We start from the raw sequence: 288,358 nt of genomic DNA on the forward strand, positions 1-288,358 counted from the left end.
TGCAGTCAAAATAGAGAATGTCTTAACGCAATATTTTGACGTAGTGAGTGAGTGAGCATTCGTAGTTACAATATCGCGGTTACAATTTAGGTAGTTTTACACGCTTAATAACTATATTCAATGTCTCTCGTCCTTGCTCCACCAATGTTCTACCCTCTCACAGATCCTGTCTCACAGATGCACGGTCCTTACCTAGGGCCAAGTGCTCGCTTTTCGCTGGATAGAGGTTCTTAAAAAAAAAAAAACCATTGTGTCATCGGCAAATCCACCTTCGTGTTAAAGCAAAGGCAGGAGCGTATACATTTATCTTAAATTGACTGTTCCACCGTGGGCCACAGATGCCGTGGGGTATCTTTTGGTTCTAGTGTGAAAGGCAAAATCGAAAAATAAGGAGCAATAACAAAACTCAAGGGAACTATGGTTGCATGATGCCGACCTTTGCGAGAGTTCGACCTCTGTCTGAATTTGTTGACGCTGATGCGCTGGAAGCTTTGGTTTTCGTAATGTGCAAATAAAGTGAGGGCAAGAACCGCTGTTTCTGTAGCCTCTTGTCTGTACATATAAGAAAAAGATGGAAATAAAATGTTCTGATTTCCTTATCAACCACACACAAATTTCATGGTGGTCACAACCGGAAGTGCTGTCTCTGGAGAGTGCTGAAGATAACGCGTCAATTGTTTTCAAGGTCAATCGGGACCCTTCCTGAGCGGGTGCGCTCTCTTAAAGTCGTCAGATTTCTAAAGGCTTTCATGTATTCGGATGTCGGGGTCACTCACAGCTATCGCGGCAGTGATGCAAATTTTCTCGACGTGGTTTGTCCTGGACATTCGTTTGGTTCATGATTTGTGCCGCGCACAGCTGAAATTCACACATGGTAGCAACGTCGTGTCGTCCTCTCTCTGTGTGCGACATGCACGCTCTTGGCGGCCGCTTGGTTGCAGAGGAAGACTGGAGCGGCCGTCGGAGGAGTGCATCGAGCGAAGCGCACTCATCCGAGGCCGGTGATGACGCCGTCTATCCATTGCCGGTACTGCGCCAGGTTCACGTAGACGCCCGGCACGCCGGCCTGTCCGCACCCGATGCCCCACGAGACGAGCCCGATGGCCTTCCACAGGCCGTTGTATTCGCACACCAGTGGGCTGCCGCCGTCGCCCTGAAATGATAATTTGATTGTCATCTTGCGTTTGTATATTGAAATATCGGGTCTGTGAAAGCCAGCCAGCTTGTGCGACTGGATCCCGCAACATCAGCGAGGGGAAATATTGCAAGAGACATTGAACAGCATTTAAATCGCTCGCCACTATCTAGTGAACGAAATAGAAACAGAAAACTACGTGATAATATTCACGGGGAAATGAGCTGACAGTCGACAGACAAATAGACGGCGTTACACGACTCAAAGATGATCTAAAGGATTCCTTAGGGTGCGCTTTGAGGTAGTAGTGTGTATATAGTTTGGGAGTTCATTAAACATATGGCGAATATAAACACACCTTCTAGCTTCGCCATATGTTGTAGTGCAACGGGGCAGAGTAAAACGAGCACGTTATTGGATTGATCTGCGTCCAGTGTAGGTATGTCTAAAATACGAGTTCCTGAATGTGCTGACACAAGTAGCGAAAAAAGGAAGGCAATAGAAGAGACGAAAACAGATCTGCACTGTTCGCCACAGGAGAATTGTAAGCGATGGTTTTCAGCATAGTCTTTAAAATTGCATCGAATCCGCACTGGCATTAAAACTTCTTTCTGGGCGAGTTGGTGCATACTTGACATAAAAACGTAAAACAGCGCAAACACATGCAACCACAAAGTAAGGGACAGGACACAAGCGCTGACTGTCAACTAACGTTTATTAACGGAAGACGGGTGCCTTACTTTGTGGTTGCATGTGTTTGCGCTGTTTTTACGTTTCTATGTCCCGCACTGGCAACCAACACAAGAAAATGCGCATGTGATTATTCCCTGCTTCACAACAGTGTACGCGAGCGAGTGCATGACCATTTCTAACCGACATTGGAAGAAAAGATTTTATACTAAATAATAAACACGCAGCACTGCTGAGACTAGTCCTTCTGAGACTAGTTCTGAGACTATGTTAAATGGCTGTGGCAGTAAAGGTCGTTATCGATAAATAATCCGAAGCATTTTACCGAATCCATATACTCTACTGCAAAGCAATTACACAAATGTTTGTCGCGTGAGTGCAACAAAGCGGTATCATATTAACCGTTGCTTTTAGCGGATTTCCGAGACACACAACTTCCGTGTTCGTTGAATTGGCTGTAAAACCTTTATTTTCGAACCATGCCATTGCATCGCACATATTTTCGTTTAGCAAACTAATCGCTTTCACGTAAGATATATGTTTCGTTAGTAGCACCGCGTCATCTGCGTACTGAAAAAAATATACAATTGAATGAGGTTGAAGCAAATATTTCATTAATACATTAAAAACCAAAGGGGACAAAATTGACCTTTTTGTAACACGAGTTCTATATTCAAGTTTGCGGCTGAATGGTGTCTAAATAGAGTTCTAGAACTGGTACAGCGCAACATACAAAGGAAGAAACAAGCCGAGCCGGCCAGATAAAAGAACTGAGCGCTCTGATCCTTTATCTGATCGGCTCGGCTTGTTTCCTCCTTTGAATGTTGTGCTGTACCAGTTCTAGAATGCAATACCACTCACCCAATCCTCAACCCTAGTGTCTAAATAGAGAACAACTTGTGAGCGGTCAGTAAGATAATTTTTTGCTCCAGCACCGCAATTTCCGTCGGCACCAAAACACCCGCAGATGCAGAAGGCACTACCGAGGGGGACCAACGTCTACTGCTCCACCGCGAAATTAGCGTCGCAAGAGGGATCTCTCGACTGCACGGAGGAGAAACGAAGTGTTGCTGACAAACTTCAGCCAGGCGTTCGAGCACACGAACAAGAGCACGACGATCGCATACATCGACGAAATTGCGGAAACCAGCAAATCGTTTGTCCTCTCGGATTCTGCTGCATCTTCCTCGAGTATTATAGTTCCCGAACCCGTCTTCTACATAAGTCCAAGCCTTCCTATTGTCACGTATTAGTGACGGTCAAGAAGACAGCAAAACTGTGATTGACGAAGCTGGCGTTTTATTGGGAGAACTTGTGCCCTAAAAAGCAGGCTACACTCAAAGAACGATAGCGGCGAATACACTCGGCGATCGGCGAAAATGTGATCAGCGGGTCAAGCGCGTCGGCTTTTATACATGAATCGTCGAATGTCCCATAGCAATCGCTGGGACCCGCGTGCCTTCCACAAAGTCCTACATTATTCGCGTCGCGCACACATGCAATCAGATTACACAGACAACGGATGGAACCATGGATAACATTCCAGAAACTTCTGATACATGCAGGCGCGTCCTGCGCTGTGCGATAACATTTGTTAGGCGGTGAAGCGCGTCGCCCGATAAAGACAAGTACACGTGCCACGGTGAGTAAGCAGCAGCAGCTCAAGGGTCGTCTCCGGCATTACAAAGACTGCTTTTCGACGTCATAGAAGATTCGACCAACACCAGTTGCAAGGCATCGCATATTAACCGAAGTGCAAAAGAGTGGCCAACCGGGCTTTTTGGTACGAATACATTCGTCCGTAATGCACTGCAATAATCATGCACAAACGCGACAGAATTAGCCTTTGAAGGCCAGGTTGAGCGGCTTTTGAGGGCTGGTTTTCCGAGCGTCCTCCTGGTACAGCTGGCGGAAGACATGGTCGCGGAAATGCACCAAAGAAAGAAGATACGGAAAACCGAGATCAATAATTCGAAGACGGTTGTCATTCCCCATTTGCAAGGTGTATCGCACATATTGAAAAAGGCCCCGGGAAGGGCGAGCGTTTCGGTTGTTTTTTCAGCGCCAAGAAAGCTGAACACCTTGTGCTGAAGGGTCAACCAAGATAACCCCCACAAAAAAGGTTGCAACAAGAAGCATCAGGAGCCCTTCTCCAGCTGGATCACAGGTGTCGTGTATGAAATACCATTGAAATGCGGGTGCTCCTTCGAAGGACAAACAGGATACTGCCTCAATGGTCGCCTCCGGGAGCACGCCAACAACGTAAAAAAATTATAGCAGCAACCTTGCTCTGCATTGCAGGTCATGTAAATGCATCCCGTATTTTAGATAAGTCACTGTCATCCGAAAGCACGCTGACCAGCGCACGCGTGAAATTATCGAAGCATTTGCCATCACCCAACCTGGTCCTTCATGGATCAGTTCACCATCCATCCAGTTATTAGACAAGGAAATTGCGTATCTGCAAATTTAACCGATCTCCGCCCACGTGTGTTTTCAAGTAATTATTTTCCTGTTTCCATACCATTTATGTTTTGACTATTACTTCCCTCCCCATATATTCTGCGCTAGCGCAATAAATCTACTTGTTGGAAGTCAGGGCCTGTGTCGTGTGCTTTTTCTGTGTCTATGTATTCGCGATGTTTGCATAATAATTAGCGAAGAGTTTCCTCGACCACTCTGCCAGAGCCCTTACCGAGTTTTAACGCGAGAATATGAAGGTATATGGCAACAAGTCAACGAAATGCTGCGCGAGGAGATCATCGAGCCGTGGAAAAGCCCATGGGCATCTTCTGTAGTCTTGATGAAGAAAAAGGACGAAACCCTACGTTTCCGTATCGATTATCGTCGACTGAACAAGATTACGAAGAAAGACGTATAGCCCCTTCCGCGGATAGTCGACGCATTCGATTGGCTCTACAACGTTAAAAACTTCTCGTCGATGGACCTCAATTCTGGCTACTGCCAAATAGAAGTCGACTAGAGGGATCGCGAGAACACCGCCTTTATCACGCCAGCCGGCCTCTACCAGTTCAAGGTCATGCCATTTGGACTGTGCTCGGTACCTGCAACGCTGCAGCGCGTGATGAACACGGTGTTAGCAGGGTTGAAGTGGTCACATGCCTCGCCTACTTGGATGACGTCGTCGTCTTCGTTAGGAATTTCGATGATCACCTTAGGCTACTTGGAACAGTACTAGACGCCATCAAGTTATCAGGGCGCGCTCCGAAGCGGAGAAATGCCGCTTCGCTTGATGGGCTTCTGTTCTTGGGCCACGTCATCAGTAAATCTGGAGTCCAGCGTGATCCGCAGAAGACATCTGCCATCGCTAACTTCCCACAGCCCACCAACAAGAAGGGAGTGCGATGATCTCTTGACTTGTGTGCCCATTACAGGCGCTTCTAAAAATTTTGGCGCACCGCCGAGCCATTAACCTTTCTCAGGAAAACAAACGTTGAGCGTACCCGCCGTGGTTCCTCAGTAGCTATGTGTTAGGCTGCTGAGCACGAGGTCGCGGGATAGAATCCCGGCCACGGCAGCCGCATTTCGATGGGGGCGAAATGCGAAAACACCCGTGTACTTAGATTTAGGTGCACGTTAAAAAACCCCAGGTGGTCGAAATTTCCGGAGTCCTCCACTACGGCGTGCCTCCTAATCAGAAAGTGGTTTTGGCACGTAAAACCCTATATTTTTTTTAAACGTAGAGTTTAAATGGGAAACGCCGCAAGTCGAAGCAATCGAACAGCTTTAAACGACGCCTGCAGTCACCACAAGTCCTCGCCCATTTCGATGAAGACGCCGACACCGAAATCCACACCGCCGCAAGGAGCCTATGCCTCGGCACTGTCCTAGTCCAGAGGAAAGACGGATTTAAAAGGGTCATTGCTTATGCGAGTCGGTCGCTGTGTAAAGCGGAAGCCAATTATTCGACAACGGAAAAAGAATGCCTTGCCATCATTTGGGCTACCACGATATTCCATCCTTTACGGCAGGCCCTTCAGAATTGTAAGTGACTATCATGTATTGTGTTGGCTAGCGAAGTTAAAAGACCCTTCAGGACGCTTCGCACATTTGAGCGGCAGACTCCAGGAATTTGACATCATCGTTGTCTACCCATTCGGACGCAAGCACTGTGATGCCTACTGCCTATTGCACGTCCACAATGACCCGTTACCGCAAGACGACGTAAGTCCACGTTGTGCGGCACAAGCTAATCTATCAGCGCTGACCAACTTTGGGACGCTGTTACTGTAATACTTGTTATAAAAGGGGGGGGGGGAATCACACATCCACCCGTTCGTAGCAATTGCTACAAAGGCAATTGCTACGATAATTACTTCTCTCCACCTTGCGGGCTTCCGCAGAACTACTACGTAATACTTGTTCTTTGCTAAACATGCTTCTGATTTTTCGCTCGCCTGTTACGTTTATAGTATCTGGACGATGGCTTTTAAAAAGGGGGCATTGGCATGTGTACTTGTTTATCTTTCTAGTGTGACCGCTTTTTCACCGACTAAAAAAATTAAACGTTATCGGTCAGCACAGGATGCGCCTGTGGTAAGTTTCTGGAATGTTATTGACGGTCCTATATGTTGTCTGTTGTTACCGAACTTTGCGTAATCTGATTGTATGCGCGACGCGAATCCTGTAGTACTTTCTTGAACGCACATGGGCACCAGTGATCATTCTGGAACCATCGATGACTCATGTACAAAAGCCGACGCGCTTGCCCCGCAGAAAAGATTTCGACAATCGCCGACTGTGTTCGCCGCTGTCGTTGTGTTTTAAGTGTAACTGGCTTTGTGGGCGCAGGTTCGCCCAATAAGAATATACTTTTGTCATTAACAGTTTTGCTACTGCGTTCTTTAGCGTCACTACTACATCATTTGAGATTGATGTAGGTTACAGCGACCAATTCAGGCCGCGTGAATGTGGGCAATAGTTAAAATGTAATCGATTCTTTTAGGTTACCTTCTTTTAAATTTTTGCTAACTTTGCAGAAATACAGCGAAATAAAACAAACTGTCCTGGCATGCCCCGTAGTCCTTCACTAACTTCACTAACTACTGCTTTTCAAAATCTTTGTTGTTAATATTTCATGGTTTTCTTGCGAAGATTTCAGCGATGACACTCAAAAATTGATAGATGTGCGTGCTGGGGGAAATTACGAACATTTTGCGCACAAGATTGGGGTCAATGAGTGCCACGATGCTCGCGTTTGGGCTCTCTACGAATGCAGCGCTGCAGTGTTGCTCGAGCTAGGAAAAGGTGGTAGCGCCAATAACAAGTGAAATATGGTCTTCAGGTTATTTCCTGGCACCAAAGTGGTCATCACTATTGAGCCACTGGTTCAAACTGCCGGCGGCCAATATCTGGCGCAGCTTCTGTCTTCGTTCGTTAGCCGTTTAGATTTAAACGAGCAATTGTAATGGAGGCCCCGATGTAATAGCTTTTGCAGGTGACAATCTCAAAATTAGGTCTATATGAAAACGTGTGAGACAGATAGGAACATGTGTGTTTACCAGCCAAACATTTCTCTGTACATCACATAAGTCATAGACGACTGCGCTAAGCAACGAAGAAATGAGCAGGCAGCAGTTGTTACTGCCTACGAAGGTCGCTTAAGAGCGCTTGCAAGAGAGTTGAGCAAACCTGAAAGCTGGCCATGTTCAGGGGATCGAGGCGGAGCTGCGAAACGTTGATTGTAAGCAAAGCAGTGCACGTTTTCATCCCTTTGGACGTTGTGAATAGCACACCGCGGGAATTTTACTGTAGTTATTGAAACATCAAGTGCTTAAAGCTGCGTTGCATGTTACAGCTTGTCTCGTCAATAACGTAACTGTTTGCGTACCACAGGTCACTGGAAAAAGTAATTAGTGACGTGCGTGTTGCCGAGTAAACAAATTAACCGTAAGTTTAAAACTTCCAACAACTTATTTGATCACAAATAATTAATTCCACGTAATTGGTGACGTACAAGTCTGTTTCGGTAAGCCTTCTACTTTTACTTCATAACTACTCATAATTTCATAACTACTTCATAAACTTCTACTTCATAAACTAAGTCAGCTGAACCTTTACACTAAAATCCTGAAATGTATTTAATGCTTCCTATCTAATCACTCTCAATTTGTAACTGCGAACGGCCATATCTCCCCACTTCGGAGAGAAGCTTCCGGTGTACCTCAAGGTTCAGTACTTGGGCCTGTTTTGTTTCTCATTTATATTAACCAACTCCCTTCATCACTATCATCTAAAATTCACTTATTTCTGGATGATTGTGTTATGTTTCGTAAAATAACTAATGCAGACTATGCTAACCACCTTCAGTCTGATCTAATTAGTGTACCAAACTGGTGCAAACATTGGCAAATGGAGCTAAATGTTGGCAAATTTAAAGTGATGCGGGTATCCCGAATAACTAACAGCATGCATGCACATTGCCTAAATAATGGAACATTGGAAGTAGTTCACTCTTATAAATAGCTAGGTGTGCATATCTCTGCTAATTTATCTTGGAATGTTCATACCAACTACGTAATTCGCGATGCTAACCGCATGCTTGGCTACCTACGCCGTAACTTTTCAACTGCCCTAAAGATGCTTCTTTATACTACCCTTATACGTCCGAAACTTGAACATGCATTCACTGTTTGGGATACTGCTATTGATAAACTTATTATGTCATTAGAACTCGGGAAAAATAATTCAGTTGGTTTTATCTTACGTAATTACCAAAGAACTGCAGGTGTGTCTACCACGAAAACCAACCTTGCGCTTACCCCACTTCCCTCTAGTCATAATATCCTACGTTTAGTCCTTTTTCATAAATTATACCATCATTCAACACTCCGCAATGATTTCATTTTTCAGTCACAATACATATCGCCTCGAATCGATAACCGTTATAAAGTTGGTCTTGAATCATGTCACACTAAAACTTTATTGCAGTAATTTTTTCTGCGGTCTTCCGCGGAGTGCAACCATCTTTTTGGTGAAGTCGTCTCCATTTACGATAACCAAAGATTTCGAGCAGTTCTACCTAACATTGTGTAATTGGAGCATTTTTTTCTTGTTGATTACTGCATAGTTGTAACCTAAGTACTTCTGTATTTACCACTTTGCTATCTTAGTTTGCTACCAATTTATAATGACGTTGTTAACCCTGACTTACACTGTATAACCAGAAGCGTTTGTACTTAAACGCTTTAACTGCTTATATTTGTTTCTATTCTTAATTGCTGTAACTCACTACCCTCTTTTATGGCTTTGGCCCTGAGGGTAATTATCAATACAAATAAAAATAAATAAAAGTCCATTGTTGTTCCACTTATTGAAAACGTTGTTTTATGCGTTGAAGCACAAAAGTAGCTGGAACGCCAGTGTATTTCGTCGGATACTTTGGAAATTATTATCTGAAAGCTGGTGTAGTTTTAAGATTTTGTTTTAATTGGATACGGCTTGCATACTCAATACCTACAATTTGTAGCTTGAAAGATGTGTCATCAAGTAATCAAACAACATGTTATTTAGCGTAATTATGTCATTTAATTAGATAGACATTCCGAGGTCTCACAGAAGCAATCGAGTAATTTGATCAAGGGTTAGAGTTGTGCTAACTACCGCGGGCAATTTTTAAAAATTTGGTGCATCAAAAAAGTGGCCCTGTCTAGGAGGTCACTAGTTTAAACAGCTCGTACCGAAAGCATGTAACGCTAATAAAACTTTGCAAACGTACTACCCGAGTGCCCTACTTTGGTATCATTGTGTAGCGGAAGCCCGCCATCGTGCGTATGTGGCCTGAGAAGACCGTGCCGTTGTCAGGCCAGGAATGACGCCATCGGAGCTACATTCAGCCTTGGGCGCGGCTTTTAAAGAGGCCTGTTCGGTTCATAAACGATCGATACAGAGTTCAGAAACAATTAAAATTGAACCTCTAGCGACAACCGTTGGAGCACTCTTTAACGAAAACATGCCGTGGAACGACCGTGTTTGCACTAAAGTTTCACATACCGAAGGTGTCTTTTATCGCGTTTGCGTTTTCTCTTGTCCCAAAGAAATAAACTCTTGCTACACAATTATCTCGTTTTATCTACATTAAGCTATTGCTATCTACTATGGGACACTACAACGAAAAACAAGTCAGCCAGAATAAATAAACTACAGAAAACTACCGATAGACTACAGAGAAAAGCTATGCGTGTGTTCCACGCGATGAACGCACTAAACCCATTTTCGATGCCCTTAATTTGCAACCAACGCTTGAAATTAAAAATTCCATTTTATTGAAGCAATATCGTACTTGTCGAAAAAGTCACAATTCTTCTCTGATCGAGCTAACACATTTAATACCATAAACCATACAGCACGTGAGCCACTGATGCTTGGAAAATCGGGTGCTCGCTTAGCAGCTACGGTCGCGGAATAACTGCTGTTCCACAATAAATAAATAATATCGTTCTTCTCTACAAACACCTTTTTTTTCTTTTTTTCCGTCACAATGTACCTGTGTTTAAAAATGCACTCGCTATGAAAATCACTAATGTTTTTGAAATTGTATAAGACTTATGATTTCACGAACTCCACTGTGGCTGTGTGTTAAACGGGGTGAAAGCCTTCGCCAAGCAGTAATTGCTTTATTGCGATAGCAATTATATGGCACTCCAAGCGCATTTCTGCCGTCAGCGTCGGCGTCGCCGCGACGTTCGGTATAAAGTGCAAGAGCGATAAAATCGTCGCCGCGCGCCATATGCTGTATGTGCAAGAGAACACGTGCGAGGGTGAGGAAAGCGCCGAGGAAGCGCGCCGTCTTCTGTCCCGCGCAAGGCGCCAGGCAGGGAGCGCAGGCGCGCTACTCCCGGCCTGCCGCGTGCGCCCGCCTGGGCCGCGGTATCTTGAAAGCTATCTGCGACAGAGACGCATTCCGCTGCGCGCCATGTTTTCGTGGCCTAATGCGTTCACACGGTGAGGCGCATCACGAAGGTGAATTCGCTCGCTGCTGCTGACCCGCTTCCTCATTCCTTTCTTCTGAGAGCGAGTTTCCGCGGTAATCGAACGAGATGTGTTCACGTGTGCTTGCGTGTGTGAGACACGATGCTTGTTATTTAGTTAGTATGCCTTTGTTTGCAAGTTTATACGGCCGATAAAACTACTATTCTCACTTCGTATAGATGTACATTAATTTGCAATCGCAATCGATGCTTCGCCTTGCGGGCGAAACTGCACTTTTTTTTTTGCGTTCTACCCACGACATCACTGCTGGGACCGTTGTATCGTTTCCTATGATGTTGAAGTAAACTGAAGTAAAAAGTAATGTGGAGTAAGGACCATTATAGTTGCATATCGATGCGAAGGCAAGCAGATCCTGCACAAGGTACGCGAGCTATCCAGTGTTTTGTCCAGCATAGCCTCGCTTTGCCCTATCCGAGCGACAGTACCGTGTGCAGTAATCGGAGTCTCATTTATTTTTTCTCTCCGCTTTTACGCTGAGTGACACAACGCCAGCCCACAGAAACGCTGGATCACTCTTAACGGCATGTCGGAGCACACAGCAAGCCATAAAAAAGTCGCAGTTTTGGCCGGAAGGCGAAGCATCGATTGCGATACCAAATTAGTAGATGGCTATACGAAGTCAGGATAGTAGTTCTGTCAGGCGTATAAGCTTGTTAGCATTCACTTGCTAGCTAAAGTGACAAGCATGGTGTCCCACACGCACAGGTAAACGAGAGCACACCTCGCTCGATGAATCAGTAAACTCGCGGTCAAAACGCTGGAGTGAGGAATCGCGGCAGCAGCAGCGAGCGAATTGAACTTCACGCTCCCCCCTTTCTCGCTTCAACGCGAACAAAACTTCGAAAACACAGCGCATACGAAGCTACCGGCACTACCCCCACTCTGGAATCATCGTAGATCACTCTGAAGGTGATGCCCGCGCGGGCGCGCACTTTCGCTACGTCGCAGTTTAACGTCGCAAATCACTTTCGAGGTGCAGCGCCAGCACAGCCGCGCCCTAAGCAGCAGCCGCTGGAAACGAACTCTCGCACCCCCGCTCCATCGCCTCACCCCCGCGCGCGACTGAAGAGGACGCTCGCGCACACGAGATTGAGCCGCGTTCGCCGACTCGCAAGCTTTCGCCCGCACACACAGCATACGGCGCGCGGCGACGATGTTATCGTCCTTGTACTTTACACTGAACCTCACGTCGCCGCTGCCGGTAGAAATGCGCCTGGAGTGTCCATATAATGGCTGTCGCAATAAAAATGTAGCCTACTTTCTGAAACTCGTACAAAGAAACCAGACGCAGCTCTGGCCAAATATCCGGGCCGTCACTGCTTATCGCTACTAACTAGCTGATGCAATGTGCTGCCACTGAGTCATATCTTAGAACATACGACATAATATTTAAGTGACTTTCAGGACATTCTGGCATCTTTGGTAGCTACCTCGCGGATAACTCCGCCCGACGTGCCCACGCTAGAGCAACGCTCCTTATACCGCTATTCTAGACGCTGCAAGATAGCTTCGCCATCTCACATGTATCAACGTTGAGACATTAGGGGTGCGATCTTGTACGCGTTCCAAAATAGAACGGAGGCGGTCCGTTCCACCGAGCCGCACCCGGTTGGTCAGTTTGAACGGTGAAGAACGCCATGACGTCAATTGTGAAGTGATATCTGCTGTCAATCATTCCGTGTTGTCTGCTATCGGACGAACGCAACGGAACGGATCGCCAATTTCGCGACGGAAAGAACGGACCGCGTCCGTTCGAGTTTGGAACGCGTACAAGATCGCACCCTAGAATACGTCGCGGAACTACAACCGTCGCTTATGAGCCTGGATCCATCGGTACAGTTCACTGCAGTTACCCCAACTTATTTTATGAGGTGACGCAACACAACAAAGTCGGCTTTGGGTCAGAGTAGCCTTCACTACATCATGCAGTGATCGCATTGAAGTGGCTCACTGGCCCATGTGCGCTAACTTGAGATGTGAAGAGACCATTGATCATCTCCTATGTTACTGTTTACTGTTCGACAAACAGCGACACACTCTTCAGCGGGCGTTAAATCGGCCTTTCACCGAAGCAAAAGTTTCGCAAGTCTGGCCTCACAGCTCATCAGCCCAGAGCGCTACAGAAGTACTGTAGTAGACGGACTCGAGTGTCCAACAATAGATACGCGGAACCTTGCTTATTGCGTGTGAATGAGCTGTACGTTCTTTCTGGTTCTCTCTCTCTCACTCTGTCTATCTTTTTCATCACCAATACGTTCTGCGCGCTTTGTCCATAGAAAACTGGGCAAGGTCTAGTTAACCTCTCTGATTTCTCTCTCTCTTGTAACGCATTAGCAGCCGCAACATTGTGGAACAAATCCACAACTTATTTTGTACGGTTATCTACGAAGCCACGTCTATTGCGACATAAAAACGCACATAGCAGCCACTCGCATCGCTCACCTTAACGTTAGCCATTTCGCGACCCATCTGACGCTCTCACCAGCAACGACATCTACTGACAGCGTACCGGCAGAACCCTCACGCAAGCAAGAGCAACGCCAACGTTTGCGATAGCGTTATACGCCTGCGACCTGTCGATACAAAACTGACTTGCCGACGCAAGGCCTCTGGCGTGAGTTAAACTAAAACTGTCTAGCGCTCATTGCAACGACAATTTAAAGCGTACGTGCGAATGCTGGCGCCCAGCCCATTGTTTTGCAAGCACATGTAGGTGCTAGGATCTGTTAAATGCTCTAATCTAAAAAAAAGGAAAAAGAAAAAAATTATGGAGTTTCCCGAGCGATAACCATAGTCTGATTACGAGACGCGCCGTAGTGAGGACTCCAAATTAATTTTGACCACCTGGGATTCGTTACCATGTGCCTGAATCTAAACACACGAGTGTTTTTACATTTCAGCCACAAGAAAATACAGCTGCAGTGATCGAACTCGTGGCCTCAGCAGCCCGACACCATGGACCTTCAACGACCACAGCGGTTGCAAAAGTACTATTCTTCAGCTTAAGTCAAGTTTATATTTACCTGGTGTAATTAATCATTGTTTCCATTTCTGGCACTAAAAGTCTTCATGCTATATAGTTGCATTTTGGACAAACATTCAGTCTAGATATGCATATTTTGGACAAAGAAAATTCTTTCGTTAATAAAAGAAGAATCTTGGTGCCAGAAATGGAAACAACTAATGACATTATGTAAATATAATATTGATTTCAGTTTAAAAGCCACGGGGACCACCTAAAGCAAAAATTATTCGACTGCATGAAAAGAGCACCCTTTCAAGACGGTACACAAGGTTGTACCCACTGCGCTTTGTGCGTGCAGTTCTTCCCTTGTGTCCTGTCTTGAAGCGCTGTTTTTTTCTGCGATAATGAACGAACTGGCTTGTCAGTCAATCCTTGCACGACTGCACGATCATGTCAGCGCTACGTCCATTGTCCTATAAGAGAAGGAGTTGTACTTGCTAAGCCGTGAGCATGAATACACTTCATTGATTTGGGGAAAACTACTTTGCCGCATGATTGTCCTCTGGTGGCGATTACGATGTCGTGTCCGTCTGGATCCTTCATCGAATAAGGTTTGCTGGTAGTTTAGCGTGTGTATCAGCAGCTATGTCATATCTCTCTGTGCTGTACAGTGAAATATATTTTGAACACTGAGTCTAATACGTACTAAAAGAAGACTGTAACACAAAATGCAAGGGTCGAATTCACAAAGCTTTTTTTCGTAAGTGCTGTTGGCGATTGGCCAGCCGCCTTGGATAATAATGTCACGTGGTGGTGACGTTAAGAGTACAGTAGCAATACTGCGATAGACAAATCTAACCTTTATTGGGCGAACCTGTGCCCACAAAACAGGCTACACTTATAGCACAACGATAGCAGCGAACACGGTCGGCGATCGTCGAAAATCTGATCAGCGGTTCAAGCGCGTCGGCTTTTATATACAATCGTCGAATGTTCCAGACTAATCGTTGGGACCCGCGTGCCTTCCATAAAGTTCTACATCATTCGCGTCAGGCGAATAAATCAGATAACACAAGGTTCGGCGACAACAGACTGCGGATAGAAGCATCGATAACTTTCCAGAAACTTCGGATACATGCAAGCGCGTCCCGCGCTGTGCGATAAGATTTGTTAGGCGGCGAAACCTGGTCGCCCGATAAATATAAATACACGCGTCAATAATATATCCAGCATTATTGGCTAGCATCTGCTTTACAGTGAAGCTCTCAGGTTCACCTTCTTGCGTTTCGCGTCGGCGACATCCCTCGGCGTAACCGAGCGAAGGAGCACAGCGAAGGATGAAAAAAGCGAATGCGGAGCATAGCGGGAGATGAAAGCCGACGATATCGAGGAGAGTGCGAGGAGGAAAGCTCAGGTGCAGCGAAACCATGAGGCACGAAGTGGGGGAGGAGGATATGGCGAAAGCGCGAGCAGGAAAGCGTAGTGCCGCGCAAGACGGGCTCAGTGGTAACGACTGCTACGAGGTGACACAGAGTAGCGCGCCGTCGCGTGTTGACCGATGGCATGCTGCGAGCGCATCCACCGATACCATATATAGAAACAAAGCGCTCCATGAGCGGAGGTCTGTCTGCGGTGGATACTATGAATCGCGCCCAGGCCTTACCCAGGCACTGCTTCTCGCGATCCCTCAATTAGCGAGGCTGGCGCGCCACACTTCACTTCTTTTGCGCGGTGCCATGGACATATTGTCCGCGCCAGTGGACGTGTCCTGAAATTAAAACACACACAGAGCTGCGCTGAAATTTCGCATTCGGGAGTGTCGCAATTGTCCGTGAATTCTTCCGAACAGTTTCTTGCGCAAGAGTTTTTTTGAGAATACGGGTCCAGTAGTCAATGCAGTTTTCATGCGGTCTGCAGTTGAACATATTCGAATAAGAAAACGTTTAGCCTAAACATGCATGCTTAAGACAAGTGAAGTTTTTTGTGAATAAAACAAGAATAGTAGTGCCAGAAATGGAAGCAAGATCTAATTACATCAGCTAAATGTAAATCTTGCTGAAGTTGCTGGAATAATATGTGACTCTATTGTGTGACTATGCTAAAGAAGGAATAGTACTTATATATTTCCGTATAACTCATGCCGAAGGCAACACTAAGAAAAATTTGAAAATAGTAGCTAAAGGAGCTGTGGACGATTCCAGCACACAGAGAATTCTGCCTAACTTGATTGTTGAACAAAGAGTAACTTCATTGTATGTATTACGAGGGCAGTTCCAAACTTATTCCGAGCCACACATGTACCTTTGAGAACCACTCCCAGAAAAACTAGTAGCTTGCTACATTGAACATGAGGATGCGTTGCCTTCAATGGCTAAATGGTCGTTCGACGGCATGTTAAGAACTTGCGCTATTACGACCGACTTGTTGACATTGATGTATGCCATGCATGGCAAGGGTTCGCCTCGTTCAGATCAGCGGACCGTACCGTGCAGGCGTCCTTTCCGGGCTCCCCTCCGGCGCACACGAAGCCGGGGTGCAGCTGGTAGTAAGGCCCGAGGCGCGTGCTGCGCAGCCGCTGCTGGCACTCGTCGTGGCTCACTACTGGCACGTCCACCTTCTTCAGGATGTGCTGGTACTCGCCCTGCTGACCTGTAACCACAGCGCGCGGTCGGCATATATATGGTAGCACGCCAGTAGAGTGTCTTTTCACGCAGGCTGTAATCGGCAACAAAGCAGCGAAAATTTGCAGCAAACGCTAGGAATCGCGTTGACGCAGCAGAAGCGGCAGTGCCGTCAACAAGGCGAAAACTAAATGTAGGGTGCGAGAATGAGGCACGTCCAGTGGGCCGCTCTGGATAAATTGTGGGCCCCCAGGGGGATCTTTAGCACGCACATAGACATTTCTGCATTTTAGTTTTATTTATTTATTTATTAGGTACTGTTAGCCTGAATTCCAGGCCTTAAGCAGGAGTGGCTTGCACTTTGGTACAAATGCGAGCTTTCTACTTCTTTTGCTCCACTGTGAATCAATGATTTTCCTGTACAAATAGGTGAACACTCTCCCAGCTCATTTTCTTTCTTCCATATTCCTCAGTCGTTAGCAAACGGTTTTATAACTGCTCAATCAAACGACCACACAGAGGGAGCACACAAGGACTGCGCCTGTCCTTGTATGCCCTCTCTCGGTGGTCGTTTGTTTGCGCCGTTAAAACCTCTTTGCTAATATGCACCAACTCGCCCAACAAGAGATTCTCCTCAGTCGTTCGTCGTAATTATTTTACTAGGAGCTTCCCTCACTTCAAAACTTGTCCAGTCGATATCACCCTGCACATCTTCATTTGTAGTCTTCCCGTGAACGCGCATTGCGAGGCGTCCCACTGACCTTTGCCTGCCGTCGAGTCCTGATTGTGCGTCTAGTTTCAAGCAAACAACCGCATTTCCAAATGTAAGTCCTGGAACCACTACACCTTTCCACATACCCCAGAGCACCTAGTACCTATTGTATCTCCATAGCGATCTGTGTTTCATTATGGCCGCATTTCTCTTTCACTTTACTGTTATTGTTTTTTTTTACTGTGTTTCCAAATATCTGTTGCCTTCGTTTATCCGTATAGCAAGGTATCTATATTCCTTTACGCCAGGTATTTCCTGGCCCTGTACTGTAATTGTCTGTTCGCTGTATTCATTGAATTCCATAGCACCTGATTTTCTAACGCAAAATTTAAAGCCTAACTTCATTTCATTTCATTCCATTTTACTTCCTTAAAGGCCCCATTGAAGGGGTATTACATAAGGGGTGGGTACATACATGCATAAAAAAATTGAAGGCCATATTTTTATTACAGGGTAAGATAATTTGTTACGGTGTTTAAAAATGTGCTAGGACAGGTTATGACTGTGATTTCGTTGGAAAGGCCATTCCAGTCTGTTGCTGCACGAAAAAAGAATGAAGACGAAAAAGTGACAGTGCGTGTACGTGGGCGCGCGACTTGCTGCGGGTGACCGGTGCGGCTGGATATGCGTGCCGGGGGGAGAATGTATGGTGCTTTGCCAAGTGAGCTGTAAAAGAACTTGTGAAAAAGACAAAGACTAGCAATGCGGCGGTGAGATGCAAGCAATGATAAGCCAGATTCTGTTTTTAGTGCCGATATACAGATGTTGTAGGAGTACTTTTAATGAATAAATCTTGCAGCTCGATTTTGAAGGGATTCCAGTTGATTGATGAGATATACTTGACGAGAGTTCCAAATGGGGGATGCATATTCTAATTTCGCCCTGACGAGAGACTGATAGGCTAGTAATTTTACATGTTGGGGGGCGTGGCGCAAGTGGCGTTCTAAAAACCCGAGTGTTTTGTTAGCAGATGAAATGATGTTCATAATGTGCGTTTCCCAGGTTAAATCACTACAAAGGGTTACTCCGAGATATTTGTAGGAAGGAACTATTTCAAGGTTGACGTCAGCAATTGGGTACGAGAAAACAAGTGGATTTCTGCGGCGGTGGAAGGAGACAGTCTTACATTTGTTAGGGTTTAGTTCCATTAGCCAAAGGTTACACCATTCCTGTACACTTCGCAGGTCGTTTTGAAGGGACGTGTTATCGGAAACGCTGTTAATTTTACGATAAATTACACAATCGTCTGCAAAAATACGGATGTTAGAAGATACATGCATTGGTAGGTCATTAATGTAAATTAGACATAGTAGTGGACCAAGGACTGACCCTTGGGGTACGCCTGAGGTTACAGGGGTAGAGTTAGATGCATGATTGTTGACAAAGACTGATTGTGAACGGTTACTTAAGAATTCTTTAATCCATGCTAAGATATTGGTATTCAAATGTAATGTGGCAAGTTTTAGTAGTAGACTCTCATGAGGAACTTTGTCAAAGGTTTGGCGAAATCTAGGAAGATGGCGTCAGTCTGGAAGTTAGAGTCAAGGTTTACATGCAGGTCGTGAACGAACCTAACACATCTTACAAGCTGCGTTAGGCAGAAAAAACCTTTCCTGAAGCCATGCTGCGCAGGATGAAAAAAATGGTTGGCATCAAGGAAGTCCATGATATGTGTGTAGATGATATGTTCAAGGATTTTGCATGGTACTCTGGTTAATGAGATGGGGTGATAATTTAATGGGGAGTGTTTGTTGCCCGATTTGTGAACTGGAACGACCTTTCCGTACTTCCAATCTGGAGGCAGCATGCTTGTTGAAACTGACTGTGAAATTATAAGACAGAGATATGCTGCACAAATATGTTTAGTGTTTTTTAGAAGTTTAGACGTAATGTCGTCCACACCAGCTGCCGAAGAAAGTTTGATATTGTCTATGAGGGATGCAATGCCGGATGGAAAAAATGTAATAGGTGGCATGGTACATTGAAAGTTCGCATGAGGAATAGAAAATTACATTTCAATTTCTTGTGTAAATACTGACGCAAAGGTTGTGTCAAACAAGTGAGCGCACTCAGCGTCGGTTAGGGAATCACCTGATTCATTTGATAAGGTAATAGTTCGCATGTCGTGTGGGCTTAAGACTAGCCAGAATTTTCGGGGGTCGTTCTTAAGCATGTTCGGCACATCAGAATAAAAGAATGAGCGTTTGGCATGAAGTATGGCTTCCAGATAGGCAGTTTCAGCGGCTTTGTATTTTTTCCATGCGTCACGGGTGTTACGGGAATTAGCTGCTCGGGAGAGAGGTTTTTTCTTGTTTTCTAATCGCTTCAGTGCTTTATTGAACCAGGGTTGTGCTGAATTGGAATGAATGCTATTCTGGGGAATGTATTTTCCAACTAAATTGTTTAGTTTCTCTTTGAAAATTTGCCAATTTTTACCCATGGTATGACAAGGAAAGGCACTTGCAAAACTGGGGTAAAATTGCGTTAGTTCTTCATTAATTGCTTCATAATTGCTCTTTTCATACAAGCGAATAGTCTTTTTAACAGTCGGGGTGAAAACGGGTTTAATTACGAAGTCGACATGAATGACTTTATGGTCACTGATTTCAGGAAGATACGCGATGGATGACACACTCTCAGGATTACTTGTTAAGACAAGGTCTAGAATATTTTGGCAGTTATCGGTGACACGGGTTGGTTCTGTGAGCACTTGAGATAAGTTAAAGTTGAGGCATACCTCAAGGAACTCGTTCGATTCCCTTGATGTAGCCGTTGGTGCAGGCCGGCTTGACCAATCGATATTAGGAAAATTAAAGTCTCGAAATAGAATTACACGCATGTTGGGGTGTTTGGTGGTTATTTAACTTAAGTCTTTCACTTAAGACTTTCACAATTCAGTTTGAAAGAGAAGTCTGGGGTACTATGAGGGGGCCTGTAGCAAGCGCCAAGTAAAATGGAACAGCGTGCGGCATGGCATTTAAGCGATATGATTTCAAGATCGGACATAGTGTTAACAGATGCACATGATATATTATGCTATATTTTGATCGTTTCGGAAGGGTTGAAAATTTCATAGGTCAGCGAGCACTTCGCTGTCCGTTACGTCTCCTACAAGCCATGTTTCCGTTAATATTAGAAGGTTACTGCAAGACGACGAAACCAGATTAGAAATAATGTCACGTTTTGGGATGAAGCTCCGTATGCTAGTGAAAATAGCGGAAAGGAACAAGTTTGATCGCGGGGCGGGCCGAGGGTGGGAAGGCACATGTTGATGACTGGGCAATTGCTACGATATTTCCTTAACAGATTCTGTGGAAGGCTCAAACACGTATCGTTTGGTACCTATATGTAATGTTTTGAAGTGGAGAGAGTAGGACGTGGATTTCGATTTAGCGAAAGCAATAAGGATTTTACGAGCAATTCTGATGGGTTGAGGGAAATCTCCGACGCTGAAATTGCTTCCCTTAAATTTAGGGCCATTAGAAAGTAGAGACTCTTTAGTTTTGAACTGATTAAATTTTACGATAAGTGGCCGAGCACGGCCTTCTGTATGGCGTCCAAGGCGATGCGCACGGTCAATATGGTTGGCATCAATGACAAAGTTCAAGTGTTCATTGCAGTGGCGGATGACGATTTTTTCAGATTCTGCAAATGTTTCTTTCGGGTTAGGATCGGAGATGTTATACAATATTAGATTACTACGGCGTGACCTGTTTTCGTTATCATCCATCTGTGCAGCAAGGCGTGCGACCTGACCTGCCATTTGGGTGGTATCTATTCTTATGGTATCGAGGTCAGTTCGTAGTGTTGAAATGGCTTTGTAATGCCTTTCTAAGTCAGTCATGCGTTCACTTAAATCCGATAGGGTTATGTCTGTTGTTAGTAGCTTGCTTTTTAGGTCTAGTACTTCGGTAATAAGTTGTGACTGGCCAGAAGCAAGCTTTCCTAATTCAGACATTACGCCTTCAGTAGACGTAGACGTAACTTATCGCCTTCCTGTGCACAGATATTAGCCGGACGTTGAATATCACTTTGCTTGATAGCTAGCAACACAATGTCGTCCACTTAATACAAACCTGGAAGCTGCTGCTCTACTACTGTACCCGCCTGGTTGTATGATAGATGACACTGGATATTACTCCCTTCTAGCCCCCTTTCCATTCTCATCATGCACATCATAAACAGCGAAAACAGCAGCAGGCTAGCGCGGAGGCTAGCGTCATCTGGTGGGGGCAAGGAGCGCAGCGGCTCGCCTAATCCACTGTCACTGGTCGGCCTATTCGGCAAGCGGACAGCCACGCCGCAGCCACGGTTACGAAACCCAGCGAGGTTCGCACGGAAAAGCTTCGCATGCAGAAATAGAGGCTGTGGTCAATCCTTCTTTTTCCTCACCGAAGGCGTCCTTGCCCCATCCGGTGACCCAGCAGCGGTGTCCCTCGAACGTCTCGCGCCTCTCCGGCAGGCAGGCGGCTCCGATGTGGGGCAGGTTGAGGTCGACGGGGGAGTCCAGTCGGATGAGCGCCAGGTCGTTGTTCAAGTTTCCCGGAAAAAACTCCGGATGCACCACCACCTCCGCTGCCTGCTTCTCGACGTGGGCGTAGAACTCGTCCTCGCGGTTCACGTCCCACTCCCCGAGCCGGATCTTGATGTCCTGCGGTCGGAGGCTGCCCAAGGCGATTGTGCTGATCAGCGCGTCTTAGCGTTATATGCACGAATTAAGAAAGATAACGCGGTAGCTCGCAAGGCTACTTAAGGGCAACATGAGAAAAATCAGTGAAATTTCTCTCATTATCCTTACACAGAAAAGCGCAGAAATGCACCCACGAAAGAAAGAAAAAAAAAAGAAGCGTACGACCATTGTGCAATGTATCTTTGTCGGTCAAAATTTTCTCAGATGCTTTCTAGCTGGTCGACTAAGATGACAAAACCCGCGAGGAGCAGAAGCGCTTTGTAAGAAGCTCCGTCTTCTACAAACAAACTCAAAATAAAGCCAATAAACAACAAAAACTTAGAGCGCTATAAACACACTAGACGTATAAAAAGAAACACACATCACACGCGGTCGTGTGTTTTCTCGTGTTTGTCGTGAGCGCTCGTTGAGCGCGTATGGTGTGTGCATTTTCTACGTCCTTTGTGTTTTCAGCGCTCTAAGTATTCTATTATAGTGCATTACCAACTAGATCGCCTATCCATCCTAATAAGCAAAAAAAAGTCACCGTAGTAGAAGTTAACAATATATTCATAAAACGGTACGATTGCTTTGAGCGCCTATCTTTATTGTGGAATGAAGCAATCGTCCTCGTAGTTTTTCTTGTTCGCACCTATTTCTTCACACTCAAATCTATCTTTCTGATAATGGTTAATATGAATATGATCGACAAGAACTAGAGAGTTGGTCGAGCTGGTACAGCATCCACATTCCGAACAAAATATTCTGAACAAAAACTATCCAATCCCAAAAAGACCAACAATAACACGGGCGCTGACGGTGAATGGCTTCTTGACGCTAACGTAAATATGACAAAACTGAAAAAAATATTAACAATGACCAACGTCGCATGGGCTGCGTGTCGTCCGGCAACAAAGTAAACAGAATATCCGGCCGCCAAAAGCGTTAACGTGGCAATGGATAGAAATATAAGTGTGACATCAAACTTCTGCGCGTACCTAAAAAAAAGAGAGGCAGAGTTTTTCGAGACGTGTAAAACAAATAAGCGAAGAAAGAACATGCCTCTACAGGGTTTCTAACTGCAGACCCGCAGATTGGCAGTCGATCGCTGATTGATGTGACGAAAACGTACGAACCACTTTGCCCATTGTAAGAAGAATGTTTCCCATGAGATCTCTTTGACTAGCGAAAAAGCTTGTGTTGGACGAATCACAATGTGCTTAAATCACAGATATAATTACTGAGGGGAGACGACAGCCGTCAGAATGGCGCTTTATTTAAAGGAGAGCGACTGTCAATCTATATATTTCCGATAAGGCCTGCGCAATGCAGAACTACGGGCAGCAGTGGTCGTTTCGTACAGGCGTATACTATGTTGGGCAAGCGTGAGCACGCCATCGGCTTTTCTGTATCGAATAGAGATTTCATATCTCAAAAACCATTCAGATTTTCGCAGACCTTATCAACTATATTCTTTAAGACACACGTCTCAACAGAACTAACTGTTGGCCTAGTTGGTATTTGCTGATGGACAGTGCCGTGAATTACGACACACACAAAAAGAAACAAATCTATGTTTGTTTTTTCTGTGTGTATGGGCGGCATCTTGAACTGGTTTATTTTGGGTGCAGACCGAGGAATAAATAGAGAGATACACGCATGAACAGGCTAATCACAAACTTAGGATATCCAGTGGTCGAACAATCTTGTCTCCAATTGATTAAACGTAACCGACGTATCACTATTACAGAATGTATACTAAGAGAAGGGAAACGCAGTCGAGGACGGCAGGAGACTAAGTGGAGCGAGGAAATTGGGAAATTCGCGGGTATTTGTTGGAATGGGTTGGCACGAGACAGGGCTAATTGGAGATCGCAGGGAGAGGCCTTCATCCTGCAGTGGACATAAAATAGGCTGATGATGATGATGAAGCAACGTATCACTACTACAGCTTGAGTTTCTTTTTTATATAGTAAGCTTCCATTTGTTCACGTGTTGTCTGATCCTTACTTGTAACGAGAATCTTCTCCCCATACTCTATAACGCTCGTCCACTGAACACTCCACCTCGACTCGAGGAGGTGAATATTAGCACCGCCCCTCGACAGAAGTGGGCCCTTCGCTGACACCCCACAGCGAAGAAAATACAATGTGAAATTTTCTACTGCTGGTAAAACATTCGTTGCATTGCACATGAATACAAGAAGCATAAAAAACAAGGTAGATGGCATAACTACATTTCTTGAGTCATTATCTGTTAGCTTCGATGTGTTGTTGTTCTCTAAGACAAGGATCATTAACAATGATGACCTGCCTCATCTCTCAGGGTATAATTCAAAAGATATACTTCGTGTTAATAAGAAAGGAGGCGGAGTTGAAATTTATTTTAAAGAAACATTTTTTCACGAGGTACTTGAAGATTACTGTGTTATTAATGATGATGTTGAATGCCTAGCACTGCGAACTGAAAAAACAAATACTTTAGCCATATGTAGACCACCTATGGGAAGAAAAAGTCACTTTATGCGTTTCTTGGAGAATCTACTCTCGAGTTTTTCACCGAACTATACGCTTTTAATTATGGGTGACATCATCATAGACATGATGTCCAGTGATCCGGGTGCTAGAGAAATGGTGATGTTATTGTCTGCCTATGGTTGCACAAATCTCATCAACTCACCCACTGGAATAACTGTAACTACCGCTACACAGCTCGACATCTGTATCTCAAATCAAAATGACAATGATTTAAACAGCGGGAATTTTACATACGATGTAAGCCACCATTTACCAATATTTTGCGTCACCTGTTCGGCTACCGGCTCGCTCAACAAACAAATACGTTTTAAACAACGCATGGATGACGCTGCAAGAAAAACTGTCTTTGAAATTGTAGAAAAAACTGATTGGAATAATGTTTATAACGAAAAAAATGCAGATATAGCTTACCAGTTATTTTCCCAGTTATTAAAGGAAGAATATGACGAAGCTTTCCCATTAGAGCTGATAGATAACCGTAAGACGAAAAAGTACCGAAAGCGCTGGATGAATTCTGCACTTCGTAAATGAATCAAAGAGAAGAACTCGTTGTATTATACATTCGTTCAGACACGAAATCCAGGCTTATTTGTAAAATATAAAAACTACAGAAATACTCTGAATTTCGATCTAAAGAGAGCAAAAACAGAATATTTTCAGAACATCTTTGAAGAATACTAAACAATCCTATGAAGGTCTGGGAAGTTGTCAACACCCTGACCGGCAACAGCAAACAAAAATGTAATGAATTCACCATAGCTACTCCAGATCGTTCTCGCAGAAATCGCACAAACTATTGAGAAATTAAAGAACAATGTTGCAGCTGGTATCGATGGCATAGGTCTCTTATAATTAATAGTGTATCACCATTTAATATGTAATGTCCTTGTACCCATTACTAACTTGATCCTGAGTACGGGTATCTTTCCACACACTTTAACGATAGCAAGAGTGACATCCATCTATAAAACCGGTAGAAGGGATATGCCTACAAATTATCGACTGGTGTCCGTCCTACCCACTATATCAAAGGTTTTTGAAATCATCATACACAGTAGACTAATCTCATTAATAAATAAGCACTACATACTAACTAAGAGTCAGTATGACTTTCAGAAGAATAAATCAACAAAGCAAGCTTTGATGTTCGTTAAAGACAAAATAATAACGACTATAGAACAACAGAAAATAGGATCTCGACTATTCGCAGATTTGACGGTAGATGACTGCGTCATCTACCGTCTTCTTCGCTACCGCTTCTTCGCTGATCATATTGCTCTTCAACAGGACCTTCAATGTGTCACTAACTGGTGTTTGGATTGGCAAATGACCCTAAACACTAACAAATGCAATCTAATGACATTTACTCGCAAAAAGTCCTACTCTATTTTCAGTTACTCACTTGGCAATAGTATCGTCGCTCGCACATTTTCATACAAGTACCTCGGAATTATTCTAACACCTAGCCTTTCATGGTCATCCCAGATTGAGAAAATAACCGCTAAAGCAGGGCGCACTCTTGAACATCTAAAACGTAACCTTCGCAGCGCTTCTTCCCTCACTAGAAAGATAGCCTACCAAAGATTTGTGCAACCGCAGCTCGAATTCGCAGCTTCTGTATGGTCACCTCATCTGGCATGTCCAATCCATCTTCTCGAGTCGATCCAAAACCGTGTTGCACGTTTCATTGCCAGAGATAATAGCCCATTTTCGAGCGTAACTAATATCAAGTTGTCGTTGTCGCTTTCATCTTTGGAATCGCGCAGCAATATAGCATTACTTTGTTTTTTTGCACAAAATCATGCATAATGTACGCCCACCTACTTTACAACTCGTTCGCCCCTCCCGCACATCTAGACGTCTGCATAATCATCCCAGTTTCCAACGCATCTTCGGTCACACCAATGCATTTAACTGCTCAGCTTTGCCACGTGCGATTGCACTGTGGAATGGTCTTCCTGATAACATCGCTGACATTAACGACCCATCAACCTTCAGACAAGAAATCACTGCATATTTGGCTAGTACTTAGCTAAAAACAAGTATCTGTTTAGTTTTGTTACTTTTAACTTCATGGTTATGTATTTAGGTAAGCATTTGTTCTTAGGTTGTTTGCTTTACTGTATACTGAAAGCAAACTACTGTTTGTTTACCTTCCTTTCTTTTTATCTTTGTTTATTGCTTGATTCTAGTTCTGTTCATATTTATGTAACAAAAACTATGTTCGCCGCCCACACAGCACATTTCGCAGAATAGAGGCGGTTCTTCTTCGCCGATCCCAAACCGGCCAGCTTCTGTCACCAGCAAGGCTACACATCATCAACCCGCACTCATACCCGAGCCCTAAGTGCCCAGCATGCCCGGCCAGAGGTACGGCCGAACATCTTCTGTGGAGCTGCTCTGCCTTTGACACGGTCCGAGAAAGGACACTACACTCCCTGGACGGGAACCCACCTGGCACCCTACAGGAGTGGCTCGACCCGCCATCGCATATCGGGCTCAAGGACTCAGTCCAACTTTGGAGTGCTTTTTTGGACTTTTTCAGGGACAAGGAAGGGCCTGGCCGCCTCTTTGCAGAGCCGACCTCGGGACCACTCCACGTCGAGGAAGAAGAGAGCACCGGTCCCTCTCCCCTTCCCCATAGAGCACCCCTTTTCTGCCACAAGGCTTCGCCTATTAAGCGCAGAAATAAAGACGTATTAAAAAAAACTATGTTTTTGCTCCACAATTGTTATCTGTACCGCCCCCCTCACGTGATACTCCTTCTGGAGCCTGGGAGGTATATGAAAAAAAAAATATATATATACTTGGTTTGTTCTTAGACTTTAAAAAGGCTTTTGATTGCATTTATCTTGAAATATTGCTTATTAAATTGTCAAGATATAGTATAAGGGGGACGGCTTTAAAACTAGTAGGGAATTACTTAAGAGATCGTTTTCAAGTAGTCATAGTAAATCATATATTTTCTTCCAAACAAACGTTAGCACAAGGTGTACCCCAGGGATCAATTCTAGGGCCACTTTTGGCTTTAATTTATGTAAATGATTTAGTAAATATTCCTGATTCCCCTGAAATAATCAATTATGCAGATGGCGCAAACGTGTTATTCTCATCTAAAGAGCTACAAACAGTCGAAACAAATGTAAACCATTATCTGTCAGTTCTTTCATGCTGGCTAAGGGTCAATCGAGTGCAATTAAAAACAAAAAAGACGACATATATCATATTTCATGCAGTTCATAAAATGATAGTTGAGTTAGTTTGATAGTCGGCGTTCGTGTTGTCCACTTCTCTACTCTTGTGTCCTGTCTGCACGCCTCACTTCTATTTTGCATAATGAATCCTTACCAACTAGCTCAGCTTTCTGTCGTTCTTTTAAACAGAGAGTTGAAAATTACATTTGACGGATAGTCTATTAATATAGTCAAAACAAAAACATTTCTCGGTATAATATTTGAAGAATACCTATCCTGGAACGCTCATATCAATAGGCTAGCAGTAGAGCTTGCAAAATGTGTGGGGTGTTTATGCAAAGGGGCCGCTTTCGTTCCTGTGAGGCTAATGAAATCTATGTATTACGCACTGTCTTACTCCAAACTATGCTATGAAAATTTAGTATGGGGAACAACAACACGTGGTAATTACGATAAATTACTGGTATTACAAAAACGAGTACTACGCTGCTAAGAACGTTGTAAAGGGAAACCACGGGATCTCATAGCACTACCTTCATTTTTAAAATATGATATTTTAAGAGCCGACCAAATATTTTATTACAAGCTATTACAATTTCTGCATCATGAAAAATTATACATAAATAGCAACATTGACCAATAATCTTACTACTTTAGAGAACAAAAGCGACGCATGCCAATAACACGGACTAACTATGGAAAACAATCCGTGATATATCACATAACATTGCTTCTTAATAAACTGGAAAGATATTCGGACTTCGAAGTTAGTGGAAACCTGTTTAAGAAACAGCTAAAGAAAGTATTATTAAAATGCATCCACTTTTACTATATCCAACTAAGCAAAATCATATTTTTTATTTTAGGTATTTTTCTTTATGTTGTCTGCAACACATATTGTTAAGTTGATTGCAACATTGTGCCTACGAAGCTCTCGTAGATATATTGTTAGGTAGCGTACACATTTTCAAGAGGGAATTGTGAATATATAATTCTTTTGTTGCTGTTATATAAATGAAAATTGACACATGCTGCGAACACTTTTACTATGTATGTATTATGTTTATCTGTAACCGCTACAGAGTCCTCTGTTAGCTATTGCCATACCTTTAGCTTCCGTACCTTTCTTGAAGAAACAAATTCAAGAAAAATAAAAAATCTCAATCGGAGTGAAGCATCACCGAGATAATCTGAAAATAAAAGGGGAAGCGGAATGCAACAATGATGCAACGTGGAACACTTGGGGCCACAATAAATATGGGGTGCTGCGTGGAATCTGGAAAGGAGTAATGGTGCCAGCGCAAATGTTCGCAAATGCATTCTGTGCCTAGTAACTACACTGCACCTACATTGCAGTCTAGACGCAGTATAGGTGCAGTGTAGGCGCACACTGCGCCTACATAGCAGGGTAGGCGCCTACACGTAGGTGCCTACACTGCTAAATCACCTACGTGATTTTCGTAAGGAAATCATGGAAGGTTCGAATAAATTAACAAACCTTTCTCATTGCGAACAATATTGAGTTTGTCTGATTAGAACCGTAGCATAAATTGTTAGTCCTTCCAGTCATTTGTTTTCGGGTTATAGTTAGTTTGGAACACAATACCTTAAAATTTACCTTATGTGTATTTATTGAAGTCATCGTCATCTTTTTTTTATTTTTTTAAAAGAAAATAATACTTTGTATCCCGAAACACTAGCTTATTAGCGTATATTAAATGATTTGTGTGCTATGTACAGACTGCGTGCTGAATTACTGTAGTAGCTGAAGCCATTGTCAGACTCGACTGCCTTTAGCTTCAGCTTCCTTTCTGTTGTAAACAGGAGAAAATAAATCCAAATCCAAAGTGTGTGTGTGTAATGTGGTAAGTCGGTCACGCGTTAGGGGTACAGAGGCGATGGTAGTGCTTAGAGGAGTGTGTATACATCATCATCATCATCATCATCATCATCATCACCACCACCACCACCACCACCACCACCACCATAAGCCTATTTATGTCCAATGCAAGACGAAGGCCTCTCCCTGTTATCCCCCGTTTTGCGTCAAGCTATTCCAACATGCGCGTGAAAAATTCCCAATTTCACCACCGCCCCTAGTTTTCTGCCGTGCTCAACTGTGCTTTCTTTTTCTTGGCACCCATTCTGCAACTCTCATGGACCACCGGTTATTTATCCTACGCATTACATCGCCTGCCCAGCTCCATTTTTTTTTCTCTTAATGCGAACTGGAATAGGGGTTATCCCCGTTTGCTCTCTGAACCACCACCGCTCTCTTTCTATCTGTTGGCGTTACGCCTCATATATACATATATATATATATATATATATATATATATATATATATATATATATATATATATATATATATATATATATATATATATACCAGGAAAACGCGTTTCTGGATCTGGACAAATATGTGAGTGATGTAGACGCTCGTATGGAGCGATTTATTGACGTTTCGGACGGGGTCCGGCTTTCATCAGAATACAATGTATGGCGTAAATGTAGTTTATATACACGTGCATATAAACCTAATGAACATATATTTGCATAAAAAACGAAGAAATGCGCGAACAGAATGCGTGTCAATCGTTCTGAAGAAACAGCTGATACATGTCTAAACAGATGGCGTTTGCAAACGGATAATTTGAAGATACGCACAGAAAATGAAATTCGAGCTGCAATTGTCAGGTGACAGAAGAAAACGTCACCGAATAGGTGCTACGTCATCAATCAACAACAAACGAAAAAATAAAAGAAAATTGGAAGCAAAAAGGAAAAATGGTGACTTTCAAGAAAAACGGAAAAATAGTGCCGTACTAATGAAAAAGAAAAGAAACGAGGGAAGATGTGACGGGCTATGTGGACAGGCAACTCAATTTTCCTACACTTTCGTTCAAACCAACACGGCGGTATCATCAAACTGATAAGTTTGATACCGTCGCGTCTATGCATATAAGAAAGATTTAGCGGGCTTCTGCGTCACAACTTGAAGGAAATCCCGATTTGAGCAACGTGACATTTATCTTATCAAATCAGTGGGCAGGACACGTGTTTTGAGATGGGCAGGTTGGGCAGCGTGTTAGCGTGCGATTTGTGATTGCTCAAACGCAACCTAAAAGGCCCTTCTGGGGGCCAACGTATTGTTTTTGTTTTGCACAGTGTACATTCAATCACATATATTACGCTTAAGGTATTGCAGTTGAAATTGCCTTTGATTTTTAAATGAAAGCTTGAAGCCATACTAGTTACTTGCTGAGTTATCTGAGAATGCCTGGCAAACGCACCCCAGCCCCTTCTTATTCTTCTGATTATTTCAGTCTCATGATCCGGATCTGCGGTCACTACCTGTCCTAAGTAGATGTATTCCCTTACCACTTCCAGTGCATCGCTACCTATCGTAAACTGCTGTTCTCTTCCGAGACTGTTAAACATTAATTTAGTTTTCTGCAGATTAATTTTTAGACCCACCCTTCTGCTTTGCCTCTCCAGGTCAGTGAGCATGCATTGCAATTGGTCCCCTGAGTTACTAAGCAGTGCAATATCATCAGCGAATCGCAAGTTACTAGGGTATTCTCCACTAACTCTTAACCCCAATTCTTCCCACTCCAGGTCTCTGAATACCTCCTGTAAACACGCTGTGAATAGCACTGGAGAGATCGTATCTCCTAGCCTGACGCCTTTCTTTATTGGGATTTTGTTGCTTTCTTTATGGATTACTACGGTGGCTGTGGAGCCGCTATACGCCTCGTGCACCGCCTATAGAGGCGCCACTGAAAGCCACCTAGCGGACGCCTCCAACAGTACCCGCGGGAGCAGAAGCTTACGGCAACCCTTTGCAGAAAGGATGGCTGAAGTTCGTGGCTGCGATTTCTCCTTTGTTCGGGTGCCAGGCTGCTTCTTCTGCGGTGACAGCTGTAGGGAAGATGCTGACTTCTTTGCGAACGGGTATGAACACGATGTTACCGGTGTTTGGGACAGCATGGTCCACATACGTGCAAGGTGTGTCCCGCAGAGAAACACCATGAACCCCATTTACATGACGTGGAGCTCACGTTCACTAGCTGATAAATTTTGTTGAGTGATGCGATCTCTCGATGTTTTTTTTTTATTCTACCCTTGCCGCAATGCTGCTTCTCTACCTGAATAATAAGCACCTGTCGTTAGTGCAGACTTATATCAAACAAATCGGCACGGTGCAATCTCTGCATATGTCGTTGTGATTTTTCTGCCGATGAATACATGTGACACCGCCGAATAAGTGCAGTCGAAGTCGCCGCAAGAAGAATAATTGCCAATTTATTGATGGGAACGCGTACACTAGCCAACGAAGTCACCAAACACACGGGTTAATAAAAGCGCATGTTAGTGCTGTACCACCGATGCAATTCTGCTGCATATGCCGATGAACTACCGTTCCCGCTGCAGTTTGTGCAATTTGAAATTCCCCGAGGGAGCTGCTTGGAAACGTACAAAGCTAAAGACTGGCTAAAGTTCCAGTAGTTTTTTTTTTACTAGAAAGAGGTGCCACATGATATATTTAAAGGCAGAGCAGCGCCAGTCAAAGTAGATGAGCGCTGGCGGCAAGGCCCGGCTTAGTCGTCTGCAGCGTAAGTATAAAAAAGAATTCAGTTGAGTACAAAACTCACATGCAAGAAAGGACTACGTTGTGAAACAAACAAATCACTCGGCGTGTTATGTTTGCTCAGGCAGCGTCGAGGTGTGATGACTTCCCAAACGGGACGCGAACTTTTCAGCCAAAAATGGAACAAAAACACCACATGCAGCAGCTATTAGCAATTCTCGCCCTGAACTACCTATTTTCTAAACGCATTTCTAAAAACGCAAACAAAATCTAAGATGCCCTCGGTCGAAAAGAATAAAGCTGTTAAAGAGGCACTTCCTTGGTATCATTCCGATACGACAAAGCGTGATTTATACCCTTTACAAACAAGGGAGGGTGAAAACTTCGTAGCTCAAAAGAATCGACAAGAGTTATGCATGGAGCAACTAGCAACAGTTCAACACCTGCAAAGCCACGCATAAAATAGATGTAAAAACATGAAGTGCGTGACAGCTGGTGCGAGGATTTACCGCGCCAGATGAAACCAACAATTACAGTTCTTGCAAACTTCAGTAGCTTTAACATACAACGCAATGCGCTCGTGCAGTCGTGCTGCCTAGCTAGCCCAACGCGGTAAAGAAGCTGAAAACAATACAAGCGGCAAAAACATTCCGAACTTTAGGGAAATGCCTTTAAACCTCATGCTGCACTGCAGACGAACTTCGTTGCTCACGCGTCTAGCTATGATTGAGTGGGAAAAAACACCGACGAGACAAAGGAAAGGATCAGAACAAGAAATTTCCCTTCGAAGCGACAATCCATTTTTGCTACCGTTGCTCCAGCTGATGAGGCTTTGCCGGGAATGATTAGAACCGTATCGCCGCCACGTCTTCACCTGTATTTAAGCCCCCCACCATGCAACAATTCTTCTTCGACATTCCCTGAAGCTTTGGCCACCCCACACGCGCGAATGGTGTTGCCTATCTTGCTCTGAAAATGTTAATAAGACAGAGAAGCACGATCAACGACACAACAAGCTACGGCGCGCGCCAGGGTCCTCTCCCGCGTGTTCTGCGTAAGGCCGCCACCAGTAACGCGTCCGTCGGCGTGCACGGCGCGTGTAGATATCTTTCAGTATTTTTACATATGGCTCGTCTACCCCCTGATTTCGCAATGCCTCCATGACTGCTGAGGTTTCGACTCAGTCAAATGCTTTTTCGTAATCAATGAAAGCTATATATAAGGGTTGGTTACATTTGGCACATTTCTCTATCACCTGATTGATAGTGTGAACACGATCTATTGTTGAGTAGCCTTATTTTACGGAATCCTGCCTGGCCCTTTGGTTGACAGAAGTGTAAGGTTTTCCTCATTCTATTTGCCATTACCTTAGTAAATACTTTGTAGGCAACGGACACTAAGCTGATCCGTCTATAATTTTTCAGGTCTTTGGCGTCCCCTTTCTTATCGATTAGGATTATGTTAGCGTTCTTCCAATATTCCGGTACTCTCGAGGTCATTAGGCATTGAGTACACAGGGTGGCCAGTTTTGCTAGAACAATGTGCCCACCATCCTTCAACAAATCTGCTGTTAGCTGATCCTCCCCAGCTGCCTTCCCCCTGTGCATAGCTCCTAAAGCGTTCTTTACTTCATCCGGCATTAGACACACTCGCTTCATTATAAAGAGTGGTACGGAGTCACGCCTGTTGTATAAAATATATATATATATATATATATATATATATATATATATATATATATATATATATATATATATATATATATATATATATATATATATATATATATATATATATATATATATATATAGGGTGTTTCCGCGACCACTTTTCAGACTTTCTAAAGGTTGCCTGTGGTAGATAGCACAATTATAGTTCATGAGCTCCTGTACTCGAAGAGGTGGACATTACTTCAACAAAAAAATTGAAAAGCATAATGAACTAATTAACAAAAATTCACTCATAAAGTTTTCTAACTTTTCAAAGAAATGCAATGGCGTTCCAGTTACTTTCTTAAAGAAACGTTGATTTAGGCACTCAAGCAAGGTGGGCATTCAAGCGAGGTGGGCTCAACGGCTGTGCCTCTAGCATGTCCACTAACCCGCTGCTGTTCGCCATGCAGGTGTTCACCGAGGCATCATCCTGACGCTTCTTCGTGTTGCGGCCGTCCCCGTTCCTTCGTGCATGCCTGTTGCGTGCGCATCATGGCCCCACGCAAACGATGACGCGGCGGCGATTACAACGCACTTTCGTGCATCTATAATCAACGCAACTATACAATCTGTATTGCCCTCGCTGTTCCTGGACCTCGGCCGAGCCTATCAAGCGCCATCGTCATCGACAGCCGCCTTCACGGCAGCTATAAATACTCCGCATCTCTGCGACTCATTTCGTGGGCTCAGCGGCTGTTCCTCGAGCATGTCCACTAACCCGCTCCTCTTCGCCATGCAGGTTGGTTCACCAGGCAGTTTATTTGCTAAAAGGATGAGCAATTACCTCTTGGTACAGCTGCCGAGCACCCAGGGTTTGTTTTCTATGGCGTGTGAGTGCTTTGCTGTTGCGCGTTTCCTGTTGCTGCAATGAGGCGATAATGAGCTGAATCCTGGACCCCATACAGCGGCAGTCTTAGAGGAGCTAAAGCAATTATCTTCTGGACAGTCTAAACTTCTCTCGGAAGTCCAGGATCTTAGACATCAGCTGCCGGCAACTAATGACGCCCTGATCGAACTCAGTAGGCGTTTAACAAGCGTTGAAGCAAACTGCTAGCAAATTGAGCCCTTGAGGCAGCAGCTCGGAACCGTGCAAACCGACACCGCTGAGACGGTTCATCGGGTTTGTAACCTTGAAGCTCGCCTAGATGATGTCGATAATCGCTCTCGGCGCAATAACTTGATATTTCATGGCATTACGGATACTAAGAAATCTGAATGATTTGCTCAGTCAGAAGAACTGGTCATTCGGCTGTGTTCTGACCAGTTAAATGTTTCCCTAGAGCCAAGGGAAATCGAGCGAGCGCATCGCCTTGGTCGATACATCCCTGGTCGTAACCGGCCCTTCATTGTCAAACTTTCCTTCTTTAAAACAAAAGAAACCATCTTGTCGAATGGCCGCAAGCTTAAAAACACTTCGTACGGCATGGGTGAGGATTTTTCTAAGCCGGTACAGAAGGCGCGAAAACATCTAGTCGCTTTTGCACGAAGCCAATCAGTTCCTTTTTCACTTCACTTTAAAACATTATTCATAGGTTCAAAACGCTACATTTTTGATCCAGCATCCCATTCCGTGAAAGAACTATAGCTACCGCGTTGTCACCAGCATTCATCCCGACGTGCTCTGCCTGCTCCCCGAGAATCTTTTTCAATCTCTGTTATTTTTACTAACATAAGAAGCTTTCTTCCGAAAAGAGAGCAAGTATTCGATCTAGTATCTTCGTCCGGCAGTGACCTACTTATAATAACTGAAACCTGGCTTACCAATGACGTCACTGAGGTTGAAGTTCTGAGTGAACTACCAAATTTCAATGTTTTTCGTAAAGATAGGCAGGGTACTCAGGGTGGTGGCGTTCTTATCGCAGTAAAAGAAAACATATAATATGCTCCACAGTCAATATGGCCACTGACCTAGAAGTTTTATAGCTAATTATTCGCGCTAATCCGCAGCTACTGCTTCTTGGCGTCTGTTATTGTCCCCCCAACACTAATCCTAACTTCCCCCCGCCATCTCAATAACACCTTGAACCATTAAAAAAAAAATTCCCAAACGCTTGCATCTTGCTGTTTGGGGATTTCAATTACCCACATATCAATTGGTCAAATTATTCTATCATAGTTACTAGCATGACCGGAGCTAGAGAATTCTTAGATATTTGCCTTAATTTTAACCTCTCCCAGATGATAACAGAGCAAACGCGTGCAACTCGTGGCTCGGCTAACATACTAGACCTCATACTAACAACTCGTCCTGAAAGAATGCCCTCCTTTAGCTACCTACGCGTAATAAGTGATCACAAAATAATCCACGCTGTTTTCTCATTTTCACCTATAGTACGTCATTCGGATCAGAAAACAATCCGCGTGTACGAAAAAGGGAATTATACCATGATAAACAACGAATTAGTCACATTCTATTAATCATTTGAATTAGGTTTTGAACATCGCTCAATACAAGAAAATTCGTTACTATTCCAAAATAAGATGACTAACCTCGCTGCATAGTTTATACAAACTATTTTACTTAGCTCTAATGGCGATAAACCATGGTTAACGAACGCACTAAAAAAACTGAAAAACAAAAAGAAACGTCTATTTCGCTCCGCTAAACTGAGGCCAAGCCCTAGCTCCAGGGAAATATACTATGCATCTGAACGCGCCTACCTGATAGCTATCCGGCAACAGAAGCACTCATTTTTTCATTCAGACCTACTCCGCATGCTCAACAGTAACCCAAAAACATTTTGGCAGGTTATCAATCCCCAGTCATCCCCTGGTGTCATAATTTTAAAAGATGGTGAAATTTTACCTGATATTGACTGTGCCAAACTGCTTAACGATGCATTTTCATCTGTTTTCACTACCGAACCACACGTGCCTCTTCCTATTTTTCCTGTTGCTGTCATGGCTCCAATCCGGATATTATTTTTTCACCAGATGGAATATCCGCACTCATTCATAATCATAAATTATCTTCATCAGCTGGTGTTGACGATATCACTTCAAAGCTTTTAAAGAACACGAAGCACACCTCTTCTATGTATTTAACCCTGCTGTATTCCCAATCACTATCATCACCAAGCACGCTCCCTAACGAGTAGAAAAGAGCAAAGTCGTTCTAGTCTACAAATCAGGTAACCGTAATTCACCCTTAAATTATCGTCCAATATGAATAACTTGTATCCTTTGCAAAATAATGGAACACGTCATATACTCACACGTAATGAATTTCCTAGACAAAGTAACTTTTTCCATCCGTCGCCACATGGCTTCCGTAAAGGCCTGTCATGTGAAACTTAATTCATCATCATCATCATCGTCATTTATTATTCCCTTAAGGGCCCCATGTGGGGTATTACATAAGGGGGAGGCAAAACAATAATACAAACATTTAGCTACATTTCTTCATAACCTACACTCAAATCTCGATACTAACACGTGACCGATATTTCCCTTGACTTTGCAAAGGCGTTCGATAAAGTAGCTCATCAACGCTTATTGTTAAAACTTTCTCGCTTGAAATTCCACCCCAGTGTACTAACATGGATAAAATAGTTTCTTAGTAACCGATCACAGTCCGTCAGTGTTAACAATATAATAACTCGGAATTTCTTCCCGTAACATCAGCCGTAACCCAAGGTTCAGTCTTAGGTCTCCTCCTGTTACTAATATACATTAACGATCTTCCATTACATGTTTCCTCTCAGATTCGCATGTTTGCTGATGATTGCGTTGTGTATCGAACTATCACTAATAGTAATGACTGCATTTATCTTCAAAATGACCTGAACAACATTACAGCCTGGTGTGATCACTGGTTAATGGTACTAAACAATAATGAATGTAAGTCTGTGTCAATTTCCCGCAGCGGTAATCGTCATGACTTTCTCTAGACAATTGATGACATCCCAATCGACTCTGTAAACTCTATTAAGTACCTAGGTATTACGATCACGCATGATTTAAACTGGGGCTCGCATATAACTATTATCATATCATCTGCTAACAAAACCTTGGTATTTCTGAAACGCTACATCCGCAGTGCTCCTCAACAGGTAAAACTACTAGCATATAAAACACTGGTTAGGCCAAAACTCGAATACGCATCACCCATATGGCATCCTCACCAGATTTACCTCAGCAAGGCATTAGAATCCATACAGAACCGCGCCGTAAGATACATTCACTCGACCTACTCATATGATATCAGCGTATCACCATTAAAAGTAGAGTCTGGTTTGGACACACTAGCCTAACATCGCCGTATCGCGAGCTTATCATTATTTCATAAATTCTACACCAGCTCGCTTCGCCGCGCACCTTACATTTTACCGCCTTCACGCATATCGCTGCGCACAGGTCACCCACTAAATGTTGCTCGCCCTAGCGCGCGCACTGTCACCTGCTCGTCACCATTTTTTCATCGTACAGCTAAAGACTGGAACGGCCTTCCCCACCACGTCGCTGTCATCACCACCTCATCTGCCTTCGTGGAAGAAATAACGAGTGTTCTGTCTGTAACGTAACATAGTGGGCAGCCTCCTGCATTTTTGTACCACCCATCCCTTATGTAATATCCCGCAAGGGGTCTTTAAGGTAATAAAATTAAAAAAATACAAGCAACTGGAACGCCAATGCATTCCTACGAAAAATTCAGGAAGTAATATCTTGAAACTGGTGTCATCCTGAGAATTCGTTTCAAGTGCATCTGCCTTGTGAACTCCACGGCTAGAATTTGTAAATTGCAATATGCGCCTACGATAATTAATGCAAAAGGGAATTAATGAGTTTTTTTAATTAGTTGGATTATCCGTTTCAATCTTTTGTGCATGTATCGAGTACACGACCTCATGTACTAGAATTGCGCTAACTGCAACAGGCAGCCTGTATAGTGCAACTGATGGTGGTGTGCTCTGGACCACCGTCAGTTGCACTGGGCTGGGGTCAAGTGAGCTCCTAAACTACATATTGCAAAATGGTCAACGTGGTTTAACTCATGGATTGGGGATTTCAAAGAGGTGCGACATAATGGTAACGCATTTAACGCACACCGATAGAATGCCCCTGAATTAGCTATTGCGTTGTCTAACAGCTCATAGAAAGTGACCAGCAGGGCTCGAACGAGGGAAGCCTCAGACCATTCACAATTACCCGCCTGTTTGTGCGTGCACCATCTTGCTTCCTGTGAATAAACCACCAGCCCGCCTGAATGCGGCCCTACATGGCCTGCCTCAATGTTCAGCCGAATATCCCGTACACAGAGAAAACTCGCACTCACCTCTTGAGGCAGTGGGCTGCCGTGGCAACCCACTGGCTGGCGACGAGGGTCCCTCCACACACGTACAGACTCTCCTGCGGCGCCAGTTTCTTCATGATGCCCACCTGCGAGCCAGACAGCGGTCACTACGCTGCCAACGCCACAATTAAATCTGGCCTCTATAAGCAAACTTTTCCAGGGCGATGCATATGTTGTCGCCTTAATACGAAACAAAACCACATTCCAGTTGCAACGCAGATTGATTGCAATGGCGTTGATGTAATGAAATTCATTAAAGGTAATATTGCGCCGCCTAGCTCCCACAATAATAAGGCATCTACGGCGTTTTCCAAGTGCGCTCCGGAAGCTACCTCGCTCCAAGCGCCTCAACCACCAAGAAAATAAAATTATGCGCTTCAACGGCCCACAAGTCGTTTAGTGCGGATGTTAGGTGCTTGATGAAAAGTACGAGGGTAAAATTAATTGTGGCAAAGACAGAGAGAAGCTATGGGCTGACGCAGCTAGGGTGAGTTTTGGAAGACGTAGATGCCATATGAGAATGAAGAATGCACGAACCGAGCTGCACGGTTTTGGACCGATTCGAGAGTGCCAATGAGATACGCTTCATGTGGATTCCAGATACCGGAGGTGTGTCTAGTTTAGGTAACTGAGTAATACTTGTTGGGGGGCTAGTTGGTGCATGTTTTCGGAAGAGGGTTGTAGCGCCGAAAAACAAAACACACAGCAAGCGAGAAATCTTGTTGCCATAAGGCAGAGGAAAGCTTTCACACCTAGACATGGAAGTTGGAAAAAGCAGGCTTTCCAACCTCGATCTTAACCGGAGTAGCTGAAGCCTTGCTGCAAAAATTGAAAAAAGAAAAAAAAAGGGGCGACCAAGATGACGTCACCAAAAGCAAAAGTGGACCGGTTGTCATCCCGTACACCCATAAGGTAGCGCACAATTTGAAGCATGTAGCGACAAAACATAAGGTTCCTGTGGCTTTTCTCGCCCCAAAGAAACTGGCTGACTTGTGCGTTAAAACTGACCCGACAAGGTAAACAAAACAGAATATAAAAAGACACATCCAGCTGCGCTTGTTAAATGAGCCGTGGGAGTCGTATATCAGATACCTCTCACATGCGAAAAGAAGTACATCGGACAAACCGGCCGTTGTATAAACGACCGATTAGCGGAACATAATCCCGATTTACAAAATGGCACTGGTTCTAAACTGCCGCATCATTGTAAAGCCTGCGGAGAAGAAAGGAAGATTAATAATACTTGGGGTTTTACGTGCCAAAACCACTTTCTGATTATGAGGCACGCCGTAGTGGAGGACTTCGGAAATTTTGGCCACCTGGGGTTCTTTAACGTGCACCTAAATCTAAGCACACGGGTGTTTTCGCATTTCGCTCCCATCAAAATGCGCCCGCCGTGGCCGGGATTCGATCCCGCGACCTCGTGCTCAGCAGCCCAACACCATAGCCACTGAGCAACCACGGCGGGTAAGAAATGAAGATTAAGTGTGTGGCAAGGCTGAAAGACGCAAAGGTTTTGAACAGAAGTAAGGACCAGACAGCCCGTGAGCTGTTGGAGGCCTTCTATATTGAAAGAAACTGTAGCGATCGTGTTAGCGCCCCATCTATCTCCATTTATAAGAATAAAACTGCTTTTTTTAGATACACGGGCGTGAGATACGTGTGTGTCTCACCTATCTTTATCCGCTTTTTTGTAAAAACCATCGCGCTCATGTGTGGTTCTTGCTACCCATCTTGATTTGTCCTTATATTCATTCGCATACGCGATGAATAAACAGTTGGAAGTTTGCGCATGTCCTGTCTCGCTTGCTGTGTGTTGTGTTTTTCGGCGCTACAACCCTCTTCTGGAAATAGTTTAGGTCGTTCAAGTAATTTTACGTGTTTGGGAGCTTCCCGCAGATCATATTTTAGGAACCCTAAAGTTTTTTTTAAAAGCTGCAATGATGTTTAGCATTGTAATTGTGTATAATCTTTAATTCCGTTGACCCCCGTATCCCAGCACAGATTATCCAGCTGGTCTACACTGACTCACCTCGCTCTCTTTCTCCCTTTCTACACAAGGATGTCAGGAACATGCGTACCTGCGATCAAGTCGTTGGACACACTGAGACCAAGGTATTTATAGGTATCAGTTGATTCCAGAGGCAAGCTTTCAATTGTGTACGGAAACTTGAGGGCCTGCGGGTGAACGACATGGTTTTTCCTGTTTCTTTCTTTATTTATTTATTTCCTTAAAGACCCCAGACGGAGGTGTTACATAAGGGGTGGGATTACCACTATAGTTAAAACAGTATTAGTTAACGTGAGAGAATTGCTTACACTTCTTCCGTGAGTGCAGATGAACTGGGGATGGCAGCGATGTCTACAACTACACAAGGAAAAAAACAAGACGAAAACGTCAGAGTGCGCGTTTTGGGGCGAGATACACTTACGTGCGACGTGATATTTATGCCAGCGGTGAAATATATGATGCGATGGTGAACGGACCGTACAAAAAATTTGTGATATAATGATAGGCTGGCGATGCGACGGCTATATGAAATAGTTGGTAAACTGGTGTCCGCTTTTAAGGATGATACGCTGATGTCGTAAGAATATCCTGAGTGAATGAACCTAGCAGCACAATTCTGTACGCCTTCAAGGGCGTTATTAAGGTGAATTTCATGCGGGCACCAAATAGCAGAAGCTTATTCAAGTTTAGGTCTGATGAACGATCTGTATGCTGGTAGTTTTACGTGGTGAGGACCTTTCCGTAAGTGGCGTTCAAAAAACCGACCTTTTGTTAGCAGATTTTGTAACGTTATTCACATGCAAACACCAGTCCAGGTCCTGAGCTATAGGGGTGCCTAAGTATTGGAAAGATTTAACTGGTTCAATAGGCTTGTTTTCTATTACATAAGAGAATACGAGAGGATTTTGACGGAGGGGGAATGATATTACTTTGCATTCAGAAGGACTTAGTAGCATTAGCCAGTAATCACACCAATTTTGAATATTATTCAGGTCATTAAGTTCCGCGCAAAGAACGATGGAACGAAAGTTGCTTGGCATAACGTTAAGAGACAGAAAGAGAGTGGTTTGGATCAGAGAGCAAACGGGTATAGACGATATTCTAATTGACACCAAGAGGAAAAAATGGAGCTGGGCAGGTCAGGTAATGCGCTCATTAGATAACCGTTGGAACATTAGGGTTACAGAATGGGTACCAAGAAAAGGGAAACGCAGTCGAAGATGGCAGAAGACTAGGTGGAGCGATGATATTAGGAAATTCGCCGGCGCTAGGTGGAATGGGTTGGCGCAAGACAGAGGTAATTGGAGATCGCAGGCAGAGGCCTTCGTCCTGCAGTGGGCATAAAACAGGATGATGATGATGACGGTGGTGGTGGTGGTGGTGGTGGTGGTGGTGATTAAGGTCGTTCTGAAGCAATACATTGTCACTGGTGTCAGTTATGGCATGGTAGACCACACACTCTTCAGCAAATACGCATGTATGACTGGAGACATTAAGTGGTAAACGATTAATATAATATTAAGAACAGGAGCGGTCCTAGCACAGAGCCATGTGGAATGCCTGATGGTACAGAAAGCGGGTTAGAAGCACTATTATTGATTTGCACAAAGTATGAGCGATTACTAAGAAATCATTTGATCCATTTTAGAACGTTAGAGTGGATATTCAACTGTGAAAGTTTTAGAAGCAGGCGTTGATGAGCTACTTTGTCAAAGGCTTTTGCGAAAGGGAGGAAGATTGTGTCAGTCTATGTATTAGTATCGAGGTTTTAATGCAGATTATGGAGATGTCCAACTGGATTTCAGATGACACTCCCTTTTCGGAAACCGTGTTGTAATGAATGAAAAAAAATCGTTTGAGTCGAGAAAGTCCCTTAAGTGAAAAAAAATGACATGTTCCATGATTTTGCAAGGGGTGCGTGTTATGAAAATCAGGCGGCAGTTTAGTGGTGAGTTCCTATTACCTGATTTGTAGACCGAAACGACCTTTCCCACTTTCTATTCGATTGGTAAGTTACCTGTGGCTAATGACTGGAAAAACAGCAAGATTAAAGAAAGGAGGAATGATTTTAGTGTATTTTAGGAGTTTTGAAGTAATTTTCTCAGGGCTAGCAGACGATGACATGTTGAGGTTCTATGTTATGCTGCAGATACCGTTAAATGAAAAGTTAATGGCAAACATTTCGGACATGGCTTGAGCAGAAATGCTTTGAAGTGGCATATCGGATTCCATGGTGGAAATTGGAGAAAATGTTGTGGTAAAAACGTTAGCGTAGTCAGTGCCTGATAAAAGATCACCCATTTCGTTTGGGATACTGATAGTATGGGGTGTATGGGGATCAATGATGTGCCGAAATAATTTATTCGCCTGAATTGCTAATACATAAATAACCGATATAATGGTCAAAGGTCAATAGAGGGATTTTTGTCGTTCCTCCTTGCCTTTTCAAATTAAGTTCATTCTACTTTATCGCCAAGTGGCTCGTATTCGCCTATGTTGTAAGGATTCGTCTACTTATTTCAAAGGAGCTTCCTCACTTTTTATCCTAGTTCGTTAAGCAGCCTAACGGGAACCTCCTGTAGACATCTGGCTGTGCGATTAGGAATTTTCTCTTCGCCTTTCTTCCAGTTGAAATTCGTTAGCACCAGCTCTTTTTCCATCCATCTGGTTCTCGTCCATGCTCATCTTTTCCTCTAAAAGCACGTCGTCCTAGTCTTGGAAGGATTCGGCTGTTACTTTTCGGATGTAATTTATAGCCGTATCCACTTCCACTTTGTTTCCATCCTCGTATAGGATATGTTGTAGTGCTCCAAACTTTGTGCCTACTAAGGTTACGTGGTTCAGAAATATTCCAGGTGTGGCCTTGTTTTTCTCACGTATTTCTTACAACCGACTTTCAGTTTCATCTTTCCCATTTGCTCGAAGCAGTATTTGAACAACATATTTTTTTTCTCCCGGTATATTTCCCATTACCTGCCTACTTCCACATGTGGCAACTTAGCTTTTTTTTGCCTGTCTAAGACCTCGTGATGCTCTCTGTCGTTCGTTGATCGGTTCCCGTATTTCTATTTTCCACCAGGCTTTCAGTTTCCTTTCTCCTTTCCAACGAGCACATTGCTTCTCTTTCCATATTTCCGTCGTAATTACACTTAGATGCGCATATATTCCCACCTTTTGTTTGGCTATTTGCCTCAACCCTTGTGAGTATATTACTTATTTGTTCAGTGCTCAAATTTGGACTGGCCATTCTGCGCTCCTTGCTCTCTTTCCCCACTACATATGCCATTTTCAATATGATACGTTTATGGTATGCTGCTATACCCTTCCTTGTAAATGACCATTTATCCCATTGTATCATAAATACCTTCTGTAATCAGACAGTAATCAATCGCCCTTTGTCTATTCCTGATTTCCCATTGATTTGCCTACCCCAGCTGGGCCCCGTATTTACGATAACGAGGTTACGTTGCTCACAGAGATCTAGCATTAACTTACCGTTGTTGCCGGTGTAACAGTCTAGATCCTGTATGTGAGCATTCATGCCGCCTGATAGGATAATTTCGTCATCATTCCCTAAACCCTTAATATCAGCACTGAGATATTCCAGTAACCCCTGGTTCTTTTCTTTGCACTTTCTCCCGTACATAAATACTTCACGCCCAGCCAAGTTTTCTGGCCGCCTTTCAATCTACTCTTTTCCATTTGGATCCCTTGTCTATGAGCATTCCGACTCCCCCTCAATTTATTCCGATTTAGTTCTGTTTCACCCTTCCCAAAAGTAATTCTCAGTCTTTGTGGGCTCTTCTATGTCTATAAGGAGCGTTTCTGTAACAGCATACACACCTGTCTGTTTTCGATTTAACTTCTCCGGAATCTCTTAGCATTCTTTTTTCCTTCTGATATCCTGCATGCTTATGTAGCCTATTACACGGTGATCTCTTCTTTCTCCTTTGCTCGTTTTTAGTTATGGAGGATGATGCTAGTCGCAGGTTGCCCTAGGGGTCCTTCTTTATTGCTACCTACCCTGGGCTCTTGAGCACCTGTGGGTTCTCCGAAAAAGCAAACGCGTGACCAGCAAGTTGCCAGCCATTTCTTGTTCAAGCATGTGATCAAAGTGGATCCCCACTCGTTGAAAACCACGATACCTTCTCACTTCCCTGTTTACTTCTAAAACCTCGAAAGCTTTCTCTAGGCTCACTTTTTATATAGCCTCATTTGCGGTCACAACCGCTCTTTGTACGTTAGTGTCACAAAACGGTACCTCGTAAATGGATGGATGGATGGATGGATGGATGGATGGATGCTATGAGCGTCTCCTTTGGAACGGGCTGGTGGGCTGCGCCACCAAGCTCTTGTCATATTGCTTAATCCTGCTTATGTTAAAAATAAAAAACAACAAAGAAAGGACAGAAAACAAACGATGAATTCCCATAACCAAACTCGTTAGCAGGGAGAGCACCATCTGGCGCCCCGTGACAAGCAAGGAGGCTTCACTGTATCCAATGACTTGATCTGAGATACGCATATTCACATCATTACAGCTTTTAGGAAAACTTCAGGCTAACAAAAATATCGTTTGCGGGAAGCTTCACATTAGCACCAACTTTGGCAACCATTATGTCGTTTCAAACCCGGCGCATGTGGCCAGCCTTACGGACGCAACGGCCGTCGAAGGACTTCACAAATGGGATGCACTACTCTCGCTTCGATATTGTTTCAGGAGACTTCAGAGGAAGCGAAATCTTATCTCATCATGCAGCAACATATTGATCTCGGCTGGATGTTGCACGTTTAAACAGAAATGGAATTGAGAAAAACACGGGACGGAGCGAAGCCCTATGTCTGCTTCTTCGTCCGTCTTTTGCACTGTTCGATTTCCGTATTACACCATTCGCTGACGATCAACAATAGCGAGAGCGCTCCCATCAATTCGCATTGAAGCGGGAGTCACGGGTTCTGCCGTGTTTAGAAATGCTATTTCTTAGCATACGTAGACAGTACGTACGTTACGCTTTCCAAATAGGCTAGGTTGGCTTAAGATACGTGTGCCGTATGTATCGTGTGCATTAAAGACAACGTTATTTCTTGATGTGCGTAAGAGTTTGTGTGTGCTAAGATTGCAAATTGTACTTGTACCGATCCATTTTCTAAGCACCACTTTCGACAAGGACGTGTTCTTACGTCGTCCGTGTCAAACGCGGTGCTGTGGAAACTGAGCGTTTGTGTTAGCTCGCCAAAGTTTTTCTAAAGTTATGTAACCCGCATCATGTCATGCAAAGCCCAAACCCCACAAAAAGGTAGCACACTTCAGCGATTCATTCGACTAAGAAATCCTTCCCTGAGCACATCGCTGCATAGACGGACGCACAGACAGATAGAAATTCTCAATATGGCTGAAGTAGGCAAAGAATGCTAATCGCATTAAAAATGTACCCACATGCCAGGGGAACTCGGCGAAGTCTGCACCGCTCTCCGGGTAGTGGAGACTCTTCACGCGGCCGTGGATGCCGAACGCATTTCGGGCTCCGCACATTGGGAACGACGCCTCCTGTTGCAGCGGTGGGAGCACGGGCCCCAGCACGCCCACCGAGGGCGCAGGAAAGGGCAGCGTGGCGTCGATGGGCACCGGGGGACGCCGCACTGGCTTGCGCTGGGAACAGTGACGGACCAGCACACATTATCCTCAACAACACGTACGATCAGTAAAAAAGATCCAGCCAAAGACACCGAAGGAAGACAGCGAGATGTCTTTAATGTATTTTATGACTGTGGAGAAAGGACACAAAAGGAATTTTTATATTCTTTTATTTTTACTTAAATGGTGCAATTTTTGGACTAAGTGGATTTGCGAGATTAAGGAAAATTGAAACCGAAGCGGAGAAGACTAGCTGAGGGAAGGTAGCACGGGAAGTGGACGGAAAAAAGAAAGAAGTGCTACGTGGAAAACGTGCCCGGTGGAGCTCGAGCAGCGAAGCCATGGTGGCTGCCAGACGAGTGAGCGGCTAGGAAAGAAGAGCGCCTGTGCCGTTCCTGCTGCGCTCGTGTGACCAGCGTGCGCCTGCCTGGCTGCGGAGGCCTGTTTCGGGGCTGCTGAGCGGCTCCTGCCAGGACGCAGTCGCTGAGGCCCGTTCTTGGTCGAGGCCTACCGAGTTGCTGTCTGCGTGGTTCATCCCTGGGTCACGGTCCTCGTGAATTCGCAGTGGTGTCCTCAATGTAGGCAGCTGCCGCATGGAGTAGCGCAGCCGTGTGCCGGCGACGGTTCCAGCCACAGAGACCGTGCCATCTCTATCTCGGGTCGCTTCGACGACCGTACCGCAACAACGACGCGCAAGCTGTCACGACCCGCGAAAACTGTGAGACGACGTTTACGGTCTATGGAACTTTAGGCCTGCCGAATGTTGGTGTGGTACTGTTTTTCATTTTAACTCCCTGTCTCTCTCTGATCTGAGCGTTGCGTCTGCCTCTCCCGTGCAGCTCGATTTGTGATACTATTTTGTTTTTCCTCTCCTTTCCCCATGGTTTGTGTGAAAGATATTTTTTTTTGCCTACTCGTGCGTCTTTCCCATCCTTTCTCGTCCTAAAACAACCGCTAGTAACGAACGTCCTTAACCGCCACGCAGATACACTTTTGGTTTCATTGTTTATTTATTTGGCATTCATACGTGAAATTGGGCAAAAAAATGACAAGAACCTTGGAGGCCGCTTAAGCTTCGCGTCAAAATGTCGAAGATCCCTGACTCCTCTTCACGCATCCCGGCAACTGCAGGTCATGTAACAGTAATGTTTACTGGAAAACGCTAGCGGGGAACGCTAGGCACGAAGGCGAGCTTTCTGGTAGAAACGCGGCCTCTTCCATGGGCGGATCCCGAAGGTTGTGCACAGCCGCGCCAAAAAATTACATCATTTTCAAATTTTTATTATTGTTTCGCATTTTCAACATATAAATCTGATAAGATTTAACAGAAAAGGCATGCGCTGCCAGTGTTTTGTTTCGCCACATTTGTTTGTTGGCTGTCATTCCCAAATGCCGAGGAATCACTCTGTCAAAAATTTTAGACTTGGTCAGAGCAACTTTAGTGATAGAATAGTGTGGTTATATAACCCGCATATACCGCATGCCATATAGGAAGACGTGGCATATACATATACTGAAATCTATCCGGAAATGTTTGCTCAGGGACAACTCCGCCGACGCCAACCCGGGATTTTCTGCGACACAGGGCCCTTAACGCTATCGCGCTGAAATTGCCTTGTACAATTTGTGCGAAAACGTAGACAGGGAAGTTCATATCGTTTTCGACTCGCACCAAGCCTGCGGCAACTTTATCAACGGGCGAGCAGCGCTGCTGGCAGCTGAGATCCGAGCCTGGGAGAATCCCATCGAATAACGTGCACGCTCGGCCACGCGAGACTGGAGGGCAACAAAAGGGCGAACGACTTAGCTAGAGCGCTAACCAACCGATCGGGAGAAACCAATCGTCCCAGCGAACGATGCTGTTTGTGTGAAGGTTCCCACCCTGCGGACTGTGCGCAATGCCCTGCGAGAGACCAAGAGCTCGAAATGCTAGAAACTATAGAACGGAAACGGTGTTCGCGTCGTGAAGCTCGTGCACTCTCATTACAGAAATCATGTGGCTATGCTGAAGCTGCTGCTCGTCACTCCAAAGCAATGGATGCATCTCTTGGTGATATTGTAGCTGCTGCCGTTGAGAAAGCTATGGAAAAAGCCCTTGATAGTTTATTGACGAATTTTTCAGAGACCGTTAGACAAGTTATCACCTCTCAGTTGTCGCAACTTTTCCATGTTACTGCACGTCCAAGTGTTGCTTCTGAAATCACAGACTCCGATGAGAACATAGAGAAACACGTATCGGCAGAGGCCTCACCTCGCAGTACTGATGCCTCCGAAGCTCCCGCAACTCATGTAGAACATGAGGGCTTTCACAGTCATGAATCCGGTTCAGACACCATGGAGAACATGGATTTGGATGCTAGAACATGTAAACGTCGTGCTTCTCCTTACTCCCCGAGAGCTACTACCCTCCACAAACTAAAAGCTAAATAGAGTGAAAATAAGAGCTTATCAAAGGATGATTTCCTAAAGGATAACATTCTACAAACGGCAGTTAATACTGCCAGAATATCGTCAACATAGGAAGCTTGAAAGTGCTGCAGTGGAACTGTCGTTCCATTTCTGCTGAAGCCGCTGATCTCTTATATCTCTGTGAAGATCTATCTCCTGATTTGATTATTCTGCAGGAAACTTGGTTATCCACAGAAAAGAGTTATCATTTAAAGAATTATCGCAGTTTTCGTCTAGATTGTCCTTCTCGCAGAGGGGAATTAGCATTTTTCATCTCAACAAAAATTTGTCATAGAGCTAAAATTAATCACCAGTCATTCTCCACTGAAAGTGAGATTCTAGCATTGGATGTAACACTTCCTGGATGCGCTCCATTTTCGATAATCAATGCTTATTTCCCTACAGAAGTCCGCAATACAGGCTCTCTTGATGCTGCGGTTGCAGCATGCAGAAATGATATAATCATAGCTGGTGATTTTAATTCTCACCACGTATCATGGGGTTATCGGTCCGACCCCTGTGGTAAACGATTGTTAGACTGGGTTTCGTCAAATAACCTTAATTGCGTAAATTCGAGAACCCCAACCTATGTATCCGGCAAATCGCGTTCGGTGTTAGACCTAAATTTTTCCAGTTCGGGCTGTGTAATCTCCTCCTGGTCTGCTACTACCTCGGCCACAAATAGCGACCATCTTCCAATAACTTTTGAAATAACGCGCCCAATTAATTTGGTTGAAAAGCATGTAAGAACCTATGTTAACTATAGTAAATTTCAAATTTCTCTGCGATCAGCTTTAGAAAAACAGGTTGGCGTAAATGATGAAGTTAAGGTAGTTAATTTGAGTCAAGTGCTAAGTGACAGTTATAAAAAATGCAAGTTCAGTATGCAGTCAACTAAAGGCGGTACTTATTCGCCATGTTGGAATCCGGACTGTGCACGCGAATATAGAAGAAGAAAGGCAGCCTGGAGAAAGTTACTTTGTAATCAATGTCCACGTAATTGGAATGACTATAAGTTTGCTGCAGCTACATTCAGGCAAACAGTTGACAAAGCTAAGGAAAATTAAAATACCAAACATTACAGTTACCTATCGCAGTCTAGTAATAAAAAAGCCCTATTTCGGTTTCTATGGTCTAAAAAGATTTTTTTCAGCCCCAATAAATGTGGAGCCAGTTAGCTTAACTTCCACTGAATTAGTGCAGTCACTGGAGGATATTGCAGAAGGCTGAGAGCGTCGATTCACATCACTTCGTCCCTATCATATACCGGCACCTGAACCAGCTAATGAGTACATAACGGTCACATTAGAAGAATTAATAAGAGAGGTAAAGATGCTGCCAGCTTCAGCCCCAGGTCCTGATGGCATAACTACAGCAATGATAAAATTATTATTCGAATTTTCTCCCCAGGATTTGCTTAATTTTATAAATTACTCGATTAAGAATGCATGAATTCATCCAGATTGGAAGGTTGCCAAAATAATTCCACTACTTAGAAAGCCAGGCGATGGGTACTCAATAGACAACATTAGACCTATTTCTCTGACCTCATATCTTGTAAAGTTATTCGAGAGAGTTCTTTATGGTCACATAAAGAACTCTCTCGAATAACTTTACAAGATTTGAGGTCAGAGAAATCTGGATAGGCGAGAATCAATATTAAGTGATTCTCAAATAGGATTCAGGCCAGGCTGCTCAATTTGGTGCGCTCATGTTGACTTGGAGAGTAGAATTCAACTCGCTCACCGCAACAATCAGCACGCGGCCCTAGTGACATTAGACATTGCGAAGGCGTATGATAGTGTCGACCACAGTACTTTAATCAACAGACTCAATAGTGTGAATCTTCCACAGTACATAATAGTATGGATTCAAAATTTTCTAAGTGGACGAACATTTTATTGCTATCAAAACGGTGTTTTTTCTAAAAGTTACTAACAGACAAGGGGCGTTCCTCAAGGTTCAGTACTTTCCCCAGTATTATTCAATATTTTACTAAATCACATACCGGCACATCATGACGTACAGGTATACGTATACGCTGATGATATCGCATTCTTCACGGTATCGAATCATATACATAGCTTATATAAAACTTTGCAGTCGTATTTGTATCAGATTGAAATTTGGCTAAAAGTAATACAAATGCCGCTAAATGTCAACAAAAGTGCGATCATTGTCTTTCCCTTACCTTTTCCTATCCGAATAACACTGTCATAAGGCCAGGAGATTATTCCGCAGGTACTTTCTTTAAAATATCTGGGAATGATTTACACGGAAAAGCTTAATTGGCAGACACACATAGAATACATCGCATCTAAGGGAGCACGCGCTGTTGGGTTATTACGAAAAGTCTGCAGCAGTCGTTTTGGAATCGGGAGCAGTCGTTTTGGCGCAGGGAGACCTTGCTGATGATTTATTGTATGTCCACCCCATTCTAGAGTTTGGATGCGTGTTGTTGTCAGGAAGTCCTACGTATAAGTTACCTCCTCTGGTTCTTTTAGAACGCGAATCACTACGTCTGTGTCTCGGCCTTCCAAAATTTGTAGCCAATAATATTTTATATCATGAAACTCACCTGCCTTTTCTTCAAACTCGATTTCGTATACTGACAGTCCAAACATTTCTAAACATCTATGCTTCTTCCCAGAGACGCTCCTACTATATTTTTTCTCGAGAACCAACTGCATTCTTTGAGAATCAATGGTCCAGACGGCATTTTCCTCACGTAGTTCTTGTGCAGAAGCTATTAGAGCCATTACAAATATCAATCCGTGATGTGGCTTTTCAAAATTTACCTACTTCGAAAGTAAGTGTTGAATTTGGCGATATATTTCCCAATAACGCTAAGCTCCTACCTATTCGATACCTAAAAGATTTGTTAGATAACCACCTTGAAAAGCTCCAAATAAATGCAGTAATAGCCACAGATGCTTCTGTCAGTGAGCAGAAGGCCGGAGTGGGCATTTTTTCGGCCTCATTAACTTGGTCTTTCTCTCATTAACTACCCGACTTTACGCCAATATTTCAAGCAGAGTTATTGGCGATCATCCTAGCTCTACGGATAATTCCCACATCTATTTTTTCAGCCGTAATCTTAACCGATTCCTTGTCTGTTTGCTCCGCTTTAGCTGTGCCCAATTCAAGTATCATTCTCCGAGAATTTCATTCATTGGTTCACCTACATTTACGCCTCATCCACCTGCTATGGGTGCCAGGGCACGTGAGGCTCACTTTAAACGAGTCAGCAGACGCACTAGCAGCGGCATCTCTTAAAGGCCCGGTACTGAGGATCCTAAAACCTTCGGCATACGTCACTTCTGCAAGATTAAAAAATTTTTCCATTCAAGAAGAACATGCGAAATCATGCGTATTAGATAACGCCGATTTTCAACACCTTAGATTTTTTTGGCACAGCGGATGGTGTGCAACAACAAAATTTGAAGTTTCATTTACGCGTATGCGTTGCCGAATACCACGGCTTAATTTCTATTCCCATAAGTATGGTTTGACACCTTCTCCCTAAATGTTTTTACTGCAATGAACCCGAAACTATGGATCATTTCTTTATTGAGTGTCGTAAGCTCAGCGTGCACAGAAAACGACTTCTAGAAGGTCCCTTCCGCCAACTTGGTTTAGCCATTACGCTACCTATAATTCTGTCTCTGAGGGCGTCGGCACTAGGACACTGTAATAAGAACGTATGTGATGTCATATATAATTTTATAATGGAAACAAGGAGACTTCCATGCTAATTTTACTGTTTTATTTTCCACAACAAGAAACAAAAATATTAACTTCTAATTTTAAGGAACTATAGCATGAAAATTACTATTAACGATTAGAATTCATTTAATATCTCATTTTCAGTTAAAGAAGTTCCATTTAGGCATTTATTCTTTTTCAACCCACTGCCGCCCGATTCTTGGCCAATCCCCCATAGTGGGTTGTGCTATAACTACAGGCCCCAAACCAAACCGACGGACGCACTTTCTAAGAGCAAGCTGCTCTACGGTTTATTAAAGCGCCAAGAGTACATCTGAAGGCTCGTGACAATATATTGACACGTGTACTTATCTTCATCGGGCGACCATGTTTCGCCGCCTAACAAATGATATCGCACAGCGCAGGACGCGCCTGCATGTAAAAGAAGTTTCTGGAATGTTATCGATGGTTACGTCCACTGTCTTTCACCGTAACTTGCGTAATCTGATTGCATCTATGCGCGACGTGAATAGTGTAGAACTTTGTGGAAGACACGCGGGTCCCAGCGGTTAATCTGGATTCATTCTCCAATTCCATTCATTACTCCATTCATTACTCCAATCTTACCGTCCTATCTCTCTACTTTGCACTTCATCAAAAGTGATGGAACACATAATATTTAGGCACATCTCAGTCTTCATAGAAAGTAATGGCTTCTGTGACCCACGACAACACGGCTTCCGTCGTGGGAAATCCACTGTAACACAACTATTAGAAACAGTGCATGAAATCGCGGCAGCACTAGACGGCCAAGGCCAAATTGACATGATATTCTTAGATTTTGAGAAAGCTTTCGACCGTGTGTCCCACCAGAAGTTGTTATCAAAGTTAAAACCTATTCTCAAAAACGAGCCACTACTTCACTGGATTGAGGCGTATCTTACGGGCAGGCGACAGACTGTTGTTGTTGATGATGCGAAATCAGACTTATCCGATGTACAATCTGGAATTCCACAGGGATCAGTCTTGGGCCCTCTGTTCTTTCTAGTTTTTATCAATGATATAGTGAATAATATACCAGCTAAAATTCGACTGTTCGCAGATGACTGCGTACTTTATCATGAAATTCACAGCGAGGCAGATCAGACGATCCTAAATTCATCTTTAACAGCAATAGCGACTTGGTGCTTAGAGTGGCAAATGAACATTAATCTAACAAAAACAGTATCAATGATCATTACACGCAAAAAGAAGCCGTTACCCTTTGTGTACAGCATTAATGGCCATAACTTATCCTCTGTTACAGAATATAAATACCTTGGTTTAGTAATTACGTCGGACCTTAGGTGGAATAGTCATGTAGCTCACATTAAAAAGAAAGCCATGAATAAGCTCGGATACCTGAGGAGAACCTTGGCTAAATCTACATGTAATATAAAATTATTAGCATACAAGACTTTCATCAGACCATTGTTAGAGTACGCTACTCCTGTCTGGGATCCTTACACACAAGTAAGCATAAATATGATTGAAATGATACAGCGGAAATCAGTCAGGTTTATTTTTAATTCCTACCGCCGTGATACATCAGCTAGCGCTCTTTTACAGCAGGCGAACCTGGAAACCCTAGAGGCAAGACGGTATCGAGACAGGCTCAAAATGTTATATTTAATTCATCGGGAACATGTAAAATTAGATAAAAAATTGTATATTACCCCTTGTAGCCGGCGCCCAACGCGTTCATCACATTCATTCAGGTTAGACGAGTATTCGCACCATACCACATTATTTCAGCAGTCCTTTTTCCCCCGAACCATCCATGACTGGAACGCCCTGCCTGAAAACGTTCTTCAAAGCTCCACCATATCGTCCTTCATGCACGCACTCATTAATCTATGAACCGAAACGTTTCCCACGATTTCTATCCTAATCCGTACACTATAGATTATATCATGTTAAGGGCACCGTCAATTTCTTTTTGTGTGTGTTTGTATAAGCCATTGTGCAAACATGTGCTGTATTGCAGAATTCTTTGATATCTTCCTTCCTTTTTATTGTTGTTTCTTTTGCATTGTACCAAGATGACGCTTTGCTTGTTTCCAGCTTTTTTTCTCTTTTTTTTTATTTCGTGTGTTTCACATGTTATTGACTCTTAAAGCCTTTATGTATGTCCCACTCCTGCCTAGGGCCTCTAAAGCAGGCTGGCAGTACGGAATAAATAAATAATAAATAAATAATTCGATGACTGATCTATAAAAGCCGACGCGCTTGACCCGCTGATCAGATTTTCGACGATCGCCGACCGGTTTCGCCGCTATCGTTGTGATATAAGTGTACCCTGTTTTTGTGGGCACAGGTTCGCCCAATAAATGTTACTTTTGTCCTTCACAGTATTGCTACTGAGTTCTTCAATGTCACCACCACGTGACAATATGGCTCCAGTAGGGGCAATCCTTCAGTGCGGGAGTAAACGCTATATTAGTCCTCTTAAAAGCCTGCTTGAATATGTGCTGCACCATCGACATGTTTTCGTTGCTTCAAGTCCAAATTGGACATCTTAAGAAGTGACCTCCTCAGGGATTTCATTGATGGCACAAGATTTCGACACACCCCGTTGGGAGTTTCCGTGACAAAAATTGTGACTTTACGACAGTTTTGAGCATTACATTAGAGGTGTTGTCAGTGTAGCACGAAATCCAACATAATAAGCACAGTCAATGTTTGCTTATTGTGTGTAACACACTTGTCTGGTTTACACCGGCATTCCTAGCTCACTTATCTCCCTTTGCCCTTTTTGTTGCATGCGTTTATTTAATTACGTGGGCAAATGCGACATGCATGCCATGCTATGAAGTACATGGATAAATTTTGGGCAGTGGTTTATGTCATCTGTATTTTTTTTCCAGTTGGAATTGCCATTTGATGAGCTTCAAGTAGCAGCACCGAGCGTTTACTGTGCTGCTGACAAGATCTGCATCTTTTGCTGGCAGTCAAGCCGCTGTTATCACTCTCTCCACACCTGGATTACACCGGACACTCTTTTTGTGTCTTGTGACGTATTATATTAACATCCTAGAATACATATTTGCGTTTTACCAAGCGCACGCTCTCGTGCAAAAAAGTTGTGCTGCCAGGAGACAATGTAGTAAAACACTGAGCCCTAGAGCACACCTGTCTAAACAGTAAAATACGGTTTTTGCCCTTCTGAAGCATCTCCTTGCGCTCCTAAGGAAGGAAAATGTCATCTAGGGAGTGTTGCTGTTCTCGCTGCTTTCCAAGTTTCTTAGCAACTGTGAAGCGACAGAAAGAACAACATATGTGATTTAATTCAATGGTGTTGGTTACCTCCAAAGCTGGGAGAGTCAGAACCCCTAAGCAGTTATTTGTGGACTTCATACACTGATCACTTCTAGTCGCAAGCGGTGCATTTACTTGCTCAAGTCATATATTTCTCTCACTTGTAATGAAGGCTGCTTAATGTTGTTTTGCTTGCGTATTTATAAGTTTCAGAATTTCTTATAGAAAGTTTATTCATTTCATTGACCCACGCTGATGGTTCTTATTTGCAAACAAATAATTCGTACTATTTGCTCTTCCTTGCTCAGTGCTAGCAGATCAGTAGATTTATACGTCTGTGCAGAAATAGTATTGCAATTGTTATTATGCAGCATCAAATTTGTTATGTTTTCGTCCTTTCACACAGTTGTAGTGTGATGACAGCGCAAGGGAGGCATCAAGGATGGTATATTTTGTATTAGGTCTTGTTAAACAAAGTACTTATAATAAAGAATTTTGTATCTGAGAACTTATTTTTCGAGAACATTCGCAAAATATTTAACAGAACAGCTTATTACTAATTTTCAGGCGGATAGTTAGCAAGCGAAATAATGGTATTGCCTTTAGATACATTAAAACAACTTGTTGTTACCATGTTATTGTCAGCAGCATTTTGCAATAAAGTCTCACCTTCCCTAAATTATTGTACTTGAACTACAATACCTACAAAGATGTTGCTGCCACAAATGTTTTTCTTCGTTGAGTGTGTATTTATAGCTCAAATATGTTTGTGCCTGTAAGAGAATGGATTTTTACTAAATAATGGCTTTTGTGCACAAGTAAGACTGCAGGAGCTTGAGGTATTTTTGGGTTCCACATATTTTGGAGGGATACTAGCTCAGAGGTAGTATATGTTTGATACCTACAGCTGAGCTATACTGCTGGTCCAGCAGGGACTGTACCCAAAGTATATGTTAAATTGAGGAAAATACGTTTTTTTGCCGCAATTGAACACACACACAAAAGTAAGACAAATAAAGACAACACGGGCGGCTTTTGAGGGTTTAAAAATTGAGGGTTTACTTGACCTACTTATGCAGATGTTTTTATTTTGAATGAGGGATAATTTTATTGCTAACCTAGAGCATGTGTCAACTGTTGCGGTTATTGATAGCCGTTGAGTACACATCCCAATGCTTTTAGAAGTGTTCTTCGCTGATTACAAATGTGTTTGGCGTATCTAGGATCTCGAGTTGGGCCAACGTTCTGATGCCTGCTAGCTGCCTCTGATTTCTTCTCACTTGAGATTCTTATTCTGAAGTTTGAATTATGACACTGAGAGAAAAACATGTGTGGGTAGAATACCAATTCGAGCAAATCACATGCTCTTTTTCATAGTTTTAATGACATGCATTGAGAATGAAAATCTCTTTAGTCCCACAATTTCAATATCTGCATAACAATCTGAGGTGAGAAGAAATAAGGTAACTGGCAGGTATCACAATACCAGCCCGATCCAAGATGCAAAATCTCTTGAAGTAGGAAATTGTAAATTTTCTAGGTTGGCTATAAAAATAGAGTGCAATCAAAAACAAAAAGATCCATATAAGTAGCTGAACTAAACCCTAAATTTAAAACGTCTATTAGAAGTTACATTTGCGTATAAAGAACTGATGGTTACGGCGTAACCTCTAAATTTTAACTTTTTCCAGGGTCCAATGTACCTTATGTATTTATAGTATTAGTTACACTGTACCTTATAATATTGCCACATCCGGTACGCGGCACGTAAAGGAAGACGAAGCTCTCGCGTATTGCGGTAGAAGAAGAGTTCCCTGCGCGATCGTTTTTCAGTAGGCCTGCAATTAAAGCGTCCTGCCGTTGTTATCAGTTCCTGCTGCTTGTGAATTGTGACACTGGTGGAGGCACTGGGTAAATGTCTGGGACACCTGTCAACAGCCCCACATCAAACCCAGGACATTTTCCGCGCGTCGAAACACCCGTTCATCGCGCCAGCCATCGCCTACTAGGCCTAAGCCCATAATTTGGTTCCCTACTAGGAAGTCTGCTTGTTACCACCAGTACCCAAGCCATGACAGACCCAGGCCCTGCACAGGTGACTCTTTTGACTACTCGATCTTCTGTGAGCTTCCACGGCAATGCCTACGAGGATGCAGAGGACTGGGTCGAGGAATACGAGCGCGTAGCCAAGTATGATGAGTGGCATGCAGGATAGAAGCTATCCCATGTGTATTTCTCTCTTGAAGACGGAGTCCGCGCATGGTTCGTAAATCGCGAGGGAATCTATCTAAGTTGGGATGAGTTCAGCCGCCCATTCCTCCGTACGTTCGGGAGCCACGAAAAGCGATACTACGCGCAGCGTCTTCTCGAATCACAGATTCAAAAGCCGAATGAAACTGTTGCCATGTTCGCTGAGGACATGACTCGTCTTTATCGTCGTGCAGACCCGGATATGTCCGAGGCAAAAAAACTCAGCCACCTCATGCGCGGCGTAAAGGAGCAGCTGTTTGCCGGTCTTGTACGGAACCCGCCGACAAGCATCGATGAATGTAATGAAGAATCGACGGCCATAGAGCGCACTTACACCTAGGCAGCCGCCAGTATGATCACCTGACCAGCACTGAACCAGCAAGCGCCGCAGCAGTGACGGCCACACACAAGAGTTCCTTGCGCCGGATGATACGCGAAATTGTTCAGGAAAAAATTAAGAAGCTTACTGCCACGCCAAATGAATGCACAGCTGAGTCGGTGGCTGAAAGCAAGCGTTTGCAACCCCCGAGCCAAATTCCCAGACGTGGCAGCCAAGCTACGCAGATGTTGTCCGTCGACCACCACCTCCGATACCGACGCTGCAGTATCACCAGCATTCAGCACCGGTATCACCATGGGAACCTTGTTACCATAGGGAACAACCGATGCGACGACCTCTTCGCAGAACGGACATTTGGCGCACAGCTGACTACAGGCCCTGTGACTTCCACTGTGGCGAAGGGGACCACATCTGCCGTCATTGCCCTTATCGCGTCGAAGGGTACGAAGTGTACCCATCCACTGCTCCTCGTCGTGCTTTTGACGACAGCCGAGCGAACATCGACGCGAATTCAACGTGTTGGCAAACCGATTTTCCCGGTTACCGGTCGCGCTCCCCTACTCCGGGACGTCGTATTCCAGCTACAAAACGCAGTCCCACCGACGTGGCCTGAAGGCGATCTCCCAGCCCATGCCGTGGAAATTGAAGGTCGCGAACTTAAGAGGGAAGGTTTCCACACATCGAAGTGCCGAAAATCCCCCATTGCCGCCGAACGAGAAGCCGATACAGCCGGATGATTTGACGATAGACGACATTGTTAGCGCCGATGTTACTGTATCAATTGACGGCCACGACGTGACGGCGCTAGCATGCAGACACTGGCGCGGACTTTTCAATCGTAACTGAAGAACTGGCGGACAGACTTCGCAAAGTGAAAATGGAATGGTCAGGGGAGGACATTAGAGGCGCTGGAGGCCAGCTACTGACACCGACAGACAAGTGTACTGCAAGGGTAAACATAGAGGATTCGTCATTCGTCACAATTTTTGTTATTCTCCCCAGCTGATGCAAAGATGTAACCTTAGGTATAGACTTCTTACGCGAGTACGGTGCCGTCATCAGCATACCGGAAGGTATACTAAGCTTTTCTGGGTGCGAAAGTGGAGAACTATAACGCAAGTCCTTGCGCATCATAGACGATGTGACCGTACCACCATTATCTTGCCGTCTTGTTTCCGTCAGGTGCGACACAGAGTGCGATGGGGAACCTATAGCCGAGCAGATAATTACGCTTTTGCTCACTCAAGGCGGGCCACGCCCAGAAGTCTCGTCAATGTAATGCATGGGGAAACAAAACTACTGCTGACAAACTTCAGCAAGCAACGACGACATATTGCAAAAGGCGGAGCAAGTGCTTACCTCGACGAGATTGCGGAATTCGGCGAATGCTTTGCATTACAATAAGGAGAGCAAGACGCTTCGACACCGTTACTTGTTCTTGGCGTGAGCGCGAAGTTATCACCAGCGGAAAGGTAGCACCTTGTGGACTAGCTTCACCAGTTTCGTGATTGCTTCTCGTCGACATCCAGAGTTGGTCAGACGCCATTGACGAAGCACCGGATCATCACGGAGGAGACAGCGAGACCAATCCAACAAAACCCGTACCGTGTAGCACCAAAAGAAGGCGAACAGATCCAAGAGCAAGTGAAGAAAATGCTCGATGATGACGTTATCCAACCATCAAAAAGCCCGTGGGCATCGTCGGTAGTGATGGTCAAAAAGAAAGACGGCAATCTACGTTTTGTGTCGACTACCGTAAGCTGAACCGGGTGACAAAGAAAGACGTATACCATTACCGCGTATCCACGATACCCTCAGCAGACTAGTAGTAGTAGTAGTAGTAGTAGCGATAAGTAGCATGGCCGCTACTTATCGTCGATGGACCTCAAAAGTGGCTATCGGCAAATCGAGGTTGACGAGAAAGACAGAGAAAAGACTTTTCGTAACGCCTGATGGGCTTTACGAATTCAAGGTGCTGCCTTTCGGTTTATGCTCAGCTCCAGCAACATTTCAGCGGCTCATGGATGTGGTTCTGTCAGGCCTGAAATGACAGACGTGCCTAGTATACCTCGACGACTTCACAGTTTTTTTTCGGAAACGTTCGAGGAACACCTGAGACGGCTGCTGGCGGTTCTACAAACGATCCGATCCGCCGGCTTAACGCTGAAAGCAGAAAAGTATCACTTCGATTTCGATGAACTCCAGTTCTTGGGTGATGCTGTGAGTCATCAAGGCGTCCGCCCTGACCTCGGCAAGATCACGGCCGTCGCAAAGTTTCCAACGCCACCGGATAAGAAGGCAGTGAGGCGTTTCCTAGGTCTCTGCTCGTATTACCGAATATATATAGACAATTTTTCACATATAACTTCACCGTTAGTGCGCCTTACAAGAGAAGATGCTACCTTCGTATGGTACGAAGAAGAACAGGCAGCGTTTAATGTCTCCGACAGCGCCTACAAAAACCTCCTGTACTGGCTCACTGTGACGAGGGCGCTCATACCACGATTCATACGGACGCTAGCAACGTAGGTCTAGGCGTTGTGCTCGTGCAGTAGCAGTAGACGACCGCACGCCAAGTTTCATCCTAGACGCCAGCGCTCGTTTCTCCCCTGGCGGAGCGATTTCATCTCCAACGGGGGTTTCCGTCGCCGCTTCCCTTCGCGGTCGCGCCCGCGTTCAGTTCGCGCTGCACGCGAAACGTCCCTTGTTTGCGACGGCGCCTCTTCGGATGACCGGAAATTATTATTGTGTTGTTAAGTGTCACGACAGCAATGTAAACATGAAAAGGTTGATGCCACCAGTGAAATTCTGCCGATGCACAAGAAAATGGTACGAAAGAAGCAGACGACAGACATGGATTACTGCGGTGCGCCGAGTGAAGTAAACTGGCTAACGAAGTGAGCTCGTTCATTCATCACTCCTGGGTGTATGACGATTATTATATGTAACCCACATGAATTTAATAATTACTCGGTACATAATCCTTTTATTCACATAAAAACTTTAAGTTCAACGAGCGCTTGTCCTGTCTTCGTTCTCGTGTTTCGTTTGTGTGTGCGCTGCCCAAGAATGGAAACCACGTCTGTTGTATGCGCTAGCAGTGGCCGAAGTTCACGCGTGCCGTGAAATTGAATATGTGCATGATGCATTGAACATGACCGGAGTTCATTCCCGCTTCACCACTGCACCAATCGATCGGGTTACTGGACGATACACACCCGCGTCTTGGTCGCGCCGGCATTGCTGAAGCAGGAATGATTAATAATACTTTCAACTTCCGTGTCTTGAGTACTGTTAAAAAATGGCCAAGCTGTCTACATTGCTGCCTCTATTACATATTGTAGGGGACGTACTAGTTAAAGTTGTGTGCGCATGTCGTACTTGTGCTATGCAGCGATATATCTTGTTTATTTCCGCACAGTGTCGATAGAAGTCCGTTGTCGCCATCAGAGACAACACGGATTTGTAGCAAACATAATGTGAGAAACTGCAAAAATGACTTTAGCTCGTAGGTGCCGTATGTATGTGCCGCATCGTATGTGCATGCTGGCGATTTTTCCGGCGGCACATACGATGTCGTTTCCAATTACCTGCTCAGCGTCCCTTACATGGTTAAGCAGACGCTGCCCTTTCGCCGCATTGCACCCACAAAAATAATCGTCAAGCGTACCGATCTTCTTAAAGGCAAATATAGCGTGTGCAGTTTGTTTCACACTAAGGGGAAAACTCGGAACGTATTGCATCGCGATGCGGCAAGCAATGGAGTCGTGCGGCGGCAGCAGCTCGAGCAGGCGCACACGCTTGAGGGGCGGTGTCGTGATCTGCGTCGTCTGCTACGGCGGCGCGCGCTGGCCGCATTTTCGGGAAGCGTGGTACTGTCAGGGGCAGTGCACCGATTTCATCGGTACTGCGGGAGCTGAGCTGATATTCTTTACTAAACGTTGTGCGTCGCCAAACTCTGATCCTTCATTGGCGATAATGGAGTTCCACAAACCTCTTTTGACAGCATGGTTCATTTGTTCTTTCGAAAGGCCAGAGTACTGAGCGTGTGCACGTATATTTCTTCACTGTGTGTGCTGCCGTAATGAGCAGTGACAAAACGCACCAAGATGTGCGCGCAACGTGCTCAGTCTTTGTTTGACTCGAAAGGAAAACAAAGCACTCAACAATGGGAGTCGAACACGGTGAAACAAACGGACACGAATAAATGAACGTTTTAGGTTCAGACAATGAGCTGGAAGTGATTTTTCTCGACAATCATTCGCTACACCAGACAGACCCTGCCCGCCGGTGGGGAACTGGATACGTCACGCTCGGAACTTCAGTTAGTATCTCGTCATGTCCCCAGCGGCAGCGATGACAGCACTCATCCTGGAAGGCAGTGAAGTGTAGAATGACTTGATCAGGGATGTGTTCATTCGCAGCACGTCTCAGTCGCTGACGATGGTGGATCGAAGCCTATCCTCGGGCGACTGATAGAGGGGATGTTGCGCCAGCGATACTTTCAACGAGCCCCAGACATTTTAAATGATGTTGGCGCCCGGGGATTGAGGCGGCCGCTTCAAGAGAGTGACTGCGCGCTCTTCTAGCAGTTCTTACACAGCACAAGCAGTGTGGATCGGCGTCCTATCGCGTTAGAATATATAGTGGCCTTCCAGAAACGGGCCGTCAAGAATGTATGGAATCAGTACGTCGTCTATGACTGCCCTGCAGCGATGAACTTACATTCGAGGCGTATCGATGGGCGTCGCACAACGCTTAGCAAAGAATACCGGCTCATTTCACGCAGTAACGATGTGATCGGCGCCCTGCACCTGACAGTAGAACGTTTCCCGACAATGCGGCCAGCGCGCGCCGCCGTAGCAGACGACGCCGTTCAAGATCCCGCCCCTCGAGCATCTGCGCGAGCTGCTGCCGCCGCCTGACTCAAGCGCTCGCCGCATGGCGATGCAATGCGCTTCGAGTTTTCCCCTAAATGTGAAACAGACTATACACCGCCCTTCGAAGGAAATGTCCACGCGCACACACGAAGGCACACACCGCGCGCGGCACGAAACGTGCCCAAACACGCGCAGTGCAGGAGGCAATCAGGGCGGCGCGAACGAGAGATGGAAGAGGGGTACCACCCGCTAATATAATTTTGCTTCGCATGCGGCGCTCTCAACGCCGGCGCAGCAGCGCCGCTCTCGGTGCCGTTCTTGTCTATACTCAGCCGAGAGAGTAATTGCATACGCAAGCAGGATTCTCTCACGTACTGAGCCTAATTACTCAACCACAGAAAAGGAATGCCTTGCGGTGGTATCGGCCGTTATGAAGCTTCGCCCGTATCTCTATGGCCGTTCCTTCAGTGTTGTCAGCGATCATCACTCACTTTGCTGGCTGACGAACTTGAAGGATCCGTCCGGTCGACTAGCGCGTTGAAGCCTAAGGCTTCAAGGATTCGACCTGACAGTGGTGTACAAGTCCGGACGAAAGCACTCCGACGCCGACTGCCTTTCAAGGTCACCGATTGAGCAGACAGTCACAGAAGATGACGAGGACATGGCTTTTGTAGGTGTTCTAGACACGGCCACGATTGCTCGTCACCAGCGGGAAGATAACGAACTGATTGCGCTTATTGAATTTTTAGAAGGCCTGATTACAAGCGCGCCCAAAACATTTACATTTAGCTTTCCATCATTCTGCTCCCGCAATGATGCTTTTTACAAGAAGAATTTTTCTGCAAGCGGAAGCAGCCACCTACTTGTGGTCCCAACGTTCCTCCGTAATGAGCTCCTGCAAGCCTGCCACGATGAACCGACATCTGGCCACCTCGGCTACACGCGAACACTGGCCCGAGTCAAAAAGAAATATTACTGGCCAAGGCTTGCTACCTTAGTGAAAAATTACGTGCGCACATGCCTCGATTGTCAGCGGTGCAAACCACCACAAACGAAACCAGCTGGGCTTCTACAACCAGCCCAAGTGCCCACGACCCCATTAGCCCAAATCGGGGTGGACCTTTTCAGACCATTCCCGACTTCCAATACTGGCAATAACTGGGTAATAGTTGCCACCGAGAACCTGACACGCTATGCAGAAACCCAATACCTTTGAAGTGGCACCGCAGTCGAAGCTGCGCGATTCCTTATTGATAACGTGCTTCTGAAGCACGGTGCACCAGCGGTGATAATAACGGACAGAGGGACTGCCATTACGGCTACGCTTCTAAAGACAGTGCTTAACCTCAGTGGCACGGCTCACCGAAAGACCACAGCCTATCACCCACAAACGAATGGCCTAACAGTACGCTTGAACAAGACTATCGCCGATAGGCTGAGTATGTACGTAGACGTGGAGCACAAAAATTGGGATAAAATTCAACCGTACATCACATTCGCTCACAACACTGCTCAACAGGAAACAACGCGAAAGACAGCATTTAGCCTTCTTCATGGCCGTGAAGTTCTTTATGACCGTGAAGGCCGTGAACGTGATATTGCCACACGATTGCGGTGATATAGGCACGGATGCTAAAGCTTTCGCTCAACGTGCTGAAGAAGCGAGGCAACTCTCCCGCGTCAGAGTCGCCCGACAACAGGACTACGACGCTCGACACTACAATCTACGGCGCCGCTACATCACATATCAGCTAGGCGACAAAGTGTGGGTTTGGAGACCCATCCGTCCGTACAAGGTTTTACGACACCTCAGCGACCTGAACTATCCCTGACAGTACTCCTTCCTCCAGGGCGAGGTAGCGGCCACCAGAAGTTGTGCATATTGTGCGCATGAAGCCCTATTGTTCAGAATGAAGTGCCCGCACCTCGTCTGACACATCTTCCTGCCGCCAGGCGAGCACCGGGACGATGCCCTCTCTCTGGAGGGAGGCAAATGCCGCATCCAGTACGCGGCACGTAGAGGAAGACGAAGCTCTTGCGCATTGCGGAAGAAAAAGAGGTCCCTGCGTGATCGTTTTTCAGTAGGCCTACAACTGAAGTGTCCTGCCCTTTTTATCAGTTCCTGCTGCTTGTGAATTATGACAATATATTAGCTACAATGTACCTTATAAATGCGACCTTGTGTACCTATACTAAGGGTTACCTGCTAAGAGCTTCTGCAAGCGTAGGTAACAGCGCTATATAGAGGTAAATGCTTTAATTATGAATGTAAAGATTGACATCAAATTGGCAAAACGCTAGACGGTGATAGATATAGTAAAGCCTGATTATATCAAGTAGGTTGAGAAAACGAAAAGACGGGCCTGTTCGGTGAGTGCAATTGGGTATGTGTTGCTCTTCAATGGAAACGCCAACTTGGGTCACTGCTGCTTGCGTCCGCAATCATTAAAGACAGCGTGAAGAGATGACTTTCTGCGTTAACGCGGTTTGAATTACATGTCATCACATTCATCGGCTGCGTTTCAGAAGTATTCTACAAGATTCTGCTCAACTTCGCTAAGTGTTCGATGGCTAAACTGACCACTACCGAAAGCAGCAGCGGGAGCTTTAAGAGGTAGAAGAGTTTAAGGTAGCTAGAAGGTAGAACTTTAAGAGGTAGTCTGCGTACATGATGCGTTTTCAGTGGCGACAATATGGTGTGTCCTCACTTGTTTCAGTGCTGATCGCATTAAAATCGACATTCATCGTGATAAGAGTTCTGTCGGAATTTTTTAGGCGCATTTTCAGCGTTACTGTTAGCCATTGAGTACACATCCCAACGCTTTTTTAAGTGTTCGCTGATTTCGAATGTGTTTGGCGTATCTAGCATTTGGCTTCTAAGAAATGGGGCAATTACGTTACCTTGGAATGTCGTAACAAATCGCAAAGTATATCAAAAGGCAAGTCTCTAAGAGAAAAAAATCGTTAATTAGTTGCAGAGTAGATTAAATTATCCGTACGGTCATAGTTAGCAACACTCTAGTCGAAATTAACCCCGTCGCACCAAAGATAGACTGCCTTATATTTGGGATCCGCCCACCTAGTCTTTGGGTAAAAAAAAAAAGAAAGCATGTACACAAACGTCAACGCGAAAAAAGATAATGTCGTCGTACATGCGTGTAAACACAAGCGAATGAAAACACTCGACATAAATAATATACATAGATGGTCCAAAGAAAGAACTGTCAGTTGTGACACTAGAACCAAGTAATATTGCAAATTTTATAAGGAAAAAACATCTAAGTACGTCCCCAATTTCAGTACATATCCATATCTGTACCATGTACGGCGACCTTGCTTAGTTTCGCGGTGGCTTCTTTTGCCTTTTTAAAGGCACCCACGTCCCCGCTTTGTTGACTATTGAAAAAAGGACGCAATGCCAGCCAGTGTGGCGTGCCGTCGTCGATACGTTTATTAGGGAAGGAAACGCGAAGTGAGGAGCAGGACGGGGCTGGTGCTGCCAGCCCGAGAGAGAATCACAGTGCGTGTCTTTCGTGGCTCGAACCAGATTCGCAGCGCTGACGATTTTGGCCGACGAGGAGTCGCGGTGATGAAGGTGACACCACGCTATCATTTAGGTAGGAAAACGTTTTTGTTGCGATCAGTACAGTTTGGCGAAAAAAACTGCGGTTGGTATGTTTGAGCGCTGACGCTAATCTGGTAGATCGGTTTGGCTTAACTGCTAAGCCTACGCGGATATCGGCGGAAGACCCCTTTCAGTGACCCTCTGCGCACGCATCTACTTTCAACAGTCCTGCAAGAAGACTAAGAAAAGCAGCCCACAAAAGGAACAGCGTGCATCTTCAGCATGTTTTTCTGGCGCAGTGAAAGTTTCGTCCCACGGAAAATAATACGCATACAGTTTTCTGCTTATAAACACTAAATATGAAAACCGACGTAGTACTTCCCTGGTTAGTTGGTGGAACTTCGGTATTAGAAGCGCGCTTATTAACTCATGTACACAGACGAAGCATATATAAGGGGTACTCACCATATCTATATATTATCTCTCATTGCGCACTCCCTCTTGTATTGAGAGGTCAATAGTTGCCAAAGAAAGAAAATTTAGCTGCTTGTGCACTACTCTAGCGAATCATGTTGGTGTGCAGCAGCTTCTAGTGCATGATTGCTTTAGCCAAATGCTACAGCTAGCGCGAATTTGAACGTTTGTGGCAATATATATATATATATATATATATATATATATATATATATATATATATATATATATATATATATATATATATATATATATATATATATATATATATATATATATACATATCGAGAAATGAATTTCGTGGAACGTGCTGCGCAGTGCTGTTACTAGCCTTCCGCAGCCGCATAATTGTCTGTCGGCACTTGCTTAGGAAATACCTCCTCGCTCCACCGTTAAGCATTTCACCTTAGCATTCGAAATTCCTGGCACAGCTAAGCAGAAAAGTTCCATACCGCGTTTGTTTAATGAGTGAACATGCTGATTGTCTGGTTTGTCAAGTTAACAGTCTTCGCCCGTCCTAGTGCTTTCCAGCTAGAACAATATTTGGTGCCATCCAAAAGCCCTGTTTGAGCGTGCCACACACTGAGTCATGAAGCGCGTGAAGAAAGTACTTACAAATGGTAGTGGGAAGTTAGGAACAGGCCTCCTGTGCAGTGATCCGAAGGCCGCTTTCTTGGGGAACATTTGGGCCATGATCGCGGGCTGAATTCCCGGCTGAAACACGGGCCCGCCGCGGTGCGCTGAACCTGGCAGCTTGCAGCACGTGCGCAGGACGCCGCACTGGCCGAAGCTGGGTCCGCCCAGCATGCGTTGCATAATGTCCGTCGCGTAGGCAGGCGCTGCCTCCAAAGTGCCTTCACTCTGCGCAAAGCCAAAGTTTGCTGTTGATGGACAAGCATGGAAGCAACTGACAAAAAGCATTTTGACTCATAACAGAGTATACAACCAGCATTGTGCATGTGGTGTGCGTTGCTCCCTTGCAAGCACCTTCACTATGAGAGTGGAGCAAGTTTTGTGCGATAGCGTTCAGGATTTGTTTAGGACCGCGAGAAAACGAGGCCGAACACACCCGAGTCGGCCCTTGGCGGGCATAGCCGCTCGGCAGCGGCAGTACTTTTGCGTGCTGTTGCGTTGCAAGCCAAATAAAACGAACCAAGAGGCGCAGGGCAAGCTCTATAAAATGAGAAACTGATGCTTAACGTTGAAAATAGACAGAAGTGTTTGGGTTACACATGATACCGGCAGTTTGCTGCAAGACAAAATGTGTTGCGCTTTTCTAATGATGTGTAGCATAAAGCGCATCTAGCGGCAGCGTTCCGTAGTGTCGCAAGCCATGATCTCTGCGTAATGAGAGCAGCATTCCGGGCAAGTTGGTAATCCATTACTGTGGGCTTGGTTTCTGTACCACAATGCAGACAACTAACCCGTTGCTCTTCGTCACGCAGGTGTTCATAGCTATCGTCACCCACGAGCAGCTGTCATCACGGATAACAGCGGTTATCAACACGTCACTGGAATATGTGCTGCTGCCCCTCATCAAAGGAGCCGGCACGCGGCCACCTTTTGTGCCATCTGGCGCCTGCGCCATAGGAATCGGCTGCGCAACTTTATCTGTGTCAGCGCCACCATGCGACATCTGGATGCTGGATTTCCTGTGGAAATTCCCATCGGCACTAACACTGGTGCTCCCTTCAAGTATAAAGCAGCCGTGATTGTCCACAACGCTCTGCGGGCTCGGTTGCTGTACCAAAATGCCGGCAATTAACCCGTTGCTCTTCGCCACGCAGGATGGCAATAAGTATTCTCTTTTTGCGAAGTCTAGCAATTATCTTCTGATGCAGCTGCCGAGCCCCGGGTGCTGTGCCGCTATTGCTGTTGAGAGTGTTTGTGCCGTCTTTGCTTCACTTGTCAGGAGACATCGAATGTAACCTGGGTCCCGATACTGCTGACCTTGTACTAAAAGAGCTGCAAAAACTATTAGCCGGCCAAAACCAAACACAGAAAAACTGACTGCAAGACATGCCCGTCTCATTCTGGAAGGAAACAGCACCACACATATCAGTACATTGCTCAACACAGGGCAGTACGCTTCTATGCGGCAAAGAATAATAGAAGTCCTTAACATTGATAGAACACGCCTGAAGGCCACGGTCAAAATGTAAATCACAGAAAGGAAAGACATTAGGAACCAACTACTGGCAACGAATAAGACGGTGTCCGATTTGGATTCCCGAGTGACAGTAGTCGAAAAACTTTGACAAAGCATCATCCCGTTGGGGGCGTTTTTACAAGATAAGTTGGGCCTTCTGCCTGTAATCAACACTCATCTTGTTAAGAGTTCAGACACTGTGACTGATTTTTTTTTGAATTTACGCTTGGCCTTCAGGCATTTCCTATTGATGTTAAAGACTTCTGTTATTCTTTGCCGCATGGAAGCATACTGCCCTGTGTTGAGCGATGTGTTGATGTGTATGGTGCTGTTTACTTCCAGAATGAGGCCGGCATGTCTTGCAGTCAGTTTTTAGAACTTTTGCAGCATTATTTTAATTCCATTTCCATGCCTTGGGGTAACCAACGTTTGTTTGCAAAAGAACGGAGTTTGAGTTGGCTCCTGTATTGCTCCCATCCTTAGTGACTTGTTTTTATCCTGTTTAGACCGTGACATTTCACTACAAGTGCAAGGCATGGCAGTCTTTAAGATATTTAGATACGTTGATGACTTTTTAATTTTCATTGGCTGCTCTTCTGGTGCTTTCATTCTGGAAACAAAAAAAAAACGTTACAAACAATTAGGAAGTGCTTAGTTCCGCTTAAAGCAACTCATGAGTTGCCGGTAGGGAGGTCTATTTGCTTTCTTGATCTTCGCCGAAGCTTTCAGGACAGCCATACGTGTTGGTAGTATGAGCCGCGAGCCAACAAGCCCCTTCTGCCGTGTATATGTCCGCTCAATCTAAGCTTGTTAAGCGGGTCATTATCAGTTTCTGCTTCAAGAATGCCCTTAGCCAGTCTTGCTGCCATGTAGTGGACGTAAGTTTTTAAAAGCAAACTCGACGTTTGTTCTTGGCAGGATATCTAAGGTGGTGCAAGTGTCTGTCACGGAACGCATTTTAAGAGAAGCGCGATCCAGCGCGCAGACGTCAGTTGCCGATGCCCCTCCCGGCAAGTGCCTTAAAGTATATGTTGTGCCTTACATGCACGGGATTCTGGCAGCAGTGGCATTGCATGACCCACATCTGAAGCCTGAATCCTGTGTATGCGCAGCTGTTCTTGTCGGCTGCTGTTTCTTCGGTGACCGTCTTCGTGGTGCCATCCCGCCACCTTGCTTCCCTGGACGGCCTTGAATCATCCACACTGGGTGAATCTGCGACGGCGTAGCCACTTCGTGGTCTGCTGCTGGCATCGGCAAAAACACCACTGGAGATGGCTGCTATCACTGCGCGCCCTATAAACAAGCCGACATCGACACCTGCTCTTCACTGGCAGCAGCGGCATTGCATGACCCACATCTGAATCCTCTGTTTGCGCAGCTGTTCTTGTCGGCCGCTGTTTCTTCAGTGACCGTCTTCGTGGTGACAGACCGCCGCCTTGCTTCCCTGGACGGCGCTGAATCATGCACACTGGGCGAATCTGCGACTGCGTAGGCACTTCGTGGTTTGCTGCTGGCATCGGCAAAATCACCACTGGAGATCACTGCTATCGCTGCGCGCCCTATAAAGACGCCGTCATCGACACCTGCTCTTCAATGGCAGCAGCGGCATTGCATGACCCACATCTGAATCCTCTGTTTGCGCAGCTGTTCTTGTCGGCCGCTGTTTCTTCAGTGACCGTCTTCGTGGTGCCATCCCGCCGCTTTGCTTCCATGGACGGCGCTGAATCATCCACACTGGGCGAATCTGCGACTGCGTAGGCACTTCGTGGTTTGCTGCTGGCATCGGCAAAATCACCACTGGAGATCACTGCTATCGCTGCGCGCCCTATAAAGAAGCCGACATCGACGCCTGCTCTTCACTGGCCGCAGCGGCCTTGCATGACCCACTTCTGAAGCCTGAATCATCTGTTTGCGCAGGTATTCCCAAGTTTTCCTTGTATTCTTTTTTTTTCCTGCCACTGCTGCTGCTGCTGCCATCAACTGCTTTCTTTCTGTTTTTTTTTTCTATCCGAGTCTCTGTTTAATATTTATAACACGCCAACGAATGCAGAACTATCGAAGAAGATTGAGCAGCTTGAAGTTAAAATTACCAACGTGGCTAAAAGCACACATGAACAAGTCTTTAGTAAGATCTTGCTAAGAATGAAGGAGTCTGGGATTGACGTTGTCGAGCTAAAAAAGGAATTTTATTCCTTGAATACAAGTGCCGAGCACTTGAACGGACTTGCAGAAGAACTACGTAGCCAAAATACTACCCTAATTGCTGAGAACAAACAACTGAAACCTCAAAACCAGTCATTGAGTCGCAAGATGGAGGAGCTTGAACAGTACTCTCGGCTTGGCAATGTCGAGATCAAGGGCATTTCTTGCTCCCAGGGGTAGGACAATATCGCAATAATGACAACAGTAGGAGACAAAATTGGCTGTCCCGTATCGCCTAGCGATCTGGACATTGTTCACTGCGTACCCACCAGAGCTAACGACAAGATAAATATCATTGCTCGGTTCTGCTCCAGAACTAAGAAAGCTGATTTTGTGAGCAAAGCGCGTAAAGCGAAACTCTGTCTTAGTGACATTGGATTTTCTGGTTCATTTATTGCTCCCGTCTTTGTAAACGAGCATCTCACCCCATCCAACAAGCCTCTCTTTTCTAAAGCCCTAACTTTTAAGAAAAAAAGGAATTGCATGTTCTTTTGGACAAACAACTACCAAATCAAGGCTAGGAAAACCACTAACAGCAAAGCTCTCGGCATTCGAGACGAATCTGACCTAACCAAAATAGACTAGAGCTCATTGTTTAACCAATTCACATAACAATGATAGCTTCCATACTGAAACCCCATCAAGTGAATTCCTTTTTAGGCGGGTTTCATTCCATCATTCATTTTAACGCGAGAAGTCTTAGTAAGCACTTGGACTCAATCAATAATTTCCTTACATCGCTAACTAGTTCGTTTTCGCTAATTGCCATTACTGAAACTTGGTTATCTGACGACGACAAAAATTTGTATTGCTTCCCTAACTATAAATCGGAATACTCAGTAGATTAACGAGCTGTCATGGTGGTGCGACCATATTTCTTTCTCCTAATATTGCTTATCGAAGAAGAAATGACCTATCTTAACCATTACTAATTGCGAATCTGTTTTGATTGAATTCAGTAACTGCTTTCTTGCTCATGGCAACAAGGATTTCATATTTGGCTGGATTTACCGTTATCCTTCATCATCAGTTAATGATTTCTGTACCAATCTTGATCATATCTTACACACTATATCACTAGAAAATAAGAATGTTGTTATAATGGGTGATATAAATATTAATTCACTCGATCAAACATCACCCATGTGTATTCACTATACTAGTTTGTTCCATAGCTACGGATATGATTGTTAAATTGACGTCCCCACATGTGAACTTTCTAACGGCATAGGTACACATTGATTATGCTCTTTCTAACCTCCTTCATTCACTAGAGGCAAAAGTTTTGCACATCGACATCACTGATCATTATCCCCTGCTCTTACGCTTCAACTCCATCCAGAATTTTAAATGATGGAGTCGAGCTCAATTCCCCTGTCGATATGGCTGAGGATTTTAGTAGTTTTCTCTTTCCTAACAATTTACCTCCCCCTACACAGACCATCAGCATGAACCGTCTACCTCATTCATTCTTTTTATTTCCTACAACGCCACAAGAAATAACTGCAGTTATAAATAATTTAAAAGTGACAAGTGCGGGAAGTGATGAGGTCCACCCTGCTAACACTAAATTAATTGTGCACTTAATTTCAGATATACTTTAATTTATTGTTAATTTATTATTCAAGACTGGTTTATTTTCTTCTGAACTCAAGCGTGGCAAAATCATCCCAATTTTTAAAAAAGGCGATAGCTCAGTATTAAGTAATTACAGACCTATTTGCATTCTACCATTTTCTTGGATCGAGTGAGAAACTAATTGAAGTACGCCTAACGAAACACCTTTCTATATTTAAGATTCTCTCTTCAAGCCAGTTTGGTTTTCGCCACGGATATTCCACAGAGCTGGCACTCATTCATCTTACTGATCAACTAAAAAAAAAAAATAATCGACGACGGATTTCTCAACCCCTCAGTTTTTATCGATCTAACGCAAGCATTTGATAGCATAAATCATAATATCCTTTTTCCGAGGGTCGCAGCAATTGGCATTTGTGGGCCTGCCCTCTCTATACTAAAAAGCTACTTATATAACAGAGTTAAAGTTGTTTCCATTTCCAACGCTTATAATCGACAGCGAATTACTAACGCTGGTGTGACCCAGGGATCTATCCTGGGGCCACTTCAGTTTTTGGTTTGTAATAATGATTTACCTAACTGTCTTTCTTCCACAAAATGCATTCTGTACGCAGATGACACCACTATATTCACTTTTCATAACGATATCTCTCGTTAATAAGTTAGCTGCTGACTTAGAAAATATTCTAAGGTGGTGTAACGTTAACATGTTATATATTAATGCAACTAGGACTAAATGTGTTGTATTCTCTTCACATCAGCGAAACATACTATCCATTCTACCTATCACTTTCGGTTCTCACCGCCTTCCTCCAAGTTCATGTTCATCTTTTCTTGGTATTCTACTTGATTGTAATTTGAAATATCACAATCATATTACTCACATAAAAAAGAAAATAGCTTATGGTATACGCATCTTAATCAAAATGCAGCCTTAATTGACACGTGCCCACATTACTCTCACTTTACCACTCTTTTTTCCACTCTCACAATACTTATGGCACAATATGTTGGGGTAACGCCTATAATACTCATTCTTTATCTCTCCAGACAGTTCAGAACCGAGCCATCAGAATAATTACTTACAGCCCATGCTTTTCTAATGCCACATCCCTACTACACGAGAATAACATACTTACCATATCTGGACTCACTAAATACAACCTAGGTACTTTTTTCTAGATTTGTGAATAATGAGCTACCATCGATCCCATTCTCGCCTTCTAACCTGACGATTCATCGTACCACCAGATTTGCGTTGAATAGCAATTTCCTTTTACCAAGAATCAGCACCAACTACGGTAAACAGACTAGAACTGACTTCCATATCAATATGGAACACCTTTCCTTTTACAATGAAAAACGCAAGATCTTTATCACATTTTAAAAGGGAACTAAGAATTCAGTTTTATTGCAGATTAACGACAAGGATTACCGTAGTCGGTCTTTGTTCGCATTTCTTTTTCTCTTTTTCTTTTCTGTTTTTTTCTTTTGTTGTTGTAAATAAACTGTTGGTACGCGTATTTTGTTCCAGCACAATTTTACTGCTACCATGAGATATGTTAAACCTTGTTATTTTTTGCAATCAATCCTGTATTTTGTTCTGTAACCGTTCTTTGTTTCTTGTATACTTCCTTATTAAATGCTGTTGTTGCTTTTAGATTTTAACTACAATAACTGTTCTTCTACAGGAGGTCCCGATACAATCTTTGACTATGAGACCTCCTTCTGCATTCTAAATACTTGCAATATGACCCAACTTCTAATAATAAAATTCTCATTCTGATACCCCACCACTTGAAAAAGATGACCTAAAGGGCAAATGTAAGAGTTGTCTTTTCTGCTCCCAACAAGATCGGCAAGCTTTGCAAGCTGACGGATTCAAATGCCGTCGCCTCTGATAAGGGCACAAAGCATCACCGCAAAAAGTTCGTCGACTGTGTTCACGGGGTGGTTTACAACCTCCCGCTTTCTTGTGGGAAGCAATATATCGGGCAAACTGGGCGTTGCCTCAGTGATGGGCTCCGTCAACACCGCCACAACTTAAAGAATGGCAACATTGGATCCTTGGCGATTCATTGTCGCGATCGTGGCTGCAAACCTATCAAGGACGAAGGCACGATTGTGTCCCGTGGCAGGACGCAGCTCATGCTTGAAATAACTTAAGCCCATAATTGCAAAATTGGGTCTTAAGTATGGTAGTTTCCCTTCACTGGCTCTCAGAGAAAAAGAACTAAGTTTCTTGGAGGTGCCATCACATGACTCATAACTATGTTACACAAATGTGCAGTTCGTTCTCACGTAAGCGCATGCGCAGTCTGCACTGTTTGGCATGTGTAAACCGATTCAGTGGTACAATAAACTTAGTTCAAAGCTTACGCTTAGTGTGACTTCTTGGGCAGAGGGTTCTAGGAAAACTGGCAACCCTTAAACGCAATGCCTCATGACCTCAAGCATACCGGAATCTTGGAAGAACGCCAACATAATCTTAATCCATAAGAAAAGGGACGCCAAAGACTTAAAAAAATATAGACCGATCAGCTTACGTTCCGTTGGCTACAAAGTATTTACTAAGGTAATCGCAAACAGAATCAGGAACACCTTAGACTTATGTCAACGAAAGGACCAGGCCGGCTTTCGTAAAGGCTACTGAACAATAGACCATATTCACACTATCACTCAGATGATAAAGAAATGTGCGGAATATAACCAACCCTCATATATACGTTTCATTGATTACGAGAAAGCGTTTGAGTCGAAATCTCAGCAGTCATGGAGGCATTACGGAATCAAGGTGTAGACGAGCCGTGTGTAAAAATACTGAAAGATATCTACAGCGGCTCCACAGCCACCGTAGTCCTTCATAACGCAAGCAACAAAATCCCAATAAAGAAAGGCGTCAGGCAGGGAGATACGATATCTCCAATGCTATTCACAGCGTGTTTACAGGAGGTATTCAGACACCTGGATTGGGAAGAATTAGGGATAAGAGTTAATGAAGAATACCTTAGTTACTTGCGATTCGCTGATGGTATTGCCTTGCTTAGTAACTCATGACCAATTGCAATGCATGCTGTAAGAGTTGTCGGACGATCCCACCGCGTTACCAGTTGTAGGAGTTGTCGGACAATCCCGCTGCTGCCACCATTTGTAAGGGTTGAAGGTCGTAGAGAGGAACTTGGGAGGAACTAGGCGTACAGGGTTTATTTACAGTGTTTAGATTTTAAACAATAGATACATCGACAGTTTGGCGTGGCTCCCAAATGGAGCCTGCAAGACGAACATTAGGCCCACAGCTTACGAGTACGAACACGAGCACAGAGCACGACGACGAGCACACACTAGCAGCCGACAACAGCCGCTTATAGGCATTCCATTGGTCCCTAGTTCCCTAGTTGAGGGAAACGGCGTCCAATCGGACTGTCCATAGTCGTTGGGGCGTAGTCGACCCGTTGGAGGAGGAGGGCTCGTGGACTTGGAGGAGGAGGGCTCACGACTCAAAGGAGGAGGGCTCATGCACTTTGGATTTCCGGAACCCGTGTTGAGCGCGTCCCGTAGCCAGCTGGCCACGCCCGACCCCAGCCGGCGCCTCTAAATTCCAGAGGGGACCTCGCACAGTGTCCTTCGCCGCTGCCCATTGTCTGGCGTTTTCAAAGGCCCGTGAAAAGGCACCGCAAGGCATCTCCTTCCAGGAAATCCCCCTGCTTCAGTCGAACCGTGAAGGCGTTGGCGATTTCACTGACAATAGTTGGTCCGCCGATCACGTTTAGTCATAGCGGCGCCGAGGGTTTGTTGACGCGCCACCTCGTGGTCCCTACGAAACGAGTCACCGCAGCGGGTGTTGAAGGCTTCCATAGTATCTTCAGGGAAGCTCGCCACGCTCGCAGTGGCAGCTGGCTGTGAAAACTTGCATGTTGCCACCTCGGCAGGCCATTCCTAACAGCACCTCCATGACCCGGAAAATCTCGACTGGCCAGTGCTGAAAACCACTGGGCAGGCAAAGAACGGCTGGCGAGCACGAAGATGGCTTTGCTCTCTGCAATCCCTGCGCACTTGGAATGCCTTAAACCATCTCACAACAACTTGCACAGAAGAGTCGATCCCGGCAACACAATACCACTCAGCGTGCAAACTCCCGGAATCAGCTGTTAACCCACCAGGCTTCCTGTCAAAATTTCAATGCAAGCCACTCAACTGGGAAACCCAAATTTTGCCCCAAGATTTCGTGCCGCCAAAGCAAGCGTTCCCGTTCCCCATGAGTTCGACCAAACCTGACCGTGGCGCTGCACAAGAGTAAAAGTTTACACAGAACTAAACCGAAGGCTCTCAACCACCAATACCCGAACATAACTTAAGCAGCCTAGCTTCACGAACAGTCTGTTCTTACCCTATCACAGTGGCGTACTTATCGCACGTACTGGTTCCACTGAACAGTCTGGTGAACTCCACAGGTACGTAATCACAATCGCGCAAGCATAGTGGTCCCTATTCAGAACGCGTACTTGCGTCGTACGTAAGCATCTCATCACGCTTACTCACATATGTTCCTTTAGTCCATGCAGGACACGTACCTTAAACGAACAAATAAACTTGCGTAACTTACGCACACTGCAGAACCCTTTTAAAAAAATTGCGTCTTCTAACAACTAGTTCCACGCACGCTTACTAGAGCAGTCAGAATACGGCCGCCCTCAACAAACACGAGCAACACACTCATAAACATTCTGCTTCCGTCTGCACAGGAAACGCGCTAATGGACTTCAGAGCTCTTTTCAGTGCCAATGATGCATTAACTGAAAATCTACGCGCTTAACCTTAGAAAATTCAAGAACACTTATAAAAAAAAGAAGGTTAACTAATACACGCGCGTTACCATAGACCTCTCAACGATAACCGTGACCTTCAGGTTACTTACACACACAAAAAAAGAAAGCCTATTTACTCATTAATTAACACTCGCAAAAATAAAGTTTTACCTAAACCTAATCTTTCAAATCTCGGAGCTTCTCAAACCAAACATAAACAAAGCTCATACCTTACATTTTGAAAGAAACTCAATCTCAAATCGCGAAAATTTCGAAGTGCTCAAAAATAAAACAAAACAATGGCCTCCCGTTCCAAACATTGGCCTCCCGTTCCAAACATTTTCGACTGACTCATACTTTTGAGCCGTACTCGAGGTGGTCGCGGTTTTAAAGCTATTCTGGCTGCCCAGGAACAACAAAAAGACCGACACACTATTAGCTCCTTCAAGACGTTGCAGTCTACAGCCGATTTGCGTCCTGGCGCCACGCTTTCATCGCGAACTCGACTGACCTCGTCTCGTCTTGCCACCTTGCGATTCTTCGCCCTACATGCTGCATTCCGAAAAGAACGAGGAATTTAACTGCCCCGTGCCCTTTGTCCGCTTCCGTGCAGAACATGCTTCTAGGTCACTTTTTAACCGGTGGCCCGAACGTGCTTGATGCGTCAACATCGTCAACGACGACCGCACCTTTCTTTTCCTCACGCCCGGCCTTTTTGCGCCGGTCGCCATCCTTGGCTGCGCTACCTTATTTACTGCTTTCCTATCCTTACGGCGCTTCTTTCTGCGGCGCTTTTTCTTGGAACTAACTTTCATGTCGCCCTCTGGCACCTCGTGCTGGCCGGTACACATCTCGTCGGCCCGGATCGGTCTCTTACCCTCTTACCCGACATAGTCTGAGTGACTTTCATTTCAATCTACTCTCTCTCTGCCTCGACTGGCGGACAGCTCAACCGATTCTGGAACAATGCAGCAGTCTTTACTCGAGCTATGCAACTCGCACTATTGCGAATTGCCCTCTATTGCATTGCCCAGCTCACACTGTGCCTCGGCACACAGCCCGTCGGTATCGATCGCTGTCTCACGCGTACAGTCTGAATGATTCCTAACTAAATATGCTGTCTGGGCTACCTAGACTGTGCGGAGAACTTCACCGATCCCTGAACAATGCAGTTGTGTTCTCTTGAGCTACGCAGCTCGCAATCCTGAGAACTACCCTCAATTGCATCGTCCAGCTCGCACTTCACTTCGGCACGCAGATCTGACCTGACATGGGTGCTCGCGTCTGTCGGGTCAGCAGTACTTTCTACTGCGTTAACGAGTTAATTTACATTACATGCGGCGCACATGCGCGGTGACTGTGCCATTTCATTCACAGCTGGCCTAGCTGTCTCTACAGCGCTCTGTTGGCACAGCACCTCGTCGCTCTCACTCTGGCCTTTAACGGCCTCTGCTCCTACTAAGGCATCGTTAGCTGCCTTCTCGTGCCTCGTGCTACTAATCTCGCAGGTGCTACTACTTCTCTCGGCTTTAGACCGAAATTTGCTGTCGACTTCCTCCCACTTTCGCTGCGTCCAGCCTACAGATTTCTGAAGCCGCTGTTGACTTCCTGCATTTAACTGCTGCAAATCTTGTATCTTTTTGTTCATTGCTGCCATTTGTTTTTCAAGCTTGTGCCGTTTTTGCTCACGCTCCCGGCGTTTTCGCTCGCGCTCTTGGCATTCTTGCCTAATTGATTCCTGTTCCTGTCTTTTGTTTAGAATTCATTTACCTAGTTTTTCGATGAGTTTCAGATCATTGCCACTTTTCAAAATGGCTTTACGAATTCCTGCTTCCGTCAAGTCCTCCTCCACGTCTACCATGAGCTCTTCACACAACCACAACAGGTCACCTCTCGTCAAACACCATAGGATCATGGTCGCTACTTTAAGCTTTGGCTCTGCTGTCACACAATACTTGCTGCGATACCCACGCAAATCAAAATACAAGTAAAAGATCCCAGCGAATCAAATCTATGCGCACAGAGAAATTGAAGCCTGGTAAATCTTACAGCCAAAACCAAACGCTTACCAACTGAAGCAGCACCATATAACCAGTCCTCCTCCGCCGTATCCAGTCAGTTGCAAGAGGTGGTCAATCCCAAGTCGCCTCCAACTTGATCAGGATACCGGCCGGTCACCATGTGCGCTAAAGTCCGTGAGCTGCCGTTGCTGTCTACGAGTCGTAGGTCGATCTACGAGCCGTAGGCCGATCTAGGGGCCCTAAGCCGATCTCACCGCTGCCATACAGTTGTAAGAGTTGGTGGTCGTTGGTGGATGAGGACCTTGACTCTTCGTATGGACTTGGGCGTACAGGGTTCATTTAAAGTATTTACATGTATTTACAGTATTTTACAGTATTTACATGATTTACAGTATTTACAACAAGAGCTACATCGAAAGTCTAGCGTGGCTGCCAAATGGAGCCCACAAGACGAACATACAGCACACAGCTTACGAGTACGAACACGAGCACAGATCACGACGACGAGCACACACTAGCAGCCGACAACAGCCGCTTATAAACACTCCGTTGGTCCCTGGTTCCATAGGTGAGGGAAACGGCTGTCCAGTCGGACTGTCCATAGTCGTTGGGGCGTAGTCGACCCGACTTGGAGGAGGAGGGCTCACGCACTTTGGATTCACAGAACCCTTGTTGAGCGCGTCCCCGTAGCCAGGTGGTCACGCCCGACCCAGCCGGCGCCTCTAAATTCCAGAGCGGACGTCGCACACTGTCCTCCGCCGCTGTCAAATTGTCTGGCGTCTTCAAAGGCCCGTGAAAAGGCCCCGCAAGGCATCTCCTTCTAGGAAATCCCCCTGCTTCAGTCGAACCGTGAAGGCGCTAGCGATTTCTTTGAACAATAGTTGGTCCGCCGATCGCGTTTAGTCATAGCAGCACCGAGGGGTTGTTGACGCGCCACCTCGTGGTCCCTACGAAACGAGTCACCGCGGGGGGTGTTGAAGGCTTGCATGGTATCTTCGGGGAAGCTTGCCACGCTCGCAGCTGCAGCTGGCTGCGAAAACATGCATGTTGCCCCCTCGGCAGGCCATTCCTAATGTCACGGATATTCTGCGGAGAACACTCTGGCTGAAAGAATGGAATAGGCGACAGGGGTACCCACACAGATGCGCATTTATTACAACCCACGCGACACGAACAGCAGCACACAATCATAACAAAACTAACGCACAAGATACAAAGACTATCAGTACACACGAACCGGTAAAACTGCCACTAGCGCTCTACTGTTAGTGGTTGGCGTTCGTGCTCACGTCTGGTTTGGTGCGGATGTGGCGTGGTGTGGGTTCCGTAGCCGGCGTCGGAGTGGCGTTCAACGTTCTAGGGCTGGCGTCGCTGGCGGCGTCGTTGGTTGCGTCGTGCAGGCTCCCGGTCCAAACGCCCGTGGAAGTGTGGCCGAAGATGTTGGCGTTGGGGCACCACCCGGAAGAGTGGCAACAGCGGTAGAGACACCCCTGGCCGTAGCAGTTGGTAGCGTCCTCCGTGGACTCCCCGGAACGAGCTCAGGAACGGCAGGAAGTCTGCGGTGCAAAGCCGTAGAACACGAGCATGTCGGAGCAGTAGCCGGCGTCGCTCTCTTCCGGTCGAACCGTCCCTCACCCGCCGAGTCTCCGCTGCTTTCTTCTTGCCTCCTGTGTCTCGCCCTTCCTCGCCCTTTTATAGCCTTCTTGTTAGTCCACGTAATCCTTCTCTTCGTCTTCTTCTCTTCTCCCCCAATCATCTCTTGTCACCTCACTGAGAACTTCTTCTTTATCTTCTTTCGTCTTCGATTAATCCACGTCGTTCTTGACGCCATCCTCGTCGTCTTCTTGAAACCTTTCTTCGCCTACCGTTTTATTTTCATCTTCCCTCTTATATGTGACACCTAACAATGCTCACTGATCTCGAGAGGCAAAGCAGAAGGCTGGATCTAAAAATTTATCTGCAAAAAACTGAAGTAATCTTTAACAGTCTAGAACAGCAGTTTACGATAGGCAGCGAGGCACAGAAAGCGAGACACTCGTGGGCTCGGTGGCTGTGCCACGATACATTCCACTAAACTGCTGCTGTTTAACATGCAGGTGCTCATCATCGCACTGATCGGCGCAGCTCTGCCCGCTATCATCTCGGCTGTCCCACACGCAACTTCAATCTGCCTGGAACCGTACCTTGGCCGTGCCCCTGCTGTTTATTGCCAAGTCACGCTAGCGCCTCCTACGCTTCTACTAGCGCCGCCTGTGACGAGGGTGGTCAGCCCTACCACCAGGGAGCTGCGTGCGTCAGCAACATCTGGTAGATCACCTATAAAAGACCAACGCCTTCACGCGCCAACCTGTGGGCTGGGTGGCTGTGCCACCATACAGTCCACTAAACTGTTACTGTTTAACATGCGGGTTAGTCAGTGTTATAGTCTCTACGCTAAGAAATCAAGCAACTATGTTTTGGTACTGCTGCCGAGCCCCCAGTGTCTGTTTGCCATCGCAATGAATTGTATTCATGTCTCGCGCTCTTTGCTGCTACTGTCGGGCGACATAGAAACTAACCCCGGTCCTGACACTAACGCTATACTAACTCAACTAAAGAAGCTATCCGCTGGGCAATCGCAGTTAATTAACGAGATTAAAGGTTTAAAAAGCGGACTAGTCGAGACTAACAATTCGATTTCTGAACTAAACAGAAGAATGCATGCCGTCGACAGCCATTGTCAACACATCGAGGACCTGCAGTGACAGGTTGAAACATTTAAGACTTCTGCGGCCGTGACGACACCGGCAATCTCCGATATATAAGCGCGCATCGATGACGCAGAAAACCGAGCCCGCCGCAACAACCTTGTCTTCTTCGGTATCCCCGACCCAAGTGCGTCTGCATCCGCCGCTCAGGCAGAGGAAGAAATCATTCGGCTTTGCGCCGACCAATTAAACATAACCGTGCATCCTAAGGCGATTGAACGTGCGCATCGTCTCGGCCGTCATTCTGACAACCGAAACCGTCCTATAATCGTAAGGTTCCTTTTTTATAAAATATAAAAAGAACTCTGTCTAACGGCCGCAAGTTGAAAGGGACTAACTATAGCATTCGCGAAGACTACTCTCGTACTGTGCAGAATGCCAGGAAACATCTTTTGGCTTTTGCAAGGACCAAGTCAGCTACAAAACTCTGTTTATAGGATCTGCTAAGTACATGTACGACGAAACTACAAAATGTGTAAAAGAAATCCAATAGCAATCGCTGCATCACCGTCAGCCAACACACCGTTCGATAACGACAACCTGCCCTAACAGTAATATTTCAGAAATATATTCTAACATACGTAGCTTCCTTTCCAAACGTGACGTTGTATCTAATCTGGTCTTATCATCTGGATGTAACTTGTTGATACTTACCGAAACCTGGCTAACCGCTGACGTATCCGACGCGGAGGTCATGGATGACCTACCCGGCTTCCATGTCTTCCGTAACGATCGCCAGCACTCTAGAGGCGGCGGGTACTCATCGCCGTTAGTAATACGATACCCTGCTCCGTTGTTCACAACCCAAGTGACCTTGAGATATTATGGCTACTCTTTCGTGCAACCCCGCAAACTATTTTATTTGCCGTTTGCTACCGCCCCCCGCGAGTAGACACTAGCTTCACTGACAAGCTCAACCACGTCCTAGATGTACTAATTTAAAAATACACTACTGCTCAGATTTTGCTCTTTGGAGACTTTAATTTCCCTAATATCAATTGGGATAACTATCCACCTTCGTCACATAGTACAACCGGAAATTATTTCCTCGAAGTCTGCTTTAATTTCAGCTTGACCCAGCTAGTCTTAGAACCAACACGCGTAGTGAATGACTCGGCAAACATTTTAGATATCATATTAACTAACAGTCCGTATAGCCTACCTTCGATATCCTATCTCCCGGCAATTAGCGACCATAAAGTAATCCACACTGTTGTTGTGTACTACGTGCGGGCGGGGACGCGCCCAGGCGCGCAGCGTGACGAGCAAGAAGACCAGCGGGCTCCGGAACAGAGAATGCTTTATTCGGAACAGCGCGTGCTTCTTATACGCGCTGGCGGTTGCTTATCCGCTTCTGATAACAAACACTGAACGACGCCTGTCGGCGCTATCACAACTGTCTTTAACTTTACCTTTCCAAAACGAGAATCGTGGAATAGAATAATACGCCTATACGATAAAGGCTACTACGAAGCCATTAACAACGAACTAATGTCCTTCTACCCCACTTTCAGTGATGAACTCTACAACCGCACACTTCAAGCAAATTGGTCGATCTTCAAACAAAAATTCACCGACCTTGCTAATAACCACATTCCAGTTGTTTCCGTACCAACTAACAGCAATAAACCTTGGTTCACAAAAAAAAAATATCAACTTTAGAAAACAGGAAGAAACGATTCTTTCGGTCGGCAAAGCAAACCACTTGTGCTGTGGCCTGGGACAAATATAACGAGGCAGAGAAAGTTTATCTCTCAGCTATACGCCGCGAAAAAACATTCCTTTTCCCATGACACGTTGCCTCGTGTACTAAGCACTAACCCCCAGAAATTCTGGCAATTACTAAACCCTAAGCCACCGAATGCTATCACTATCGCCGACCATAACGATATAGTAATCCCCGAAGAACAGTGTGCCGATGCATTTAACCGCGCGTTTTCATCAGTATTCACCAGTGAACCTGATGCTCTGTTACATATACCACCGTCAGCTGTGCAATCTGTTATGTCACCCATGGAATTCACTGAACATGGCATAACGGCAATAATTGAAAAGCTAAAACTCGTCGTCATCGGGGGCGGATGGCATCAACTCTAAACTGTTAAAAAATACTAAACTCATCTGCGCATCGTACTTTAGATTAATTTTCTCGCAGTCTTTATCCTCCTGTAACATCCCCGTCACCTGGAAGGAAGGGCAGGTCGTTCCAATCTACAAATCAGGTAATAAAAACTTGTCTCTTAACTACAGACCGATTTCCCTAACCAGCGTACCCTGCAAGATAATGGAGCACGTCATTTTCACCCAAATTATGCACTTCCTTGACACACAACTACTTTCACCCATCCCAACATGGTTTTCGTAAAGGTCTCTCGTGCGAAGCGCAACTTGCTGTGTTCGTCCATGACTTACACGTTAATCTTGATGCCACTTTTCTGGATTATGCTAAAGCATTTGATAAGTTACCTCACCAACGCCTAATACTCAAGCTCTCCCAGCGGAACTTGCACCCTGACGTCTTAAATTGGGTTATTGAATTTCTCACTAACCGATCACAGTCAGTGCATGTCAACAATCGCACCTCCGCACCCCTCCCTGTAACTTCTGGCGTTCCACAAGGTAGCGTTCTAGGCCCCCTACTTTTTCTTATTTATATTAACGACCTTCCCCTTAATGTTTCCTTGCAAATCCGTATGTTCACTGACGATTGTGTCATCTACAGCACAATTACTAATGACTCTGACCACAGTATTTTACAAAATGACCTTAACAAAGTGCAAGGCTGGTGCAAGGACTGGTTAGTGACCCTTAACGCCAATAAATGTAAAGTAATGTGCTTCACTCGCTGCCATCAGCCCTTATACTCACCGTATAATATTACTAATACTACCTAAGAAAAAGTGGACACATTTAAATACCTCGGCGTCACCCTTTCATACGACTTAGACTTGTCTGCTCATGTAACGCGCATTACTGCCTCCGCTAACCAAACACTGGGATTCCTAAAACGCCATCTGCGTCATGTACCGCAACACGTCAAACTACTGGCATTCAAGAAGCTCGTACGTCCGAAAATTGAATACGCATCCCCCATCTGTCACCACATCAAACTTACCTTATCAATGCACTTGAAAGAATTCAGAATCGTGCGGCAAAATTCATTTATTCCTTGTATTCTTATAACACTAGCGTATCACTACTTAAAGCACAGTCGGCCTTAAACACGCTATCATCCCGGCGTCACATTGATTCGTTAATCCTCTTTCGCAAGTTCTCTTATAGTTCGCTCCATCATGCACCATATGTGCTGGCCCCACCCCCTCGCCATACCCAGCGTACAGGGCATTCCTTGCAAGTAACCCGTCCACGCAGCCGAACTACAACCTTCTCTGCATGCTTCTTTTGCCGATCATCAAGCGACTGGAACGGCCTGCCCTGTCACATAACCGAAATCACCTGTTCAACGACGTTTGCTGATAACCTTAATACTAATATTCTTCATTGAACTCATGTGGCCACCAAATAAAATGCACATTTGTAAACCCCACCCTTTATGTAATACCCCCATTGAGGGGTCTTTAAGGAAATAAAAGTGAAGTGAAGTGAAGTGAAGGAAGTGGTAAGGGAATACATCTACTTAGGGCAGATAGTGACAGCGGATCCGGATCATGAGAGCGAAATAATCAGAAGAATAAGAATGGACTGGGGTGCGTTTGGTAGGCATACTCAGATCATGAACAGCAGGTTGCCATTATCCCTCAAGAGAAAAGTGTATAACAGCTGTGTCTTACCAGTACTCACCTACGGGGCAGAAACCTGTAGGCCTACGAAAAATGTTATACTTAAATTTATTACGACACAACAGGCTATGGAAAGAAGATTGATGGGTGTAACGTTAAGGGGGGAATAGAAGAGAGCAGATTGGGTTTGGGAACGGAAGATAATGACATCTTAGTTGAAATCAAGAAAAAGAAATGGGCATGGTCTGGCCATGTAATGAGGAGGGAAGATAACCGATGGTCATTAAGGGTTACGGACTGGATTCCAGGAGATGGGAAGCGCAGCAGGGGTGGCAGAAAGTTAGGTGGGTGGATGAGACTAAGGAGCTTGCAGGGACAACATGGCCGCAATAAGCAGATGATCGGTGTAGTTACATAAGTATGGGAGAGGCCTTCGCCCTGCAATGGGCGTAGCCAGGCTGATGATGATGATGATGTGTCTTCTTACGTCCGTGTCTTTTTTGTTTCGCAGTCATACATGAGTTTGCGTGACGTTCAATGTCTCCGTTTCTCAATACAAATAAAATGATCTGAACTAAATTTACCTCAAAAAGCCGAGCTTGGGCAATTGCACAGGCTTTGGAACGTCGACTGTAGCAGGGGGTGAAAAAAGTCGACAGAGATACTCCAGACTGCTTAGGTGTGGGAATGCGAAAGCATTACAGACGGTGTGCTGAAATGATTTCTTTTCTGCGCGTTCTTTGGCTGTGCATGCACTCGCTTGCGTTATAACTGCACCTTGGTAAGGCCAAATGAAAACGCACCAAGCGTCTCAGCGCGCTCACTTACCTGCGAGAAGTTCATAACTCGAAGGCCCGCCCAGCGGTATTGAATTGCACGTTAATACTTTCTGTATTATAGACTCAGTTGATACGCTCATGACTTGGCGTCTCCTCGTACCCTCTGGCTGCGCCGTCACTTACCCAATGACGCACGCACTTGGCCACGCGTTTAGTCAGCCATATGGCTGCGACGTTACGTGCGCGCTAGCACACGCACTAGGCACACATCGGGGCACACATCGGGGAAGCGTGCTTGTCTTGCACTCCGGTGGCACGTATTCGAATCTCACGCAGACCAAAATTTACCTAAGATTCTTTTCAAAAGCATTAATTTACTTCGTGTGCAGGAACCTCCCTGAAAATTTTGACTACAATTCGAGTACTTTCGATGTGGTTTTACTTTCTGCCGTCGGCTATTTTTAGTGCCATCATTTGGTCCCGCCGCCCACTACAACGTCGGTTTTCGCGTAACGGGGCATATAGTGATTCCACTTTAAGAAATTCATGGTTCGAAGGCTGGTGTACTTAGGAGAACCACGCAGTATTTAAGCCTAAGTTAGCGCCATTCTCGGTGGATGATCGGTCCTCATTGTGCTACTGGATTAAATACTGTCTTTTACTCCACTGCCTTCGTTAGCACACAAGATCCACGCCTATGACATGTCCGCCTAGCACACTGCGTAAGCAAGCGCTCTCACCTCGTTGGCGCTCCTCCTCATTCTGGACTGGGCGACGCTCTCGTTGCGCACATCCACCTTGTCGTTGCTCCGCTCGTCGATAGGAATGAGGAGGCCAGGGCCACTGAAAGGGCCACTAGGTCGGTTCGGCTGGTCCAGCCGGGGGTTAGCCAAGTAGCCCTCTTTGCACAGGTAGAAGGGCACGCACACGCACTCCGGCATCGCCAAGTCTGGAGCCACGGGGTACTCCGGGGGCACGTCCGACCCAGCCACATACGACGCCCCCAGCGTGTTGCCGAAAGGTCCGCGTCCTTCGTCCAGCTGCTTGGCGGGGCGCGGGTGAAAGTTAACGGCGGCGCTCTTTTGGTCTTGTTTCTTGGCCCAGTCTGGTCGAACAATCGGTGGAAGGCCGTTGGAAGGCTGCTGCTGCTTCCGTGGGTAGTAAGCGGCTGGAGGCGCCGTGGGCTCGGAGGTGACTGGACCGTTCCTCTTAGGACCGACGGGTGAGAAGAAGTCACTGGGCACAAAATGTTGGGAACCACGGTGAACGTGGTCGGGCTTCTTTTCAGGGACTCCTATTATCGGGATGAAGCCTTTAATGGGGAAGTAGCTTTCAGGATCGTTCACTATCCGAGACTCGGGTGCTGGGTCGGAGTAGCCGCTGTTCCGGCCACTAGTCGCCGAGTCGCCACTTGCGTCGATTATTTTCGCCTTGCGAAAACCGGAGGTCCTCGACTCGGCATTCGTGAAAGTTGGATCCCGCTCGAAGAACTTGGATCGTTGTCTGGCGTTACGCCCCACGATAATGACGCTTCCAGAGGTCGTGTTGTACAGCTCGGTGTCATTGTGTAAACTGTCCAGTACCGTCATTCGGTACGTTATGGTTTCAGGTTTTGCGGTGCTGCTCGTCAGGTTGCTTCCTTCCATGAGGATGTGTGAGTCTAAAAAACAACAAAGAAAAACTCTGGTTTTGAAGAAATTCCGCAGCATAAAAACACATCTGGAAGGTACAGGATGTCTATCCTGTACCCGAGGTTTATACTAGGTGTCAAGAGTGAGTTTAATTATGGCAACATTGCCTTTGCGGTTTCACCTTCCCTTCTTTTCTTTCCTAATATATCCTGTGCAAATAATAAAATCGGCCAAAAATATTTATGCTTCCAGACAGCTGCAGTTGTGGAAAGTCATACTCTACTGCTAGCTATTAGGCGAAAATTTTGTGAAGCTGAAGCATACGAAAGGACGTGCATGTTTCAGCGTAGTACTTTATTTGCTGAGATCGTGTTTTAACACAACAAGCTGCTCGTTGCAATATACAATGATGATATCACACTCATTTACGGACTTCATTAAAGGGGCCATGGCCCCAAATTTTCGAACTTGAATTAGGCATTGCATGCGCTACATGTTGGTTATACAGTGCATGCTTTGCATAGGAATATGCATTGCAACCTCATGTATTCCACGGCAAGCTGGCAGGATTTTAGCGCATTTGGTGCCGTGTTTTAATTTAATTTCTTATGTCAAAGTTGAATGTAGCAAATGAGCTCTGCAGAAGCCCGTGGGATGGAAGATGAAGGTAGGTTCATGAAAGAGCAAATCGTTGTGCTGTCGACTGTAGCACGAAGATGCAAAGGAAACCCCTTCGGGTTTCTCAGAAACAAAGTTTCGCCGTTGCAGAAAAATTCGCCATTGTCCAGGGATCGCACCCGGGAGCAACGCGAAACAAGAGGCTACAGGATCGCAGAGCGAATGCAAATGAGCCGATAGTTTGAAGCACAGTGGTACTGAACATAGAAAATCAGTTCAGCAGTCAGAAATGATTCGCTATATTTAGCCTTGCAAGCTACCTCGCGACTGATGACCAGGATAAAATTTTTCTGTAAAGCCTTTTTTGCAAGAAACATGTATTGGTTCATTCTATAGCTTCGTGGCTACAATAGGGCGGACATCTATTTTTCATTGTACCTATTAATTGACTCTCAATGTCGTTCGATGAGGGGTTATCTCCCTAGTCCTTGTTTGAAGGGCCTTCTCTGTACTGGTTAGCACGTGCATTGGCTTGACTTCCATGTAACAATGCACAAAATAATGGGCACGGCAGGCATTTTAATGCCTTGCTTCAAACATCGAGCAGAATCGGCAGGGAGGCATTTAAAGTCAATGCACTTATCTAACAAAAGAGCGCTAGAACTCCCAAGAAACGCGAGCACGGTGTAGCAGACACTGCAACAGTCAGTTTGAAATAATTAGCCTACACCGACAGATGCATGAGACGTGACATGGATTGCCCCAGACAGCTACGATTCTTCCAATACGTGACCGACCCTGATTCGCATCCTGTAGATAATTGATCTGAGCAGTACCCCTCTAAAATTCAGTGTACTGCTCAGGCATGGGAATAGTGTTGCACAGTGGAAAAGAACTATCTAAGAGCAATTCGCAGTGCTAAGTTTTCCTCTGTAAGTATGTATGCTAACAAGTAAACCAGCCAAACTCTGCAAAGTACTGGGCACGTGCTGGTGGGCGAGTTCGTTATGCATCATTACAACGAAGACGCCAAATAAAACAACGGACGTAGGAAGGAGACGCGTGTCTCCTTCTTACGTCCGTTGTTTTATTTGGCGTCTTCGTTGTAATCCGCAAAGTAATTAATTCAAAAGTAGCAAACCGTGCCACATTTACAAACGAATTGGGCAAAGTGTTTCTCACGGATAACGTGCTGATGATGCATTTTCGTCGGTCTCTAAATATTGCTTCAACACTGTTCAATATATTATTTTCTTAAGAAAATTAGATAAATGTGGCATTAGAGGAGTGGTGCTAAAACTGATTTAGTGTTATCTAAAGTGTTATCTCTAAAGTGTTTTCTCGTGCGGACGATGCCCTGTCGGTGAGCGCATACTTCCCCCCTCATCTTTTAAGAGGTTCAATAGTTACAAGTATTTGTCTCGCAAACCATATTTATTTCAAGGGAATTTTCCACGTCTCAATAATTTCGCTCGTCGTATTCGAGTGCTGATTGCCATGTTATAGTTTGCTAACGAAGCTTTCCCTCAAGTCTAAATATTTTAAGGCAGTTTGTCGTGTGCGTATCATGGCCACGCACGCTTATATCGCCTTCCGTTTCTCTACCACGGTTGCGCTTTAAAATCACGGCGCTGCAATTTTGCTTCAGATACTTTCCTTTCCTTCCTTCTTCTCCGCCCTTAAACTGGCTCTCTTTACTACTACACGCAGAGACAAAGCAACAGCGCGCGCATTCGATCCCATAGATGAGATGAATATTTACAATTATTTTTAGGGTTATAAAGAAATTCGAGTGCTGACTGCTGTGCTATCGTTTGTTAACGAAGCTTTCCCTCAAGTCTAAATATTTTAAGGTAGTTTGTCGTGTGCGTATCATAGCCACGCACGCTTATATCGCCTTCCGTTTCTCTACCACGGGTGCGCTTTAAAACCACGGCGCTGCAATTTTGTTTTCCTTTCCTTCCTTCTTCTCCGCCTTTATACTGGCTCTCTTAGCTACTACACGCAGAGACAAAGCAACAGCGAGCGCATGCTATCCCATAGATGAGATGAATACATATATATATATATATATATATATATATATATATATATATATATATATATATATATATATATATATATATATATATATATATATATATAGAAAATTATCAGTCATAGCTCTCGTAGTGTAGCCTCTGGGCCGTTTCCTCTTTTTTCTTTCGAAAGTGGTCCTATTGGGGTTATTATAATTACACGAAGGTATTTCGCCCTCGTCAGCAGCAGTCCTTGAGATAGTTATTCTGGCGGCTAGCTTCCCACGCTATGCGTGCCGCCCTCGAACCTGTTTAAGCTTTTCCTAGACGCTAGAGTTATATTATGTCCGCGCAACCTTGAGCGATCGGAAAGCGCGTTTTCCCTCTTGGCCGGCGGAGAAGGGAGGCTTTGTTCCGGCCGCAGAACTTTCCACGTGTAAGTAAGGTGCCTGGTGGTGGTCTCGTGCGGACGATGCCCTCTCGGTGAGCGCATATTTCCCGCCTCATCTTTTAGGAGGTTCAATACATAAAAGCATTTGTCTCGCAAACCATATTTATTTCAAAGGAGTTTTCCACGTCTCAATAATTTCTCTCGTCGTATTCGAGTGCCGATTGCCGTGTTATAGTTTGTTAACGAAGCTTTCCCCTCAAGTCTAAGTATCTTAAGGCAGTTTTCCTAGTCTCTAAAGCCGCTCTAGTTTGTTCTTCTCCTCGGGCGGCCATTTTTTCCAAGAAAGTATGCCTTCCAACCAAAAGCGACTATCGCGGACATCATCAGTCCCTTTCCACGTAAGTATAAGGCTCGGAGCAGGAGCTATGGCGCTTGAAAGTAACCTGGGGCCTGACGAACCAACCGACTGAGCTATCTTTTCGGGCAACATCCGAGAGTCACGAGTTCAAATCACCTATTATGTTCCTTTTACTCTCCCCTTTTTTTCTTTCTTTTTAATGTCCTTTCCTTTATTTTATCACTGTACGGGAACCCTCCTCCAAAAAATATTATATATATCCTCAGTTATGTACGGCCACACATGTGCAGGTGATTATTTCCTAGCAGGTTGATGTATTTCCTAGCAAGGTTCTCTAGCCGAGTGCCATCCGTGCGTTATAACCGAGCTCAGATTGGTCCACCTTGACTGATCAAATAGGGCACCACTGTAGGTTAAATGAGGCGTACAACTCCTGCGGGAGCCACCGTGGTTGCTCAGTGGTTATGGTGTTAGACTGTTGAGCACTAGGTCGCGGGATTGGATCCCGGCCACGGCGGCCGCATTTCGATGGGGGCGAAATGCGAAAACACCCGTGTACTTAGAATTAGGTGCACGTTAAAGAACCCCTGGTGGGCGAAATTTTCGGAGTCCTCCACTACGGTGTGCCTCATAATTAGAAAGTGGTTTTGTCACGTAAAACCCCATAATTATATTTTTTAATTTTACTCGTGCGGGGACGGTAGAGCATCCGTCTCCCGTGCAAAAGGACCGTGGTTCAAATCCCGGTGCCGCGCAATTCTCCACCGCAAAAAAAAAAAAAGCCGTGTGTTGAGAAAATTGCACAAACAGGCCTGGAGTGCGGCCTGATCCCGGTGACCAGAACCGGTAACGCACTCTGCTTGGGGTTATTCTCTTGCTGTCCATTATGTAGTTGAAGGCAGGTCCAAATTCCGAGGGGGCGATATCATTGTTCCTCGCTTTCTATGCTCCGGCTAGCATTGTGCCTCGCTCTGGAACACGTACTTCTGAAGGTATTTTTAGAGCGCCGCTCTTTGGCGCCCGTTCCTGCGTTTCGCGTTGCCGTTGTTCCTCGCCGTAACCAATTCAGCAGCCGGGGCCCAGAGGTGCGCGCCGTGTCGGAGTCGAACGGCGGCGTGACAAGCTAAACCATCAATTTAAAACGCTGCTTCGCTACAGCCTTCTTTGCTAAACTGGTTGAAAACATATGGCATTTCGTACTAAGGGATGAGATGACCAATTACAGAGGGGTCAAAGGGTGAGAGAAATGCAAAATGTTCTGTAAATCTTGTTTTTTGGCGCCATATTAAAAAAAATCAGGCACATATCTCAAGCGCGAATGTTGTGTTTATATATTTCTTGCTCCACGAACGCGCAGAACCTTTCTTGTTTTCTGCGTCGTAGTCGCAATTATATTCTATTTTTTTTTTGCTATGCCTCGGTTATACTTTTCCGTTGCTCACGGATTCAGTGAATCAATGTAGAATTGCAGAGCCGGCACCGACGCGCGAGACACTCGATATATTAATCGTACTTTCACTGTTTTCTTAATGAGATTGTGTTTATACATATCATTTACGAAAAAAAGAAAGAGACCTCTTCTACGCCCACCTTTTGCTAGGTTCAGCCCTTTACCAGCCAAATAATTAGTTGATGTTATACCACAAACATTTCCGATTGGACAGTTTCTAAAATCTCTTGTCCTGAATATTAGTCACCATTTGTTCCATGTAACTTTTCTTTTAACGGCCTCTTTCCGTAATAAGAATTAAAGTACTTTGTTGTGCACCAGGTGACCAGTTTTCCAGCTGATGGAATAAGACAAATTTGCCCGCTTTGTTAGCGCATGAACAGCTAGGTTGATAAACTAAGTGCGGATTACTCTGAATGCAGCCATTGCTCCTATACACTATTTCCGAAAGAAAGTTTGGAACCTGCATATCGAAACTCTCCCCTATAGTTCAGTACAGCTGTCGGTGTCAGTTGCATTTAATTTTCCATATACATGTATATATATATATATATATATATATATATATATATATATATATATATATATATATATATAATCATCAGCAGCTGCTGGTTGTCGCTCGTTAACCTGACCACCACGTGCGACGACGACGGTGAGCCGTTTACGAGCTCGCGTCAATGATTCCAGCGTATCTCGACATGCAAATTTTATTTCTGCTATTGCACGAGAATGTACACTGCTTGTCTTCTGCCAATAAAGTCGCACGTTATGTTCACTCACTTGTGGCTTGTTTGTATGGGCGTCAGTAGGGGCTCTTGGCAATTAGAACGCACCAGCTACGCGGCAGCGAAGGCATTGACGCATGCCGCATAACCGGCAGAGCAAGCACGGCGCGTACCAGCGTACGCGACCGGCAAGAAGCGGCTGTATTGTATTTTGCTCTTAAAAAAAAAGTGCACTTCCGCTTCCGGATTGAGCTACGTCATCTGGCGTCCATTTAAGTAAGTTCCATGCGCTGCCGCTGCTTATTTTCGAACCACTGCGTAAGGTACAGTTTCCCTTCTCTAATTTGGTTCTTTATTCTATGGCGGCGCGCCGATGCCTCGGCGCACACCTCTACCGGGGTCAGCACGCTGCTCTAGCTTCGTAAAGCCCCTCAATCTCCCAAAGTAGCGCCATTCACTTCGCTCCTCCTCCGCTCGGCGCGGCCTCGACGGTGGCGCCGCCGGTGGTGGGCCTCCCGTAGGAGACGACGGCTAACACGCTACGGGAGGAAATCCGCCGAAAAGTTCGTTCGAGTCCTGCGGAGCAGTTTTTTTCAATCTAGATCTTGCTTTGTCAGTCGGTAACTGGCCTTAAGAATGTCGTGTCGGATTTGCGGAAGAAATAGAGAAAAGCACCATTATTCAAGGCGTATTTAAGGCGTAAAGCGCGCGCACGTTGAAAGTTCGTGTTGCTGAAACACGACACAAGCACGCGGTGTGCTCAGACACGCGAGTAATTACCAGAGTTTCAGGTTTTGACAGCGCGAAAGTATGTGCACGTGGTTTCGTAGGTTAATTTACGTACCTGCAGGATGCTTTTGTTCGGCCGGCGCGTGAGAGATTCCGACTGTCTGCGGTCAGCAATGCCTGGCAGCAGGGCCGTTTCTGTTCTGCGCCTTTTACAGATGTACGTAGCTCATGCACAGGTTGTGGTGGCCATGAGCAACGTTTTCACACATAGGCGGTATAGATAATTTTAACAACGTACCAGCATATGAAATCGTTATTTATTTATTACAGTGCAAATGGTTAGAATTTGATAGAAAAGAAAGAAGGAACTTGATGGGACAACTGGAAAGAGGTTTAGAAAATAATTATCCCCCTCCCTCATTGGCACCAGCAACACTTTTGTTGAAGTGCTAATTTTATCTCTGTATACTACGTGCGTCTGTATTCTTTTGCGTTGTAAGTTTTCACAAGGAAGCAGTGTTGCGTTAACTGGAACAGTCAAGGCACACAAGACAGAAGAAAAGTTGATTCTTGGGTTTTACATCCCAACACCACGATCTCATAAGGCACGCCATAATGGGGGCTCTGGATTAATTTTTTTTGCAGCTGGGGTTCTTTAACGCATCCCCAATGCACTGGACACGGGCCCGTTTTTACACGGGCGTCAAAAGAAGAGGTTGGAGGAGCCGTGTCACTTCACAAAGCCGCGCGTTCTTTGCCACTTGCTCGAAGTCAGCCCGCCCGATCTTGTGAATCCACACTTTTCTTCGTTTTGCGTTGCGCCCGGCGGATGGTAAAACAAAAAGCTTTTTGCCGTCACTGGGTCTGTTGTGGCAACCGTAGGCGCAGCAGCACGGCATCGCAATTAAGCACTCGGCCCTAACACATTGTATAAAACTACCGCGCTCCTTCAAACCGCCTGCCGTACTTCGTCGCGCAGGCCCAAGAATGGGGGTCGCAGGCCCAAGATTGGGGGTCGCAGCGCGCTGGAAAGAAAAGATATACAAAAGCGCGGCGCCTGCTCTGCGCCAGAAAGAAAAAAATATACAAAAGCGCGGGGCCCGCTTTCACGTGACACAGATTGGCCAATGGGGGAGCGGAGGAGGCTGGGGCGACAGGAGGAGTGGAGGAGAAAGCGCCTGGGTGAGCGGGGTGGCGGAAAGATCTAAGAATGGCGCTACTTTTGGAAAATTGAGGGGCTTTATAGCTTCGCGCGCTCCTGCGCCATCTCTCGGGCACGGCGCGAGCCTTGCTCTCTTTGTTCCTCCTCCAATGCCACCCACGTGGTGGTGGCAATCCGAGCGCCGGCTCTGTGGCGGCCGATCTCGATGATGCCGACACGCATAGCCGTTCGCCACTACGCCTCCCTTCCTCCGTGGCGGCGACCGCGCGCGGTGTTCTGCGGCGGCCACCTGCTCGCCGCGCAGCGTTCCCTACGCGCTGCCTCCCGCGACGTCCCGATAAGCGAGGCAGTCAAGCTACGCTCCGTTTGCGCCGACTGGTGCGAAATGTGCCGCACGAGACAGATTGACCGAGGCTCACAGAGGGTTCATATTATAATATAATGCGTCGGCCTATATAAATGGCTCATTCTTAGCCAGTTCTTTCTGAGCCATGAAATGGGAGTGGACTGTTTCTTGAAGAAGGAATACGTGCGAAGAATAAAAAGTTGTTTCTAACTTTGCAGACATGTCTTGCTCGAATTCTTTGCCTCAATATATCGAAAAGGCAACACAGCTGAAGAGCTGCACTCAAAATTCGATTTAGAAAGTGAGCTAATCGTCGGCAATGTTTTTATGTGCCTAATTGTATTTCCTAGCAACAAATGCAAAGCCGTGATAAAGCTTATCTGGAAGAAACAAGCAAGTTCCGGTCAGTAAAACCTCTTAGTGAGTTTTAGGCAGGCTTCTTCACACCACAAAAAATGTTAGCAATGTTAGAATTACAGTCTTACAGGGCAATACAATAATATAGAGCAGTAAAGAGTCCTTCATAAACGGAACTCGCCAGAACTCTGTTCCAAGATTTCAGAACAAGTTCAGTGAGATTTAACTGTAACACAATTACCGGCTGCGGACCTAGTGGATCATTATTGGAATGCCAACTATCATTATTGGACCACCAACTAGCCCGCTCATCCCTGTTAAGTATGCTAGTGGATCATACCTTGTCGATATATCTAAAGTGTGAAAAATAAGAGTCCGCGCAGTACAATGTACTTCAGAATGCGCAAGCTATCGTATAGACAGATGTCCGGACGGTAGAAGGTAGGAGAGTGGAAGCAGCTGGTGTATAATGTAATATAAAATGCTTACGTTACACACTAGTGTCTTTTAAATATAATCACATAAAATACTGCTCACTGTGACTGCGGTGAAAGAAATACTCTTTTGCGGTACACCATTTCCTATCACCATTTTGGTTCAGTCGTCCGTGCATCGTGAGCGACCTTGAAAAGCGAGAGCGCACTTGGGGCACCGCAGCTGCGGCGTCCCCGTTCTCACGCAGTGACCGAAAAGCAGCGGGCCGAGACGCGCTGACCGCAATCGGCCGCCCGCGACTGCTGCCTGCCATTGTGCCTGTCACGTGGTCGGCACGTTTGAGACAGTGCGTGAGGGGGACATCTATTAGTTTCAGCTAAAGTAACGAATTTAAAGCGAACATCCTACAGACATAATGCAATAAACGTATCGATAATGATAACACTCAATGCTAATTAAAAATTCAGGGAAAACAATGTTGCCCTCATTAATGGTCGGAGGAAACAAAGAATGCTTATAAATAAGTTAGCTCTTGCGCCGTATGGAGTTGATTGTCTGCACGGCGTTGACTCTTTTAATGGTTTGACACAAGTGCAGCGTTTTTCATCATTCATCATTAGTACAAAAGGAGGTCCCGTAGTTACAAGAACTGTCAGGGGGACCTCCTATTAGTAATTTAACAAAGCAGGAATTAATGCATTATGGTAACATAGCAGCGACAGACATCAGAAAACACGAAGTTAATGAAGCAAATGAACAAAATACAAGAAGGTGCTTACAATAATTGAACTTCAAAACACAAGCAAATGAAACCGATACAGCGTATGAATAAATAAACTTGTAGTAACTGACACTTTATGGAAACATAGGAATAACACATATCAAAGAACATGAGGTTAATGTAACAGATAATTAAAAACAAATATATGCTTACGATACGCAAAGTGCAAATGTTATATAGACTATGCGACAAAAAAGCACGTTGTGCGGCAGGCTTTAATATGGGGTGGTAGTTTTTTCCAGTATTTAATGGTCGTAAAAAGGGCAGTAAACATTCCATAATTAGTGTTTATTCGAGGGAGCAACAAATTGTTGTCAGAGGAAAATCTCGTATTATTAGTGCTGGTAAGAGCAGAGTTATTAAATGCATTTAAAATTATTTCATGATATAGTGTGCGGTATATTAGTAAAACCAATTTTAGCTCGAGCGTGTAACGTAATGGTAGTATTTTTAAGGAACTGAAAATTGGTACTGCATGCGACATGTAATTAGAGAAATTTATGATCCTCAAGGCTTGATTTTGTAAATGTTGTAGATGTATTATGTGCGAGCAATATGTGTTCACGGGTAACATATTTGTTATTTTTATATTTTTGCGGAAAGAGAACGTTCAGTTTATGAACGATTCCAAGACCTTCTAAAACGTGAAATAAATGCGTTTCCATAATGGCTGCTAGCGAATGGGTGCTTCTGTGTTGAAAAACTAATTAATAGATGAAACAGAGAATAATTGACATTTGTGCAGTTGGCACTGGTTGAACATAATGAAGGAGCAGCGCAAGACGACATAGACAGAAGGCAGGAAATACACAGGAGAGCCCTAAACTCACAACTGACTTTATTAGAGGCAATACACACACTTAGCTACTACAACATATACCCACATGCTCTCCCATAAATGGCGTCGTTATCAGTGCGCAGGCAAACACCAGAACCCTGTTATCCATTATGCAAAAAAGAGGTGAGGCGTGCAGACAGGACACAAGAGTAGAGAAGTGGACAACACGAACGCCAACTACCAACTGAAGGGAACACTGAGGCGAAAAAAGAAAGAAGACACAAAACTCATCTGCGCATGCTCAGAAATGGTAACACCACGTGTCAGTCGAGTACATGTGCGGGTGTACGTGAGAGATAACTGTTAAGGCACTTAATCTCTTCCTTATGTAAGGTAATGGAAGGCTTACTCACGCACGCACTTCCACCATTATAGATTTGCCATGCCTCTACCATAAGTCGCGTATCTTCATTCTTATGCCTGCACAATATCGCGCATTCATCTAACTCTGGCATGCAGTTACAATCTTGACAATGTAGGGAAAGATTAGAAGGCGATCCACCGGTTAACGGGCTTTTATGTTCCATGAGCCTCTGATTAATACACCGCCCCGTTTGCCCTACGTAGAAGTGGCCACAGCTAAGGGGAATTTTATAAACCACACCCATACGACAGTCAGTACAACTATTGTTCTTATGTACTTCACTGGGCAAATATCTGTTCTTTTTTGCCTTTTACCTGCTCCTTTTTCCTCTGTACGGCAGCGCATATATCTTACCTAGCTCATTGGGAGCAGTAAGAGCAACATTAACATCATATCTACTTGCAACTTTTTGAAGCCGGTGTGACACTGAATGAATGTACGGAATAGCCACTACTCTTTTTTTGCTATTACTGCTTTCTGGAATGACGTCCATCCCCCTCGAAACCGACTTCTTTAGGCACTCAGCCACAGTGGCCACCGCTACACCAGGATAACCTGCTTCTAATAGGCGCCGGACCTGCGCATTAAAACTGGCGCTCATTTACTGCATGCAGGATCTGGTGAGAGAAGACTTAAGGCATGACATGGTGATTCCGTTTTTACGGAATCCTTGGATTGAAAGTTTAGCAACGGCTTCGAAGATCTTGGGGAGTACTGCCAACAAACGGGATTTTGATCGAAGACCAAAAAAATGTTAAGAAACTAAATTACGCGTCGCTTAGAATAGTCCTTGGTAAACTTTAATCCTCCTCCATAAAGTTTAAATTGCACACTTCCTGAGGTAGTAGCGGTATGGAATTCTTCCCTATTGCAGAAAATCGGGAAATCATCAACGTAACGAAATATCTTGATAACGCTATCACCTAAGGCATTCCTAAGCAGCTGTCAACCTTACTCAGGCAAATATTGCTAAGAATAGGGGCAACCTTTGAGCCAATACAAATGCCCGATTTATGCAGAAAAACGCCATCTCTCCACCCAATCAGCGTCGACTTCACGTATATTGAAAGAATTTTTGGAAAAGCTCCCGTGGAAACACCGTATCTGTCAACAAAAGCCGACTCTTGCACTTGTTCTTTAATGCACTCATTTACGCAATTTAGCAACCCGTCATGCGGCAAGGACTAATACAAGTCTTCGATATCCATGCTGAAAGCTGTACAGTCACCAGGATTTCGCTCTCTCAAATACTGAGCTAGTGCCTGAGAATTACGCAAGCAAAAGGGGTCTGAAAAAACTAGTGAAGCTAAGCACTTCTGTAGGTAACTAGCGACACAGACCTGCCACGTCGCTTTCTCTGACACTATAGCACGAAAAGCAATTTCCTGCTTAAGCGTCTTCGCCGCGAAAAACAGTTCCATGGTGAGGGATTTTGCTTTCTTGACATTAGAGACATTGGTTTCACCCAAAAAGGTTATGTTCTCGTGACGCCTGCGGCAGAAAGGATGTTCCACATCCGCCGCCTAGGTCTGTGAGTGGTGGTGCTGGCTAACACTCCTAGGGTTGTACTAGAAAACATTATATATATATATATATATATATATATATATATATATATATATATATATATATATGCAGGGTACCCGCCGTGGTTGCTCAGTGGCTATGGTGTTGGGCTGCTGAGCACAAGGTCGCGGGATTGAATCCCGGCCATGGCGGCCGCATTTCGATGGAGGCGAAATGCGAAAGCACCCGTGTTCTTAGATTTAGGAGCTCTATGAGATCCCCAGGCGGCCGAAATTTCCAGAGTCCTCCACTACAGCATGCCTCATAATCAGAATTGGTTTTGGTACGTAAAATCCCGTAATTTAATTTTGAATTTACACACGGAGGCACACAGTCGCTTAAGATCGCTTAAAAGAAGTTGACCATCAGGACTAGAAATTTCGTAATAAATTATACAATCATCTGCAAACAGTAGCATTTCAACATGTATGTTTTCAGCAATGTCGATAATGAGCATTAAAAAGAAAAGGGGACCTAGGACAGAGCCCTGCGGAATACCGGAATCCACTGGGACCCCATCAGAAAGGACACCATAGGTAACTACACTTTGACGTCTGTGCGAAAGATCTACGAGAGAAGGCAATCGTGTTTTAATATGGGTTTTAATTTCAGCTATAATTTGTGATCTGATACGCGGGCTAACGCCTTCTCGAAGTGAAGAAAAATTATACCGACTTGACTTTGCCTATCTAATGCTGCTGCCAAGTCATGGACATCAATCAGTTGCGTAATAGTGGAAAGATCGCGACGGAACCCATGCTGTGGGTTATCAACAACGTGATTCTCCTCGAGAAAATTGGTTATGTGTTTGCAGATGATGTGCTCTAGCAATTTGACGGAAGTGCACAGAAGTCGGCCTGTAGGAAGAAGGTGCTGACGGGTTTCGTACTTTAGGAATCGGAGTGATTATGGCGAATTTCCAATATGACGGCAACTCTGAGCATTTTATCTATCTCTTAAAAACGAAGGTTAAGTACTTCGCACACCATTCAGCATAGCGGAATAAAGGTTGTTGGGTATTTCATCGATACCTGAACTGTCTTGGTGTCTGAGTTGAGATCTAACACGCTTTCCTCGGTTATACAAATGTCAGTGATTGGAGGTCAATCAACAATGGAATATGACTGTGGTGTGAAACCGTCGTCATGTGTGAATACCGAACTGAAGTATTGTTTGAGCGCCTGTGAAATTTCTAACTTGTAGTGAGTAGTCGCGCTATCTGTAGAGGCCAAGGACCGATTTCTTCAGTGGCGCGAGGTATCGCCGGAACTTACTTGGAGATAAGACAAGAAAGTTTCTCACACGCACAGTGAGGAAATAGTGTTTAGCCTTACTGATAGTGTTTCGTAATGACTGGCGTAGTGCGGAAATCTTATTGGCTGTGTCGGTGAAAGCCGTTTCGTATTCTGACGTCTTGCTTTTTTCAGTTTACGCCCCAGACGCACAATGTTTTTCGTCATCCATGGATTGCTGCTGCGCACTATTTTCCATTTTATTGGCACAAAATCATTTATGCATCGGTGAACTATGTTTTTGAAGAAGACCCACATGTGCTCAACAGAAGAACTCTGTGATTCATGCAAACAAGAAAAAGAAGAAAACGAACTGTATAGTTCATCTAAACTATCGGCGTCACTGGCACGTGAGAACAAGGGAATAACTGTCTCTTTTGAAGCTTTGGTGTAGTGTGCAGTTACAAGGTTAAATTTAGCACTAAGTATGGACAGCTGGGCTAGTTGGTTATGATTAGCATTGTGAAACATAGTTCCAGCGCACATTTGAACAAGGACGAGGCGAGAAAGACAACACGAACGCCAACTTCAACAGTTGTTGAAGTCCGGCGTTCGTGTTGTCTTTCTCGCCTCGTCCTTGTTCAAATGTGCGCTGGAACTATGTTTCACAAATTTAGCATTTTGTGGTCTGACAGTCCTTTAAGACATCCGCATGGGTCTTACGGCGTAGCAGGTTGGCGGTAACAAGGAAGAGGTCCAGAGTTGACGGTGAGCAATTTTGTACGCGAGTGAGCTTTGTGACTATCGGAGCCAGATTAGGCAAGAGCACTACGTCGAGGAATGATTGACAGGCACTAGAGAAAGCCTGTGGAGTATTGGTTAACCAGTTTATAGACGGAAAGTTGAAATCGCCTGTCAACAAGTTACGAGGACGGATGTAATTTTGTCATGACAATTCATAAAGCTTTTCTACGAATTTATTATTGCAGTTCGGGGGGGGGGGTGATAAAATGTCCCAATTATTAAATGGAATTCCTCAAGGAATACTTTGACTATTATACTTTCTAGCCCGTCTGTGTTTGGTAACCTTGACACTCGCAGAGATTCTTTGTATATTATTGCGACGCCACCACCATTTCTGTCACCGCGGAAAATATTATAACTACATGGTGTTACTTCACTGTCATAAATATATGGATATAGCCACGTTTCCATCACTACTACAACGTGAGGGTGATGTGCTAAGATAAGGCTATCTATGTCAGTCACTTTGTTCGCTATACTTCGGACATTCACATTGATGCATTGGAACGTCTTTTTAGGGCAATCGTTTATTCATTGCGTTCGTTTTGGACTGCGGCATTCTTGAACGAGTGGAACCTTTTCATAAAAGGGCTGTCCCACTGAAGCATGTCATCATCTATCTCAATCTTATCGTATACAAGTTACACTTTACTGCCTTCTTTCCTGTCCTGAGCTGCACTCGCCCAGAGGTTTTTTCTAATTGTCCCGTAGAAGCAAAAAAATCCTCAGACAGAGAAATGTCCCCTTGCTTAAATTTCTGAGAATGTTTAAGTATATTCACTTTTTCGCAGTGATTGACACGTTTAAGGATAATTGGCCGAGGATTGTTTACTTGTTTGCGCCCTAGCCTATGCATTCTCTCTGGCGAGGACACCTGTGCGTCCAACTTGTCCTGAAATAAGTTCCGCACTCTCTCGGAAAGGGATGCCGAAGTTTCATACACCTTTTCACTAATACCAGAAAAATATAAAATTATTGCAGCGGCTTCTATCCTCAAGGACGACTAGTTTTCTTTCAATACTTTGGACAGTGCTTTCCGAACCAGCAATCTTAGAGCCTAGTTCTACCTACCTGCTTTAACGGTTCTACCTACCTGCTTTAACTTCTATTGCACCCAATCGTTTTTGCATGGTTTTCTGTCCTTCGAGTAGCTGACGAACCAGTTACTCAGTAGTACCGGGCCCAGGGTTACACTCAACGTCCCCGCAGAGCATGAGAAAAACATTTCGTAAGTACGAAAATAATTTACACACACTGTGAGGGCACCCCAGGTCGACGAAACAACGATCACTCGTTCTAATAGAGCCATATTTGTTACTAGCGTGCGTAAAAAGCAGGAATGCGTTCATCGTAATGTCGTTAGACTGCCAGCCGGTGTGCCCACTGAACGAATCCCAGAGCGGGCTGTTTCTTATGTAGGGTGAAGACGATGACGTCGAAGGGGGCGGTGTCGAGCTGTTCGTGTGGATTTGATGGGCCAGTTCTTATTCGCGGACATCGTTCGAATGTGCCGAGCCGAGCCGATTAGCGATTATTACACACCTCCCCGCGCAACCCGTATCGCTCTGGGGTAATCTTGTTTGAAAAAATCAGCCCGGTGCACCTGTGTTTGAACTAATATACGACAAACAACTTATGAACGACAGGGGCTACGTTTTTGACGCTTAAATGAAATGCGTGACAGAAAAACCATCGCCGTGTCAACGCGCAAGGAACATAGTTCCTGCAGGTAATTTCACTTAGCGGAGCGAGAGGCAAAGTGGACAGACTTCACAACACCATGCGTCCATCTTTTTTACGAACATTAGAAGTGTGCCGAAGAAATATTTCTTTATTGTCCTCGGCGTTTGGACACTTGTTCTCCACACATTGTCGCCTTAACAGAAACATGGCTTTCGAACATTAATGATTCTCAAATCCTTGATGACGCCTATCGCTTCGCTACATATAGGGAGGATCGTGCTGTGCGCCATGGAGGCGACGTTTTACTTGCCATTTCTAACGATATTCCTTCCGCACGAATTTCTGTTGATACCGACCTCGAAATTGTCTGGGCTTCACTTAAATTGAACCCCAGTAGGCGGTTACAGGCGTATGCTACCAATCTCCTTCTTCCCCACCTACATTCGGTAGCGAATTGCATGATGTTTTTAATAACGTATCACCATGCTTTCCATCATCACCCCTTTATTTATTAGGTGACATTAGCCTTCCGAACATTAAATGGAACACTCCGCCTCCTTCATTACTGCCTTTTTTTGTCTCGAGCAAACGAATGTTTAGATTTATGCTCCACTTCTTCCTTTTCGCAAGTGGTCAGTCAACCAACTGGGAATACTGCTGCCATCTCAAACACTCTAGACCTAGTACTTACCACCGAACCAAAACTAACTTTCAACATTACCGTCCTTCCGCCTTTGCCACTCTGCTATGCATTTTACCATCAGTGCCAACCATCCGAAACATATCGGGAAAAAGAAAACAGTACTCGACTATAGAAAAGCAAACTTCGAGGCCATCAATGACAAATTACATCCGTTTCTTGACACATTCCTGATTAACTTTGATGACCGTTCTGTGCAAGCTAAGTGCGACACGTTTATTCAAAAGGTAACTGAACTAATGAATAAATATGTTCACAGCCGTATATTAACTACTAACCCACAAGCCCCTTGGTATAACACTCGCATTAAACGACTTTCTAAGCGTAAAAAGCGTATCTACCGCTCAGCTAAATTGACTTCAAGTGCTTCGCGTTGGATGGCATACAAGGCGGCTTCTAACGAATATATTCAAGCGTTAAAACATGATAAACGTACTTTTTTTGCTGTAACCCTTCCATCTATTCTTAAAACAAGCAATAAAAATTTTGGGCAAAAATTAGACCTGTTTGTGATAACTAAATCTTATTAGACGACTCTACCTAAAAATGGCCTGTTCCTAAATATGGTGCTGCAGCTGACCTTAAGGAAGCCTTTCTCAACAATTTTTCGGAAGCTGTTAATGAGCAACTTCTCGAGTTACGTGAATATGATTATCCAGTCATGTTCGCACTAATAGTTCATACAACGCGTGTTGCTAAACTTAGTGACAAAGTCGACTACAATTCTTCACGTGACTTCGACTCAATTAACAATAAGTTCCTAAAGAACACTTTCGCATACAGTTCTATTATACTAACCAAACTTTTTCAACAGTCACTCAAAACATGCGCGTTACCTTATCAGTGGAAGGTTGGGAAGGTGATGTCGCCCCACAAATTTGTTAACAAAAACGTATCAACCAACTATCGCCCCATCTCGCTTACCAGCACGTGCTGCAAACTGTTAGAACACATTTTATTCGCAAATCTCGTCAACTTATTTGAAGATAACACATTTCTTTTACTTGCATAACATGGCTTTAGGAAATCGTACTCATGCGAGACACAACTCATATCCTTCACTCATCAGACGCATCGAATTTTCGATCGTTCATCATGCGCGGTCTGCATATTTTAAGGACTTCTCAAAAGCATTCGATTAAGTCTGTCACACACGTCTAGTTTACAAATTAACTCATTTGAATATTGATGCTAATCTTTTAAAATGGATCCAATCTTTTCTTGTTCATCGCTCACAATACGTTACTGCTAACGGCTGCAATTCACCGGTGAGCTCAGTTGCTTCCGGAGTGCCCCAAGGATCGGTTCTCGGTTATTTGTTGTTCTTAATATATACTAACGACCTTCCTTCACAAGTAACTGCTAACATTATTCTCGTCGCGGATGACTGTGTCCTCTTTAGGGCATTAAGTACAGATTGTCATATTACCTGTCTTCAATCAGACCTTCATATAATATCTAACTGGTGCAGCTTTTCGCTAATGGAATTAAAAGTTCACAAGTGTAAAGCTATGCATTTAAAATACCTTCCTTCCGAACAGGTAATTTCCTACAAGTACTTAGGAATTCATATCACATACAACCTGACCTGGGCAACCCACATTAATAATATAGTGAACAATGCTTACCACGCTCGTGGTTACTTAAGGCGAAACTTCTTAAGGCTCCAACTCTGACATTATTGCGTTATAAGACATTGTCATCATCATCATCATCAGCGTCATCATCATCAGCCTGGTTACGCCCACTGCAGGGCAAAGGCCTCTCCTATACTTCTCGAAATACTTCGGTCCTGTGCTAATTGTGGCCGTGTTGTCTCTGCAAACTTCTTAATCTCATCCACCCACCTAACTTTATGCCACCCCCTGCTACGCTTCCCTTCCCTTGGAATGCAGTCGGTAACCCTTAATGACCATCGGTTATCTTCCCTCTTCATTACATGTCCGGCCCATGCACATTTCTTTTTCTTGATTTCAACTAAGATGTCCTTTACCCACGTTTGTTGCCTCACCCAATCTGCTCTTTTCTTATCCCTTAACGTTACACCGATCATTCTTCTTTCCATAGCTCGTTGTGTCGTCCTCCATTTAAGTAGAACCCTTTTCGTAAGACTCCAGGTTTCTGTCCCGTGCGTGAGTACTGGTAAGACACAGCTGTTATACACTTTTCTCTTGAGGGGTAATGGCAAACTGCTGTTCATGACCTGAGAATGCCTGCCAAACGCACCCTAGCCCATTCTTATCCATCTGATTATTTCAGTCTCACGATCCGGATCCGTGGTCACTACCTGCCCTAAGTAGATGTATTCCCTTACCACTTCCAGTGCCTCGCTACCTATCGTAAACTGCTGTTCTCATCCGAAACTGTTAAACATTACTTTAGTTTGTTGCAGACCAATTTTTAGACCCACCCTTCTGCTTTGTCTCTCTAGGTCAGTGAGCATGCATTGCAGTTGGTCTCCTCAGTTACTAAGCAAGGCAATATCATCAGCGAATCTCAAGTTACTAAGGTATTTTCCATTAGCTCTTACCCCCAATTCGTCCCATTCCAGGTCTATGAATACCTCCTGTAAGCACGCTGTGAATAGCATTGGAGAGATCGTATCTCCCTGCCTGACGTCTTTCTTTATTGGGGCTTTGTTGCTTTCTTTATGGAGGACTATGGTGGCTGTGGAGGCGCTATAGATATCTTTCAGTATTTTTACATACGGCTGGTCTACAACCTGATTCCGTAATACCTCCACGATTGCTGAGGTTTCGACTGAATCAAACGCTTTGTCGTAATCAAAGAAAGCTATATATAAGGGTTAGTTATATTTCGCATATTTCTTTATCACCTGATTGATAGTGTGAATATGGTAAATAGCTGAGTAGCCTTTACGGAATCCCGCCTGGTCCTTTGGTTGACGGAAGTCTAAGGTGTTCCTGATTCTATTTGCAATTACATTAGTAAATACTTTGTAAGCAGCGGACAGTAAGCTGACCTGTCTATAATGTTTCAACTGTTTGGCGTCCCCTTTCTTATGAATTAGGATTATGTTAGCGTTCTTCCAAGTTTCCAGTACGCTCGAAGTCATGAGGCATTGCGTATACAGGGTGGCCAGTTTTTTTTTGAACAATCTGCCCATATCGTTCAACAAATCTGCTGTTACCTGATCCTCCCCAGCTGCCTTCACCCTTTGCATAGCTTCAAGGCTTTCTTTACTTCTTCCGGCGTTACCTTTGCGATTTGGAATTCTTCTAGACTACTTTCTCTTCCATTATCGTCGTGGGTGCCACTGGTACTGTATCAATCTCTATGGAACTCCTCAGCTACTTGAACTATCTCATCCATATTAGTAATGATATTGCCGGCTTTGTCTTTTACAGCAAACATCTGATTCTTCCTAGTTTCTTCTTCACTGCTTTTAGGCTTCCTCCTTTCCTGAGAGCGCGTTCGCTTCTGTTCATATTAAACTTACTTATGTCAGCTGTCTTACGCTTGTTGATTAACTTAAAAAGTTCTGCCAGTTCTATTCTAGCCGTAGGGTAAGATGCTTTCATACGTCGGCGTTTCTTGATCAGATCTTTATTCTCCTGCGATAGCTTACTGGCATCTTTTCTAACGGAGTTACCACCGACTTCTATTGCACACTCCTTAATGATGCCCATAAGATTGTCGTTCATCATGAGGCAGCGTCGAACATTAATTCAACACTTATGGCCCCGCCGTGGTGGCTTTGAGGCTATGGCGATGCTCGAGGTCACGGGTTCGATCCCGACCGTGGCAGCCACATTTCGACGGGACGAGGTACAAGAACGCTCGTACATTTAGATTCGGGTGGTCGCTAAATAACCCGAGGAGGTCAAAATTGTTCCGTTGTCCACCACTACGGCGTGCCTTATTCTCTGATGGCGGTTTTGGCACGCACAGTCCCATAATGCAATTAAAGTGCTATCAGAGGCAATGGCAATGCTAATCTTCTGGAAAGTTGTGAACAATGGCGCAAAACAATAACTCAATAAACATGTCTCGCTGTGTCTTCTGTGTACTACGCAGACAAACAGCAATGGTGTATGCAAAGTAACGTTGGTAATCAACTCAACGCTCTGGTATTGCACTAAATGCTGACAAAATTTAAAATTGGCCATCAATATCGCCGCTAGGTATTGTCAATCAAAGCAAACAGCACAGAAAGCTTCCCTCACATCGATTCTCACAATGCCTGAGATCCGCCTAATTTTCGGCCAGCTTTGTCATTCAGCGTATACATATGTAATGTACAGGACAAGAAAGGAAACTTGCGACCGCAGCATCCGGTAGCACAGCGTTCGCAATCTCGGCTCACAAGCGTCTGCTGAGGTGGCTATGTTATTGCGATAGCGATTACGCGGATGCTCCAGGCGGACTTGTGCCGTCGGCATTGTCGTGGTATCCTGCTATCTACGACGCATGTGCAAACCGCTCGCTCCAGAAATGTTTTGTTAGCTTGCCTCCACGAGCGAAGAAGTGGAGGCACCGTGCTCCTATAGGGTTTGCCGGGGGGCAGCCATCACGTTTTCCCAGCCGGCACGAGCGTTGCGCGTTTATAAAGTATCGTTGCTGCTGCATACCTGTGCTCGCACCCTGCCTTGGTAAACGTCAAGCTAAATTTGCGTATTCCATCCTTTGGACCTTCATTGACGCCGACTGTTTGGTCCCATACGGTGCAGGTGCGACCCATGCGCTGCACTCTGACGAAGGGTTTCGTACAGGCGGCAATTGTTCGGTCACTGCGGGATACGTGGTTAGCAGTGCAGGGAGCCTTCGCGCTGGTGGCTACTCACGTTCTTCTGGATTTATTATCTATCTACCTTTGTAGTCTATCTTTCGAAGGAATCCTACATTAATGACCGCAGTACGCAATAATAGTCCAAACATGCTCAATTGCTGCAAATTTGTGGCTTTATAAAGCAATATTTTTTTATAAACGATCCAGAGTCACAGAGGCTTTTGACGCCTTAAGTAGGCGAATTCGTGTACTGGCCATTCCCACGTAGGCTTAGCCGCTGTGCTTGCAGCTTTCATAGATACTAGCGCCAGTCTTCCCTCCAGTGACCGCTAGCACGCTTCGCACGGTGCCAGCGTTCCAGTTAATTTTGTAATACAGTGCATAAAAGGACGTTTTTAAGAAAGTAACTGGAACGCCAATGCATTTCTCCGCGAAGTTTGGGCATTAATATATCGAAACTGGTGTCAACACCTGAGAATTCGTTGCGAACTCTGCGGCTAGAATTTGTAAACTGCAATATGTGCCATAAGGTAATTAGTTAAAACGTAATTAATAAAGTTTTATTAATTAGTAGATTGTGCTTTTTAATTTTTTGTGCAAGTAACGTCCACCTGCTCGGGTAGACTAACTCATGAACTATAACTGCGCAATCTGCCGCAGGCAACTTCTAAAAATATTTGAAAGTGTTCGCTGAAACACCCGGGATAATACCGAGCTTGAAAACACTTGTCTCGATTCGACGCTCACGAGAAGGCATCGTGAACTTCCCGCAAGATATGATTATTCAGCTCGCTTGAGGTTGCTGTTGGTATGGAAAGCTTGAGCGTCCGGTTCCCATAAAGACGGCTCATCGGTGAGGTGATTGCGGTTTAAATTATTGAGCAGTTGCTGCTGCGCCAGGTGTTTTTCACAAGTATTCACCCGAGCTAAACTTGCTCCAACAATCTGTACAAAGGCCGTAAAATCTAGAAAATGAATCCTGTAAAACTGAATGAACACGTTAAGTTACTTGCTTATTGGCTGGATGATTCTGCACCATATAACAAAAGTTGTTCATGCAAACGCACCATGCCGAATATAGAATATGATTATGCAAATCCTCATTGTTGCAGTATCTCTATGAAACGGAATTAGGAAGGAACAGCGCCAACTAAGACGACCACGAGAGCGAGAACGACACAAGACAAGCGCTTGACCTGTGTCGTTCTCCCACTCGTGATCGTCTTAGTTGGCGCGGTTCCTTCCCATTTCAAGTATGCACCATCTAGCCCAAATGAATGTTGTCCAGACCCGTGGGTCTATGAAACGGGCCTGAATGCTTATATGTACTTTCACCATGTCATTATAGAGCGTGGTAAACTAAGCGCAAGAAAGAAAACCCTCATCCATGCCACCATTTTTCGTCTGGTACAGCGCTACTTCAAAAACCTCCAGGATTTATGCATGGTTCCCTATGAATCAGACAGAATTGATTGCGTTAGGCGACTGTCTTGGTTTAATACAATAGAAAGCAATGTCCGCTTGGGGCAGAAATTCAAGAGCGTTTTCAATTTCTTTTTGCGTATGATATTTAAACATAGAGAAGCACGCCATAACATAGACATTAACCATGATGACATGCAGAATTTGAGCGTTTTTCTGGTATGAAACCCATTCCATGCCCACTTTTCGATAAAACTTTGGAGCAGTCACTCGGTAACAGTGGTACCTGCGTCAGCTTTGGCAGCACTGACAAGCAGTGAGGCGGCGACTGTCAGCGCGGCGAAGGCAGCGAGCGCCATGGTAGCAACCTGCAAGTAAATGATTGAAAAATTAGGCACAAGCTCAGAAACTTCCATCAGGGCCGTTAAACACTGTATTTCAGGAAAGGAAACTTTCCTCAAAGATTCGTATTCGCACATTGTAGAGTGATGGTCAAGAGCCCGTCTGCGTGTTCAAGAACGCAAGTAACCCCGGTAGCACATCGCTAGATCATTGGTTGCCGCCTTGGTCACACACAAACACACACACACACACACACACGCACGCACGCACGCACGCACACACACACAAACACAAACACATACGCACGCACGCACACACGCACACACAAAAACACATACGCACGCACGCACGCACACACGCACACGCACACACACACTTTCATTTCATTTATTAGTACTGTTTGCCCATTTTGTGGGCCGTTACAAGGTGGAAAATATTTGTTGCAATGCATAAAATTCATTGGAAATCCCAGCCTTGTAGACGTGTATATACAAAATAAAATTAATGTACACAACCTGCGGCTCACAACAAAATACAAATGCGGTAGTAAAAGCCCACACAGCAACATCAATATTTCCATGTAGGTGAGATTCGCTACAAACAAGCTGTCATGGTCAATTTGGTAGGTCAAGGTAAAGGTGTATAGATTTTTCAAACGAACTGACATAGTCTGTTTGCGTTATGTGCTGTGGCAGCGAGTTCCATTCCTCAATTTTTCGTGGGAAGAATGACTATTTAAATGTGTTGATACGAGTTTGGAAGGGTGTAAGTTGTTGGTTGTGACTGTTCCTCAATGTTCGGGCCGAGCGCTGCGTAATGTACAGTCCGGCGTTTATGTTAAAGAACTCACCCCGCAAAAAATAGAGGAACTTAAGTGTAGCAACTCTTCTCCGCTATAGCAGTTGAGGTAAGTTAACTTCTGACAACATCCTGGGGACTGAATCCGTGGGCTTATATCTAGGCAGATTAAGTCTACCTTCCCTTCTTCGTACTTTTTCGATCCTTGCTATCTGGGTTTTCGTATAGGGGTCCCACACGATACAGCCATATTCCAAAGTTGGTCTTACAAGTGTAAAATAGGCGGTTAGTTTCGCGATCGTCTTTCCTGCCCTAGTTTCCGGCGCTAAGTCCACACTTTTCGCTCGGCTGCACTACATAAGCTATGAATGTGCCTATTCCAATTGAAATTTTCACTTGTCATTAAGCCTAATACTTGAAGTAGCTTACTTTCTGTAATTTGTGTCCTTAAAGTTTGTATTCAAACGGAAAATTATCTTTAATTTTGTTTGTTATTCTTATAAATGACATTTTACTATGATTCATTTTCATTTTCCATTTCGTGCACCAGTCATGGACACTACTTAATGCTGTGCTTAACGTAATTTGACGTTCATTGGATGTTATATGTGAGTAAAGCAGGCAATCGTCGGTGAATAACCGAACCCTAACACCCGAGAAAAGTGTCTCTGCAATATCGTTGGTATAGCACACAAATACGACGGGATCGAGCGCAGAGCCCTGGGGAACACCTGATGAAACACCCAGAATGCCGGATGTTGCGCTGTTGATTTCCACGTACTGCGTTCTATATTTAGGATACGATTTAATCCAACCGACAATAGTACTATTATTTCCAAAATTCTTTGGTTTCCCTATAAGTTCTATGTGTGGAACCCGAACGAATGCTTTGGACATATCAAGACAAATTGCATGTACCAGATTTTTATCGTTCAGTGCATTTGCTAACTCGTGGACTGTTTCTACAAGCTGGGCCATCGTTGACAATTTCCGTCTAAAGCCATGCTGATTAGCCTTAAGCAGATTTTGGCCCTCAAGGTAATGAAATAAACTTGCCGATATTATATGTTCTAGTATATTGCAGCATGTGGACGTGATTGAAACTGGCCAGTAGTTCTCCACACAATTTTTGTTTCCGGTTTGGTGAACAGGCATAACTTTCGCTCTTAACCAGTCGGAGGGCAATTTTCGCTTATCCAGGGACAAGCTGAAAATAATGTTTAACTATTCAGACACCTATTCTGCATAACGTTTTAAAAACTCATTTGGGACGTTGTTAGGACTAAGCGACTTTTTTGTGTCAATATCTAGCAAAAGCGATAATATTCCTTGCTCGGATATAGTGATATCTGGCATGCCTTCCTGTTCGTGGATACTTTCGGTGCAGAGGTCAGCGCTTTGAACTTCTGAAGGCACGAATACGGGGTGAAAGAACTCGTAACATTTTTCAGCAATTTCTGTGTGATGGGTTACGATGTGGCCTCCGAAATGTATGCACTGAATGCAGTCTTTCGTAGGAGCGATGTGACGCCAGAAACGTTGTGGTGAACATTTGATAAAAGAATGTAAAGTCTCAGAAAAATATTTTTCTGTTGCTGAAATTAATTTGAGCTTAAAAATAGATGATATTTGTGAAATGTCATCTTGTTCTTTTACGTTGTTTTTTCTTTCATGCGTTTCAATTTGCGTCTTAAATGAAAAATTTCTCGATTAACCCACGGGTAACGCTTTCTAACTGTTTTTTTTTACGTTGAGGTACTAGTTTGTCCGCGCAATAATTGATTGTTCTTTTAAATTCCGTCCGCAAGATATGAACGTTATCCGATCCGTCGAGAAAGTAAATGGAAAAATTGGACGATCACAAGGAAGAAGGGACAGGCGCAATTCCTTGTGATTGTCTACAAAGCGCATCCAATTTTTCCAAATACAATGAATCAAGTTACCCAACAAAGCATCTTGAAATAGTAAAGTTGCTTTTCTATGTGGTCTAAAATGCTGACGTCGTCAGCCTTGTTCAAATCTCTAACGAAGATTTGTTTCCTTTTATTTTTACATAGGAGACCACTTTTTACGAGAAGTATAACAAGTTTGTGGTCTGAAAGTCCTTCTTCAATATTTAATTTCCCAACACCAAGTCCAGCAATGTTTCTCTCGTGGTCCACTTGTAGTTATCTCATTCACAACGTGTGTTAAGTTTTGATTACATGCGATGTAAAACAGGGTGTCACAGTTTGTAACGTCGGAAGAACCACTTTCAAGACTGTCCCATTGTGTACCCGGAAGATTAAAGTCTCCCGCGACCATTAAACGCGCGCCGGCAGGTACATTACAGCACAGATAGTCTTGGATTGATTTCAAAAATGTTAGAGGGGCGATTGGGGGTCTATATACCGCTCCAAGTACGCAGGAAACGCCGTTGAGTTTAAGCTTGCACCAAATACTTTCGGTTTCAGGACACTCTTTGAATCTTACGACGTCAATTCTTTCTTTAATGATGAGAGCCACACCGCCGCCTCGCGTGTCACGATCTTTGCGGATAACCCGTTAACCAGGGGGGACTATTTCAGAATCAGCAATTTCGGCGGGCAACCCAAGTCTCCATCACTACGAGAACATGTGGATTGTGCTGCGTAAGAAGGTGCTCAAACTCAACTGTTTTGCTTGCTAGGCCTCGCATATATATATATATATATATATATATATATATATATATATATATAGAGAGAGAGAGAGAGAGACAGAGAGAGAGAGAGAGAGAACCTCACTTAATGGGGGGACATAGGGCTTGAGCCTGGCGAGGTGAACAACATCACTGGTGACGTTGGGAGGCACTGAAGGCTGACCCACTGGGGCGATCTCGTATGGCCCGTCGGACAGTTGGCGTAAGATCTGGTACGGACCAGAATAACGGGAAAGTAGTTTTACCGACAAGCCGACCCACCGTGAAGGCGTCCAGAGCAGGACAAGAGAACCAGGTGAAAAATGGCGGTCTCGGTGCCGAAGGTCGTAGCCTCGTTTTTGAGAAGCTTGAGAGACTGTGAGGTGATGTCGGGCGACATCGCGGGCCTGGGCGGATAAGTAAATAGCATCGCGAGCGTAACCAGTGCTGGGTGCTTGTACTGCGGAAGATAGCAACGTGTCAAATGGCAAGGCGGAGTCACGACCATACAAAAGGTAAAAGGGTGAAAATCCGCCAGTGTCGTGACGGGACGGGTTGTATGCGAAAGTGATGTATGGTACAGCGACGTCCCAGTCGCGGTGATTGTCGGAAACGTACATGGCGAGCATTTCAGTTACTGTGTGGTTGAGTCGCTCGCTGAAGCCGTTCGTTTGAGGGCGGCACGAGGTAGCACTCTGGTGTTCTGTAGAACACTAGCGGAGCAGATCATCGACGACCTTCGATAGAAAGTAGCGGCCGCGATCTGTCAGCAACTGGCGAGGGGCGCCGTGGTGCAGGATGACGTCGTATAGCAAGAAGTCGGCGACATCTGTAGCGCAGCTGGTTGGCAGAGCTCGTGCGATGGCATATCTCGTGGCAAAGTCAGTTGCTACAGCAATCTATTTGTTTTCTTTGATGGAAATTGGAAAGGGGCCAAGGAAGTCGAGGCCCACATCGAAGAAGGGCTCTGTAGGGATATCAATTGGTTGAAGCAAACCAGCGGGAGGCATAGCAGGCGTCTTCCGGCACTGACAGAAGTCGCAAGAAGCGACATAACGGGGCGCCGAGCGATATATGCCGGGCCAGAAGAAGCGGCGCCGCAGGCAGTCGTAAGTACGAGTGATGCCCAGATGTCCAGCAGTAGTAGCGTCGTGAATTTGCTGGAGCATGGCGAGTCGAAGGTGCTTGGGAATCACTAGAAGGAGCTCCGGGCAGTCATGACGAACGCTACGACGGTATAAAGTTCCATCGCGCAAGGTGAACATCCGGATGGACGGGTCATTGGGCGAGGAGTTTAGGCGTTTTATAAGTGTTCGAATAACAGGATCTTTGCGCTGCTCGTCGCCAATATGGAGGAAGGCGGAGAGGCATAGAACACTGATGTCCGAGTCTGCATCGGTATGCTCCGGTTGATCCACGGGATTGCGGGACAGGCAGTCAGCCTCTTTATGCAGGCGCCCTGACTTATACACAATAGCAAATGTATGTTCTTGTAGATGCAACCCAACGTGCTAGTCGTCCAGCTGGGTCCTTCAAAGAGGAGAGCCAGCACACGGCGTGATGATCGGGTGCGACGCAGACGCTCCGACCGAAAAGGTACGATCGAAATGTCGCGATCGCCCTTACGAGCGCGAGACATTCTCTCTCAGTAATGGAGTAATTTCGGTCTGCGTGGAAAGAAGGCGGCTAGCGCAAGCAATGATACGGTCGTGGCCCTGTTGGAGCTCAGCGGGGACAGCGCCGATACCATGATCACTCGCGTCAGTTCGTACTTCAGTGCACGCAGACGGGTCAAAGTGTGAAAGAATAGGGAAAATTGTAAGCCGCTCAATCAGGGCACAGAAGGCTTTCTCCTGCAGTGGTCCTTAAGAGGAAGAGACGTCTTTCTTAATAAAGTCAGTGAGAGGGTGAGCGATGCCGACAAAAGTTTTCACAAATCGCCGGAAATAAGAGGATAAGCCCAGAAAACTACGGACATCGTTTTTTGAACAAGGTACAGGAAAATTTCGCATGGCGTGAACTTTCTGTGTATTAGGTTGAATTCCGGTGGCGTTAACGAGATGGCCGAGCATGTTAATTTCACGGCGACCGAAATGGCCCTTGAAAGAGTTTAGCTGGAGGCCAGCCCTGCGAAACACGGAGAGGGTTGTCAGTATGGTTGTGAGGCGCCGCAGGTGGCTCTCAGAGTTCGGCGAAAACACAATCACATCGTCGAGGTAACAGAGGCATGTAGACCACTTCAAGCCGCGCAAAAGAGAGTCCATCATGCGCTCGAATGTAGCTGGCGCATTGCATAATCTAAATGGCATGACTTTGAATTGGTACAGATCATCCGGTGTAACGAAAGTGGTTTTCTCACGTACCGTCTCATCGACGCTAATCTGCCAATAGCCGGAGCGGAGGTCAATTGATGAAAAGTATTTGGATCCGTGAAGGCAGTCTAGAGCGTCATCAATAAACATCCTTCTTTGTTATCCTGTTGAGGCGATGTAGTCAACTCAGAAGCGCCATGAGTTGTCGTTTTTCTTTACCAAGACAACCGGTGATGCCCACGGGCTACTGGAAGGTTCAATGATGTCCTTGTGCATCATCCTGTCTAGGCCTCTTTCTGTATGATGATGGCCCTTTCATTTGTGGAGACAGGATATGGCCGCCTATGAATGGGGCTGGCGTCCCCAGTGTCGATCCGATGCGTGACAACAGATGTCTGGTCAAGTGAACGGTCGTCCAAATCAAAGATGTCCCGATAAGATTACAGGAGGTGACAAAGAGCTGTTGTTGGCTCGGAAGGAAGGTCAAGGGTCATCTTAGAAACATCGTCTGCAGGCGTCCAGTACGAAGTAGTTGGTGACAAAGGTCCGTTGGTACTGAGGAAGGATTCTGAGGTCAAAGAAGAAATCTGAAATTCTTCCAAAGAAGTGATATGCGCTATGGCGATACCGTGGGGCAGCACATACGACGAAAATCCAACATTGAGGATAGGCACGCCAGCGCAGTTTTCGCGGATCAGGATTAAGGTTTTCGGTAGGCTAATATTGCGTGACAAAACCACGTCAGTAAGCGGCGACACAACGTGGACAAGGCGTCAGGAGGACATTTGTAGCCGCCTGTGGAGACAGCCTTGCAAACTCAGCAGAACATAAGCGGTGTGAAGCACAAGTGGTTGCGTCGGCAGGAAGCGGCAGATCCAACTGTACAACACCTGTGGAGCAGTCAATTTGGGCAGATTGTTTCGAAAGGATGTCCAGGCCGAGAATTGGGTAGTGCGGACAGCGTTCAAGGACGATAAATAGAACAACGGTATAATGGCCCCAGTGGTCACACGTGCTGTGCACATTCCAAGGACAGGTGAAGTACTCCCATCGGCGACTCGCGCAGTGCACGGCACGGCGGCTGTCAGAACCTTTTTGAGCCTTCGGGGGAGAGCAGCGCTCATAACTGAAAGCTGCGCTCCAGTGTCAACGAGATATCGAACAGGAGCGCCATGAACTTCAATGTACAGTAGGTTTCCACATGTAGTCAGGGTCAACAGAGTATTTGTGGGCCGGGTCGAAGTTGCAGCTTCACCTCCATGAGCTGCACCGCCTAGTTTCCCGAAGCGAAGCGACTGGTTGCAGAAGGGTACGAAGAGCGGTGAACGAGAGACGAACGGGACCTACGACCTTGCCGAGACGGGGAGCGGCTGGATCTTGGTAGAGCACTGTCGGCGCTGATGTTCCTAGTCGGCGTATAGGGCGAGAAAGTACGATTGTCTGGTACATAGCGGTGATGACTCGAAGACGACCAACAAGAAGGCGACGACCGGTGGTTGCGGAAATGACAGGCGATGTGTCCAATACCGGAATAATTAAAACAGATGGGTTTATTATCCGCTTTGCGCCAGTCAGCCGGGTTGCGATGGAGTGGGGCAAAGCTTTGCGTCTGGGAGCGAGCGGCGGAAGAAATCTGGTGGTGTTTTTATGGTGGACCGAGCAGAGATATTGAATGCCCCAAACTTGCTATTTCTTATGTTTGCTAGCGGTAACGCTTTCCCGACAGCCTGAACGAACGGGAGCCGGGGCCATGGCCCCAAGCTCACGGCGAACGGTGCGCGTTATTTCTTCCGGCCCTCTGGGCTGAACGAAACGCGACGGGTCTTCCCAAGAAGATGTCGCGGCGGTATTGGGCAATTGCTCGAAAGTTTGAGCTACGTGGCGGCCTTTCGCTTGTTCGAAGCGCCAGCACTCCTTTATAATTGCATCCACAGTGGCGCAATCCTTACACATCCGTAGATTGAAGGAATCGTCTGCAATACCTTTCAGTATGTGACAAATCTTGTCTGCCTCGGTCATGTTGTCATCAGCCTTGCGACAGAGGGCCAGCACATCCTGTATGTGGAGATCTGAGCGCGGCAAGCGTTTTTTATTTTGCTGCCAGCTGACGACGAACAGGTCTGTCAAACAGGTCTCGCATTCTTTCTTTGCGGATATCCCAGTTTGTTAGGCCAGCTTCACGTGTGTCGTACCATTGCTTAGAAGTTCCCCTCAGATAAAATATCACGTTTGCTAGCATCATTGTTGGGTCCCACCTGTTGTTGTCGCACACTCGCTCGTACATCTTAATCCAGTCCTCGACGTCGGCGTTGTCCGTGCCACAAGATGTCCAGTTACCCACAATTTCTTTAAATAACTCTAAAATTGAAGTGGTAAAAAGCTTCAAATCACTGGGCGTGTATTTTTCACAAAACATGACATGGGATGAGCACGTGAACTACATTATTAATAAACTATCTAGGACAACCGGCATTATGCGCCGTCACTGTTGCTATTTTCGTACCTCTGTTAACATACTCATATATAACTCTTTATTTTCTTCGCTATTGAATTACGCGTTTCTTCTATGGCCAACAACAACAACTTCAAACATTAGCAAACTTTCTGTCTTGCAAAAAAGGTGCTCTACGACTAGCCTGTGAAGTCCTATATCGCTACCACAGTGCACAATTGTTTAAGAAGCACCACTTCATTCAGGTTCCATCAATGTATGATTACAAGCTATGCCGTTTATGTAAACTCGGTTTGCTGAAACATAATGATGCCATGACAAACCAAGCAAGGCTTGAGAAAAACTTCCTTGCTTATAATGTGCGCATCCTGAAGTGCGGTACGTCGCCAAATGTAGGACCAATTACGGAAATAAAATGTTAAAATTTCAATTGCGTACACTTCTAAACCACATAATAAAAGAAAATAAGTTTGACATATCTAGCACATCACCAAAGCAACTGCGTTTAATGCTTGTATAATGATGTGATACGGTGATTTTTGATTTGACTACTGTATAATCCCCTTTACAGTGACGTTTTATAACTCCTGTAAGTGTTTTCCTCTTAGTAGGTCGTACTCCCTTAGCCGCACGCTTTTATGCTTCCACGTGTGATAGGGGTTCAGGGCTCCTCAAGCTGTTTTTACAGCTTTTACCTGTCCACCTCGTAACATTTTCTTGTTGCGGAATAAACTCCATTCCATTCCATTCCATTCCCCGGGTCCCGCGGATGAGTGAGGATGACCGTTGTCACGGGCTGCTGAGGCGTTGCCGCTTGTGTGGGTTGATTTGCCATTGTGGCAGCAGGTATATGATGTCCGCTGCGAAGTTCCGTGATTGTACCCCACACCTCCACCAAGATGTTGCAGGAAGAAAGCAGGACAACGAGTGTAAAATATTGTACATTTACAAATGGTGTATATGGCGTTCAGGCAACTGCCAGACTTTGTCTTCCTCTAGTCCAATTCAACTTCATCCTTCACTTCACCGTAACAATATAAATACCAACACCTTGCAACAGGCGCTGCAGGATTGCAAAGGGGAAGAAAACGAGCGCCAGTGCACGCGTCATGCGCCATCACCTTCTTTGACGGACGCCAGTGAAGAGTCAGACGAAGAGTCTCCGACCCACGTGCGGGTGCTTCAGTTTTTCATGTACTCAGTTGACGGTAGAGACACTGGCTCAACCCCACTTGCACCAAGAACGTCAGCGCCATACCGGAGCTTACACCAGTGCGCCGTGTCAGCCGGATTCGGGAACTAGCCCTAGAGATCGTACCATCATCTGGCAGGACAATGGCCGTGGTGGAATGTATAGAGGCGGCAGTACCAACTCATTACACGCTGCAGAACCCGCGAGTGCCAAGTTCCTTCTACGGCGAACTTTTTGAAGACACAGAAAACTAGCTGGACCACTTTGAACGAGTAGCAGCTTTCAATGAGGGCGACGACAAAGCGAAATTAAGGAACGTGTATTTTAGCCTCTGGGATGGTGCTCGCACCCGGTTCTAGAACTGCGAAGAGGTCTGGACGTCATGGCGTGAGTTACGCCGGTGATTCTTGTAAACCTACTCGAGCCCCTGTTCTCGAGATCGAGCAGAACGGCCCCTCCAATCGCGCGCTCAGAAGCCCAAAGAAAGTGTAACTATATACGTGGAAGGCATGACGCGTCTCTTCAGACGAGTCGATCCTAGCATGCCCAAAGACCAGAAGCTCCGTCATTTGATGCGGGTTGTCAAAGAGCAGCTTTTCGGTGCGCTTGTTCGTAGTCCGCCGAGGACGGATACCGATTTCCTCACAGCAGTTGTTATGGAAAAGGCGCTGCAGCCGCGGTCGAACCAGCACAACCGGTAAGTAAACGTTGCTTCGACGACCATCAGTCTGGGAGCTTTCGCGACTGACATTGAAGTACTCCGCAAGATAATACGTTCGGTATTCCGCCCCTAGCTCCATCAGCTGCATCGGGTGCAGCCGCCAGAAGTCAAATACATTTCCGGCATCGTGCATGACGAAGGGCAGCATGCACTCGGGGTACCTCAACCTCGCCCCGAACAAGCACTCCAGGCGAGTGACTTTCGGCGCACGGCTTACGCTGGCGCGTTGAGGTGCAGCTTCCCTACATCGGCCTTATCGCCACCCGCTGCGAGCGATTTCTAGCGTGTGACTTCCGGAGACACATTGAGGCATTCGATCCTTGCATCAGCGCCGCTAGCTCCCGGCACCCTCCACGTTGCACTGCATTCGGCACAAGTGGTTCCTTACTTGCCGGTCAACTACCCTGTCACACGTAAATCGGACATTTGGCGCACGCCCGACCGACGATCGCTTTATTATCATTGTGGTGAGACGAGTCACGTATACCGAGAATACCACTATCGTCAACTTGGACAGCAGGAGCGTAACTGCGAGTCGACCTATTTGGAACAGATTCATTTTTTAACGAATCTCCCGCTAATGAACTATGCCTCAAACCATTCCAGGCTTGTGAAGAATGGGATAGTCATTTTGTGTTTCCGGTCAGCGTTGAAAAGTCATGTTGCCACACTGTAAACATTGCATTTCTTGAGCAAGTTGATTAGTTGAGAAAGCCTGGGTACCCGCTCGCTGTGATAATTGGCGTCACGCGCTAGACTAATGAAAAAACTTAAACACGATAAAGAGCAATGCACAATCAAAGTCAGAATGATTTAGCTTCCAAGGTTTCAGTGATTCCGTATGTTCCCGGCCTTTCACACATACATAAAAGGGTGGCTGGGAGTTACGAAGTAAAAGTGGTGTTTTCGCCAAAAAACAAAATCGGTAGTGTGTGTTCTAAGGTTAAAAATAAGTTTGAAAGAAAGAACGATGCAAAGAAAGAATGTAGCGTGAAACATCCGCGTAAGAACCAATTTGTTGATGGCTGAAGAACGTTGTTTATCAGATTCCTATGACGTGTAGTAATGTGTACGTAGGGCAGACTTCGAGGGGCATTAACACGAGACTAAGGGAACACTTATATAGTCTGGAAGGTCACCCTGGTACGCATATTGCAATGCATTGTGAAAAACGTGACTGCTCACCTTGTCTTTGTAGCACTGACATTTTGCATAGGCATAGGAATCAAACCGAGAGAGAAATTGTTGAAGCGCGCTGGATTGAAAAACAAAAGGAAAAAATGCATCAGCCATCCTTGTGTTTTATTGTCGGATAACGAAAATTCGCTTCTGTCATCACATCTTTAACGCATTTTCATCGTAAGTGCTTGTTTCATGCGCCTTGCTGTTTTTATGTTGACTGGGTGGCTTTGGTCCACGGCAGTTTATCACAAGTGTTGTTACATGCGCTATAGGTGTGCTCTGTTGATTAGATCGCGCAGATCTGTGGCCTTTTAAGCAGGTGGTTTTTCGAAACTAAAAGGCGTTGTTAGAAAGAGCTCGTCCTTGTGTTGCTCCTCTTGTTCGTTCCTGTTTGTTTGCGCACAAGTTAAAAAAAAAAAAAAACATTGGACAGCTGGGTTTCGCTGCCAATACACCTCGACCCCGGTTCGGGCAGATGTCGCCCGGAATGGAAGAGTTCATCACCCAGCAGCGTGCGCCGCAGTAAGTGAAACACCAGCCGCGATCGCCATCACCGCAGCGATCTTATTCAGGTCATGCAGGAACATCGATGATGACGCAGGGACAGTATCCAAAACCTCGCCCGGAAAACTGACGTTAGGGACCTTTCGAGGCGCGGCTGCTGATACGCGCCCTGCTAAAGACCTCCAATCGACGCTACCTATTCCCGACGGAGATTTGACGACGGCTGTATCCAGAGATTCGACCACGCCTGTACCTCACCTTGAAGACAAGTTCTCAAAGAACGTACTAGTGCTTGTCGACCATAGAAATGTTAGTGCGCCAGTAGGCGCTGATGCCGATTACTCGATTATTAGCGGAAAATTATTAGCGGAAAGTTGTTATGCCTTGGACTGGGACGCAAGTTCTTCAGATGGCAGACACGTTGTCGCTCCTCTTAGCGTTTGCACTGAAATTCCACGTTCCTCGCTAGCTGCACTGGTCGGCGCGAATTTTCCGGGAATATGGTGCCATCATTGAACTCAGGACACGTTACATCACTTTCTCTACAAAGAAAGCTACGACATAAGATGATGCCTGCCTCTATAAAACGGGTCTTCGTGTTTCCGACGGCAGTGTGACGATCCAGCCTCACTCCAGCGTTATGGTTCAGGTGAAATCCGAAAAGGTGCCCAATCGGTTCAACAACTTTAAAATCATTATTCATATAATAAACCAAATATTTCTAGCATATCTGTGCTACTATCCCAACTATCAGGTTGAAAAAGTGTCGCCATCTCGCGGGCTTGCGTGATGATAATTGCGTGACATTCGTTCAGCGATCAGATTTTCTGTGTGGCCGACATAAAACTTTCTCGTGTTAAAATACTTGGTTAGTAAGCATTGATGGCCGAACGCCAGCTGGAATAGTGCACTAACCGGCAAGTCTTTCCACTGCATCACGAGTGGATAACCAGCACGCATAAAGTAAACTGGTGAATCGCACGCTTAAGAAACGTTTGTACCAAGCTTTCCAATTGTGGCCGCAGCACCGTTGTTAGCGCCGGTCACATTGTTTCCGTGCGCAACGCGCGGTAATAGGCGTTGGATATTGGCGTCGCGTTTGAAATAGCCGCCATACGAACTAGGCTAATAGACGACTTCTGCAAACTCCTAACCTGAGTACTGGACATCATCTAGCATGACAGACCAGTTCTTTAAATGTTGAGATATGTCGGTTACAAGTGTAAAAATAAAGAATTCTGAACGATAATATGTAGAGTTTGTGAGAAGGGGGCGCTCGATATGTCTCGGGCATTCCCTAATACGAATTATGTGTGGTAAGCTGACTGAAGTCCGACCAAAATATAAATTAAGGTACAAATAACATTCCTGTTGTACACTACTTCTTTCCGGGCTAGTCAGTTTATTACGACAAGAAAATCAACTACTCGATGCGAACAAGGGCGTAAGAAGCAGAAGCACAAGCGTCGAGCAGAGCGTGGTTACATCGTCGTTTCTGTTGTTTCTGTGCGAGCAACCGTTCGCTACGGCCAAATAACTGCTTTGTTGGTGTACAAAGCTGGCAGGAAAGAAAAAAAAAGATTTGATTCCCCTTTGTGGAGATTAAATTCGTTTTGAACAAGCCAACTACTGGTAATGGTGAAGCTTTTCTCATTATGTCAGACGAGTTTCAATGCACCTGTCATCATCACCAGCCATTGTTTCCACTTGCTACTCCCCCAAAAAGAAAGACAATTTTGTGCGATTCTCAACTTTCTCTCCTGCTATGGCAATTTTGTGGTGAGGCCATTTAGAGAAGTTTGTTGGTCTCAGACACCAACTGGTCCCTAGTCGCTCTTGGTGCAACTGTAAAGCTAACATAATATAGTGGTTGATACTTGCCTCACGCAGCGTCCGAATGAGTTGGCAGTTATCCGAGTGGTTTGTCTCGTGTCTTGCTTCGAAACAGCTAGACTGGGGTCACTTCAGAGCAAACGAATGATGTCGGGTCTCTTCTTGCACTCTGGGTCACAGATGCTTGCTGTCGCGCACAGTACTGGAGCGCGCGCAGGGGATACTCAGGTTGCCTGATATTTTACACTTTCGCTGTTTTCCGGATTGTTCGCGGACCACAAACGCACAAAAAGAGTTCGGGCACACCACGACGGCCAATAAAGCACTGCATCCGAGTCTTTCACTCGATGCCTCGTAACTTCGCTCTCAGGTTAAAAGGAACCTCAGCAGTGGCCGGTCGACCGAAGCAAGTGCCTGACGATAGACCCACTCGACCTGCACTTCGCGACGGGCCAGCTACTGCGAGAGACGTGGACACGCGCCGCCAGCTCTTTCTCCGCGGTCGGCTGTGCTCGCGCACCACTTTATAGACGCCCGCCGAGTGAGAGGAGAGGCCCGAAATGTGGGTCACCGCCGAGAAAGGGACGCCGCTGCTCCTTTCCTCGGACGGGCCCCGAAATGTGGGGGAGGCCCCGAGAATTTGGTTCGCGAAGCAACGTTGCAGGACAGACGACGTTGACTCACGACGGTTAACGCCGTTTGTGCGGGCGAGGCCACAAGAAGAAATACACAAGTTACTGAATGATACCAGCAGCATATGTAGAGAGCTGGCCACCGCGCCTGGACGACCACCTCTTTATTTCCATGCTTATGGTAAACAACACGCTTGACAGTTATCCCTCATGTACTGCGAAAATTGTTTAGAGCAGAAATGAGCAGAACAAGCTCATATTGTAGCGCCAAAAACTGGGAAAAGAAAAATTCTAAGTGAAAAACAGAAGAGAACGAAAGAGGGCGCTACGCTCACACCGTTTATTGGGACAAAGCTTCCTACATACAGTGTGTCCGTAAAGTCATGGTCACAGGAAATGAACGAAAGAAGATAGAAATGTGAAATCTTTACCAAATAAATGCAAAACTCTCCAAGCTTTATACCTGTCCAGTGCAGCTCTAGGTGCCCTATATTTGTTGCCCCCCACACATCTAAACAATATTCAAGTTCTTCTCACAGATGGCTAAGGAGGTTTGGTGTAACAAAGGGAATAACGTCTGTGATTCTCTGTTCTAAATGATTAAATGGTGGCGCTTTGTTGTACACGCAACGATATTAACGTTGCAATTCAGTCACGGACTCAAATTTAGCATGCCACAGGAAACATTGAACTTTCCTCTGCACCGCCCACATCTCCGCTGGCGTGGACTGATCCGCTACTGCATCACCTGTGTGCGCACACCCTTGCGCACGATACTACGTAAACTTGTAGAGTTCTCCTTTTATTTCGCGGAAATTTCACACTTCTAACTTGTTTTGTTGCTTTTCTGTGACCAGTCAAAACTGCGCCATGACTTTACGGAACACTGTATATACAGCAGGCACTCTCGACGCCAGGGGGGCAGCAAAGAGCAAGCGAAAAGCCGAAAGCAGACCATTGTATGTGGCCTTTTTAGACATTACAGGAGCCTACGACAATGTAGACCGTAACATTTTGTGGGATATACTGGAAGGGGGAGGCTTAGGTAACGATTCTGTACAGCTTTTGAGAGAGATTTACCTAGAAAATACCGTTTGCGTTGAATGGGAAGGGATGAGGACCAAGGAGAAAGTTGATATCAACAAAGGACTGAGGCAGGGGTTCCCTTTATCCCCGCTGCTGTTTATGATGCACATGGTGAGGATGGAGAGGGCGCTAGAAGGAAGTAATATCGGGTTTAATCTCTCATACAAACAGGCGGGTACAGTAATAGAGCCGCAACTCCCAGGTTTATTTTATGCGGACGACATTGTGTTGCTAGCTAACAAGCAAAGTGATTTGCAACGTCTGGCTAATATCTGTGGACGAGAAGGCAACACTTATGTTTGAGATTTAGTGTTAGAAAATCAGGTGTTATGGTATTCATTGAAAACAGTGAAGATACAGTGGAGATACAGGGCCGAGAAATACCTCGGGTAACAGAATATAAATACATTGGTATATGGATAAACGAAGGCAATAGTTTTATGGAAACATAAGAAAAAACCATAACAGTAAAGGGGAAGAGAAACGCAGCCATAAAGAAGCACAGAGTGCTATGGGGATACAATAGGTACGAGGTCCTCCGAGGTATGTGGAAAGGTGTAATGGTTCCAGGACTTACTTTTGGAAATGCGGTTGTTTGCTTTAAATCAGGGGTATAATCAGGACTCAACGGGAACCAAAGGTCAGTGGGTCACCTCGCATTGGGCGCTCACGGGAAGACTACAAATGAAGCTGTGCAGGGTGATATGGGCTGGACTAGTTCTGAAGTGAGGGAGGATCGCAGTAAAAGTGAGTATGAAGAACCGCTGAGGAATATGGAAGAAAGTAAATGGGCTGGGAGAGTGTTCAGGTATCTGTACAGGAAGAACATTGATTCACAGTGGAGGAACAGAATTAGGAAGCTTACCTGCAAGTATGCGGCCTGTACGGTGGGCAACACAGCAACAAAGAAGGTCGAGCGGGAAGTCAGAGAGGCTGAAATAATCTCATGGGTGGCGGCAATGGAAAAGAAACCTGCCATGAGTGAGTACTTATGAGGAAAAAACGAAATCAGGAAGGAAACCATTTATGATATCTCAAATTGAAGCTCTTTGCTTTTCGAAGAGAGATCGGGATGCCTTAGAACACGCCCCTATAAAGCGAGATATAAGAAGGAAGAAGAAGCATGCGCTTGCTGCGGTAAAGTTAGGGAAACGACGGAGCATGTTTTTTTTAGAATGTGAAGACATCTACCTAGCGCTTTATTTAGGCACCACTGGCCTCCTTGAAGACCTTGGATTCAGAGGGAGCAAACATGTCCGCAGACATGTCCACAATAGGCATGTAAAGCAATAGGCATGGCATGTAAAGCAAACATGTCCGCAATAGGCATTAGTAAGAGGCTATAGGAGGATTGGTGGAAGAAACGTAGGAAAACGACAAAAGACGGAGACGTACCAAAGCACAGTTCGCAATAGGGGATCAGAAAATTTGGGCGTGGTAGTTCATAGTGTTTTTTTTCTTTTTTCATTGTTTAACTTATGTAGGAAATTAGGCAGTAGCAAGAGCCTGATGGCGCAATCCACCGCCCCGTTCCAAAGGGGACGCTCTTATCATCCATCCAACCAACCACTTCACTTTGTTTGCATCAAACCTAACAATTTCGTTTCCGCATCATATAGCGAAACATGTGTTTGACTGCCACGTGCTTGACCACTGACGTGATTGTGATATGCCCCTAGCAGTTTCCGCGCTGTTTTCAAGCGAAACTCCTTTTTTACCCTCTTCCTTCGACTTTCCCACTACTGCTGCTGTTGCTGCTGCTGTCTGGCACATCACGTCGGGGCACGGTTTAGAGGGTGCGTATACTTGACATGAGCAAGGGAGACAGGAAGTACGACGAGAGAAACCTTTGCACTGCTTCGAATATGCACACTGCCCACTGGAGCTCCCTACGCTTTGCCACATTAGCCTCTTGACAGTTGTAATTATCTGCGAACTCCCGCAAAAGCACTGCAGAAATTGCGGCGCTTACCTTTTTACTAACGTGCAAGTCCTGAGGGATGCTAGATAGAATGGCAGAATGAAGGGGAAGTGGAGGCAGAGAATGGGTAGAACCGACGCAGTCGCGGAATAATTGAAAAACAGCGCTGCCAGTTTTCGCTCGCACTTCTCTTACTAGGGGAGTGGGCGGAATTGCGAGAAGGTAACGTGAGAAGCCAAAGAAACGCTACTACCTGACAGTGATTGCGGGCAAACGGGATAAATTCAAGTTCATTGTAGGGTACGGCCTGCTTGTGGTGATTCTGAAAAACAAACACCATGCGAATCTGTCAAGCGGTACGCTTACACAGGGCGTGCAGTAGCAGAGTCGCATTAAAAATCCCCGTAGCGTCTAGGCGACACTACGGGAGTGGTCACACGTCAAGTCAACATTTCTGTGCCCACCACGGTATTTTTGTGGCTAAGGCATTGCTCGAGGTCGCTGGTTTGATCTCGACCGCGGAAGCCATATTTCGACTGGGGCGCTATAAGAAACGCTCCTGCACTTAGATTCAGGGACACGTCAAGGAACACCACGGTGTGCAAATAATCTAGAGTCCACCACTACGGTGTGCCTCATAAACGGATCATGGTTTTGGCAAGTGCAGCCCCATAATTAATTTAATGTTTTGTACTTCTGCCAGAGTCTGATGTTGATGTGAGGCAGTGAATTGCTCAACCCTCTCAGAAGTCGTGAATTACGGCTCGCAAAAACGCCTCAAGCAAAGAACTCCCCTGTCTGTTATGTGTACTACGCCGACAAACAGCAGTGATGTACACAAAGTAACGTTTAGCATCAACGAAACGCTCTCGTGTTCGACTAAACGTTGAATAAATTAAACATTCGCTGTCCACGATACCGCTAACTATCGTCATTCAAAGCAAACAGCACGGAAAGCTTCGTTTACATTGATTCCCACCATGCGCGGGATGCGCATATTGGTTGATCTTTACTTGTACCTTAGTTCTCACCTAAGAAATACGTGGTTTACAGGAACACAATCTGCAACGTTGCCTCATTCGGTCGTACGCAACGGCTAATCTGCCCAATGCAGGTTTTTCCGCAACCTAGCGATAAATGGTAAACCACAGCAGTTGAACACATTTGGCGTAGTGTTTTGCGTGCTTGGCCTTCCACATTTGCCTAGCAGATCCCCAAATTCGGGGGTGTTAGGAACGACCTGCAGAGGTGCCGACATGGAAAGTTTTCTCAGCCAGCTGCAGCTGCGAGAGTGGCGAGCTTCCCCGAAGAGACCATGGAAGCGTTCACCACCTGCCGCGCTGACTTGTCTCGTATAGGGACGACGATGTGCCGCGTCAACACCCCCTCGGCGCCGCTATGAATAAACGCGATCGGTGGACCAACTATTGTTAGTAAAATCGCCAACGCCTTCCCGGTTCGACAGAATCAGGGAGAATTCCTGGAAGGAGATGCCTTGCGGGACCTTCCCATGAGCCTTTGAAGACGCCAGACAATGGACAGCCGAGGCGGCCGCTGTACGAGGTCAGCTCGGGTGCTTGCTCGGGTCAAGCACCGTGATTACGAGAACCCACTCTCCTCGACGTGGTCAGTAAAACCTGGTGGAAGTGTGTGTAACCCTTCTCCAAAAAGGCGTGTTGACTACGTGACGTTGGACGCTACGAATTGGGATCTAGGGAGGACAGAGTGTTTATAAGCAGCAGTTGCGCGTCTACTAAGTGTGCTCGTGCTCGTGAGCTGTGCGCTCGTGCTCGTGCTCGACAAGCGGTGTGCTTGGAGCTTTTTGCTGGTGTGATGTATGCTTCGTCTTGCGTGCTCCATTTGGGGGTCACGCTAGACAGTCGAGTGTATCTCTTGTTTTAATGTAAATATGTAGATAAATTCTTGTGCGCCTAGTTCCTTCAAGGTTCGTCCCTACGACCTCTAACTCTTACAACTGGATGTCAGTGGTGAGATCGTCCTACAACTCTGACGGGGGCATATAGGGAGTCAGTTTGTTCCAAGGTGATTCGTGATGTCACAAGGGAAAACATGTGCATCCGAGACGGAAACCACTGCCAGATATAGAAGAATAAGCAAAATGGCTGAAATAAGGTTAGCAAGCTCACTTGCCTCAGATACTACAATTGCATTCGCGATATCAATCTTCTGATAAAAATTTTGCATTGTTGTTCCAGACATATTTGCACCCCGCAATCTTCGCCCATTGTTTCACGTCCCTCGGAAGTTCCTGACCTCGCTTTGTCAAGTTTTCAAGGATACGTATTTCTTTGTCAGCATTGCTTTGTAAACGCCTTGTGGACCACCACACATATCTGACCTTTTGATTCGTGAATCGGCAGATAATACCAGGACTCTTATCTTTCTTTGACGGCCATCGATGAGTAGTACACACACCTTTGTCAGATAGCGGTGGCAGCTCATTCTTGTCGGCTAGCTCATTCGTATTAGCTAGCAAGTTTTCGCTGTCTGTTTTTGCAATGCATTGAAATTCAAGAATGTGTCGTCTATTGCGCCATTCGAGGTCATGGAGCTGAAGCGTAAGACTTTCCAGCTTTGGTTCTTCTGTCTGAAGTTTTATTATTCTTATTTTTAGATCTTTGATGTGATGTTGATTCTGTTCCGTACGGGATAGCAACTCAGTCATGTGATCAGGCATGAACTGAACTGTTGCTTCAATGCCGCCTACTGTTGATTTTAGGGACAATAACACATCGTTCCTTTAGTTTAACCCTATAAGCATAGACCACACAGCCTGTAGATAAGGCACTTGTGTTTTTGTACTTTTACTGTGCGGGATCTGTCTGCTCTGCACTGTTGATAAGGATTTATGGGGTGTTATGGCGCAAGGGTCAAATACGGCCAAAGAGCGCCAGGCTCCTGTTAATGACTTGGCCATCTAATAGTGAATTACGAGAGGGTAGGTATGATGCGGCTGTAAAAAGGCCTCAAAAACAGCGGCTGCAAAGTGAGCCAAACGTATGTGTTGTATGTATGTATTGTTGATGCTTCCAGTTGTTTCGGTATATCTCACCCTTCGATTTCCGTGTCGCCTCAGAAGCGCGAGCACAATTTCCAGTTTGTTTTGCACGCTCGCACACACTATATGTTTCACTGGTCTCATGCAATTGCTCTTCACAGCTGGCGCACTTGGTGACAGAGCAGCAGCAGCAGCGAGAGTAAACCAAATTGGAATGTGCAATACGAAGTACAAACCTCTAACAGTACAGTAGGGGTTTTGGGGCAGATGTTCCGTGGCCACTGCTGCTGCCAAAATACCCTGCGCAGTCCGATGACGCCAATTTATAGCGGCTGAATGCAGCGCCGGCGGATACGGCCGACGAGCGGCGATGCTCCAAGGCCGGCCTCGGAAACTCCGCCGCTTCGGTGAGTGGATGGATGGATGTTATGAGCGTCCCCTTTGGAACGAGGTGGCGGGTTGCGCCACCGAGCTCTTGCTATTGTACTGCCTACTGTCCTACCTAGGTTAAACAATAAAAAAGATTAAAAAATCAATGAACTTCCACAACCAAATTTTCTTAATCCCCTATTGCAAACTGTGCTTCTGTACGTTTCTGTTTTTGGGCGTTTCCCTACAATCACCAAACCTCCAATCGGCTCTTACTAATCCCTATTGCGGATATGTTTACTTTTCTACTGTTTTTGCTGAACCTAAGGGCTTCAGGAGGCCAGTGGGGCCTAAATCGACCACTGGGTAGACGTCTTCACATTCCAATGAAACATGCTCCATAGTTTCCCGAGCTTTACCGCAGCAAATTCATGCTTCTTCTTCCTTCTTATATCTCGTTTTATAGGTGAGTGTTGTCAGGCATCCCGATCTCACTTCGAAAAGTAATGAGCTTCCCTTTGAGTTATCATAAATTGTTTATTTTCTGATTTCATTTTTTCTTCTTGAGTAGTTACTCATGGCAGGTTTCTTTTCCATTGCCGCCACCCATGAGTATATTTAAGTCCATCTGACTTTCCGCTTGACGTTCTTTGTTGCTGTGTTGCCCCCCCCCCCCTACAAGCCGCCTACTTGCTGGTAAGTTTCCTAGTTCTCTTCCACCACTGTGAGTCAATGTTTTTCCTGTACAGATACCTCAACATTCTCCCAGACCATTTACTTTCTTCCATATTCCTCAGCCGTTCTTCATACTCACTTTTACTGTGAGCTTCCCTCACTTCAAAACTAGTCCAGCCTATATCGCGCTGCACAGCTTCATTTGTAGTCTTCCCGTGAGCGCCCAATGTGAGGCGACCCACTGACCTTTGGTTCCCATCGACTCCTGATGGTACCCCTGATTTACAGCAAACAGCCGAGTTTCCAAAAGTAAGTCTTGGAACCATTACCCCTTTCCACATACCCCGGAGCACCTCGTACCTATTGTATCCGCATAGCGCTCTGTGCTTCATTATGGCTGAATTTCTCTTCCCCTTTAGTGTCACTGTTTTTTCCTGTGTTTTCATATATCTATTGCCTTCGTTTACCCATATACCAAGGTATTTATATTCTGTTATATACCCGAGCTATTTCCTGGCCCTGTATCGCCACTTTTTGTTCACCGTTTTCATTGAATATCGTTACACCTGCTTTTCTAACACTAAATTTAAAGCCTAAATTGTTGCCTTCCTGCACACAGATATTAGCCAGACGTTGCAAATCACTTTGCTTGTTAGCTGGCAACACAATGTCATCCGCATAAAATAAACATGGCAGCCGCTGCTCTACTACTGTACCCGCCTGTTTGTGTAAAAGATCAAAGCCGATATTACTTCCTTCTAGTGCCCTCTCCATCCTGACCATGTACATCGTAAAAAACAGTGGGGATAAAGGCCAACCCTGCCTCAGTCCCTTGTGGTTATGAACTTTGTCCTCGCTCCTCATCCCTTACCATTCAACAAAAACGATATTTTCTAAGTAAATACCTCTCAAAAGCTGTAGACAATCGTCACCTAAGCCTTCCCCTTCCAGAATATCCAAAAAAGTGAAATAGCAATCATCTCACCGTCAATCGACAGGCCATTCTAAGTATGTTTGACAACAAGCACCTTGATTGTCAGCTATTTTCTCTAACGTGCGCAGCTTCATTTCAAAGCGCGACATTGTTTGAAATATCGTCTTATCTTCCGCCAGCAACTTACTAATCTTGACGGCGTGGCTAAACAGCGACATCTGTGATAGTGAAGTCCTTGCCGACTTGCCAAGTTTCCGTGTCTTCCGCAAGGATCACCGAGAGAGGAAGGGACGGGGGGGGGGGGTACTGATTGCAACCAGACATGAACTATCATGTAGAACCACTAATATTTCATAAGACATAGAAATGTTATGGGTCTTATCACGCTTCACCTCAGTCAGTTTTGATTGGCGTTTGCTACAGGCCTCCTAGCGGTCCAGATTTCCCCACGAAACTGAATAATGCAATAAATGAAATTAAAGCGAAGCATCCAAACACCTGTATTCTTTTATTTGGAGACTTCAATTTCGCGAGTATTGATTGGCATAATATAACTACCACAGGTAATAGAGATGCCAACGAATTTCTTGATGTTTGCCCTAATTTTAATCTTGTTCAAATTATATCGGAGCCAACCCGTGGAACTGAGGACTGCGCTAACATTTTTGACCTAATATTAACGGATAATGCGGAATACGTTCATTCCATCACGCATCTACCAGGCGGCAGCGATCACCAAGTCATACAAGCCGACTTCACGATTAAACCATTTTGACGGACAACTAGCAAACGTACCATCCGACTTCATGGTAAAGGAAACTATACTGCCATAAATATTGAACTTCGCACATTCTTACCCCCTTTTCAGTCTTACTTTCATCAAATAACTATCCATGATAACTGGTACTTGTTTAAGACAAAAATTGAAGGTTTGGTTGACAGGTTTATTCCAAGCATAAATATAAGAACTAACCCCCTAAACCCTTGGTTCACAAACACACTCAAACGTCTTGAAAACAAAAGGAAGCGTCTTTTTCGTTCATCCAAGCTGCGGCCTAGTCAGAACGCTTGGGACAAGTATTATGCAGCTGAAAAGACGTACCTATAAAATGTGCGAGAAGCCAAGCACTCTTTCTTTCATTATAACCTGCCAAACATGTTGTCTACTAGCCCCCGTAGGTTCTGGCAAGTCATTAATCCGCAGAATACACGCACAATTTCCCTCACTGATGCATCAGGTGAAACTATCTGTGAATCCAAATGCGCCAACATTTTTAACGCAGCCTTTTCACCCGCGTTTACTAATGAAACCGATCCGGCTCCTTTTCCAAACCCCGCAATTATTCAGGAGACAATGCCTTCACCTGTATTTTCTTCAAAAGGAATTTTGTCACTAATAGAAAACTTAAAGCTTTCATCCTCTGCTGGCATTGACAACATCAACGCTAAGACACTGCAGAACACCAAAGATACATGTTCATCTCTGTTGTGCTTGTTATTCACTCAGTCACACCTCACAGGCCAACTGCCCAAAGATTGGAAACAAGGGAAGGTCGTTCCAGTCTACAAATCAGGTAAAAAGAACTCGCCTCTAAATTACCGTCCCATTTCTCTAACTATTATTCCCTGCAAAATCATGGAAAACGTCATCTATACTAAAATCATGGCATTTTTCGACTCGAATAACTTTTTCAATCCTGCCCAGCACGTCTTTCGCCGTGGTTACTCCTGCGAGACTCACCTTGCCGCTTTCTTACACGATCTGCACTCTAACCTTGATTGTAATGTTCAGTCTGACGTAATATTTCTAGATTTTGCTAAAGCCTTTGATAAAGTGCCCCATAAACGCCTTCTTATAAAGCTTTGCCGCTTAAATTTTGACCCTAATATACTGAAGTGAATTGAAGACAGGCCGCCATTGGAATATGAACCTCGCAATGTTTAACGCTAGAACGCTATCTAGTGAGGCGAGTCTAGCAGTGCTATTGGACGAATTAGAGGGCAGTAAATGGGATATAATAGGGCTCAGAGGCCAAAAGAAGCATATACAGTTCTAAAAAGCAGGCACGTCCTGTGCTACCGGGGCTTAGCGGAGAGGTAGAACTAAGAGTCGGATTCCTGATTAATAAGAACATAGCTGGGAACATACAGGCATTCTATAGCATTAACGAGAGGGTGGGAGGTCTTGTTGTGAAACTTAATAACAGGTACAAAATGAAGGTTGTACAGGTCTACGCCCCCAAATCCAGTCATGATGACCAGGAAGTCGAAAGCTTTTATGAAGACGTGGAATCGGCGATTGGTAGAGTGAAAAGAAAATACAGTATACCGATGGGCGACTTCAATGCCGAGGTAGGCAAGAAGCAGGCTGGAGACGAGGCAGTGGGGGAATATGGCATAGGCACTAGGAATAGCAGGGGAGAGTTACTAGTAGAGTTTGCGGAACAGAATAATATGCGGATAATGAATACCTTCTTCCGCAAGCGGGATAGCCGAAAGTGGACGTGGAGGAGCCCGAACGGCGAGACTAGAAATGAAATAGACTTCATACTCTGCGCTAACCCTGGTATCATACAAGATGTGGACGTGCTCGGCAAGGTGCGCTGCAGTGACCACAGGATGGTAAGAACTCGAATTAGCCTAGACCTGAGGAGGGAACGGAAGAAACTGGTACATAAGAAGCCGATCAATGAGTTAGCGGTAAGAGGGAAGATAGAGAAATTCCAGATCAAGCTACAGAAAAGGTATTCGGCTTTAACTCGGGAAGAGGACCTTAGTGTTGAAGCAATGAACGACAATCTTGTGGGCATCACTAAGGAGTGTGCAATGGAAGTCGGTGGGAACTCCGTTAGGCAGGATACGAGTAAATTATCGCAGGAGACGAAAGATCTGATCAAGAAACGCCACTGTATGAAAACCTCTAACCCTACAGCTAGGATAGAACTGGCAGAACTTTCGAAGTTAATCAACAAGCGTAAGACAGCTGACATAAGGAAGTATAATATGGATAGAATTGAACACGCTCTCAGGAACGGAGGAAGCCTAAAAACAGTGAAGAAGAAACTAGGAATTGGCAAGAATCAGATGTATGCATTAAGAGACAAAGCCGGCAATATCATTACTAATATGGATGATATAGTTCAAGTGGCTGAGGAGTTCTATAGAGATTTATACAGTACCAGTGGCACGCACGACGATAATGGAAGGGAAAATTGTGTAGAGGAATTCGAAATCCCACAGGTAACGCCGGAAGAAGTAAAGAAAGCCTTGGGAGATATGCAAAGGGGGAAGGCAGCTGGGGAGGATCAGGTAACAGCAGATTTGTTGAAGGATGGTGGGCAGATTGTTCTAGAGAAGCTGGCCACCCTGTATACGCAATGCCTCACGACGTCGACCGTACCGCAATCTTGGAAAAACGCTAACATAATCCTAATCCATAAGAAAAGGGACGCCAAAGACTTGAAAAATTATAGACCGATCAGCTTACTGTCCGTTGCCTACAAACGATTTACTAAGGTAATCGCAAATAGAATCAGGAAAACCTTAGACTTCTCTCAAGCAAAGGACCAGGCAGGATTCCGTAAAGGCTGCTCAACAATAGATCATATTCACACTATCAATCAGGTGATAGAGAAATGTGCGGAATATAACCAACCCTTATATATAGCTTTCATTGACTACGAGAAAGCGTTTGATTCTGTCGAAACCTCAGCAGTCATGGAGGCATTACGGAATCAGGGTGTAGACGAGCCGTATGTAAAAATACTGAAAGATATCTATAGCGGCTCCCCAGCCACCATAGTCCTCCATAAAGAAAGCAACAAAATCCCAATAAAGAAAGGCGTCAGGCAGGGAGATACGATCTCTACTATGCTATTCACAGCGTGTTTACAGGAGGTATTCAGAGACCTGGATTGGGAAGAATTGGGGATAAAATTTAATGGAGAATACCTTAGCAACTTGCGATTCGCTGATGATATTGCCTTGCTTAATAACTCAGGGGACCAATTGCAATGCACGCTCAATGACCTTGAGAGGGAAAGCAGAAGAGTGGGTCTAAAAATTAATCTGCAGAAAACTAAAGTAATGTTTAACAGTCTCGGAAGAGAACAGCAATTTACAATTGGTAGCGAGGCACTGGAAGTGGTAAGGGAATACATCTACTTAGTGCAGGTAGCGACGGCGGATCCGGATCATGAGACGGAAATAATCAGAAGAATAAGAATGGGCTGGGGTGCGTTTGGCAGGCATTCTCAGATCATGAACAGCAGGTTGCCATTATCCCTCAAGAGAAAAGTCTATAATAGCTGTGTCTTACCAGTACTCACCTACGGGGCAGAAACCTGGAGGCTTACGAAAAGGGTTCTACTCAAATTGAGGACGCCGCAACGAGATATGGAAAGAAGAATGATAGGTGTAACGTTACGGGATTAGAAAAGAGCAGATTGGGTGAGGGAACAAACACGAGTTAATGGGCGCGTTAAGTTAAGGCGCTCGAGCGCGCTCTAGCCAGCAGAGCGCGCTCTTTTAAGCTTAACGGCTAAAAAGCGACTTCCGGTGCGTGATTGCGGAGCGCGCTCTACGCGCACCATCCTGGAAACGGTGCGCGAGAGCGCGCGCCTGCTACGGCTTCCGGAAAAATGACGTGTTTCCTACTCTTTCAACCAATGCAAGTCCGTTCTCCTTGCCCACTCGTTCCTCTCGCCGCCGCGCTGCCGGGCGTCTGAAGCTGCTGTCAGGCGAGATCGGCAACGTGTTGGCGCGCTTTGAGCTTGCATCGCATCGTTTTTTTAATATTTGGGGTTTTTCGTGCCAAAACCACTTTCTGATTATGAGGCACGCCGTAGTGGAGGACTCCGGAAATTTTGACCACCTGGGGTTCTTTAACGTGCACCTAAATCTAAGCACACGGGTGTTTTCGCATTTCGCCCCCATCGAAATGCGGCCGCCGTGGCCGGGATTCGATCCCGCGACCTCGTGCTCAGCAGCCCAACACCATAGCCACTGAGCAACCACGGCGGGTGCATCGCATCGTAATTCGCTGCTGCTGCCTCCGTCGCCGCGCGTCAAGTTCTTCTACCTCAAGGACTGCAAAAGTACGGTCGGCGGGGCCATTTTCGAAAAGCGCGCGAAGTGCAATAGCGGATGCGGAAGCAACATAACATTCGCCAGAAAACAGTCGCACGCACCCGAAAACAGTCGGCGAAAATGGCCGTTAAGTTAGGCTTCGAAGGCGTCGCACTCGAGCGCACTCGAGCGTGCTCCTTTGGAGTTCGGAGCGCGCTAACTTAACGCGCCCAATGACATCTTAGTTGAAATGAAGAAAAAGAAATGGGCATGGGCAGGACATGTAATGAGGAGGGAAGATAACCGATGGTCATTAAGGGTTACGGACTGGATTCCAAGGGAAGGGAAGCGTAGCAGGGGGCGGCAGAAAGTTAGGTGGGCGGATGAGATTAAGAAGTTTGCAGGGACGGCATGGCCACAATTAGTACATGACCGGGGTTGTTGGAGAAATATGGGAGAGGCCTTTGCCCTGCAGGGGGCGTAACCAGGCTGATGATGATGATGATGATGATGATGATGACCTTAGTAACTTGCGATTCGCTGATGATATTGCCTTGCTTAGTAACTAAGGGGACCAACTGCAATGCATGCTCACTAACCTGGACAGGCAAAACAGAAGAGTGGGTCTAAAAATTAATCTGCAGAAAACTAAAGTAATGTTTAACAGTCTCAGAAGAGAACAGCAATTTACGATAGGTAGCGAGGCACTGGAAGTGGTAAGGGAATACATCTACTTAGGGCAGGTAGTGACGGCGGATCCGGATCATGAGACGGAAATAATCAGAAGAATAAGAATGGGCTGGGGTGCGTTTGGCAGGCATTCTCAGATCATGAACAGCAGGTTGCCATTATACCTCAAGAGAAAAGTCTATAATAGCTCTGTCTTACTAGTACTCACCTACGGGGCAGAAACCTGGAGGCTTACGAAAAGGGTTCTACTTAAATTGAGGACAACGCAACGAGCTTTGGAAAGAAGAATGATGGGTGTAACGTTAAGGGAAATAAAAGAGCAGATAGGGTGAGGGAACAAACGCGAGTTAATGACATCTTAGTTGAAATCAAGAAAAAGAAATGGGCATGGGCAGGACATGTAATGAGTAGGGAAGATAACCAATGGTCATTGAGGGTTACGGACTGGATTCCAAGGGAAGGAAAGCATAGCAGGGGGCGGCAGAAGGTTAGGTGGGCGGATGAAATGAAGAAGTTTGCAGAGACGACATGGCCACAAATAATGATGATGTGATGATGTATGGGGTTTTATGGCGCAAAGGCCAGGTATGGCAAAAGAGCGCCATGTCTGTGTTAATGAGTTTGCGGTGTAATTATGAATACTATGAAGTTGGTGTGACGTGGCTGTAAAGGGGCCTTAAAATATACGCTCTAAAGTGCGTAAAATCTGCGTAATAAAATTCTGGCGATGACGTGTGACTTGTACTATGAACATTTAAATGCATTTTAAAAGAATGATACGATAGGTAAATATATCAGAATATAAGGAATGCTAGAGCACTGCTGCCTCAGAGCCCTTGAAACACAAGGGCCTGGAGGCATGTGCTATGCAAAACAGTTATCGCAGTGCCATCCTCTGGAGAGAGGAGGCGGTACGAATGGATGGGACTAATAACATGTAAGACCACATCTCTAAGGAAACCTAGGACTGTGTCTGTATTAAAAAGGGGTTCTGGACCGAGAAGCATTGCAGGATGAATAGGAATGTGCTGTCGGTATGCTAATGAAAAATGTCTCTTTCTCTCAGATTCGGCTTCCCGACACTCCAGGAGGACGTGGAGTACGGTCAGCCTCTCCCCGCATCTACCACAGGTTGGAGGCTCACTTCCGGTGAGTAGAAAATTACGGGTGCCAAACGTGTGTCCTATTCTGAGGCGACAGAATAGGACATCTGTTCGGCGCGATTTTGTAGTAGAGGGACCAAATCCTAATTGTGGTTTTATCAGGTGAAGCTTATAATCCGTTTCCGCGTCCCACATGCGTTGCCAGTGGTCTCGCAATCTCCTTCGCGAGAAAGGTCTCAGATCTGTGACAGGCACCGCAGCGATCTTTGACAAGCACCGCAGCGATTGACAGGCACCGCAACAGCTTGCGATGCGATTGACGTGGCCATCTCGTCCACCAGAACGTTGCCCTCGATGCTCCTATGGCCAGGCACCCAGCATATAATGATATGCTGGTTAGATATGTACGCTATACACAAGACGTTGTACAGTTCGTTAAGTACTGGATTTTTGTGTCTACAGAGTGTCATCAAGGCCTTCATGACGCTTAGGGAGTCTGGATATATCGCTGATTTTTGAAATTTTGATTTTCCTATATGATTTGCAGAAGACAATACTGCGTAGGCGTCGGCCGTGAACATACTTGTTTCCGGATGTAGTACACCAGATTCTGAGAAGGATGGGCCGAAGGCAGCATAAGACACCCCGGCATTTGACTTCGAAGCCTCTGTGTAGAACTCTGCGCAGAAGTGCTTGTGCTGGAGCTTTAGGAAATGGGTTCGTATTTCGATCTCTTGTGCGTGCTTTGTTACTTCTAAAAAGGATATGTCACACTCTATGACCTGCCACTCCCAAGGCGGTAACAACTTGGTTGGATGCATTAGGCGAAGCTCGAGGAGTGGGACACGCATTTCATTACTAAGCTCCCTCACACAAAGCGAGAAAGGCTGTCTTACAGAGGGACGGGTATGGAAAACTGTAGCACATGTCATATCGTTAACAGTGTTAAAACATGGGTGTTGATGATTGGAGTGTACTTTTAGGAAATACGTAAGGCTGATGTAAGTTCTCTGTAGATGGAGGAACCATTCATTTGATTCCGCGTATAAGCTTTCAATCGGGCTTGTTCTGAAAGCGCCAGTGGCTAAACGGATACCTAGATGGTGGACAGAATCTAGGATCTTTAGTGCGCTCGGAGCGGCAGAGTTATATACGACGGCACCATAGCCCAATCGTGATCGAATTAGGCTCTTATAGACATTCATCAGACACCTCCTGTCGCTACCCCATGTTGAGTGGGATAGGATTTTAAGCAAGTTCATTGTCCTTGGACATTTTTCATTAAGATATTTAATGTGTCGTATAAAAGTAATCTTGGAGTCAAGTATAATACCTAAAAATTTGTGTTCTTTGTTGATAGGCATTTGATGTCCACACAGTTGAACAGAAGGATCTGGAAGCAGGCCTCTTTTTCTAGTAAAAAGAACAGAAGAACTTTTGTGGGGGTTAATTTTAAACCCGTTTTCGTCTGCCCACTTAGATATCTTGTTCAATCCCTGCTGTACTTCACTTTCGCACAATGCAAGGTTACGGCATTTAAAACCTATTTGTATGTCATCTACGTAGGCGGAATAAAAAATAGCTGGTGGTAATGAAGCGCGCAGTGTGTTCATCTTAACTGTAAAGAGGGTCAGCTGAGCACACCTCCTTGGGTTACACAAGTTTCCTGTTAAAATGGACGTGAAAGTACACTCCCGACTTTCACGCGGAATGTACAGTTGGACAAATAGCTTTCTATTAGGGCAAGCATATTGCCACGGATGACCATTCCGATAAGTCTCTCAAGATCCCGTAGCGCCACGTTGTGTCGTGCGCCTTCTCCATATCGAGGAATACGGATAGGAAATATTGTTTATGTAGAAAGGCGTCGCGAATGTTTCCCTCAATGAGCACAAGGTGATCGAGTGTGGACCGCCCTTCTCTGAAGCCACACTGAAAGGGATCAAGCATTTGGTTTATTTCCAGGAAATGTATAAGTCGCCGAATAATCATTTTCTCAAACAGCTTACAAATGCAACTTGTGAGGGCTATCGGGCGGTAACTTGACGCCAACGAAGGATCTTTACCTTGCTTCAGAATGGGAATCACAATCGCTTCTATCCATGCGAGCGGAAGATATCCAGCAGCCCAAATAGTGTTGAAAAGTGCAAGTAAAGTCAGTTGTGTATCAGTGTGTACGTTCTTAATTATGTCGTACATAATTCTATCAGGTCCTGGTGCAGAGCTCTTGCATGTGATCAAGGCAGCTCTGAGCTCGGCAATGCTAAAGGGACGGTTGTAAGGCTCATTCTCTCGACGTTTTCTTGTTAATGGCTTACGTTCTTCTATTTCTTTGTATTTGAGAAAGGATTGTGAATAATTTGTTGGACTTGACCCGCTCTCAAAATACTCCCCAAGTGTGTCTGCCTGGTCTTGCAGTGTATCGCCCTGTGTGTTTACCAGAGGGAGTGAATATGTTTGCCGCCCACTAATTTTATTAACCCTGTTCCAGGCTTTGGCCTCATCTCTAAACGAGTTAATACTCGATAAAAACTTGTGCCAACTTTCTCTTCTGCCCTGTCGGCCGGTTCACCTGCCTTGGACTTTATTTTTTTTTTAAAGTTGACAAGATTCTCAGCAGTGGGAGAAGCGCGTAGCCCCCACGCCTTCTTCTGATTCTTACGGGCGATCCTACATTCGCTGTTCCACCCCGGTACACGTCGTTTGCATGCCAAACCACTCACTTCAGATATGCAGTTTGATGCGGTATCTATTATGAATGTTGTAAGATACTCAACCACAGCATCAATTTTTAAAGAAGACATGTCAGCCCATGAGATGCTAGTGAGAGTTCGAAATTTCTCCCAGTCGGCTGTGTCTATCTTCCACCTAGGAGCTTGTGGAGGATATTCGTTTCCTTCAGATGTTCTTATCAGTATGCGAAAGTGGTCGCTCCCGTAAGGATTGTTCGTAACTTCCCATTCAAGTTCGGGCAGTATAGACGGGGAAGCTATACTAAGATCTATTGAAGAATAGGTTCTGTTTGCAAGAGAGTAATATGTGTGTTGCTTTTTATTCAACAGGCATGCACCAGAAGATAAAAGGAACTGTTCGACAAGACGTGCTCGCGCATACATTCGAGGGTCGCCCCACAGTTATGTGCATTGAAATCGCCAAGAACAACATAGGGTTCTGGCAATTGATCTATGAAGGATTGTAATTCATGTTTCGTTAATTTGTAGTGTGGGGGTACGTAAAGAGAGCTAATGGTGATGAGTTTGTTTAGCAGTACAGCTCGAACCATCACTGCCTCAAGGGCCCTTCGTAGCTGTAAACGTTGACACGCTATGCCGTTTTGAATTACAATTGCAACACCGCCCGATGATGCGACAGCATGATCGTGATCTTTGCGAAAAGTAACATACTCTCGAAGAAAGTTTGTGTATATTGCTTTTAAGTGTGTTTCCTGTAAACACAGCACTTTTGGATTGTGTTTATGGATGAGTTCTTGCACATCATCAAGATTCCTAAAAAGACCTCTGACATTCCATTGAATGATTTGTGTATCCATATTTAAAGAAAGTTAGTGCTGTGTTTACGGCAACGGAAGGGATGCCTTAGCTTACAGAGCCTTTTCGAGGCCCTGTAATAGTGGTTTTGCCCTTTTTCAAGCGTTCGAGCGAGTCTCGGCGCTCCTTAGGCGTTTGGTGCGCCTTGAGGGCAGGTGTAGTGTCCATTGCCTCCTGTGAGACGCCGGACAAGCGCTCTTGCGAGCGAGAGGTTTTCCGAGAGAGTCCTGCCCCGGAAGGCAAGACCCCTGCGCCCACCAGCCCGGAGGTCGATGGGACTCTCTGAGGGACTTGGCTGCGCTGGCCGTTGCCAGCGCTGGAAGGGGCCTCGGTGGTTGGGGCAGCCTCGGTTGCGCCCACCTTCGGGGTCGATGGGCCGGTCTGCTGGGTTGGCGGAGCAGCGCTAGCTGCAACCGCCGCGGGGGCAGATGGCGTAGCTGCCGACTCACTGCTTGTGGGTCGGACAGCCGCCGGAGGCCGTTGTCACGCTGCCCCCTGACGCGCCACATCGGCAAACTTTTTCTTGGGCAGGTACAATACCCGCCTGCGTGCCTCCTTGAAACTTATATTTTCCTTTACTTTAACTATTACAATTTCCTTTTCTTTCTCCAGGATGGGCATGACCGCGAGTACGCGGCGTGCTCCCTATCACAGTTTACACAGTGGAGAGAATTCTCACAAGCATCAGAAGTGTGTTCATGCGCGCTGCATTTCGCACAAGTTTGGCGGCCTCGGCAGCTCTGCGAAATGTGGCCAAAACGCTGGCACTTCGCAGGGGACACCGCAGGGGACACAAAACGCTGGCACACCGCAGGGGATTTGGCACGTACGGCCTAACACGGACCTTGATGTACCCGGCCTCGATTGACTCGGGCAGGACACTCGAACCGAAGGTGATTATCAAGTGTTTCGTTTGGATTTCTTTTTCATCTCGCCTCATCTTAATTCTTTTGACATTTATATCATTCTGTTCACTGAAGCCCTCCAACAGCTCAGCCTCAGTGAGCTACCGCAAATCATCGTCTGAGACAACGCCGCGGGAGGTATTCATCGTGCGGTGCGGGGTTACTACTACTTGGGTCTCCCCAAATTATACTAGCTAAGGGAGTTTCTCAAATTGCTTCTGATCGCGCAGCTCCAAGAGGAGGTCACCGCTAGCCATCCTCGACACCTTATATCCTGGACCAAAAACTTCGGTAAGAGACTTAGATACAAGGAACGGGGAGATTGTTCGCACTTGTTTAGCTGGTTTTTCTGCGTGGATAACGTGAAAACGAGGAAAATTGTGGACTTGGCGTCCGAAAAACTGAAAGACCTCTTCGGTGCGCCCTCGTTTCTGAGGGCAATCAGGGAGTTTAGGAAAAGCATTTCCATAAGTAAAGTTTAGTTTTCGGCCGCGATGCCAACCACCCACCATGGAGCCCAACAGGGGTGCGTGACAGAAGTTCCTGATAAAGAAACCCTGCCAACGCCAGCCGTACATCGCTGCTATAACCAAATACAGCATAACCAAGGCTGGCTACTACACAAGGTTAACCCTTGCCGCCGGGAAACTAGGCAGTGAGGAGAAGTGATGAGAAGACAGGAAAGATGAAAAAGGTGAGAGAGAAAGACGAAGATTGGAGAGGAGGACAGGAAAAGGCAACTGCCAATTTCCCCCGGGTGGGTCAGTGCGGGGGTGCCGTCTACGTGAAGCAGAGGCCAAAGAGGTGTGTTGCTTCCGCCGGGGGGCCTTAAAGGTCCAAACACCCGGCATCGGCTCAACCCCCAGAATTCCCCTTTCCCCAGACACGGTTAAGCCGCGCACGGCTACACGCGGGAAGATCTAACCCTCGTGTGCTCGGGTACGTGGTGTCGCAACACACCAAACGCCTGCTGACGCAGACGCCCCTGCGGGGTGGCCACAATTAGTTCATGGCCGGTGTTGTTGGAGAAGTGTGGGAGAGGCCTTTGCCCGGCAGTGGAGGTAAGCAGGCTGATGATGATGATGATGGATTGAAGAATTCTTGACTAATTGTCCACAATTCGTCACCATTAATAATAGGAATTCTAATTCAGTCTCTGTAACATCAGGCATCCTGCAGGGATCCGTGCTCGGCCCGCTACTTTTCCTAACATACATAAATGATTTACCATTAAACGTAACATCTAGCATACGTATGTTCGCGGATGACTGTGTGATATGTCGTGCTATTACTTCCACCGCTGACCAATCTTCTCTTCAAAGTGATCTTAATGCTGTCCAGGACTGGTGTAACGAGTGGCTAATGGAACTTAACCCGCGTAAGAGTCAATATTTGTCCATTCACCGTCGCCGCAATTCTCTCCTATTTCCTTACGTAATCTCTGAAGTTCCAGTAGAACTAGTTCATTCGTGCTAGTATTTACGAGTAACACTTTCAAGAGATCTTTCCTGGAATCCTCATGTTACTAACCTAATATCATCCGCGAACAGGACGTTAGGATTTCTAAAACGTCATCTACATCATGCTCCTCAACATGTAAAATTGTTAGCCTACAAATCATTTGCCAGGTCAAAACTAGAATTTGCATCGCCTATTTGGAATCCTCATCAGGCATACCTAATAATTCATCTTGAATCTGTATAAAATCGCGCCCCTCGTTTCATCCACTCGTCATATTCCTTTGACATCAGCGTTTCCTCCTCAAAACCTGCATCCGCATTATCCCCGTTATCGCTCCCTCGTCGCATTGCCAGCCTATCTTTATTTCACAAATTCCTTCATAGCCCTATGCGCCTCGCACCTTATATCCTTCCTCCTACACGCATATCTCACCGCACCAGACACCAGCTACAGGTTGCGAGTCCACGCTCACGCATTGTCACGTTTTCAAATTCTTTTTTTCCTCGCACAGCTGCAGATTGGAACGGCCTTCCTAACGACGTTGCTGTCATTATGTGCCCATCCAAGTTCATCGAAAGTGTAAAAATCTTCCTGTTATTGTGACTATGCATTTTTATTCTTGCCACACCTTATGTAACGCTCCATTTATTGGAGCCTTTAAGGTAATAAAATGAAATGAAATGAAAAATGTTGCCGCCTACGTTGTCATTGGCTCCTGTAATGTCTACACAGGCCACACATAACGGTCTGCTTTCTACTTTTGATATTTCAATACACTGAGTAAGGACAAATTAGTTATCATCTAACCACCTACCTATCTTGAAGCCATCCTGAAGTTGTCCCAAAATGTCATTATTCTCTGCCCATGCTTGAAGCTTTAATTTGATTGCCTGCATTGATAGCCTATATGTTACCGATGTAATGATCAACCAACGCCTCCTTTATTAAACTATGCCTGTCAGTTCCAGCGCCATGCAGTGGGACCGCCGCGGACACCTCGATTCACGTGCCGCACGCATCGCGGCGCTGCTAGCTGCCACTATACCATGTACAGGTGCCACTATGCCATGTGCTAGCTGCCACTATGCCATGCTATGTACAGGGCTGGACAACGTAGACCGCAACCTTTTGTGGGATATTCTCGAAGGGGAAGGCTTAGGTAACGATTGTCTACAGCTGTTGAGAGAGATTTACCTAGAAAATACAGTTTGTGTTGAATGGCAAGGGATGAGGAGCGAGGAGAAAGTTCATATCAACAAGGGACTGAGGCAGGGGTGCCCTTTATCCCCGCTACTGTTGATGATGTGCATGGTGAGGACGGAGAGTGCGCTATAGAAGGAAGTAATATCGGGTTTAATACTCATACAAACAGGCGGTTACAGTAGTACAGCAGCAACTTCCAGGTTTATTTTATGCGGACGACATTGTGTTGCTAGCTTATAGGCAAAGTGATTTGCAACGTCTGGCTAATATCTGGCGACAGGAAGGCAACAATTTAGGTTTGAAATTTAGTGTTAGAAAATCAGGTGTTATGGCTTTCAATGAAAACAGTGAAGATACAGTGGAGATACAGGGCCGAGAAATACCTCGGGTAACAGAATATAAATACGTTGGTATATGAATAAACGAATGCAATAAATATGGAAATGCAGGAAAAAACCATAACAGTAAAGGGGAAGAGGAAGGCAGCCATATTGAAGCGCAGAGCGCTATGGGGACACAATAGGTACGAAGTCCTCCGAGCTATGTGAAAATATGTAATGGTTCCAGGACTTACTTCTGAAAATGCGGTTGTTTGCTTAAAATCAGGAATACAATCAGGACTCAACGGGAACCAAAGATCAGTGGGTCGCTTCGCGTTGGGCGCGCACGGGAGGACTACAAATGAAGCTGTGCAGGGTGATATGGGCTGGACTAGTTTTGATGTGAGGGAAGCTCGCAGTAAAATTGAGTATGAAGATTGGATGGCGTAATTGGATGGCGCAATTGGATGTCGAGCCTTGGCGTAATTGTACAAGCACCAACTCTTCTCATTGTAAACGCTTACTTGTTTCATATTTATTTCGCTTAGCTCGACGTCATGATCACTTATCCCTGGCAATATTTCAGTGTTCTGGACAATTTCTGGCATATTGGTGAAAAAGAAAATCTAGGATAACACTTCCTCGCGTAGGTTTCAGCACAGTTTGTCTTAATGAAAGGAGGTTCATGAAATCGGCAATTTCAGATGTGAAGCTAGGGGAGCTTCCAGAGGCTATCGGCTGTTCATTCCATTTGAGATTAGGTAGATTAAAGTCCCCACCCACAATGACGTAATGGGATGTGATTTTTGTAGCTGTGACAGTGAAATGACACAATTCTCTGGCTGAACCAATTGGTGGCCGCTAAAAGGAGCAGACTGACAGGGATTTGTCGTTCGGGAGTTTCAGCTGGCACCAAACAGCTTCACTCCTATCCTCTATAATATTTACGCGTGTAGAAGGGATGCGCTGGTCTACCAAGATAAATACACCACCTCCGTGATAATTTCTATCTTTTTTATAAACCGTAAAGTTATCAGGAAATACTTCAGAGCTTGCTACGTCTTCATCGAGCCATGATTCGGTGCCAATAACTACACTAGGTTTGGCCATGCGCACTAAATTGCTGAAAGCATCAACTTTGTTTTTAATGCTCCTACAGTTGACTACCAAAAAGGAAAGTGAAGTCGATAAGGACCTATTGGGTTATTTGCACGGCACAAACTTGTCTGAAAGGTCATCATAGGTGTACTTGATGCCGTTTATGTAGAGTATGTCATGCCTTAATTGCACACGTGCGTCCTTACTTTTGTGTTCCCGAGCAAACCGCCACAGATTTCGCCTTCTCTTGCGCACTGGCTCGGAAAAGTTTTCCGACATACTGATACCTGTATCTTTCAAATTTTTGGCCTTTCCTAAAATCAAACGTTTTTCTTTCAGTGACCCAAACCTTGCGATCAAGGGTTGCGTTTTCCCTTCTCGAAATTTTCCAAGTCGATGTGCTTTTTCGATCGACTCAAGGTTAACTTGCAATTTTGTTGCTCATACTTCTTTCAAAAGCAATACAGATGATGACCAAGATTCGCGATTATTTGTATCAGGTATGCCGTAGAACACGATGTTGTGCTGCCTACTACGATTTTCAAGATCATCAACCTTATTTTGGAGCAGCTGTATCACCCCGTGCTGTGCGTCAGTGTGCCATACACTCAGTTACAGCGGATTCTAAGTTTGGTAATACTGACATTTTTGCTCCAATTGACGACACACGTGAAGACAAATAATTTATAGCTTCCTTCTGTACCGCTTGATTCGCTTCAATAGTATTAAGCTTTCGAACAATCACATTTTGCCCATCCAAAATTTTGTGTAGTGTCAAATCAGTGCTAGAGCCGGGATTCATTTCAATATCACCACAGAGTGTTAACAATAAGAAATAAAAGGCATAATGATGCAACAACAAAATGCGATGACTTGAGCGGTTTCTGGCGTCGGAATGCATACGTACACAGTTATGCAGGATACGGGGTGGAACCTGCAGGATAAGAACTGCAAATGTTCTACATGGTATACTTTCACTAACCTGCACGAGAAGCAGAACATGCGTGAGCGGCATTGCCATAGCACTGCCGGTTCCACGCCCCAGAGGGACACTGCAGTCTTCCGCCTTTTGTAGGCCGGTGATAGTGCCTGCGAACCAAGGTTCGTTGACTGCGACTGGACATATGCCGGATTCCAAGGGAGTAGACGTCACCGGTCCACGATCGTGTGCGTTCACGAGATAGCTTCCTGGCTCGAAGAAACCGCCCCTAGGGTGGATGTCGATGGTCCTAGTGCCTTCGCTGTCTATGCACCTTCGGTGACAAATGCCCGTTCCGTAGTTCCAAAGATTTCGTGAAGCTTGTGCAAGTCCAAACACGAAGCAGCATGTTGCGACGTAGTAAAATCGTTACCGGCCTGTCCTGTAGCCGAACGAGGCAGCAGCAGCACCTGCGCGAACAGCAAGACAGGGCTTAACATTCTTGTCTCTCAGGTGCTGCCAAGCCCACTGACGGTACATATAGCTTCCTGGCTCGAAGAAACCGCCCCCGGGTTGGATGTCGATGGTCCTAGTGCCTTCTCTGTCCATGCACCTTCGGCGACAAATGCCCTTTCCGTAGTTCCAAAGATTTCGTGAAGCTTGCACACGTCCAAACACGAAACAGCATGTTCCGACGTTGTAAAATCGTTATTGGCCTGTCCTGTAGCCGAACGAAGCAGAAGCAGCACCTGTGCAAACAGCAAGACAGGGTTTAACATTCTTGTCTCTCCGGTGCTGCCAAGCCCACTGACGGCACAGATAGCTTCCTGGCTCGAAGAAACCGCCCCCGGGTTGGATGTCGATGGTCCTATTGCCTTCTATGTCCATGCACCTTCGGCGACAAATGCCCTTTCTGTAGTTCCAAAGATTTCGTGAAGCTTGCATGCGTCCAAACACGAAGCAGCATATTCCGACGTTGTAAAATCGTTATCGGTCTGTCCTGTAGCCGAACGAAGCAGAAGCAGCACCTATGCAAACAGCAAGACAGGGTTTAACATTCTTGTTTCTCCGGTGCTGCCAAGCCCACTGACGGCACAGATAGCTTCCTGGCTCGAAGAAACCGCCCCCAGGGTGGATGTCGATGGTCCTAGTGCCTTCGCTGTCTATGCACCTTGGGCGACAAATGCCCGTTCCGTAGTTCCAAAGATTTCGTGAAGCTTGCACACGTCGAAACACGAAGCAGCATGTTCCGACGTAGTAAAATCGTTATCGGCCAGTCCTGTAGCCGAACGAAGCAGCAGCAGCAGCACCTGCGCAAACAGCAAGACAGGGTTTAACATTCTTGTCTCTCCGGTGCTGCCAAACCCACTGGTGGTACATATAGCTTCCTGGCTCGAAGAAACCACCCCCAGGGTGGATGTTGATGATACTAGTGCATTCGCTGCCCATGCACCTTCGGCGACAAATGCCCGTTGCATAGTTCTAAAGATTTCGTGAAGCCTGCGCACGTCCAAACACGAAGCAGCATGTTGCGACGTAGTAAAATCGTTATCGGCCAGTCCTGTAGCCGAACGAAGCAGCAGCAACACCTGCGCAAACAGCAAGACAGGGTTTAACATTCTTGTCTCTCCGGTGCTGCCAAGCCCACTGACGGTACATATAGCTTCCTGGCTCGAAGAAACCGCCCCCAGGGTGGATGTCGGTGGTCGTAGTGCCTTCTCTGTCCATGCACCTTCGGCGACAAATGCCCTTTCCGTAGTTCCAAAGATTTCGTGAAGCTTGCACACGTCCAAACACGAAGCAGCATGTTCCGACGTTGTAAAATCGTTATCGGCCTGTCCTGCAGCTGAACGAAGCAGAAGCAGCACCTGTGCAAACAGCAAGACAGGGTTTAACATTCTTGTCTCTCCGGTGCTGCCAAGCCCACTGACGGCACAGATAGGTTCCTGACTCGAGGAAACCGCCCCCAGGGTTGATGTCGATGATCTTAGTGCCTTCGCTGCCCATGCACCTTCGGCGACAAATGCCCTTTCCGTAGTTCCAATGATTTCGTGAAGCTTGCGCACGTCCAAACACAAAGCAGCATGTTCCGACGTAGTAAAATCGTTATCGGGCTGTCCTGTAGCCGAACGAAGCAGCAGCAGCACCTGTGCAAACAGCAAGACAGAGTTTAACATTCTTGTCTCTCCGGTGCTGCCAAGCCCACTTCTGCTAGTTGTAATTACAAGTCATTGCAGTAATTATTAGTCGTTAGTGGTCATTACTAACCATGCTTAGTCATTTTTAATGAATTATAGTCGCTACAATTTGTCGTCAGACATATTGCTTATTGTTTATTAATACTGTCAACCATCATAGAGGGACATAACAGAGAACAACATATACAATTACATACATCAAATATAGACAATTTCAATGTACGTAAAGTTGCTTAATACTTGTCAATTCACAGTGAATAACATGTTCACTTCAATGCTGTTGAGCGCACTTCTGACATTTATGAAAATATGTACAGTGAACATGAAGTCCGACATATCACTTGGCACTTCAAAACAAAGTTGAAAACTCCCGTAAATACACCTCAGCAGCATTTTCAAAGTCGGTGACGCATTTCAGGCTAACAATAGCGTTTGGCAATTGCTTCCACATTTCTATCGCATCCGGGAAAAATGAGTATCGAAATTTATCATTATTGGTACGGTACGGCTTTACGACGTAGTCGTGGTTAGTTCGCGGGTTTCTTTTGCCTGGAGCGTGTAGATATTTGAGCTTATTAATCTTAAGTTGATGCTGCATTATTTGATAAAGCACCTTACGTATCTCGAGAAGATCCAGGTTGCAACGCTGTAACATAAGGGTGACCGGTTCCTTCCGTCGGTACGTTGAACAAATAAAACGCTCCGCCAATGTCTGTATCCTTTCCAACTTCTTTTTTAAGCGTGGTACTCCAAACAATGGCTGAATATTCTAGTATCGTCTTAATGAAGGTGGTGCATGCAATAAGTTGTGCATCACGCGATGCATCTGTTGCAGTTTTTTTCTCAGAAAGTTTAACTTTTGAAAGGCAGCCATGCAGACGTTATCTATATGTTGGTTCTATGTCAAATTTTGTGTTATTGTTACCCTAGAGACTTGACCTGGCGCGCATTCTCCAATAAATGTCCTCCAATGCAGGACACTTCCATTAGGTTGTTCCAATCGGAAATAGATGTTTTTGATAATTGGTTGCCCCACTAGGCTGATGAGTGTTCTTGTTTGCTGCGTTCCGCGCATGTTCTATTTGTCTATATATGCCCACGGGCTGCCGTGAATAAACCAGTTGAAAGTTACTGCCCGTGTTGTTCATGTGTTTCTTCCGCTGTTCCCATCTTTATTTGTGGTCAATATGATTTGCTCTGGTGGTTTTGTAAGAGGCAGTTCCGCCGCCTTGCTCAGCGTATTGTTGTCTCTTGTTCACGTTGAACCGCGACAATATGACTGCAAAAACTTCGAATAGCTCGTACGTCACCTGCAAGAAACGCCATAAAAACGCACATGCGACATTTGAGTCTAGGTGCATTCGGTTTCACGTTATTTGAATTTCCCATGTTTCAAGAATGTTCTTGCTTTTTTTCTTGTTTTTCTGACTGCTATAAAGGTGCTTAAAGGACACTAGTAAAGGCCTCGCTGCAAATCATGGCCACGCCATGTCATAAATCCATGACAACAAATTTTTTACGTGGAATCGAAAGCGGAAAGAAGCGAAGTGCATCGAGCTATATTTGCTGAGCGAGAGTGCTTCGCGCTAAAGTAGTGACACTGGGCTTCTTCGATTTTCCACTTCTGGCTACCCACGGGCTGCCAGAGCCAGCCAGAGCGTCTTAGTTTTTCTCGGGTTGCTCCGCCCAGCGCGCTACGCACTTCCGCCGGGCGTTCGCTTTCTCGCGCTGGACGGTTCTGGCTACCCGCGGGCTGCCAGAACCTGGCAGGATGATTTTGATCTGGCTGCTCTCTGGAAGTACTCTAGTTAGCAGACGAGTAAAAGAGGCGATGGGCGCTCGCCGCCATCTTTACGGGCACTTCACGGATTGCAACGCGGGCGCTTGAGGACTTAAATTTACCTCGCTCAGCCAACTGTCTACGGTCATCTCCGGATTTCCTTACTTCTAGCATTATCTTTTTAGGTGCTAATGCTCCGTTCCGCATCGCTAAGCGGTGTGATACGAGCCATGGTGAACCGTGTGAAGCTTTTCTGTGTGTGTCCCCTGATTACTTCTTCGCGGCGGTGAACAGCGCGCCGCGCTCTCATGCGTGCATGTTATCTGCATCGTGTTCCACGCAAGCAGTAGACGCTCATTCACACATTGCGGTACATTTTGGGTTCGTCTCTCTCTGGTGGCGTTCCTTTTCACGTATTTCGCGTATGTATATCTCTCCTTTCGCTGCAGTTAGCGAAGGCTTTGCAGTTAGCCCGTGTTCGCTCCGTCTCTCCGTCGTATGCTTAGGTGGCAGCTCGAAACCGATATGTGTTCGAACTGCAGAATATAGTGATTGCACTCGGTACATTTAGACGCACGTACATTGGCTTATTGCTCTCATGATTGCGACCAATGTTGTTTTTCATGTGAAACGTTTCGCTGGTCACAGGCGACGTGCATTTTCACGCGCCAGCCGCGTCCCCAGCTCCTTAAATGAGAAGCTCCATCAGCCACAACGAACTTTCTGAAATCGAAGCCCAAGCAGGTCGGCGCGAAATTTTATTAGTATGATACGTACCCGATAACCTGCCTTTTCATGTCTTGTGATGACACAACGCCAACTCATCAATGTCGCCGGTGGCCGATGTGATCGCTGCGAGCAGGGATCCTCCAGCTATCGCTTTCGAGTATACAATCACGATTTCGCGTCTTGTCATCCGCCGCGTCGGAGGCCATCTGTTGCGCTGCACAAGGCGAGATTGGCCGAGTACGCGACCTGCGCCGAGTCGCGCGAAATCGCGCAAAAGTGATCGTATTTTTTTAAATTCGAAAGCATGCCCTTAGGCATAATACAAAAGACGTTAGAAATACACGAACAGATTCGACTCGTGCAAAAAATCTAGGAGTGAACGATGATGGGGTCCATGAATCCAACGTTCAAGGTCGGGTGGGCGGCCAGGCCGAAGGCCTGTTGCCCGGAGATGGCGGAGGCGGCTTAGATGAAGCCCTGGGCACGTCCATAATAGGTGTGTCACTGTCACATTTTGGATTCCTGTGTTGCAAAATGGGCACTATGAGCCGTAAGGACCACGGTATTGTTGTGGCCAGAGAGCGGTCACAGACGGGGTGAGCGCGACCCCGACACGTAGCCTCCTTAACGTAACCTCCTCTGGGCGGGTTAACCCGCCAGGGAGGTCTGACCCACACGGATGTATGAGAGCTCGTGTGGTAAGTCAGAGGTTTTCCTTCTCCCGGATCAGTCGTCCACAGGCGTCTTCAGGAAAATGTGGAAGTGGGTATGTTGTAATCTGTGGGTGGGTTGCCATATCCGCTTCAAGGAGACCCGGCAGGGCTGCTCGAGGCACCCACTGGACGCGTATGAGGATACTCGTAGTGGCAGCAAGACGGTGAATGCTATCTGACAATAGGGTGGACCGAGATACCCTACGTATGTCGTGGATGGCTTGAGTCGAGTCTGTGCGAATGATGAGTTGAGAGTATCGAGCATCTTGAACAGTAGGTAGCAACGCGGCCAAGCTATCTCGTGTGGCAGCAAGCTCGGCAAGGTAGGCCCGTGGTGCAGGATCGGCAACATACGAGCACGTTTGGCCTGCCTCTGGTATCAATGGACACACGAGAGCTGTGTGAATCATGGTGCCATTAACACTGGCATCAGTGTATGCTACAAGAGTCGTATCGTCTTGGTTGTCATCGGCGCGATGAAGGCGGGAAACATGGGCATTCGCCTGACGAGGAACCGAGCTATACAGACGACCAAGAGGCTTATTGTCACTTAATTGTACCCTTTCCCACGGAGCTACATCGGGTCTCGTAGATGCTGGATTGTCTATTTCGTGTCCCATGTACCGGGCCAGTGAAGCAGCCGAGCCGAAATATGATGGCTTTAGGGCGCGCGCGCATCGACGTTGGTGTACGAGTTCGTCAATAGTGTTGGGTTGGGACTCAGCCTGTAGAGTTGGCAACGGAGTGAGACGTGGTAGTCCCGTTATGGCCCGCATAGCTTCATTATTAATGGCCTCAAGGCGAGCCCATTGTGCCTTCGTGAGATGATGAAACTGGGCTCTGTAGACGAGTCGTGGTTGCAATACAGAACGGATCAGAAGGCGAGCCATTTTTGCGCTCGCTCCGCCAGATTTCTTCGCAATCCGGCGTGTCAACTGTATCGTTTCTGCGGCCTGTTGCTTTGCATTCTTGACCCATGGTCCCGCAGATCCGGAGGAATCCATTTCAAGGCCGAGTACACGGAGAGTTGAAGCCTCGTGTAATGGTTGCTGATCCAGAGTTAACTGAAGAGGCCGGAGTGCCAGTAGACGGCGCCCATACTTGTTCGCTACTGACATGTACGTCGTCTTGTCCTTGGAAATGTCAAGGCCTATCTGAGCACACCAGTTGTGCGTCATGTTTAAGGCCTCTTGGAGCGCTTGTTCTTGGTGGCAGATTTCAGGATCAACTGACCAGACAGTGATGTCATCTGCGTACATAATGTACTGTGCGTTATGTATTGTGGCTAGCTTCCAGGCTAGTGGAAGGAGAGCAATATTGAAAAGGACTGGTGCGAGCACAGATCCTTGTGGGACACCCCGATGTGCGACGAACTGACCTACTGCTTGGCCAGCCAGGCGAATGGAGAAGGTGCGAGCGCAGAGGAAGGCTTCGACGAATGTGCAGACATGGCTAGGGAATTGAAGCCAATGGAGAATTCCGACAATTGCTTCGTGACTCACATGGTCGTATGCTTTACGAATATCATTTGCCAGAATCGTGCGAATTCTTCGGGAGCGGCCTCCGATGAGAACCATAGAAGATAGGTACGCAAGGCCATCCTCTGCGCCTAGATGAGCACGGAACCCGATTTGGCCAGGATGATACCATGAGTACCGCTCGAGCCACCATGTAATACGTGTCGCGAGCATACGCTCCATCAGCTTGCCTAACGTTGAGGTTAGTGCTATTGGGCGCATATGAGCGATATTATCTTGGGGTTTTCCGTGTTTGGGAATAGGGACTATTTCTGCATGCCGCCAAGAATTGGGAATGACTCCTGTAGCCCAAGCTTCGTTTATGGCCCCTAACAACACTTCGAGAACCTTGCCTTCCGTGTTTTTATAAAGTTCATACGGTATGCCATCCGGTCCTGGTGCCTTGCATGGCTTCGACAGGTCGATTGCCGCTAAAAATTCCGCCATAGTGAAAGGAGCTTGCATACCCTCGATGTCAGAGAGCGTAGGTGGCGTGCCTGCGTCCGCGGGAAGGCAGTTTTGAACAACGAAGGGAGGCGGTGCTGTGGCCAAAGCCGGAAAAAAGGTGTGGGCGACAGTTTCTGCGAATACTGCTGGTGTCTGGCCCGATGCTAACAGGGCGCAGGCTGCGGGCTCTGGAGGGCGCCGACCACGTTCCATTACTCGGAAGGTGCGCCAAATGGAGGCATTGGACGACGAAGGTCCGAGAGAAGAGCACCAGTCCATCCAGAGGCCACGTTCTAAGCGGTGTTCATGGCGCCGAGCTACTGCAGTAAGGCGTTGGGCCTCTAAGCGAAGGGTATTTGACGCAGGGTCACGTTCTGATGCAAGTTCTGCTTGGCGGCGCGACGCCCAGAGACGCAGAAGTTGCAGATGAGGAGCGGTTCGCGATTCATCAACCCACGACGTACGTGTCGCCTCAACCAATGCCGCCTTAAGACAATGGGACGGGTCCACCATGAAGTTGGATACATTGCTTTCTGATACCACCCTGTATCGATCCCAGTCCACCACTCGACATAGTCGGCGGAGGCGGCTTGTTCCGCCTGAAGATAAGCCAAGGTGAATCGGATGATGGTCGCTACCTCAGCAGTCGGGTTCACATGACCACGAGACGGTCGTCCTTCCTAGCCACCAAGATAAGTCCGGTGAGTGTGGTGGCGCGCAAGGGTGGTCTCGCCGACGAGTAGGCACTGACACATTATTAAGGAGAGTGAATTGGGTGTCCATAAATGTGTCCAATACACATGTACCCCGCGCACTAGAAATAGCGTATCCCCATGTGGTGTGGGGCGCGTTAAAATCTCCTGCGACCATAATGGGGCAACCAGGATGTTTCTGTTGTAGGTGCGCCAGCCAGCCGAGACACAACCGAGCCGCACGACCGCTGTAGGGGCGGGCATAGTAAGAAACGATGATAACGTCCGTGCGTTGGAGACGAACCAATACGGCCACGACTTCTTGCCATAGAGTACACCACCGTGAAAGATCAACACGAGTCTGATGAAGAGTGCATCTTACATACGCTGCAACCTTTCCTGCAGGGACATCGGGCGTAGCACTCCTACGATCCAACATTGAAGGCGATGAGTATGCCACAAATCCTGGAATGGGTGGCAGGCCGTTGGATTCTTGAAGCAGTAGAGCCCAAGCACGCAGCTTCCCATATCTGAGACGGTGACGCAGCTCTCCGACCTTCCCCGCGATGCCGCGACATTTCCACTGTAAGATGCCTTCTGGCACTCTTGAAGACGTAGCAGCCATCATAGATTAAGATTGGCCAGTAGAACCGAGGTGAGATGCTGGAGCTGTTGCGCAACGAAGCGCAGGAGTTCTTGGGGTGAAAAAGGCTTCGACACAGATGCCGGGTTAGCCATATGAGCAGGACTAGACGACGACGGCGAATGCGACGGCCGCGCTCCGTCATGACGACGCCGGAGCACTGTACGGCGTTGCTTGAGACGTTGGATCTCCCTTTCAAGGTTGGCGAGGCGAGCGTCGATCTCGAACTCTTCGTCTGCCAAAGGAAGCGGCGTGTCTTCTATCGATTGAGATGCCCGTTGCGGTCGTGAAGTGGACGACCTAACAGCTGCGCTATAGGTACGAGTGGCAGCATCACTTGTCTCTGTACTTGCTTTTGTCACCTGGCTAGCGTCCTCTTCCAGCGAGGCCAGAACGGCGTAACGGTTGTACACAGGGACTTGTTTCATTGATGAATCTCGAGGGGTTATAGCTGGCTGTCGAGAATGGCGCTGTCGAGCCTTCTTAGTGGCCTTCAACTTCGTAGGACACGTCGTGGAAGTGATGTCATAATCGTTTGTTTGGCATAGGCCGCATCTAAGCGATGCCGACGGTTCAGGCTCCATGGTGTCGTCCTTAGGTGGGTAGGGGCAGGATGATTTCATGTGGCCCTGTCTAAAGCAAGAGTAGCAGTACACAACGGAAGGCTTGAACGGACGCGGCCGCAGTACGCAGCCGTAATACAGGATACGTTCAGGTGGGGAATTAGGACCTTGAAGCGTGATTAGGCACGTATGACCGCTGCCTAGGTAGCGAGCAGCCACGACCTTGTGTGTGGGACACGATAGTTCCTGCAGGAGCCTCTCGGGTTCTTCGTCAAGGTCAACGCCATTAACCACGTAGCGTCTTAAATCTGTACCACTGGCGAGGTACGCTTGGACTGGAAGGACACACTCTTCTGAGACTTGTATTTGTTGCAGTTCTTCGAGTTTATAAACTAGTGTCATAGCAGACACCCATACTGAGACCGTATTAGTGGATTTGTGCAGAGCAAAACCTTGAAATCGGGAAGTCTCGAGGCAGGCGTCCAGGGCCGCTTGAATGATACGGGTGTGCAGAGTGGACATGTCATATCTAGCACGAGGCTTGATAACCACTTTGTACCACGATGTCGTTGGCGACTCCGGAGACGTGCGTGTCGGTTGCACGGGCAGGCCTTGTGATGAGCGAGGTCTTTTCGGGGCTGCTGGAGGTACATTTTCATCCGATGGAAGGCCAGTACCTTCCTTCGTCCTCTTGGCTGAGGTGTGCGCCACGACAGCAGGGCTGTTCTGCTCCATGTTCGTGGTATCCATGCTCAGGGTGCCGCCTTCACCCGTTGCACTTGTCCCCACGGAGGAGACGTTCCTGGCTTGGATTTGCATCGGTAATGTTCCGCTCCCTCGACGCAGCGGACAGCAGCTTGGATGCTCCGCGCCGGCGCGGCGAGTGCCGCGGGAGCACTCGCACTCGCGAAGCCGCACAAGAACTCGAGCTCGACGGCGCAGCAGGAGGGTGCAGATGACGGTGTACCTTGTAGATAGGCGCCAGTAGTAATTACGAACCGCCAAAGCGCTCCATAAACAACAGAGTTCCAGTAGCGGGGAAAAGAAACCAGCAAACGGGGCGGAAATCCGGAGCTACGGAAAAACATGTCCGTGCGGAACGAGCGCTGGAAACGTCCCCGATCGTATTCCTGAATGCAACTATTTATTTTCAAGCTGGCAACGCATAAACGGCCGACTACGCCGAGCGCGCGTCGGCCTCGATGGGCGCTGCCATGCTGGTAGCACGTTAACATCTGGCCAGCTGCACCGGCGTTCGATTTTGCAAACTTCGGGCAGGTTCGGGTTGTCTTGGGATCCCAGCCCACGTGACTACCTGTCAGAACCGGAACTAGCTGGTTGCCGTCTGGCTCTCAGCGGGCTGCCATAACTCCGCCTGCTTAGGTTGATAACATACAATGAATAATCGTTTCTGACGCGATTAGTCGCACTCACGTTGTCAATGCGGATAAGGGGATTCATTATAACGGCAAGCACGCCCGGCCATTCACCGCGTGAATGACAAAGCGCACCACATTAGTCGCTGTTCCACGGTGGCACAGCACGCTTGTTATTTCGCAAAGCAATTCTGATTGGTCAGAAACTCGTAGATTTACAAAGCATTTGTAACAAATCATGGCTAAATGTATCAAAAGGATGTCTGCAACTTGCGAAGCAAATCGCCGAGCCGAACGCGAACGCAACTACAGGTTTGTTATGAGAATGGCGTCACGTGATGCCACCAATACGCGGTATACAAGAATTCCTCTAGTATGTGCCGGAGATGGGTATATCATAGCGTTCAATCGGAGTTGGAGTTTTTGTTCAGGCATGACAGACGATAAGCAGTGTGAGAGGAACTTGAAGTAATCTTTATATGTTTGAATTTCTAGAGCTTTTTGTCATTTAAATGTCTGTCGCTGTAATGGCATGCTAAATGCTGTTTGAGTTATCCTTTGGTTCCAATTGTGGGAGCTGTAATTACTGGGGCTTGACTGTATGAGGTAGACACTAGAAAGCAAGTAATGGCAGTCTTCCGCGCCCTCTAAAGTTGAATCTATGACTGCAAGGCAGTTTTGAAAGAGATTGCAGGAGAGTCCAACAAAAAGCGAAGGGCACGTGGGAAATTTGCAACTACCTAATTAAGCCCCTCCGCACATTGGAATGTGTGTTGTTGGAATGTGTTGCTCCGAGTTTGAAATCAGCCACTCCAAAGTTATCCTTCCTCCAGATGACGTCTTCTAAATTGAATATATTCCGCTCCAAGACCTCAATTTTTCTGCTTTAAGTATTGCTTCAAAACGTTTTCCGTTTCAGCTGCTCAACTCTTGCGTGCATTATTGAGGCGTATAGCGAAGAAGACTGGCGCGCCCTATGGATGCACTATCATCATCGGCTCGCCGACGAAGAGGGGCTTGCGCTCTTGGTGTCTGACGCTCGACTGAGTCGGTCGCGTTTCTGAGTGCTCAATAAACCGCGTTTCAGTTTCAGTTTATTATTCGTTAAATACAATGCATTGGTAAGATACAATATGCAGATGAGGGTCCCATAGTCAAAGACTGCAACGGGACCCCGTTTAATAATAACAATGTAGAGATGTATTCAAGAAGAGCAAGCTAACTAAAACAAACGAACACAATCGCGAAAATACAACATAGAAAAATAACATAAATGAAAAAATGTTGTTTGTATAAAAGCGTACAGTGCATAAAAAGAACTGCAGTGTAATGAATGACGTAAACATAGTTACACATATAAAATAGCTTAAGGGCATGACTAAATGTATGAAAGGCTGAAGGTATAATTCCAACGGGCAAACCATTCCACAGTTTTATAGCAGCGAATGATGATGTCATTTTTCCATAGTTATAATGAACCATAGGTAGTCGAAAATTAGAGTTACTTGCAAACCTGGCATTATTGCTATTGATGAGGTGGCTGGAATCAATGAATTCGTATGAGAGCTGCTTAGTAAGAATTTATAAAACATTCATTAGATGATATTTGAACAAGTTCGTTACAATGATGCTATTTTCACGACGTAGAGGAGTAGCACTCGTGAAAAACCCACTGTTAGTGATAATGCGTATTGCTTGGTTTTGTAAGTGCTGAACAGAGGAGATATGAGAGTTATATGTGTTTCCCCAGGAAACAATGCTATAAAAAATGGGACTGTGAATGAAGGCAAATTATAATGCTAATAATGCGTCTTAAGAGAAGTACGGTCTTCATTTGAATAATGCTTTAATACCGAAGGTGCACTTTTGCTTAATGAAGGCAATGTGATGAGAAAACCGAAAGTTATAATTTGGCTAAGGTAATTTGGCGGCAGCAGTTGCGGCGGCATGTCCTCCTTCTAAGAAAATTCTTCTTGCCAACAGGTTGATCAGTGGCCTGTGTTGCTGCTCGTCCTTGGATCCTGCGTCGTCTGTAGCCACCGTGTTTTCATTTCCACGTGCGCTTGCACTCGGCGTCTCCGCGGACTGCACGTGACTTCAACGAGGACCATATAAGGACGCACACAACGGCACTGATTCAATTTGGCGGCAGCAGTTGCGGCGGCATGTCCTCCTTCTAAGAAAATTCTTCTTGCCAATGGGTTGGTTTATTACTTCTGTACACTATCTAAAAATAATTCTGCCGCAACTGCTGCCAAAAGTTCTTGTTTCACTGTTCATAGTGCATATGCTTCACTATGCCTACCACAGCGGAACTGGCGAAAAAAATTGCATCTCCTGAAGCAGTGCTGAACGAGAAGTCGGATACACTGATCGATGATTTAGTATCACGAATTAACATCAAGCTACAGAATGTAGGACTAGATGAGCACGCTTCCCTCTGTGAAAGTGTTCAGTTCATGAACAAGGACCTAGACACAATAAAACTAAAACAGGAAGAACTCGTAACCTCAAACAAGACGCTCTTATCGCGTAACGAAGCGCTCGAAAGAAAAGTAGCTGATTTAGAGCAATATTCGAGAATTAATAATGTGCAAATTAAGGGAATCCCTACATCGTAGGCTGAAGACTGCGGAGTCATTCTGAAGCGAATTGGCGATGCTATCGAGTACCCTCTCTTACCCACTGATATCGACACGGCTCACCGTGTTGCCTCTGAATCAAATGAGAAGAACATCATTGCTCGCTTCTGCTCACGGGATAATAAAAACGAGTTCATCAGGAAGACAAGAAGAGCTAGGCTTCGCACAGACCACATTGGTTTCACAGGTGGCACTAGCACGCCTGTCTATGTAATTGACCACTTGACCATTGATAACAAGAAGATGTTCTCGAAGGCGCTGGCACTCAAAAAAGAAATAAGTGGAAATACTTATGGACAGAAAACAGCCAGATAAAAGCCCGCAAAGCTGATGATAACAGGGTCCATCGCATTTTCACTGAGTCTGACCTTTGAATCTTCACGTGATTCACTGTAAATTTTTTTTTCAATTTTTTTCCATGGCCTTGCCCTACCCCGTTGACGCAAAATCTTGTCTTACCGCAAATAAACGATCACTCATTCACTTCAATGCTCGTAGCCTTCGTAAGAACATAGATGGAATTAATAACTTCATTGCCTCACTTCACCATGTCTTCACTTTTATCTGCATATCGGAGACTTGGCTTTCTGATTCCGACAACTACATGAGCGGTTTTCCATCTTATCAACCCGAGTATTGTCATCGTCCAACCAACAGTCATGGTGGCACCGCCCTTTTTGTTTCAAAAGCTGTTACCTACGCTCGCAGATTTGATCTGGCAGTTAACGTGAATCATTGTGAGTAAGTGTGGATAGAAGTCGACCGGTCATTCCTTAATAGCAATAAGAACTTGATCCTTGGTTGCATTTATCGCTCACCGTCATCTTCCCTTAACGATTTCTTGCTTTCTCTTGATGCAGTATTGTCCAAGCTAGCTTTTGAAAATAAGGATGTGGTGATTGTAGGTGATAACAATATTAACTTACTTGACACTGAAGCTACCTCGTACACAACTTACACATATTGTTTTGCTGGATTCGGTTTCGAATCACTCATTGACTGCCCAACTTCTACATCGCATACATCTTGACCCTAACCTTACATTTCGCTCTCACTTCCAACATCTCAAGCACAAGACTGCGTCTGGTATACGTGCATTAATCAAAGCTCACCCTTTTTTTTTCTCATGAGGCTCTGCTAGCGTTGTATTATGCGTTCATTCATAGTCACATTAATTTCGGCATTGTTTCATGGGGCAACACGTACGCTTGTCACTTATCATTAATTCAACATATCCAAAATCAGTCAATACGCATTATCACTTCTACCTCCATGCAATCCAATGCCTCTTTGTTACTTCGCGCGTATAATATCTTGCCTATTAATAATTTGTTCCAGTTTAACATACTCGTCTTACTCCGCAAGTTGCTTCCCAATAACCTTACGTTTCCGTTCATTGTAACTGACCTTTTGCAGAATAAAAATATGACCAGATTTGCGGCTAACAACAATTTCTTATTACCCATGGTTCATACCAATTACGGCAAAGAAACATCTTCCTTCGCTGCAATTTCTCTTTAGAATGAATTACCATCAACCGTAAAAGCCTGTACTTCTCTTACAATTTTTAAAAATCACCTTAAGCATCATTTCCAGCGATAACTACGATCTGGCGGTGTACCTTTGACTTTTATCTCACCTGTCATTTCTTGTATTTCACCCATGCTTTTTTCCGACTTTCTTTTATAACGTGCTTTTTCGTGTTTGCTTGTAAATGACATGTCTAATGATGTATTCGATCTGTAGATGTTGTTTATAATTTTGCTGACTATTGATATCACCATCAATGTTGTTGTTATTAACCGAGGGTCCCACTACAGTTCTTTCACTTTGGGACCCTCGTCTGTATATTTGTCATGTAATTACTTCTGTTTTTGGAACCAATAAATCTGAATCTGAACCTGAATCTGAATTCGGCGCCCAAAAGGATACACAATCGGAGACGGGAATGGGATGACCATCTAGAGTTATCTCAGGCAAGCCAGGTAGTATTCTTCGGCTAGATAAAAAAATAATGAATCGAATTTTTGAAGGATTGATAATTAATTGATTGGACGAGCACCAAGCAGCAATATGGTGAAGCTCATTGTTTAGTTTAAGGATTAAGGTTGTTAAAGGTTTGTTACGCAACGAGATAGTAGTACCATCTGCGTATAGCACACAATGTGCCGACTTAGGATAAGTGGGTAAATCATTAATATAAATAGGGAATAATAAGAAACCTAGTATACCTTGGTTAATAACTTAAGTATCAGAATAAGCACCTCCGAAAAAACTGTTTGTTCTCTTTCATGTAGGTAACTTTTCAAAAGTTTTAATACTGGACCGGTAATTCCCAGGGCTTCTAGCTTAGAAAAATGTATGTTATGATGAATTGTATCAAAAGCTTTAGTGAAGTCCACGAGTAGCGAACCAGCGAAGTTACCCGTATCAATCGGGTGACGAATGTACACTCTAAGAACAGTTTACACCCTTTGATTGCCCCTTCTGCCAACAAAAATAATCGTCATCTGCCTTGATGCGTTTCCTTTCTTTATCGCCGCAAGCCCGGAACTTTCCAGTGACGAACGGCACGCGCGTTATCAGAAGAGGCACTCCAAAGGGTGTAAACTGTTCTATGCTGATAACGCGCGTGCCGTTCGTTACTGGAAAGTTCCGGGCTCGCAGCGATAAAGAAAGGAAACGCATCAAGGCAGATGACGATTATTTCTGTGTGGCAGAAGGGGCAAGCCAAAGGGTGTAAACTGTTCTTAGAGTGTAGTCGGTTAGATATATTAAAGCTAAGTTAGTCGAACTGCCAGCGTGAAAACCAAATTGAGAGGATTGCATGAAATTAAATTTTTGAAATTAATTATTTAGGCACCTAAAAATAACTTCTCAACAACTTTACTAATCGACGACAGAATAGAATTAGGACGATAGTTAAATACCTCCGTTGTATCACCTTTCTTGTGCACAGAAATAATCTTAGCCCTTTTAAGCGAAATGGGAAAAATACCACATGTAAGAATATTATTAACTCTAATACAAACTGTATCAGAAATAAGCGGTGCAGCAAGTTTTAGACGAAATACAGAAATATTAACCAAGCCAGGGCTAGAATTCTTTAGAGCTAATACCATAGAACATAGCTCATCCGCAGTTACGGGAAAGAGAAAAAAGAATGATTGCAGCGATAAATGGGATAAGTAGAAGTCATGCGATGACTACTGTATATATTGTAGAAGTAGTCACTGAAACTATTTTCTATGCTAGAAGAATCAGTATGAGTTTCGTTGTTGTAGTTTACTTTATCAGCGGTATTACCGGACTTAGGTAAGTTCATGAACGCATTAACATGTTGCCATTGTTTTTTGGATTGTTCTTGTGTTTAGCAAATTCGTTTGGGTAATACTGTCATTTAGACTTCTTTAGCAAGTTATTCAGAATGTTAGAATAATTTTTATAGCGTGCCGCTAAGCGTACAATAAAAGGTTTCTTTTTAGTATTTTTGTATAGGCTTTCTCTTTTTCTCATACTGGTCAGTAAACATCTCGTTACCCAAGGGTTACCGGGAAACTTAAAATGTTTATTGCGTCGTACGCTAGTGGTGTTAACGCGAACGGCCTGTAGAAAGATGGAACAAAAATTTTCAAGAGCTTGCTCGGGATCGTGCAGGGAGCTAACTGCAGACCAATCAGTATTTGTTCTTGCGTTAACAAAACTGTTTCAGTCAAACTTGAAGGAAAAGTAGCAAGGCTCGGACTGAGGTATTTCGGCCTCAAAGGCGACGAATATTGGGAAATCGTCTGTGATCTGAGTATCTATGACACCAGAGTTTGGAGTTGGCACGATGTTAGCTAGAGCATGGTCAAGAAGCGTGTTGGTACCATGGGTAGAACACCTAGTAGGAGAGATAATTATTGATTCCAGTCCGAAACCAGCAAGACAGTCTGTATAAGCTGTTACACTTCCGTTGTCGACGTCACGTAAGTCGATGTTAATATCACCGACAATTAGGACTAGCTTATGTTCAAGATAAATTTTTTTTCTCAAAACTATGGAGAGTTCACCCAGCAAATCAGGAATAGATGAAGGGGAGCGGTATACACAACCAAGAATAAAGCTGTTACGATTATCAGAATCCATCTGTAAGTTAGTTTCAATCCCATACGAATTCACAGTGATTTAGATTAAGAAAAATATCAAGCCTACGCTTATATTTAATATGAGGTGAAACAAATATGGCGGAACCACCGTATCGATCCGAAATACGATGGCAGTATTCTGCTTGGTATGGACGAAAACCGTATGAATTGCTAACAGAATCGTCAAGCCATGTTCTTGAAACGCAAATAAACGAAAACGAATGTTCAAGTGAGTCACTAAATGCAGAAATGGCATCATGGCACTTGCGCAAACTTCGCGCAATAATATGAAGAATAGGATATTAGAAGATGGAAGCAATGGTTTACTTCGGCTGATGATAGCAAAGACATGATGAAAAGTATTCAGGGACGTGTCTGAAACTAGTTCGTAGGACAAGAAATGTAGCAATAAGCTACGCCTGCGCAAAGATGCGAAAATCAGCCTCCGAGTTTATTCGGAGGACCCTGCTGCCGGTTGATTTACAGGCTTTAATCTGGTAAGTTTCAGTCCATAAAAACTGCCAACTGTTCTATTTTTCCAGTGCAAGGGCCTTGCGGAATAAACGTTTGTTGTGGATTTGTGCGGTGTTCGTTAATGTAAATGAGATTATCAGTGGTACCAGAAAAGCGAATCTAGGAGCATCGCAGAGGAGTCTTGCGACCCTTGCGAAGAAATTCATTATTCTTGTCACGTGAACAAAAACGAACATTGATGCTCCTGCCCGACATCTTGCTGACCACACGGTGAACTGTGTCAATGTCTCCAGAAGAAATTGGGCACTCAATTGCGTCGGCAACCTTCTTCAAGATCGCAGAGCATTCATCTCCATGTGATGATGTAATGCCTTTAATTTCGATGTTATTCATTCTGTTGTACTGTTTCATGTCTGCGATTCTCTTGCTTAATGCTTGATTCTGAGAAGTCAACGCTTTGTTAGTAGTTACCAGTTCACTCAAATTGGGTCCTACTCAAGGGTCCTACTCAAATTGAGGATGACGCAACGAGCTATGGAAAGAAGAATGATAGGTGTAACGTTAAGGGATAGTAGATGAGCAGATTGGGTGAGGGAACACACGCGAGTTATTGACATCTTAGTTGAAATTAAGAAAAAGAAATGGGAATGGGCAGGACATGTAATGAGGAGGGAAGATAACCGATGATCATTAAGGGTTACGGACTGGATTCCAAGGGAAGGTAAGCGTAGCAGGGGGCGGCAGAAAGTTAGGTGGGCGGATGAGATTAAAAAGTTTGCAGGGACGGCATGGCCACAATTAGTACATGACCGGGGTTGTTGGAATAATATGGGAGAGGCCTTTGCCCTGCAGTGGGCGTAACCAGGCTGATGATCATGACCACTTCACTGAATGTCGCTTTGAATGTGTCCTACTGTTCGCTCATGAAGCGCACGCTTTCAGCTAGAGAAGCAAGGTTGCCAATTCCCTCGTCTTCAAGCCTCTTCCCAATATTGGCAGCCAGACTGTCGACAAGCGCATCGAGCTTATCGTTAAGCAGTGATTCGAGAAGCTCAATTTTTTAGCGGGTTCAGCGTTCGTGGGCATCGCAGAAAACAGACCAAAAACAATAGACACACTTGTGAGCAGCAGCTGCAGCAACAGCATAGGACGCAGTGAAAAATAAAAAAAAACTAACCTGCAGTAAAATAAAAATGGCCAGGCTTAGCTTGGTTAAGCCAAGAATGCGTTGCATATTGCGCGAGTTGGGGCCCAGCTTTTCCTCCGGCTGTCGTGACGTCACGTCACGTGGTTGCGCTCACGTCGATGGTGGCGGCCCAGCCGCGCCCAAGGCCTGAACTGAGTGATTGCAATATGCAACGCATAAAATATCGGACGGTTAGGCTGCGTCCTGTTTTGCTGCAGCCGCTGCTCAACCATTGCGTTACATAGTTGGTGGAGCTGTGCTGGGTAGTACTTCCCCACCCACCCTGGAACTACGTAATCGGGCATTGCCGGTCATCATGCCTGACGACGCCAGCCAAACAACACCTCCGGCATCGCCAACGATGATTTGTCCTGGCTCAGTGCATCAACGCGATCCTCCCATCTTCAGCGGTTCCGGCGAATACGACGTAGAAGATTGGCTCTCGATATACGAACGGGTGAGTGCCCACAATAAATGGGATGATGCTGCGAAGCTCAGTTACGTGAACTTCTACCTCACGGGTGTCGCTAGCGTCTGGTAACACAACCACGAATCCGACCTCAGCACCTGGGCAGATTTCAAGGCGTGCATTACGCAAGTCATCGGTCACCCTGAGGTGCGGAAGCTCCATGCCGAAGAGCGCTTGCGCAGCTGTTCCCAGCAACCAGGTGAAAACTTCAGCAAGTACATAGAAGACGTTGTGGAACTTTGAAAGCGCGTCGATCCATCGATGACTGACTCTGACGAGATCCGTCACGTAATGAAGGGCATCGAAGATGACGCATTTCAAATGCTCCTCTCGAAAAGCCCGCGGACTGTGGCCGAAGTCGCTGAACTTTGTCAATGCTACGACGAACTCAGGAGGCAACGTCTGCTAACTCGACGTTCTTCGATCCCCGATACTTCCATTGCAAGTTTAGTGACTGTGACTAACAACGACCATCTGTTAGGCGAAATCAAGGAGTTTATACACTCCGAAGTCGCCCGCCAGCAATTCCTACTCACCTCCGTCACAAGGCCTACGCCGTCCTTGGCTCCTACGTTGCGTCAGATGCTCCAGGAACAAGTGTCCGAAGCTATTCAGTCCCCTCTTGCAGCGCCACCATTGCCTGTACCTCGAAGCCACGCGGAGGTTGCAGCACGACCAGCTCCTTCGAATTTTTCAGCACCACCGCTTCCTGCACCGCCACGACCAATCCCTCCAGTGTACACCACAATATCACCAGCTAGCAAGGGACCCTGGCGTGCACTCGACAATCGCCCCGTGGGCTTCTTCTGTGGAATCCCTGGTCACGTGGCACGGCACTGTCGCCGTCGCTTACGGCTTCAAGGTAATGACCAACCTGTCCGCTCCTACGTTTCACCAGCTTCGTCCTTCTCGCCACCAAAAGACTCGCACTTGCCGCCTACGAGCAACGCCATTCCTTCCGCCCGTGATAGTCGCTCACCATTCCCTCGTCGCCACTCGCTTTCCAGCCCGCGGCGGCGTCCGGCCCAATCGGAGCAGGAAAACTAGCTACCGCAGTTCAAGAGGTGAGAACTGCGTTCCAGTCGAACCACACAAAGCCTTGCTCTCTTCCGATGAACGTAATCGAAGTATCTGTAGAAGGATTCGTCAGACTGTCATTAGTCGAAACAGGCGCTGCCGTTTCTGTAGTTACGCAAGAGCTTTGCCGAAAGCTTCGAAAAGTAATGACGTCCTTGTCTGCGCTGTCACTCCGGACAGCAAGTTCCCAGTGCATTACCCCTGTTGCCGCATGTGCCGCCCCCATCGTCATTCGAAGAAACACGTATACAGTCGAGTTCGTCGTCCTCTCATCCTGCTCATACGACTTAATCTTGGTGTGGGACTTGCTTTCCGATCATCAGGCCATCATTGATTTTTCTTGCGCCATAGTTGAATTTTCTCCGCTTCCCCATACCCTTTTACATGACCTTGCCGATTTTGGTGACATACTGGCCGTTACAGAAGACACCACGATCCCCCCGCACTCTTCAAAAATTGCGAATGCCTGCTCTACTTTCGCCACTGACACTACTGCCCTGTTTGTCCCATCGGACATTTTTGTTCGCCGACGATGTTCCCTTCCCTTCGCTGTCCTAACTGTCAGCGGTGGCTGCACGCTACTGCTCGTTTCCAACGCTAAGGCCACGCCCCTCGTCTTACGTCTTGGCGAGTGCCTTGGATGTCTTCAGCCTGCCGACTCAGTAGCCATTTTTGACGCACCTCTTGACAACTCCTGTTCAGACGCGAACTCGTTGACTTATAGCATGCCTTGTTCCCAGCCTAAGCAAGACGTATTCCATGGCTCAGTAGATGCCCTCTTGAGCCCTGCGCAGCGTTCTCAGCTTCTCAGCCTTCTACACAAATACTAATCTATGTTCGACTCTGAAGAAGCACCACTAGGCCGCACATCGACTGTACGTCACGAGATCGACACTGGCACTCACGCACCACTGCGCCAGAGGCCTTATCGTGTGTCACCCGTGGAGCGCCGTGTCATCGAAAACCAAGCAAGCGAAATGCTTGAGTGTGGAGTGGTTCAACTCTCTAATAGTTCCTGGGGGTCACCTGTAGTCCTTTCAAAAAAAAAGATGGCTCAATTCGATTTTGCGTCTGAATAAGATAACTCGCAAAGACGTCTACCCTATACCGCGCATCGACGATGGTCTGGATTGTTTGCAAGGCGCAGAGTATTTTGCATCACTCGATTTGCGCTCATGCTATTGGCAAGTGCTTATGAATCCTGCCGATCGCCCGAAGACAGCCTTCGTTACCCCAGACGGCCGATATGAATTCAACGTTATGCCGTCTGGGCTTTGCAACACCCCCGCTACATCGGAACTAATGATGGACGATCTACTTCGTGGGCTTGACGATGTCGTCGTCTTTTCTCCAGAATTTCCCACACATATGTACCGTCTCGAACAAGCCCTGCAGTGCATCACCGAGGCAGGCCTCTGGCTCAACTTGAAGAAATGTTGCTTTGGAGCAAAGCAGCTTGGAATACTCGGACACGTCGTATTGAAAGATGGCGTACTACCTGATGCTTCCAAACTTCGCGTCGTCGCCGAATTCCCGAAACCCACATCTTTGAAAGAACTTCGGTGCTTTATCAGGCACTGCTCATACTCTCGTCGTTTTATCTGGAATTTTGCTTCTACCATTGCTCCCTTGACTCAGCTGCTTCGCGGCGACACACGACTTTCTACTTGGGACACAGCTTGCGGCGATGCTTTTGAAATAATGCGGCGTTTGCTCACTTCGCCTCTCGTACTGCGCCATTTCGACCCCACGGCCCCTACGGAAGTCCATACCGACGTCAGTGGCGTGGGATTTGGTGCTGTGATTGCACAGCGAAAAAGTGGGCATGCTGAATACGTAGTAGCCTACGCAAGCTGAACATTAGCGAAAGCGGAATCCAACTATCCATCCCCGAAAAGGAGTGCCTGGCTATCATGTGGGCCCTTGGAAAATTCCGACCCTACCTTTACGGCCGCCCCTTCGACGTCGTTACAGATCACCATGCTCTATTTTGGTTATCGACTTTAAAAGATTCATCTGGACGCCTTGCGCGATGGGCTCTACGGTTACACTGCGACATTTGTGTCCCGTAAAAGTACACGACACGGGAGACCTGCAGTAAAAGCTATCATCAATGACAGCTTGACAGAGCCGTAGGCCCCCCATACACGAGTCAGTTACATAACGACAAAAAAGCACATGCTACATGGTCACATTTGAAATTACACATTCCGAGCGTACAATGTAACATAAACAAAAAATAAGGCAAAATAGAAATACAAATTGCAAGTTCACGCCTACAACAAATTATCACAATCAACGACGGAGTAGTCACAAAAGAAATAACATAAATACAGTTCACTTATCCGCAAGAAATAACAGTAATACATACACAATGATGGTAAAGAGAAACAACACAGATAAAATACACATTGTAAATTGAAAGAAGGAAAATGGAACCATTCCCTCACCATGCACACTGTTAGGGATAACGGGGCAAAGAAAAAAAGCGTCATTCACATACGCGTCATTTACCGGTCTGGCCGTAAACACATCGACGCGGAGGCCCTCTCTCGGTCGCCCACACCAAGTGACATGACTTGCATTTCAGAATCAGGATCAGTTTTATTTTCCTCAAGGAAAAATGGATCCCAGACAAAAAGCTGCTCATTGAGCAGCTTGACGAGTCCTGGGGCTCTACAGGCAGTGGCAACAGCGGCAAAACAGCAGTGTTTGTTGTACACCCGTACAAGACAAAAAAAAGCAGCATGAGAAACAAAAAAAAAGAAAGAAAGAAATTGTTCGCACCAAGCTGTCAAGAACTAGAAAAAAATATTTACGTGTACATACACCAACACAAGACTATATTGTACACTGACATGTTATATTCACACGTACACACGCAAACACCCTTAGAAGTGGCGCGCATACGCCCCTATATATACATATATATAAATGTACACCTACATATACATTCAAGTGCACACGTGTATACCTTCAAGTTAAATATTTTATGAAAAATGAACTGTTACAAAAACGGAGAGCGAGAGAGAGAAAAAAAGTGAAATTAGACAATGCCTGCAAAATCATTCCAAAGTAATCCACACTAAAGAACGCACAACGCCGAATGTGAACTACATTATATATATCTGCTACTGATTAGGCAATTCTCTTTAAAAAGTATTCAATTAAAGCCCGTTTATTTATGGCAATTAAGGTTGTATTAGCGTTCAGGGTGTAAGGTAATATATACTTTAACATTTGTTGACCGTAATTCGTTTGGGTTTTGGGAAGACACCACTTTTGTAATTGTCGAGTGTTCGCTGCCGGTACGCGTTCCTTGAGCGCTGATGCTCTGGTAAGGAAGTTAGTACGAAACGTACGTGGTTTTAGTGGTGAATAAAGAAACAATAACGTATTAGCGTCACATTGGTGGGCAGCACTTTTTACAGAATAATAAGTGGTTAGGAATGTGCGCAGTAATCTTAGTCTGCAATGATACGAATCGCTTTCTTTTGCAGGCTCACAATTATATTCATGTTAGTCAGAGATGCTGCGCCTCAAACAAGGTGACAATATGCAATGTGTGATTGAAATAATGAAACATATATCTGTTTTAATGTGCACTGGAAGAATGCCACGACACCGGGAAAGGGCTGCAACAGCTTTTGATAAACTTAGGACTAGGTAAGTAGTATACTCAGTCCATCGAAGGTGCTCATCAAATACATCACCCAGTGTTTTATGGTGGCTAACGACCTCAATAATATTATTGCCTAGCTCGATGGTTAGGTTAGTCTCTATGTGACGATATATAGAGCGGAAAATAACAGCTTTTTACTTAGGTGGTTTATTTTGAGATTGTTTAATTTAGACCAACTTAAAAGGCTGTTTAGGGTATTGGTTGCTTTTGAAATTACTTCTGTAGCCGAAAGACCAGAGATAAATAGGGAAGCGCTTTCAGCATAAATTACAAAATCAGGTTCTGTCGAAATTATTATCAGATCGTTTATGTAGACATTGAAAAGAAAAGGTCCTAATATGCTGCCCTGAGGGACGCCGAATTTAATATGCTGCCCTGAGGGACGCGGAATTTCAGATAACATTTGGATGAACAAAAACCGTCTATGTTCACTATTTGTTCACGGTCTTTAAGATATGAACTAAACATTTGAAGTGTCCTTCCCCTAACGCTGTACTTATTTAACTTACGAGTATCTAGGAGAATATTATGGTGTAGACAATCGAAGGCCTTACTGAAATTCACAAAGATTCCTAGTGTTAATGTTTGTTTTCAATATTCTGTAAAATAATTTCTTTTTCGACTAATAAAGCTGATTCTGTAGAAAAACCTTTACGGAAGCCGAATTGTGAGTGTGATATTAACTGATTAGCTTTAAAGAAGGTCTGCAAGCATTTGACCAGAATTTTTCCTAGCACTTTCAAAAAAAGAGGTAGAATAGAGGTGGGGCGATAATTACTCATGATGTTTTTCAAGCCTGACTTGAAGATGACTGTAACCTTAGCCAGTTTCATTCTTGCAGGGAAAACACATGACTCTAGTGAAAGGTTAATAATATGACACAGGTAGTGCAAGAAAGTCAGCAACAAACTTTACTGGTTTAATTGTGAGGCCTTCTACATCAGAGCTGGAATTATTTCTTAAGGACACAAGAACGGTAAAAACTTATGATGGATCTGTTGGGCTACGAAACACTGAACTGGTTGTTTTACTTGAAATAACAGAACACGCATCTGCGTTATATTTTTCTATTGCTTGCTCGGTGAAGAAGTTGTTCAAGGAATCGGCTAACAGTACCCCTGATTTTGGTGACTCGTCAATAATCGATTCGCCAATGTCATTCGATACATTTCTATGGCTTTTACCTCATCTATTGCACACCAAATTAGCTTTGAGTTATGCTTGCTTCCAGTGAAAATTAACACGTAATAGTTACGCTTGGTGTTGCGCAAGTCATCATTTATTTTTTCCTACACTGCTTAAAAACAACGTCATCATTAGGATTTCTAGTTACGAAGAAACTGTGGTACAGGCGATCTTCTTTTTAATCATTTTGAAAAGGCTAGGTGAAGCCCATGGTTCCTTAATTTTTTTGGTAATTGTCTCGTTTCTAATAGGAAACGTAAGTCATAAAGCAACTTATCAATGAACGTATTAGAAGCCTCCTCCCCTGAACGATAGTTGAAACATTGTGTCCATGGTGTCTGACTTATCAGTCGCCTGAATGATTGTAGTTTGTTATCAGTAATTGCCCGAAAGGTTACCGGTCTGCTTCGAACAGGTGCAGGTTGATGCTTCTCAGTCACCGAATCTGCGTTTTCGTCGCCTGTGCACGTCAACATGGCTGTGGAGCAACGCAAAGATGCCCGGATTGCGGCACTTATGGATTGCATTTCTAACACTTCAACAAGACGCCCTTCACGTGCTATCCGCCGCCAAGCTTCTCATATTGAGTTGCGGGATGGTGCTCTCTATCGTGAAAATTACGCTTCCGATGGCCACAAATGGTTGTTAGTTGTCCCCCACTATATGCGCACAGATGTATGCTCCGCTCTCAATTCAGACCCGCAATGCGCCCATGCCGGCCTCTTCAAGACTTAGGCCAGGCTTCGCTCCCGCTTTTATTGACGTGGCATGTATACTTTTGTGCGAAAGTACATTCGCTCATGCGCAGCGTGCCAACGACGCAAGCTTCCTGCCACTCGTCCTTCTGGTGCTTTGCAGCCCATTCCTTGTCCGTCACGACCATTCGACCGCGTCGGCATCGATCTCTACGGTTCTCTTCCCTGCACATCTGCAGGCAATCACTGGATTATTCTCGCTACCGACCACCTCACCCGCTATGCACAAACTGCGGCACTGCAAACAGCGACAGCCCGCGACATTGCCTCCTACCTCCTGCATCACTTCATACTGCGTCACGGGGCACCGCGGGAACTTCCGAGTGACAGAGGGCGTGCGTTTCTTTCCGAAGTTCTCAACGCCCTTCTGACCGCGTGTCATACCGTCCATCGCACCACTACAGCTTATCATCCGCAAACAAACGGCATAACACACCAGTTCAATCGTACTTTGGGCGACATGCTATCCATGTACATCACATGCGACTATACAAACTAGGACCTTGTTTTGCCATACGTTATGTGCGCCTATAACACTGCTTCACAGGCCAAAAGAGGATTTTCGCCATTCTTTCTCGTATATGGTCGCGAACCTACCTGTACGGTCGACACCATTCTCCCCTACCGGCCTGACCCTTCAGAGGGCACGCCTCTGTCTGAAGCCCCCAAGTATGCCGAGGAATGCCGTCATCTGGCCCAGTCGTTCGCGGCGGAAGGCCAGAGTCTCCAAAAATTCCGTCGCGATGATGACCGACCTCACTGCACCTACCAGCCGGACTCACTAGTCTGGCTGTTGATGCCTTCAAGCACTCCTGGTCTATCCTCTAAACTCCTCGCTCAATACCATGGTCCCAACCACGTCGTACAACAGACGACGCCAGTCAATTGCGTCATCGAGCCGCTAACGCCACCTACTGACTTGAGGCGTCGCGGACGCGCGACAGTGCACGTCCAGAGGCTTAAACCCTATTACGACCCCCTTGTCCTCGCTTCTCCTCGAGTCGCCAGGATGGCTTCTTCTCAAGGGGGCAGTTGTAGCGAAGAAGACTGGCGCGCCCTATGGACGCACTATAATCATCGGCCCGCCGACGAAAAGGGGCTCGTGATCTCGGTGTCTGACGCTCGACTGAGACGGTCGCGTTTCTGAGTGCTCAATAAACCGCGTTACAGGAAAATTAAAAGCCAAATAGCGGAGACTATGCCTCAAGTCATAACTGACGGTATAGCATGTGCCGTTGGCCAGTCATCCTTGACTACATGCACACGGCATATGGTTTTCAGACAGAATGTGAGCTGCTCTCCCTACTGCAGCAATGTCGCTGGGATTATATTCTTCGGTGCTTGTTTCCTCACCCCATCCAGTGAAACAGGATGAGCAGGATGGGTGAGTGATGGCACACACTGTACGTTCAGTTATGCTTCAGGCACACACTCCGCCGTTTGTGTGTCAATTATCCACGATAGTACACGACGCAGTGCAAGAGGGTATTGAGTTAAATGTTGCAGCCACTTCTTTCACAGAGTGGATGCTCTCATCACTGTTTTGCTTTTGCTAAACAGCATATATTTGGTTGTCTACATGAAGTGGGATTGTAAAATGTGAAGTGTGACACATCATGATTGTATGAATGGTTGTGGAGAATTAAGGTAACTGTGGAATCTCTGTGCATATTTTCTAAGATAATTAAGGCGGCCTGTACTCCTTGATTACGTAATGCTTGTATGACTGCTGGTGTATCTGCTGAATCAAATGCCTTTTCCTAATCTATGAAAGTCCTACAGAGAGGCTGATTGTACTTTGCAGATTTCTCTGTTACCTGGTGAATGATATTGATGTGATTCATTTTGAAGCATCCACGTCTGAAGCCAGCCTGTTCCCTTGGTTGACTAAAGTCCATTATTGCCATAATTCTTTTGGAGGTTATCTTGGTGAATATTTTAAATAATACTGGCAGTAAGCTAATGGGCCTATAAGTTATCGATTCTTTAACGTCTTCCTTTTTGTGGATTGGTACTATTTTTGCATTTTTCCAGTTTTCTGGGACCCTTGAAGTTGTACAGAGAGCCGCCAGTGTTTCAAGCATTATGTCTCCTCCATCTTTGATTTAATTGAATGTTATTCCATCATATGCAATGCTGATAATCATAGCCATGTAGCTACAGAGCACACGAAATGCTTGCAATTCAAACTCTGTCAAGATGTGCCATTTCCCGAGAAGAAAGTTGAATCGAAAGAGAGCTTACGCACGAGCTATTAAACCTCCTAATGAAACCTGCCTCAATAGTTTCATGTGTCAGCTGTGAACTATATTCAGCTGTGAGCTATTGAATGTCCGGAGGAGGTGTTTGAGCAGGCTGCAGGAAAAGTGTTCCATGTATTCAGCAAAAACCTGCATCCGTTAGAGCTGACGCATGAATTACTCGAAAATAACTGTTTAGGGTTTTTGGACGGCAGGCTGTGCATATCCAGTAGACATTTATGTTGGTCGTACGAACTAAGGAGCGGGAAACCGCTTCTCTCTTTCCAGTCAGCACATTTGAAATTAGTCGTAAGAGTAATGGTTAATGTGGGCCTTGTCAATACCCTCAGAAGGTCATGTCCTAATTCTATGCAAAAAAGTTTTGATGCTGAGGTTAACCGCTTATTGTCTGCCGGTACACGAAGGCTTTAGTATCATCTGTCGCGGTAAAGCTTTTTAAGCAAATAAAGCAGGACGAAGCTGATCAATCCCCACGTTCACCGGTGGAAAAGAATAAACTTCCATCACTTCTGTATATGCATGATGTATCCCAAAAACTGAAGAGGTTAGGGCAACTCGCTGGTGTTGTGGTGGTCTTTCCCACTCCAGAGAAACTAGCAAAGCATTGCAAGTTTGCTTCACAAGCCATTACACTGCGAAACACAGGAAGGGCTTAGTGCCCTGCATCACTGGCGCGGTGTATGTGAGTGCTCTCTCTTCTGGAAAAAAAGTACGTGGGACAGACAGGAAGGTCCTTAAATTATCGTCTCAGGGAGCATGATAATATTTTTAGACTGTTAGATAACAATAATAGACTGCCATCCTGACAGTCTATCACTCATAACTGACCTCTGTGAGGTCATCATCATCATCATCATCATCATCATCATCAGCCTGGTTGCGCCCACTGCAGGGCAAAGGCCTCTCCCATACTTCACCAACAACCCCGGTCATGCACTAATTGTGGCCATGCTGTCCCTGCAAACTTCTTAATCTCATCCGCCCACCTAACTTTCTGCCGCCCCCTGCTACGCTTCCCTTCCCTTGGGATCCTGTCCTTAACCCTTAATGACCATCGGTTATCTTCCCTCCTCATTACATGTCCTGCCCATGCCCATTTCTTTTTCTTGATTTCAACTAAGATGTCATTAACTCGCGTTTATTCCCTCACCCAATCTGCTCTTTTCTTATCCCTTAACGTTATACCCATCATTCTTTCCATAGCTCGTTGCGTCGTCCCCAATTCGAGTACAACCCTTTTCGTAAGCCTCCAGGTTTCTGCCCCGTAGGTGAGTACTGGTGCAGCGGTGGCGCAGAGGTAAAACACCCACCTTGCGTGCAAGAGGTCCGTGGTTCGAATCCCGGTGCCGGCAATTTTTCACCAGATTAAAAAAATCCGCGTGTTCATAAAATTCCACAAACAGGCCTGGAGTGTGGTCTGATCCTGGTGACCAGAACCGGTCACGGGACCAGAACCCTGGTGCAGTAATTGGCCACAACCTCCTATAGGAACACAACAATCAAACCTCCTCTGTGAAGTAAGAGATCATAAAGTAATCCATATCACCTTTCAACCCATGCGACAACAAAAATCCAACAAAACCATATACCCATATGATGAAGAACTACGAAGCTATTAATTACGAGTTAGGCGACTTCTTTTGAGACTTTATTCCATATCCACTCGCCTCAAGAAAACTGGACACTATATCAAAATAAAATTAATGAACTCGTAAACAAACATATACCAAGAATAACTATGTACACTAATCAAAATAGGCCATGGTTCACCAGAGCTTTAAAGAAGCTTGAAAACCAAAAGAAACATCGCTTCCGGCTAGCCACGCATCTTGGAAGCACCGAGGCCTGGTCAAAATACTACATGGCAGACAACGCCTACCTGAGTGCCCTTCGCACTGCTAGAAAATTGTTTTATAACGTCGACCTGCCCCAGCTACGTACTCAAAATCCTCGGCAGTTCTGGTGCATTTTAAGTCCCCAAGAAGCTTGCACTATCAGCGTGACCAATGCAGCAGGCGACACCGCCACGGACGCCGAGTGCGCTGATATATTCAACACAGCATTTTTTTCCTCTGTTTACAAACGAAAGTACCACTCCAGACTTTCCACTGCCTACTTATATACCATCAAATATGCCACCCATTGTAATTTCGATAGATGGTATACTATCAATTTCTGAAAAAAAAAATTATGTACTTCTTCTGGCGTGGACGAAATTAACTCAAAGATCCTAATGAATACTAAGCACATATCCGTGGCATGTTTCACTCTGTTGTTCACGCTGTCAGTGTCTACAGGTGCTTTACCGGATGATTGTAAAGTGGAAAATCTCGTTCTAGTATTCAAAGCAGGAACAAAGACTCCCCCTTAAACTATCGCCCTATTTCGTTAACTAGTGTTCCTTGCAAAATCATGGAACATGTCATATACTCGCATATCATGAACTTTTTAGATTCGGCAAACTTCTTTCATCCTGCTCAACATGGATTTCGTAAAGAGCTTTCATGTGAAACACAAATAGCTATCTTTCTTAATGATCTACATGTTAATCTCGATGACAACGTTCAAACCGATGCCATATTTCTAGACTACTCTAAAGCTTTTGACACAGTGCCTCATAACCGCTTGCTAATAAAATTATCCAGATTGAACTTGGATCCTCTTCTTGTACAATGGATACACGAATTCCTTACTAATCGTTCCCAGCTCGTCCTTGTCAATAACGTCTCCTCCGAAACCCTCCCTGTCACTTCAGGTGTCCAACAAGGCTCAGTCTTAGGACCGCTTCTTTTCCTAATATACATTAACGATCTTCCGGTTCATGTATCTTGACCTATTCGTATGTTCGCTGATGACTGTGTGATTTATCGTACTGTGACTAATATCTCTGTCCAAGCATCTCTACAGAACGGCCTTAATAACGTGCAGGACTGGTGCAACCGTTGCCAAATGGCCTTCAACCCTAACAAGTGCATATTTATTTCAATTTCCCGCCGTCGCAATCCTTATCTGTCTACTTACACAATTGCAAACGTCCCAGTAGAATCAGTTCTAGCCTATATGTACTTAGGCTTAACCCTGTCCCACGACCTTTCCTGGAATGCGCATGTGACTAACGTAATCTCGTCAGGAAACAAGTCCCTTGGGTTCATGAGGCATCATCTTCGTCATGCTCCACAGCACGTCAAACTACTGGCATACAAATAATTTGTCAGACCACAACTGGAATATGCCGCCGCCATCTGGAACCCTCATCAAACATATATCATCAATGCACTCGAGTCGGTTCGGAATCGTGCGACTAGATTCATCCATTCTTCATATTCATATAACATCAGCATTTCACACTTAAAGGCACAACCTACCTTGACATCTCTTGCTTTTCCTCGTCGCATCGCCACGCTCTCTCTTTATCACAATTTTTTTTTACAACTCACTACGCCGCCCGCCTTACCTCACGCCATCATCTTCACGCATGTCACAGCGCACCAGCCATTAACTCCAAGCTTCTCGTCTTCGAACACCAACTGTCACTTTTCAATCATCATTATTTCCTCGAGCTGCCAAGGACTGGAACGACCTACCCTTTAATGCCGCTGCCATCACATGTCATTGACAATTTCTAGAAGCTGTTGAAACTTGTATTTCAATGTAACACCTGCCTTTTCTTGTGCCCACATGTTAACCACCCTTATGTTATACACTGAATGGGGTCATTAAGGTAATGAAATGAAATGCCCTACTTTGAAAAAGTAGGGCAAAGTAAGCCCTACTTTGAAAAAAGTGAAGTAGCTGGCTAAATATAGTCCAGAGCTTTCGGAGCCCGCCACGCACCACCGCTCAGTTTCGTTCTGAGGTGACAACAATGGAAACATGGTTCAGGACAACATCCATTTGGGCTAGATGGTGCATACTTGAATTAGGAATGAACAGCGCCAACTAAGACGATCACGCGAGGGAGAACGACCCAGGACAAGCGCCAATTTCATCTGTCTTTATTCACCGAAAATCAGCAAATATAAGGAAAATCACAGACATGCGCACAAGGACCATAATGCATCATGTGCCAAACCATTCAAGATAGGACATTTCGCTTTTGAAGAGGGTCACGGGAGTATCACTAACACAGTTTTTTCCTCTCTTCTTTATATAGAATGCTTCCAAAACCTCACGTGCCTTTTTTTCTCTGCTTCTGCCAAGAATATTTACCTCTCGGAACCGTGGTGCACACTCCTTGCAGTTTAGGCATTGTTTCCGTGGCAGTTGTCCTGCTGCTCTGTCATACGCAGTGAAAGTTGCACAATGTAGCGAAAGATGCGCAGCTCCTTTCAGTGACCGCACATGTTGAGCTGCACGGTCATTCACGCATCTATCCGTTTGGCCCACATAGGGTTTCCCGAAAGTCAAAGGTATTTCACATACAGCACCGGTGCAGCGCTTTACAAACTGCTTTGCATGTTTTTCGGAGCAGCTGCTCCTCGTACCCTCGCTGGCGACGCGTGCGCAGAGCTGTGCTTGTTTCTGAGGACCCGAAAGCACGACTGGGACGCCGTGTCTGTTTTTCACCTTTTTCATATTGTGCGCTATCCTATGTACATACGGAACCACTTCCGGCTTTGCAACTTGTTTTTCTTGTGCGCACGGTTTCTTGAACATTGCACCTTTGATTTTCTCCAAGATCGCTTCAGCCACTGCTGTGATAACCGTGCTTGGAACCCCGACAAAACGAACCTATCAACTTGCTTTTCAAAGCTCGCACGCATTGCATGGTGACACGATTTCACGAGTGCAGACTCGAGAAAAAATTTAGCAATAGAACGTTTTACCGTTTTTGAAAGCGCCGACACATAAGGAAGAAGCTCCTATTGTGCTCGAGATGCGTACAGCCAACATCTTCTCCCAAGGTAATGTCAATGTCTAAACACTGTAATTGCCTCTGCAATGGTAGTTCATGCGTGAATACCAAGCCACGCCCCTTCACTTTAAGACTGTCTAGGACAGTGCTTATCTTATTTGTGTAAGTCAAAACGTTTAGTTTGTTATAAGCTATTAAAAAATCGTGAACATACCTGAATACTTTTAGTACACCCTTTACTGTTAAAATTGGCTCCAAGGCGCTGTGAATACATGTCAAGAAAATGTTAGTAAGCACCGGGGCTACGCAGGATCCAATACAAATACCCTGTCTTTGTCGTTAAAACTTGTTCTCAAAGGAGAGAAACACCACACCATGGTCATTATGAAACATGGTTTGATTATGACATAGTGTGACCACAATGCATGGTCGCACCCTGAATTGTGGTCATTGTGCGCATGTCTGTGCTTTTCCTTATATTTGCTCATTTTTCGGTGTGTGTGTGTGTGTGTGTGTGTGAAAACATTTATTGTAAGGAGCTCCGGAGGCTCGACTTCTTAAGCCAAGGCGCGCCGCTCCCACGTTGGCACTGTTGGGGAGAGTCGTGGGGCACCCCGCCAGCATATGTCTGATTCCAATGATGTCATTACAATCGTTCCAGTCCATGTTAATCTCCCTCTCTGGATATATTTTATTAATGGTGTATGGTGTGGAATATGTACCTGTTTGCAATAAGCGCATTGAATAAAGATAGATGAAGTTGGCGCTTGTCCTGTGTCGTTCTCCCTCTCGTGATCGTCTTAGCTGGGAATGTTCCTTTCTAATTCAAACAATGGAAAGCACGTTGCAACAGCGATCAAAGATGTATAACCGGGAAATGAACATCACCTCTGCAGACGCAGTTTTCTGAAACAGCGTGGGGGTCATACGGGAGCTCGTGCGATGTGTAGTGCGAGAAGAGCTTCAGAGGCAACGGCTTGACCAGAGTGCTCCAAAGCCCTCTTCGCAGGCAGGCGTGGTTCGCAAATAGGTCATAGAGGCGGTCCGGAAACCACGGCTCATTGCGCATCCCCAAGCGTCACTACTGCGCCAGCCGAGCGTCTCATATGCCAATGCGCTGCCGCAAACACTCGGGCGTGCTGACGTCGCAGCCATTGCCTCTATGAATAGCTCGATGGCTTGAAATACGCTGCCGCCACCCGAGAGAAGATTTAGGAAGGCTGATGTATGGCACGCTCTTGACCGAATACCTCTTTGCTGCCACTGTGGTGTAGCTGGGCACCTCTACAGAATGTGCCACTATCGCCAGGCAGGACTCTGTGGTTTTTCGGTGAACGCACCTTGCCCTCGAAATGGCGAGCGTCCATTTGAAATCGAAGAGCACCTGTGTACTCGACAAAGCTCCCCATACGCCTTTCAGCAGCACTAGCCTCTATCAACAGCGCCGTTGAGGTATCGGTGACGGATGCCCCCGTCCGTCGTCAAGCTGCCCAAGACGCCGTCCAGAAACTAGAGTCAGCGACCTCGGGAGATTAGGCTGCTGCTGACGCGAAAAGAGAACCTCCATCCATGACTCCTAACGACGATGAGGGACTCGGAAGATAGTACCGTAAGAGCGACGTTGCTTCCGATTTACGTGTGTTTGTTGACGGTTACGAAGTGAACGCATTAGTGGATACAGGTGCAGATTACTCGGTAAAATGTAGTGAGCTTGCCAGGAAACTGAAGAAAGTGCTGACACCTTCGAAAGGCCCACAAGTTCGTACCGCAGGAGGACACCTCATAGACCTGACGGGCAAGTGCACGGCTAGAATTGGAATACGAGGCTTCGCGTACGTCTTTAGCTTTATGGTCCTTTCCGAGTGCTCCAGAGAATCGATTATTGGCATTGACGTCTTGCAGGATAACGCTGCTGTAATCAACTTGCGGGAACCAATGTTTCCTTTTGGACAAAGCACGCTGTAGCAGCATCCAACAATCAGGGAAAATTCATTGCCCTTTGCATTGCTGATGACGGCGTGATGCTTTCTCCGAGATCCAGCGTAGCCATCACAGTAAGGAGCGATTTATTCAGCGACTTTGAAGGAACTGCAGACAGCAACACCAGCCTCAAACTCAAAAAAGGCATCTGCATAGCAAGAGGACTTGTTCAGCTGCATGGCAAATGTGCCAACGTTTTCCTTACTAATTTTGGAAATGAGGTGGAACATGTCGCGAAGGTAACCATTATGGCCAGCCTTAATAACTTCGTCCAAGTTACAAACCTGAGCATTCCAGAGATTTCACCATCGAATTTCCAAGATGTGGATTCTACCCTTGCATCTATCGACATCGAACCAGGTATATCGCCCAAACAGTAGGAGCAAATAGAGGACCTTGTAAGAGGACTTGCCGAATGTTTTTCAATGTCATCCAAAGTACGACGGACATCTATTGCTAAACATCGGATAATTGTCGATGAATGAGTAAGGCCTATTTGCCAGCATTCCTACCGAGTGTCAACAAAAGAGAGACAAGCCATCGGAATTAAAATTGAGAAAATGCTTGAAGACGACGTAATTGAGCCGTCGACAAGTGCGTGGGCGTCGTCTGTGGTACATGTGAAAAAAAGGACCAGACGTAACGCTTCTGCGTTGATTATCGAAAGCTTAACGCCGCCACAAAGCGGGATGTGTAGCAACTTGCAAGAATTGATGACGCTCTAAGAAGACCATGAAATCACAAATTCTTTTCTTCCCTGGACCTCAAAAGTGGGTACTGGCATAAAAACAGGTGACAGGAACCCCAACAAGCTGCGATTGTGCAGCTTTTTGTTCCTGCCCTTGCATTTTCTTTTGGTGTAAAAAGGAAAATGCGAAATGAAGTTTCGAAGATGCGGCCGCCACTTTGGCAGTGGTGGAAGCATCTGACGCATGTCCGCTGAAACACGATTTCAAAATATTACAGCCTGACTGCCAATGCTGTGAGCCCATATCATCGCACGGATTTCCCTGCCATAGCTCCGCTATCAACGCACTTTTCGGAGTGCCCCCTGGACCAGTGGCTATATCAAGTCCTGAAAACCGTTTTCCTGCACACTTTGGCAGTGGCGGCAGCATCTGACGCATGTCCGCTGAAACACGATTTTGAAATATTACAGGTTAGTCACGTGCTTATTTGCCTATTCGGACACCCGCGACTTGTCGCTGGTGCCGTTGCTGCCACAATGCTTTTATTTCTTTCTTTTCTTATTTTGTGAGCAATGTCCTCTAGAAATAGGTCTTTCCATATAGAGAAGCTAGTCCGGGCATTCCGGAAAGAATTTCAGGACACGTGTTCGACTCTTGAACGAGAGCTCAGAAATCAACATCACGAGATGACAAAAAGCCTCCAGTTTTTTAACAAAAAGTTTGAAGACATGACTTACCACTGTGAAAAATTGCAGGAAGAAAATCGGGAACTTAAAACTCAAAACGAGGCAATCATGAAGGATTATGTGGAACTAAAGAACCAGGTTTCTGACAATGACAAGAGAATCATCGCGCTAGAACAGTATTCGCGTGACAAAAACATTCAATGGAAGAATGTACCACTTGCTGCGAATGAAAACTTGTTTCAACTGCTTGATGTGCTTGGAAATGCGATAAATGAACCTGTGTTCAACATCGATGTGTGCCACCGTGTTCGTTCAAAGGACAGCTATCCGCCAATCATTGTTCAATTCAAAAACAGCTCAAAACGCGACTCTGTTCGTCGCAAGGCACGATACTGCGTCCTTCCGTGGCTAATGTCAGCTGTTCTGAAAAATCTCATATATATAGTCACGTGGTCGTGACGTCAAAGAACACAGTAGCAATACTGTGAAAGGCAAAACTAGCTTTTATTGGGCGAACCTGTGCCCACGAAACCGGCAACACTTAAACCACAACGAGACCGGCGAACACAGTCGGTGATCGTAGAAAATCTAATCAATGGGTCAAGCGCGTCGGCTTTTACACATCGATCGTCGAATGTTCCCGACTAATCGCTGGGACCCGCGCGCCTTCCACAAAGTTCTACATTATTCGCGTCGCGCACACATGCAATCAGATTACACAAGTTTCGGTCACAGACAGTGGATGGAACCATCGATAACATTCCAGAAACTTCCCACACGTGCAAGAGCGCACTGCGCTGTGCGATAACATTTGTTAGGGGGTGAAACGCATCGCCCGATAAAGACAAGTGCACGTGTCAATACCCCCCTCTTAGAAAGCATCGACCCGATGCTGCAAACAAACGGAATAAAGTGGAGCACTTGTAGCAAAGAAAACAAAAATAAGGAAATTTGTCAGCGTGCGTAAAAGGGCTTCAGATGCACTACGTGGACCGCTTCAGATGGTGCCCGGCGCCGTTGTGACTGCGAAATGCCGTCTGGCACGACCTCATAGTCCAGTTCGGCAACACGTCGGATGATCTTGCAGGGTCCGAAATAACGTCGCAAGTTTCTCACTGAGTCCTCGTCGAACTATTAGGGTCCAAACCCAACACGGTCACCGGGCTCGTACTCCACGATCTCGTACCGGGCTCGCACCCGTTGCTGTTCAGCGAAGTCTTCCGGGCTTTTCATTCCAAGGAAGGCGTCGTCATCTTCGTCATCTTGCGGCGGCGGGTCAATGGGGGCGCGTGATAGGCAATCGGCATTGGAGTGTTTTCGTCCGGACTTGTAGGTTACAGTGATGTCGTATTATTGTCTGAGGGTCCATATGTTGTCTGAGGGTCCACCGCGCCAGTCGTCCTGAAGGATCTTTTATATTCGCTAGCCAACACAACGCGTGATGATCGCTGACGACTTTGAATGGCCTGCCATAAAGATAAGGGCGAAATTTAGCTGTAGCCCAAAGGATGGCGAGGCATACCTTTTCGGTCGTAGAATAGTTGCTTTCCGCTTTTGACAGCGACCGGCTAGCGTAAGCTATCACCTGTTCGACTCCGTTTTCTCCTCTGGACTAGAACGGCACCGAGGTCTAGGCTACTGGCGTCAGTATGGATTTCTGTATTGGCGCACTCGTCGAAGTGCGCAAGTACCGGCGGCGACTGCATGCGTTGTTTGAGTTCTTCAAATGCGTCGGCCTGCGGCGTTTGCCACTTGAACTCAACATCACATTTAGTTAAACGTGTGAACGGCTCAGCGATGCGTCAAAAGTCCTTGACAAAGCGCCTGTAGTAGGCACACATGCCAAGGAATCTACGCACTGCCTTCTTGTCGATGGGTTGAGGGAACTGTGCGATGGCAGCTGTCTTTTGCGGGTCTGGACGGACGCCAGATTTGCTGATTATGTGGCCTAGGAACAGAAGCTCATCGTAAGCGAAGCGGCATTTTTCCAGCTTCAGAGTAAGCCCTGACGACTTGATGGCCTCTAGTACTGTCGCAAGCCGCCTGAGGTGTTCGTCGAAATTTCCGGCGAAGACGACGACGTCATCCAAGTAAACGAGACAGGTCTGCCACTTCAATCCTGCTAAAACCGTCTCCATCACGCACTGGAACGTTGCAGGCACCGAACACAGTCCGAATGGCATAACCTAGAACTCGTAGAGGCCGTCTGGGGTGATGGAGGCCCTCTTTACGAGATCTCTTTCGTCGACTTCTACTTGCCAAAGGCCAGACTTGAGGTCCATCGACGAGAAGTATTTAGCATTGCACAGCCGGTCCAATGCGTCGTCTATTCGTGGTAGGGGTATTCGCGCTTCTCCGTGATCTTGTTCAGACGACGATAATCGACGCAGAAGCGTAGGGTTCCATCCTTTTTCTTCAAGGCTACAGGAGATACCCACGGGCTTTTGGACGGCTGGATGATGTTGTTACGCAGCATTTCGTCGACTTGATGTCTTATAGCCTCACGTTCTCGCGTAGAAACTCGATAAGGGCTCTGGCGGAGTGGTCGAGCACACTCTTCGGTTACTATGCGATGCTTTGCGACTGGCGTTTGTCGAATCCTTGATGACGTCGAAAAGCACCTTTTGTATCGTCGAAGTAAGCTTCTCAGCTGTTGTTGCTTAATCATGGGGAGACTTTGATTTATGTTGAAGTCTGGTTCGGGAACTACAGTGGTCGGGGTAGATGCGGCAGAATCCGAGAGCACAAACGCAATGCTGGTTTCCAGAATTTCCTCGATGTATGCGATCGTCGTGCCCTTGTTGATGTGCTTGAACTCCTGGCCGAAGTTTGTCAGCAACACTTTCGTGTTTCCTCCGTGCAGTCGAGCAATTCCTCGAACGACGCAAATTTCGCTGACGAGCAGTAGACGTTGGTCGCCTTCGATGACGCCTTCTACGTCATCGGGTACTTCGGTGCCGACCGAAATAACAATGCCCGAGCGAGGCGGGATGCTCACTTGATCTTCGAGAACACGCAAGACGTGGTGAGTACGAGAGCTCTCCGTCGGTATCGGTCTGATCTTCCGACAGCGTTATCGATTTTGACTTCAGGTCTATGATTGCGCCGTGTTGGTTCAGGAAGTGCACGCTGACAATGACGTCTCGTGAACACTGTTGGAGGATAACAACACTGTTGGAGTCCGGTCATGAACGGTAATTCTTGCCGTGCAGGTACCAGTCGGCGTAATGAGGTGTCCTCCAGCGGTTGGAATTTGAGCGCCTTCCCATGCAGTTTTAACTTTCTTGGGCGGCGATGTGTCCACTCATTACGGAGTAATCGGCCCCTGTGTCCACTAAGGCGGCAACTGCGTGGTCATCGAGAAGCATGTCGAGGTCGGTGGTTCTTTGTCTGGCGCTCCAGTTAGGTGTCGGCGTCGGATCACGGCTGAATCGTGTTGAACTGAAGCTAGAACGTCGCGTCGTCAGGTCGTCTTTCGTCGTCGCATTCTTTCCTTCCAGACTTCGTCGGGACGGCGGCGTGTCGTTTTGTCGTCGAGGTAGTTTCTTCGGTGTCTTCGCCGGCGGCGGAGGATCTTCATCAGTTCGTCGAACAGCAACCGCACCTCCATCGGTTGCTGCCTTTAGTTTTCCGGATACGGGCTCGCTGACCGGCCCCGGGCTGGGCCAGTGTATGGTGGGTGCTGCGGCGGCAGGTAGTGGCCTGGTGACGGCGAACGCGATGGTCGTCGTGAGCTCCACTGAGTAGCGGCGAGGTAGTCGGCGATATCGCGAGGGCGTTCACCTTGCTGCGGGAGCGGGGCGTTGACGGCGAAATCTCGCAGTCCCATCTTCCGGTATGGGCATCGTCGGTAGACGTGACCCGCTTCTCCACAGTGGTAGCAGAGCGGGCGGTGGTCAGGAGCGCGCCAAACGTCTGTCTTCCCCGGGTAGCTGCGCTGGGCGACGGGAGGGCATGCTGACGGCGGTGGTGGTGGTCGACGGAATCGCTGCATTACGGGGCCCTGACGCAGTCGTGCAGGGGGACCTTGACGGTGGGCGACGGTGGCGTAGGTCATCGCTTGCAGCTGAGGCTGCGGCGATTCAGGGACTACTCCGAGTTGTTGTTGGAGCTGCTCACGTGCGGTGTCGGCAATCAAAGCCACTTGTGGCTGTGATGGCGGGAACAGCTTTTGTAGCTCCTCCCGCACGACCACTCGGATAGTCTCGCGTAGGTCGTCGGTGGCCAGGGACCTAACTCCGGCGTAGTTTATCGAGTTCGTGCGGCGGTCGAATTGCCGGTTTCGCATCTCGAGTGTCTTCTCGATGCTGGTGGCCTCGCGAAGAAACTCATCGACGGTCTTCGGTGGGCTTCGTACCATTCCGGCAAAAAGTTCTTCCTTCACACTACGCATGAGTGGGCGGACTTTCTACAATTCCCGTTTTCTTCATTTTGTGGTACTCACTCCAGCCCCTTTCTCAGTTTTCGGGGTACCAGATGCGCGTGCGTTTTTTTTTAATCTCGTCCTTTAATCTCTGGTTATATCTTAAACCTGTAGCAGCACGTCAAGCCTGCGTATCGGCTTACCTCTCCACCTATCAAGAAAACTTATCTCACCAGCACGCACGTATTTTCACATACCGGTTCAGATCCACAGTTCTCTTGTTTCTTCTCGGGCATTTCAGGGTCGGCGTGGTGGAATAGATGGCCCATTTCCTCCGTGAAGATCGTGGTTGTCTCATTAGGCAGCTGCACCCGGGTTTCTAATAGCGCTTGCGCTCGTTCTCGGTGCACAACGCTAGCGAATGTCTGCAGGAAGCCGCTTCGGAACAGTTCCCAGGTCGTTAAGGTGGCTTCTCGGTTCTCGAACCACGTCCTGGCCGCGTCTTCCAATGCGAAGAAGACATCTCACAGTTTGTCGTCGCAGTTCCAGTTGTTAAACGTAGCGACTCTTCCATACATCTCAAGCCAGCTTTCCGGGTCCTCGAACGTTGAACCGCGGAACGTCGGAGGCTCTCTGGGCTGCCGCAGCACGATGGGGGACGCTGGGGCTGCCATTGGGGTGGACTTTGTGGCGATCTTCCTGGTCATCCCACGCAAAAGTCCGTGCTCCGGGGGCATTCTGCGGCTACCTCGTTGGTTCTTGACGACGTTAGTGTTGTCTTCCGCGTGAGGGCTTGGGTCACGGCTTTCTGGGGGTGTCCGGTACATGAACGCAAAGCACCTCCACCAGATGTCACGTGGTCGTGACATCAAAGAACACAGTAGAAATACTGTGAAAGGCAAAACTAGCTTTTATTGGGCGAACCTGTGCCCACAAAACAGGCTTCACTTAAAGCACAACGAGAGTGGCGAACACAGTAGGCGATCGTCGAAAATCTTATCAACGGGTCAAACGCGTCGGCTTTTATACATCAATCGTTGGATGTTCCCCACTAATCGCTAGGACCCGCGCGCCTTCCACAATGTTCTACATTATTCGCGTCGCGCACACATGCAATCAGATTACACAAGTTTCGGTCACAGACAGTGGATGTAACCATCGATAACATTCCAGAAACTTCCCACACATAGAAGCGCGCCCTGCGCTGTGCGATAACATTTGTTAGGTGGTGAAACGTGTCGCCCGATAAAGACAAGTGCACGTATCAAGTGCTGAAAACTGGAAACATCGTTGCAGTTTTCAGCACCGGAAAAGCTGGGACGAATGTGTCGCCTAGTAAACGAATCCCAAATAAAGCCAGCCTGCAAAATAAAGCACACCAAAGCCCTCGTCGATTGTGACGTCGGTGTTGTGTATAGTATTACCCTCGCCTGTGGGAAATGCTGTATTGGACAAACCGGGCGCTGTATGAATGAACGCCTGCTAGAGCATCGCAGGAATGCTACTTCACTAAGCGGCGCTGGTGATTTAGCAGACCGCATTCCCGTTGCTCGCACAAGCCAGCATGCAAGGCGTTTTTCGAATGAACACGTGTGTTGCGCAAATATAGCAATCAGAAAAACCGGGAAATTTTTGAAGCATTTTGTATCTCCAATGAAAGCTATTACTGCGTCAGTGCTCCTTCTGTTGTACTCGGGAATAATGAACTTGATTATCTCAGGGAAAACGAATGTGTCGAATCAGCTAGGTAGGGCGGGAGATGAGCAAGATTGTACTGAGTGATGTAAAAAAGAGAGGAAGAAAAGAGAGGGAAAAGTTCCTTCACCTTTTCTTCACTTTTTGCTTTTATTTCTTTTGTCTTTTGGTTTGACACTTCTGATGATTCTTGCCTGGACCAAAGAAATATTTTTGGGTGGTCCTGCGCACTAGCAGCCCCCCCTCCCCCTGTGTACATAAAGCCCTGTTTTCCATGAATAAAATTCAGTTGAAGTGTGACGTTCGTGTTGTCTTTCTCTTCTCGTCCGTGTTCAATTGTGCGCTGGAACGATGTTTCATAATGATTGTCAATGCTCCGTATAACGCACACAAAGGGCCCATCTGTAAAGACCTAAAGGTAAAACGTTGTCGACTTGTACGATTCTTTACTAATGACACGCTACAAACAAGGCATTAAAATACACAATCTGTGCTTGAAAGATCTTGCTAATTTGACTAGAAGAATGCATGTTTATGACGCGCGAGAAATCACTTTTGGTTTACACTACGGACCAGTACTATGGCAAAGAAATGATCGCATATACATTGTCTACTCTTTTAAACAACCAGCATTGTTTTTTGTAATGCTGCTGCTGTTAAGTTCTGATTTTGGGCGGAAAAGTTTCTCCAAGTTTTCATAAATTTTGATGTCGTGGATAAAAGTAAAGTACTTCCGTTTTATTGTTAATTTCAACACGTTTATATTTATTTCTCAAGCGTATAGTTTTGGCATTGCAAGCTTGTCGCATACGAACATTTCCTGTTGCCCCTGTGAAAGTGGAGCTATCGGGTACAGACTCCGTCATGCTTCTAGCTTTTAGTCTGCGCGCCCAGTATTTTTGTACATGCTGTAATATACCGTAATTCTGAAATAAAATGAATGAATGAATGAATGAATGAATGAATGAATGAATGAATGAATGAATGAATGAATGAATGAATGAATGAATGAAGGAAAAGTGAATGAAAGAGATCGTGGAAAGACGGCGTTTTTGATGCCAGACGGATATACGAGTTCAAATTGCTTCCGTTCGGCCTTTGTTCCGCACCTACGATAATGCCGCGGCTGATGAGCACTGTGCTCACCGGTCTGAAATGGCAAACCTGTCTCGTTTATCTTGACGATGTCGCGGTTTTCCGGCTACCTTCGAGCAGCATGTAGAACGACTGCGGGCTGTGATGAAAGCTATTAAATCAATAGGTGTGACAATAAACCCACAGAAAAGTCATTTCGGCTTTCGCGAGCTTCTTTTCCTCGACCATGCCATCAGTTCACATGGCATTCGCCTGTACCCTGTGAGGGCTCCAGCAGTTGAAAAGTTTCCAAAACCAACCGACAAAAAGGCTGGTGGGCAATTTTTAGGATTCAGCGCCTACTACAGACGCTTTGTAAAAATTTTCGAAGATCACTGAGCCACTAACTATGCTAACAAAAGACGGCACGCCTTTCGCCTGGTTTAATGAGCAGGAGAATGCTTTCATTGAGCTCCCAAAGCCTCCTCAGAAACATTCAGCGCTTGCCCATTTTGACGAGGAAGCCGAAAGGGATATTCACGCATACGCAAGCAACTTAGGCCTCGTTGTCGTCCTCATTCGGTGGCAAATTAGAGAGGAACGAGTCATTGTGTATGCTAGTCGAACACATTCGACAGCAGAGGTGAACTACTGAGCGACAGAGAATGAATGACCCGCCGTGGTTGCTCAGTGGCTATGGTGTTAAGCTGCTGAGCACGACGTCGCGGGATCGAATCCCGGCCACGGCGGCCGCATTTCGATGGGGGCGAAATGCGAAAACACCCGTGTGCTTAGATTTAGGTGCACGTTAAAGAACCCCAGGTGGTCGAAATTTCGGGAGTCCTCCACTACGGCGTGCCTCATAATCAGAAAGTGGTTTTGGCACGTAAAACCCCATAATTTTTAGAAAATGAATGCCTCGCGGTGATGTGAGACATAAGGATGTTTAGGCCATATTTATATGTCCGACCATGTCGAGCGATCAGCGACCATCATTCGTTGTCATCATCATCATCATTATCAGTCTGGTTACGCAAACAGCAGGGCAAAGGCCTCTCCCATACTTCTCCAACTACCCCTGTCATGTACTTATTGTGGCCATGTTGTCCATGCAAACATCTTAATGCCATTCGCCCACCCAACTTTCTGGCGCCCCCTGCTACGCTTCCCTAAGCTTGGAATCCAGTCCGTAACCCTTAATCACCATCGGTTATCTTCCCTCCTCATTACATGTCCTGCCCATGCCCATTTCTTTTTCTTGATTTCAACTAAGATGTCCGTTACCCGCGTTTGTTGCCTCACCCAATCTGCTCTTTTTTTATCCCTTAACGTTACACCGATCATTCTTCTTTCCATAGCTCGTTGCGTCGTCCTCAATTTAAGCAGAACACTTTTCGTAAGCCTCCAGGTTTCCGCCCCATACGTGAGTACTGGTAAGACACAGCTGTTATACACTTTTCTCTTGATTTGAGAATGCCTGCCAAATGCACCCCAGCCCATTCTTATTCTTCTGGTTATTTCGGTGTCATGATCCGGATCCGTGGTCACTACCTGCCCTAAGTAGATGTATTCCCTTACCACTTCCAGTGCCTCGCTGCCTATCGTAAACTGCTGTTCTAGACTTAAAGATTACTTTAGTTTCTTGCAGGTTAATTTTTAGACCCAGACTTCTGCTTTGCCTCTCGAGATCAGTGAGCATTGCTAGGAATGGCCTGCCGAGGGGGCAACATGCAAGTCTTCGCAGCTAGCTGCAGCTGCGAGCGTGGCAAGCTTTGGGTGGGCAGTTTTTCAAGAACAATGTGCCCACCATCCTTCAACAAATCTGCTGTTACCTGATCCTCCCCAGCGGCCTTCCCCTTTTGCATAGCTCCCAGGCTTTCTTTACTTTTTCCGGCGTTACTTGTGGGATTTCAAATTCCTTTAGACTATTCTCTCTCACATAATCGTCGTGGGTGCTACTGGTACTGTACAAATCTCTATAGAACTCCTCAGCCACTTGAACTATCTCATCTATATTAGTAACGATATTGCCAGCTTTATCTTTTAACGCATACATCTTGCCTATTCCTTGTTTCTTCACCGCTTTTAGGCTTCCTCCGTTTCTGAGAGCATGTTCAATTCTATCCATATTATACTTCCTTATGTCAGCTGTCTTACACTTGTTGATTAACTTGGAAAGTTCTGCCAGTTCTATTCTAGCTGTAGGGTTAGAGGCTTTCATACATTGGCGTTTCTTGATCAGATCTTTCGTCTCTTGCAATAGCTTACTGGCATCCTGTCCAACGGAATTACCACCAACTTCTATGGCACACTCCTTAATGATGCCCATAAGATTGTCGTTCATTGCTTCAACACTAAGATCCTCTTCCTGAGTTAAAGCCGAATACCTGTTCTGTAGCTTGATATGGAATTCCTCTGTTTTCCCTCTTACCGCTAACGCATTGATTGGCTTCTTATATACCAGTTTCTTCCGTTCCCTCCTCAAATCTTGGCTAATTCGAGTTCTTACCATCCTATGGTCACTGCAGCGCACCTTGCCGAGCGCGTCCACATCTTGTATGATGCCAGGATTAGCGCAGAGTATGAAGCCTATTTCATTTCTAGTCTCGCCATTTGGGCTCCTCCACGTCCACTTTCGGCTAACCCGCTTGCGGAAGAAGGTATTGGTTATCCGCATATTATTCTGTTCTTCCAATTCTACAAATAAGTCTCCCCTGCTATTCCTAGAGCTTATGCCATGCTCCCCCACTTCTCTCCAGCCTGCTTCTTGCCTAACTTGACATTGAAGTCACCCATCAGCATAGTGTATTTTGTTTTTACTTTACCTATCGCCGATTCCACGTCTTTATAAAAGCTTTCGACTTCCTGGTCATCATGACTGGATGTAGGGGCGTGGACCTGTACTACCTTCAATTTGTACCTCTTATTAAGTTTCACAACAAGACCTGCCACCCTCTCGTTAATGCTACAGAATTCCCGTATGTTACCAGCTACATCCTTATTAATCAGTAATCCGACTCCTAGTTCTCGCCTCTCCGCTAAGCCCCGGTAGCACAATCGGTACCCGCTTTTTAGCACTGTGTATGCTTCTTTTGTCCTCCTAACCTCACTGAGCCCTATTATATCCCATTAACTACCCTCTAATTCCTCCAATAACACTGCTAGACTCGCCTGACTAGATAACGTTCTAACGTTAAACGTTGCCAGGTTCAGATTCCAAAGGCGGCCTGTCTGGAACCAGGAATTCTTAGCACCCTCTGCTGCGTCACAGAGCTGACCGCCACCATGGTCAGTTGCTTCGCGGCTACTAGGGACTGAGGGCCGGGGTTTGATTGTTTGATTGACAACAATAATTCATTGTGCTGACTGGTAAATCTCAAATACTCATCAAGACGGCTTGGAAGATGGAGTCTGCGGCTGCAGGAATACGATTTAACGGTCGCATGCAAGTCCACTGACAAGCCCAGTGATGCTGATTGCTTGTCATGTGCACCGATTGAATCCACGGAACCTGCTCCTGCGAAAAACGGACAGTTTTGGCCGTTCCTAGGAGCTGTGGCATCGCAAATGGCTCAGGATGAGCCATCTGCCACGGAGTTACGCCTGCTCATTGATTACCTAGAAGGACACCCTGTCGACGTTCCACGAGCTTTCGTCCACAGCTTGTCGTTAGTCCAGAGAAATAATGTTTTATTGAAAATAAATTTTGAACATAATGCAGAGACATTTCTGCTCAGCGTACCTCCAAAGTTAGGACTCGAGATATTGAAGGCGTACCATGATGACTCCTCAGCAGTACATTTGGGAGTGAGCAGAACATTTGCACGTATTCGCATGAAGTATTACTGGCAAAAGTTGTTGAATTCTGTGAAAGACTACGTAGGATCCTGCCGGGACTGAGAAACACCTAAAACACCACCATTAAAGCAAGCAGGTCTGCTACAACTCATGCAGCCACCGGAAACTATTCGCACAAGTGAACTGACTTGGCCCCTTTCCCACATCATCGTCAGGAAAGCGTTGGACCGTAGTTGCAACTGACTACCTAGCTCGATGGTCCGAGACATGTTCTCTTGTCAAGGGAATTTATTTATTTATTTATTTATTTATTTATTACAAACCTGCATTGCCCATGTGGGCACAACAGCAGGGGGATTACATTTCAAAGGAAGGAACAAGTATTCACATACATAAAGCGCAATAAAACATATCATTGTTTTAAATATTAACAATGCCAGGCGAAAGAGCATTCCATTGTCTTATAGACCGATCAAAAAAGAATACCTGAAGACGTAACTCTTGAAAGAAAACTCGCGGACTTTCAGCGCATGGTCGCGTCTCAACGACGGATAAGTAGGCGACTTAATATATCTTTCTCTCTAAATCCCTCTTTTTGAGTAATAAACAGCGTGCAAAAATTTCAACCTCAGATTTTTTCGCCGGTCCTTTAATGCTTTCCACGATAATTTAATTTTACTTTCTGTCATGCTTAACTTTCTACCATAGTTATTAAGGACAAACCTAGCTGCTCTATTTCGCACTCCTTCAAGCGGTTCTGTGAGATGTTGACTTCCAGAGAATGTTGACTTCCATTCGCCACAATCGGCACCATTTGCTGACGTTATTGAGATCGGCCTGAAGCAGGGAGATGTCGTGTTCGTTAGTTATTTCTCTGAGGATTACACAGTCGTCTGCAAATAAATGTACGTCAGAAATTATTGCTGAAGGTAAGTCATTAATGTAGATAAGGAATAATAGAGGTCCCAGGACGGAACCTTGGGGCACACCGGACTAAACGTCGCTATGAGGTGTGCCATGGCCATTAGCTGTTACGAACTGAGAACGGTTAGCGAGAAATGACTCAATCCATTTGAGAAGGTTATGATCGAGGTATAATTTGCTTAGTTTATATAGTAAAAGTTTATGACACACTTTGTCAAAGGCTTTCAAAAAATCTAAAAATATGCAATCGGCAAGAGAAGAACAGTCAAGTATTTGGTCTAGTTTGCGAGTAAATGTTAATAATTGTGATTCACATGAGAATGATTTTCGAAAACCATGTAGTGATGACGAAAAAAGTGAATTATATTCAAGAAAATCCGCAATTTTAGTAAAAATAATGTGTTCTAGCAGTTTGCAGCAAGGAATTATTTTTCCTATTTTCCCTTCTGATGGAACAGTAGATGAGTGATTGTTGAAATATTGTGGTTAGTATAATGGAACTATAAGTGCAGGTGTTTTTCAGAAATTTACCACGGATGTTATCAAAGCCAGGTGACGAATCCATCTTCAATGAATCTATTAGTCGAATAACTCCGGGTACTTCAACAGTCACTGGAGGCATAGTTAAGAAGTCATAGTAATTCAAGATAGGTAGTTCAATATCAACTGTGCACGAGAAATCTTTAACAAAGTTATTAATCCGGAGAGTTGCGCATAGGTTTTTCGGAACAGGGTTACCAGAGCAAGTGTTAAGAGTGATAGGATCATCGGAAGGTGGATGTATGACGCACCAACATTTTTTTACGTTAGTTATCAGCATAGATGGTAATGTGGTTGATAAGAATGTTTCTTTAGCGCATTTGAGTGCGGCTACATAGGTGTTAGATGCTAGTGTTTTTCAGTGTCTTCGAAATGTTCTTGATTGGTGCAGCGAGTTTTCCATGGTTCTTAACACTGAAAAAACAGTTTCGATGCAAATAACACATAAAAAGAACCCAATTAACCACGTGTATACACTCGGATCATCAACACTAAAGCAGGTTAATAGCTACAAATATCTAGGTGTAACAATCACAAGCCGTCTTTCCTGGAACTCACATATAGATAACATATGCTCCTCTGCATTTAAAAAGCTGTGTTTTCTGAGGCATAAACTAAGAAATTCACCTTCTCACATAAAACTTCTAACGTATAACACTTACATCAGGCCAAAGCTCGAGTATGCTTCGGTTGTTTGGGACCCATTCACTAAACTTAACATAGATAAATTAGAAAGGGTTCAAAGAAAAGCTGTTAGGTTTATCTATTCCAAATTTAAAATCACCGACTCCCCCACTGACCTCATGGCGGCTAACAATATTGAAACACTTGAAACGCGAAGAGGAAAATATCGCCTTGAATTTCTTTATTCTTTACTTAACCATAAGTTTGCTTTGGATCCTTCACAGTACATATCCCCTCTAACCACACGTTATACCCGACATCATCACATTCACTCATTGACACCGTATTTTGCGAAAACTGACTGTTTTAAATATTCCTTTTTTCCGCGGACAATATCCGATTGGAACCATGTTATGACATCTTAATAGTTTGCAATATTTGTCTCCTTATTTTTATGTATATTTCTTTTCATTGTGTTCTGTATCTTTTGAGTTTTAAGAATATATGCCTGTCCTGCTTGGACCCTGAAAAGGGTCTGCAGTATGTACTAAATAAAAATAAAATAAATAAAATAATGTGTAGGCTTTCCAACGTGAGTCAGTGGGTAAATGCTTCGCGGAAAGATACAGTCGTCTTTTTTTTGTTGGATAGTCGTTTTAAATGATTATTGTACCAAGGCGCGTGCGGGTTGCATGTTATAGTACGGGTTGGGATGTGTTTATTGATTAAGCGATTTACTTCTGCCGAAAAAATGTTCCAGTTTGACTGCACACTACGATTTTCAACATCACTCATGAATATTTATTTATTTATTAATTTGAACATACTGCTAGCCTCACATATGAAGCTGTTGCAGGAAAGGGGTAAGATACATCTTCAAGAGAACACAGTTCAAGTAGGCGCGGACATAGATAAGTTTGGGTGAACAAGGCAGTACATATGCACTCTATATTCATTACACAATTTCTATAACAGGAGCGGGGAAAAATGCTAGTAAACGCCATGCTGGTAGGTTTAGCACACAGAAGAACAAGGAAAGAAAATGTAAATTTTTTGGATGTGCAATGCGCAAAAGACAAGATTCAGCAGGCGTTTATGTCACGGCAAAATACAAAACTCTGCTAAGTGAATTAGAATGCCATTGTACGACGCAGCTCACCTGTGTGCAGGTCGTAGCTACAGAGCATAGTTTGATAACTTGGCGATAAAAGATTCGAGTGATGTACAGGTGACAACGTCATCAGGCAACATGTTCCATTCACGGATTGCATGTGGGAAAAAGGAGTACCTGAATATGTCATTGGGAAATCTGTATTCTGATAAGTGCTTGGTGTGTTTTGTTTTAAAACTACGTGTATCTGTCTGTAGCAAGTAGTCACTCGCATGGATTTTCGTACTGCCATTAAGGAGAAGGAAAAGAAACTTAAGACGAAGTAGTCGAGCTCGATTTCGTATAGTGGGAAGTTCAGCTCGGCTTAATAGTTCTGTGGGAGAGTCAAGACGGCGATGCTTATTAAAAATAAATCTAATCGCTTTCCCTTGTAGGCTGTCCAATTTTGCTATGTACTGCTTACGGAAGGGAAATCAATATACTATTTCATATTCCAGTGTAGAGCGAACTAGTTACAGGTATGTTAAGCGTTTGGTATCTATTGATGCGGATCTGAGCGAGCGTTGTAACGAGTATAGAACTGCCAGTGATTTATTCACAATATATGTTACCTGCTTGTCCCATTTAAGATCTGATGAAATTATGACGCCTAAATATTTATACTCTTCTACTCTCTTTAACATCTGTCCTTGCAAATTATACGGGTAGTTCATGGGCGCTCTTTTATTCGTTACTGTCATACAAACTGTTTTCTCTGTGTTAATCACCATCTCCCACGTTTGGCACCATTGTGTTATATTTTCAAGTGCACTGTTTAAGGTTATCTGATCATCACGACAGGTTATTTCCTTGTAGATAACAGTCATCTGCAAACATTCGTATTGTGGCGTTAGTATTAATGTATAAATCATTGATAAAAAGGAGAGGATAGGAGCTAAAACGGCTCCTTGTGAGACGCCAGATAGCTCATCGCCGAAATCCGAAGAGTAGTCTTTGAAACATACAAATTGACGTTGACCTGTAAGATGATGTTGTTGGTGATGTTGTTGTCACCGAGGTAGTGAATAAGTTCTTGAAGCAACTTTGGATGGGAAACTCGATCGAATGCTTTAGATAGATCTAGGAATATCATGTCGGTTTGACTGCGTTTGTCCAATGTAATCGCTAAGTCGTCGATTGTCTCAATCAATTGAGTAGTCGTAGACAATCCTTTTCTAAAACCATGCTGATTAGGGACAATTAAATGATTTTTTCTACGAATGACACTATGTGTTTTAGTATTATTTGTTCAAGGATTTTGCCAGCCGTACAAGTAGGCGAGATTGGTCGGTAATTTGCTGTGCTGGTTGGGTCACCGGATTTATATATAGGGATAACCTTAGCAGTTTTCCATTTCACCGGAACCTCGCCCATTTGCAATGATTTAAAAAAAATAATCAGTGAGAACTTGGACATCCATTCCGCATAGCGCTTCAAAAATGCATTTCGTATGTTGTCAGGACCACAGGATTTTTTCGGGTCTATTTCAAGTAAGAGGGAAAAAATTCCCGACTCGGTTAAGATTAAGTCGTGTAGTTTTGCTGAGTAGCTAGGAAGTGATTGAAGGTTGGGTTGTCTACGGTTGTCTTGTGTAAATACTGAAATAAAGTATTCATTGAACTCTGTAGCCTTTGCCATAGCTTCAGTTGGTGATGGATTACTGGTCTGACGTGACCTTGAATTATTGTATCGCCAAAACGTAGACGGAGAGGTTTTGATAAAATTACTTAAGGTGACATTCATGTATTCATCTTTTGCCTTTTTACGGCTGACTTTAGTGCCAGGGAGTTTTCGCGTATTTTAATAGTGTAGCCTGGTAGCGGTAGTTTATTTCTGAGTTTCCTTAATCTGGCAATTTTTCGCTTTAGTTGTATTATGTTTCTTGTTTCGAATGTTGACCGTAATCCATTCACTGAAACTGTATTATCATTCGAGAACGTTGTAAAAGTGGAGTAAGAGTGATCTAGATAATCAAGAACGCTGACGTCGTCGGCATTCGCCCAGTCGAAAATTCGTGTACTCTCTTTTTGGGTAGGCGGAGGTGCGCCTAACAGTAAGCAACATTTAGTAGCTTTGTGGTCCGATATGCCGTCGACAGCTTCCCATGAAACACTGTCTTCTGCGATAGCATCACTCACAAACGTCAAATCGAGTACATTCCTGCTTTTTGCAGTAACACGTGTTGGCTCTCGTATCATTTGTTTAAGGCCAAGATTAAAACAAAGATCAAGCAGTACCTCTGCGTGAGCTGTATCAGCTATGTTATCAAGGGAGTCCCATGCAATACTAGCAAGGTTGAAATCCCCCGTAAGGATGAGCTTTGTAGTATGAGTAAAATGATTTTCCATATAATTTGCTAGCACGTGTAGCATATCATAGGAAGTATTAGGGGGCCGGTAAACCCGCCGTGGTTGCTCAGTGGCTATGGTGTTGGGCTGCTGAGCACGAGGTCGCGGGATCGAATCCCGGCCGCGGCGGCCGCATTTCGATGGGGGTGAAATGTGAAAACACCCGTGTACATAGATTTAGGTGCACGTTAAAGAACCCCAGGTGGTCTAAATTTCCGGAGTCCTCCACTACGGCGTGCCTCATAATCAGAAAGTGGTTTTGGCACGTTAAAACCCATAAAAAGAAAAAAAACGGGGCCGGTACATGGTGCCTATAAAGAGGGAGGATCGATCTGTCATGATTTTGCCCCAAAGTGCTTCAGCATCTACCATTTCAGGCATAGGTGTGACGTAAATATTTTCCCTTATAAAAATTGCTACGCCACCACTGTGAGAGGACCTATCTTTGCGCATGACAGTATAACCCGGAGGGAAAATATCGATGCTTGAAACATCAGAAGAAAGCCATGTTTCGGTTTTTGTTAAAATGTCTGGTCTATGCATCTATAATAAATGCCTCAAGTTCTGTGCTTTTGTTCACAACACTTCGGGCATTTATGTTCACTGTCACTAGGCTGGAGGGCGTTTCATGTTTAGTCAGTTTTTCTTCTTTGGGAGGGCAGGTTTCTTTCCCACGGGCACTCGGGCTCCTTTATGTTCATTTCGGACGTAAACCTGGCCATTGATTTTAATCTTGTCGTACACCAGTGTAACTTTTTCACCCCTATCTCGGTTGCTCTTGCAGCTGTTCCAAAGTTCTTTTCAGATGTTACGCACACGGATAGAAAAATCTTCACCCACAGATATGTTGAAATTCTTTAGCTTGGAACAGTTCTTTAAATGTTCACCTTGTCCTCGAAACATTGCAACTTGAGGATAACAGGTCGCGTTTTATTTTCTGCTTTAGTACCTCGGCGGTGCATTCTCTCGATTCCCGAGATCGTGACACCGATGGTACCCTTTATGACCTTATCAGAGATTGTTCTTTTGAGGTCGTCAGGCTTCTCATTTTCTCCTTCCGGAATGCCATAAAAGATTAGGTTGATCTTCTGCTTCTATTTTTGAGATCATCCACCTGGAGTGCAAGACTACTAATGGTATTTTCAAGTGTCGCTATTTTATGCTCAACGCCTGCTATTCTGCCCTCGAGGTTTGACAATGTATCTAACTTCACATGGATGGCTTTCAGAGAATCAGGTAAAGCTTTGTTGTCATTCTTCTGATCAGTCATGTCAGCAGCCACCCTGCGAATTCCGGTCAAGACATCCTGATTGGTAGGGCCGCGTTACTTTCTACATCCTCAGCGAGCATCAGTAAGTACCTCAAGGACGTTATACAATTACACACAGTTTCACACACATTCCCTGGGCACGGCAGCACCACAAGAAAGATGTCGTTACTTTGGGACATTCGCCAAAATGTTTTCTCACCGGTATCAGGAAGACGGAAGGGTTACTCGACATGTTCACTGCGGTGCCGCCATGCCCAATGCCGTTGTCAGGCGCATCGCACTGTTTGTAGGTGAGTGGTGTCGATAGCGTTGGGGTGGCCGATACGCTTCTGAAGGGGGCGTAGGCCAGTCGGTCCAGCTGTCCAAGAAAGGCGTCGCAACCCAGCTCGGCCAGTGGCGCTTTGCAGCACTCGGCATTCGACGGAGCAGTCAGTGCTGATGCGGTGCGGTTGTGTGTCCTGATGCCGCTCCCAAAACAGTCGCAGGAAAGCAGGAGGCCGAGCGCCTGTATCAGCAAGACGAAAGGGTTACTCGACATGTTCACTGCGGTGCCGCCATGCCCAATATGTTAAGAAATATACTGAGTTCTTTATTTATTGCTTCGAAGTTAGCTCTCTTATAGTCTCCAATTATTTTTTTAGTCGTCGGAAGTTTCACAAATGTAGTACTAAAGTGAATATTTAGCAATAAGTGGTCACTGATACCCGGTAAGTAATGGATGGCAGAGGCAGAATCGGGACGATTGGTTAGGATCAAATCGAGAGTGTTTGCGGAAGTGGATGTTAATTTCGTGGCTTGTGTGACTAATTGAGTTAATGAAAATGTAGTACAAATACCCAAGAAATCTTTTGAATCAGAAGAAGATAATAAGTTAGGTACATTACTGTTCCAAACTATATTAGGAAAATTAAAGTCACCAAAGAAGTAAAGAGGTGTAGAAGGAAACGTTGCCGTAATGGTAATAATTATATCATGCAATTCATTGGTAAATGCGGGTGACGAGGAAGGTGGACGATAGCAAGCGCCTAAAGTAACCTTTTGATGGTTCAGAGTTGCTGTAGCCCACACTGATTCTAGATTGCTGGTGATGTGAATGGGTGACGATGGGATGCGTTTCAAAAGGGCAAGAAGTAGGCCGCCACCATGGCGCTCTGTTCGGTCACAGCGGTATACCGTGAATTGTTTGCTATCGTCAAACAGTTCTGAGTCTTCAATGTCATTCGAGAGCCACGTTTCAGTTAAAGCTATTATATGGGTTCAACACGTGCCAATTGCGGATGATAATGAGTCACGGTTTTTCAGTACACTTCTGATGTTAGTATAAAGGATGCTGACTTGATTATTTTGCGCATGCTCACTGTCCCTCACGTTTCCCTAAGTAGGAACGTGTTGCAAGGCAGCTGAAACATGGTTTAGGCCGACGTTGCGTCTTGAAATCGCCTGAATACTATTCGAGTTAGAATGGTACATGTGGCATTTGTTGTATTGTAGCAGTTTCTTGTGGCTGAGATTAAACTGTGGCGAGTCTGGTTGTGATTTCGCAAACTCAATTAGTTTTTACGGGCAATTCGAGTTGTGGCTGAAAAGTCCTCATTAACAGCAATGTTGCTAGGTCTTACCTGCGTGCGTGATGAAAGTACTGATTCTTTCGCTTTGTAGTTAGTAAATTTAGCAATTATCGGACGACATTTGTTAGCTTTGTAAGTGCCGAGCCGGTGTGCTCGCTGAATTGAATTGCTGGGAAAAGAGCCAAGAGTGGCGTTAAGTACTGAGGTTAGTTTTTCTTCTGCCTGTTGCCAGGTTCCTTTCGAGTCAGGTAGGCCATGAAATAATAAATTATCGCGACGAGACCTGTCCTTCAGATAATCCAGACGCGATTATAAGGAGCTGTTCTGAGCAGCGAGGCTATCTACGTTGTCTTGCATGCGTGTTAGGTTAGTGTCGAAACGGTCAAAGGATTTTGATTTTTCTTATAAATCGTCAAGCCTTTGCTTGATACCAGCTAGCTCAGTTTGTATGTTTTTCTGTCTGTTCTTAATGGCTTTGACATCTGAAACAAGTTCGGTTTGACACTTCGAAGACTGTAGTGAACGAGAGTGTACGTCCTTAAGCAGTTTAAACGTGATCTTCATTTGGTCTGCGGGATCATCAGGTAAATCATCCAGTTCAGATAACGCGACAGTACGTGTGTTAGGTCCAGGGTTAGATTCAATGTCTCCAGCGCAGAACAATAAAATCGCCATTGCTTAGCACTAGAGCAACGACTCGCACAACACCCGTGGGTACGGGAAGACAATCAGGCAGAGTTCATGAGCTTTTTTAGTGTATAGCAAGAACCGTGTACGCACCTGCATCGCCAAAACGTACCGATTAAGCACAACGCTGCCAACGCTGGTCCCGTGCCCACTGAAGAGCGTGCCAGAGTTCCAGCTGTTTAAATTCGCAGGCAGATGCGACGGAAGTTGAATCCAGAAATGGACCATCGGGGTAAGAGCCATGGTTGTAGTCGAAGCTCGGCAATGGTGAAGTAAGGCTGGTCCGGGATTCGGGAGCTGACGAGAGCCAAGCAAGCGCTAGCGATAACACCGCCTGCATCGCAAAAACGTGCCGGTTAAGCACAACGCTGCCAACGCTGGTCCCATGCCCACTGAAGCAAATGCAACCGTAATCAAGTAAACTACGGACATAAGTGAAATACAATTGCTATTTAAATTTGTTCGGTATCTGACCGAAGTTACGACGGAGGAATCCCAATGAACGTATTGCCTCATTCTTAATATTGTGACGTAGCAGTTGTCACTACGTTTATTCCGACTCGAAGATACGGCGAAGCGATCACGCCCACAGCACTGATCACACTCGAGAGCCAGCCCCACAAGCGATGATGAAGAAGAACCCCATATAAGCCCCACATGATGATGATCATGTACAGATGACAAAGAATAGCTTATATCTCGCTACACTAATGTCCCCTCGCGCGCGAGCGGCCATCCTGGCCGCAATTCAAAGGGGCGGCGAACGCCTCGTGAAAGGCTTCATACGGGACACGTGGACAACCTCAGCAGCGCGGCAGCGGCGGTCACTTGGAACAATAACTGGTACCACGCGATAGTTAACCGGGGACGTCTGCTCCAAGACTTTGTAGGGGCCGATGAACTGAAGTTGAAAGTTGTCACACAAGCCAGGAGTACGAACTGGTGTCCGGAGTAGCACTTCGTCGCCAGGGCGGAAGCACACGACGCGATGAGAGGCGTCGTAATGCTGCTTGCGGTCCTGTTGCTGTGCTTCGGTGTTGATGCGGGCGAGCTTGCGACAACGCTGAATGCGGGACACATATTCTTCACAGGAGGATGGACATTGATTGACAGTTGGCGCGAAGAAAGAGACGTCAAGACAGGAACTGGGCGAACGACCATAGACAAGGTAGAATGGCGAGTAACCGGTCGTGCGTTGAATGGCGGTATTATATGCAAAAGTCACGAACGGCAAAATTGCGTCCCAGTTTCTGTGATCCGGTTCGATGTACATGGCTAGCATGTCTGACAGCGTGCGATGAAATCGCTCTGTGAGGCCGTTAGTTTGCGGATGGTAACTGGAGGTAGTCTTGTGTGGGGTTCCGGAGGCTCTGAGTACTTCGTCTACTAGTTGCGAGAGGAATGCTATTCCACGGTCGCTCAGGAGGACGCGAGGAGCACCGTGGCGCAGTATTAAGGAATGAAGTATGAATGCAGCAACTTCAGAGGCTGAGGCAGAGCTCGCACAAGTTGTTTCGGCGTAGCGTGTCAAGTGATCAACGGCTGTCACAATCCATCGTTTACCGGTGAGAGTCACAGGAAGAGGACCATACAGGTCAATGCCAACGATTTCAAATGGTTGCGATGGACACGGAACCGGTTGCAGTTGTCTGCTTGGAGCTGATGCAGGGAGCTTTCGACGCTGACATAGGGCGCAGGAAGCGACATACCTCGCTACAATGGCGGACAATCCATGCCAGTAGAAGCGACCTTTGATGCGGTCATAGGTTTTCTGGAAACCAAGGTGACCAGCAGTCATGTCGTCGTGAGAAGCCTGCAGGACATGAGCACGTAGAGAGCGTGGCAGGACAAGAACCCAGCGCTGACCGTCAGGGTGATAGACATGACGGTACAGGACGTGGTTTTCAATCTTAAATTGCGTCAGCTGTCGACGAAGGTGGGCGTTAGGTGGGCGCGAAGCTCCTTGAAGGTGGTCTATGATGCGCCGACAGTAAGAGTCCGCCAATTGAAGAGATTGGAAGAATCCGTTGCCGTGTTTAGGCATCTCGTCTACAGTGGCCAACAGGAAAGCATGTGAAGAGGGGTCATGCGAAAGCTTGTCACGGATGGTAGTTGGAGGTCCATTGCATGGTGTCGTAGGAAGCGGACAGCGAGAAAGCGCGTCTGCATCCTGGTGTTTTTTTCCGCACTTGTAGGTAATAGTAAAGTCGTATTCTTGTAGACGAAGGATCCACCGACCAAGCCGTCCAGACAAGTTTTTCAGCGTCGAAAGCCAGCACAATGCATGATGGTCGGTAACGATGGTGAAATGGCGGCCGTGAAGATAAGGTCGAAACTTCTGCACAGACCAAACGATAGCTAGGCATTCCTGCTCCGTGATGGTGTAATTCCTTTCGGCGTTTGTCAGAACGCGACTTGCGTATGCGACGACCCTCTCCCCTAAAGTGTCGTCTCGCTGTAGGAGAATGCCACCAATGCCATGACCACTAGCATCCGTATGCAGGAGGGTAGGAGCAGCTTCATCAAAATGGCGTAGTACTGGTTCGGATGTGAGAGCGCACTTAAGATGGGCGAACGCAGATTCACATTCGGGAGACCACACAAAGGGAACATTAGAACCCAGTAATTTGTGCAGAGGTGACGCTATTGAGGCGAAGCCTCGTATGAATCGGCGAAAATAGGAGGCGAGGCCTAGGAAACTGCGCAAATCTTTGGTCTTTTCGGGACGAGGGAAGTTCCGAACTGCCGAGACCTTGTCAGGATCAGGACGAATGCCATCTTTGCTCACAATGTGACCTAGTACCTTGATCGTCTTGCTCGCAAAATGGCATTTCTTGGTGTTTAGCTGAATCCAGCGTTGGCAAGGCATGTGAGAACTTCATCCAGACGTTGCAGGTGCTGAGAGAAAGTTGACGAGAAAACAACAATATCATCCAGATAGCACAGGCAAGTCTTCCACTTCAGGCCACGAAGAACGGTGTCAATCATGCGTTCGAACGTTGCGGGTGCACTGCAGATGCCGAATGGCATGACATTAAACTCGTAGAGCCCATCTGGGGTTGAAAACGCTGTTTTCTCTTTATCGTCCTCATGCATAGGTATCTGCCAGTAGCCGGAACGTAGATCGATGCTGGAGAAGTACTCGGCACCTTGCAGGGAATCCAAGGCATCGTCTATTCGCGGCATAGGGTATACATCCTTGCGTGTGATCTTGTTAAGTGCTCGGTAGTCGACACAAAATCGAACAGAGCCGTCTTTCTACCGAACCAAAACAACGGGGGAAGACCAAGGGCTAGCAGAAGGGCGTATTATATTCCGTTGGAGCATGTCGTTGACGTTCTCGTCAATGACTTTCCTCTCGGCTAGCGATACGCGATATGGTCTACGGCGCACGATGGATGTACCATCTGTCTCTATCCGATGCGTCATAATCGAAGTCTTTCCCAACGAAGCTGAATGCACGTCAAACGAAGCTTCATGTTTCTGGAGCAAAGCAAGCAATTGTTGTGACTGCGAAGGTGTCAGGTCGGAACTGATGGCAGCTGCAAGAGCTGAAGGAGATGCGGTCCGTCCGGTACAAGGGACTTCAGAGGAAGCTGGTTTAAATGAAACAGCAGATATAGACTCCGATTCGGTGGCGGAAGCCAATGTAGTGCCTTTAGGGATGAGAAATTTTTCGGATGTCGGGTTTGTAGCGTAGAGAAGTGCAGAGCCATGATCAAACCTAACCAGCCCTGATGCATAGGTAATCCCTCTTGCGAGACAGCGTGCAGATGGTAATATGAGCACGTCGCCGCAGTCAATCACATCAGACGTGATAGTCACAATGCTTTGATGGCGAGGAGGTAGCCCGGTATCTTCTGCAGCAAGAAAGTGAAGTCGTGCGTCATATGCATGAAGTGAATATGTCATGTCGGTCATGAGGAGAACGCGTTGCCCACAGCAGATGGAGGCGGAGGCCGTAGAAAGAAAATCCCATCCCAATACGAGCTGCTGGGCACACGAACTTAGCACTGCAAATTGTACGTAATGCAGAAGTCCATCGATAGAAATACGAGCTGTGCACATGGCGATAGGTCGAATGGCAGCCCCTTGAGCAGCGAGTAGCGTAGGTCCATCATAGGGGGTCGTAACTTTCCGAAGTCGCGAACACAATTCACAGTGAATGACTGGAACACTAGCACCAGTGTCTATTAAAGCTTCTACTTGTACACCTTCTATTACAACCAATATCACATTGCACGGACGCGATGGAGGAATTTCTGTCCTGTCGTTCGATGCAGCTTTTCCTCCAAAAGCTGCATACTTTAGTTTTCCGGACGACGATCGGCGAATTGAGAAGCAGGTCTCAGTGGGGACGTAGAGCGGCGAAGGGGGGACGGCGAGCGGCGTCTCGCAGGACGGTACGGCTGAGCCGTCTCGGATGCTACAGTAGGCGATGGAGAGCGTCCGCGCGGTGGACCATAAGGACGGCGTTGGTCATGGAAGCTGCCTAGACGTTGAAAAGTATCTCCGGGTGAAAAGTCATCCCGTTCGTATACGTCATATACGCGACGCTCGTCTTGCTGGCGCTTGCGGCAAAAACGGGCTATGTGGCCACGATAGCCGCAGTAGTAGCAGATGGGACGAGGAGGACGCCACTGCGGATAGCTGGTTTGGGTAGGTGCGCTGGTAGTCATGGACGCGATGGGGGCCGGTGTTGGTTTTGGAGGCATCGATGGAACGGTGACTGGAGTAGCTGCGGCTACTTGTGCGTACGTGGAAGGGGCCCTGGGGGTTAGAGGGTCCGTGTACGCTGCACCAGCCATGGACGCCAGTGGAATCCCAACGGTTAGCCGAACTCACTCGGTCGTAGTCGTCCAGCCAATCCTCGACGTCTTACCCGCGAAGTCCAGCAAACGGATGGGGATCACACTGGTGTCCACTGACAACCCAATACGGGGAGGCTGGGGTAGCCGAGGCCGAGATGGAGGAAGTAGAAGGGCCTGTTGGCTCGTCCTACGACATGGTGGCAGACAGCTGGCACAATCGGCGACCCGATCGAAGCTCCAGGAGGTTGAGCGGGGAGTCAGAGTACGGAGGACCGAAAAGCACACTCCACCACTTGTGACGTAGCAGTTGTCACTACGTTTATTCCGACTCGAAGATACGGCGAAGCGATCACGCCCACAGCACTGATCACACTCGAGAGCCAGCCCTACAAGCGATGATGAAGAAGAACCCCATATGAGCCCCACATGATGATGATCATGTACAGATGACAAAGAATAGCTTATATCTCGCTACAATATGCGGTAATGTGCTTGTTTCATCTTAAGTCAGACGTTATTAAAATTCCTAAATATTTGTATTCATCAAGCTTCTTTAATGCCATATTACTCCAGGTAAAAGTGCATGACTGAAATGCGCACGTCCTTGAAAGGTGACGTGAACCCATTTTTGAACATTTAGCGACATTTCCCACGTGTTACATCATGTTCCTATAAGGTCTAAATCAGTCTGTAATAATGAAATGGCATTTGCGTTATCTCTGACTCTATAAATGACACAGCCATCCGGAAACATTCTAAATGAAGACGTAAGATCACTTTCAATATTCTTAATAAAGAGTATAAATAAAAGCGGGCCTAAAACTGATCCCTGAGGAACACCTAAGGTAACTCGAACATATACAAAAGAAAAACCGTTGAGCACCCCGACTGCTCACGAGAGAGAGACTTCTCTTTTGCACGAAGATATTCGGCAATCCAAGCTAGGACACTGTTGTCCAATTTGGAGGCCATAAGTTTTGAGGCGAGAAGATCATGTGCAACGATTTCAAAGGCTTTTTTGAAATCTAGAAATATGCAACACTTCATTTGGGCCTAGTTGGTAAATACTTTTGAACTAAACGTAACAGCGCAAACATATAAGACGAGCCACAAAAAGAAAGACACGACACACAGCGCCAGTGTGTGTCGTGTCTTTCTTTTTGTGGCTCGTCCTATATGTTTGCGCTGTTACGTTTAGTTCAATAGAAATATGCAGTCTATTATTTCGCTTTTGTCTATTGCCGAGGCCAGATCATGAAAGAATTCTACTAACTGTGTAGAGCATGAAAAACCTTGTCGAAAACTATGTTGACTAGACATTAGAATATTGTGCTTAAGCAAATGCGACATGATTGAAGTATAAATTATGTGTTCCATTACCTTGCATGTGATACTTGTTAAAGATACCGGTCTGTATTTCTCAACGGCACTTCTCATTCCACCTTTGTGCATGGGTACAGCCCGTGCCAGCTTCCAATCACGCGGTAAACAGGACTCAGATAAACACTTTGTAAATAACCGAGAAAAGTAAAAACACTATATTCCAGAGGAGTTTCAAAGAATCGATGCCGGAATATCATCAGGGCCACAAGCGATCTTCGGCTTCATCTCCTGCAGTAATTTACGCGTCTAGAAGCGTACGGTGAGGGGCTAGTTGGTATGACATTGTGAGAACAAAGACAAACTGCGCAAAAAAGAACAAGACAGAGAAAGAACCACGCGATACAGGCGCAGACTGTCGTGTGGTTTTTTTCTCTGTCTTGTTCTTTTTTGCGCAGTTTGTCTTTGTTCTCGTAATTTACGCAAGCCTTCTACACCGAATATAACATCAGGCATTTGTTTAATTTCCATCTGGCAGGTGATATTAAGAGGGCGAAAACGTTTTGGTCTAAACACTGACAAGAAAAAACAATCACTAAAGAGTCTCACTTTGTCTCCATCAGTATCAAACATGGTTTCAGAGTTCTTTAAAGGGGCGATAGCATTGTTTTCTTTGCCGTTACACCTAACAAGTCTCTAGAACTCTCTTGAATCTTTGAGCAACTTCACACCAAGGTTTTCGAAATAAGTATACTTGGCCTACTCCGCAAGATTCTGAAAGTTTTTTTTCAAACATTTCATTTCTAACCAAGTGTTCTGGGACTTCACTCTCCGAAACTCGATATAAGCTCGCCTAATTTTTGTATTAGTGTGCGCAGCTGATGATTAAACCTTGACCGTTTAGATGAGATAACATGACTAGGAACAAATGTCTCGCGCGATTCAAACAGCTTGTCTTTAAACAGCTTCCATAACTCTTCAATGCTCAATTCATCAACTAATGCATCAAAGGTAGGAAAACATGACTCAAATGCCGAACTTATAGCCCCAAAATCAGCCCTCTTATACACGTAAATCTTTCTGGATTCCTTCTTCGGCACGGACACTTATTGAGCGTTTATACCAGCAGTAAAAACACAATGGTCACTTAAGAAGGGAAGTACATTCACATTTGTTAAAATGTTCGGGACATTACACAAGAGCAAATCAAGTACGTGACCTGCGCCGTCGCTCCGTGATGCATCACTAATGTACTGTTGAAACGTAAAATTACAGGCGAGATCCAAAAATGCAGAATACACATGGCCAGTAACCTACCCTACAGGGTCATCGCACGTCCAGTTTATACGCGGGAGATTAAATTCTCCCCCTAGTATTATGATATCATTTTCAAGCGTATCAAGGAAAGCAGACAGCTGAAGAAACTGGTCGTACCAGGCAGGAAACTTGCGGACTATAACCAACCTTCATATATATAGCTTCATTGATTACGAGGAAGTGTTTGATTCAGTCGAAACCCCAGCCGTCATGGAGGCATTACAGAATCAGGGTGTAGACGAGCCCTATGTAAAAATACTGAAATATATCTGTAGTGGCTCTACAGGCACCGTAGTCCTCCACGAAGAAAGCAACAAAATCCCAAGAAAGGCGTCAGGCAGGGAGATACGATCTCTCCAATGCTATTCACGGCGTGTTTACAGGAGGTATTCAGAGACTTGGATTGGGAAGAATTGGCGATAAGGCTTAATGCAGAATACCTTATTAACTTGCGATTCACTGATGATTTTGCCTTGCTTAGTAACTAAGGGGACCAATTGCAATGCATGCTCACTGACCTGGAAAGGCAAAGCAGAAGGGTGGGTCTAAAAATTAATCTGCAGAAAACTAAAGTAATGTTTAACAGTCTCGGAAGAGAACAGCAGTTTACGATAGGTAGCGAGGCACTGGAAGTCGTAAGGGAATACATCTACTTAGGGCAGGTAGTGGCCGCGGGTCCGAATCATGAGACTGAAATAATCAGAAGAATAAGAATGGACTGGGGTGTGCTTGGCAGGCATTCTCAGGTCATGAACAGCTGGTTGCCATTATCCGTCAAGAGAAAAGTGTATAACAGCCGTGTCTTATTAGTACTTGCGTACGGGCCAGAAACCTGGAAGCTTACGAAAAGGGTTCGAATTGAGGACGACGCAAGGAGTTATGTAAAGAAGAATGGTAGGTGTAACGTTAATGGATAAGAAAAGAGCAGGTTGGGTGAAAGAACAAACGCGAGTTAAGGACATCTTAGTTGAAATCAAGAAAAAGAAATAGGCATGTACCTTACAGGACATGTAATGAGTAGGGAAGAGAAGCTATGGTCATTAAGGGTTACGGACAGGATTCCAAGAGATGGGAAGCGTAGCAGGGGGCGGCAGAAAGTTAAGTGAGCGGATTAGATTAAGAAGTTTGCGGGAAGAGATGGCCACAATTAGTACATGACCGGGGTAGTTGGAGAAGTGTGGGAGAGGCCTTTGACCTGCAGTGGGCGTAACCAGGCTGATGATGCTGATGCTGATGCTGCTGCTGCTGATGATGATAGTACGGCGACACGGGGCTCTAAATCTTGTCGTCGCGGACCCAGGGACCATATTTACGGCACATTTGACATAGTCCATCATGAAACTGACGAACACGGTCACCGACAAACCACCCCACATCATTCGCAAACAAATGAACTGACTGAACGGCTCAACAGAACACTGACCGATACGCTGTCATTACACGTGGACATGGAGCACCGGACGTGGGACAGGATACTACTGTATGCGACGTTCGCAACAATACCGCTGTGCAAGAAATGACTGAAATGACACCTGTCCAACTTGTTTTTGGCCGGACCATCACCATAACCTTAAATGCAATGCCACCTGTAGATGAGATCTCCGAAAATGACCATGACGTTAGCGGGTTCACACAAACAGCTGCAGAAGCACGGCAGCTGGCGCGACACCGCATTCAGCAGCAACAGCAAACCGACGCAGACCGATACAAATTACGAGGAAGGGAAGTCCAGTACGCACCGGGAGACAGGGTATGGGTGAGGACTCCCTTACGAATGCGCGGCCTATCCGAAAGCCTGTTTCACATGATGTGATTTTAGTCGCACTGGAAGTGGGATTTCAGTCGCTTGAGATGAAATTCGCAGTCGCAGTGCCGACCCCCTGATTTCTGGCTGCGACCAGCCGGTTGGTCGCGCAGTCACACCGTCGCCGTGATCGCTACGATTTTCCGTCGAAATTGCGCGGAGAGCTATTTTGCCAGTTTGCTTTGCGAAATGGCGTCTCGCTCAACAAGTGCATTGCACGGCGATATGGATTGCCGAATTCGGTACGTGCGCAAAGGGAGAATAAAAAAAACTTGTAACACAGATTCCGTTCTCCCTTTTCTATGCGTTCGTTGACACGCTAAGCAGCAAATGAAGTGCATTTTCACGGTTGCTTCTTACACCTTTGCGAGTTGTCAATACTGCGAAGTGTTCAATTTCCGCAAGACGACATGGCCTTTTGGAGTCGTCACAATTTTCTTTTGTTGAGTAGCATACAAAAATCGCGCGTACGGAGCAAGATACATAATTTCAACCTTGGCACGGTGAAATGACAAGACAGCAAAGTACCCGAAGTTTCAACGTTGTGCTGAATGCGGTACCGTTAAGTTGCATTTTCTTGTCGGTTTTCAAGCGTGAATTTACGACGCATCTTGAAAGGTTATCTTGCTTCAATTACTAATTAAATTTGACAAAGCAAATGTGTAGGCTGAAGTCACCAGACGTCAGCACTGCTGTTGCCAACCGGAAAACAGCCAGCTTTATTGCCCTCTTCATGAAGAATCGTAATGAATTTTCTACGATAGGATTAACTCCGTGGCTTGAATAAAAAGCGTCCTTAATTTCTTTTCAAATATTTCATGCACGCAAAGTTGCATCTCTTTTCTGGAGAATCCTTTTCTTGCACAGAAACCAATAAACATTGAATATGTTGCGGACTTTGTATCCTTACTGCACTTGCATTAACATTTCCTTTGAACGGTAAAAACCTTACAGTTAGTAAATCAAGTAAATTATTCGCCTGCTATAGTGGAACAATAACAACGTACCGTCCTGCACCAGCTTGTAAAACTCATGCAACAATGCGAAAAGCAGGCAAACAGCCTGTTGTGGAGATGAAGCAGTAGAAGACGATACGTTAAAAAAAAAGTAAATCAAAACTGTGCAGTGAAGTCAGCTAGTTGCATCCTTTCCTGTGAATCTTTGAATCTTTTAAGTAGATATGGTTCTTGCACACTCACAGCGATCGAGTGTGCAAACACATTATGCCTTGCATGTTTCTAATAACGGCTTCTAATAAGTTTGGGATCACATATATGAGGGTGTAAACCCATATTACGATATTCACTGTGATTACTACCTTTAAAGTAATGAAATACCATGCTACTTGCAAGGGCATATCCCCCTGGTATTTTAAAAGAAATTTCTGCATTTCAACAATACACAATACGCGGTTTCTTCAATAAAGGACGAAAAACAGCTTTTTTTCGCAATGACAAACTTATTCCAAGTTTAACCTCCATACAGGCCAGAAAAAACAAACAAATCTGTAGTCAACAAGTTTGTTGTTCAATTTATTTACCTGCAACTGTGCCTATAAAATTATGCTGCTAACATAAGGCGAGGGGTGCAATTGCCAGCCAATGCAGTCGCATTTCTATGGTAGTCATAAGTAAAAAAGCTCTTGCAGTTAGATTTAGTTCATCATCATTCATTGAAGCCTTAAACTTCCAAAATACTATTGCATAGGTGGGCATGCTGATGTTTCTATTATCCCGCAGCTTGGCGGAGCGGAAGAGGCGTTTTTTCTTTTTTTCTAGTCTTTTAAGTACTTCAGTAAACCATGGTTTTTGAGAGCAGACACGGAAACTAAATTTAGGGATGAATTTTTCGACTACTATATCTATTTTATGCTTATATAACGTCCACTTTTCATGCACTGAGCGACAATGGAAATTTTCTTGGAATAATGGAAGAAAATGATTTAGTTCGGTATTTATAGCGTTGTAATTTCCTTTATCGTAGAGTCGTATGATATTTTTGGTGGTTTGTCGTTTTATTTGAGTAATCATAAAGTCGGCTTGAACTACTTTGTGGTCACTTATTTCTGGCATTTATGAGATGGATGTTATGGTTTCAGGGATACTGGTTAGTATTAAGTCTAAAATTCTTTCACAAACTTGGGTTACGCGGGTTGGTTTGGATATGATTGGAGTAAGGTTAAAATTAAGAAAACATTAATAAATCGATTGCCTCGCTGTGGCATTCTCCGTGAACAGTTAGATTAGGCCAATAAATGTTTCAAAAATTGAAGTCACCAAACAAGATATGATTACTAGGGTGCTTAGTTGAAAGTTCACTTAGTGCGGAATCAAGTTTGCCAGGGAAATCATGGTTTCATTGCGGGGCTCTGTAGCACACGCCAAGTAAAACGGATTGTGGTGCAGTTTGACATTTTATCCATAGTATCTCGAGATTGGATGAAAGATAACCAAAGTAAATAGTAGTTCAAGGCTAACCACTATGAGCACTGCTCCTCTCTTTCTGCCATCGCGGTCCTTGCGGAATACTTGAAAATTCGGCAAGTCCGCCAGGATCTCGTGATCAGTGATGGCACTATTAAGCCATGTTGCTGTTCATATGAGTAAGTTGTTGCTGGAGAGTGAAACAAGATTAGGGACGAGTTCACGTTTTCAAATAAAGCTGCGAATGTTGGTAAAAATTACGAAAAGGTATAGGGTAGTTTGCGGTGCTGATTGGGGTGTGTTTGAGAATAATTGGCAACGTGGTGCTTGCTACGTTTCTTCCTTTACTGTCTGGGAGCATTCATCAAATACGTAACGTTTTGAACCAATGAACAATGTTTTGAAGCTCAACTTAAATGCTATAAATTTTAATTTGGCGACGGTTACTAGCGGCCTTCGGGCATGCCGGACTGAGGCTGAGAAATCTTCCCCAATGCTATAATTTGCGTCTTTTAATTTCTTGCCATTCGATCAAATTGACTGTTTCACTTTAAATGAGCTAAATTTTACGATGAAAGGCCGGACGCGATCAGGCGAATGGCGTCCAAGGTGGTGTGCGCATTCTATATGCGAAGGATCGGTTGTTATTTGAAGGTTTTCGCTGATGTGACGAATGACTATTGCTTCAGAATCGGCGAAGGATTCTTTAGGATTGGGATCATGAGTGCCATAAAATATCAGATTGTTTCGGCTTGAGTGGTTTTCGCTGTCGTCTATACGGGATTGAAAGTCATGATACTGGCGGGCTATTTCAGCGCTTAAAGTATTGAGTTCATCTAATTCAGTGCGCATGCTTGAGAGCCCACTTTAATGTGCTTCAAGGTCAGTCAAACGCTGGCATATGTCACTCAATGTTACGTCCGTAGATAGCAGGTGATCTTTAACAGTCTGAATTTCGGAGATTAGTTTAGTTTGACCCACGGACACAATTCGTAGTTCAGCAAGCACAGAATCTAGCGTGGGCCCCGGGTTAATTTCAGTATCCCCTGCCAAAAGCAGTAAAGAACGGATCACTTGCGAATATTAGACGTTAGTAACAACGCAGCAATGGTTGAAGAACTTCAGCTCGAAATGCTGCTTTGACCGCAGCTAACAAAGAACTAAAAACAGAGAATGAAGCACTCAGCAAACGCCTGTCGGAACTTGAGCAGCGCTCAAGAATAAACTATGTGGAAATCAAGGGAGTAGCATGTACACAGGGTGAGAACTGTATTCCGATCATGAAAGCTGTCGGTGAAAAAATCTGCTCTACAATTTCTGACGACCACATCAATGTTGTACACCACGGCCCAACGAGGTCAGGAATGGGCAATAAGAACATTATTGCTCGGTTATGCTCAAGGACAAAGAAGGAGGATTTTGTTTCTAAGGCACGAAAGGCTCGCCTAAATTCTAAAGATCTCGACTTCGCAGGACCGAATGATGTTCCAATTTATATTAATGATAACCTGGGCAGAGTAAGCAAAGTGTTGTTTGCGAAGGCTCAATCACTGAAAAGGGACAAAGGATTTCAATTTCTATGGACCGAGAATTGCCAAATGAAACCAAGAAAGACGTGCGACAGTCGAGTCTTTTGTATCTTGTCCGAGGGTTATTTATCGGTCTTCCGGTAGTTATGGGAGGGTTCAGACACTAACCTATTTTGTGGCGTTCGATAATGTCATCTCATTTTTCAACTGAACAACCTAAATATTTTTTAGCAACCCATGCCTATCTGCGATTCACTTTAACGCTCGAAGAATAAAAAAAAAAAACCCAGGATGAAATCTACAACTTTTTGCATCTTTAGACCACACATTTTGTCCCATCTGCATTTCTGAATTTTGGCTTTCAGGTGCATCTAATGATTTATTTGGCTTTCCGTCTTATGCTTCGGAATATTGCCACCGCCATCATCAGAGCTATGGAGGTGTCGCTGTTTTTATACCTCCAGATGTGCGTCACAAACGAAGACATGACATATAATTTTCAGTGCCAAATTGTGAAGCTGTGTAGATTGAACTGTACACTGTGAACCAAACAGTTGTCGGTTGCCTGTATCGCTCACTTTCAACTTCTATATCTGCTTTTGTCCGGGACACTATACTTGGTAACTTGTCTTCAGAAAAGAATAATGCTGTGCTTCTTGGTGACATTAACATCAATCTTTTGGATGACTGCAGCGCTGCTACTACTGCCTACAATAACTGCCTTCATGAATTTGGCTTAGAATAATTGGTTTTCCTGCCAACTAGATGTAGTTTAGGGGCTTCGGCCATCTTAATAAATCACATATTTTCCAACCTCATGGCCCTCCAGTTTGCGGTGTACTTGAAATTAACATTACTGACCATCGTCCTGTCTTTTTAAATCTACCTTATCAATTATATAAAGCTTATTAATAATTCTCTAAAGCCGTGATTATTAAAGACTTTATCGCTCGCGTTGGTGAGCTAAATTGATGCTCTGTGTTTTCAGAGTCAAACGCTGAATTTGCATTTAATGGCTTTTCGGAGAACATACAGAAATGAACCGCTAATTTTACAAGCTTTGTATAATGCAGCAGACATGTCCCGGCGTTACAGAACGCTTGATTAACCAACGGTCTACTAACTAGTCTACGTAAAAAGATAACCTGTACCGAAAAGTTAAGCAACGCCCTTTTTAACATTCGACTCAAAACTCGCTCCAAATTTATTGTAACTTGCTAAACGGGCTGCTCAGGGTAGCCAAAACAAAATATTATGAATTCAGAATAGGGGAAGCCGGCACAGATCCAAAACGGCAGTGGAATATAATAATTCCTTCTTGAACCAACCCCATCGAGCTCAACCAATAAGTGAGCTTCATTCATCAGACTCCACGTATGAACAAGCAGATGAAATCGCGAACGCATTTAATGAGTTTTTCTGTGACCATTCCTCTGATCATACCACCGATACGCAACTATAACGGCAGCGATGCTTACAATTATTGTGCCTATTTCCGTCTGGTCCAGATGAATTAATCAATGTTATACATGATTTAAAGGTTACAAGAGCAGGTATGGACGAAATCAGTTCTATTAATATTAAATTAGTAACTGACCTTATCGCTCGCCCGTTGTCTCATATTACCAATTTGATCTAAGACTAGAGTATGCCAGAACAGGAAGCAGCAGGTTGTAGATGAGGTAGACGACCATCTGCATGGCGAAAGCAAAGCGGTTAGCGAACTGCACCAAGGTACAGTCACCGGGCCCACAGAGCTGCGTCGACGGTGGTTGTTGCTTTATAGCTGGTAGGGCTGTCGATGGCGATGAATCTTTCCAAGTTGGCTCCAGGACCGGTAGGTGGCATCCAAACGGTGAGGCAGATGGAGATGGCGATATGTGGAAACCAGGCAAAGGATTGCACGTGGCCGCTCCGTCTTCGTGACAAGGGGAAGCCTGCACTGACGACGCACTCGAGGATGCGCATGCCAGAACAGGAAGCAGCAGGTTGTAGATGAGATAGACGACCATCTGCATGGCGAAAGCAAAGCGGTAAGCGAACTGCACCAAGGTACATTCACCGGGCCCACCCGGAGAAATCATATTACTATGTTAAGAAAACTGTGTTATTATGGAACTCGAGGTATTGCAGCTGATTTGTGAAGTAGCTACTCATCAAGAAGGTATGATTCAGTTTGCATTGACCGAGAATTATTAACAGCCCGTGAAATTAATTCTGGCGTTCACAAGGCAGTACACTGGGACCGCTGTTGTTCGCCATTTATATAAATGATCTTGGACATTGAAACCTCAGTTATTACATAATTTATGCAGACGACCCAAGTGTCTTTATAGCAGGAACAGATGCTAATGTCCTAGTAGAACGCGAAAATTAACTTCTGCCCAAACTAAATTATTCATCTGTTGAAAACTCAATGTTAATAAACTCTTATAAAACAAAAGCTGTTTATTCCGCCCAAACTCTGTACCGTGTAACCTCGGTGACGTCCTACATCTAAATCACTCTGTCACTGAAATTTCTCCTGTAGCTAAACTCCTGCGAGTAATGTTTAACGAATTTATGCTTTGGGACCACCACACTGACTACCTACACGCTAAACTACACCTAAACGCAAGTGTATGTATTTTCTCCCAGTCTTCCAGAACCGTTTAGTATACACGGCCTTGCTTGAATCGCATTTGCGTTACCGTCATCTCGTATGGAGAAATAGCAGTAAGAAAGCTCTGCATAAGCAGATTGTAATGCAGCAAAATGCTCTACGAGTGATTTGTCAAGCAGCCATATGTTGCACACACATCTGCGTTGTTTACTAAACTCAAGATTTTAAAGTTAGACATGTTACATGAATTTAAGCTACTGTCTGCCTTTAAATGCGATATACGTAAGAATACATACCAATCTAAGAACACTTCAAACTTATAATATAAGGCTTCGTTATTCTCCTTGAGGCACACGGAACTTTGGCATGTACAGAGATCTCGCACCAACTATGGTTTTGAGATGATGCAGTTTAGCACACTACATGTTTTGTATAAATTTCATCTGACGTAAGAGAACTTGCATTTACTTTTATGAAATGACTTGTATGCACTTTTTGCACAATGCTTGTTAGAATTTGGTGTTTTAGTTCACTTGGTTACATAATGCAGTAGTTTCCATCCTATATGTTATATAACAAATATTGCTGCTGTTGGGTTGGTTAGCATGTTATATTTACTTCTCCTAAGGTATGCGCTATTATTTAACAATTAAGTATCGAAACTCTAACAGTCTCTGTGTACTTGTATTATTTACTTCTGCTAAAGTGTCCGCTGTTGGGTACTTGGAGGTGGGGCCAGTCAAGCTACATATATGTAGCTTCTTTCCCAACCACATTTCATGTGCAATTTTCTTTTGTACTTCGTGTGTGGTAAATAAAAACCATCAATCAAAACTCAAATAGTCAGAACATTCATCAGGCCTACTCAAATTCTACAGGTCACCTGCTTCTGGTTCTTTAAAACAGCACCAAAATTAGCGAAGCTGACTCCTACCCCATCATGAGCAAGACAATGACCCCACTTTTTAGAAACGGAAGGGTCGCGCCAGATGGCTGCCCCGTAACACTCCAGCCACAATGACTCGGCAGCGCTATCTTCGGCAGCATCAACAGCGGGAAACAGCACGTGCGTCCATTGAGCATCGAGGTGGAGGGGAGGGGGAGGTCATATTGAATTGCTAATCCTTACGAAACCGCGCTCCGCTGAGGCGTCTCGCTATCATGACGCTGGCTGATTACAGCACAATGCACTGCAAGCGGTGAAGCACTCACTACATAGTATGCGAGCTCAGTGGCGTGAAATGCTTGAGGTAGAGTGAGTGGGGCAAGACTGACACATGTGATTCGCGTGGTACTCTTGTGTGCGCGTGTAATTTTGGTTATTTGCGTCTTGACAGGCACTCAGCGCTAGGCAAGTTTCTCTTGCGACTATTTGAGTGACTTGAATATGGTGGTATTTCACGCAGGTTATGAGAGGAAAACAAAAATGTGGTTATTTGCCACCTTTTGGTTGTGGCGAAATGAGGCTGAGGAATACATACCTGGAGTGGACTCCAACATGTTCATTGCGATGCAAAAATGTTTGCGCCCTTAATTGTGCTAAAGGGGCGTTTCTTTTTTACAACCGCCATTCTGCCCACGTAGCACCCGTGTTTAATCATAACAACCTATTTTAAGGGTGCGTGCGAGAAGATTGCCACACAACAAAATGATTAAAAAATGAAATAAAGAAACGATATACTAATGGAAATGAAAGTGGATGAAAAAACAACTTGCCGCCGATGGGGAACAATCGCACAACCTTCGCATTTTCTGTGCGATGCTCTATAATTCAGCTACCGCGGCTCCGTTCCCCATCCACTTTCTTGGGTATTAATGTTTCCTTGAAGAACCCTCGGAGTGTTAGCCAGCGCACCACTCAAAGACCTTCGCTGTGGACCTGGAACATCTTTTCTGCTGCAGGCGTTACGAGAACGTGATCTTTTTTTGGTTAAGGCTACTGGTCAGTAAACCCAAACATGCTATCTTAAGGCACATGCTAGCTCAATTGGTAAAGCATCGCACGCGAAATTCGAAGGTTGTGGGATCGTTCCTCACCTGCGGCAAGTTGTCTTTTCGTCCACTTTCATTTCCATTTATTTATCGTTTCTTTATTTCATTCATTAAGCGCAAGTTTTTTCCCCCATGTTGTGCTTGGTGTCAGTGTTTGTAACCTTCTTATGAAATTACGAATAAAAATCGGGCCCTTCGGTTAATTCCCTTTCTTCTCGTTTACAACAGAATGATTAACACTCATAAAGGTGCTGAATGGTTGTGTCTGAATGGTTGGGCTGCCTTAATCCGGGGTACGCAATTGTGGGAGTGATATTGCAAGAAATGCAAGAATGCGCCCGGAGAAAACTCAGGAAGTGGAGCGTGAACCATGCCTCCCGTATTCTTCTTCCACTGGGCTTTGCTACCAATTGGCGCTGCTTCTTCGACATCGCTAAATCATTACTGCGCTGCGCGTGTTTGGGGAACAAGCGGCAACTTCGGCCATCCGGCAATCAGATGGACGTCAGGTTTTCTACAAGACATGGACAGCGCATGCGTCACGTTGGCAACTCGCGAACGTATAAAAGAAGAGCTGCTCCAACGCGCGTTTTTCAGTGGGCTCGGCTAAGACTCAGGAAGCGGAGCGTTAACCATGCGTCTCGTATTCTTGTTCCAGGTTAGTTGTGTGCACTCAGGCCGCAGCGATGAAAGAGGCATTATTACGGGCTTTGATTGCATTAGCCTACAAGTGCTACTATGTGTGCAAATTGATACTTTGTGCTGATGTAGCATTGAATCCGCGCGCTTACAATGCTGATATGCTCCAGACGCTGACACAGGGCCAGAAGGTTATTACGGATGATCTGACAGAGCTTATAAAGCGGTTGGAAGACCGCGAAAGAAGTGCCAATTCCTTATCGATCCGAATGGTCTACCTAGAAACAAATGCCAGAGAAATAGCACAAAAAGAAGGCAATTGTGAAATCCTTACCAATTCTGTTGAAAAATCTTAACAAGCACTCATATTGCAACAGGCAAAATTTGTAGAGCTGGAAGATCGGAGTCGGAGGTATAATCTTGTGCTTTTCGGCCTGGATGACCGAGCAAATGAAACTAAGGCTGTTCTGGGACATGAAGTAATCAAGAAGGTGCTCTAGGACAGGCTTGGCGTGAAGTGTTTATCTATTGCTAGGATACGTCGTCTGGGTAAACATCCTGGAAAGCAACACGTAATCCTGTTTTTTCGAAATTATGCGGAAAAAGAAGTGCTACGCAACTGCAAGAAGCCTAAGGGAAGGTAGGTTTCCGTGCACAATGACTTCTCTGTAGAGACATTAAGGAAACGAAAACTGTTATGGCAAAGTGCCAGAGCTGAAAAATAACAAGGCAAGAAGAACACACTGGGGAACGACACACTTCACATCGATTCACAATTCTACGCATTGGATGACGTTTCGAACACACGTGTTGCTGTCCGATCTGCGAAGGACCCTACACAAATAGCGTAGCTGTCACGGTCTACACTTACGAATCTTCGTGTGCTCTCTTTTAACACCAGAAGTATCGTGAACAAAGTAGAAAATTGTAGAAAAGTAGAAAATATTGCTTTTGACTTACGAGCCTCATGTGGTTGCCATCACTGAGACGTGGTTGCATGATGGCGCACGCGATGATGAGATTATTCTGCCCGGCTATCACATACACAGACGTGATCGAGGCATACGTGGCGGAGGAACTGCTTTTATTTCTAAACTCGGTATTAATTGATGTTTGATAATTCCTCATCACGAAAGCCTGTTTCTGAACGTCACTGTTAGTGCTGCCACATTTATGCTTTGTGTTCTTCATAAAGCCCCTGAAATGTCAGAATAATTTCTTGAACAACTATACGACCATCTTCTTCTAAACAACCCATTACACGGAATTAATATAGGAGATTTCAGCTTTCAAGCTATTAAGTAAGATAAATTAGTTTACGGACAATTAAGATCGAGTGGTGGTATTTTACACACAATGTTAGCTCTGAACCTTGATCAAATTGCCTGTGAGCCTACGCGCAAGAGTGCTGTCTTGGACTTATTCTTCGTAAGTGATATGTTTTTAAATGCTGTTATTAGTACTGAATGTGGCGTGTCCGATCACAGCTTATTGTTTTTACCTTTGTCTTATCCAAGGTCAGCAAGGAATTCAAATACATCATCATCATCATCATCATCATCATCAGCCTGGTTATGCCCACTGCAGGGCAAAGGCCTCTCGCATACTTCTCCAACTACCCCGGTTATGTACTAATCGTGGCCATCTCGTCCCTGCGAACTTCTTAACCTCATCCACCCACCTAACTTTCTGCCACCCCCTGCTACGCTTCCCCTCCCTTGGAATCCAGTACGTAACCCTTAATCACTATCGGTTATCTTCCCGCCTCATTACATGTCCTGCCCATGCCCATTGCTTTTTCTTGATTTCAACTAAGATGTCATTACCTCGCATTTGTTCTTTCACCCAATCTGCTATTTTCTTATCCCTTAACGGTACACCCACCATTCTTCTTTCCATAGCTCGTTGCGTCGTCCTCAATTTAAGTAGAACCCTTTTCGTAAGCCTCCAGGTTTCTGCCCCGTACGTGAGAACTGGTAAGACACGGCTGTTATACACTTTTCTCTTGAGGGATAATGGCAACCAGCTGTTCATGATCTGAGAGTGCCTGCCAAATGCACCCCAGCCCATTCTTATTCTGATTATTTCAGTCTCAGGATCTGCATCCGCGGTCACCACGTGTCCTGAGTAGATGTATTCGTTTACCACTTCCAGTGCCACGCTACCTATCGTAAACTGCTGTTCTCTTCCGAGACTGCTAAACACTACTTTAGTTTTCTGCAGATTAATTTTTAGACCCAAACTTCTGCTTTGGCGCTCCAGGTCAGTGAGCTTGCATTGCAATTGGTCCCATGAGTTACTAAGCAAGGCAATATAATCAGCGAATCGCAAGTTACTAAGGTAATCTCCATTTACTCTAATCCCCAATTCTTCGCAATCCAGATCTCTGAATACCTCCTGTAAACACGCTGTGAATAGCATTAGAGAGATCGTATCTGCCTGTCTGACGCCTTTCTTTATTGGGATGTTGTTGCTTTCTTAATGGAGGACTGCGGTGGCTGTGGAGGCGCTATAGATATCTTTTAGTGATTTTACACACAGCTCGTGTACACATTGATTCCGTAATGACTCCATGACTGCTGAGGTTTCGACTGAATCAAACGCTTTCTCGTAATAGGGAAAACTACATATAAGGGTTGGTTATATTCTGCACATTTCTCTATCACCCGCATGATGGCGTGAATATGGTCTATTGTTGAGTAGCTCTTACAGAATCCTGCCTGGTCCTTTGGTTGACCGAAGTCTAAGGTGCTCCTGATTCTATTTGCGATTACTTTACTAAGTACTTTGTAGGCAACGGACAGTAAGCTGATCGGTCTATGATTTGTCAACCCGCCGTGATTGCTTAGGGGCTGTGGGGTTGGGCTGCTGAGCACCAGGTCGCGGGATCGAATCCCGGCCATGGCGGCCGCATGTCGATGGGGGTGAAATGCGAAAACGCCCGTGTACTTAGATTTAGGTGCAAGTCAAAAAGAACCCCAGGTGGTCGAAATTTCCGGAGTCCTCCACTACGGCGTGCCTCATAATCAGAAAGTGGTTTTGGCACGTGAAACAACCGATACTTTTTTATAGATTTTCAAGTCCTTGGCGTCCCCTTTCTTATGGATTAGGTTTATGTTAGCGTTCTTCCAAGATTTCGGTACGTTCGAAGTCATTACGCATTGCGTATGGAGAGTCGCCAGTTTTGCTAGAACAATCTGCCCGCCATTCTTCAACATATCTGCTGTTACCTGATCCTCCCCACCTGCCTTCCCCCTTTGCATAGCTCCCAAGGCTTTCTTTACTTCTTCCGGCGTTCCTTGTGGGGTTTGAAGTTCCTCTAGAATATTCTCTCTCCCAATATCGTCGTGGGTGCCATTGGTACTGTAGAAAGCTCTATATAACGCCTCATCCACTTGAACTATCTCATCCATTTAGTAATAATATTGCCGGCTTTATCTCTTAACGAATACACCTGATTCTTGCCTATTCTTAGTTTCTTCTTCAGTGCTTTTAGGCTTCCTCCGTTCCTGAGAGCATGTTCAATTCTATCCATATTATACGTCTTTAGGTCAGCTGTCTTACACTTGTTGATTAACTTGGAAAGTTCTGCTAGTTCAATTCTAGCTGTAGGGTTAGATGCTTTCATACATTGGCGTTTCTTGATCAGATCTTTCGTCTCCTGCGTTAGCTTACTAGCATCCTGTCTGAGTTACCAGCGACATCTATAGCACACTTCTTAATGATGCCTGTAAGACTGTCGTTCACATCTTCAACACTAAGGTCCTCTTCCTGAGTTAAAGCCGAGTACCTTTTCTGCAGCTTGATCCGGAATTCCTCTATTTTCCCTCTTCCCGCAAACTCATTGATCGGCTTCTTATGTACCAGTTTCTTCCGTTCCCTCCTCAAGTCTAGGGTAATTCGATTTCTTACCATCCTATGGTCAATGCAGCGCACTTTGCCGAGTACGTCCACATCTGGTATGATGCCAGGGTTAGCGGAGAGTATAAAGTCTTTTTCATTTCTACTCTCACCATTCGGGATCCTCCATGTCCACTTTCGGCTATCCCTTTTTCGGAAGACGATATTCATTATCCGCATATTATTCTGTTCTGCAAACTCTACTAATAACTCCACCCTGCAGGTCCTAGAGCCTATGCCATATTCCCCCACTGACTTGTCTCAAGCCTGATTCTTGCCTACCCTGGCATTGAAGTCACCCATCAGTATAGTCTTTTGTGTTCACTTTACCCATCGCCGACTTCACGTCTTCATAGAAGCTTTCGACTTCCTGGTCACCATGATTGGATGCAGGGGTGTAGACCTGTACGACCTTCAATTTGTACCTCTTATTAGGTTTACCAACAAGACCTTGCACCCTCTCGTTAATGCTACAGAATTCCTGTATGTTACCAGCTAGATTCTTATTAATTAAGAGTCCGACTCCTAGTTTTCGTCTCTCCGCTAAGCACAGGTAGCACAGGACGTGCCCGCCTTTTAGCACTGTATATGCTCTCTTGCCCTCCTAACTTCATTGAGCCCTATTATATCCCATTCAGTGTCCTCTAATTCCTCCAATAGAACTGCTAGACTCGCCTCACTAAATTACGTTCTAGCTTTAAACATTGGCCGATTCAAATTCCAATGGTGGCTTTTCCGGAAGCAGGGATTCTTAGCACCCTCTGCTGCGTCGCAGGTCTGATGGCCGCCGTGGTCAGTTGCTTCGCAGCTGCTGGGGACTGAGGGCAGGGGTTTGATTGCTGTATTCATATAGGAGGTTGTGGGCAAGTACAGCCCCAGGGTGCTCTCGTGAGCGAGTGAGTTACCGGTTCTGTCCAGCGCGATCAGGCCGCACTCTAGGCGTGCTTATGCAATTTTATGAACGCGCGAATCGATTTTTTTGAAGTCCGGTGGAAAATTGGGCGCCAGGGGCATTCGAACCACGGTCCTCTTGCACGCGAGGCGGATTCTGTACCTCTACCCCACCGCTGCACTCATTCAGTGTGCATTAATGATATTTAGTGCGCTTATGATAATACATCAATCATACATTACTTAGACTAAACCACAGTACGCACGATGATCTTCAAGACCTGTGGGCCTAAATTAAGATGGCAGTCATATTCTCCATTGAACAATATGTCCCATTCCGCAAGGTACGTAAGAACCGTAAAAATCCATGGGATATTATCCATATTAAACATAGACTCAAGCGACTTAGAAAGCGTAGAGACCTATCACCCGAGGCCTTTAATGAGCTGAAAAAAAATTTGGCAACTAAAGTAAATGAAGCGCGGACACATTACTATCAAGTTTTTCTCCTAGCATCTTTTAGAGATGATCCTGCAAAAGTTTGGAGATCCTGGGTCAAGGTAATGAAACGGTGAATAAAATTAAACTTGCAGGGAAATTTGAAACTGATGGCTTTTTAATATCGCAGGCGTAATATTGTCACGTGCAGCGACGTATGAAAAACACAGCAGCAATACTGTGAAAGACGAAACTAACTTTTATTGGGCGAACCTGTGCGCACAAAAACAGGCTACACTTAAAGAACGGCGACAACGAACACAGTGTGCGATCGTCGAAATCTGATCAGTGGGTCAAGCGCGTCAGCTTTTATAGATCAGTCGTCGAATGTTCCAGAGTAACCGCTGGGACCCGCGTGCCTTCCACAGAGTTCTACACCATTTGCGTCACGCATACATGCAATAAGATTACATAATGTTCGGTGACAACAGACAGCGGATAAAAGCATCGACAACATGCTGGACATTTTTGATACATGTAGACGCGTCCTGCGCTGAGCGATAACATTTCTTAGACGTTAAAAACGCTCACCCGTAAAAGATAAACGAGTTCACGTGACAATATATAGTTTTAAATTTAATATATGAAGTGTATTTATTATCGCAGGTTTAATATATATTTCGAGAGCGTTTTCTCTCCGTCAAGTGCTTATGCACCACAACCCACTATGCTTAATGAATGATATGGACGTTCCTATTGTCACAAGTGAAGGTGTCTTAATTATGTTAAAGAAGTTGAGCAGTAAAAGAACTATAGGACCAGATAAAATCCCATATACATTTTTACAGCACTGTTCATAGAGATACACGATTTCTTGGCAACGATTCTTAAGGCATTCTTGCGCAGTTGCGAAGTTCGGAATGACTGTAAAATTGCGCGTGTTATTCCAATGCCTAAAAAAGGAGATAGGTCAATAATTTCTAATTATAGACCGATTTCTTTAACATCTGTTTGTCGCAAGTTGCTAGAGCATATTGGGGCTCACAATATTCAGTGCTTTTAAGTAGATAGTAATGTGTTATCTCCTTGCCAACACGGCTTTCGTAAGGAAATGTCCGCGGCGACACATTAGGTAACAACTATTCGCGATTTTTAGCAGCTCTAGGTTGTGCTGGGCAAATTTATATACTTCCGCTAGATTTTTCTAAAGCGTTTGATAAGGCTCTGAAAGTACATTATACCGAAAGTAAATAACGTAAGATTGGCGCTTTACCTTGTCGTATGAGTTGCGGCATATTTATTTAACAGAAAGCAGTTTGTTGAAATCAAATCTATTGTATCTAGGATGCTCGGCGTTATACTCGGTGTTCCCCAAGCGTTTTGGGGCCATTATTATTTCCTACATATATAAATTATTGAGTGCAAGCTACCTCTGACTCAGTGTCTAGTAAACTTTTCGCGGATGATTGTATTGTGTTTAAAGAAATAATGAAGATCATAACCTATTACAGCGAACTCTCAGACACATTGAATGCTGGTGCGCAAAATGGGACATGGAGCGAACCTTAATAAAACGCTATTATTAAATTTAAAGCAGAAAAACAATCCTGGCTTGTTTACTTACACTATCCATGGCTCTAACATTCAAGTAGTAACTCAATGCAACAGACAGTAAAACTCCTCTCCAGGGGTAAATGTAAAACCCCTCTCTAGGGGAGTTTGAGGAATAAATAAAGAAATAAAAAATATACGTATTTACGGATTACTCTTTCTAGTGATATGAGATGGGGGACGCACACCTCGGAAATTTGCGCAACAGCTTATCGGAAACTATTTTTTATTTATTTTATTTTATTTATTAGTACCTCAACGGCCCCATTGAAGGGGTATTACATTATTACATTATTAAAAGGAAGCTTGCAAAGGCAACGGTTAATGTTAAACTTCAGGCGTACAATGTCATTATCAAATATAAATTGGTGTATGCATCCATCGTATGAGGTGCCCACACTAAAAGAGATATACAGTGCTGAGAACTACTGCAATGGAAAGCAATCAGATTAATGTTTAATAAAAATAAAAGGCTGGATTCCCCAACTAGGCTCTTGATTGCGCATAACATCCCCACATTAGCTGTACGCAAACGAAATCAGTCGACTAAAATTCTTGCTGAATATTTAGTCTGGAAAAATAAATATATCTGTACCCTCATAGTTAAAGTCCATTACAAGAGAACCAACACCTAACACTCACGAACACTCACTACAAGCAATTTTTGAAAAAATGGAAGCATTTAAACAGTTTTTTTCAGGCAGTTTCAAATTGGAACACTCAAACCGAATTTGTTTGTGAGGCTGACATCTTTGACCAAGCCCTTGAACTGGATTTGCTGTTGCAGTGGCAGCAGCATCGGCGTCGCATGAGAGTTATGTAGACGCTCGCGTCTACTCGAGGCACGAGCGGCTGGCACGTCCGGCACGGGCTAGGGTTCCGAAAGGAGATTAAAAAGAATGCTACGCTAAGAGATCGAGTGTCGGTATTTCCTCCCCGCGAGAGCCCCAGACATTACCGGTCTGCGTGGTCACTCGTCGCCACAGTTTGGTCACCGCGTACGGGATTCTGCCATACGCTCCTTTGGTAGAGACGACCATGGACCAGACCAACGCTACGAGAGCTCAGGCCGGAACCCTTCCGAGGAAGGCGATGAGTCCTCCTGTTCCGCCATCACTGTCCGCCTCCCACAGTACTGGGCCCAGCATCCTTCGGCGTGGTTTCTCCAGGCCTATTCGCAAATTCAAGTCGCTGGTATCCGCTCTCAAGCCTCAAAGTTTCATTACGCCATTGCAGCGCTCTCGCCCGCCGCCATTGACGATGTAGCAGATTTGTTGAACTCCCCATTGTCTGCCACCCCCTATGACGAACTCAAGGCAGCCCTGCTACAGCGCACAGTGACTTTACAGCGCTCTCGCATCCAGCAGCTTCTGTCCGCAGAAAAACCCGGCTACCGACACCCTAGTCAACTTCTTCGCCGAATGAGGCATCTGCTCAGAAACAACGTGCGATCCACAGAAGACGCGCTGTTGCGCAAATTGTTTTTGCAACGACTGTCGGCTAACGTGCACATGGTCCTTGCGACAGCCTCTACCATGAATCTTACCGAACTTGCCGCTGTGGCCGACAAAGTCATGGAAGTAGCCGCCCCAACGACCGCAGCCACGGCATCGTCTCCGGGTGACAATACAAACGCCCTGCAAACCCTTCCCTGCTCTTCAGTAGCGCAATCTTCGCTCGACGCCTTTCGTGAGCGCCTGGAACACATAATCTGTGGAGCGGAACATCGCGGCAGGTCATCTGGTCGCCCACGCAGCCGTAGTTCTAGGAAATCAAGACGCAGGGGCACCCGCAATGAAACATGAGCTACAACGTTTGGGGTTTGCTACTACCACTGCCGTTTTGGAAACGACGCTCGTCGCTGTCGGCGTCCCGGCGCTTGGCAGGGAAACAGGCCGGCCCACCTCTAACGGCGACGAGTGGTCAGCCCAACACACGAGTCGCCTTTTCTACGTGACGGACAGATTTACGGGACAACGGTTCTTAGTCAAGGCAAGAGCTGACGTCGCAACTCTCACCAATCTCACCACTCAGTCACCACTCCCACCGAAAAGCGACACCTGTGCCGTTTTTGCAGGCGGTCAACGGCATCAGGATTCCAGTTTTCTCGTCACGCTTCGCCATGCTACACCTTGGCCTTCGACGAGCGTTCTGCCGGATTTTCCTGGTTGCAGACCTCCATCGCGCAGTCATCGGAGCAGACTTCTTGCACAACTACTGACTCCTTGTCGACATCCAACGACGCCGTCTTATCGACTCCCTGACCCAGCTATACGTTCCCGGCGTCCCAGCATCTGGCACATCGCCGATAGCGCATATTTCTGCCATGTTGGACAAACCTTTCGCCGCGCTCCTACGCGAGTGTCCCTTTGACGCGCCTGCCAGACTGGACGCATCCGGTGCAGCATGACGTGTGCCATCACATCGTCAACTCCAGCCCACCAGTCTATTTCCGACCCCGGTGTTTATCCCCGGAGAAACTCAAGAACGCTAGCACGGAGTTCGAACACATGCTGCAACTTGGAATCATCCGCCCTTCCTCCAGCAACTGGCCATCACCACTTCACATAGTGCCTGAGAAGACGGGAGACTGGCACCCATGCGGCGATTACCGGGCACTTAACAACGGTACAGTTCCTGATCGCTACCCGCGACCGAATATTCAGGACTTCACGGTAGCGTTGCACAGTGCGACGATCTTTTCTAAGATCAATCTCGTTCGTGCCTGTCATCAACTACCGGTCGCTGAAGAAGACATTCCCAAGACCGCCGTCACCACACCCTTCGGTGTTTTTGAATTTCTCCGCATGCCTTTCGGTTTACGGAACGCGGGCCAATTCTTGCAGCGTTTCATCGATTCCGTGACCCGAGGTTTGTCTTTCATTTCTGCATACCTTGACGACCTTCTCGTGGCAAGCTCTTCCGCAGAACATCTTCAGCACTTGAGGTTGCTGTTTTCACGCCTTGTCATTGTCAACAACGTCGCCAAGAGTGAATTCGGTCAACCCGAACTCGAGTTCCCCGTTATATTGTCACTTGGAGTGACCGTATGAAGAACACAGTAGCAATACTGTGAAAGGCAAAACTAACTTTTATTGGGTGAACCTGTGCCGACAAAAACAGGCTACACTTAAAGAACGGCGACAATGGCGAACACAGTCGCTGATCGTTAAAATCTGATCAGCGGGTCAAGCGCGTCGGCTTTTATACATCAGTCATCGATTGTTGAGAGTAACCACTGGGACCCGCGTGCCTCCCACAAGGTTCTACACCATTCGCGTCGCGCATACATGCAATCAGGTTACAGAAAGTTCGGCCTCAACAGGCAGCGAATAGATGCATCGATAACATTCTAGAAATTTCCGATACATGTAGACGCGTCCTGCGCTGAGCGATAACATTTCTTAGACGTTGAAAGCGCTCACCCGTAAAAGATAAACGAGTTCGCGGGTCAGTTACCCCCTCTCCAAAGGCATCGTCCCTATGCTACAAACATAACGGGAGAGTGAAACACAAAAGGTCACTTGTTAAACAAAGTAATAAAACAACTAAAAACCAAGCCCAAGGTGACACAACCCCAAACAAAAGTCCAAAGTACAGCTATCCGACGTCTCCAAAGTTCATTAGCGCTGGTGGAACGGCTTAAACCACAAAACATGAACTACTTGAGGTCGTGAGCGGCGACGCTCTCACAGCAAAATACCGTCTGGCATGACCTCATAGTCAAGTGCGCCAATGCGTCGGATGATCTTATTTGGTCCGAAATTAGCTGCCTAAAACTTTCTCGCTCAGTACTCGTCGGCTACACCGTCGGTTTAGGGATCTAAACCCAAACACGGTCGCCGGGCTGGTACTCGACATAGCGTCGTTGAAGGTTGTAGTGTTGGCTGTCGGTCCTCTGTTGGTTCTTGATCTGCAGGCGGGCGAGCTGTCGAGCTTCTTCGCCGTGCTGGAGATAGGTGGTGACGTCAAGATTCTCTTCATCGCAGACGTGCGGCATCATGGCGTCTAGAGTCGTCAACGGATTCCTGCCGTAAACCTGCTTGAACGTTGTGATCTGTGTTGTTTCTTGCACCCCCGTGTTGTAGGCAACGGTTACGTACGGCAGGATCGCGTCACACGTCTTGTGCTCGACGTCGACGTACATTGCTAGCATGTCGGTGAGGGTTTTGTTCAGGCGCTCCGTGAGACCATTCCTCTGTGGGCGGTAGGGACTTGTCCTCTTGTGGCTTGTCTGGCTGTATTGCAGAATTACTGAGGTCACCTCTGCTGTAAAGGCCGTTCCTCTGTCGGTGATGAGATCTTCTGGGGCAGCATGTCGCAGCAGGATGTTCTCGACGAAAAAATTTCACTACTTCGGCTGCGCTTCCTTTCTATAGAGCTTTAGTTTCAGCGAAGCGGGTGAGATAGTCCGTCGCCACGATGATCCACTTATTTCCGGATGGTGACGTCGGAAACGGCCCCAACAAATCTATCCCGATCTGCTGAAATGGTCGGCAAGGAGGTTCGATCGGCTGTAGTAATCCTGCTGGCCTTGTGGGTGGTGTCTTGCATCACTGACAGTCTCAGCAAGTCTTGACGCAACGGGTGACGTCGGCGGTCAGACGCGGCCAGAAATAACGTTCCTATGTCCGTTCCTGTGTCCTCGACAGTATCCGGGGGCATCCGAGGTGCCTTGCGGTTGGATTGGTATGTAGGACTTCTAGTACTTCTGGACGCAGCGCTAACGTAACAACAAGAAGTTGCCGCGGGCTGGTGAGAAGTTCTTTGCGGGCAGGTTGTTTTCCAGGGTGAAGGAAGACAATCCACGCTTAAATGCCCTTGGGACAGCGTCGATGTGCCCTTCCAAATACTCGACGAGGGCTTTTAGCTCCGGGTCTCCTCGTTGCTGCTTAGTGCAATATTCCACGCTTGATATTCCAAGGAAGGCGTCGTCGTCTTCATCGTTTTGCGGCGGGGGATCGATGGGGGCGCGTGATAGACAGTCGGCGTCAGAGTGTTTTCGTCCGGACTTGTATGTTACAGTGATGTCGTATTCTTGTATTCTGAGGCTCCACCGCGGCAGCCGCCCTGAAGGGTCCTTTCAGTTAGCTAGCCAACACAACGCGTGGTGGTCGCTGACCCCTTTGAATGGCATGCCATAAAGGTAAGGGCGGAATTTCGCTGTAGCCCCTATTTTGCCGAAGCATGCCTTTTCAGTCGTAGAATAATTGCCTTCCGCTTTTGACAGCGACCGTCTAGCATAAGATATCACCCGTTCAAGTCCGTCTTTCTTCTAGACTAGGACGGCACCGAGGCCTAGGCAGCTGGCGTCAGTGCGGATTTCGATATCGGCGTCCTCGTCGAAGTGTGCAAGTACCGGCGGTGACTGCATGCGTCCTTTGAGTTCTTGAAATGCATCCGCCTGCGGCGTCTCTCACTTGAACTCGACATAACATACGGTTAGATGTACTAGCGGCTCCGGGATGCATGAAAATTCCTTGACAATGCGCCTATATTAGGCATACATACCAAGGCATCTACGCACTGACTTCTTGTCGATGGGCTGCGGGAACTTTGCGATGGCAGCTGTCTTCTGCGTGTCGAGGTGGACTCCAGATTTGCTGATGACGGATACTAGAAGCAGAAGCTCATCATATGCAAAGCGGCACTGTTCCAGTGTCAGTGTAAGCCCTGATGACTTGATGGCTTCTAGTACTGTCGCCAACCGCCTAAGGTGATCATCGAAATTTCCGACGAAGGCAACGACGTAATCCAAGTAAACAAGACAAGTCTGCCTTCTTCAATCCCGTTAAAACCGTGTCCATCACACGCTGGAACATTGCAGGCGCCGAATACAGGCCAAATGGCATAACCTTGAACTCATAGAGGCCGTCTGGCGTGATGAAGGCGGTCTTTTCACGATCCCTGTCATCGTCTTGTATTTGCCAGTAGACCGACTTGAGGTCCATCGACGAGAAGTATTTAGTGTTGCAGAGACGATACAATGCGTCATCTATCCGTGGGAGGGCCTATAGGTTCTTCATCGTGATCTTGTTCAGTGGACGATAATCGACGCAGAAGCGCAGAGTTACGCCCTCTTTCTTCAGTAAGACAACAGGAGCTGCTCACGGGCTTTTCTATGGCTGGGTGATGTCGTCGCGCGGCATTTCGTCGACTTGTCGTATAGCTTCGCGTTCACGCGTCAAAACTCGGTAGGGGCTCTGGCGGAGTGGTCGAGCGCACTGATAACCATCATCGTCGTCATCATCATCATCATCATTATTTATTATTCTCTTAAGGGCCCCATGTGGGGTATTACATAAGGGGGGGCAAACAATAATGCGAACATCGAAGGAATGGTCATGTACAAAGCAAAAAAAAGGCAACAACTGAAAAGACACTAAAAGGAACAGGTTTTTGCAAAATTAGTTGCGAATATGCAACTCTTCGGTTATGATGCGATGCTTTGCGACTGGTGTTTGTCGAATTCTTGATGACGTCGAAAAGCAGCCTTTGTATCGTCGTCAGACATCTGAGCTGTTGCTGCTTAATAATGGGGAGACTTGGATTTATTTGGAAGTCTGGCTTGAGAACTAGGGTCGTCGGAATAGATGCGGCAGAATATGAGAGGACAAATGTATTGCTGGTCTCTGGTCTCCAGAATTTCCTCGATGTATGCGAACGTCGTGCCCTTGTTGATATGCTTGAACTCCCGGCTGAAGTTAGTCAGCAACACTTTCATGTTTCCTTCGCGCTGTCGAGCAATCTCTCTTGTGACGCAAATTTCACGGTCGCACAGTTGACGTTGGTCGCCTTCGATTACGCCTTCTACGCCAGCGGGTGTTTCGGTGCCGACCGAAATAACAATGCTGGAGTGAGGCGGGATGCTCACTTGATCTTCGAGATTTCTCGATTACCTGGTGAATGATATTGATGTGATTCATTTTAAAGCATCTACGTCTGAAGCCAGCCTGTTCCCTTGGTTGACTAAAGTCCATTGTTGCCATGATTCTTTTGGAGGTTATCTTGGTGAATATTTTAAATAATACTGGCAGTAAGCTAATGGGCCTATAAGTTATCGATTCTTTAACGTCTTCCTTTTTGTGGATTGGTATTATTTTTGCATTTTTCCAGTTTTCTGGGACCCTTGAAGTCGTACAGACAGCCGCCAGTTTTTCAAGCATTATGTCTCCTCCATCTTTGATTTAATTGAATGTTATTCCATCATATGCAATGCTGGTAATGATAGCCATGTAGCTACAGAGCACACGAAATGCTTGCCATTCAAACTCTGTCAAGATGTGCCATTTCCCGAGAAGAAAGTTGAATCGAAAGAGAGCTTACGCACGAGCTATTAAACCTCCTAATGAAACCTGCCTCAATAGTTTCATGCATCAGCTGTGAACTATATTCAGCTGTGAACTATTGAATGTCCGGAGGAGGTGTTTGAGCAGGCTGTAGGAAAAGTGTTCCTTGTATTCAGCAAAAACCTGCATCCGTTAAAGCTGACGCATGAGTTACCCGAAAATAACTGTTTAGGGTTTTTGGACGGCAGGCTGTGCATATCCAGTAGACATTTAGGTTGGTCGTACGAACTAAGGAGCAGGAAACCACTTCTCTCTTTCGAGTCAGCACATTTGAAATTAGTCGTAAGAGTAATGGTTAATGTGTGCCTTGTCAATACCCTCAGAAGGTCATGTCCTAATTCTATGCAAAAAAGTTTTGATGCTGAGGTTAACCGCTTATTGTCTGCCGGTACACGAAGGCTTTAGTATCATCTGTCGCGGTAAAGCTTTTTAAGCAAATCAAGCAGGGCGAAGCTGATCAATCCCCACGTTCACCGGTGGAAAAGATTAAACTTCCATCACTTCTGTATATGCATGATGTATCCCACAAACTGAAGAGGCTAGGGCAACTCACTGGTGTTGTGGTGGTCTTTCCCACTCCAGAAAAACTAGCAAAGCTTTGCAAGTTTGCTTCACAAGCCATTACACTGCGAAACACAGGAAGGGCTTAGTGCCCTGCATCACTGGCGTGGTGTATGTGAGTGCTCTCTCTTCTGGAAAAAAAAGTACGTAGTACAGACAGGAAGGTCCTTAAATTATCGCCTCAGGGAGCATGATAACAATATTAGACTGTTAGATAACAATGATAGACTGCCATCCTGACAGTCTATCATCCATAACTGACCTCGTGAGGTCATCATCATCATCATTATCATCATCAGCCTGGTTACGCCCACTGCAGGGCAAAGGCCTCTCCCATACTTCTCCAACAACCCCGGTCATGTACTAATTGTGGCCATGCCGTCCCTGCAAAATTCTTAATCTCATCCGCCCACCTAACTTTCTGCCGCCCCTTGCTACGCTTCCCTTCCCTTGGGATCCAGTACGTAACCCTTAATGACGATCGGTTATCTTCCCTCCTCATTACATGTCCTGCCCATGCCCATTTCTTTTTCTTGATTTCAACTAAGAAGTCATTAACTCGGGTTTGTTCCCTCACCCAATCTGCTCTTTTCTTATCCCTTAACGTTACACCTATCATTCTTCTTTCCATAGCTCGTTGCATCGTCCTCAATTCGAGTACAACCCTTTTCGTAAGCCTCCAGGTTTCTGCCCCGTAGGTGAGTACTGGTGCAGCGGTGGCGCAGAGGTTAAACACCCACCTCGCGTGCAAGAGGTCCGTGGTTCGAATCCCGGTGCCGGCAATTTTTCACCGGATTAAAAAAAATCCGCGTGTTTATAAAATTCCACTAACAGGCCTGGAGTGTGGCCTGATCCCGGTGACCAGGACCGGTCACGGGACCAGAACCCTGGTGCAGTAATTGGCCACAACCTCCTATAGGAACACAACAATCAAAGCTCGTCTGTGAGGTAAGTGATCATAAAGTAATCCATATCACCTTTCAACCCATGCGACAACAAAAATCCAACAAAACCATATACCCATATGATGAAGGACTACGAAGCTATTAATTACGAGTTAGGCGACGACTTCTTTTGAGACTTTATTCCATATGCACTCGCCTTAAGAAAACTGGGCACTATTTCAAAATAAAATTAATGAACTCGTAAACAAACATATACCAAGAATAACTATGTACGCTAATCAAAATAGGCCATGGTTCACCAGAGCTTTAAAGAAGCTTGAAAACCAAAAGAAACGTCGCTTCCGGCTAGCCACGCATCTTGGAAGCACCGAGGCCTGCTCAAAATACTACATGGCAGACAACGCCTGCCTGAGTGCCCTTCGCACTGCTAGAAAATGTTTTTATAACGTCGACCTGCCCCAGCTACTTACTCGAAATCCTCGGCAGTTCTGGCGCATTTTAAATCCCCAAGAAGCTTGCACGATCAGCGTGACCAATGCAGCAGGCGACACCGCCACGGACGCCGAGTGCGCTGATATTTTCAACACAACATTTTTTTCTCTGTTTACAAACGAAAGTACCACTCCAGACTTTCCACTGCCTACTTATATAGCATAAAATATGCGACCCATTGTAATTTCGATAGATGGTATACTATCAATTTTTGAAAAAAACACAAATTATGTACTTCTTCTGGTGTAGACGAAATTAATTGAAAGATCCTAATGAATACTAAGCACATATCCGTGGCATGTTTCACTCTGTTGTTCACGCAGTCATTGTCTACAGGTGCTTTCCGGATGATTGGAAAGTGGAAAAGCTCATTCTAGTATTCAAAGCAGGAACAAAGACTCCACCTTAAACTACCGCCCTATTTCGTTAACTAGTGTTCCTTACAAAATCATGGAACATGTCATATACTCGCATATCATGAACTTTTTAGATTCGGCAAACTTCTTTCATACTTATCAACATTGTTTTCGTAAAGGGCTTTCATGTGAAACACAACTAGCTATCTTTCTTGATGTTCTACACGTTAATCTCGATGACAACGTTCAAACCGATGCCATATTTCTAGACTACTCTAAAGCTTTTGACACAGTGACTCATAACCGCTTGCTAATAAAATTATTCAGATTAAACTTGGATCCTCTAGTTGTACAATGGATAAAAGAATTCCTTACTAATCGTTCCCAGTTCGTCCTTGTCAATAACGTCTCCTCCGAAACCCTCCCTGTCACTTCAGGTGTCCATCAAGGCTCAGTCTTAGGACCGCTTCTTTTCCTAGTATGCATTAACGATCTTCTGCTTCATGTATCTTGTCCTATTTGTATGTTCGCTGATGACTGTGTGATTTATCGTACTGTGACTAACATCTCTGACCAAGCATCTCTCCAGAATGACCTTAATAACGAGCAGGACTGGTGCAACCGTTGCCAAATGGCCTTCAAACCTAACAAGTGCAAATTTGTTTCAATTTCCCGCCGTCGTAATCCTCATCTGTCTACTTACACAATTGCAAACGTCCCGCTAGAATCAGTTCTAGGCTATAAGTACTTAGGCGTAACCCTGTCCCACGACCTTTCCTGGAATGCGCATGTGACTAACGTAATCTCGTCAGGAAACAAGTCCCTTGGGTTCATGAGGCGTCATCTTCGTCATGCTCCACAGCATGTCAAACTACTGGCATACAAATCGTTTTTCAGACCACAACTGGAATATGCCGCCGCCATCTGGAACCCTCATCAAAGATATATCATCAATGCACTCGAGTTCGTTCGGAATCGTGCGACTAGATTCATCTATTCTTCATATTCATATAACATCAGCATTTCACACTTAAAGGCACAACCTAGCTTGGCATCTCTTACTTTTCCTCGTCGCATCGCCACGCTCTCTCTTTATCACAAATTTGTTTACAGCTCACTAAGCCGCCCGCCTTACGTCGCGCCATCATCTTCACGCATGTCACAGCGCACCAGCCATCAACTCCAAGCTTCTCGTCCTCGAACACGAACTGTCACTTTTCAATCATCATTTTTTCCTCGAGCTGCCAAGGACTGGAACGACCTACGCATTAACGTCGCTGCCATCACATGTCATTCACAATTTCTAGAAACTGTTGAAACTTATATTTCAGTGTAACACCTGCCTTTTCTTATGTTCACATGTTAACGACCCCTTATGTAATACCCCGAATGGGGTCTTTAAGGTAATAAAATGAAATAAAATGAAATGAATCACTGTAACTGACATGTCTGGACGAAAACGGCAGATGCCGATTGCCTATCCCGCGCCCCCATTGACCCGCCGCCGCAAGATGACGAGGATGACGACGCCTTTCTTGTAATAATAAGCGCGGAAGACTTCGCTGAACAGTAACCCGCAGACGCGAGCTAAAAGGCCTCGTCTGTTATTTGGAAGGGCACACCGACGTTGTCCCTAGGGCATTTAAGCGCGGATTGTCTTCGTTCACACCTCAAAACAACCTACTCGTGAAGAAGAACTTTTCGCCAGTCCGCGCCAACTCCCTTGTTATTGTTCCGTCGGCACTGCGTCCAGAAGTACTGCATGCCCTACATGACAATCCGACCGCTAGGCACCTCTGTTTCTCCCGGGCGCTATCGTGGACACAAGAAAGGTATTGTTAATAATAACTTCTCTCCACCTTGCGGGTTTCCGCAGAACTACTACGTCAAACACTTGCCTTTGCTTCGTGTGTTGTCGACAAATTCGACTTCGCCCTGCCATATGCTAGTCGCCTGGTTAGCTCAGATTATAGAGCCGCTGAACCGGAAAGGGGGTGGTTCCGGGATCGAGTACCGGACCAGGACGAATTTTTCTTCAACTCTGAGGCTTTTCTTTTGAGGAGCCCGTATGGTTTCCTTTCTAGCAATTGCTACGAACGGGTGGATGTCCTATTTTCCCTTTATTAAGAAAGGTATTACTGGCCGCGCATAACCGCCGATGTCAGCCGTTACGTCAAGACGCCGAGAGTGTCAGCGACGCAAGACACCACCGACAAGGCCTGTGGGATTACTACAGGCGATCAAGCCTCCTTACCGACCTTTTCAGCAGATTGGGATGGACTTGCTGGGACTATTTCCGACATCAACTTCCAGAAATAGGTGGATCGTCGTGGCGACGGACTATCTCACCCGCTTCGCTGAAACTAAAGTTCTTCCGAAAAGCAGCGCAGCCGAAGTGGCGAAATATTTCGTCGAGAACATCCTGTTGCGACATGGTGCTCCAGAAGTCCTCATCACCGACAGAGGAAGGGCTTTTACAGCAGAGCTCACCCAAGCCATTCTGCAATACAGCCAGACAAGCCACAGTAGGACAACTTCCTACCACCCGCAGACCAATAGTCTCACAGAGCGCCTGATCAAGACCCTCGCGGACATGCTAGCAATGTACGTCGACGTCGAGCATAAGACGTGGGATGCCGTCCTGCCATCCGTAACATTCTCTTAGAACACGGCGTTGATAAATAATATAAATAAATGAGAAATAAATAATAAATGATAAATAATTATAAAATGATAAAAAAATGAACACCAACTTGGCAAGTTGGCGTTATTTATCATATTGACCCGTGTACTTATATTTAACAGGCGACCAAGTTTCGCCGCCTAACAAATGTTATCGCACAGCGCGGGACGCGTCTGCATGTATCCGAAGTTTCTGGAAAGTTATCGATGCTTCTATCCGCTGTGTTGTCGCCGAACCTTGTGTTATCTGATTTCATCGCGTGACTCGAATGTTGTAGAACTTTGTGGAAGGCATGCGGGTCCTAACGATTAGTCTGGAACATTCGATGACTGCTGTATAAAAGCCGACGCACTTGACCCGCTGATCAGATTTTCGACGATCGCCGACGTGTTCGCCGCTATCGTTGTGCTATAAGTGTAGCCTGTTTTGTGGGCACAGGTTCGCCCAATAAAAGTTAGTTTTGTCGTTCACAGTACTGCTACTGTGTTATTCACCGTCACGACCACGTGACAATATTCTCCTGACATGCGGCAGAAACTACATAGGCCAGACGGGCTGTTGTTTGAACGTGCGAATCTGAGAACACGAAAGGTCAATTAAAAACCGGGAGCAACGTCATTTACCCATGCTTTGCCTATATCATAAATGCAGGCCTCTGCTCAACCAGGTTTAGATCCTGCGCAAGTGCAGTAACGAAATAGAACGGGAACTTCTAGAGGCATATCATATAAAAAAGAAGGGAGAAGTAACAATCAGTGACACATCGGTCATGCTTTACAATAGGGAGGCACGTTTCCTAGATAATATGATTAGCTGAGCCACGCCATTGGCTTTTTCTGGTTTTGTGTTTTTTTTTCTCTTTTCTGCTGCTGATACCCAGATGCGCCTGCGCTGGCATGGTTTGATATTTAAGTGTTTCCCTCGAATAAAGCTCAGTTGTTAGTTTGCGCCTGTCCTGTCTTTTTCCTTGTGATCTTCTACAAAGTGCATCCAATCTTTCCAAATACAATGAACCAACTTGCCCAACAACGCATTCTGCTTAGTTTTGCTTGTTGGCAGCATCATGTCCATGCTTTTTAATAGGGGGCTATTGACACGTGTACATGTTCATCTTTCTCGGGTGTCCACGTTTCACCGCTTAACAAATGTTATCGCACAGCGCAGGATGCGCCTCCATGTGAAGGAAGTTTCCGGAATGTTATCGATGCTTCTATCAGCTGTCTGTTGTCGCCGAATCTTGTGGTATCTGATTTCATCGCGTGACGCGAATGGTGTAGAACATTGTGGAAGACACGCGGGTCCCAGCGATTAGTCTGGAACATTCGATGACTGCTGTATAAAAGCCGACGCGCTTGGCTCGCTGGTCAGATTTTCGACGATCGCCGACTGTGTTCGCCACTGTCGTTGTGCTTTAAATGTAGCCTGTTTCGCAAGCACAGGTTCGCTCAATAAAAGCTTGTTTTGTCGTTCACAGTATTGCTACTGTGTTCTTTAACGTCACTACCACGTGACAATATTTCGCCTTCCCTGCTTGGGTCACGTGTCCGCAGTATATATAAATAAATAAGTAAATAAATAAGGTGTTGCATGGCACGTACACCTGGATTGCAGATTCAGTGTGTATTATATCAGGTATAAATACTTGCCTGCTATCAGCAGCCGGTTCAGTGCAACGTGCTCCCTTACCCTCTCCCCTGTCAGCTCCTACCTTCTCTCCCCACGCCCCTATAAATGTACGAACCGCAATAAACATGCATTCATTGTTTCCTGAATTCGTGCTGTTCATCGTCACGATACATGGCGTCAGAAGTGGAATATGCACCCTCGTCCGGGAGCAGCAGGGCGATCGCAACTACCACGCAAGAATGGACAGCATCAGACACTGCGCATCAACGGAGGCGGCGGTAAGAGCAGGAGCATCTTCGAACAAAAGTTTGAAATTTTTTGGCAAGCAACTTCGTGCACCGAAAAGCAAAGATCCAGCGCAGTGAAAACAGCGCAGTTTCTCTGCTTGGCGGGTGAAGACGCTTCGGAAGTCTTCAATAATTTTACTTTTTCCGGGGGAGGAAGCAAAGAGGACTATGACACGGTGGTCGCCAAGTTTGAGTCATACTGCGTAGACCAGCAAAACGACATGCACGAAACACATCTTTCGCAGTCGCCTTCAAGTTGAAGGGGAATCCTTCGAGTAGTTTCTGCGGGACCTGAAGAAACAAGCCAGGTACTGAAACTTCGGCAACATGGTCGACGACATGGTGCGTCACCAAATCGTTTTTGGCACGAACTCCCCCAAGCTTCGGGAGAAGATGCTAAGGGAGATAACTGACGCTGGAAAGAGCTGTTACGATATGCAAGACGGCAGAGACTCCAGCCCGTCAGGGCGAACTTTGGAACACGCGAAAGGACGAGACTGAAGTGGATGCGATTAGTTCGAGCAGGCAAACGCCGAAAGTACCGAAGCATCCTCAACGGTATAACAGATGCACTCGCTGCGGCCGAATACACGCCCCACGCCGTTGCCCAGCGTATGAGAAAACATGCTACACATGCCAGGGGCTCAACCACTTCGCATCTTGTTGCAGATCAACAGGCGTAAACGCGATTCAGCATGAAGACAACTTCGAAGTTCTAAACGCCGCTGTTGAAACCATCGACAACAATCGCGACTGGCGGGTCAAGGCGAACATTGGCAGCCGAGAAGTTGTGTTCAAAGTTGACATTGGCTCACAAGCAAACATCATACCCTTGTCAGTGTACCGCAAGCTGCGCATTGCTGCATTGATGCCCTCTAGCGCGACACTCCGCTCGTTTAATGGTGGGCTCATGAAACATTGCGGCAAGGTTGCAACAAAAGTAATAGTGGGAGACTGTGATATAGCCGCTGACTTTTTTGTGCTAAAAAGAACCACCAAGCGATCCTAGGACGCGAGACAAGCGAGTGATAGGGCCTGATCCAACGAGTGGTAGAGGCAGTCACGACAGCAGTTTCCTGGAATGTTCAAAGGAACTGAATGTCTTCAGCGAAAACACAGAATAATGCTCCGCAAGGACGCCGTAGCTGTCGTCTGGTCGGCGCGAAGAGTGCCCATGTCACTTCAGCAACCCCTGCGTGCCGACTTGGACAGAATGGCACAAGAAGGCATCGTACGGAAAATGAGCAACCCGACCGACTGGGTAAGCCCGTTAGTTATCGTGCGCAAAAAAGATGGCAAGCTGAGAATATGTCTCCACCCTAGGCAAATTAACGACCGCCTGAAGCGCGAACATTATCAGATGCCTCGTTGAGAGGACATTAAGGCGGAGCTGACAGGAGCAAAATTTTTTTCACGCCTGGATGCGAAAGCTGGGTTCCATCAAATTCCGTTAGATGAGGAGTCGACTAAAATTTGCACGTTTTCTACGCCCTTTGGACGCTATCGTTTTCTGCGGCTCCCTTTCGGCATTGCGTCCGCCTGCGAAGTGTTCCAGAAAGCCCTGAATGAGATATTTGATAGCCTTCCAGGTGTGCGCGTGTGCGTCGATGATGTAATCATTTGGGGCACAACTAGGGCATGGCATGACGAAAGGCTGCGAAGTGTTCTATCCGCGGCTGAAGGGGCAGGCTTAACGTTCAATGCGGCAAAACGCCAGTTCGGCGTTGAAGAAATCGCATTCTTGGGTGACATTATTAGCTGCAGAGGCATAAGACCAAACCTCGCTCAAGTGAAGAGCCTTGTTGAAATGCCAAAACCGAAAGATAAATAAGCAGTGGAAAGAATGATTTGCGTTATGAACTACATCAGCTAATACCTGCCAGTACTAGCTCAGCGAACAACTGCGTTGCGGTCCCTTATCAAGCAGGATGTGCTCTTCGGGTGGACACCTAATCACGAGAGGGACTGGCAGGAAATTTTCAAAGCATTGACCGAAGCACCGTTCCTGGCAATATTTGATCCAACCAAAGAAACAAAAGTGACATCAGACGCCTCACAAGCTGGCGTAGGCTCAGCCCTGCTGCAACGTCAGGGTGCCGCCTTCAGGCCGGTGGCATATGCGTCACGTGTCTTGACAGAAAGCGAACAGCGATATTCGCAAATCGAGAAAGAAGCACTTGCTCTTGTCTATGGATGCGAGAAATTTCACCTCTTTGTGTACGGCCGTCCGGTGCTCTTGGAAAGTGACCACCGGCCGCTAATGGATATCGCGAAAACAGCAATTGCGGATATGCCGCCCAGAATTCAGCGTTTCTTTTTGCGACTACTAAAGTACAACTACACACTATCATACGTTCCAGGCAAACACATGGACCTCGCCGACATGCTGTCAAGGTCGCCGATCCCTGAGAGCGACGTCAAGGTGGACACGGATGACGTTGAAGCGCACGTCATCAATATACTGTCGACAACTGTGAGTGAAAGAACAATGACGCACCTTCTGCGCGAGACTTCGGCGGATCCTTATCTGCAGGTTGTTGTAGAACGCATTTCGACAGGCAAGCCCATGGAAGGTTGCCTAAAGTCTGTTGCATCGGAGCTGTCATTGGTATACGGCATACTCATGAAAGGCACTAAAGTGACAATTCCCACGAGCATGCGTGCTGAGAGATGAAAGCGGATTCATGCAGGACATCTTGGTATCGCTAAGAGCAAAGCAAGAGCTAGGCAACTCGTTTACTGGCACGGGATAAATTCTGACATAGAAGCATAGAACCAGAAATGTGGAATCTGGATAAAGTACGCTTACAGTCAGCCCACCGAACCATTATTGCTTCGTTCAACACCGACCCAAGCCTGGCGGCGACTTGGTGTCGATATATTTCAGTACGGAGGAAAGTTCTATTTGTGCGCTTATGACGCGATGTCAAACTTTCCAGACGTCGAGAAGTTGCCCGATCTCAGTGCGTGTAATATCAAAAGACTTAGCGCAATGTTTGCAAGATATGACATACCATCAGAAGTTTCCACCGATAACGGACCGCAATTTTCTTCCCGCGAGTTTGCACGCTTTTCCAAACTGTATGACTTTAAGCACGTGACACCTAGCCCAAAATTTCTGCGCTCCAATGGCCTTGCCGAAAAGGGCGTACAGGTGATCAAAAGGATTCTTAAATGGACAAGCGAAGGAAACGAGCATTTTTGGCTTAGCGCTATAAATTACAGAACGAGTCCTTTAGAAGACGGCCGGTCACCTGGAGAGCTGCTTCAAGGAAGGAGCCTTCGCACCCCCTTGCCGGACTTCCGCCCGCAGCCGATCGCCCAGGTCAGCAAGCACGAGCAGTCACGACACTACTGCCGGAACTTGCCACACCTTGAAGAAGGTGATGTCGTGCGCATAAGAGGGTCCTCATGGGCAAGAAAAAGTCAGGTGATCGCACCGGCCGGACCGCGCTCCTACCTAGTTCAAGCCGATCACAGCGTTCTGCAGCGCAAGCGGCAGTACTTGCTGGCGACCAGGGAGCGATTAGCTTCAAGCTCATCGGATGACAGCAACTCCGCTGAGTACCAACTGAAACCCAGCATGCCCCATCATCGCCACAAGACCCTGCAGCCACTGGTGCGACGGCACAACCTCCACTGCCTCCACTGCCAAGGCGGTCCACGTGACCCACAGGACCACCCATGCGGTTAGCCTACAACATGGACTTTCAACAAATTACCGATGGCCAATGAACACTAAAAGGGGGGGTATGTATCATATCAGGTATCAATACTTGCCTGCTATCAGCAGCTGGTTCAGTGCAACGTGCTCCCTTACCCTCTCCCCTATTAACTCCTACCTTCTCTCTCCACGGCCCTATAAATGTACGAACCGGAATAAACATGCATTCATTGTTTCCTGAATTCGTGCTGTTCATCGTCACGATACAGAGTGCAGTTTATCAAAAACTGTACAACGAAGAAGAGCACTTACGTCGCACCAGAGTGTGACATCGTGATCGAGAAAATTGACTTGCTCCAAGCGAAGGGATGTAGCAGATCAGAGCCGAGGAACTTCATCATCCGGTGCTTGAGCCGCTGCGAGTGAAAACAAGGAACGGTGGACAAAACTTGTGACGTTGATGGTAACACGACTGAGAGCATCCGCTGGCCTGTTAAGGCTGCCTTTGGCGTAGCGTATCTCTGTCGTGAATTCGGCAATAAAGGCAAGATGCCGGAGCTCTCTAGGAATATGGGTGGCACTGCCGAAAGATAAAGCCGAAAAAAATGATTTGTGGTCGGTAAGAACTGTAAATTGTCGCCCTTCAAGTAAGTAGCTGAAATGCCAGAAAATAAATCACCGCATCTTATTTCGTAAGCTTGAATCATTGGGAATCACCGGCCCAGCACTCTTGTTACTACAAAATTACTTAACACACAGAATGCAGGTAGTAACCATTTCAGCCATTCACTCTAAAACCATGTTCACAAATATTGGCGTGCCCCAGGGTTCCATATTGGGTGCGCTTTTATGTTTATTATACGTCAATGATCTGCCTAACTGCCTATCGTTTTCGAAATGTATACTTTATGCAGATAATACTACTACTATTAATTCCAATAAATGTATTACAACCTTAGTATCTAACCTTAACGGCGACTTACACAGCCTGCGGGAGTGGTGCCATTCTAACCAGCTACAGATGAACCCGTCTAAAACAAAATTTATTGTATTCACTTCCCACCAACGAACACTTCACTCCATTACTCCTATCTTATTGGGCGGAAGTCCCTATCCCTGCACGTTTTTCATGCAATTATCTTGGCATAGAAGTAGACAAACATCTTAAATTTACTGAACACATAACCAAACTAAAACAGAACATTACCTACGGGATTAGGGTACTTTTAAAAGCATGAAACATATTTGACCATCAAATATTACTATCACTATACTTTTCATTTATTCATTTCCACATTAATTACTGCGTTTTTAGCTGGGGAAACACTTACGTAACCCATTTAAACTCATTGCAAATTCTACAGAATGAGGCTATTAGGATAATTACATTTAGCCCATATAACAACAACGCCTCATATCTTTTAGGAACTAATCACATTCTTACAGTAACACAACTCGTTAAATATAATCTAGGTAGCTTTTTGTTCCGTCAAATCAATTACACACGATGCGATAGCTTGTTACCACAATCTTTCCTGATAAATACTAATATTACCAGGTTTGCAATAAATAGGAACTTCATTTTACCTCAAATACATACTAATTATGGCAAAGAGAGCGTCCATTTTTCATCTATCGCATTCTGGAACAAACCACCATTATACATAAAAACACTTAAAATTCACGAATTCAAGAAACAACTAAAAGATTACAGCCGGTCGAATACTGATGCCTAGTCCATACTCACAACCATTCTTTCAGGGTGCCTTCATTTCATTTTCATTGCCATACCGTTAGGTTTCTGTTTCTGCCTCACATATACATTCGAGTTAACAAATTCTACTGTGTTCGTCACGTCATCTACGCAGTTACTTTACCAGTTGTCAGCGAGATTGTGTTACAGTGCTTTCTTTCATGACATTTATGCATATGTAATTCTTCAATGATGGTATTCATACTAAAACCTGTAATTTTTCTATGTTAACAATTTGTTGAAAACTGCTGTACTTTTGTTTTATTACGTTCACTTTGTAAAAGAGGTCCCATTGCAGTCTTTGACTCCGGGACCTCCTCCTAAATATTAACAACTTGTAATCATTCTAATGATCTCAATAAAAACCGATTCTGATTCTGATTCTGCGAGGTAGGCTGCGACGAGCTTCCGTTTGAAAGTACTGTATCTGTGTTCAGTGTGCGTGAAAACTTGTGGAAAACTTGTGGGAAAACTTGCGGCGGACCGTGCACCATTAATCCACTGATGAAGAGCGGCTCCCATGGCTTGCGAAGAACCATCCACGATAAGGCTAGCGCGGACAGTCTGATAGGTGATGCGGGAGAGCGGCTTGTGCAAGTTCGCTGTTAACGGCGGAGAAAGCTTGATGAAACGCCGTGTCCCGAGGAAGTGCGGTAGACTCAGTTTTCGAAATTTTCGATATAGAAAGGAGTGCTTCAAGAGGCTGCCCAACTTGGAAGTTAGAACGTCGCACGCTACGTGTGGACTTCGGTGACAGGTAGTTGATGGCCTGAACCTTGTCAGGCAGTGTAGTGATTCCAGGATTGGTGAGGCGATGTCTGAGAAAATCATTCTCCGGAACGTCAAATTGACATTTGTCAACATTCATGACGAGATCGTAATCATGAGGTCAAGAAAAAAGTTGACGTAGATCTACTTTGTGTTTAGCAAATTTATCCATCCGAGACTGTACAGTAATTTTCGGAAACTCGTTGAGTAGAGCTACATACGGTGAGGTAGGCTGTTTGATGAAAGTAGGGCTGATAGCAGTAGCGTGCGACAGAAACCATTGACTGACCGACCCATGATGTTATCCACCAGGTGACAGCGGCTCACGTCGATGAGCAGATATAATGGCTCAAGCCCCAAGATTGCAAGGGGACGTCTGCTATCCAAATAGCCACGGAAATCTTCTTTTAAGACCGAGATCGAGGGTGAGAGACTTCTGTCCGTAAGCTGTAGTGAAGGAAGAGTTGACAGCTTGTACGGGGGTTGACTGTGCGCAGAGACGCCGGTCAGCTTTGCACGCAGGAATTATGCTCACTTCAGCACTAGTGACTACCAACAAACGCAGTCCTGTGGTTCCGTCGGGAAAAGGCGGCTTGACATATGGCCATGATCGCCCTACGCGGTTACTGAAGACCAGCCTGAGCGTTTCCCGTGCGCCATGAAAGGGGTGACACACATCGACGAGCCGCGGCGCGAAATTGTCGGTGGTAGCAGCACGGGCCCTGTGATAAAAAACTGCGCTGAGGTTGTTGAAACGGCCGTTTCATAGAAGGCGGCTTTAGAGGCTGATCAGTTGGATATGGTCAGTCATTCAAGTTGCGAAAAAAAAAACGGAATTGCCATGTCGTGCTTTAAGTCTTCTCTCACCAGATCCTGCATGCACAAAATGGGCGCCAGATTTAATGCCCAGGTCCAGCGCCTCTTAGAAGCATGTTTGCCTAGCGTAACAGCGGTCACTTTGGCTGAACGCCTAAAGAATTGGGTTTCGAAGGGGACGGACAGGATTAAACAAAGCAGTAATAGCAATAAAAGAGTAGCTATTCCGTACATTCCGTATTCCGCATCCGTACGGCACCGGTCCTGTCGTTTGTGTTCTTCTTGAGTCCTGGTCTTCTGCGCCTTGCCTTTACTACTTCAAGCATGGACCAACTAGCCCAAGCAAGAGTTTTACTTCCGTACATTCATTCACAGGCACAGGCTTAAAGAAGTTGCAAGTAGATGTGATGTTAATGTTGCTTTCACTGCTCCCAATAAGCTAGGTAAGATATGTGCTGCCGCGCAGAGCAAGAAGGAACAGGTAAAAGGCAGAAAAAGAACAGATCTTTGTCCAGTGAAGCATAATAAGAGCAACAGTTTTACTGACTCTCGTATGGGTGTGGTTTATAAAATTCCCCTTAGTTGTGGCCAGTTCTACGTAGGGCTAATGTGACGGTGTATCAATCAGAGGCTGATGGAACATAAAAGGTCGTTAACCGGTGCATCGCCTTCTAATCTTTCCCTTCGTTGCCAAGATTGCAACTGCACGCCAGATTTAGATGAATGCGCGATATTGTAGAGACACAAGAATGAAGATGCGCGTCTTATGGTAGAGGCATAGCATATCTATAATGGTGGAAGTGTGTGCGTAAGTCAACCGTTTGATTACTTTACATAAGGAAGAGATTAAGTGGCTTAATAGCTATCTCTCACATAGACCGGCATATGTACCCGACTGACACGTGGTGATACTATTCCAGAGGTTGCGCAGGTGAGTTTTATATCTTTTTTCGCCTCAGTACTCCCTTTAGTTGATAGTCGGCGTTCGTGTTGCCTACTTCTTTTCTCTTGTGCCCTGTCTGCACGTCTCACCTTTCTTGCATAATGAATCCTTACCAACAAGTTCAGGTTTTTACGGTTTTAAGTTCGTTGAATGTAGCCTGTTTTGGAGGGCACAAGTTCGCCCAATAAAACGCTAGTTTCGTCATTTCTAGTTTTGCTGCTTTCTTCACCGTCACTACTATACGTGACATCATTACCATGCATTTTACGCTGCCATTCAATGTGTCCCGAAAATGAGGCCTTGGCAGTGTTAACTCAAGGTCGCGCGGCCATGCGAGGTCACTTGCGTGCCTAAACGATGTCTTACGCAACGAATCAAACTTCTGGGGTAGCCGCACTTACTCTCAGCGTCCTGAGTACAGAAAAGTTTGCGGGCTCAATGTACAATTTTTTTCTTTAATCCTGACTACCATATATCTGAACGTACGCGCAAGTTGCTGCATCGCATCTAGGCAACGTCAACTCAATGGTCCCGTTAAGAACGTACGCGTTCGTTACTGCCGTGCCTCCACAGAACATGCCGTCCATGCCGCCTGAGCCTTCACTGACCCATCTGACTGCACTGGCTCCCGAAGCACCTGGAACTATGTACTACCCGCCTTGGCGTCCGCCACGTCCCAGGTGCTATCATTGCGGCTATCGCTGCCAGATTTCATGTTTCTGTCATAAGCGGCAGCCGGCCGAGAGTCAGGGGCACCGAATGTCTGAGCGCCTTTCATGTGGAGCCTCTTCGCAAAGCCGTCGCTTCTCTTCCCCTCCGCTTGGTTCTACATCTCCGCCAGCATCGATAGAAGACCGAAGCACCCACCCTTTAGCCAGACGCCGCTCCACGTCAGCACTGCGGGCTGTCTGACTCAACTCGACTGTTCTTCCGGAAAACTAAGCGATGCAGTTTTTGGAGGAAGCATTGCACACGTCAACAGCACTCAAATTACTCCAGTGCGCCCGTCTAATATGTTTTTGGTGTTTGTCCAAAGGGTGCCCATCTATTAATTCTTTGGTGGACATAGGTGCGACAATTTCCGTTATCCATGCTGATTTATGTTCCCGCTCCAGGAACGTCACGACGCCTTATGATGGACCGACGCTAATTGCAGCCCAAGGGAACACTGTTCGGGCTTCCGGTCTTTTTCCTGCCCGCGTCCTAATCGATGACATCCTGCACCATATTCAGTTCGCTGTGTTGTTCCCGTGCACTAATCAGCTTATTGTAGGTTGGGATTTTCTTCTGCTTCGGCGGCCACTTTTTTGGGGCAAGGCATCGTACATCTTACCGACACCTGCTACTTCTTGAGGAAGAAACTGACAAGCTGTTGCGCCTGATCACGGCGGAAGCTACCGAACTACTGACCAACCGACAGCGAATCGTTACCATTCTATCAAACGATATTGACCACGGTAACGTCTTGGTCTTGCCCTCTTCCCGCTGCCTTCATAAAGGCGTCGCTTTGGCACCAAGTGTGGTTCGATTTCTTAATAGCTCTGCTGCTGTTGTCACCACGAACGCAACATCGGAGAAAATTGTCTTTCCGCAACGCACTACAGTGGCTTGCGCGGCTGACTCAGGGCCTGTGTGCGTCGTGCCCCTTGAACCTATGCACTCCAAAGGCCCTTCTGCTTGTGCTACTGCGTCTACCTCCGCCCTTACTGCAGAAATCAGCAGTGAGTTGCCACCTTCAGAGATGCAGCAGCTGCTTTCTTTGTTAAAGAAACACGCCAACTCTTTTGATGTCCATTTGTTAACTCTGGGCCAATGCACAGTTGCAGCGCATCGCATCCGCACAGACGAAGAGTCTAAAGAAGAGTTAACTGCTGGGCTAGATGGCAATCTTGCATACTCAAAAGGTTTTGCTCCAAAAAAACAACACACAGAAGAAAAACGACGACACCACAGGCGCAACTTCGACTGTTTAATGAGGGCGAAAGCACTCGACATATATAGCCCTCCAAAACACTGCGCATGCGTACAAGGCAACATGGAGTACAAAGTCTTATCAGAGTAGGCGCGATAGAAACTTCAGCTCAGCCTCGTAAAGAAAAACCGATGTATCACTAACACAGTTCGGACCCCCTTTCTTGATGTAGAAGGCTTCCAATGTTTCACGTAATGCCTGATGCCTGCCTCTACACAAAATCCTCGCATCGCGGAACCGTGAAAAACAAAGTTACATGGAAGACTTTTTAGTGGTTTTAAACAAGCAGTGCTCCGTTTCGAATGAGGCTAGGGTGAGCAGTGTTTTAGATTATTTTAGAAACCTGGGGAAAGGGCTATGTTTTACGTATGAGCTACCGGATAATGGTTTGCTTCAATTTTTAGATTTACAGTTAAAGTTTTGAGATGGGCACATTTGTTGGGCTTACTCGCCTCCTGCGCAAAAAGGGCTCCTGCCGTACAATTCAGCCCACTCATAGGTAGTGAAATGAGGCCAACCTCTTCCTGGAGTCATCGCTCCGGAAGACATGTGTGCATGAGATGCAAGCAAGTTTTTACAATTACTTGGGTAGACTCATTGTAGCTGGCTTCCCTAAGTCAGTCTTGGTCCCTGTGGCAAGAAATGCTTTTGAAGAAGGTGAAGGCTGGGGTAAGCAGGGTAGAGCCGAAGAAAAAAGAGTGGCCTATAGTGGTCCCATACATCCATAAAGTCACGTACTGCCTGAAAAAAGTGACTAACTGGTATAATGTACCGGTGGTGTTCTCCGCTCCGCTAAAGCTTGCCCAGCTAAGCCATCGCATAACTTGCGAAAGCCAAATGCTTGGATGTCAGAAGAAGCATGACCAGCGTTTCGTAAAGTGTGCCACAAACGTCGTATATGAAATTCCTCTGTCCTGCGGGAAATCCTGCATTGGACAGACGGGGCGTTGTGTGAACGACCGGCTTAAGGAGCGTGGGAAAGGTATACAGAATAATAAAGGTGAGCGACTTGTGGATCACTGCAGGGCTTGCACCGTTTTCCACGGTTCCGAGAAGCGAGGATATTGGGCAGAGGCAGCCATCAGACATCGCGTGAAACATTGGAAGCCTTCTACATCAAGAAAGCGGTTCCGAACTGTGTTATTGATACATCAGTTTTTATTTACGAGGCTGAGCTGAAGTTTCTATCGCGCCTACTATGATAAAACTTTGTACTCCAGGTTGCCTTGTACGCATGCGCGGTTTTTTGGAGGGCTATATATGTGAAGTGCTTTCATCCTCATTAAACAGTTGAAGTAGCACCTGTGGTGTCGTCGTCTTTCTTGTGTGTGTTGTTTTTTGGCACAAAATCTTTTCAGTATGGAAGCCTCTATAGTAATCCGACGTCCATGCTGTGTATTTCTAGCCAAGCACAAAATCATGGAAGAAAATGTCGAGGACATGTTACAACGGAAGGTCATCCGACCCTCAGCTAGACCTTGGTCACCTCCTGTTGGTTTGGTCCGGAAAAGAAACACGTTTCCGTGCCCTTTCGCGTCGATTACCGGGCCCTCAATAAGGTCTCTCGAAAGGGCGTATATCCTATGTCATGCATTGACGACACTCTTGATCCTACAGTTCGACTGCTCCTGATCTTCAGTTCCATGTGTGATCATCATCATCGGGTGTGTGCCTCACCCGGTGGTGTGCCTCACCCGGGTGCGTGATCATCCGCATCGGGTACCGGTAGCATGTTTACATTTATCCTCCAGCCAGCTGCCCTATCATTCGATTTTGCAAACTTCGTGCAGCTTCGGGTTGTCTTGGGACTCCAGCCCACGTGACTATCAGGACCGGAACTAGCTGGCTGCCGTCTGGCTGCAAGCGGGCTGCGAGAACTCAGAAAATCGAAACGTCCCAGTCATCGTCGCTCCAAAGCTCGTCTTGCGCAGCACTACGCTTTCCTTCTCACTCTTTCGCCATACCCTCCTCCTCAGCTTTCCGCCTCACAGTTCCGCTGTGCCCTGCACCTCCGCTTTCGTCCTAGCGCTCTCTTCCCTATCGTCGTCTTTCAGTACCCGCTGCGCTTCGGGTTCGCTCTTTCAACATTTGCTGTGCTCGTTCGCTCGGCTACGAGGGATGTCGAGACCCACCGATGCTCACCGCATGAACGGGCGCATAAGAGCTACGTTCCAACACAGAATTAATTTCAAAGAAACAACGTTGCCGGTGGCAACATTCTAATGTACGACCCTGCGCTCAAGAGCCGAGTGTCGTACCCACTGGTCTAAAGCTGCGCCTCCTAGATATCAGGTGTTCAATTAAACAATTATGCGTTCGCATTCAGTGCTTATAAGAAGTACTTGGGTATCCTGGCATTTTTTTTTTCGTTGCATCTCAAAAATTATAAAGCGTGTGCAAACAAACCTGGTCGCACACAACCATAGGCATCGCACCAGCTGCGTCGCTGAAATCGCCATCATGTGAAATGAGCGCTCAGAATATCACATTGCGATGTGTGCATCTCCATCAACTTTAACGCGAAAGCGTTGAGGGCCCCATCGCACAAAATGTGCCGTCGGCAGAGGTTCCTTGAGAGAAAATTTCCGTATACATTTACGTATGTCTGTACGCGGTGTTGCCAACCTCCGAAGCCAGTTTTCTCCAAACTTGGCTTTAAAAATGCCCTAGATTTCCCTAGCTTATGGCTAGCTGGAGTTATTCAGTTTACCGATGCATAATCTGCACACAAAAATGTTGGTATGTAAACAGATTTCAAAGTTGATGGTTAAGTTTACTTCTATTCTCGATTTGTCGGTACGGAGCGCTCCAGGCAACTGGAAGCATCAGCAAGCGTTAATCGCTTTTTTTCAAATCGTGCTGATTCCGGGGCCAATGTCTGCTAGTTTCCCAGCCAGGAAAGGACCAGCTGTTTGATCAGATCAACTATAGGGGCCTTCATCTTCAAGACTCCCACTATAGTAGCTACCGACTGCGCCTGCGTCATGGAATGCTGCTCTGATCGACAAGTCATGGACGCCCCCCTCTCCCATCACCTATAAAGAGCGGTAACAAGTGCGAAATTCACAAGCGTTAATTGTTTTATTGGAATCGTGCAGGTAAACCAACTTGCATATTTTCGCAATAACCTACCAGAGGTACCTGGATCGCTCCGTGACTGCTCTTTTAGTGCATTATTCGACTGTTCGACCGCTACGAATACCCCTTGAAAATGACGAACAAACCGCCAACTACGATTACGAAATTGGCAAAGTTGCTTACTGATCTATCGGGCAAGGTTGACTCACGTGGATCTACTCTGAGATATGAAGTGCAAGAGATTAGGATATCCCTACATTTATTGATCTCTCACTTTGAAACTTTTAAGGTAAAAATTTATAATATGAAAAAGGAACAAGTGTTACTAAAGAAAGAAAATAATTAGCTACGAAGTAAGCTTGAAAGTACCCGCTCTGAAATAATTGAGCTGAAACAATATACACGATAGCAAAATTTGAAAAGAGAGGGACTTCCCTTAAAGCAAAACGAAAACTTAGTCACAGTATTAACATCTGTTTGTCAAAAGCATGATATTTCTGCTAGTGAAACAGACTTTGATTTGATTCATTCCTAGTAATGACAAGCATCAGCCAAATGTTGTAGTTAAGCGCACGTCTCGTTCTATTAGAGAACGCATAATTAAAAGATTCAAGAAGAAAAAGCTAAGCCATCACGATTTTGGATACAATGGCTCAACGAATGTGTACATTATTGAGCATTTCTGCCCTGAAATGAAAACACTATTAGAAAAAGGTATCACCAGGAAAAAGGCAAACACCTGGAAATTCGTCTGGGTTGAAAACCGAATCCTTAGCCGAGAGGCTGAGACTGCAAGGGCTGCCAATATTCGTAATGAAACTGACGTCCCTTATTTGTTAGTCTTTTTAACATTATCATGGCTGCCATAGCTCACTCTGCTAATCATTTCGTGAACAGTTGCTCAAAAGTGTTGACAACATTTGCTCTCGTCTGTCATTGCATCCTTTCCTATCTCAGAAACACGGCTGCGTTCAGGCGAATTGTACGATATACCCTGATATGCATCATTCTCCACTCCTCAAAAGCATGGCAGTTTGGGCGAGTTGGTATGTCATGACTTCTTGAGGCTAGCAGCGCAGCTCAGAAAGAGCAAAAAGGAAGGAGGTAGGGGTAATCAAATTACTCTGTTTACTGTTCCGTTTGATCACCCCTACCTGCTTCCTTATTTGGTCTTTCTGACCTGCGATACAAGCCTAAAACCACTCCTCAAAGTACGGCAAATAGGAGTGGTGGTGTTGCACTATTTATAGGTCTTCTATACCATGCTCAGTCATTAAGTAGTACTCTTACTCATACGCGAATGAATTTGATATGCTTATCATGAATTCTCAATGCTTTGTTCCAGCGGCAATTTATAGTGCTCCTTACAAGAACAAACCAGCTTCTATGCAACATTTCGAACATTTAATACTTTGCTTAACCAATTTAAATAAACGAATGCGAATATCTGGGGACTTTGTTTTTGATGCTATAAAGGAACATGAGAATGAATATTTTAATGTTGTTAGATCATATGGATTCCATAGCGTCAATTAAACCCCAACATGCATAACTTCGCTGACATCCACACCGATCGATCATGTATTGCGGAACTTCCACGTAAATTCAAGATGGTGTAATGTGTATGATTCCGTAGTAACGGATCATTTTGCTACCGCCATTTTTCTACATCGATTCACTGATTCTCAGGGACAATCTCATATTTCTCATCGAGTTAACTATCCAATGTTACGTGAGTGCCTTTGCACTTTAACTATAGACCGGCAGAGAAATGCAAATCAGCAATTTAACCATTTCAGCAGAACGTTGTTTGATGCATTAGCGCAATCGTCATCATCATCATCAGCAGCAGCAGCAGCAGCAGCATGGCTACGCCCACTGCAGGGCAAAGGCCACTCCCATGTTTGTCCATTTATCACGGTCATGATCTAATTTGGGCCATGTTGCTCCAGCAAACTTCCTAACCTCATCCGTCCACCAAACATTCTGCCGCCCCCTGCTGCGCTTCCCTTTGTGATAATATATGTACGGGGAAGTGGAAAGCACAAACATATGAAGGCAGTGCGCCGTGCGGTGGCGAATACGACACCGACTCTTGGCAAATACCCGTGAGTGGGTATGTGCGAAAGCGCATTCACCATCATCATCAACACCTATTTGTGAGCGTCGACCGTGGCGCCTCGAAAAGCATGGCACGAGAGTGTGGCGCGGAGCGGACGTTGCCACACGCCTTGCCAATGAAATGAGCTTGCGAGCCGACTTGTTTGGTTCGGCAGCAAAGTTTGGTCCCAGGGCAAGCGCCTTTTTGACGAAGTCGCGATGGCAAACATCCCTCGACGTCTTGACAGCCTGAGTCGATGCCCGCCCTCTTATGTGAGGCTGGCTTGCTGTCTGGCCAGAGTGACAGACCACAGCTAATCTGTCGTCCGCTCCGTGATGCGACGGAATTATCGGTAGCGACAGTAGGCTTCCGAGTTCTGCCTCGAAGATAAATTGATGCGCTGTTGCATGATACTCTGTAAATGTGGGCCTGTCTTTGCCATTAAGAACTGAGGGTTTTGTCCATCCTCATTCCGGACCAAATGACGGCACAGAACATAAAAATAACAACTTGACTTCATCTGAAAGAACTCTTGCCCTGAAGTTGAAGAACAGCGCTCTGGCACGGCAGGTGGCAAATGCGATGAGGGGAACAAATGCACACGAATCACTATTATTACACGCAAAAGAATCCGATGTACTATAAATGAAATTTATAAGTATGGCTGTTTGGGGGCTAGCTGGTTAGATAGAGCAATGGAGGTCACAGCGCTGGAAGACGCGGACAAGAGTGAGACAACAGGAGCAGCTCTGGCTTTCAACTGAGTGTTCATTTACATAAAAACACCACATTTTTGGTCCGCACACCAAAAAAAGCCCAATCACCGCACATGAAAAGCAGCCACTTTCAAAAACGCAAATTCACTTGTAGTCAGAGCACCTGAAGGGGAACTCATGATATCAGTGGCCCTCTACATTTCTATAAAAAACAGAGCACTTCTGAAACAACGGTTCCTGCCCACAATCACCGCAATGCACAGACACATGACACGTGCATTCCGGCAATTGTGTTTGTAAACCGTTGTTTAAGAAGCACTCAGTTTTTATGTGCGGTGGTTCGGCCTTTTAGGTGTGCGGGCCTAGAGATACGGTGTTTTTTTTTTTAGAAATAAACATTCAATTGGTCGTTAGTGCTCGTCCTTGTTGTCTTGCTTTCGTCCGGGTCTCCCAGCGCTATGATCCCCATTGCTGTACCTAACCAGCTAGCCCAAACAGCCATAATTATAAACTTCATTTCTAGTACTGCGGGTATGCACCATGGCGACTACGCGTAAGAAAAAAAAAAACGATGACGCAAGCTGGCAAGCAAAAGTGTCTCATCTCGGAATGCAACTGCTTCTGTGCACGAGTCTATTGGATTGAAGCACGTACGAACACCCCTGCACACATTTCGCCACTAGCCTAGCATTTAAATTCTGGCGTAAAGGAAAGCGTACAGGTAAACTTTAAGTAATGTTCTTCAGAAAGCGTAATGAAATCAAGAAAGTAGTGTTCTATATGTGACCATCAACGACGGCGAAAGAGCGCATGGTGTGTTCGTATAGTTGATACTATAATATAACACGCCTTACAGCACTGGCTTGCACGCAGGAATGGTTCCAATGGGGCATGCGCCGTGGTATACGTAAGAGGAGGCGAACCTAGATTTATATTGCCTACAAAGCCACCTGAAATATATCTGTTGTTTTGGGAATGTGTATTTTTTTGTGAAATATGTGTTATTGTTTTGGGCGACTTCAACTGTGAAGTATAAATGATGAAAGTGCTGCGTTCTTTCGAGAATGCGTAAGCAAACAATACTTAAGTGGTGTGGCAGTTTGCAAAGGATCTAAGTCGCCAGCACTTCCTACACTTTCAAGCCACCAGTCATGCACAACAAGTTCGAGGATACGTATGTTGAGAGATTGCGCCTGTGTGTCAGAACTACGATGTTGATACTGTTTCATTTAGTGGTCATTATTTGTTTATAGAAGTTTGAGATCGGCCAAGTGCAAAAATGATAACTGGAATGGGAAACAAGAAAATTGAACACTTAGGTTAATCAAAGGTGATGTTTTCATAGATGAAAGAAAGAAATCTAGCAGTTTTTAGTGACACACTTAACAATGCCGAAGAAAAATGGGAGTTGTTTGAACAAATGGCAAAATTGAACGCAATAAAAAGAGGAGTACTAAGCTCAAAAAGAGGAACTGCGACAGGAGCTGGAAGACCTGGCGAGAACCGAAGCAGCTTATCCGGGATTTATCAAGCAAAAACTGCAGGTCGTTAAAAAAAAAGATCGTTATCTATTCCACTTCATGAAAGTAGATGACCGGCCAAACCGTGTACGCGCGACAAAGAGGTGACACAGAATTTTTAGCAACGGTACGAGCACATTTATTATCCCCACCGGTGGTCATTCTGACAAAAGGTAGGCATACACATTTATTTTTATGCATCCGCGTTTTTTCGTTTTATACATTCGTTATACGCATTTACAGCGAAGATGTTAAGATCGTTTCCGTGTGTTAAGACAAAACTACCATCATCCCGATTGGCTCCAGCATCGCCGTCTTCTTCCACAAGTGGCTCCTTGGCGCCCCTCGGTGCTTCTGTGCCTAAGCGTTTGCGCATCTGCTCCCGCGTTCGTCGTTGTCAATAATAAATAAATAAATAAATAAATAAATAAATAAATAAATAAATAAATAAATAAATAAATAAATACTAATTTATTTCTTTATTTCTTTATTAAAAGAAACAAAGACGTAACCAATTTTACAGTCAATAACAGCGAGGCTGTTAGGGGCTAGTTAAAAATTATGGGGTTTTACGTGCCAAAACCACTTTCTGATTTTGAGGTACGCCGTAGTAGGGGACTCCGGACATTTCGAACACCTGAAGTTCTTTAACGTACACCTAAATCTATGTACGCGGGTGCTTTCGCCCCCATCGAAATACGACGCCGTGGCCGCGATTCGATACCGCGACCTCGTGCTCAGCAGCCCAACACCATAGCAACTCAGCAAGCACGGCGGGTTAAGGGCTAGTTCCCCTAGGATCGTGTCCATGTGTAGGCATAAAACTCTCCACACGTGGGCCAGTGTCAAAGATAGTGCAATACCTGTCCGATCCGTGGCTGCGCTGAAGCAGGAGTTAAGCGCTCCCCATACGTAGGTTCATCTTGAAGATAGTGCAATGCCAGACCGAGCCGTGGCGGGGGTGCAGTTTGCCATTAAGTGACCCACATACAAAGAAAACTTCGCTGGTCATCCTTTTTCACAGAGCGGGAGGGCACTGAGTTTCTTGCTTTCATTTCGCGATATATTGAGGCGAAGAATTTGAGACCAAAATCACCGCACAGACTGGTGGTGGGCCAGTGGCGTCAGGGCCTTCGCGGAGGGAGGGGCAGTATGGGAACGCTAGCACGATGAGCGGCAACGTAGCTAGCTGTGCAAGAAAACGGCGGATGTGCGGGCAGTGGCACGAGCCACTGCTGGTGATGATGGTTTTTGATCACACGCATTTGCTGGGGGACACAAAAATGCACGGAACTCAAAGCCATAAACAGCTTTGCTGTAAAACTAGAAAGCTCAGCGGAGGAAAAATAAAAGGTGCGATTTACGTGCGCGAGCTGAAAAATATCTCTAGAGTGATGCAACAAGAAAGCAAGCTTTCACAAAAGAAAAGGCGTACGCTCGAGGAAATGAAATTCCGGCAATAGAATATAATCGTAAGACATCGCGAGAGCAGAAAGTTATCACACAAGTACTTTATTCCGTTTAAAAGTGTCGTCTGATAATTCATTTACATTTTGCTTTATTCTTGGAACCGCTTCGTGCCAGAACCGTGCCCGCTAAAACGTGGTTAAAGGAAAGAGGGATTTATGTGCCACGGGCAAGCAGGTGTCTTCACTGATACAAAGCAATAAATGTTGAACATGTTTTCATTTCATTTCGTTTATTTTCTCTCAGGGCCGAGACATTACAGAGTGCAGTAGGTAGTATCAAACTGAAAAAAAGAATATGCATTTTAGCTGCATAGTAGGGTTACAACAAGTTGTTAACAAGGGAGTTTTTGAAATCATTGGCAATCCCGACTGAAACAACGGAAGCGGGAAAGTGGTTCCAGTCGCCGCTTGTTGTGGGAATTAAGGAATTGAAATGAAGGTTATTGCGGCAACATGGCACGCCAACCTTGAAGTGATGATAGTTTCTGGAAAAAATGTACAATGGTAGTAACAATAGAGAGTCGCCTAAGGTGGGATTTTAATGATAGATATAATAAAACAGACAAAGTCGTGAAATTTTGCGACGAAGTGACAGGTTAGGCAAATCAAGATTGAATTTCATTGAAGTGACACTTGCGGGAAGCGAACAGTTAGACAAAATAAACGTGCTGCACGGTTCTGAGTGACTTCTATGCTGAGGTTAAGTGAACTGACATGAGGATCCCAAAGGGAAGGTACATGAATACAAGAGTTCCATGAAAACTCGTCTGGTCGCAATTGCTCCTAGTCAAGGGTGTAACAGACGCCGATCAAAAACATTAGAAGAAAAGAAACCAAGACGTTTCAGCTCCTATACGTCTTGTTCACAATGAAAGCCAAGCGGTACCGCCTTGGCTTCTTTACTTTTAAGGTTTTTGGTTGGCGTCCGTTTTACCCTTGACTATGGAAGATGCATGTTCAAGCTTGAGCCTAACTAGTGTTTTATAAAGCAAGAACTTTAAGTTCGTTGCAGCTAGACTAAAATTACGTTTGATATAACCAATAGTACGCCTAGCAATGGTAGTTACGTGATTAACAGGAGATTGCCAGTAAAGCTTCTGAGAAATATAAATACCAAGGTATCTGTAAGTGAAAACCTGAATTAGGGGAACAATATTAAGAGAATAAGTGCATGGGGATCATGAGAAGTACGGCGAGTAGCTCTCATTGCTTTATATTTATTGCTATTCAGCTTCATTAACCAAGTCTCACACCATGCATTTATATTACTTAGGTCGGATTGAAGCGTCAGATGGTCATTACCAGTTATTTTCTCACGATAAATAAAGCAATTATCCGGGAGCAGTTTATGGACGAGCTTATGTTGGAAGGTTGGCGAATAATGTAAGCAAGAAAGAGCAAGGGTCCTAGACTTGACCCCTGTGGTACATCGGATGTGACAGGACGAGGAACAGAGTTGTGGTCCTGAACTGTTATGAACTGCGTGCGCGCAGACACGAAGCACTCTATCTATTTTAGTACGTTAGGCTCTAAATCAGGCGGGTGTAGTTTAAAGAGTAGTAATTCATGACATACCGAATTGAATGTTTTAAGCAGAATCTATGAAAAGGCAAGGTGCAGCGGTGGCGTAGAGGTAGAACACCCGCCTCGCGTGCAAGAGGCCCGTGGTTCGAATCCCGGTGCCGACAATTTTACACCGGATTAAAAAAAAACCGCGTCTTGATAAAATTGCGCAAACAGGCCTGGAGTGTGGCCTGATCCCGGTGACCAGAACCGGTAACGCACTCCCTCACCAGAGCAGGATTGGCCACCCTGGTGTAGTACTTGGCCACAACCTCCAACATGAACGCAACAATCAAACCCCGGCCCCTCGGTCCCCAGCAGCTGCGAAGCAACTGACCACGGCGGCGGTTAGACCTGCGACGCAGCAGAGGGTGCTAAGAATCACTGGCTCCGGGCAGTCCGTCATTGGAATATGAACCTGGCAACGTTTAACGCTAGAACGTTATCTAGTGAGGCGAGTCTAGCAGTGCTATTGGAGGAATTAGAGGGCAGTAAATGGGATATCATAGGGCTTAGTGAAGTTAGGAGGCCAAAAGAAGCATATACCGTGCTAAAAAGCGGGCATGTCCTGTGCTACCGGGGCTTAGCGGAGAGAAGAGAACTAGGAGTCGGATTTCTGATTAATAAGAATATAGCTGGTAACATACAGGAATTCTATAGCATTAACGAGAGGGTGGCAGGTCTTGTTGTGAAACTTAATAAGAGGTACAAAATGAAGATTGTACAGGTCTATGCCCCTACATCCAGTCATGATGACCAGGAAGTCGAAAGCTTCTATGAAGACGTGGAATCGGCGATGGGTAGAGTGAAAACTAAATACACTGTATTAATGGGCGACTTTAACGCCAAGGTAGGCAAGAAGCAGGCTGGAGACAAGGAAGTGGGGGAATATGGCACAGGCACTAGGAATAGCAGGGGAGAGTTATTAGTTGAGTTTGCGGAACAGAATAATATGAGGATAATGAATACCTTCTTCTGCAAGCGGGATAGCCGAAAGGGGACGTGGATGAGCCCGAACGGCGAGACTAGAAACGAAATCGACTTCATACTCTGCGCTAACCCTGGCATCATACAAGATGTGGACGTCCTCGGCAAGGTGCGCTGCAGTGACCACAGGATGGTAAGAACTCGAATCAGCCTAGACCTGAGGAGGGAACGGAAGAAACTGGTACATAGGAAGCCGATTCATGAGTTAGCGGTAAGAGGGAAAATAGAGGAATTCGAGATCAAGCTACAGAACAGGTATTCGGCTTTAACTCAGGAAGACGACCTTAGTGTTGAAGCAATGAACGACAATCTTGTGGGCATCATTAAGGAGTGTGCAATGGAAGTCGGTGGTAACTCCGTTAGGTAGGATACCAGCAAACTATCGCAGGAGACGAAAGATCTGATCAAGAAACACCAATGTATGAAAGCCTCTAACCCTACAGCTAGAATACAACTGGCAGAACTTTCGAAGTTAATCAACAAGCGTAAGACAGCTGACACAAGGAAGTGTAATATGCATAGAATTGAACATGCTCTCAGGAACGGAGGAAGCCTAAAAACAGTGAAAATTAAATTAGGAATTGGCAAGAATCAGATGTATGCGTTAAGAGACAAAGCCGGCAATATCATTACTAATATCGATGAGATAGTTCAAGTGGCAGAGGAGTTCTATAGAGATTTATACAGTACCAGTGGCACCCACGACGATAATGGAAGAGAAAACAGTCGAGAGGAATTCGAAATCCCTAAGGTAACGCCGGAAGAAGTAAAGAAAGCCTTGGGAGATATGCAAAGGGGAAAGGCAGCTGGGGAGGATCAGGTAACAGCAGATTTGTTGAAGGATGGTGGACAGATTGTTCTAGAGAAACTGGCCACCCAGTGTACGCAATGCCTCATGAACTCGAGCGTACCGGAATCTTGGGAGAACGCTAACATAATCCTAATCCATAAGAAAGAGGACACCAAAGACATGAAAAATTATAGACCGATCAGCTTACTGTCCGTTGCCTACAAACTATTTACCAAGGTAATCGCAAATAGAATCAGGAACACCTTAGACTTTTGTCAAGCAAAGGACCAGGCAAGATTCCATAAAGGGTACTCAACAATGGATCATATTCACACTATCAGTCAGGTGATAGAGAAATGTGCAGAATATAACCAACCCTTATATAGAGCTTTCATTGATTACGAGAAAGCGTTTGATTCTTTCGAAACCTCAGCAGTCATGGAGGCATTACGGAATCAGGGTGTAGACGAGTTGTATATAAAAATACTGAAAGATATCTATAGCGGCTCCACAGCCACCGTAGTCCTCCATAAAGTAGGCAACAAAATCCCAATAAAGAAAGGCGTCAGGCAGGGACATACGATCTCTCCAATGCTATTCAGAGCGTGTTTACAGGAGGTATTCAGAGACCTGGATTGGGAAGAATTGGGGATAAAAGTTAATGGAGAATACCTTAGTAACTTGGGATTTGCTGATGATATCGCCTTGCTTAGTAACTCAGGGGACCAACTGCAATGCATGCTCACTGACCTGGAGAGGCAAAGCAGAAGAGTGGGTCTAAAAATTAATCTGCAGAAAACTAAAGTAATGGTTAACAGTCTCGGAAGAGAGCAGCAATTTACAATAGGCAGCGAGGCACTGGAATACGTAAGTGAATACATCTACTTAGGGCAGGTAGTGACGGCGGATCCGGATCATTAGGCGGAAATAATCAGAAGAATAAGAATTGGCTGGAGTGCGTTTGGCAGGCATTCTCAGATCATGAACAGTAGGTTGCCATTATCCCTCAAGAGAACAGTATATAATAGCTGTGCCTTACCAGTACTCACCTACGGGGCAGAAACCTGGAGGCTTACGAAAAGGGTTCTACTCAAATTGAGGACGACGCAACGAGCTATGGAAAGAAGAATGATAGGTGTAACGTTAAGGGATATGAAAAGAGCAGATTGGATGAGGGAACAAACGCGGGTTAATGACATCTTAGTTGAAATCAAGAAAAAGAAATGGGCATGGGCAGGACATGTAATGAGGAGGGAAGATAACCGATGGTCATTAAGGGTTACGGATTGGATCCCAAGGGAAGGGAAGCGTAGCAGGGGGCGGCAGAAAGTTAGGTGGGCGGATGAGATTAAGAAGTGTGCAGGGACGACATGGCCACAGTTAGTAAATGACCGGGGTTGTTGGAGAAGTATGGGAGAGGGCTTTGCCCTGCAGTGGGCTTGACCAGGCTGATGATGATGAAAAGGCAGTCTAAGAAGGAGTAACTATCTAAAGCGGTAAATAGGTCGTCAGTGAAAGACTAAAGTTGTGTCTCTCAGGAGTAATTCTTTCTAAACCCGTGTTTTTATGCAGTGAAGAAAGAGTTTGTTTCCATAATTGTTACCAGGTGACAATAAATGGCATGCTCCATGAGTTTGCAAGGCATACTACTTAGTGAAATGGGTCTATAGTTATCAGGGTTATCTTGACTACCGGTCTTGTACAAGGGAACCACCTCACCGATCTTCCAATCGTCCGGGAGCACATTGGTGTAATATTGCCATATTCGTTACAGAGAAGTTTAACAATAAACTTACCCACCAGCCCACGTGACATTCGTTTTTTACCGCCTGAAGATGTTTTATATTAGATGGGCGTTATTTTTTAGTAAGGTTTGTATTCCAACAAACTCTTTGTTGGCATACAGTCACTGTGATGTTAAAGGCCGATCTGTGCATGAGTACTTTGTCGAATTGGTTATAAGAATACGTGATGTGTCTAAGATGATCAACTGCGATGAGGATGTGATGTCAATGCTACCTGCTTTAACACACATAAAACGAGTGTGATCTGTGATCACAAACACCTATTTACGTTTGTAGCCCAGCTGGAATAAAGGAGAAAAAACGTCCGCGGCCTAATAATTGCAGCATCGGGTTAGAAATGTGCCTTCCGACAATGTCGTGTATGTTTCTTTATTCCATATATTTGGCATATCACGGCGGCCAGTGGTGCTAGGGGCAAATGGCGGCCCATGATTATTGGCTAAAAACAGTGGTGGCAACTCGCTCAGAAAACCGAGTCTTTAAAATCTGCAACAAATAAAGCACCACAATGTTTAACCGACGATTTATATATATATATATATATATATATATATATATATATATATATATATATATATATATATATATATATATATATATATATATATATATATATATATATATATATATATATATATATATGTGTGTGTGTACATACATTCACAGTGAAGTAGACGCTCATATGAAGCGGTTTGTTGACGTTTCGGCCGAGGTCCGGCCTTCATCAGAATACATTGCAAGGTGTCAGTACAGTTAATATAGATGTGCTTATCGACCAAATGAAGATACGTTTACATGAAAAACGAATAAAATGGGCGAACAAAATGCATCTGAATCGTTCAAAGCATAGCTGACAAGTGTATGGAACGATGGCGATTGCAAACATATAATCTAAAATACAAAGCATGAAAACGCATCGGAATGAATTGTAAAAACCAATCGCCACGTGACAACAAAGCGTCAATATATGCTCAATATCTGCTATGTTATCAAGCAAACACAGACACAGAAAAAGGGGAATAGCGACGTATTAGTAGCTGAAGGGATAAGTGACGGGCTACAAAGACAGGCAACTCAATTTTCCTACACATTCATTCATACCACACGCGACGGTATCAAACTTATATATTAAGGAAGGATTCGCGGACTTTTCTATCATAATTTGAACGAAATCCAGATTCAAGCGACGTGACACTCAGTTTATCAATTGAGTGGTCAGGAAGGTGCACATATCTTGAGATGGGCAGGTTGGGCAACGTGTTAGCGTGGGCTTCATGATTGCTAAAGCGGAATCTGAAAGGCCCGTCTGTTTCTCCGATGTACCGTTTTTTGCAGAGCGTACATTCAAGCATGTATATTACGTTTTTTATGTCGCAGTTGAAATCGCCTTTGATTTTTAAACAAACGTTTGAAGACGTACTAGTAACCGGTTGCGATGTGACCATGTAGGGGCATACTTTACATCGCGGTTTTCCACAAGGATGGCATCCGATGGCATCAGGGCAGTCAGTCTTAGATGATGATGCTAGTATTTCTCGAATATTTCTAGCTTTACGGTACACTGCTTTAGGCCGATGAGAGAATATGTTTTTGAGGCGTTAACTCTGCATTAGAATATTCTGGTGTTTCCTTAATACATGCGAAACACTTGGGTCTGACGCACTGTTGGTTTGGACAAGATCTGTATGGGGTGAGGGAGTCGGTTTGTTCTTAATGCAAAGAAGCGTCCTTCGGTCATGCACGTCTGCGCGTTTTATTGCATCGTAAATTAATTGTGTTGGGTAATTTGTTTGGCTAAAGCGTGTTTTAGGGTACCGCAATTCTTTTGAAACTCTGATTGCTCAGAACAAATTCTTTTAAAACGTAAGGCTTGGCTATAAGGAATGCTAGTCTTGCAATGTTTAACGTGACTGCTATCGAAGTGCAATTATTGACATCTATCTGTCGGATTTTTGTATAGGGCAGCAGATAGTTTATCATTTAGCACTGAAACGCTGACGTCAAGGAAGTTAATAGTAGATGAAGAATACGTGTGAGAAAATGATATAGATCGATGGGCATTGTCAAAGTCAGATATGAAAGAAAGCAGTTCCTGTTCCCCATGAGGCCAAATCAGAAAAACATCGTCAATGTAACGTTTGTAATAAAAAGGTTTTAACGTCCTGGTTAGCAAAAATTTATCTTCTAGCTGACCCATAAATATATTGGCGTAGTTCGGGCCAATTCACGTACCCATAGACGTCCCACTAGCTTGCACATAGTGCTGTCCTTCAAATTCGAAGTTATTTCGTTCTAAAATAAGGGCTAGCAAAGTTGCCAATGTGTCGCTATCGATGAGTTTCTCGGGTGATGTACATTCGTAGCAATTGACGACTGCCATGATGCCATCAGAATATGGAATGTTAGTTTACAAAGATGCTACATCAAGTGTGACCAAAAGAGAACCTTGAGGAATAATGAGATCGATTATATCAGACAGGAAGTGGGTAGAGTGTCTTACGTAAGAGGCAAACGTAGCTGAGATATGACTAATCAAGGAATCTAGGTAGCTGGACAAATTTTATGTGACTGTACCTATGCCAGAAAAGATGGGGCGACCTGGGTTGTTTATCTTATGTATTTTAGGTAAAAACGACCAGCAGCAGGACTTAGTGGAATTAGAGAATGAACCGCATTGTCAGGCACCTTTTTCTTCAGCACAGGACGCTACAGGTTCCTCCCCGAAAGGTCCCTGCTGCGAGTTTCGCAGAGCCCACACGAAAACCGTGGACGATGTACCGGCGAATTGACTAAAGGCTGTGTCTCCGTGTAACCATATTTCTTACCTCTGTTGAAATGAATTTCTACGACACCTACGTTAAGCGCGTGGGTCAGTGCCCCTTGAAAGACCATGCCGCTGCCTTTCATTCTCCCCACACATTGCACCGCAGACTCCCCGTCGCCACCTTAACTATTTCAAAATTACTCGACCTATTGCTTGACCGGCCGTTCTAATGCCTCAAAAACATGCCGCCAACGACTCCCTCGGATTACCTCCTAACCGTTCGCATCCCCAACACGCTCCCAAGCCCCCATATTTCTTAAAGATTTCATTTTTCTCTTGCTTTTTCTTTCACTCCCCCCCTCCTTTGTTGTGTCTTGGTACGGCCCTGGCACCCCCCTGCTTTTTTTTTTCCCTTTTTTCTGCTTCTATTTCTTTTCTTTCCTCCCCGCGTGCCCACTCTCACGCTCTTGTCCCTTCGTCTTGAGAATGAGGCTCACAGACGTCGGACGACAGCGCCTGTTCCCTCTTGTAATCTCTCTCTTTAAAACCAGCCGCCAGCAACAACACCCGCACGTGACGTCACTGCACTAACCCTTTAAAACTAACACGCCGAGGATGACGAGGCCGCCTTTGACGAAGATAGGTCCACCTATCGAAACGTTGGCCAGCCTGTCTGAGGCACTTCAACCCTGTTTTAAAAAAGTTTATACCACAGTGTGCCATTCCATCTGCCAGCCCCTTTCTTGTTTTTAGGCTAAGGAAGGTTAGAGAAAAAAGAATTCGCAATGCTCTACATGTAGATGCGCTAAATATCTACCTATCTGCGGCTGTTGCACCAAAGGGTCTCCGTAATGTTGTAAAACCAGCTCTGTCGGACATGTCTGAGCGCAATATAGCTAGATGGGATAACATGGGAACAAATGCTTCACTACAACTCACCCGTGTTGTGTTAGATCACTATCGTTCTTCCAGTAAGAAATTCATGAACCAAGAAAGTAAAATTGCTGCGAGCTTAAACTTGTCCTCTAACCAATCCGCCGCATTAGAGGCATTCGCAACCAAAAAACGGAACGAAATCTACGCAATGAAAGCCACGAAACTGTCCCGTGACGGTGTTGTGTGCTCTTATGGAAGCCAGGACAAGATATTCAACTCTGCCCCTTTTCAAACCGAACCTCTAGAAGTACACTCCGGCACTTCTTCGTCATCCTTAGTTAGTAGGTTTACTCATCAGGAGCAGAATATTATTGTTAATATCTCGAACATTCGGCTAACAGCTGAGGAGTGCAGTGTTCTACGTCGTGGTCTTAATTTTTGTCCAGCCACAGGTGGACATAATGAATTTCAACAACTGAAAGATTTGGATAATTTCGCCCGTAACTTACGCTTGCGCGAATGCTTCCATGACCGCTCTAATTCAAGCGATTCGAAACACGAGTTACCCTCTGGCAAGCGCTGTGTCCCTCCTAAACAGCGCGCTAGATTTTTGGACAGGTATATCAAAGCAGTACAACGAGACGTTCTACAATTGTATCAAAAACAAGCACCCTTCCGCCGTAATTTGTCCGCCAGCGAAATGAAAGCACTAGATACCGTGTCCTCTCGGAAAGACATCGTCAATAAGCCTGCTGACAAAGGTTGTGCCGTTGTCATAATGAATAAGTCCGATTACGCCGCAGAGGCCCACACACAGCTAGCAGACGCAACGTTTTATAAACGCCTTGATCATGACCCCACTGAGCAATATAAATCTCTGATCGAAAGCACAGTGCTAGATATCGTCAAGAAGAAAAAAGGTGCCTGACAATGCGGTTCATTCTCTAATTCCACTAAGTCCTGTTGCTGGTCGTTTTTACCTTTTACCTAAAATACATAAGATAAACAACCCAGCTCGCCCCATCATTTCTGGTACAGGTAAAGTCACAGAAAATTTGTCCAGCTACCTAGATTCCTTGATTAGTCATATCCCAGCTACGTTTGCCTCTTACGTAAGAGACACTACCCACTTCCTGTCGGATATAATCGATCTCATTATTCCTCAAGGTTCTCTTTTGGTCACACTTGATGTAGCATCTTTGTATACTAACATTCCACATTCTGATGGCATCATGGCAGTCGTCAATTGCTACGAATGTACATCACCCGAGAAACTCATCGATAGCGACACATTGGCAACTTTGCTTGCCCTTATTTTAGAACGAAATAACTTCGAATTTGAAGGCCAGCACTATGTGCAAGCTAGTGGGACGTCTATGGGTACGTGAATTGGCCCGAACTGCGCCAATATATTTATGGGTCAGCTAGAAGATAAATTTTTGCTAACCAGGACGTTAAAACCTTTTTATTACAAACGTTACATTGACGATGTTTTTCTGATTTGGCCTCATGGGGAACAGGAACTGCTTTCTTTCATATCTGACTTTAACAATGCCCATCCATCTATATCATTTTCTCACACGTATTCTGCATCTACTATTAACTTCCTTGACGTCAGCGTTTCAGTGCTAAATGATAAACTATCCGCTGCCCTATACAAAAATCCGAGAGATAGATGTCAATAATTGCACTTCGATAGCAGTCACGTTAAACATTGCAAGACTAGCATTCCTTATAGCCAAGCCTTACGTTTTAAAAGAATTTGTTCTGAGCAATCAGAGTTTCAAAAGAATTGCGGTACCCTAAAACACGCTTTAGCCAAACAAATTACCGAACACAATTAATTGACGATGCAATAAAACACGCGGACGTGCATGACCGAAGGACGCTTCTTTGCATTAAGAACAAACCGACTCCCTCACCCCAGACAAATCTTTTCCTAACCCACAGTGCGTCAGTCCCAAGTGTTTCGCATGTAATAAGGAAACACCACAATATTCTAATGCAAAGTGAACGCCTCAAAAACATATTCTCTGATCCGCCTAAAGCAGTGTACCGTAAAGCTAGAAATATTCGAGGCATACTAGCATCATCATTTAAGACTGACTGCCCCAATAGAGAAGCCCGCGAATCCTTCCTTATATATAAGTTTGATACCGTCGCGTGTGGTATGAATGAATGTGTAGGAAAATTGAATTGCCTGTCTTTGTAGCCCGTCACTTGTACCTTCAGCTACTAATACGTCGCTATTCCCCCTTTTCTGTGTCTGTGTTTGCTTGATAATATAGCAGCATATAACATATGTATATTTATATATATATATATGTATGTATGTATGAGTGTGTGTGTGTGTGTGAATGTCTAACAAGCCTGCGTGTCTAACAAGCCCTAGGCGCAGGACAAGCCTGCGTGTATCGGACGTTTCTCAAATGTTATCGATGGTTCAATCCGCTGTCTGTTGTCGCCAAACCTTCTGCAATTGAGTGCATGTATGTGTGACCCGAATTTCGTAGTATTTTCTGGATGACACGCGGGCAGCAGCGATTACTTGGAAGATTCCATGACACATGTTTAAAAGCCGATACTCTTGACTCGTTCATCAGATTTTCGACGATCACCGACTGTGCTCGCCGCAATCGTTGATCCTTGAGTGTAACTTGCTTTTGAGTGCACAGGTGAGCCCAATAAAGCGCAAGCTTCATCATTCAGAGCCTTGCTGTTTTCATCAGTGTCACCACTACGTGACATCCGGTGGAGGTGATTTGCGTTCATTCACCGGATGCCCCCAACAAGCAGTGATCCAAGCCGAAACTCCGAAGAAAACACCAACGTCACCAAGCACCAGTGTGGTAGCCGCAGGCTGCAAAGACTGCCCCCGGAGCAAGAACGTTTGCCTGAGACCACCAGGAAGACCGTGGCCAAGTCAACAACCACAAAGGCTGCCCCAGCATCCCCTATCGTGCTTAAACAAGCCAGGGAGCCACCTACTATTCGTGAAGCTTCCTCGGACGATCCATAAACCTGGCTCGAGACTTTTGAAAGGTTGTCAACCTTCAAGAACTGGACCTCTGAGGATAAGCTGCGCCACATGTACTTCTCCTTGGAAGATGCCGCGAAGACATCGTTCGAGAACCAGGCATCCACCCTTACAACGCGGGACCTGTTCCGCAGTAACCATTAACTTCCCCAGGACGTTCACGAGCGTCTTCCGGTAAGAAAGGGCCGAAGCCTGAGTGCACTGGAAGCCTGAGTGTATTGGATGTTGAAGTGCAGCTACTTAACGAGAACGTTGCCATCGTTACAGAAAGAATGAGCTGTTTACTACGGCACACCAACCCGGAAATGTGCGAGACGAAAGCCCGCATACTGATGCGTGGGGTGAAGCAAGAACGTTTTGCCGGAATAATACGAAACGCACAGAAGACCGAAGAGTTTGTTGGCGAGGCCACCAGCATCGAGGAAATACTGGAAATGCAGACCCGACAATTCAACCGCCTCACGAGCTTGGCAAACTACGCCGAAGTTCCGTTACTGGGCACATGACTTGCACGAGACAATCGCAGCGGTCGTGCGGGGGAAGCTTCAGAAGTTGTTCTTTTCGGCGAGGCCTCAAGCATCATCCATTGCCAGAGAGGAAATTCAGCAGTACCTCAAAGTGCTCGAATCGCTGAGGCATCAGCCGGAAGCAATGACCTACGCCACCGCAGCCCGCCGTCACCTTCCCTTCGGCAACGGCGGGCTACGCCACCGTAGTCCGTGGTCATCACCTTCTACAACGGTAAATACGTCTTGTCTATGGATCTCAAGTCTGGCTAGTGACAAATAGAAGTCGGTGAGATGGATCACGAGAAGACCACCTTCATCACGCCAGACGGCGTCTGTGAGTTCAAGGTCATGCCTATCGGACTACGCTTGGCGCGTGAAACGTTCCAGCGCGTAGTGAACACGATATTAGCCGAATTGAAGTGACACACCTGTCTTGTTTACATGGATGACGTCGTATTCGCCGGGAATTTCTACGATCACCTTAGGCGGCTTGTGATAGTACTAGGGACCATCTAGTCATCAGGGCTAATTCTCAAGCCGGAGAAGTGCCGCTTCGCTTACGGTGAGCTTCTGTTCCTGGGCCATGCTATCAGCAAATCTGCAGTCCACGCCGACTCGCAGAAGCTAGATGCCATCGCAACATTCCAGTAGCCCATCGACAAGAAGGCAGTACGTAGATTGCTTGGCGTGCGCGCCTGCTAAAGGCGCTTTGTCAAGGACGTTTAACGCATTGATCTGCCGCTGACACATCTAGATAAATGTGATGTCGAATTCAAGCGGCAAACGCTGCTCGCAAACATACAAGAAAAGTACTATGGTTGCGCCTAACCGCCGACGTCACCCGCTACGTCAAGACATATTCAGACTGCGAGCGACGCAAGGCACCACCGACAAGGGCGGCGGGATTATACAGCCGATCGAGCCTCTTTGATGACCGTTTCAGGGGATGGAGATGGATTTGTTGGGACCCTTTCCAGCTTCAACATCTGGAAACAAGTGCATCATCGTGGCTGTCTACTACTTCAACCGCCACGCCGAAGCAAAGCTTTGCCTAAAGTTAGTGTGGCCCAAGTGGCGAAATTTTCCGTCGATAACATCCTGCTGCGACATGGTGCCACAGAAGTCCTCATCACTGACAGAGGAACAGCCTTTACAGCAGAGCTCACCCAAGCGATTCTGCAATACAGCGAGACAAGCCACAGGAGGACAACTGCTTACCACCCGTAGACGAATGGTCTTACGGAGCGGCTGAATAAGACCCTCGCCGACATGCTTACAATATACGTCCACGTCAAACACAAGAGGTGAAATATCATCTTGCCGTACATAACCTTCGCTTACAACATGGCGCTGCAAGAAACAACGCAGATCACGCCGTTCAAGCTGCTTTACAGCAGGAAGCCAACACACTCGTCGCCATGCTGCCGCACGTCACCGACAAAGAGAATCTCGACGTCACCGCCTACCGCCAGCGCGCCCGTCTGCGCAGCAAGAACCAGCAGAGCACCGACAGCCGACTCTACCATCTGTGACGACGCTACGGCGCATGCCAGCCCGATGTATGTGTTTGGGTCTTGACCACAAGAACTTAGCGAGAAACTGTAACGGCAATGTTTTGGACTCTACAACATCACCGGACGAATTGTCGCACTGGCAGTGCCATACCGCATTTCGCAATCACAGCTGTGCCGCGCACAACCTCAAGTCATCCACGTGGTGCGTCTTAAGCCTTTCTACGTGCGCTGATGAACTTAGGGCCTTCGATTTCTTTGTTATTTTGTTGATTCTTTTAATTATGCGTGGTTTTGTTTCTCGCTTTCGTGTTCGTAGCATAAGGCCAATGCTTCTTCAAGAGGGGGTATTGACACATGTATTTGTTTATCTTTACCAGGTGACCGCCTTTCACCGTTTAAGAAACGTTATCACTCAGTGAAGGACGCGCCTGCATGTATCGGAACTTTCTCGAATGTTATGGATGGTTGGTATCAGGTGTCTGTCCTCACGGAACCATATGTAATCTGACTGTTTGTGTGCATAATGCGAATTGTGTAGCACTTTCTGGAAGACATACAGAAACATACATATACAGTGAAGTAGACGCGTGTATAAAGCGGTGTATTGACGTTTCGGCCAGGGTCTGGCCTTCATCAGAATTTCTGATGAAGGCCGGACCCCCGCCGAAACATCAATAAACCGCTTCATGCGTAGGTCTACCTCACTGTGAATATTTACCCGGATGCTTCTTTTCTCATATACATATATATATATATATATATATATATATATATATATATATATATATATATATATATATATATATATATATATATATATATATATATATATATATATATATATATATATAGATAGATAGATAGATAGATAGATAGATAGATATATATATATACGCACTCTAGTGACGTAGTAGCGCCGGTGAAGAAAGCAGCTAAACTATTACTGAGGAAACGCGTTTTATTGCGCGAACTTGTGTCTTCAAAACCCAGTTACACTCAAATAACGATAGCGGCGAACACAGTCGGCGATCGTCGAAACTCTGCCCAATGGGTCATGCGCGTCCGCTTGTATAGATCAGTCATCGAAAGTTTCAGTGTAATCGCTGGTCTCGCCATGTATTACAGAAAGTGCTACACAATTCGCATTGCGCATGCATACAGTGAGATTACACATGGTTCGGTGACGACGTGCACCTGATACCAACCATCCACAACATTCGAGAAAGTTCCGATACATGCAGGCGATGCAGGCGCGTCATTCAGTGAGTGATAACATTTGCTAAACAGTGAAAGGCGGTCACCCGCCTATATATATATATATATATATATATATATATATATATATATATATATATATATATATATATATATATATATATATATATATATATATACATATATATATATACATATATATATATACGTGTATATCACGTTTCTTTATTTTTGTGTATATGGTATATATGCATGCATGTGTGGGGACTGTTTTTGGACAACCATAGTTATCATGTCGTTCGAATATCCATTTTCGTTTGATCTTTGTACTCCAGGGATAATGCATTTGTTCGCCTTAAAAGGCAGGACTGTTGGAAACAAAGAACGCTAGGCAGAAAACGAGAAAGTGTGCTCCGGTGGCTGCCACTTTTTACCATGTCATGGTGTTACACTAGACTTTATTGGTAGTCAGCATACAGATGAGTTGTTGGGGGAGTAATATTTTAAAAAGTAGGAATCAAAGCCCTAGAAAGGGCCACGCACACATTTTAACACGAAACTTTCCGAGCAGAAGGAAGTTGCGTTTCGACGAGAAAGAGCCACGCATGACTCGTCTGGCGCGGCAGGTGACGTCGCAGGCGAACGTGGGTTTCCCACACGCGTACAGTAAGCGGAGTGGGGGAAATCCCGGACCTCCAAGCGAGCCTTTATTCTGGCGGCTCTCGTTCACTTCCTCCTCCTCGAAGGCGCGTCGCCCACCACGAAAACTTGTCAGACTGGGCTTTCCCCTGCCGCGATGAGCATATAACGAGGTCAGAAATGCATGAAAGCCTAGCCTGTATGCCTGCTTGTGTTGGGCGCTTTGTAGCGAGCTGACAGAATGAACCCATTATGTCTAATGTTAAGCCGAAAACAAGTTATGTTGAAGCCGATGGCAAAGGAGCAGAGCTTACGGCACGGCTATAAAGAATAGAAATCCATCGCTTCCAGAACAAATTCGCGTTGTCACATAAAACGAAAACGACCGTCAACAAAGCTGAATACCACGTATTTGTGGCAGACCTCTTTTTCAAGCGGCCTGTTCACATAGGAAATAACTCCAGGAAACGGAAATGGCACCACTAAATGAGATCACAACCTGTGTGTCGTTAAACCTTTTTTGTGGGCCAGTTGCTGCATACTTGATGTGAAAATTATAACAGTGCTACTACATGCATCCACAAAGGAACATTAACGAGACACGAGCGCGTGTATCTCGCCCTTGGTCCTTTGTGTATGCATGTGTTAGCGCTGGTATAAATTTGAAGTAAAAAAACGGTATGTCGTCGGCGATAAAATTGAGTCAGTCCCTAACTCGCACACCATAAAATATGAATAGAGGTCGGGCATATGTCACATATTGACAATGGAAGCAAAAAATGTGGATGTTTGAAAAAAAGTGTGCCATATGCAGACAGATAGTAATGACATGCGGACAGTTTTGAATTATAAGACAAACATACTGTTTTTCACCCTACACCGGCTGCGGGGTAAGGAAAGATATAAAAATTGAAAGGAAACCTGGAGAAAAAAAGCACATGCACAAACAGAGACGAGAATGGAACAAAAAAAGCGACGAAAAAAAACGTGAGTTTGATAGGTGTTAAACTACGATATGGCGCCGAAAGCGCAGCAGGAGTCTATATGGGATTAGTTCCGAAAATTCGTGCTGTACCTTAAAAAGATGTAATCTTAAAACCATTAAGATACATCAGTGTAGTCACCATCGACACACTATCCATTAGACAGAATACACTGTTTCCGCCGTTGCTATCATTCATGGAAACAGGTTTGAAGTTTTCACCTGTTAGAGGCTTCAGTAGTGACGCCGTTGAGTTCTGAATTGTCGGCACATCCCCAAAGTTTTTCACCTTTAGCTCCAGTTCAGCATTGGCATGCTAACTTTAAATTGGGATTTATTTATTTATTTATTTATTTATTTATTTATTTATTTACTTATTTATTTATTTATTTATTGACACATACTGCAGCCTTGGTGAGGCTATTGCAGGAGTGGGTAGTGGGGAGCGGAGAAAAAAAAAGGAAAGCGAGGAAACAATGTGCAGGCACAAAAATTATCCATATCAAGTAAATGAAATCGTTGCCCAGAATTCTTGCATGGGTAAGGAGCAAATGCTTCCAGGTAGTGAATTCCAGAGCTCAATGGCCAATGGAAAGAAGCTGTACTTGAACATCTCCGCTCGGCAAAAGAAAGGGGTGAGGTTGAGACTGTGAGAACTCCTAGTGATAGAACGTGGACTAAAGTTGAAATAATTATTTAGTGTGTGACGACACACACCGCGCATATTTCTGCGCACCCTTCGTCTTCTTATCATCTGGCCCAGCATAACACAGCTACACGCTGGACTGCCTGGTCGATAAAACATAGTGCCACCGCCACGTCAACCGAGGCATGCGTCATCGACGCTGGCTATAATAACAGAATGCCTGGTTGAGAAAGACCGCCTTCTACCTTCCGCTACTGGGATGAACGTAGCGTTGGTAGGCCCGTCCGCTGCCATCGTTAGTCGAATAAAGAATCGTTACGTGTTTATGTTGGGATTTGTCCTTCGGCAGACATGACATCCCACACGGGTGACCCGGACAACGAACAACAGCGCATCGCCATGGACGAACAAGATGCCCTATAACGACAGCTGGAACTTCTCAACAGACAGCTTCACACGCAGCAAAAGGTGATCCAGAAGCAAGAGCAACAGCTTCAGGAACGGCATGGCCAACTCAATGGTTCCGTGCAGCAGCATCCTGCCGGCTCCGCCGAGGACGTCATAACCCCGGCAGATAGCATTAGCGACGCTGCCCCGCACGGCGTCTGGCGTGTCGCTGTAAAGCTTCCGCCGTTTTGGGCCGACTCACCCGAGATATGGTTCCCCTAAGCTGAGGCCCAGTTCTTCCTCGCGCACAGCACGCAAGACCGGACCCACTGCGACTATGTCGTTGCCCACCTCGATGCTCGCTACGCCAACGAGGTCCGGGATGTCCTTGCCAACCCACCAACGGCAAACCTTTACGAACACCTCAAGACTGAACTCATTCACCGCCTGTCACTCTCGGAAGACCAGATGGTGCGAGAACTTCAGTTTGCAGAGGTTGCCGAGCGCAAGCCTTCGCAGCTACTCCACCACATGGGTGCTCTCGCGGGCAACATGGAAGTCCAGGATTCCTTACTGCGAACACTTTGGCTTCAACGACTGCCACCGCACGTCCAGGAAATTCTGCAGATTCAGCTTACGCTACCTCTCGGCTAACTTGCCGGGATCACTGATCGTGTCATCGAGGCATCCGTGCCAGCCGTTATCACCCACTGTTCAGGCTAGCGCCGCACCGCTGAACACCATAGAGCTTGCGCTCCGTATAGTCGATATCACCGACAGCTCAGCTCCATTCAACGACGACTTTATCAACACTTACCGACGCGCCACTCGCAAAGCCGTGGCCAGAACACTACCCCGTCACAATAGCCTGGTGATGATGACTGATGCTACTACCATCGACGCTTCGGGGACAGAGCACGACATTGTCGACCACCCTGCTTCGCTAGAAATCAGGGAAACGCCAACGGCAGCTCGTAGCCACGGCGGCGAGCTGCCAACCTGGAGGCCGTCGCATCTTCGTCACCGACCAAATTACGAAGCAGCGGTTCCTTGTCGACAACGCTTCCGACATTTCTGCTACCCGCGAGCCCATCTGCAAGGTTCTAGTCCTTCTACGTCTTTCGAGCTCAGCGCGGCGAACCGGTCCATAATCAAAACTTACCGCTCGCTCCGCCTGCACGTCCAGCTTAAAAACCTACGCCGTGACCTTCATTGGAATTTCGTCATCGCCGACGGCAGCGAGCCAGTCATCAGCTCAGACTTTTTGGCGCATTACAACCTCCTTCCGACTGCCGCCACGACCGTCTCATCAACACTAGAACGGGACATTCTGCGCCAGGGCAGCGAACGACTACCCACCAGCCAAACATCGAGGTACTCAGCGTCAAACATAATTCACCGTACCACGCCATTCTCGCCGAATTTCCCGGTTTGACGCGCCCCAGCGGGTTGCCACGTGATGTGCAACACACCATTGTGCACTACATCCGGACCATCCCAGGCCCCCCGGTTTTCTTTCGCGCCCGTGGCCTTGCCCCGGACCGCATGCGCATAGCCAAGGTAGAGTTCCAAGGCATGCTCCGGGAGGGAATCGCCCACCCCTCCGACGGCCCATGGGCATCGCCACTTCACCTCGTCGCGAAGAAGACCGAAGGCTGGCGGCCCTGTGGGGACTACCGTGCCCTCAACCCGCACCATTCCGGACAGGTACCCCGTCTACCATATACGGGATTTCACCCATTGCATTTCTGGCTGCCACGTTTTCTGCGTGATAGACTTGGTCAAGGCCTACATGCAGATAGCCGTCAATCCAGACGACGTCCCGAAAACTTCAATCATTACTCCTTTCGGCTTGTTCGAGTTTCCTTTCATGAGCTATGGCCTGAGGAGCGCCCGACAAACCTTTCAACGCTTCATCGACTAAGTCGCCAGCGGCCTCGACTTCTGCTTCGTCTATCTTGACGACATATTGGTCTTCCCCGCAACAGCGACGAACACCACAGGCACCTTCGTCTGCTTTTCCAACGCCTCGATGACGACGGCCTACTCGTCAATGTCCCAAAGAGCACGCTCGGCGCTTCAGTCATCAAATTCCTCGGCCATGAAGTTTCATCAGAGGGAACTCGACCCTTACCTGAACGCATCTCAGACATGCAAAATTACACTCAACCAACCACCGCTAAAGAGCTTCGCCGTTTCCTCGGCATGCTGAGCTTTTACAGGCGTTTTTTGCCACACGCAGCCGAGTACCAGGCTCCCCTCCATGATGTCTTGGTTGGTCTACGAGGAAACCAACCCATCACGTAGACACCGACTTTAACGCAAGTTTTCGAAAAATGAAAAGCTGCTCTTTGCACCACCACCCTTCTCCCCCATCCTGTGCCAGACGCTCCCTTGGAGCTCTTTACGGACGCCTCTAGCATCGCCGTAAGCCCCGCCCTGATGTAGCGCGTAGACGACACCTGACATCCCTTGGCGTTCTTCTCCAAGAAACTCTCAGCTCGGAAAACGACCCCTTCTGCGGCGAGTCCCACCGACGAAACCACGACCCCCACCCCGTCGAGTTCGCCAGCTTACTACAGAGAACTTCTGGCGATATGCGAAGCAGTTCAGCACTTTCGCCACATTCTCGAAGCACAGCACTGCACTATCTACACCGACCATAAACATCTGGCCTACGCCTTTTCTCAACGCCGCGGCAAACTCCCGCCGGTCCAGCAGAACCAGCTCTCGTTCATTGCCCAGTTAACCACCGACATCCAACATGTCAGCGGGAAAGACAACGTGGTCGCCGACGCGCTTTCACGTGTGGCAGCTATTAGCCCTTCGCAGATAACAGCTGATGTCCTCGCCAAGGCTCAGACTACGGACGCCGAACTGCAGGAGCTTCCTAAGGGCGCGTCCTCGCTACAGCTGGAGCAAGTCCCCATACCTGAATCGACAGCGACTATCTAATCCGACATATTGTCACGTGGTAGTGACGGTGAAGAAAGAACTTTGTAGCAGTACTGTGAAAGACAAAACTAGCTTTTATTGCGCGAACCTGTGCCCACAAAACAGGCTAAACTTAAAGAACAACGATAGCGGCGAACACAGTCGGCGATCGTCGAAAATCTGATCAGCGGGTCAAGCGCGTCGGCTTTTATACAGAGTCGTCGAATGCTCCAGACCAATCGTTGGGACCCGCGTGCCTTCCATAAAATTCTACATCATTCGCGTCAGGCGAATAAATCAGCTAACACAAGGTTCGGCGATAACAGACTGCGGATAGAAGCATCGATAACTTTCCAGAAACTTCGGATACATGCAAGCGCGCCCCGCGCTGTGCGATAAGATTTGTTAGGCGGCGAAACCTGGTCGCCCGATAAATATAAGTACACGTGTCAATACCCCCCTCTTAAAAAGCATCGTCCCGATGCTACAAAGAGAGCGAAACACAAAAGGACACTTATTAAACATAAGTAACAAAACAACGGAAAGAAACAAAGTCCAAAGGTAATACGCGAAATCCCAAAGTTCGTCAACGCTGGTGGTACGGCTTGAGCCGCACAGCGTGGACAATTTCAGGTCGTGAGCGGCGTCGCTGTGACAGCGAAATGCCGTCTGGCACGACCTCGTAGTCCAGTGCACCGATACGTCGGATGATCTTGTATGGTCCGAAATAGCGACGCAAAACCTTCTCGCTCAGTCCTCGTCGACGTATAGGGGTCCAAACCCAAACACGGTCACCGCGCTGGTACTCGACAAAGCGTCGCCGGAGGTTGTAGTGTCGGCTCTCGGTCCTCTGCTGGTTCTTGATCCGCAGGCGGGCGAGCTGTCGGGCTTCTTCGGCGCGCTGGAGATAGCTAGCGACGTCAACATTCCCTTCGTCAGTGACGTGGGGCAGCATGGCGTCGAGCGTCGTCGTCGGGTTCCTGCCGTAAACCAGCTTAAACGGCGTGATCTGTGTTGTTTCTTGCACCGCCGTGTTGCAAGCAAATGTTACGTATGGCAGGACGGCATCCCATGTCTTGTGTTCGACGTCGACGTACATCGCTAGCATGTAGGGGAGGGTCTTATTCAGCCGCTCCGTAAGACCATTCGTCTGCGGGTGGTAGGCCGTGGTCCTCCTGTGCCTTATCTGACTGTATTTCAGAATGGCTTGGGTGAGCTCCGCTGTAAAGGGCGTTCCTCTGTCGGTGATGAGGACTTCTGGGGCGCCATGTCGAAGCAGGATGTTTTCGACAAAAAATTTCGCCACTTCGGCTACGCTACCTTTCGGCAGTGCTTTAGTTTCAGCGAAGCGGGTGAGGTAGTCTGTCGCCACGACGATCCACTTATTTCCGGTTGTTGACATCGGAAAGGGTCCCAGCAAGTCCATCCCGATCTGCTGGAATGGTCGGCAAGGAGGCTCGATTGGCTGTAGTAATCCGGCTG

General features: G+C 45.8%; 1 protein-coding gene and 1 long non-coding RNA gene across 3 annotated transcripts; one reads left to right on the forward strand and one right to left on the reverse strand.

Moving 5' to 3' along the window:
• Positions 1–276: 276 nt before the first annotated feature.
• On the reverse strand, positions 277–171,481 carry LOC139048622 (uncharacterized). 2 transcript variants are annotated; one of them, XM_070523072.1, is made up of 9 exons: positions 171,218–171,481; positions 112,467–112,548; positions 88,558–89,477; positions 68,412–68,657; positions 46,640–46,852; positions 39,174–39,277; positions 21,588–21,859; positions 16,288–16,451; positions 277–1,153 (listed from the first exon to the last, which is right to left on the reverse strand). In XM_070523072.1, the coding sequence occupies exons 2-9, from the start codon at positions 112,537–112,539 to the stop codon at positions 989–991; spliced, it is 2,157 nt and encodes a 718-aa protein (XP_070379173.1). In that variant the 5' UTR covers positions 112,540–112,548; positions 171,218–171,481; the 3' UTR covers positions 277–988. The 2 variants fall into 2 exon arrangements, with proteins under 2 accessions (XP_070379173.1, XP_070379172.1); XM_070523071.1 differs by lacking the exon at positions 171,218–171,481 and adding an exon at positions 126,224–126,657.
• LOC139048623 (uncharacterized) lies at positions 47,158–56,199 on the forward strand. The gene is made up of 2 exons (XR_011507831.1): positions 47,158–47,608; positions 55,897–56,199. It is a non-coding gene; the product is annotated as an uncharacterized lncRNA (long non-coding RNA).
• Positions 171,482–288,358: the final 116,877 nt, after the last annotated feature.

The sequence above is a fragment of the Dermacentor albipictus genome, chromosome 8 (assembly GCF_038994185.2).
Source record: "Dermacentor albipictus isolate Rhodes 1998 colony chromosome 8, USDA_Dalb.pri_finalv2, whole genome shotgun sequence".
NCBI classification, from domain to species: Eukaryota; Metazoa; Arthropoda; class Arachnida; order Ixodida; family Ixodidae; genus Dermacentor; species Dermacentor albipictus.

What these genes read in the sequence shown, in the direction of transcription:
- LOC139048622 (XM_070523072.1), bottom strand. Translation starts at nt 112,539, where the DNA reads ATGGCGCTCGCTGCCTTCGCCGCGCTGACAGTCGCCGCCTCACTGCTT. An exon ending in TGCTGCCAAAGCTGACGCAG is followed by an intron (nt 89,478 to 112,466) that starts GTACCACTGTTA and finishes GTTGTTTTTTAG; the next exon opens with ACTCACACATCCTCATGGAA. An exon ending in CTAACTTCCCACTACCATTT is followed by an intron (nt 46,853 to 68,411) that starts GTAAGTACTTTC and finishes CACTGTTCCCAG; the next exon opens with CGCAAGCCAGTGCGGCGTCC.